At 53.3% G+C, this 243,793-nt stretch overlaps 111 protein-coding genes across 111 annotated transcripts; 50 read left to right on the top strand and 61 right to left on the bottom strand.

The window, feature by feature from the left end:
• Positions 1-3,183: 3,183 nt before the first annotated feature.
• CLAFUR5_03739 (1,3-beta-glucanosyltransferase) lies at positions 3,184-4,770 on the bottom strand (the record flags this gene model as incomplete). The annotated part of the gene is made up of 6 exons (XM_047902887.1): positions 3,184-3,714; positions 3,809-3,868; positions 3,953-4,324; positions 4,382-4,455; positions 4,509-4,635; positions 4,702-4,770. 6 exons carry the CDS (start codon positions 4,768-4,770, stop codon positions 3,184-3,186), a joined length of 1,233 nt encoding a protein of 410 aa, XP_047758679.1.
• A 2,215-nt stretch (positions 4,771-6,985) lies between these two features.
• On the bottom strand, positions 6,986-8,143 carry CLAFUR5_03738 (uncharacterized protein; the record flags this gene model as incomplete). The annotated part of the gene is made up of 1 exon (XM_047902886.1): positions 6,986-8,143. The coding sequence occupies one exon, from the start codon at positions 8,141-8,143 to the stop codon at positions 6,986-6,988; it is 1,158 nt and encodes a 385-aa protein (XP_047758680.1).
• Positions 8,144-9,055: 912 nt separating this feature from the next.
• CLAFUR5_03737 (uncharacterized protein) lies at positions 9,056-11,986 on the bottom strand (the record flags this gene model as incomplete). Its single annotated transcript, XM_047902885.1, has 1 exon — positions 9,056-11,986. One exon carries the CDS (start codon positions 11,984-11,986, stop codon positions 9,056-9,058), a length of 2,931 nt encoding a protein of 976 aa, XP_047758689.1.
• Positions 11,987-13,083: 1,097 nt separating this feature from the next.
• CLAFUR5_03736 (Major facilitator-type transporter) lies at positions 13,084-14,735 on the top strand (the record flags this gene model as incomplete). The annotated part of the gene is made up of 2 exons (XM_047902884.1): positions 13,084-13,356; positions 13,407-14,735. The coding sequence occupies 2 exons, from the start codon at positions 13,084-13,086 to the stop codon at positions 14,733-14,735; spliced, it is 1,602 nt and encodes a 533-aa protein (XP_047758690.1).
• A 367-nt stretch (positions 14,736-15,102) lies between these two features.
• On the bottom strand, positions 15,103-15,537 carry CLAFUR5_03735 (uncharacterized protein; the record flags this gene model as incomplete). The annotated part of the gene is made up of 1 exon (XM_047902883.1): positions 15,103-15,537. The coding sequence occupies one exon, from the start codon at positions 15,535-15,537 to the stop codon at positions 15,103-15,105; it is 435 nt and encodes a 144-aa protein (XP_047758687.1).
• A 941-nt stretch (positions 15,538-16,478) lies between these two features.
• Positions 16,479-16,913, top strand: CLAFUR5_20166 (uncharacterized protein; the record flags this gene model as incomplete). The annotated part of the gene is made up of 1 exon (XM_059463003.1): positions 16,479-16,913. The coding sequence occupies one exon, from the start codon at positions 16,479-16,481 to the stop codon at positions 16,911-16,913; it is 435 nt and encodes a 144-aa protein (XP_059318910.1).
• A 120-nt stretch (positions 16,914-17,033) lies between these two features.
• Positions 17,034-17,370, top strand: CLAFUR5_03734 (uncharacterized protein; the record flags this gene model as incomplete). The annotated part of the gene is made up of 2 exons (XM_047902882.1): positions 17,034-17,146; positions 17,196-17,370. 2 exons carry the CDS (start codon positions 17,034-17,036, stop codon positions 17,368-17,370), a joined length of 288 nt encoding a protein of 95 aa, XP_047758688.1.
• Positions 17,371-18,327: 957 nt separating this feature from the next.
• Positions 18,328-20,000, top strand: CLAFUR5_03733 (uncharacterized protein; the record flags this gene model as incomplete). The annotated part of the gene is made up of 2 exons (XM_047902881.1): positions 18,328-18,671; positions 18,743-20,000. The coding sequence occupies 2 exons, from the start codon at positions 18,328-18,330 to the stop codon at positions 19,998-20,000; spliced, it is 1,602 nt and encodes a 533-aa protein (XP_047758685.1).
• A 422-nt stretch (positions 20,001-20,422) lies between these two features.
• CLAFUR5_03732 (uncharacterized protein) lies at positions 20,423-20,944 on the bottom strand (the record flags this gene model as incomplete). The annotated part of the gene is made up of 3 exons (XM_047902880.1): positions 20,423-20,473; positions 20,533-20,605; positions 20,661-20,944. The coding sequence occupies 3 exons, from the start codon at positions 20,942-20,944 to the stop codon at positions 20,423-20,425; spliced, it is 408 nt and encodes a 135-aa protein (XP_047758686.1).
• A 3-nt stretch (positions 20,945-20,947) lies between these two features.
• Positions 20,948-21,262, bottom strand: CLAFUR5_03731 (uncharacterized protein; the record flags this gene model as incomplete). Its single annotated transcript, XM_047902879.1, has 1 exon — positions 20,948-21,262. The coding sequence occupies one exon, from the start codon at positions 21,260-21,262 to the stop codon at positions 20,948-20,950; it is 315 nt and encodes a 104-aa protein (XP_047758683.1).
• Positions 21,263-21,669: 407 nt separating this feature from the next.
• CLAFUR5_03730 (Mitogen-activated protein kinase adapter protein) lies at positions 21,670-23,779 on the bottom strand (the record flags this gene model as incomplete). The annotated part of the gene is made up of 3 exons (XM_047902878.1): positions 21,670-21,696; positions 21,760-21,987; positions 22,037-23,779. The coding sequence occupies 3 exons, from the start codon at positions 23,777-23,779 to the stop codon at positions 21,670-21,672; spliced, it is 1,998 nt and encodes a 665-aa protein (XP_047758684.1).
• Positions 23,780-25,807: 2,028 nt separating this feature from the next.
• On the bottom strand, positions 25,808-26,716 carry CLAFUR5_03729 (uncharacterized protein; the record flags this gene model as incomplete). Its single annotated transcript, XM_047902877.1, has 1 exon — positions 25,808-26,716. The coding sequence occupies one exon, from the start codon at positions 26,714-26,716 to the stop codon at positions 25,808-25,810; it is 909 nt and encodes a 302-aa protein (XP_047757891.1).
• A 193-nt stretch (positions 26,717-26,909) lies between these two features.
• On the bottom strand, positions 26,910-27,236 carry CLAFUR5_20165 (uncharacterized protein; the record flags this gene model as incomplete). Its single annotated transcript, XM_059463002.1, has 1 exon — positions 26,910-27,236. One exon carries the CDS (start codon positions 27,234-27,236, stop codon positions 26,910-26,912), a length of 327 nt encoding a protein of 108 aa, XP_059318909.1.
• Positions 27,237-27,281: 45 nt separating this feature from the next.
• On the bottom strand, positions 27,282-27,714 carry CLAFUR5_03728 (Small nuclear ribonucleoprotein Sm D3; the record flags this gene model as incomplete). The annotated part of the gene is made up of 2 exons (XM_047902876.1): positions 27,282-27,584; positions 27,667-27,714. The coding sequence occupies 2 exons, from the start codon at positions 27,712-27,714 to the stop codon at positions 27,282-27,284; spliced, it is 351 nt and encodes a 116-aa protein (XP_047757890.1).
• A 236-nt stretch (positions 27,715-27,950) lies between these two features.
• On the top strand, positions 27,951-28,642 carry CLAFUR5_03727 (Phosphatidylglycerophosphatase GEP4, mitochondrial; the record flags this gene model as incomplete). Its single annotated transcript, XM_047902875.1, has 2 exons — positions 27,951-28,499; positions 28,559-28,642. 2 exons carry the CDS (start codon positions 27,951-27,953, stop codon positions 28,640-28,642), a joined length of 633 nt encoding a protein of 210 aa, XP_047757897.1.
• Positions 28,643-28,858: 216 nt separating this feature from the next.
• On the top strand, positions 28,859-29,335 carry CLAFUR5_20164 (uncharacterized protein; the record flags this gene model as incomplete). The annotated part of the gene is made up of 1 exon (XM_059463001.1): positions 28,859-29,335. The coding sequence occupies one exon, from the start codon at positions 28,859-28,861 to the stop codon at positions 29,333-29,335; it is 477 nt and encodes a 158-aa protein (XP_059318908.1).
• A 499-nt stretch (positions 29,336-29,834) lies between these two features.
• Positions 29,835-30,560, bottom strand: CLAFUR5_03726 (uncharacterized protein; the record flags this gene model as incomplete). The annotated part of the gene is made up of 1 exon (XM_047902874.1): positions 29,835-30,560. The coding sequence occupies one exon, from the start codon at positions 30,558-30,560 to the stop codon at positions 29,835-29,837; it is 726 nt and encodes a 241-aa protein (XP_047757896.1).
• Positions 30,561-30,907: 347 nt separating this feature from the next.
• On the top strand, positions 30,908-32,056 carry CLAFUR5_03725 (Chitin synthase export chaperone; the record flags this gene model as incomplete). The annotated part of the gene is made up of 3 exons (XM_047902873.1): positions 30,908-31,145; positions 31,244-31,815; positions 31,868-32,056. 3 exons carry the CDS (start codon positions 30,908-30,910, stop codon positions 32,054-32,056), a joined length of 999 nt encoding a protein of 332 aa, XP_047757899.1.
• A 266-nt stretch (positions 32,057-32,322) lies between these two features.
• On the bottom strand, positions 32,323-33,301 carry CLAFUR5_03724 (N-acetylglucosaminyl-phosphatidylinositol de-N-acetylase; the record flags this gene model as incomplete). Its single annotated transcript, XM_047902872.1, has 2 exons — positions 32,323-33,091; positions 33,228-33,301. 2 exons carry the CDS (start codon positions 33,299-33,301, stop codon positions 32,323-32,325), a joined length of 843 nt encoding a protein of 280 aa, XP_047757898.1.
• A 512-nt stretch (positions 33,302-33,813) lies between these two features.
• CLAFUR5_03723 (uncharacterized protein) lies at positions 33,814-34,287 on the bottom strand (the record flags this gene model as incomplete). The annotated part of the gene is made up of 1 exon (XM_047902871.1): positions 33,814-34,287. One exon carries the CDS (start codon positions 34,285-34,287, stop codon positions 33,814-33,816), a length of 474 nt encoding a protein of 157 aa, XP_047757893.1.
• An 83-nt stretch (positions 34,288-34,370) lies between these two features.
• CLAFUR5_03722 (uncharacterized protein) lies at positions 34,371-34,550 on the bottom strand (the record flags this gene model as incomplete). Its single annotated transcript, XM_047902870.1, has 1 exon — positions 34,371-34,550. One exon carries the CDS (start codon positions 34,548-34,550, stop codon positions 34,371-34,373), a length of 180 nt encoding a protein of 59 aa, XP_047757892.1.
• Positions 34,551-34,721: 171 nt separating this feature from the next.
• On the bottom strand, positions 34,722-35,686 carry CLAFUR5_03721 (putative allantoinase 1; the record flags this gene model as incomplete). Its single annotated transcript, XM_047902869.1, has 2 exons — positions 34,722-34,766; positions 34,820-35,686. The coding sequence occupies 2 exons, from the start codon at positions 35,684-35,686 to the stop codon at positions 34,722-34,724; spliced, it is 912 nt and encodes a 303-aa protein (XP_047757895.1).
• An 899-nt stretch (positions 35,687-36,585) lies between these two features.
• Positions 36,586-40,327, top strand: CLAFUR5_03720 (uncharacterized protein; the record flags this gene model as incomplete). Its single annotated transcript, XM_047902868.1, has 4 exons — positions 36,586-36,659; positions 36,715-36,902; positions 36,962-40,002; positions 40,052-40,327. 4 exons carry the CDS (start codon positions 36,586-36,588, stop codon positions 40,325-40,327), a joined length of 3,579 nt encoding a protein of 1,192 aa, XP_047757894.1.
• A 1,301-nt stretch (positions 40,328-41,628) lies between these two features.
• Positions 41,629-42,017, top strand: CLAFUR5_03719 (uncharacterized protein; the record flags this gene model as incomplete). The annotated part of the gene is made up of 2 exons (XM_047902867.1): positions 41,629-41,786; positions 41,840-42,017. The coding sequence occupies 2 exons, from the start codon at positions 41,629-41,631 to the stop codon at positions 42,015-42,017; spliced, it is 336 nt and encodes a 111-aa protein (XP_047758751.1).
• A 425-nt stretch (positions 42,018-42,442) lies between these two features.
• On the bottom strand, positions 42,443-43,927 carry CLAFUR5_03718 (Ribosome assembly protein RRB1; the record flags this gene model as incomplete). Its single annotated transcript, XM_047902866.1, has 1 exon — positions 42,443-43,927. One exon carries the CDS (start codon positions 43,925-43,927, stop codon positions 42,443-42,445), a length of 1,485 nt encoding a protein of 494 aa, XP_047758752.1.
• A 370-nt stretch (positions 43,928-44,297) lies between these two features.
• Positions 44,298-46,709, top strand: CLAFUR5_03717 (uncharacterized protein; the record flags this gene model as incomplete). The annotated part of the gene is made up of 1 exon (XM_047902865.1): positions 44,298-46,709. The coding sequence occupies one exon, from the start codon at positions 44,298-44,300 to the stop codon at positions 46,707-46,709; it is 2,412 nt and encodes an 803-aa protein (XP_047757521.1).
• Positions 46,710-46,853: 144 nt separating this feature from the next.
• On the bottom strand, positions 46,854-47,321 carry CLAFUR5_03716 (uncharacterized protein; the record flags this gene model as incomplete). Its single annotated transcript, XM_047902864.1, has 1 exon — positions 46,854-47,321. One exon carries the CDS (start codon positions 47,319-47,321, stop codon positions 46,854-46,856), a length of 468 nt encoding a protein of 155 aa, XP_047758742.1.
• A 589-nt stretch (positions 47,322-47,910) lies between these two features.
• CLAFUR5_03715 (uncharacterized protein) lies at positions 47,911-48,973 on the bottom strand (the record flags this gene model as incomplete). The annotated part of the gene is made up of 2 exons (XM_047902863.1): positions 47,911-47,994; positions 48,527-48,973. 2 exons carry the CDS (start codon positions 48,971-48,973, stop codon positions 47,911-47,913), a joined length of 531 nt encoding a protein of 176 aa, XP_047757523.1.
• Positions 48,974-50,918: 1,945 nt separating this feature from the next.
• Positions 50,919-51,617, bottom strand: CLAFUR5_03714 (uncharacterized protein; the record flags this gene model as incomplete). The annotated part of the gene is made up of 1 exon (XM_047902862.1): positions 50,919-51,617. The coding sequence occupies one exon, from the start codon at positions 51,615-51,617 to the stop codon at positions 50,919-50,921; it is 699 nt and encodes a 232-aa protein (XP_047758744.1).
• A 1,277-nt stretch (positions 51,618-52,894) lies between these two features.
• On the top strand, positions 52,895-54,891 carry CLAFUR5_03713 (uncharacterized protein; the record flags this gene model as incomplete). The annotated part of the gene is made up of 2 exons (XM_047902861.1): positions 52,895-53,023; positions 53,083-54,891. The coding sequence occupies 2 exons, from the start codon at positions 52,895-52,897 to the stop codon at positions 54,889-54,891; spliced, it is 1,938 nt and encodes a 645-aa protein (XP_047757794.1).
• Positions 54,892-55,121: 230 nt separating this feature from the next.
• CLAFUR5_03712 (uncharacterized protein) lies at positions 55,122-55,682 on the bottom strand (the record flags this gene model as incomplete). Its single annotated transcript, XM_047902860.1, has 2 exons — positions 55,122-55,423; positions 55,502-55,682. 2 exons carry the CDS (start codon positions 55,680-55,682, stop codon positions 55,122-55,124), a joined length of 483 nt encoding a protein of 160 aa, XP_047757795.1.
• A 663-nt stretch (positions 55,683-56,345) lies between these two features.
• Positions 56,346-57,962, bottom strand: CLAFUR5_03711 (Oxalate decarboxylase OxdC; the record flags this gene model as incomplete). Its single annotated transcript, XM_047902859.1, has 2 exons — positions 56,346-57,285; positions 57,310-57,962. The coding sequence occupies 2 exons, from the start codon at positions 57,960-57,962 to the stop codon at positions 56,346-56,348; spliced, it is 1,593 nt and encodes a 530-aa protein (XP_047758747.1).
• A 601-nt stretch (positions 57,963-58,563) lies between these two features.
• CLAFUR5_03710 (uncharacterized protein) lies at positions 58,564-59,527 on the bottom strand (the record flags this gene model as incomplete). The annotated part of the gene is made up of 3 exons (XM_047902858.1): positions 58,564-59,026; positions 59,074-59,191; positions 59,242-59,527. The coding sequence occupies 3 exons, from the start codon at positions 59,525-59,527 to the stop codon at positions 58,564-58,566; spliced, it is 867 nt and encodes a 288-aa protein (XP_047758748.1).
• Positions 59,528-59,563: 36 nt separating this feature from the next.
• On the bottom strand, positions 59,564-61,336 carry CLAFUR5_03709 (uncharacterized protein; the record flags this gene model as incomplete). Its single annotated transcript, XM_047902857.1, has 3 exons — positions 59,564-60,916; positions 60,966-61,018; positions 61,066-61,336. The coding sequence occupies 3 exons, from the start codon at positions 61,334-61,336 to the stop codon at positions 59,564-59,566; spliced, it is 1,677 nt and encodes a 558-aa protein (XP_047757967.1).
• Positions 61,337-62,048: 712 nt separating this feature from the next.
• Positions 62,049-62,933, bottom strand: CLAFUR5_03708 (Ras-related protein RABB1b; the record flags this gene model as incomplete). The annotated part of the gene is made up of 2 exons (XM_047902856.1): positions 62,049-62,795; positions 62,856-62,933. 2 exons carry the CDS (start codon positions 62,931-62,933, stop codon positions 62,049-62,051), a joined length of 825 nt encoding a protein of 274 aa, XP_047757966.1.
• A 788-nt stretch (positions 62,934-63,721) lies between these two features.
• On the top strand, positions 63,722-64,499 carry CLAFUR5_03707 (Bifunctional cytokinin biosynthesis protein; the record flags this gene model as incomplete). Its single annotated transcript, XM_047902855.1, has 2 exons — positions 63,722-63,825; positions 63,884-64,499. 2 exons carry the CDS (start codon positions 63,722-63,724, stop codon positions 64,497-64,499), a joined length of 720 nt encoding a protein of 239 aa, XP_047757965.1.
• Positions 64,500-64,719: 220 nt separating this feature from the next.
• Positions 64,720-67,887, bottom strand: CLAFUR5_03706 (Factor arrest protein 11; the record flags this gene model as incomplete). The annotated part of the gene is made up of 1 exon (XM_047902854.1): positions 64,720-67,887. The coding sequence occupies one exon, from the start codon at positions 67,885-67,887 to the stop codon at positions 64,720-64,722; it is 3,168 nt and encodes a 1,055-aa protein (XP_047757964.1).
• Positions 67,888-68,991: 1,104 nt separating this feature from the next.
• On the top strand, positions 68,992-69,646 carry CLAFUR5_03705 (Expansin-like protein 1; the record flags this gene model as incomplete). The annotated part of the gene is made up of 3 exons (XM_047902853.1): positions 68,992-69,126; positions 69,181-69,384; positions 69,437-69,646. The coding sequence occupies 3 exons, from the start codon at positions 68,992-68,994 to the stop codon at positions 69,644-69,646; spliced, it is 549 nt and encodes a 182-aa protein (XP_047757695.1).
• Positions 69,647-69,874: 228 nt separating this feature from the next.
• CLAFUR5_03704 (uncharacterized protein) lies at positions 69,875-71,563 on the bottom strand (the record flags this gene model as incomplete). Its single annotated transcript, XM_047902852.1, has 3 exons — positions 69,875-70,024; positions 70,083-71,060; positions 71,114-71,563. 3 exons carry the CDS (start codon positions 71,561-71,563, stop codon positions 69,875-69,877), a joined length of 1,578 nt encoding a protein of 525 aa, XP_047757694.1.
• Positions 71,564-71,925: 362 nt separating this feature from the next.
• Positions 71,926-73,679, bottom strand: CLAFUR5_03703 (Putative transporter; the record flags this gene model as incomplete). The annotated part of the gene is made up of 2 exons (XM_047902851.1): positions 71,926-73,212; positions 73,269-73,679. The coding sequence occupies 2 exons, from the start codon at positions 73,677-73,679 to the stop codon at positions 71,926-71,928; spliced, it is 1,698 nt and encodes a 565-aa protein (XP_047757961.1).
• A 521-nt stretch (positions 73,680-74,200) lies between these two features.
• CLAFUR5_03702 (uncharacterized protein) lies at positions 74,201-76,893 on the top strand (the record flags this gene model as incomplete). Its single annotated transcript, XM_047902850.1, has 2 exons — positions 74,201-74,291; positions 74,345-76,893. The coding sequence occupies 2 exons, from the start codon at positions 74,201-74,203 to the stop codon at positions 76,891-76,893; spliced, it is 2,640 nt and encodes an 879-aa protein (XP_047757690.1).
• A 1,838-nt stretch (positions 76,894-78,731) lies between these two features.
• Positions 78,732-79,142, top strand: CLAFUR5_03701 (uncharacterized protein; the record flags this gene model as incomplete). Its single annotated transcript, XM_047902849.1, has 1 exon — positions 78,732-79,142. One exon carries the CDS (start codon positions 78,732-78,734, stop codon positions 79,140-79,142), a length of 411 nt encoding a protein of 136 aa, XP_047757684.1.
• A 1,222-nt stretch (positions 79,143-80,364) lies between these two features.
• On the top strand, positions 80,365-81,610 carry CLAFUR5_03700 (uncharacterized protein; the record flags this gene model as incomplete). The annotated part of the gene is made up of 2 exons (XM_047902848.1): positions 80,365-81,136; positions 81,189-81,610. 2 exons carry the CDS (start codon positions 80,365-80,367, stop codon positions 81,608-81,610), a joined length of 1,194 nt encoding a protein of 397 aa, XP_047757681.1.
• Positions 81,611-83,113: 1,503 nt separating this feature from the next.
• Positions 83,114-84,565, top strand: CLAFUR5_03699 (Oleate hydroxylase FAH12; the record flags this gene model as incomplete). Its single annotated transcript, XM_047902847.1, has 1 exon — positions 83,114-84,565. One exon carries the CDS (start codon positions 83,114-83,116, stop codon positions 84,563-84,565), a length of 1,452 nt encoding a protein of 483 aa, XP_047758227.1.
• Positions 84,566-85,457: 892 nt separating this feature from the next.
• CLAFUR5_03698 (1,4-alpha-glucan-branching enzyme) lies at positions 85,458-87,696 on the bottom strand (the record flags this gene model as incomplete). The annotated part of the gene is made up of 3 exons (XM_047902846.1): positions 85,458-85,520; positions 85,575-87,568; positions 87,618-87,696. 3 exons carry the CDS (start codon positions 87,694-87,696, stop codon positions 85,458-85,460), a joined length of 2,136 nt encoding a protein of 711 aa, XP_047758226.1.
• A 590-nt stretch (positions 87,697-88,286) lies between these two features.
• CLAFUR5_03697 (ATP-dependent clpX-like chaperone, mitochondrial) lies at positions 88,287-90,209 on the top strand (the record flags this gene model as incomplete). The annotated part of the gene is made up of 2 exons (XM_047902845.1): positions 88,287-88,707; positions 88,774-90,209. 2 exons carry the CDS (start codon positions 88,287-88,289, stop codon positions 90,207-90,209), a joined length of 1,857 nt encoding a protein of 618 aa, XP_047758223.1.
• A 1,310-nt stretch (positions 90,210-91,519) lies between these two features.
• CLAFUR5_03696 (uncharacterized protein) lies at positions 91,520-92,999 on the bottom strand (the record flags this gene model as incomplete). The annotated part of the gene is made up of 2 exons (XM_047902844.1): positions 91,520-92,897; positions 92,950-92,999. 2 exons carry the CDS (start codon positions 92,997-92,999, stop codon positions 91,520-91,522), a joined length of 1,428 nt encoding a protein of 475 aa, XP_047758222.1.
• Positions 93,000-94,127: 1,128 nt separating this feature from the next.
• On the top strand, positions 94,128-94,635 carry CLAFUR5_03695 (uncharacterized protein; the record flags this gene model as incomplete). Its single annotated transcript, XM_047902843.1, has 2 exons — positions 94,128-94,142; positions 94,219-94,635. 2 exons carry the CDS (start codon positions 94,128-94,130, stop codon positions 94,633-94,635), a joined length of 432 nt encoding a protein of 143 aa, XP_047758225.1.
• A 170-nt stretch (positions 94,636-94,805) lies between these two features.
• CLAFUR5_03694 (uncharacterized protein) lies at positions 94,806-96,625 on the top strand (the record flags this gene model as incomplete). The annotated part of the gene is made up of 2 exons (XM_047902842.1): positions 94,806-96,140; positions 96,215-96,625. 2 exons carry the CDS (start codon positions 94,806-94,808, stop codon positions 96,623-96,625), a joined length of 1,746 nt encoding a protein of 581 aa, XP_047758224.1.
• Positions 96,626-97,145: 520 nt separating this feature from the next.
• On the bottom strand, positions 97,146-98,984 carry CLAFUR5_03693 (Beauvericin cluster-specific repressor BEA4; the record flags this gene model as incomplete). The annotated part of the gene is made up of 1 exon (XM_047902841.1): positions 97,146-98,984. The coding sequence occupies one exon, from the start codon at positions 98,982-98,984 to the stop codon at positions 97,146-97,148; it is 1,839 nt and encodes a 612-aa protein (XP_047758219.1).
• An 837-nt stretch (positions 98,985-99,821) lies between these two features.
• CLAFUR5_03692 (uncharacterized protein) lies at positions 99,822-100,168 on the top strand (the record flags this gene model as incomplete). The annotated part of the gene is made up of 2 exons (XM_047902840.1): positions 99,822-99,915; positions 99,984-100,168. 2 exons carry the CDS (start codon positions 99,822-99,824, stop codon positions 100,166-100,168), a joined length of 279 nt encoding a protein of 92 aa, XP_047758218.1.
• Positions 100,169-100,220: 52 nt separating this feature from the next.
• Positions 100,221-101,498, bottom strand: CLAFUR5_03691 (uncharacterized protein; the record flags this gene model as incomplete). The annotated part of the gene is made up of 1 exon (XM_047902839.1): positions 100,221-101,498. One exon carries the CDS (start codon positions 101,496-101,498, stop codon positions 100,221-100,223), a length of 1,278 nt encoding a protein of 425 aa, XP_047758221.1.
• A 161-nt stretch (positions 101,499-101,659) lies between these two features.
• CLAFUR5_03690 (uncharacterized protein) lies at positions 101,660-102,778 on the bottom strand (the record flags this gene model as incomplete). The annotated part of the gene is made up of 3 exons (XM_047902838.1): positions 101,660-101,837; positions 101,887-101,952; positions 102,003-102,778. 3 exons carry the CDS (start codon positions 102,776-102,778, stop codon positions 101,660-101,662), a joined length of 1,020 nt encoding a protein of 339 aa, XP_047758220.1.
• A 905-nt stretch (positions 102,779-103,683) lies between these two features.
• CLAFUR5_03689 (uncharacterized protein) lies at positions 103,684-104,649 on the bottom strand (the record flags this gene model as incomplete). The annotated part of the gene is made up of 1 exon (XM_047902837.1): positions 103,684-104,649. The coding sequence occupies one exon, from the start codon at positions 104,647-104,649 to the stop codon at positions 103,684-103,686; it is 966 nt and encodes a 321-aa protein (XP_047758967.1).
• A 1,731-nt stretch (positions 104,650-106,380) lies between these two features.
• On the top strand, positions 106,381-106,923 carry CLAFUR5_03688 (uncharacterized protein; the record flags this gene model as incomplete). The annotated part of the gene is made up of 1 exon (XM_047902836.1): positions 106,381-106,923. One exon carries the CDS (start codon positions 106,381-106,383, stop codon positions 106,921-106,923), a length of 543 nt encoding a protein of 180 aa, XP_047758968.1.
• A 105-nt stretch (positions 106,924-107,028) lies between these two features.
• On the top strand, positions 107,029-107,441 carry CLAFUR5_03687 (uncharacterized protein; the record flags this gene model as incomplete). The annotated part of the gene is made up of 2 exons (XM_047902835.1): positions 107,029-107,204; positions 107,258-107,441. 2 exons carry the CDS (start codon positions 107,029-107,031, stop codon positions 107,439-107,441), a joined length of 360 nt encoding a protein of 119 aa, XP_047758965.1.
• A 238-nt stretch (positions 107,442-107,679) lies between these two features.
• CLAFUR5_20163 (uncharacterized protein) lies at positions 107,680-108,477 on the top strand (the record flags this gene model as incomplete). The annotated part of the gene is made up of 1 exon (XM_059463000.1): positions 107,680-108,477. One exon carries the CDS (start codon positions 107,680-107,682, stop codon positions 108,475-108,477), a length of 798 nt encoding a protein of 265 aa, XP_059318907.1.
• Positions 108,478-109,512: 1,035 nt separating this feature from the next.
• On the top strand, positions 109,513-110,093 carry CLAFUR5_03686 (uncharacterized protein; the record flags this gene model as incomplete). The annotated part of the gene is made up of 3 exons (XM_047902834.1): positions 109,513-109,791; positions 109,844-109,900; positions 109,953-110,093. 3 exons carry the CDS (start codon positions 109,513-109,515, stop codon positions 110,091-110,093), a joined length of 477 nt encoding a protein of 158 aa, XP_047758966.1.
• Positions 110,094-110,617: 524 nt separating this feature from the next.
• Positions 110,618-111,568, top strand: CLAFUR5_20162 (uncharacterized protein; the record flags this gene model as incomplete). Its single annotated transcript, XM_059462999.1, has 1 exon — positions 110,618-111,568. The coding sequence occupies one exon, from the start codon at positions 110,618-110,620 to the stop codon at positions 111,566-111,568; it is 951 nt and encodes a 316-aa protein (XP_059318906.1).
• A 1,137-nt stretch (positions 111,569-112,705) lies between these two features.
• Positions 112,706-114,561, top strand: CLAFUR5_03685 (uncharacterized protein; the record flags this gene model as incomplete). Its single annotated transcript, XM_047902833.1, has 4 exons — positions 112,706-113,314; positions 113,366-113,422; positions 113,475-113,604; positions 113,951-114,561. 4 exons carry the CDS (start codon positions 112,706-112,708, stop codon positions 114,559-114,561), a joined length of 1,407 nt encoding a protein of 468 aa, XP_047758135.1.
• A 628-nt stretch (positions 114,562-115,189) lies between these two features.
• On the bottom strand, positions 115,190-119,193 carry CLAFUR5_03684 (Oxysterol-binding; the record flags this gene model as incomplete). Its single annotated transcript, XM_047902832.1, has 3 exons — positions 115,190-116,356; positions 116,407-118,969; positions 119,165-119,193. The coding sequence occupies 3 exons, from the start codon at positions 119,191-119,193 to the stop codon at positions 115,190-115,192; spliced, it is 3,759 nt and encodes a 1,252-aa protein (XP_047758898.1).
• Positions 119,194-120,388: 1,195 nt separating this feature from the next.
• Positions 120,389-121,289, top strand: CLAFUR5_03683 (uncharacterized protein; the record flags this gene model as incomplete). Its single annotated transcript, XM_047902831.1, has 2 exons — positions 120,389-120,869; positions 120,922-121,289. 2 exons carry the CDS (start codon positions 120,389-120,391, stop codon positions 121,287-121,289), a joined length of 849 nt encoding a protein of 282 aa, XP_047758896.1.
• Positions 121,290-122,029: 740 nt separating this feature from the next.
• CLAFUR5_03682 (uncharacterized protein) lies at positions 122,030-122,718 on the top strand (the record flags this gene model as incomplete). The annotated part of the gene is made up of 3 exons (XM_047902830.1): positions 122,030-122,147; positions 122,222-122,435; positions 122,523-122,718. 3 exons carry the CDS (start codon positions 122,030-122,032, stop codon positions 122,716-122,718), a joined length of 528 nt encoding a protein of 175 aa, XP_047758897.1.
• Positions 122,719-122,927: 209 nt separating this feature from the next.
• Positions 122,928-124,537, bottom strand: CLAFUR5_03681 (MFS transporter cpaT; the record flags this gene model as incomplete). The annotated part of the gene is made up of 2 exons (XM_047902829.1): positions 122,928-123,834; positions 123,885-124,537. 2 exons carry the CDS (start codon positions 124,535-124,537, stop codon positions 122,928-122,930), a joined length of 1,560 nt encoding a protein of 519 aa, XP_047758894.1.
• Positions 124,538-125,194: 657 nt separating this feature from the next.
• On the top strand, positions 125,195-125,788 carry CLAFUR5_03680 (uncharacterized protein; the record flags this gene model as incomplete). The annotated part of the gene is made up of 1 exon (XM_047902828.1): positions 125,195-125,788. The coding sequence occupies one exon, from the start codon at positions 125,195-125,197 to the stop codon at positions 125,786-125,788; it is 594 nt and encodes a 197-aa protein (XP_047758895.1).
• A 730-nt stretch (positions 125,789-126,518) lies between these two features.
• CLAFUR5_03679 (Short-chain dehydrogenase/reductase eriB) lies at positions 126,519-127,511 on the bottom strand (the record flags this gene model as incomplete). Its single annotated transcript, XM_047902827.1, has 2 exons — positions 126,519-127,396; positions 127,448-127,511. 2 exons carry the CDS (start codon positions 127,509-127,511, stop codon positions 126,519-126,521), a joined length of 942 nt encoding a protein of 313 aa, XP_047758498.1.
• Positions 127,512-128,215: 704 nt separating this feature from the next.
• On the top strand, positions 128,216-131,116 carry CLAFUR5_03678 (DNA repair and recombination protein RAD54B; the record flags this gene model as incomplete). Its single annotated transcript, XM_047902826.1, has 1 exon — positions 128,216-131,116. One exon carries the CDS (start codon positions 128,216-128,218, stop codon positions 131,114-131,116), a length of 2,901 nt encoding a protein of 966 aa, XP_047758492.1.
• A 318-nt stretch (positions 131,117-131,434) lies between these two features.
• Positions 131,435-132,811, bottom strand: CLAFUR5_03677 (uncharacterized protein; the record flags this gene model as incomplete). Its single annotated transcript, XM_047902825.1, has 1 exon — positions 131,435-132,811. The coding sequence occupies one exon, from the start codon at positions 132,809-132,811 to the stop codon at positions 131,435-131,437; it is 1,377 nt and encodes a 458-aa protein (XP_047758380.1).
• Positions 132,812-133,514: 703 nt separating this feature from the next.
• On the bottom strand, positions 133,515-134,386 carry CLAFUR5_03676 (uncharacterized protein; the record flags this gene model as incomplete). Its single annotated transcript, XM_047902824.1, has 2 exons — positions 133,515-134,225; positions 134,279-134,386. The coding sequence occupies 2 exons, from the start codon at positions 134,384-134,386 to the stop codon at positions 133,515-133,517; spliced, it is 819 nt and encodes a 272-aa protein (XP_047758500.1).
• Positions 134,387-134,640: 254 nt separating this feature from the next.
• Positions 134,641-135,509, bottom strand: CLAFUR5_03675 (uncharacterized protein; the record flags this gene model as incomplete). Its single annotated transcript, XM_047902823.1, has 2 exons — positions 134,641-135,366; positions 135,417-135,509. 2 exons carry the CDS (start codon positions 135,507-135,509, stop codon positions 134,641-134,643), a joined length of 819 nt encoding a protein of 272 aa, XP_047758499.1.
• A 519-nt stretch (positions 135,510-136,028) lies between these two features.
• CLAFUR5_03674 (Dihydrolipoyllysine-residue acetyltransferase, mitochondrial) lies at positions 136,029-137,627 on the bottom strand (the record flags this gene model as incomplete). The annotated part of the gene is made up of 4 exons (XM_047902822.1): positions 136,029-137,072; positions 137,126-137,349; positions 137,421-137,473; positions 137,539-137,627. 4 exons carry the CDS (start codon positions 137,625-137,627, stop codon positions 136,029-136,031), a joined length of 1,410 nt encoding a protein of 469 aa, XP_047758379.1.
• A 641-nt stretch (positions 137,628-138,268) lies between these two features.
• Positions 138,269-144,259, top strand: CLAFUR5_03673 (uncharacterized protein; the record flags this gene model as incomplete). The annotated part of the gene is made up of 1 exon (XM_047902821.1): positions 138,269-144,259. One exon carries the CDS (start codon positions 138,269-138,271, stop codon positions 144,257-144,259), a length of 5,991 nt encoding a protein of 1,996 aa, XP_047758502.1.
• A 1,006-nt stretch (positions 144,260-145,265) lies between these two features.
• CLAFUR5_03672 (uncharacterized protein) lies at positions 145,266-147,013 on the top strand (the record flags this gene model as incomplete). Its single annotated transcript, XM_047902820.1, has 2 exons — positions 145,266-146,477; positions 146,534-147,013. 2 exons carry the CDS (start codon positions 145,266-145,268, stop codon positions 147,011-147,013), a joined length of 1,692 nt encoding a protein of 563 aa, XP_047758382.1.
• A 609-nt stretch (positions 147,014-147,622) lies between these two features.
• CLAFUR5_03671 (uncharacterized protein) lies at positions 147,623-149,437 on the top strand (the record flags this gene model as incomplete). The annotated part of the gene is made up of 3 exons (XM_047902819.1): positions 147,623-148,608; positions 148,679-148,919; positions 148,970-149,437. The coding sequence occupies 3 exons, from the start codon at positions 147,623-147,625 to the stop codon at positions 149,435-149,437; spliced, it is 1,695 nt and encodes a 564-aa protein (XP_047758501.1).
• Positions 149,438-150,548: 1,111 nt separating this feature from the next.
• On the bottom strand, positions 150,549-151,353 carry CLAFUR5_20161 (uncharacterized protein; the record flags this gene model as incomplete). Its single annotated transcript, XM_059462998.1, has 2 exons — positions 150,549-150,639; positions 151,139-151,353. The coding sequence occupies 2 exons, from the start codon at positions 151,351-151,353 to the stop codon at positions 150,549-150,551; spliced, it is 306 nt and encodes a 101-aa protein (XP_059318905.1).
• Positions 151,354-152,351: 998 nt separating this feature from the next.
• Positions 152,352-154,398, top strand: CLAFUR5_03670 (Mitochondrial large ribosomal subunit protein mL67; the record flags this gene model as incomplete). The annotated part of the gene is made up of 2 exons (XM_047902818.1): positions 152,352-152,456; positions 152,512-154,398. The coding sequence occupies 2 exons, from the start codon at positions 152,352-152,354 to the stop codon at positions 154,396-154,398; spliced, it is 1,992 nt and encodes a 663-aa protein (XP_047758381.1).
• Positions 154,399-155,181: 783 nt separating this feature from the next.
• On the top strand, positions 155,182-157,808 carry CLAFUR5_03669 (uncharacterized protein; the record flags this gene model as incomplete). Its single annotated transcript, XM_047902817.1, has 2 exons — positions 155,182-155,566; positions 155,704-157,808. 2 exons carry the CDS (start codon positions 155,182-155,184, stop codon positions 157,806-157,808), a joined length of 2,490 nt encoding a protein of 829 aa, XP_047757572.1.
• A 192-nt stretch (positions 157,809-158,000) lies between these two features.
• CLAFUR5_03668 (K(+)/H(+) antiporter 1) lies at positions 158,001-159,485 on the bottom strand (the record flags this gene model as incomplete). Its single annotated transcript, XM_047902816.1, has 4 exons — positions 158,001-158,512; positions 158,565-158,865; positions 158,915-159,355; positions 159,405-159,485. 4 exons carry the CDS (start codon positions 159,483-159,485, stop codon positions 158,001-158,003), a joined length of 1,335 nt encoding a protein of 444 aa, XP_047757573.1.
• Positions 159,486-159,742: 257 nt separating this feature from the next.
• CLAFUR5_03667 (uncharacterized protein) lies at positions 159,743-161,504 on the bottom strand (the record flags this gene model as incomplete). Its single annotated transcript, XM_047902815.1, has 3 exons — positions 159,743-161,024; positions 161,082-161,397; positions 161,486-161,504. The coding sequence occupies 3 exons, from the start codon at positions 161,502-161,504 to the stop codon at positions 159,743-159,745; spliced, it is 1,617 nt and encodes a 538-aa protein (XP_047757568.1).
• Positions 161,505-161,909: 405 nt separating this feature from the next.
• CLAFUR5_03666 (uncharacterized protein) lies at positions 161,910-163,766 on the bottom strand (the record flags this gene model as incomplete). Its single annotated transcript, XM_047902814.1, has 1 exon — positions 161,910-163,766. One exon carries the CDS (start codon positions 163,764-163,766, stop codon positions 161,910-161,912), a length of 1,857 nt encoding a protein of 618 aa, XP_047757569.1.
• A 610-nt stretch (positions 163,767-164,376) lies between these two features.
• On the bottom strand, positions 164,377-165,324 carry CLAFUR5_03665 (uncharacterized protein; the record flags this gene model as incomplete). Its single annotated transcript, XM_047902813.1, has 2 exons — positions 164,377-164,866; positions 164,927-165,324. 2 exons carry the CDS (start codon positions 165,322-165,324, stop codon positions 164,377-164,379), a joined length of 888 nt encoding a protein of 295 aa, XP_047757570.1.
• Positions 165,325-168,506: 3,182 nt separating this feature from the next.
• On the top strand, positions 168,507-169,490 carry CLAFUR5_03664 (Cell polarity protein alp11; the record flags this gene model as incomplete). Its single annotated transcript, XM_047902812.1, has 2 exons — positions 168,507-168,752; positions 169,002-169,490. 2 exons carry the CDS (start codon positions 168,507-168,509, stop codon positions 169,488-169,490), a joined length of 735 nt encoding a protein of 244 aa, XP_047757571.1.
• A 3,267-nt stretch (positions 169,491-172,757) lies between these two features.
• CLAFUR5_03663 (uncharacterized protein) lies at positions 172,758-174,981 on the bottom strand (the record flags this gene model as incomplete). The annotated part of the gene is made up of 2 exons (XM_047902811.1): positions 172,758-173,347; positions 173,412-174,981. 2 exons carry the CDS (start codon positions 174,979-174,981, stop codon positions 172,758-172,760), a joined length of 2,160 nt encoding a protein of 719 aa, XP_047757564.1.
• Positions 174,982-175,439: 458 nt separating this feature from the next.
• Positions 175,440-176,156, bottom strand: CLAFUR5_03662 (uncharacterized protein; the record flags this gene model as incomplete). Its single annotated transcript, XM_047902810.1, has 1 exon — positions 175,440-176,156. One exon carries the CDS (start codon positions 176,154-176,156, stop codon positions 175,440-175,442), a length of 717 nt encoding a protein of 238 aa, XP_047757565.1.
• A 1,328-nt stretch (positions 176,157-177,484) lies between these two features.
• Positions 177,485-178,684, top strand: CLAFUR5_03661 (uncharacterized protein; the record flags this gene model as incomplete). Its single annotated transcript, XM_047902809.1, has 1 exon — positions 177,485-178,684. The coding sequence occupies one exon, from the start codon at positions 177,485-177,487 to the stop codon at positions 178,682-178,684; it is 1,200 nt and encodes a 399-aa protein (XP_047757566.1).
• Positions 178,685-179,012: 328 nt separating this feature from the next.
• Positions 179,013-179,573, top strand: CLAFUR5_03660 (uncharacterized protein; the record flags this gene model as incomplete). The annotated part of the gene is made up of 1 exon (XM_047902808.1): positions 179,013-179,573. One exon carries the CDS (start codon positions 179,013-179,015, stop codon positions 179,571-179,573), a length of 561 nt encoding a protein of 186 aa, XP_047757567.1.
• Positions 179,574-179,987: 414 nt separating this feature from the next.
• CLAFUR5_03659 (uncharacterized protein) lies at positions 179,988-180,619 on the bottom strand (the record flags this gene model as incomplete). The annotated part of the gene is made up of 2 exons (XM_047902807.1): positions 179,988-180,559; positions 180,601-180,619. 2 exons carry the CDS (start codon positions 180,617-180,619, stop codon positions 179,988-179,990), a joined length of 591 nt encoding a protein of 196 aa, XP_047758332.1.
• Positions 180,620-180,701: 82 nt separating this feature from the next.
• On the bottom strand, positions 180,702-181,004 carry CLAFUR5_03658 (uncharacterized protein; the record flags this gene model as incomplete). Its single annotated transcript, XM_047902806.1, has 1 exon — positions 180,702-181,004. The coding sequence occupies one exon, from the start codon at positions 181,002-181,004 to the stop codon at positions 180,702-180,704; it is 303 nt and encodes a 100-aa protein (XP_047758185.1).
• A 371-nt stretch (positions 181,005-181,375) lies between these two features.
• Positions 181,376-182,856, bottom strand: CLAFUR5_03657 (uncharacterized protein; the record flags this gene model as incomplete). The annotated part of the gene is made up of 2 exons (XM_047902805.1): positions 181,376-182,210; positions 182,261-182,856. The coding sequence occupies 2 exons, from the start codon at positions 182,854-182,856 to the stop codon at positions 181,376-181,378; spliced, it is 1,431 nt and encodes a 476-aa protein (XP_047758330.1).
• A 457-nt stretch (positions 182,857-183,313) lies between these two features.
• Positions 183,314-184,102, bottom strand: CLAFUR5_03656 (uncharacterized protein; the record flags this gene model as incomplete). The annotated part of the gene is made up of 2 exons (XM_047902804.1): positions 183,314-183,532; positions 183,620-184,102. The coding sequence occupies 2 exons, from the start codon at positions 184,100-184,102 to the stop codon at positions 183,314-183,316; spliced, it is 702 nt and encodes a 233-aa protein (XP_047758329.1).
• Positions 184,103-184,179: 77 nt separating this feature from the next.
• Positions 184,180-185,066, bottom strand: CLAFUR5_03655 (uncharacterized protein; the record flags this gene model as incomplete). The annotated part of the gene is made up of 2 exons (XM_047902803.1): positions 184,180-184,821; positions 185,052-185,066. 2 exons carry the CDS (start codon positions 185,064-185,066, stop codon positions 184,180-184,182), a joined length of 657 nt encoding a protein of 218 aa, XP_047758331.1.
• Positions 185,067-185,106: 40 nt separating this feature from the next.
• Positions 185,107-188,283, bottom strand: CLAFUR5_03654 (uncharacterized protein; the record flags this gene model as incomplete). Its single annotated transcript, XM_047902802.1, has 1 exon — positions 185,107-188,283. The coding sequence occupies one exon, from the start codon at positions 188,281-188,283 to the stop codon at positions 185,107-185,109; it is 3,177 nt and encodes a 1,058-aa protein (XP_047758178.1).
• Positions 188,284-188,537: 254 nt separating this feature from the next.
• CLAFUR5_03653 (60S ribosomal subunit assembly/export protein LOC1) lies at positions 188,538-189,104 on the top strand (the record flags this gene model as incomplete). Its single annotated transcript, XM_047902801.1, has 1 exon — positions 188,538-189,104. One exon carries the CDS (start codon positions 188,538-188,540, stop codon positions 189,102-189,104), a length of 567 nt encoding a protein of 188 aa, XP_047757938.1.
• Positions 189,105-189,328: 224 nt separating this feature from the next.
• Positions 189,329-190,791, bottom strand: CLAFUR5_03652 (Monoacylglycerol lipase; the record flags this gene model as incomplete). Its single annotated transcript, XM_047902800.1, has 2 exons — positions 189,329-189,982; positions 190,048-190,791. 2 exons carry the CDS (start codon positions 190,789-190,791, stop codon positions 189,329-189,331), a joined length of 1,398 nt encoding a protein of 465 aa, XP_047757937.1.
• A 455-nt stretch (positions 190,792-191,246) lies between these two features.
• On the top strand, positions 191,247-191,924 carry CLAFUR5_03651 (UPF0220 protein; the record flags this gene model as incomplete). The annotated part of the gene is made up of 3 exons (XM_047902799.1): positions 191,247-191,339; positions 191,399-191,757; positions 191,861-191,924. The coding sequence occupies 3 exons, from the start codon at positions 191,247-191,249 to the stop codon at positions 191,922-191,924; spliced, it is 516 nt and encodes a 171-aa protein (XP_047757941.1).
• Positions 191,925-192,305: 381 nt separating this feature from the next.
• Positions 192,306-193,072, top strand: CLAFUR5_03650 (uncharacterized protein; the record flags this gene model as incomplete). Its single annotated transcript, XM_047902798.1, has 3 exons — positions 192,306-192,500; positions 192,554-192,786; positions 192,838-193,072. The coding sequence occupies 3 exons, from the start codon at positions 192,306-192,308 to the stop codon at positions 193,070-193,072; spliced, it is 663 nt and encodes a 220-aa protein (XP_047757627.1).
• A 747-nt stretch (positions 193,073-193,819) lies between these two features.
• Positions 193,820-195,244, bottom strand: CLAFUR5_03649 (putative aspartic-type endopeptidase opsB; the record flags this gene model as incomplete). The annotated part of the gene is made up of 1 exon (XM_047902797.1): positions 193,820-195,244. One exon carries the CDS (start codon positions 195,242-195,244, stop codon positions 193,820-193,822), a length of 1,425 nt encoding a protein of 474 aa, XP_047757507.1.
• A 1,372-nt stretch (positions 195,245-196,616) lies between these two features.
• Positions 196,617-198,401, bottom strand: CLAFUR5_03648 (Endoplasmic reticulum mannosyl-oligosaccharide 1,2-alpha-mannosidase; the record flags this gene model as incomplete). The annotated part of the gene is made up of 1 exon (XM_047902796.1): positions 196,617-198,401. The coding sequence occupies one exon, from the start codon at positions 198,399-198,401 to the stop codon at positions 196,617-196,619; it is 1,785 nt and encodes a 594-aa protein (XP_047758001.1).
• A 387-nt stretch (positions 198,402-198,788) lies between these two features.
• On the top strand, positions 198,789-199,963 carry CLAFUR5_03647 (Replication factor C subunit 4; the record flags this gene model as incomplete). Its single annotated transcript, XM_047902795.1, has 3 exons — positions 198,789-198,877; positions 198,927-199,670; positions 199,738-199,963. 3 exons carry the CDS (start codon positions 198,789-198,791, stop codon positions 199,961-199,963), a joined length of 1,059 nt encoding a protein of 352 aa, XP_047757996.1.
• A 373-nt stretch (positions 199,964-200,336) lies between these two features.
• Positions 200,337-201,856, bottom strand: CLAFUR5_03646 (Serine/threonine-protein phosphatase T; the record flags this gene model as incomplete). The annotated part of the gene is made up of 2 exons (XM_047902794.1): positions 200,337-200,378; positions 200,429-201,856. 2 exons carry the CDS (start codon positions 201,854-201,856, stop codon positions 200,337-200,339), a joined length of 1,470 nt encoding a protein of 489 aa, XP_047757505.1.
• A 368-nt stretch (positions 201,857-202,224) lies between these two features.
• CLAFUR5_03645 (Transcription elongation factor spt4) lies at positions 202,225-202,706 on the top strand (the record flags this gene model as incomplete). The annotated part of the gene is made up of 3 exons (XM_047902793.1): positions 202,225-202,485; positions 202,569-202,621; positions 202,673-202,706. 3 exons carry the CDS (start codon positions 202,225-202,227, stop codon positions 202,704-202,706), a joined length of 348 nt encoding a protein of 115 aa, XP_047757504.1.
• A 319-nt stretch (positions 202,707-203,025) lies between these two features.
• CLAFUR5_03644 (putative CAAX prenyl protease 2) lies at positions 203,026-204,230 on the bottom strand (the record flags this gene model as incomplete). Its single annotated transcript, XM_047902792.1, has 2 exons — positions 203,026-204,074; positions 204,140-204,230. 2 exons carry the CDS (start codon positions 204,228-204,230, stop codon positions 203,026-203,028), a joined length of 1,140 nt encoding a protein of 379 aa, XP_047758781.1.
• A 1,302-nt stretch (positions 204,231-205,532) lies between these two features.
• On the top strand, positions 205,533-208,604 carry CLAFUR5_03643 (uncharacterized protein; the record flags this gene model as incomplete). Its single annotated transcript, XM_047902791.1, has 2 exons — positions 205,533-208,493; positions 208,575-208,604. 2 exons carry the CDS (start codon positions 205,533-205,535, stop codon positions 208,602-208,604), a joined length of 2,991 nt encoding a protein of 996 aa, XP_047758782.1.
• Positions 208,605-209,189: 585 nt separating this feature from the next.
• CLAFUR5_03642 (Calcium influx-promoting protein ehs1) lies at positions 209,190-211,217 on the bottom strand (the record flags this gene model as incomplete). Its single annotated transcript, XM_047902790.1, has 1 exon — positions 209,190-211,217. The coding sequence occupies one exon, from the start codon at positions 211,215-211,217 to the stop codon at positions 209,190-209,192; it is 2,028 nt and encodes a 675-aa protein (XP_047757999.1).
• A 1,460-nt stretch (positions 211,218-212,677) lies between these two features.
• Positions 212,678-212,987, top strand: CLAFUR5_03641 (uncharacterized protein; the record flags this gene model as incomplete). Its single annotated transcript, XM_047902789.1, has 2 exons — positions 212,678-212,766; positions 212,813-212,987. The coding sequence occupies 2 exons, from the start codon at positions 212,678-212,680 to the stop codon at positions 212,985-212,987; spliced, it is 264 nt and encodes an 87-aa protein (XP_047757506.1).
• Positions 212,988-213,538: 551 nt separating this feature from the next.
• Positions 213,539-214,291, top strand: CLAFUR5_03640 (uncharacterized protein; the record flags this gene model as incomplete). Its single annotated transcript, XM_047902788.1, has 3 exons — positions 213,539-213,582; positions 213,869-214,147; positions 214,195-214,291. 3 exons carry the CDS (start codon positions 213,539-213,541, stop codon positions 214,289-214,291), a joined length of 420 nt encoding a protein of 139 aa, XP_047757998.1.
• Positions 214,292-214,959: 668 nt separating this feature from the next.
• On the top strand, positions 214,960-215,883 carry CLAFUR5_03639 (uncharacterized protein; the record flags this gene model as incomplete). The annotated part of the gene is made up of 4 exons (XM_047902787.1): positions 214,960-215,096; positions 215,173-215,283; positions 215,333-215,542; positions 215,598-215,883. 4 exons carry the CDS (start codon positions 214,960-214,962, stop codon positions 215,881-215,883), a joined length of 744 nt encoding a protein of 247 aa, XP_047757588.1.
• A 465-nt stretch (positions 215,884-216,348) lies between these two features.
• CLAFUR5_03638 (uncharacterized protein) lies at positions 216,349-218,030 on the bottom strand (the record flags this gene model as incomplete). Its single annotated transcript, XM_047902786.1, has 2 exons — positions 216,349-217,178; positions 217,283-218,030. 2 exons carry the CDS (start codon positions 218,028-218,030, stop codon positions 216,349-216,351), a joined length of 1,578 nt encoding a protein of 525 aa, XP_047757587.1.
• A 301-nt stretch (positions 218,031-218,331) lies between these two features.
• On the top strand, positions 218,332-219,780 carry CLAFUR5_03637 (Splicing factor ESS-2; the record flags this gene model as incomplete). The annotated part of the gene is made up of 1 exon (XM_047902785.1): positions 218,332-219,780. One exon carries the CDS (start codon positions 218,332-218,334, stop codon positions 219,778-219,780), a length of 1,449 nt encoding a protein of 482 aa, XP_047757585.1.
• Positions 219,781-221,305: 1,525 nt separating this feature from the next.
• CLAFUR5_03636 (DNA damage-responsive transcriptional repressor RPH1) lies at positions 221,306-225,471 on the top strand (the record flags this gene model as incomplete). The annotated part of the gene is made up of 2 exons (XM_047902784.1): positions 221,306-221,664; positions 221,721-225,471. 2 exons carry the CDS (start codon positions 221,306-221,308, stop codon positions 225,469-225,471), a joined length of 4,110 nt encoding a protein of 1,369 aa, XP_047757584.1.
• Positions 225,472-226,054: 583 nt separating this feature from the next.
• Positions 226,055-226,507, bottom strand: CLAFUR5_03635 (uncharacterized protein; the record flags this gene model as incomplete). The annotated part of the gene is made up of 2 exons (XM_047902783.1): positions 226,055-226,342; positions 226,439-226,507. The coding sequence occupies 2 exons, from the start codon at positions 226,505-226,507 to the stop codon at positions 226,055-226,057; spliced, it is 357 nt and encodes a 118-aa protein (XP_047757583.1).
• Positions 226,508-243,793: the final 17,286 nt, after the last annotated feature.

Genomic DNA, 243,793 nt, shown 5'->3' with positions numbered 1-243,793 from the left:
CGTCCTGGTCTACGCCTATCGGCTGTGTACTAAAGGGGAGCCGGGCCTGGTTAGATTCCCTCGCCGCAGCTAGCAGAGCACGTGGCCTCCCGTACGCCCTAGGTTGCGCATCCTTTACATCGTTCTCGGCCCTAGGGCGCTTGTGCCCGACCGCCGCTAGTTGGTTCCGGTGTGGGCTAGCCTCACGGTCGCCGTAGAATCTTGGGGCGACGGTTCTGTTTGTGATTGCCTTGTTTTTCGCTAGTTTCCGCTATGGGCATTCCGCACTATACGATAGGTGGTGCCCCGGACAGTTCGCGCACCGTCTCGTAGTCGATGTACAGTCCCTAGACATATAGTCTCTTGCACAGTTCGAGCAGGCCTGCTTGTTTGTGCACGTGTAGGTTTGGTGTCCATACTGTTGGCATTTGAAGCATTGGAGGACACGAAAGGATGAGGAGTGCTTTTCTACTGTGTTGAGGCTGTATTGCCAGACCAGGCCTTGTTCTATCGCTAGATCCGCCGCTTTCGCGTCTTGTAGCCATACTATTAGCGCCGAGGCCTTCTTGCCTTCTGGCCATTTCCTATGGAGCCAAGTCGCCTTCTGGATTGGAGAGTTAAGAGTGACCGGGTTGTCCTCTTAGAGAGCGCGTAGGTGACCCTGGTTGGTTGGGTCAAACTCCTTAGGCATGTCGTAGACTAGGATCGTGAATTGTTTCGTTGAGACCTTCGCTGATGCCGCAACCTTAGATGCCCACTGTGGCTGTGCCTCTAGGTGCCTCCTAGCAGTAGCAGAGCTAGTATAGATCTGTAGAGTGCCGTTAGACTGTTGGTTCACTGCGACCACCCCTGGTTGGTTGATTCGTTAGGCGAGCTCCTTGTTCGATAGCTTCGCAACTTCGGCCTGGTCTTCCTTTGCTGCAATGCGGATCGTAACTGCATCGTGCGTTGAGCGGGGGCCTGGTATCGATGCCGCGACCGATGCCCAGCTATAGGGGTGTTGATTCCGGGTGGCCTTGCTAATCGCCTGGGACGTCGTCCTCATTTCTTGTTGCCCTCGGTGATACGACAGTACAAGCGCCGTGCGTAGCTGAGTGATCATTACCTGTAGAGACCGGTAAGGGAGCTGATCGTTAGTTTCCATACTTTTTGCGTCCTCTATAAGTTGCTGCCAGTTGTCTTGGGGGGGCTTCGCCTGTAGGGCCGTAGGCGCCGTTAGTGCCGTAGCCTGGGCTGCCATTGCCTAGGAGTTGCCTAATGTAGCTAGGCACCTCCGCGGCGTTTGGAGCTGAAGAAACAGGGTGAAGAGAGCTTCAAGCTGTCCAGATTGAATGAGGTAGAACTCCCTCAGTCCTAGGGGCAGTGGCCTGCTTTGTATATCGTTGGAATGGCCTTGATGAGAGCTTTCGAATGTGTCTTGTTTTGGCGCAGAGATCGATGAGCCGACGCGTCGAGTAGGTAGGGTTATATAATTCGACATATAATATAGTTGTTGGGCCTGAGTACAAGGTGCAGGCGTGTCAGACGTATCCTTGTACGAGCCACCCAACATTGTGACTTGCCCATGTCAGTCGTTGTGAATGTGCTAGTCGACAGGCTTCTTGTATGATTGCCAGCTGCAATCTTTGGTGCAAAAGTGGCCTGGTCGCGAGGCAGGAAACTCCTCGGTCCGTCTTGACCTAGGTAATGCCACTGCGAGACTCTGCTGCCACTGCTGGAACTTGCGTCGACTGTATGACAAAGAATGGAGTGACTCTGCCGTTCACAGAGTCGAGAGGGTCCTCTTGCTATATATCAAATCGCACTCCGACCACAAGATGCCCGTGCTTTTCATGCTGAAGATTCAGACGTTCACAGTCCATCTGTCACATAACCAATGTACCAGACACGTTGCGCATATGTCAATTTAGTCCGAACGCCGGGGTCGTGCAGTGAACCACAAGATCTCTCCGAGAAGCAGGAGTATCATACATGACCAAGGTATGATTAACACTAACACCAGCCTCGCGTTCTGCCAGAACACGGTCAGATCGTCTCGTCTTGCCCAGCCAAGCAACCATGTCCACATAATCCCAAGGCATGCATGTTGGAGTATGAGAGCCAGTAGCCGCCTTTTCGTCACTTTTTGGACGTAGCCCGCGACGCTGAGTTTGGACGGAATATGCAGGGTTGTGATAGCTACCAGCACAACCGTGATCATCGGATATCCCCAGGTCAGAGCAATCCTCACTGACAAGGAGAGATCTTTCGCCGGAGACGACATATGAACGTAGGGAATGGTGTAGTGCATCCATACTGCCGATGATACGGGGTTGATAATGAAGACCAGCAGGTTCCACCAGGACGCTATGAGCCAAAGATTGTGAGTGACCGTATCTGGCTCAAGAGTGATTCATGGCATGTCGTCTTCGTAAGCTCGTCAACTTCAAGGGCGGCGATAGGGGTGTATCTCCGTATGCGGGGTTCGCGAAGTGTCCGGCAAGGTAGTCTCTACTTCTAGCCGTTGACTGATACCGTCAACATACTTGGCTGTAGTGATAGATGCGTTATAGGACGTGGCATCCAGGACAAACAGCAACCAGCGGTCGTGCAGAAGGGCAACAAAGCAGATAGCCCTTTAGACGAGGAGCGAGCCACCAGTCGATTGATGATCGATCATAAGACTTGACTTTAGCATGCACGATGATCTGCCCACAAGCCTGGCCGAACTAAGCGTTACTGCTGGTCACAGATACCTTGGCAGGAAATGCCTGAGCAAACCACATGTCATCGGGAGCTTTCGACTTCATATCGCTGAGGCGAAATCTGTGCCAGCTTTGCCTTTGGATCTTCGCCGTGGGGTGGCTTCTCAAGCTCTGTCCGTGTTCATATCAGCTTGCATCCTTCTCCGATTTTGCCGTCAAGCTCGATAGCACGGGCATTAGCTCTTGCTTCTCCTGACTCCCGACGTCCGGAAAGCGTATCCATCGACTTAGAACCCAGCGCGATTTTATTGTATCGAGCGATGTAACCCAAAGTCAGCAGTAAAAACAAGCTCTGATCCTTAGCGGTAAGTAAAGTTCGAGCGATCTGCACGTGAAGATCTTCAACACGCCGTTGGCGGGGACAATCACATTGCAGACTGTGCCTCCCCCTCCATACTCAACACTGCTCGGATGATGCACAAATGGTTATCGTGCGCTCAGATTCATTGATCTAGATCTTCTAACCATCTGCCAGACCGCCTATGGATTCCTCGACAGCAGCCCAGTCGACGCAGCTTTTCGGCTCGGCGTGCTCAGGCTCCCAAGGCCAGGCTGTATGGGCTGTCGGAGGATCAGACGCTCCGGCAACTGACGTACTGCCCAGCTCACCTACTTCCCCTACAGCGGGAGCATCAGCGACATCCTGCGCGGCTGCCGCTAGCCTCTCCATCAAGTTCACGAAATCTCGGTACACCATGATCTCGCCACCAGTTCTCGAACGAGTCTCGACGACGTCTTTTCGCCGTTCTTCCGTTGCGCGACGGAGGGCCTCGGTGGCAACATGTTCGGATGAGCAGAATTCAACAAGTCCATATTCATTGACTGACTGGAAGAACTCGTACACGCAGCCGCCGGAGAAGCGATAAAGCATGGGCGGAGAGTAGATCGCCGTGGTATCGTCGAACGGTCGGGCCTGTCCCTGATGCCGGCCACCATATTCCGAGAAGAAAACTGGAGTATTTGGGACATCTCTCCGACTGTACTGTTCGATCTGTCGGGATGCATTAGCCAGTACTCTACCCTTACAAGGGTATTGGCAGTGCCTAGTGAATTTGATTTGGGTTATGGGGCCACCGTCCACGTACCATCGCTCCGTACTCTGAAGCCTCGAGAGAGGACGGCGATATCCAGGAGTAATTACAGCACTGTATGATGCGTATTGTCAGCGGTGCTAATGTGCCAACGCGCTACACTGGTGGCACAGGTTGCAAGTATTGAATTAGACATACTGCCCAAAAGTCCAGTCGTTCAGCCACCGAGCCTGAAGCTAGGTATCGCAATACCGTGGTATTCTCCGGCATCATGCTCGCAGCATATCCAAGCGGTAGAACCCTCAAACCAGTCTTGCTATGCTTGAGCGCCATATAGCGTTTCAGATCTCTCGCCACTGCTTTGAGAACAGGTGCAGAGGCGCCGGTAAGAGTTGACTTGCCGTTCTTGTTCTGGTTGCTATTGATGACAGAATTGCCGCTGAAGAGACCTAGCGTGTTGTTGAACACTGCCATGGTGTCGATGACGCTGAACCAGTGCTGCAGATGCTCGGATGTGTATGAGGACAGAGGCGGCAAGCGATTAATGCAGTATTTGGGTGTTTTTATGCCCTACAAGGTTTAGTCCTTACCCTGCAGAGTCAGGCCGCTGGTGCTTGGAATACATACGGCGACAACGTAAATACCTGCGTCTTCTAACAACTTCATAGCGCGGCCGTGTGCTTTGTTCGGATCGATCGTATCTGCCATCGCTGTAAGCTTTCACATCCTCATCGGCAAGGAACAGCCCACGAACAAACATAAATGGTGTTCAGTCCTAGCTCGATGAAGAGCTTGATATCCTCTTGTAGGCCTGAGAGACAATCGTCGGCGATGGGATCGTCTTTATTCGCCACCTGATAGACGACGCCGCGCACGACGAACTAATTCATGGGGTCAGTCTCGCGATTCTTGTGAGAAGAAGCATGCCTTCGAGGTTAGGTTCTTACGCGGGCGTCGCCCTGCTTGAATTGGCGACCGTGGACGGTGATGGGCGTACAGCCCTGCGAAGCTGCCATGCTATCCTCTGTGGCGCTTTCTGGTCTGTAGCGCTTTTGCTCTTGGATGACGGTGCAAAGGTTGCAGTAAAGCGTTGGGCCAATGCTAGAGTGGGCAGCAGTCGATTGGCCTGGAGCCAAGCGCGATCCTAGAAACAAGCTCTGATCCTTGGCGGTAAGTAAAGTTCGAGCGGTCTGCACGTGAAGCGTTGCGACTCGCCGCAGACTGTGCCTCCCCCTCCATCGTCAACACTGCTCATTCAGACAACTTTGAGCAGCTCTATGCAGTTGTGCGGCGTGGACAGTCTGCTCTCATCGCAAAGGTTTGAGTGCAACACACATGGCCTGGCACAGCGCTTTCAAAGAATGGAGCTATCGCTCACCACAGTCGGCCATGAGTAAAGATGGACCATTGCAACGACGCCGGACAGCAGCAAATTCCAGCTGTGTATCAGACTCGGGGCTGCGAACAGTCCAGACCATACCTAAGCGGCTACTCATCATGCCAGCCTCCCACGGAAGAACTGGCACAACGAGAGGACATGACTTCTCCTGCGACAACTCTTACGGCCTTTGTTCTGTTCCATAACTAGGGAATCACAGCTTACGCACCAGTTCTCAAAATACAGCAAACGGTGCACCGTCCAGCCGGTGCTCTGTCTGATAAAAAGCCCTAGTGCTTCGATCATGGGTGTCATGGCATATCCTTTTCGACCCAAGAGAATCATGTTCGACACTGCCGCGAGCAGAACAGTCTGGACAGGATCACATGCTCATTCTGTAATAAGAGCTTTAGCCGCAGGAGTGATCTCAGCACACACCTTGCGGGAAATAAGTGCAAAGCGCTGCATGCTTTGGCTGAAGTAATCGAGGATGGTGATATATAGCTTCGTAATGCTGTTTCGTGTTGTTACTGAGGTATAGGGGAGTGTGAAGGACCACATCGCCTGCTAGCTGGGTAGCTTTACGGCAGCTTGGGTATGATGTATGTGCTGAGGCGGATGTGCGACACTTGCGGACATGTGCACCTCAAAGTAGACGCTGCTTGATCCGGGTACTGACGGGTCCTGTTCGCGAAGATGGGAATCTCGACAGCGGTATTCGACCTAAGAAATAGCCCATCGTAGCGATCCCTCAGATGGATCAGATGCCGCTTACTCAATCTTACAACCCCTCCAAAGGTGTCCAGAGGTCGAACGCCTGGGACCTCTCCAAAAGGTGTTGAGAGTACAAACGCCTAGGACCTCCGTTATATGCACGAGTAGACGGTAATGGCGGGGAGTAGAAGCCGTTTTGTGAGCTCGTGAGCGCCGCTGTTAGAGCGAGTGTGTAGGCATAGCACGCCAAAACAGACTTGTTGTGATATGTCTACTGCGGCTGTTAGCCTTCCAACACAAATCCTTTCCTGCGAGTGAGCTTTGTCACAACGTAGAAGGTCTCGTCCACTAACACCACCTGGCTTCGGTTGACCACAGACTGTGCCTCGTGTTGGACTTTGAAGAAGAAAGCAACAAATTGTTAGCCAAAAGAGACGGCTGATTTGAGGTCAAACCGCGCTTCTTAGTCCCGTGAGCAAATGCATGGTCTTGCCCAACATGTTCTCGATCTAGTTGCCCATGTATCCTGCAAAAGCAGCGTCACAGTACTTGATGCATCGTACATGGTCCACCACGTCATGAAGTATGTAGGTAGAACGGAGGAAGGAGAACAGACGAAGCAACAACTTCGAGCTAGCGCACTTGCGCATCCACCAATCGGAAGAAGCAACCCCGGCCCGAATCTTGTCCCGAGCCGAGACTCACTTCCGCACGCACGGGCTTTTTATAGGCAAAAGTTTTGCCAAAAGAAGATCGCGCACAAGAGCAAAAACATACAACACAAGGGATTCCCACGTGGTCACCCACCGTAGTACTAGTCCTGCGGTCCAATGCTTAGATATGGAAGAGCGGACGGGGTTCCTCGCTTTCATTGGCCTATGGTCGTATGTGCCAATGTGGGCGGAAAAATTGTATATGTAGATTTAACTCCAAGCTTGACAGGCTTGCCAGGCAATTATCCTCACAGGCATGCCTTCTTCCCCAGTCAACATAATGAGCAACTCGAGGCTGGGTTGTATTGACTCCGCGTCCATCTTCTTGGTCACGGTTTGGTCCAGGCCACATTGGCTTGGCATTCAGGCGTCATGTCGTCCTCTGTCTCCCTCTTAGTACCAAAGACCACGATACATTCATAATTGTCAACCTCGCTTCGGATCGCTATGTGGCGCATCCTTCCAATCCTCAAAGCCAGCATCCTCGCCGTCCCTAGTCATCATATACTTGAACCGTCCCTCCTTCTCATGTTGCTCCAAGGCATACGCCGGTACATCCCGATTACCCTCAGCACGATCATAATTCTCGCCCTCCCTCCCAAACAAATCCTTGCCATGCCTCACCCTATCAGTCAAGACGGGCAGCTCTCGACAGTACGGCGTATTCCACGGCTGATGCGAGAAACTGTTCATCTTGAAGCGCATTTCTGCAACTGTGGCGAAGCAGCTCGAACAGTGCCATCCAGCATTCCATATAGTGGCTCGGTCCCACCATCGTCGCAGTGCGGCTATCGGCGTCCAACCAGGGCCGAGCAGACCTTGTCTCAGGGCGTTCGGGTCGAGGGTGTTGCGGCCACGGTAGACTGTAGCGTCTGGATGTGACCATTGAGGGCCGCGATGTCGCCATTGGTACGAGTAGTAGAAGAAATCCGTGCGCAGGATCAGGCGGGAGGGAAAGTCGCAGTACCGTAATAGCAGGACACCTGGTCTGACGATTTCATCCATGTCGCTGACCAGCAGCGCATCGCCATCATTTGCTTCGGCTTCCGTTCCTTCCAGACTCGGGAATACCTCATGGAGACTCGACTCTCGGAACCAATCTTCGTGGTCCCAGATCCGTGAGCTCACAATCGGGTCATGGACGGCACGATGGATGATCTTGTGCTGGAAGTCCTTGAAGAGGTGCGAGTCCTCCTTGAAGTGGAGTGGCTTTGCGATGCCCGTGAACGTCGTGTCGGCTTCGACAACGACGAAGTAGTCCACATACGGCCCAAGTTCGTGGAGCCCGACCTCTAGCCAATCCAGCTCCGTGTTGATGAGGAGAATCTCATACACTTTCCGATTCTGCTTCTTGTAGGTAGGAAAGTCATTGGCACGACACATCGACTTGGCTTCTCCGGGAGACAGCAAGACCTGGCCTGCTGTTGCAGCCAGCGGTGCATGGTGTGCGATGTCAGCTGTCAGATAGTGGTCTCTAGATGTATCGTGTCGGTGGATAATAAAGGCTGTCAGAATCAGGGTGAGGGTGATGGCAACGAAGATGCTTCTTTTGTGTTGCCTCGCCCATCTGATGATCGCAACCATTGTTCATGTTTGTCGAGAAGATGACATGAGGTTAGCTTCCAACTCCTCGAGAAGCAACGATGCGGAGATGTCGAACGAAGGAGCCGGGCCTGCCCTATTCGGTTGTGTATCATATGGTTCAACGGCGTGCGCTTAATGCCCCTTCCGCATGCACGTCATGGAAGTATCGTCTTTGTGAAGGCGAGGACGACTGCCAACTTCGTGGTCATAGTCGTCTGCTCACAACAATGTCGGAGGTTGAGGTTACAGTGGCACTGTAGTCCGACAAGATTGGTGACACAGTGACACCAGCAATCTAGATCTCGGAGTTTTGTGTTATGATCTCGAAAGCATTCATGGAAGACCCTTCGTGTCGTATCAACGTGGGATACTGCTCTGCTCTGGCTCAGACACACTGTACTTGCAGCACCGCCATAGCCCAATGCTGATAGTTCTGTCCTCGGCCGAGGAAGCCTCGAGACATATGGCGCAATACCGGCCTTGAGTCTCACTCCCCAGAGTCCGCACAGCCACAAGTTCAGAGCCCATCTTGGGTCGCTGTGTTCTGCAAGTTGCTCGAGGCAGCGAGTGCGGCTCTTGCATGGCGATGTAGTCCAGATCATGAACCAGGGTCCTGCCAGTACAGACTTGGCGCTGCATGTAGCTAGAGAATCAGGATGAACTTCATCGGCTTTCAAAACGTATCGCCAGCCAAAGTTGATGCCCAAAGACCTCTGCAACCCTAAAAAGGGGTCTGTCCTGAACGCTGTTGCGCTGCTGCTATGGCAAAGCAGCTTCCTCTATCTGTTGCGTAGCCCATCCCTCAAAATCCCTCTACTGAACGCCACGCTAAAGATATCCATACTCCTCCCATTCATCACGATCGTCGATTACTCCCAAAAATCAACAAGCTGTACAGTCCGCCATCAACGCTCAAAGCATACTCCTAACACCCTCCAACCTCCACCTCACGTCCTTCAAAACCTTACTGCTCGGCCTCCAGGCTTCGAATTCGCGAACAAGTTCCTTCACCTCATGCTGCATCTTTGCGTCTCGCTTGACCATGTCTTCCTCTAGCATGCCGCGGACTGCCCAAGGTAGGACAAAGGGGTTCTTCTCGGCAGCACCGACGGCGCCTGGTGCTTCGTAAGGCGCAACGATGGGCGCTATCCCGGGTGGCGCGAGTATCAACGACGAAAGTGATCCTCGTCGCATATGGTTGGCTGCAGTCATGTTCGCCGGATACGATGCAAGAGATCCACGACGTTGCGTTGCTTCTTCCAAAGACTTTCGCTTCTGTTCGTCGGTCGTCACGGGATTCGGTGGTGGCGAAAAGGACGCAGAGGGCACGTCGGTGCTCTCCAGTGCAAACTCGATGGCGTTCGCATATACAGCCGGGTCATCGTAAACACGACTATGACCCTCGCCTCCTACCAAGCTCCCAGCCAGTGGTGCTGAGATCTCACGCAACAGGCCGTGGTCGGTGACGCCAAGGTTCCGCAGTTTGATGGCGAACACGACAAGGTGTGTCAGGAAGTTGGATTTATGTAGTCGACCGTCAATGAAGACTTGCCGGTTCACATAGGGATGGCTGAGCGGGACGTGCAGACTTGACTCCAAACTCACAAGCTGGTCATCAATGCTGCCTGTGAAGGTCAAGCGGACTCCATGGCGGAGGCAGATGTCGAGTGAGTCGGTATATGCGACCGAGACCTTCGACTTACTGTCGCAGAAGTCAAACAGCTCCAAGGCAGTGCCGCCGAAGAGCCTGCTCTTGTACTCAAGAAATGGCCCGAGATTCACACCAGCCATAGCACATATGCCAATCCGGACGTGGGGTGAAAGTGCACCTAGTTGAATGAGCTTGGCGACCAGCATGATGGCCACGGGTACACCCTGGCTATGACAAGCGACCAGAATAAAGTCTGCTTGTCGAAGGTGAGACAGCCAATTCAGCAACAGTTTCCAAAGTGTCGTGACCCGATCAGCAATGTAGCCTTCGCCTTCGAGGGCAACCTTCTCCACCTCGACGTCCTTGACCTCTGGTTGGTGCTCTTGACACCACTGCTTCACGGAAGCTGCAGCATAATTCGCAAAGCGAATGGATGTCCCAGTCGGCTGGCCTATCACGCTCCGGAGCAGCGGAGACGGGAAGTAGCCATGAATGCCGATAGCGATAGCCCTCCTAACCTTGGGTGGACTTGAAGTCACGAAAGGATGTGGCGACGGCCGTTCGTTACTGTAGCCAGGTAGCCTCAAGGTCTCTCCAACGTACTTTGTCAGGCGGTCCAGGACTCCAGCACTTGGTGATGCAGGATAGGTATCCCTGAAAGTCGGTAGGATGAGGTTGGGCCGGGACTGTGCAGGATGCTTGCCTCGCGGAGCCGGCGAAGCTTCTGGCGTGTCAGCAGGCGTGTGGAACTGCGTGACCGCGGGTGTTGGTAGTCGTGAATCTACGGGCGTTGCAGCAGCTGTGGTCTCTCCGGAGAGATCTTTGGACTTCTCCGACCGCCCACGAGTGCGACGAAGGAGCGAGCTTGCGCGTTTGGGCTCGGCTGGTGTCTCAGACTTGATCGCCTTTCGCTGCTCGCCTTCCTGGTTGAACTGCGCAGCTTCTGGGTGACTTTGTGAAGGCGTGTCGGCAACAGCCAGCTCCCCGATCTGCTTCTGGTCGCCATCCGATTCGAGGGTGACATCTTTCGACTTATCACTTGACCAGAATGCCCAGCCAGAGGATTTAGGTCGCTCTTCGTCCTTGATAGGCTTCGCGGGCCCCGCCTCTGTCACGTCTTTCACGTCTTTCACGTCTCTCGCGGTCTGTTTCGGGTCTGCCGCGACCGCAACATCTGGCGCAGGCTCTGATGTTGACTGCGGCTTGCTGGCACTCTTCACCTGTTCGTTCTCGGTCTTCGCTTGCTCGTTCTGTGAGGAGCTCCACAGCCCGAACCACGAGCGACTAGAAGTACTCGCGGTCATCTCAGGTTTCTTCTGCGCAGTGACATCTTCGGTGGTTGTCGGCTCTGCCTGCATAGGCATCCCGTCACTCGGCACAATGTTCGCCGCCTCTGTGTCTTGGGTACTTTCTGTCGTCAGTCTGTCGCTCGCATCTTCTGCGTCTGCGCCATCCAGTCTCGCCTTGGTATCGCTCTTCTTGCCTGTCTCAGCCTCACTACCATAGCCGTCGGGCCTTGACCACCAACCGAACCATGTCCCGCTAGGCGGCCATATGCTCGCTGTTTCCGCTTTCGAGTCGGTATCTTTGGTCACTGATTCTGACGGTTCCGAAGCTTCTTCCACCTGCTCAGCCTCTTTCTTCTTCTTCTTCTTCTTCTTCTTCTTCTTCTTCTCCTCAACCGGCTTAGACATTTCGGCCTTGGGCTTCTCCTCTCCGCTGAAAGCCCTCTTCTGCCATGACGGTGAGCTCACGTCGCTGGTAGCATAGACTTTGGATGTCTCTGCAACCAATGGAATGCTCTTTCTGCTGCCCATGAAGCTCTTGCTCACGCTCTGGCTGGGTCTACGTGCCGTGTCTGCCTTGCTTGACGCCTCGGAGCTGACTCCCTTGTCTACCGAGATGCTCTCTCGTGCAACCTGCGCGACAGGCGATGCTTTACTGCGCCATGAAGTCGACGAGTACCAACTGCCTCGATTGCCCGGAGACTGCTTGCTTGGAGCGCTAGTCTGATCGGATGCCGCTGTGTCCAAGGGTGGAGGCTTGGTCGCAGCATCTCCCTGCGCATGTGTGTCGCTGCCCGATTGGCCGTCAGGCAGCTGCGCTGTCGGTGGTTGTTGCTGCTGATGTGGCGGGCGCGAGTCCGCTTCGTTCTCGTTGGACAAGCGGCTCTTCTTTCTCGCTGGTGCCATGTCAGACAGCCGTCGGAGAGCCTCTTCAGCACTGCGCTGCAATAACAAGTCAGCGACGCGTCCTCGTACTGTGCGCAGTGCTTCGAGTATGCAACATGGCGCCGATTACCTTGAGCATGCGTCCTTTGGCACCTGCCATAATCGCGCTACACGTGACGTCAGTACTTGTAGACTGATCGACAAGATCCTTGTCCACATGCAACTCAAAATCAAGGTCGCGCCGAAGTCGAGACGCGTGGGAGAACCGACCATCCTCCGAGGGGAAATAAACATACCACCTTCATCATTCATCATTCATCATTCACTCATCCTCGGACCACGTGCGGCAGTGGTATGGGCCATGAGCGAGTCCATCGCAGCATGAAGACACAGGTGGTCTTGCCAGCTTGCGCCTTAACGACGACTCGCCGATCTCGGCAAACGAGACCGAGCTGTGCTGTCGGAGTGTTACCTACGATTCATGACTTCTACGAGACCAATCATGCTGCACCACGACAACTGAAATCTTAGAGTCTCTAAACACAGTTTGTCGAGCTCTTCGAATGCAAATGCCAGTATCCAAGCCTTACAGGATCCAGATATCTCCTTCAAGTCGGTGCTCTGGTTCTGATGGCACTTGCCGTCTCGACAGCTGGGTTAGGCCTACACGTCCACCGAGCTTATTGTCTTTAAGACTTGCCATCCGAGACGTACCTTGTGATCATCGCTGGCCAGCTCTTGGCTGCAGCGACCTGGTATGCGGGCTCCTGCGGAACGAAGCTCGACGCGGTGAAGTGTTGAATGTTTCTCTTATGATTTACCAAGAGCATGAATTGATTAGAAGCCTATCTGAAACTGCTTACCTCTTTACAGGCTGAAACTCCAGCATATGTCGAAACATGCTTCTTGGCTGACAGGCAGCACCGAGTACACGTTTCGCAGAGAGGGGATCACCAGGTGTATGGCGGTAACGTCCGCAATATATCGAGCGAACCTGTCTATGCACGACTTGTCCGACTCGGCCACATATACTGGACCATTGTAAAGCTCGACATTTGGGTCGTGGTTAAGACCACGAGGCGAAGCGCGAAATACTCCGATCATACACCAAGACGGGAATGGATTTCGAGCGCATTACCATGCCGAACGGTGCAGATAGGTCTGGAGTCGGGCCAACAAAAATCTACGCAAGTGCCACAGGCACTGAGAACCTCAGCGACAGCGTCGACCACAATGTTGCACAGCAGAGAGCGGTGTGGGATCAGTCCGCCGTGGATCCGGTCCTAGCCAAGAAGATGGACATGGTAAATGCAGCCATTGAGGAAATCGGTATGACGAAGTGGCATTGGAAGCTATTCTTCCTGAACGGCTTCGGATATGCTGTCGACTCGGTATGTGACGCAGACCATACGGCAGAACGTTGCTGACAGTATACATGGAGCTCCTCATCGTAATACAATCCATAACACAGCCAGTAATCACCAGAGAATATGGCAACCCACACCCACCCCTCGCCGGCATATCGTTCGCGTCGCAAATAGGCATGTTGGTCGGAGCAGCAGCATGGGGTCTTACAGCCGACGTGATTGGCAGGAAGCTGGCGTTCAACAGCAGTCTGTTCATCTGTGCAGGATTCGTCCTGGTCGCGGGTGCAATGCCGAGCTATATCTCATTTGCGTCCATGGTGGCTTTCTACAGCGCTGCTGCCGGTGGAGGGTACATCATCGATGCAACCAACCTCCACGAATTCCTGCCGCGATCGCATCAATGGATGGTCACTTTCATGTCCGTCTGGGTACCAATTGGATACGCTGTCACTGGATTACTAGCTTGGGCGTTCTTGAGCAACTTCAGCTGTGCGCCCGATGCCACACCTGCGACTTGCCAACGAGCCGACAACTGGGGATGGCGCTATCTACACTTTACCTGCGGCGGGCTTGTGTTCCTTCTATCTCTGACCCGCATCTTCGTGATCAAGATGGAACAAACGCCTCGCTGGCTCATCAGCCAGAATCGTGACGAGGAAGTGTATGCACAGCTCTCCGCCCTAGCCATAAAGTACGATCGGCCCTTCGTCCTGAAGCATGGTGCCCTACAAGAGCAAGGCCAAGTCTTACACTCGGAGAAATCGGTGTGGTCATCTCTTCGCCTTAAAAAGCACTTTGCCGGACTTTTCGAGACGAAGCTCCTGACCTACTCGACTCTCATGATCTTCGCAAACTGGTTTGTCGTGGGCACAGTCTCTCCATTGTATCAAGTCTTCTTGCCCTACTACCTGGAGTCTCGAGGCGTGGCTACTGGTCAACAGAGTAGCGACTACATCACCTGGCGCAACTACGCCATCAACCAAGTCGCCACCCTCGCCGGACCCTGCATCGCCGCCGTCCTGGTAGAAGTGCCTCACATCGGCCGCAAAGGCACACTCGCCATCGGCGCTACCGCCACCATGGCGCTGCAATTCGGCTACACACAGATCAAGACTCCAGCCCAGAACCTTGGAGTCAGCTGTGCGGTTAGTGCTGCTCAGATGATCTACTATGGCGTGATCTATGCGTACACGCCGGAGATTTTGCCAAGTGCGCATCGAGCGACGGGGTATGGATGTTGTGTGATTCTGAATAGGATAGGAGGCATTGTGGGGGTTGCGGTGGGAAGCTATGCGGACGTGCAAACTACGACGCCGCTGTTTGTGTGTGCTGGGTTGTTTGGGTTGCTGATTGTGCTGAGTTTGGCGTTGCCATTTGAGAGTCGGGGTAGAGGGAGTGTGTGAGCATCGTGGAGGATGGAGAATGTAGAGTCGGTATGAATGTACACAGGCGTGCCGTTGCCTACATATACCGAAATGTCAATGACAACACGGCAATCGAATACCAGGAGACACAGCCCTAAAAAAGCAATCGCCTGGAAAATATGCCAGCAACGAACTCCAGGTCATCGGACATTTTATGGAGCACTACCGCCAATACAACCATCCGGAGCATTATATGTATGCGGTAGGCCTTCGAATGCTGCTAGAAAGTCGTCCACAGATCTTGCATGAGACACGTTATCGGCGTCCCATGAGTTGTTCTCGCACACTACCTCAACCCTAACGGAAGCCAAGAAATCGCATCCCGCAACGCGCGACACGCTCTTGCTCAACATCGCCCAGTCGATTTCACGCAAACCAACGCCGACATAATCTTGTCCTTAGACGTGACTGGTGTTCCATCCTGGATATGCTGATAATGCTCAGTCAACGTCTCGAAGAACTCCAGACCTGACACGAGATCCACCTCCGTCGCCCTCCAGAAACGCGTCCGCTTGAAGATCTTCCAACAGATCCCGATACCGCCAGCAAGAGCGATGATGCCGTAATTGAAGATGAAGGTCGAGGCCTTCCAGCTGCCGTTCGGAACAACAGCATAGCCTTGCACCCACAGAAAGATGAAGCTCCAGAGGAACGCCCAGTAGCTCGCGTACGGCTGCCAGCGAGACACAGTCGGCAGCCGGGTTTTCCTGTCGATACCCTGCGCCTTCATGGCTGTGTGGAAGCGGATGTAGGTGATGCACATGACGCTGAAGTTGAACATTGTTGCAGCTGTGCGGAAGTTCAGGATCCAGCTGAGTACTTGTGAACTGACTGAGCCGAGCGCAAGAAATGGGAGACATCCAAGAAGGAACAATCCATCAAGCGGAAAGAGAGTGACGATTTCGAGTAAACATTGAGCCACACTGAAGACCACGGAAGCCCAGAATTGAACGCCACCAGCATGCAAACAGGTCCCGAGAGGATGCCTTGACCGATCGCCACGAACGGCGCAGCTCCTATCGAGCCGGCGATGGAAGTGAGCTGTATCTGCCTTGGCGTGAGTCGCCGATGATTCACTGCTGCTTGAAGGTCTGCCTCCAATGTCGACGCTTGTTTGGGGGCTGGGTGGGCTTCACTGATCTGATATGGACGACAGAGGTAAGCGTACCGCATTTTTCATGAGCGACGAAGCGCAAGATATACCTCAGCGACTTGGCCAGTAGCGACTGTCGCTACTCGTGTTATAGTGTCATCCTTTTTGTCCAAAATTGTCTTCAGTACTCGCTCGGACGAACGAAGCGCGTTCCATACTGGTATACTGGCAGAGTGAATTACCACGCCAATCTCAAAGGCCAAACACGATCGAAGCAAGGCTATATGGACGACGGGCTACATCCGGTGGTATGACAGCGGTCTTATCTGCCGCACTACCAGCAACGCTCTTGCACTGTGTGAAAGATACCGTACTCCGCAGGCATTCAGCGGCCGCGTGGGCCGTAGGCGGCGGGCCGTGGGCGCGATCAGGTTCTCCACGTCGTGCATGAGGTTGGGATAGGCAGGTCCAGGAGGAGATAGGGCAGCCCTACAACAACACGAACCTTCGCAAGGAAGCACATCCCATGTTGTATGAACTGCCGACTTGCACTTCAGCACTTCCAGCCACAGACTCACGCCATCCAACGCCCACTCAAGAACCAACAGAGACTCAGCCTCGCTACAACGATGGTTCCTCAGCTCGTCACTATCGATGCCTCAGAGCCACTGGAGAGGATCTACGATATCATCGCAAAAGATGGCGGAGTCATCGTCTCCAACCTGCTTTCTCCCGAGCTCTTGCAAGAATGCATGGCCGCCATCGAACCTCACATGAAAGGTCGCAAGCTCTACGACTCGAACTCCACTCATGGCGAGCTAGGTGCCTACTTCTTCCCAGAAGGCTCGCAGCGCGTCTACTCCTTACTGGCCCGAATGCCAGAACAGGTCACCAAAATCATGCGCTTGCCCGTCTGGCAAGGCATCATGGGCAAATTCCTGAACGACGAGTTCGCCTCCTATACTGGCGAACATCTCGTCCCGCAAAAGAGCGGCTTCATGCTCGCCTCCACAGCAGCGCTGCGCCTCGTGCCTGGCGCGAAGCCGCAAGCCAGATCCTGCTAATTCGCTGTTCACGCCTATGGTGGGGTGCCTCATTGCTGGGTCTAGAAGTACGTACACCCTGGCAGTCATCTTTGGGGCGCTGATCGTGCGCCGAAGTTAGAGGAGTGTACGTATGCTGAGATGGAGCCAGGAAGTGCGCTGTTTACGTTGGGGACTACGTATCATGGTGCTGGGGAGAATGAATGTGAGGCTGGAGATCCGGATGCATTGAGGACGTTGTTTGCTGTGTTTGCGTGAGTTAGATGCCTGGCAGGTTGGTTGGAAGTTACTGACGGTAGGTAGGCAAAGAGATTACTTTCGCCAAGATCCAGAGGAGGTGCTGTCCACACCGATTGAGGTCAAAGCTGTGGGTGGTGTGGGATATGTCGAGGACCATCAGAGCCCTGTCGAGTTCTTGTTTAAGGATGATACGGGGATTGGTGCGTATGGCTCGACGAGGGGCAATCTCGCTCTGTAAGGCGTTGTTGTCGTTGAAGACAGGTTTGAGCCGGTATGGTGCGCTAGACGGCATCTTTCTGCATTTACGGTCTCTGCCATCAAGCGCGTAGCTCGAAGACAATGACCTACGCAATGTCAGCGTCCGCCGGCCCGAGCGGCCGGCACACATCACACACGTTGTCGGGGAGGATGTTACGTTACCCATCAATGTCATCTCAAGCCAGTCGAGGCTACACGGTGGGGAACGCTGAGTTGCCGGTGGAGAGGCATACGACCCGCACCTTTGTTTTCCCTTTTCAGGAAGCTCGTAGCACCGCCAGCCGCTGACATCCTCTCCACCAAGCTAACCTTGCGCAGGAAGACAATGAAGTCTAAGATATCGGAGATTTGCTATCGATGGCTGACTGTCCCGTTCACACGTGCCAAACCCACTAGTAGTACCTCGAAGGCGACCGCTCAGGGACATTCGACGAGGCGATCACACAGGCTGCCAGCAGAAGGACCAATAGGTGCTGTCTGGATCTCCCTTTGTTGAAAACGGTAGCAGCCCACCCGCCGTACACTTCCCGGTTCAACACCTGTGATCGCCGCCATAGCCCGCCCGACACTCAGGCCGCCGGCCGCCCACCATGTGAGATGACCCGCCGATGTTACCCTGAGCGAGAGATTGTCGTGAAGGACTGTCGTGGATGGTAAGGGGAGTAAGCGAGGATGATCCAAAAATGAAGCTCAAAGGCGGGCGAGGTCTTGCACATGGCAAGTGCGGGTAGCGCCGAAAAACAAGCAAGGATCAAGATGGGCAAGGATCATCAACGCGCGCGCGACAACTTTAGGAAGGACTTCCACCATCAGACCCCGGCCCCATCCATCGCTTCTTTCGCCAAACTCTGCTCTGGAACCACCATCACCGCCGCCGCCACCACCACCCACTTCCTCGCCTAAAATCCACTGCACGTCCAAACACTCAGACATCGCCATGGCCGTCACCAGTCGGCTCGAGTCACTTCCGCCGGAGCTTGTCACTATTGTCCTGGACTACATTCCACGGCCGACAGATCTCAAGAGCCTCTGCCTCACGAGCAAAGTACTTCGCAACGTCGCGACGCCGCCACTTTACAAGACCGCTGTCTTCGATGACAAGGTCCCCGACTGGCCGAAGAGCAGCTTCGGCCGCGGCTTCCTTTCACTCGACAATCCCGGAATCGCACATGTTCGGGCCCTCGAATTCGCCCCATGCGTCACAATGAGGAACCATGAGCAGGAACAGCAATTCCTAAAGAGAGCTCTGCAAGTCTTACCGCGAAATGCGCTTACTGCTATGTGAGTGATATGGATATGAGTGATGCATAGATTCGTTGCTAAAAGCCCGAACACTGACATTTTGACCTCAGTGTCATACCAAATATTAGATGCACTGAAGACATGCTCTCGCTGCTTTGCACGCAGCAGAACAAGCTTACCAAGATCAGCCTTGGTCCTATCATGTTCGATTTCGCGACCACCCTCAGCTCGAAAGCGTTTGGCCACCAGCTCTGGACCAACCTCCAGGAGCTCAGTATCCCGGTCAGGGTAGGAAGTCTCCAAGACATTCGCGCTTATCACCACTTGGTCCAGGGCACAGCCACACTATCGACATTGAATATCAATGTTATCACGTGCGTATCTAGAGAGGTGCTCCAGCCGCCAAACTCTCAAGCCAGAGACAAGATCAATGAGCTCTTGTTCAGTCGCTCGGAGAATGGAGCTGGGTCGCCGAGACTGAAGCTGAAGACATTGACCCTGGCAGCCATGGGGACATGCTACATCCACGTCATGACCCATGTTGACCTCAGCATTTTGACCTCGTTGTCGATCGACCTTCGTGAATCAGGAAGCAGCGAGTCGCTGGGCTATCTCACGTCGCAATTCACGAAACACGGCGCATCGCTTCGCATTTTCTCGTACCAGAGCTTCGCACACCTAGAGCAACGAGCGGTTCTCGAACAGTTCCTAAGCACATTCGAAGGGCTCAAGAAATGCACACTGATCGGAGACTCCCCCGATCTACAATCGCTGGCCAGGCACAGGGCTAGTCTGAATGTCTTGGCCCTGGACCTCGCTGGTTACGGTGAGCGCGTTGACGACGGCAGCATACACAAGCACATAGCGGAGCACTTCCCTTCGCTGAGGGTATTGGCGATCAACATGCCTGTGATGGAACTCCGTGCAAATGGGAAGACAAAGTCGACGATCTGGCAGAATAGTCTGCTGGCGCTCATCACTATGCCGCACATACAGGCTGTGCAGATCCGGCAGATGCCGGATGCGCCGGACGGATCCTTCTTGAAGGACCGCAACGCTCGCGAGCACAATATTGCTGCGTACATGGAGATGTTCTCTGCTTGGTCTGACAAGTGCTTGGGTGAGATCTATACGCGCGCAGCTCACTTCAGAGACCACTTGCCTGTCCTACTCTTCCGAGCTCATGATGACTGTATCACGGACGACGATGGAAGCGTCTGGCTCGACTTAGAGCCGTTCTCGCTGTTGCCAGCTAAGCGTATCGATGCTTTTGGTAAGATCAGTCGAGTACTGATCAAAGGCACTGTCTCAGAGGCGTGCTACATGGAACCTGAACTAAGAGAAGTCTCAGAGACGTACAGGGACTGAGGCGGTCAAGTCGAGATGGGCTTGAGCACAAGTGCGAACAGCGTGAACGCGCCGTGACTCGCACAACTGCTATACTCTATGCGGCTCAGCAGTGCCCTGTAGATTTTGACGACAGCTTAGACTGCAACGGCATCATCTTGTCCAGATGGAGGCTGCTCTCTTTCCCATGAACTGTTCGCACTCGTTCGCACTGACATGTGCGAGCGAGCTTGCTGCTACCTTCCTGGGAACCTCACTCTGGCTCGATCGGAGCTCGAAACTGTGGCGACCCTCGACTAAGCTCATAGATCCTCACTCAATTCTATGTCATATCATCACACGACTTCTCGTATCGTCCGCAGTAGCCCTGCACGAAGGCCTCTTTCGATCGCCACATCGCACAAATGTAGTGTGATGCCATCGGCTTGATTGCACTGACATGATCACTTCGATGCGGCGATGATCTTGTCAGCCATTTCAGGCAAGCTATCAGACTAGCGCTAGGGGTCAGCGTGATGATCAAGAGGTGAAGAGAGAAGCGAGGCCATCTTACAAGCACATCCATCTCCCCAAAGATATCCGTCAAAGGCTCAGTCTCCCAAACCGAACAATACGCTCCCTTGAACCTACACCCAGTCAGCACCCATCATCACCCACCCGCTCAACACTCAAACAACTCACCCAGTCCTCTTCGCCGCCGAAACATCCCACATATGCGCAGCAGCAAACCAAGGCTTGCCACCCTCTCTCCTCAACTCCTCCAAAAGTGGCCTATAAGCCTCCGGATCGGGCTTCCCAATCCTACTCGAATCACAACTCAGCAGATCCCCCTCCGGCAACTCCACCCCAGCGTTTCTAAAATACCCCCCAACCCTCTCAACATCCCCCATCGTAAACCCAATCACCCTAAACCCCGCGCTTCTCAACTTCTCAATACACTCCTTCGCCCCAGGTCTCAACTCCATCGCTCAATACCCTTCCATAATGAACGCAAGATCATCCTCTGTGGCGAAGCTCCGAGGGTTGGGCACGCCGGCTTTGTAGAGCATACGCCAGAGGATTGCCTCGAAGATTTTGGCAAAGGTGAGGTAGCGGCCGGACATGGAGAGGTAGGTGTATTCGCGCTCGGCGACCTCTATCCAGGTGTAGCCGAAGAGGGTAGGTTTGACGCCTTCGGCGCGGAGTTTGAAGCCGAGGCGGGTGTCGATGGCGTTGAAGAGGGCTTCGTAGCCGACTAGGGTGCCGACGCAGTCGAAGACGACGGTTTTGGGTGGGGAGGGCATTGTTGTTGGGTTCTTGATGTTTTGGGTGAAGACTGTATAGTATAAGGTCAGTAGGATTTAATCTGATCGAGGTGCTGATCTTGTATAGTTGTAGTTTTGATAAAGTCAGGTCAAAAGTCATCTATGGATGTGGTATAGACAGGGCGCGGCCAGCTAAGCGGCGGCTGTGGGCCCCAGATGCTCAAGGTACGGCCAACGTTATCAGCCTCGGCCAGTGGCGTTGGTCGTCCCATCGAATGGTAATACTGCTTGCTCTTTCTACCTATACTGCCACTGCGCAGCACATCAACCCATCATCAGAATCGGTATATAGTCAGTCACATTCATCTCCCATCCCTCTGTACGTCTTGAATCATCTAACAATGAGTCGTATCGCGGCGAATACGGTGGATGTTCTGATCACTTCTTCACAGAACACCGCCCGGCACAGGCTGCTAAGCGCACCATGTCAGATCCGAAGTCTAGAAACGACCAGGACTCGCACGCACGTTACTCACCTTGGCAGCTTCCTGGTTTGGCACCGCCGCTGTTGATGTTCCGCTCCAGCCTTCTTGTGGGGAGGCGTGCCGTCTAAGCATGAACATGGGCTTTCGTCCTTCTTTGTCGAGCTGTTTGAAGAGCAGTAAAGGCTTCTCTTCGAGACCGAGACAGCGTTCTTGATCACCGTGCACGATGTATAAGGCATACTGCCGCCAATCGTCGGTGATGTTGTAGCGTTTTAATGCCTATGTTTGTCAGTATCATGTGCTCAGACAGACTCTTGATAGCACTTACCACCGGTAACACGACACGACAAGGGTCGTCTATACTGACGCGGAAGCTCTTGAAGATCTCGACCTGCGGATTGTCTCTGTCTCGTGAAGTTCCAGGATGCTCATCCTCTCGTGGACTAGGTGTTGGAGCTTGCCGTCTTGCTCTATCCTGTTCCCGAAGGCGTGCACTTGACTGGTCTGCCACGACCGTACTGGCTTGGCTGTAATGACTGTTCGTCGAGTAGCCGGTGCCTGTGTCGTCCGTGTGGCCATAATGACGTTCTTGCCGAGAAGATGTGCCATCTCGAGGGAAGGAGCGACTCGCAGCCGTGCCCGATGGATGCCCCGCAGAGCCAGGCGGCTGTACAGTGTATGCCGGACTGGTAGGGCTTATCTGCTGACCGTGTACGCTATTCGGACTGGCTTGGCTCGTCATGCTGGCTGTCAAGTGACTGCTCGCAGCCATTGCAGCTGCTGATGCCTCCAGATGGGCGCCGCCATCATCTCGAACTTCTCTAGGTTGTGGTGTATGTGACTGTGTTGGCGAAGGTTGTTTCGTATTGTCCGTATTCTTGAGGAAGAGCTTCTTCGTGGAGAACTTCCTGCTCAGCGAACTGCCCTTCGATTGGACTGATTCTGGCTTCAAGTTCATGTTCTCCTCCCGTGGCGAAGGTATTGTCCCACCTGCCGGGTCCGGCAAAGGCGTTCGCTGGTCTTTCACCAATCTCATGATCGGTAATGTTTCCTCTCTTAGCTTCTTGTTCTCGTCTGCTATCCTGTCCAGATCCTGTTTCATAGCTCGCAGCTCTGCCTCTGCGGCGATTATCCTCTGGTCGCGGAGACGGATGGATTCGATGATTCGTGAAATGTCGTCCTGGGTGGCAGTCAAGTCGCCCTTCTCCCCTTCCGCGGAGAGCGGAACATAATCGCCCTCCTCAATCTTGACCCCTGCCCGCATCTTCTGCTCATAGACGGCCTTCAGTATCGTGAGTCTGTGTCCCACGCTTGCAATACCCAATTCCCGCAACTCGTCGTGATGCAGGGCAATCAGTGCCTCGCCATTGACTCCTTCATCCACAAACGTCGCACCATACTGCTTAAAGGCAGGCGAGAGACTGGCAATGTAGTCTGCAGCCTCTTCTTCCGTCCATTGTGTTATCTTCCCCGTGGGACTCCTCCCGTCCCTATCGGCCCAGCCCTGCGTCGTTGGCGTGTCCTCGCCGTCTATAGATTGGGCGTCTTCCGAGTCGGATGGGTGGTCGGATTGGTCGTCGTGAAAGTGGCCGGCTATGATAGGTGAACTGAAGACGGAGCGCTCGAACTCGTCGTCGGCTTCAGCGTCGCTGTCGTAGGTGCTGTCTCCCGCCTGCCGCGCGTACTTGTCCATTGTGCTCTTCACCTCGGCTCGCGTGACCGTGTCGCTGCGAGAGCGCTTCCGGTCGGAGACAGGAGGCAACTCTGGTGCGGCTCGTGCAGGCGCTGGACGCTCGATGCGGTCGCCAAAGGAGGGGTCGATGGGAGTGGCCGCGAACTCGGTTTCGGTGGGCGAGGCGAGATAGGACGAGTGCCTCTTGTCGTGTAACAGCGTCAGATTCAGATGGCTGCTGCTTGTGCCTGTACTGCCGCCCGACTTTCGCTGCGGCAGGCTACCTGTCGACGTCGATGTGCTGGCGCCGCCTGTTACAGTGGATATGTAGGGAATGTGACTTGCGCGGTGAGAGACGCGCTGCAGCCATCGCTTGGATTCATTGTTGAAAGTGGCCATGTCGCTTCCGAGCGCGGCAACACTGCGTATCCGCCGACAGCACCCTGCTCGTCTCAGTGGAGCGAGTGCTGCTGTGGCGCAGGAATGTCGACACCCGGCACTTGCAAGTGGGAGAGTGTCGTCTCAATCATGTGTAGGTACAGACACCACTACAACGACAGCTGCGGTCGCTCTACGCTACAGCCTCCATGTCATCCTGAACTCAACTACATTAATGATCTTCAACGGTTGGACCTTGGCATTCGCCCAAAGTCGACCTCCGCAAAGAAACGCCACCCCCCGGACCACCGCGCTAATGCTAGGTCTAGTGGCACTGCAGCTCATGCTCGAACTCTTTTCTACCGTGCATCTCTTCACTTGCGCATGAAAGATCCTCGATATTGACATGTGCAGACTACGATTGACCGCGCTCACGATGCCTGCCCAAACATCGACCTCAATCGCATATCACTCAGGGAGATAAACGCCTCGACTGCCACATCAAGCCTCAAGGACATCCCTGAACGCGCATCGCGGAGGGAACCATTGCTGCAGGAACGGGACCACTTTGACGCCATGCAATTCGAGCCCTCCTTCAATCATGAGGCGTATAACAGAATTATGGGGACCATAGGAGCAGAACCAGCAGATTAAGTTCTTCGCCATACAACTTCAAGACCGCGCGCACGCATCAGCCCAGTTCGACGCAAACCGAAGTGGAAGCCAATATCAGCCCCCTGGTCGGTACCAGATACCGAGTGCTATCGGTACATAAGCGAAGACGTGCTCGCATATTGTTCTACATGAACTTCGATAGTACTGCCTAGGAGGGCTGTTGCACTGATAGCTGATAACAGGTCATGTGTATCTGCATCGCCACGGCATCGCACGTCCGCGATACCATCAGAAGGAATGAGCTACCACCGGCCAAAAGCGTCCACCACACGGACTCGCCAACGATCTCGTCTACCTGCAGAATGCCTCTCGGCAGATTCTCGATAGGCACAACAACGCACCGAGCATGAAACAAATACTTCAGCTTTCACCTTTGACAGATTACACGAACTATAGTAGGGCGTGCATATAAGCTAAAATGTGATGTTGCGCGGTGGCCGTGCAATGGTATCGCCAAGTGACGAGCTGAGCGTGCGATCTTTAGCCTCTGCGTGTACTCTATACACTATCTGCACTGCTAGATGGCATTCACGTTGTTAATTGTGGTGCCTTAGGCAATACACTGTTTTGAACAACCAATGAGAGACGGCCTTGGCACTTCCTACAGCTGAATATCGCACGCTCACCATTGCCTTTAGCACTACTACTCTCACTACGTCGTAGACCTTCGGTCGCAAGCTCCCTGCGGTACGACTAACGTTCGAACGTAGCTTCAGGAAATGGTTCACTTGGCGAACAAGCTTCTCCGCACCCTACGAACCTTATCCACCGCACTCTGACGTTAGTCGGTTGTAAGGTACCTCGAAGACCCCCTAGTAATTATCTTTCCCGCGCACTCGAGCGGGCAACGAGTGGCGGAAGGGGGTGAAGGGAAGCTGGGGCTGGCAGTAGGGTGCGGAGAAGCTTGTGGCTGCACAAGTACAATGGCATCGGCCATTGTCCCGATTACGTTGCATGTGTAACCATTGTGATGCAAGCAAGATCGATGAAGACAATGGAGAATCGTGCATCCCGCGTTCATCTTCAACAACTATATCGGCGTGAGTTTGTGAGTCTAGGTCGTCCTTCTAGGTATGGGAGAGTCCTGCCAGCGAGCGCGATAGATCCTCGCATGCGCAGCCTGGAAGTGCTGTATGTCGTGCGCCTTCAATGGTCGTGGATAGTCTCAACATTACAGCGCGCCGTGCGAGGGACCCTTGAGCTAGTTAGAGTACGGTGGTAGTGACTGAGGTCCAAGTCAACGCTTGAGGCCATAAAAGCGCCTCCTCTCGCATGGCAGCGTTGGTGCGCAGGGCAAGCCAGACATTCCGCTGCTTAGCCCAAAGCATGACAAGGTGAGGCAGCACAGTCGATAGTACGTATCAACATCACTCTTCAGATATTCGGATTCTCCTTCACGAGCTCCTTCACAGCCTGCGCAGCCAAGCGTTTCCGCTGCTGCTCCGGCAAGTCAGCGCTCTGCTCCTTGATCGCGAGGAGCTTGCCCATCATGCGGTCCAGATCATCGACTTGATCCTTCTGCCTCTGTGGTGGCATGAAATCGTCTGTGTCAATCTTCTCGTCATCGTCCTGGTTCAGCGCAGCCTTCATGCCAAACAGCTCTGCTGTCATTTCGACCTCGTCTCTCGCGAAGCCCCTGAACACATCCTCATCATCTCCGTCGAAGCCCATGTCGTCCAATTCCAGCTCGTCATCTCGGTCATCGGTAGCCCACTCATTGGTCTCCAGCGCTTCCTTCAACCTCTCGAAACCAACCTTTTCGCCAAACTCGTTCGTCCCGGTGGCAGAGTAATCGATATACTCAAATCCAGACTTTATACACTTGTCCTCACTCTCCTCTTGCCCGATGCCAGCACCTGCAACACCATTACCCTTGGCAACCGCCAAAAACACAACCTCGCCCCCAAACCCTTCATGTCTCTCGACAACCTCCTGTATACTCCTCATCCCCTTCTCCACTTCCTCACTAGTCCCAGCCTCGGTCCTCTCAAAGCAGTAAATCCAAGCCCCCACAGCATCAACAACTTCCTTCGCTTCCTCTTTCAGAAACTCCTCTTTCCACGCCTCAAAGTCCGGGACTTCGTCAATCCAGATGGGGACGGTGGCCGAGTAATATGCGGTTTTGACATCCCATTCGTGGGTGAGGCCTGCAGTGGAGCCGTTGATGTCGGGAGAGGGCGCGGTGCCTGTGAGGTCATTGACTATTGAAAGGGCGCCGGATTGGCGGGTGCCGAGGAAGAGGATGCGGCGGGCGTGGGTGATGTTCATTTTGTGGTCGTCCATCTTAGAATGGAGAGGGTGTGGTGGCTACATTGTGGTGTTGTTAGGGGAAAGAGGAAGGTATCAAGAAGCGGAGGTGAGGGCATGGAGGGGTCACGTGAATGGTAAAAAGTGGTATTGGACTACGAGCTGGAGTGTCCTGTCTGTGCTATGGAGTCTAGTACTAAGCTACGCGAGATTCAGCACTAGGAGCTGCTTAGAACAACGCCCAAAAGAGTGCTGCATCTGTCAAGCCGTTCCTGCGTGCCTCCTGTACCCTCGCACGCTCACTATCATCAAGGGTTTGCAACCGCTCAGCCAGATTGCGCTCCCAGTCAGGTAGTGGTCCTGCCGATTCCAGCATCCCATTCCACTGTTTGAAGAGCAGCCACCGCCAGCGGGTATAAGGACCAAGGAGTTGGTACCTTTCGTCTTCCGGGGGAACGACTATGCTCTGCCACGTGCGTGGATGCTCCGCCGAAGGATCCAGAATGACAATGCGCTCGTTCCCATCGATCCAGAAGCCCGCACGAACAGCTCCCATGATTTTGGTGCAAGCCTCGAGATGCAGATGATCAAGAGCTCCCTCCTATCCTCTGCCTCCTCTGCCAGAACCTCTTGCCCTGTTCACCGTCGCTCTTCCTCGCGCAAGACCCACACCACGACCTCGTGTACCTCTGCTCCTGAACATAGGCGCGTTTCTTAACATGTCGGGAACGATGAATAGTCGTACGTGCGAGCCGCGGATGTACACGCGATCAAGATGGGTGACGCGACCGTCTCGCTGGGTGACGTTGATGTTCTCGAGTTGGACGTTCATGTTGTCTTCGGCCTCGATGAGTTTGCCGCGGTAAGTCTGGCCGGAGTCGATCTCGACTGTGACTTGATGTCCCTATGCGATCATGTTAGCTGGGGTTCTGGATGTTGCATGTGAGCGCATGCGCTTTTTGGTGGTCGGTGAAATGACTACTTACAGTGGCCTCGTTGAGTAGCTTGATCGGAATGCCGATCGTGGAAGTCATGTTGACGGATGCTGCGGTGTGATGCTGAGAGTATTGCTATGTGCTTGGAGTGTGTGATGATTCGCAACAGTGATGTTTGTGGTTGTTGTCGCAAATGGCCAGACTTCGAAGTGGCAGCAGCTCAATCGAGAATCTTTCGGCAAGCGGAGAGGAGGCCGCGAGCAGTTCCACCTGCCAAGACGAAACTCAACTTCACATGTCGCGACTTCCTGTACTTCTCCATCGACATAGCTCAGATGAACGTCTCAGCGATAGTCAATGTCCTTAGACTGTCCGCGAATCCATCTTTGTGCCTTCCGCATCACACGATTGCCACATTCGACCAGCTGCCGGTACCCCTCTCGAAAGCCTTCAAGAAGGATGGCGAGAAAGGTCCAGACATCAGGGCAGTAGTCTTGGATAAGGACAACTGCTTTGCAGTGCCAAAACAGAACACTGTCTTCCCAGCATACCAGAGCAAATTCGATGAACTTCGTGCAGCATACCCCGGCTCCAAAATTTTAATTGTCTCCAACTCCTCTGGCACATCCTCAGATCCAGGCTACAAAGAAGCCGACCTGCTGGAGCAAAACACTGGCGTTAAAGTCCTGCGACACAGTACGAAGAAGCCAGGATGTCACTCTGAGATCATGGAGTACTTTCGAAGCAAGCCAGAGACTGGCGTCAAGAAGGAGAACCAAGTGGCAATCGTGGGAGACAGGTTGTTCACGGATGTCTTGATGGCCAATATGATGGGGTCACATAGTGTCTGGATCGAAACCGGGACTGTGCCGAATCATGGACTTGTGAGTGTTCAGCCCATTCACAGAGGCTAGCTTCGGTATGCTTACTGACGAGTACCTAGCTTTCACGAGTCGAGAAGGGCATCGCCGGCTTTCTGCTGAAGCGTGGATATACTGCTCCCGAGGTGAAGAGTGATTTCGAGTGAGCACTATGTTCACAATAACGAGTCACCCTTTCATCCAGCCTTCACCACTAGACGGTGGAGCTATGTTCCCTGGGCAGCAAGATCTTGACATCCATCTACGATGCCGCCACTTCTCCAGATCGCTATCAGCCATGATGCGTCCCTCGTATGCTTAAACAACCACCAGGCCTACCACTTTATCCCCAACTTCCGAGACCCCTTACATTGACCATCAAAATGTGCTGGTTCCTCTACCATCTCTGCGACCGATGCCGTTGGCCAGAAATTGGCGCAGGTCTCCACCTGGTCGGCGAATGCGACGACTTCCGCAACAAATTCCATGCAGACCCAAACGGACAACACGACTATGGTGCGGTAGACCCAGCCACCGTCACACCTGCTAACAACTGGAACGCTCTGGGCACCTTCACGTTTCTGCAATGGGTTGGAACCCGATGGAACATCATACCAAAACGTGACTGCATAAAATGGGGCCCTATTGCGCAGTATCATATCTGTGCCGTCTGCCAGGAAGTGCTGGACCGGCAGATCAAAGAATGGCAAGCCTCTTTCGAAGACATCGACTTTTCGGTACCAGCGCCCACCAGTGGTACGGATGGTGATCAGGGCGAGGGTCCGGTCTTTCGCGCAGAGCTCGAAGGTGATCCAGTTCCGAGCAAGACGACTGATGCAGCGAAGGAGCTGTTAAGTTAGCCCCAGAGGCGTGATAGTGTGGTGTCTGAGTAGATAGCTCAAATCGAGTGTACTGCCCCTCTGCAAACGCTGTCTCCCATATCTGAAACGCGCTTCTCCAACGGTCAACTGGTCAACCTACATAAGCTACTAGCGCCTGTTCACTTCCATCAACAACCAAGCGCAAACCAATCATAAGCTAGTATTGAAGCAGCTTACCTCCGCAATGTCTTAATGGCAGCGCGTGAGTTGCTTCTCTTCAAATATTAATTCCTGGTCTTCCAAGACGTCCGCAATGTAATAACTGCGAGATCAATATTTGAATGCTTGTCGTCTGTGCCCTTGGTTTGAGCTTGGTTGTTGATGATAGGTGAACTTGATATTAATCAAGTTGTGACCTTAGAGGGGTTCTAGCGCGTGGAGCGCTGGAACCCCTTTTTGTCGTGCAATGGTGAAGGGGTTCGAGCCGGAGAGTGGAAATGCGCGCATGTGTATTGTCAATCTTTTGCCGCAGCTGCATTCAAAACAACGAATACCCATTCCACAACAAAAACCCCAGGTCAAAGAGCACACTCGCCACCGCAAACGGCAAATCCATCTCAATCACAGCGTAAACCCACACAGCTCCAAGTGGCGGCGCCTGCTTCATAACCGCAAAATAATCCGCCGTGTTGCCCGCATGAATCAAATAACACCCCGCCCCAGTTCCCACCGCGAAGAACAGAATCTGCCTCACGATTCCCAACTTCATCGCCAACTCCGACCTCCCCATGAACACGACCAAGAACAAAATCGGCAGCACCGTCCCACTCCGCCTGAAAATCGCATCCCACAAAATCTCCTGCGCGTACTGGTTGTACACCAGCACATCCAGCGTGAAATGGAACATTGTGAGACAGATGCTCCAGAAGACGGCATCGCCAAATGGTCCTATGGGCTCATTGTCGCCGAGGCCTACGTCGAGGATGTTGCCAGTGGAGGTCATGGAGTGGGATTGGGATTGTTCCTCGAAGGGTTGACCTTTGGAGAGGAGTTCTTTCTTTTCGTCGTAGATTTGGAGGAGGGTTTTGGTCTGGGGTCCTGAACGATCGGGCTGGGCGAGTTTGATTTTTGGTTGTGTGGTTGGAGCTGAGATGGGGGTGCCGTTCTGTTTTGCGTCTAGGCGGCGTTCTTTGCGGTTCTTTGGCTTGGAGTTCTGCTCCTGGGCCAGTGCTGTTGTGCGTTCTTCGTCTACTTCGCGAGCCATCTTGATGGTGCTGTATGTTGTTGATGAAAGTATTCATCACTAACGTGCCTGCAGAACGTCGAACTAGCCACATTAGCTCAAGCCTCAGCAGCGATATTTATAGCCTAGCGCGTTGCGCGGCGCAGGGATCTCTCGCTTCGTGTTTCGCCCCACGATCTGCCTCCTGCGAACGAGCGGCCCAGCATTGTTTTTGTACCACCGGCACTGGCAGTTCCACCAGCAAGCCTGCCACCCAACGTATCCCAGCGATATCACTACTCCGCATACAAAAGCCCACCCTCACCATCAGACGAATACCGCGACCCTCTTCACGACCTCGCGCCTGAAAGGCGCTCCCAACCGACACGATGGGTTTCGGCGACTTCGAGGAGATATGCGCAAAGACACCGCTACCATTATGCCCTCTGGTAGGGACGGTGTCGCAGATCAGCGGTACCCATTCGACTTATCCCGACTGCTACGCACGATCGATAGAGCTGGCGAACACGATTATCTTCGAGGGAGCGACGGGATTTGCGCATATTCTGGCACTGATCATGCTGGTGATTATGATATTACATGTTAGGAGCAAGTTCACTGCAGTGGGTATGTCAGATTTCTCGTATGGAACAAGAAGAGCAGGGAAAGGATTGAAGACGAGACGACAATGGGACAGGGACAACAATGTGCTAATGCATGAACAGGTCGGAAGGAGATCACCTCATTCTTCTACTCATACACACTCCTCACAATGTGCTCGCTGGTCATCGATTGTGGCGTGGTACCTCCCTCGAGCAGCGCGTACGCTTACTTCGTCGCGGTGCAATGCGGTCTGGTCTCTTCGACTTGCATTGCCTTGATGATCAACGGCTTTGTCGGATTCCAGCTATATGAGGATGGCACAAAACTTTCAGTCTGGTTGCTGCGAGGATGCAGTGTCTTCATGTTCGCGATCTCCTTCGTCGTATCGCTTTTGACCTTCCAAAGCTGGGGAGGTTTGGGACCAGAGAACACCATTGGCTTGTTTGTGGTGGTGTACATCTTCAGCGCGATCTTCCTGTTCGTGTACATTGTCATGCAGGTGATTCTGGTTGTCGGAACACTGCAGGAGAGATGGCCACTTTGGCACATCGGCTTTGGAGTACTGGCATTCATCATCGGGCAAGTGCTACTATACGCATTCAGCAAGACCATCTGCGACAACGTAGAGCACTACCTTGACGGAACGTTCTTCGCGACACTACTGAACCTGCTGGCGGTGATGATGGTGTACAAGGTGAGCAAAACACATCTCGTGGACATGGCTCAAGCACTAACGAAACATGTAGTACTGGGACTCCATCACCAAGGAGGACCTCGAATTCTCCGTCGGCCAAAGACAGAACAACTGGGAAGTCAAGGACCACAACATGTGCGAAGACATCGACAAGAGAGGCACATACTACCAGGAGAGCGACCACGGAAGCACAGCACATTTCGCACAGCCAGGGCATCGAGGCTCAGGGTATGGTTATTAGGAACGGGACATTATTGGGCGTTATGACGGAAATGGACATGAATTGAACTAGAACTCGCGTAGCATGCCGAAGGGTGAGTACCAGGCCACGACACGCGGCTATTCGTAGCATATTCTTAATGTAGATGAATACAAACCTGTGTTCTTTGACAGACATTACTACTGAGATGATGGAGCCGAGGCAACGATCAGGTCTCTCTCCAATGGGAACACTACGCTCAAGAAGTGTAGCATAACGACGCGCAATGCTGCATTACAATTACACTATCAGAACCCTTTCCGCTTCTGCAGGTCATTGATAACCATATACCGACTAACCCCAATCCACCCCCACCTGAACCACCTCATCTGACTCTTATGCGCCGTCGTCATCGCCAACTGCGCCTTCCTCACATCCCCAGGCGTACTCACACTCACCAACGGCGTAGGATAACTCCCCGCCTCCTTCTTCGTCAAAAAGCACCCCAGCACCGTCACCACCGAGTCCAGCACGCTGCTGTACTTCCGTACAATGTTCGTTGACGTCAAGGTGTAGAGTTTCACTGGACACTCCCACCCCGCGCGTCCTTGCATCAACTGCTTCAGGAACGTCGTCGCCCCATTGAAGAGGGAGACGTGATTAGGATGCCCACTAACCCCTCCCTCATCAAACGTCACCAACACATCAATCCCCGTCGCCACCGCCGCATCCCTCCCCGCATTCACCCCCTCCCTAGGCCCAAAAAACTTCATCAACTGCTGGCTCACCAGCCTCGGATCCCACTCCGCGCTCATCGAGTCCGGGAAATTCTTATCCTCGAGAACCACAACGTGCTCAGAAGAGCGGAGACCTAGCAGGAGCGCGGATTTGGCGAGCTCTTCTTTGCGGATGTGGCCGAGGCCGTCGGCGTTGCCGGAGGAGAAGCAGAGGATTACGACTTGGTTTCCGAGATCCGGGGCTGTGAGGGCACGGAGGGAAGGGGCGAAGAACATTGCTTCGTCGTCCGGGTGGGCTATGAGGAGGCAGATGCGTTTGCCGGTTAGGTCTGGGAAGGATCTGGGAGGTGATGAGTTAGGATATTGGGAGGAGTTGTGGGAGGAGATTGTGATGGAGGATGTGTGGCGGTATCTGGGAGTTGGAGTCTTTTCCTTTGTTGCTTGTGGTTGTGTCTTTCGACTGTGAAGATACATACCTAGTCATATACGCTGTGAAAAGCCATAACACCAGTATCAGCACAGGAACCTGTGCGGCTGTGAACCAATTCATCGTTGGCAGTGTCGTCGAGTCGTGGCAATAGCTCTGCTTGACGGTCTCTGTAAAATTGACATTTCTTGTTGTCGTTGTTGCATACTGATGAACCCTTAGTGTAAGGTGGGTGTTCTTTCGGCCAAACGGCCCGACGGTTCACCCTTGCAGCCGAACAACAGGGTCGTGCTTTCCTTAACGGTGTCTACACTTCCTCACAACGGTCATGACATGCATTGATCGGCATTTAATGGCTGGGAAAGAGCTATTGACGGAGAAAGTGATGATCAAGTTGAGAGCACTGATCTGTCCCGCTCTTGCTGGCGGGGTGCCTTCTTTGCTGTCGAACGCTAACGAGCTAGGTTCATGCCTTCAAGTGCAATGCAGGAACGACGAGTCCAGCAGCGCTATCCCAACCTCAAGTTTGCAGTGCGGTAGGGCGGGAGCTCATCGGTCAATCGTACAGTGTGCGTGTGCGTGAGACGGCAGCACATTCTTTGTTTAGTCTCTACAGCAAAAAACCGCACTACCATTCACTTTCCGCTCTTCTTCCCTTTGTCCTGATACTTCCTCGGATGATCAGCGTGGCCATTGTAAGAACTGTGTTCCGGCTTCTCCACCATCTCCCAGTCTGGACTGACATTCCTGTTGCTGTTGTCCTCCCCAAAGTCTTCTGAATACTTGTGTCTGTGATCAGCTTGGCCAACGTGAGACGAATGACCTTCGGACTCTATCTTCTCCCAGTCGTCATCATTCTCCTCATCCTCCTCCTCCCCCTCCTGTTCTTCTTCCTCCACCAGATCATCATCGAGACTAATGTCGTAAAAGCCAGTCACCAGGTCTGCATCCGGTGCAAACCGTGAGCCTGCGTGGAAGCCTTCGCTGCCCCGGCTCGACGTGACAGCCTTGTTAGCGCTTGATCCTGCATTAAACCTGGACGACGATGTAGATTTGGTTGTACTGGACTTCTGCTTCTCGCTCGGTTTCTTATCGTCTTTGTCAACCATGATTTAGTCTTACCGTAATGGTGCCTACAACAGCGGCGAAAATGTGAGATCAAATAGTTGCAAATCTCTTATCGCGTCGTTTGCTACGACCCATTGTTGAAAGTCGTCTTCAGTACCCAACACATCGCACCAAAGGCGTAGGAAGCCTTGCGTGCTTGCTTCTGCACCAGAACGCGTTCGCAGTGCCTCTTCAATGGTCTGGAGATGCTCGCGAAGACACTGCTGGCATGAAAAGCTTTCTGATAGATCTCGGTCATGAGCATGCTGGCGATGACGCCGAGAATATACATAGTCGTACGAAGTCCTCGACCGAGTATGGACGTGCTGGGTGGTACTCATAGCCGCTAAGTGTTGGTTCGTGCGACGAGATGCGAAGGCTGGTATGTGCTGCGGTATAGAGACACACTTTATGTATGCACAGACTATGCTTCGAGTCAGGCCAACTTGGAGGCTCGATCGGCCGCGATTTCGCACATTGCCTTCTCTTATGTCAGCCACATTATATGCTTCTGCACGGCATTCCTTGACTCACTCGAATCGCAGCAGCCCGCTCCGACTTCAAATCGCCATTTGCGATACGATTGCGCATGTCCTCCATAATGACTGGTCGGCTTCTGCCGTTTACGAACACGACATATCGCAGTCCAGGATACTTCATTTCATATTCCTCGTTCAAAGCTCGAAGCTGTTCTGCCTCCTCGGCATTGCCCTGTAACTGCGATTGCTCTGCTTGCGACTGTGTGCTCTCAACCTTCTTTGCTCCAAGCCTGGGATGGGATCCTAGTATACTCTCCAGCCATTCTGTGTCGGAGGATGATGCGGACTCCGATAGGTCGGTCAGCTGCACGCCCACTGCTGCAATGAGATCCCCATACGACTCAAAGGACTTTTCGTGTAGCAGTGGCACCGATAAAGAGTGAAGTTGTTTGCTGGGCTCAAACAATAGGTCGAGTATCGCAGCTCTATCGTCGGTCGGAAGATCTGGTACAGTTTCAATAGCCGGAAGCTTCGTTGTGGCCATTGCGAAGTATCCTGGTTCGACGCCTCGGTGCTTGAACTTTGGTGTAGTGTTTGTGTGCTGCAGCGAATCACGAATACCCCGCGCGAAGTTATACATGGCAAGAGTGCAAGGTGGAGGCAGAAGCGGAGTGGAGCTCAAGACTGCAGTCTGCAGCTGAGCTGACCATTCGTCGGCAGCCGGCAGCCTGAACCAGTCATCATCGTTCCTGCAGCCTTGAATCCAACCTGGCATGGACATGCCACGGTGAGTAGAGCAAGTTGTAACGCCATCGGAGTTTCGTGGTGCCGAGGGTTGGTGCCATAGAAAACTGCTGATCGCTTGACTTCGGCAATGATGATCTCCAAGACTGCGGCCGCTGGTTGATGTCAAGGACATCATTACTTACCTCTACCTAGGAGTTCGCCCGAGCCGGCAGATGATGTTGACGATCGAGAGTCGTGAGCCATAGATATCTACCGAAGTCCGAAGGCGCTTTCGTCTCTTGCAGCCGGCGGACTGCGCCTGCATGGCTCGCACGGGTCGTTGACATGATGCGCTGCGTTCAGCAGTCGACTGGGAGTACTCTGCGAATCAATGTGAAACAATCCCGCCGTGTGTATGCGCCTCCACGTTGAGGTACTGCATGAACAGCACGTTGTCGTCCGCAGCGGCAGGTGGATTCGCCAATCTCGTAACGCGGGAGTCGGGTGCTGTAGAATAAGTCAATGCGTGAGATGATGAACGTTGGAGGCTCTAGTCGTGCAGAGTAATCGAACGCTATGACAGTCAATGCAGGCGGGCAGTGTGATATTATATAGGTATCGACCCTGGCATGTGGATGAGTAGTTCTACTAGATCTGGTGACGGTGCTCGTGCGGGTGCTGGAACAGGCATAACGCCACCATGCTCGACGGCGTGGCATCTGCAGAGCACAACGCGATGCTTCGATTGGCTCTGCATTCGGGAAAGGAGGAGTAAAGACTGGCAAGGGTCGTAGTGCAGACTTGACTTTGCGTGAACTCGCAGCTAGTGTGCGGGACGGCGCAAGTGGAGGATGGCTAACCTGGTCTCCTGCCAGTTTGCTGCGTGCTATCTTTCCCTGCCGTCAACAAAGTCTGTGTCTCATACATGTAGAAGAGTGGAAGGCGTCCCTTGCGAGAGCTGTCGCGTGAATCAGGTGTCATGTCACCGGCGCCGCTCATGGAACCAGTCCACCACAGCACTCTCACCTTTCTTCCGTCACTGGAAACGGAGCGCGCCTAGACTGACCGGAAGGACCACCCGCACACGCGCGAGCCATGTCACTCAATGGCCTTGACACACCAGAGGTTCAGGATGCATATCAGTCCGCGATCGCAGAGGCCGGCGGGTGGTGCGTTTCATATACAGGACCGCCATATTCAATATGGCTTGCTGACGTAGCACAGGTTTCTGCTCAAGTACACCTCGAGGGACTCGATAGAGCTGTTGGGTCGAGGCAAGAGCGGAGTGTCGGAGGCGCGCAATGCGATCCTGGGCTATTCAGAGGCATCGCCGCTGTATGGCCTGATCATATACCGGCGGCGGAGGATACTCATCAAATGCATACCAGACGGGACTTCGCGACTGCTGCAGGGTGGGTTAAAGTGTAAAGCCGGGATAGCAGGACTGTTGGCTGACGTTGCGCAACCACAGCGCGAACCGCCGTTCACCTCCAAGACATCCTCGAACGATATTCGCCCTACGAAACGCTGCTCGAGATTACGAATGGAGAGGGTCTCAACGACACCGCGCTTGCAGCCTCGTTCCAGCTGCGCACAGCTTCTGCATCGCCTTCACCCTCGCCATCGACGAAGCGACTTGACGAGATCAGCGAAGATGCGGAGGATAATGGGGAAGGTGCAGATGGCCAGGCGCGGGCGGAGACGTCGTCGAATAGCTTGTCTGCCCCGCCAAGGCCTAAGATGGATCGCCGGGCAGAACACATGAAGAAGTTTGGGAAACGGACATCTTCACTCGGGGTCGGCAAATCTCCGCAGCTACTCGGACAACAACGCGCTGCTTCACCTGCGTCACCTCTCAAGCAGTCCATGTCGCAGTACCTTGTCCACGAAGAAGCAGGACACACTTCGATCACGCCGCTGGAAACGCCTCTGCCGGAAGTCTCTTTACCTGTGGAGTCTGACGATACGGAAGCTGTCAAGCAGGACTCTGCGCAGCATTCGAAAGAAGTGCAGGACATTTCTGATTCAGCGTCGCAAAGAACCGCTACCGACGCCTCGGACGCCACAGAGGTGCCCGTCTCGCCCAAACCATCCTCCAAACAGCCCTCGTCCGCAGCAGAAATGCGCGATCGCGATTTGCCAGCCCTTCCCGCCGAGGGAAGTGCATCCAGCACACAAAAGAGTTCAAGAACAGGAAGGAGCGCAAGCATGAGCGAGCGAACAGTGTCAACACACTCCTTAGCCGACGATCCCTACGGTTTCAGTAAATTCGACGAGTTGTTCAAACCTAAGGTGAAGCTGGCTCCTAGACCTGTCCACTCCCCGGAGAAGATCCAGAGTCCTGCAGTAGCCAGAACATCTGCACTGCCAGCGAGCTTTCGGCCCGCGAACAGAAAGCAGGAGACGCTCAGGCCGAAGTCTTCTGGAAACGGGCTTGCTGTACCTGCGCGGCCAACGCCACCTGCGCCTACAGCATACATTACACCACCGCCACCTCCGGTTCCTGAGACTCCAGATTACTCCGCACGGCCTACTACGCGAGGGAGTGTCAGATCTGCGCCTTCTCACAAATCGCACGGCATGACGCCCGACAAGATCAGGCTGATGAAAGCCGTGGAGTTGAGACGAAGGCAGCTTCGTAAATCCCAGGAACCACCTTCGAGACCGACATTTGATGACGATGCACCCGCGATTCCGAAGGTCCCGGATGTGTCAGATAGTATCCCAACGAGAACAATCAAGATCATAAGGACCCCTGAGGCAGCTTCTGAACAGGAAGCAGCGACTGACGAGGAGGAGCAACCACAATCGAGTAAAGCAGACTCGGGCATCGAGATGCATTATAGGAAGCAGGATAAGGCCAGTGGCGATCGTGATTTGCAATCCACGCCAAGTGCATCCAAGCCGAGTACACCAGAACCAGGAACCATACCTACGAGTCAGTCGACAGGCACCCCGGTTCCCCCGCCTATTATTCAGGAATCACCCAAGGAGATCGATAACGCGTCAGAGGAAACGAACTCGCAATTGCAGCCCGACGATGCTGCATCCATTGAAAGCAAAACGCCCACTGAGCGATCGGAGTTTTTTGTGCAAGAACCTGCGTCTACAGAAGAGCTTCCTGTTCCAACCATCATCATGGCGGACGGATCGAGGCCAATGACCTCGGATGAACCCATCCTTCAGCCCGCCGTAGAAGCCGACGGTGAGGGTTCCACGGTGGAAGACTCTGGCACTGAGGTTCCGGAAGAATCGCCATCGTCCCCTAGGCGGCAGAACAGTGATCTGGCCAAGCGTCGCCGTGGTTATGTCGAGCCTTTGCAGACAGACTTGAACTCTGGAAATCCTGACGACTTCACATCTGACGACGACGACTTGCTGGATGAGCTGCATAGCGCCATCATTGTAGAAGCAACGCCCGTCACCGTTGCAAGATCTCCCCTGACACCAACACTCCCCGGGCGTCGTCCTAGCGCCGACACGTTAGCGTCTGTCAGGTCAGTGAATATCACCAGGATGGGATCGTCCCCTACAGACAAGGGCTCAGATGAACGATTGGCGCCGGACTTGTCTCGTATGGTCGTCCCAAGGACCCTGACTCCACCTGGCGAGAAGAGGGACTCCACGTCAGGTTTGTCACGAAATGTATCGTCGGAAATCTCCAAGAGGATCCAGGCTCTGTCTCTACAATCACGGCCGTTGACTCCGGAAGTCTCGCCAAATGGATTCGCACCGCGACCCACGAGATCAGGACCTACATCTTACCGCCGGCACAGCAGCAATCGTGCTGCCCATTCTCCAGCGAGAAGTGGTGCTCCAGAGAACGCGCCAGTCTGGAGTGTTCAACGTGATCCTGCGACCAACAGAAACTCCGTCTCGGTGACTGCGCGTATTGTTCGACCGAATGTGATCAGCGAGAGCGTGGCCGAGGATAGTCGCGAAGCACTGCAGCAGTCAGAGTACGTGGTCAACAATGAGCGGGATGCTGGAAGACCTGGAAACCGTCCAGCATCGATTCGTACTGCCAAAACTCAGTCGGAGACATCCACGCCAGCATTATCGCCGGTCTTGTCGCGCAGCTCGACCGAAGCGCGAACGATGCATTCGGCAGGAAACAGTCGATTCGGCCGGCACAAGCATCAGAACTCCTCCATACCCGTCTCCACACCAGGACTGGATGAGTTTCCTCCACCACCAGGTACCCGGACAGGCGGCTCAACGCCTTCTATTCGATCGAACGATGAGAATGCTGCTCCTAAGGAGGGTAGCAAAGCAAGTCGTTTCATGAAGCGCATGAGCATATTACCGTTCGGAGGCTCTAACAAGCGCAAGAGTGGAGCTCAACAGCAGAGCAGCGCGGCGAGCCTTTTTGAGTATGAGACGATCGGTGCGGCCGCACCCACTCCCGGTACCACAGGAACAAACAGTCGGGTGAGCTCGGTCCACGAGAAATCCGACACACCTCCCGCAGTCGTAGTTGGCGATCTCAACGTGCAGTTTCCTGATTCCTTGGTAAGTCAGCTATCGGAGTACAGTGGGGTACATACTCATACATCGCCAGTTATGGAAGCGTCGGATCGTGACGATCGACGACTCTGGATATCTGCAATTCGCCATCGCCCAAGCCATGGAAATTCACAAAGGCGTTGCGCTGAAGAAGTTCGCCCTGAACGACTTTAAGCTCCCCTACGTACCGGACCTCGACATGCAGGAGCTGTCCTACTCCATCATGCTCGAGTTTCACGACGGCACCACACTACAGACGGCCTGCGAAGATGCCATGACGCAGCGCCAAGTCTTACACATCTTGAAGACATACTGGAAGGCCTGGGCATAAGCACCCAGTCCCTCCTGGAGAAACACAGCAGCCTGCAGGAGTACCCGCTTTTTGGATTTCATTATCGCGCCATGACTACTCTAACGATTTGCCATATACCCCAGCAAGGCTCTGACGCAACGCTCTCTCTTGGATGTTTCTCCTTGTACACAGTCACAACAGCGACCTGGATAACCCACCTGTACTTCTAGAAATCTTGACTACCTCCTTTTTGTGCGTACTGATGAGCGTTTTGCGATAGCGGTCGTCCACCTCAGTCCATATTGCGTATTGCAGCCCAATAGTGGAGCGAAGGGCTGAACCTTGGAGGAGCGAAAGAGGGATGCCGGAGGACCCCGTCACTAGAGGCTAAGCCTGACAGTTGTTGCATGTGCTTTAGCTACCGATACCGATCGATCTCATAGTGTGTATATGTTGACAGAAACCACGCCAAACAAGAAGAGACTACTACTTGGCAGCTTCTCATACCCCAATCATACCAAGAAACGCGCACAAGCAAAAACACATCACATCATCGCGATCCGCTAGCACGTGTGTGTCCTTATCTCCTGCTCGCGATAAGGAGTAAGATGGCCTGGCGGCGGAACGCGAGACAATCCTTGGATCCAAGGCGCGGATGCCAAGGTAATTCCAAGATCCATGGTTGTTTTATCGACTTCCGCCCGAGAGCTGGCACATGCGTTCGTCGTTCGTTGGGCGTGAATCACATAGCGGAATGCCGCGATCCCGGCATCGGGGTTCAAGTGTGTGTTCTTTGTGTCAGAATTCGGTGCACATGTGCGGCTGACAGGCAGTATGGACGAGGGTGTAACGAGTGGTACGTCAGCGTGTCTGGGGAAAGTGTGTCTTGGAAAGTTGATGTAGCCTTTGTCTTGGTGCTTGGTGTTGGTAGGGTGGGTAGCCCCCGGACCTTAGGACCTGACGTGCCGCGTGCACAGCCTCATGATCGAGACGGGGGATTGGGACTGGGACTGGAACTGGGATGGTGGGTGTCGTTTTTGGGGGAGTGATAAGAGTGCTGCTGCACCGGTCGGGTCTTGGAGGGTGTCTGTGTGTGCAGTTTCGTGGTGTTTCGGCATATCGATTGGTGTTTGTTGTTACTTACCACACTGATTGACGACTGACCGAACTTGTTTGCGACCTCTCCACTCCACTCCACTCACGCTACTACATTCACGCTTTTTGGAATTCACTTCTGGATTGGACAACACATTCACAGTCGCTACACACACTTTCTTGGACGACACCTTGGACAGATCCACATTGTACCACCGACCACGAGTCCACGCCAACTTATCAACATGTCTTCAGCCATGGGCTCACTCCTCCACCACTTCGTCCGCGACGTGAAGACAGACGTCAACGCTTTTCCAGCAGGCATGGATATGGATCGGATTCAGAATGAGAGGACGTTGGCATATGGCGTGTTGGCCATGTTGGTTGCAATATGGTTTATTCTGTAAGATCCGTCTTCCCAGAACACCAGGGAAATGAAGTACTCACGTTATGTAGTGCAGCTGTTGTGACATTCCTAGGTGGCAGAGACGAAGATACTACGGGGGCGCCGGGCGTGGCGTTGAAGGATATGTCGAGTTCGGAGGCGACGACACAGTCGAGTAGTCAGACGTTGATGATGAGGGCGAATGGGGTGGAGACGAGGGATATGGAGAGAGGGAAGGGGAGGGCGTGAGAGGGTTTCCAGCAGTGGTTTGAACATTCAGCTGTTTGAACATTATGGGCGTTTCAGTGGGCCTACGGCACTGGTGTTGGGATGGTTGATGATAGATTTGGTTCTTTGGTGTATGATTGTCATTCTTGGGGTTGACAGCTGGAGCAAGTCGAAGTACGACTGGGGTGCTAGAGTCGATCAGGCCGTCAGAAGGACGAATAGATTCTTCGCGTCTTCGCTCGCATTGAGTTTCGCGGTCGTTTCGCTCTGTAAGCTGCTGAACAAGCGTGTGAGACCATGCCCAAGGCTAGTGGATGCCAAGCGTGACTGCCTGTTTGGTAGTCTGACTGTTCTGGCCGGCTATGGTTCGGTTGTGCAGAAGTTTGTCCGACATCTATGACACAAGTCCAAACGTGACGATCCTAGGTATTATTGCGTGCACGTTGTTACACACTGATGGTCTTGAACACGCCGAATCCGCTTCCACCAGTCGCCATGACGGTGCCGGGGATTTGTGGATGCCAGTGAGACTCTTTGACCTGCTCCATGTAGTGCACGAACAGCAGCTGCGGTGGAACGTCCTTGACGTCTGCGGTGTACCTTGACTCCTCGTCGTCAAGTTCAACTGCAAGATCCCACAGTGTGAGAGTGTTATCTCCTGAGCAGACAGAGACGATACTGTCGTCGGTCGGGTGCCATTCTAAGCTTGTGATCTGGCCAAGATGAAAGTTGAAATGAGCGACTGGCTTTGAAGCCTTGGCCTCGTCGGGCGTCTTCCACTGCCTGAGATCCCAGACCGACCACGTACCATCATCGTGTCCTGATGCAAGGAGGTGTGGAGTCTGATGCGACCAGGACAGAACGTTCGCATCAGAATCAGAGACCTTGACGGAAATGGCGTGCTTGCGAGACTTGCTTCGTGCGTCCCAGATCTTAACAGTGCCATCACTGCTGGCAGAAGCGAAGACGTTGCGTTCACTAGGAGACCATTGCAGCTCTTCCACACTACCAGTATGGCCAGTATATGCGTTCGTGTCTGTGACGAAGCCGCCGCCTTCTGTACGCGTAGTGGCGAAGATCTGGCCGGCACTATCGCCGGTAAGAAGCTTACCAGCAGGAACTAGAGGAGACCAGTCAAGCGCATAGCCTTCGTTCTTCTTGTGTGCGCGGATGGTGCATAGTGGTTTGTTTGCTGTGGCTGGAAGCTGGAAGCCTGGTTCGTCAAAGGCTCGCAGATGAGGAGTTACATCGTGGATGAGCACTTCGCCAGACTCTTGCATCGCGGCAGTGACTGTTGTAGGTGGGCTAGAGGAGTTAGCTTGCGGCGACTGGTGTGATCTAATGCGGTTCGTGGTCGATGTCAGAGGGATGCTCTTAGTCTCGAGGATCGGGTCTGTGAATTCTTCATCGTCGTCATCTTCATCGTCAGAATCGATGTTGGCGGCTTTGTCGTTCCTTGAGAGGCCTGAGAGCTTCATGACCATGATCTGGTTCTCCTTGGCGCGACCTTGCTCTGCCTGAGTTCCAGCAACAGCATACACAGTAGCTGGGTACGACTTGCGATTGTCGCCAAGGTTGTCGTTGACAATATCGAAAGACAGACATGGCCAAGTTGGTTCCAGAGTATGAAGCATCTCGTAGGTCGAAAGATCAGGTGCTAGTGTTTGTCCAGCTTCGAGCTTGTGCCGTCCTGGAATGAAGGTCTCCTGGTCCACGTCCATGGCGCCGGCTGCCTTCTCCTCAGCCTCGCGCTCTTCGTCAGGTCGGCCATCGACGCCAGCTTCGAGGATCTCGTCTTCGCTCTCGTATTCATCCTCAAACTCATCCTCGAATTCCTCGCCATCTGCGACACCATTGTCCGCCACTGGACGATCGCCAGCTTTCAGCGACACGCCTTGCGGCTCGTCATCTTCAGCAGCGCGCTTTGCCATTTTCAGAGTAATCTGGACTTGGGATGCAGCGAGTGTATTGCCCAAGACGTTCTTTTACAGAACGAAATAGCCGAAGCGTGTGCGGTTGATGTGTGATGATGAACAGAGTGGCTCCCGTCGAGATTTTGTATCGATAAACTTTTCGCGTCGTAGCGTGTTCTCGGCAGGCCTGAGCCGAGCCGATCTCCGAGCACGCTACTGCTGCGGTGATGACAGCTCGCTCTGTTTGTGAGGATACGTTTCGATCAATTGTTTCCATGTGAAGACCATCCTACTACTGTACTGCTGCTGATTGGACTCGAGTAGGAAGAACACCGTCCTGCGATGCGACACCCAACCTGTATCTCTTAGGACTTCCACCACCGCCAACATGGCCCCTCCCGTCGAGCCCCCGACCACCATCACTCTGAGGGTCAAGGTGCCGCCAGGACACATACCAGGCATTGCCGACGAGTTCACCCTGGGAAACGACATCGCAGTGAGCTTGAAGATCGGTCAGATCCGGGCGCGATTGCAGGAAGCGATACCCTCGAGCCCAACGCCCGAGCGACAGCGACTGCTGTACAGTGGACGCGCATTGATCGACAACGATCAGACAGTGGCAGATGCGCTGAACATACGCCGAGACCCTACTCAGAACGAGTATGTGGTGCACCTACTCGTCAAGGGCAATGGGGACGCGACTGCACCTCTTCCTCACCGGACTGGACTGAATACAACCCCAACCCGATCTGGAAGTCCGGCTACCGTGCCCACTCCGCCTGGTGCACCACACCTTCCTCCTCAACAGCTTCACAATCCGAATGCGATCTCCCCCATACAGCTGCAACAACCGCCCGGACACGCCCCACCGGGGTTCTTGCCGCCCGGACATGCACACCCCACTCCTCCGCAGCACCTGCAGCAACATCAGGCTGCAGTGTTGGCCCAGCAGCAGCGTATGCAGATCCAAATGATACAGAACGCCCAACAGCGTGCATTGCATACCGGACTCGTCCCATTTGGATTCCAGCCAATGAACTTCGGTGTACAGGGTCCTGTGGGAATGCAAGGTCAGGTCGCGCCGCCTGGTGCGCCTGCGGTGCCTCATGAAGGTCAGAACGTGGGTGTAGGAGAGCATCATCAAGGTGATGGACAGCAAGATACCGCACAACAAGCAGATGGTGGCAGCCATACCCATCCACAATCGGGCGAAGGACAGCATGCACAACACCATCCTGGTCTTAACGTGCCACCTGCTCCACCTCGACCTTTGAGCGAACAAGGCTTTCACGTGGAGGGTGTCGGTCCTAATGGTCAACGCATCACCATTCATCAGCAGACTCTCCAGTTTCCAAACATCCAAATGGCAGCGCAGCACATGCCCTTAGGCGCGAACATGATGCCTACAAATCTCCCGGCGCTGGGACTGCCACCACTGCCAGGTATGCCACAGCATCAACAAGGCCAACCTCAACGGCCATCTGCGCTGGATCAAGCTCGAGACAATATCGCCGAGATGCGTCGTGTGTTGACCGAGCTCAGAGACATGGTCACAGAAGAGCATCGCGAGCAAATCGACCGCCTCGAAGAGCGCACGCAGGCTGTCAATAACTACATCGATCCTTTGAGTCTGCATGGTTCAGGTCCAGACCGTGGTCGTGGTCCCGTGAGAATGGGACCATCGATTGGCGGACTACCAGGAGGTCTCGCGATACCACGCACACAGACTGGACCTCATCTCGGCCAAGTTCCGAGCTGGCGACAGCGTGCACGTCAAGTGAGGGACGCACAACAAGCTTTGAACCAAGGTCAGATCAGTACGGACGCAAATGTAACTTGCTACTTGCTTTCGTCTCCGAGTGGGCCCCACGCTCTCGTCTATTCACCACAGCACGGCACGTTCACTGGACAGCTGCCACATCATCAGTCCTTCGGCATGAGTGGCCTTCAACCAACACCTACAACCACTGTTGTACCAGCCGGAGCCGCACAAGATCAGGGCAATCAGCCAGGTCAAGCGAATGCAGCTGCACAGGCGCCAGCTCAGGGCCAAGCGGCAGCGGCAGCGGCGCGAGCCAACCTCCTTGGACTGATGGAGCCGATCATGGGCCATGTGTGGCTACTATTACGAATCTTGATCTTTAGTTACTTCCTCCTAGGCACAAACATGGGCTGGCAACGACCTCTTGCACTGCTTGCGATCGCTGGAGGCTTCTGGATGATTCGCCTGGGATTTCTCGGTGATGGTGGCGCGTTGCGGAGATGGTGGGAAGGCATTGTTCAAGAAGGTCAGCAACGTGCACCTGCAGCTCAGCAACCTGGAGCAGATGGACAACCACAGCCTGTCCAGCAACAGAATCAAGATCCAGCTGCACCAGGTCAAGCCGCCAGACCAGCGCAGATGCCGACTCCAGCACAAGTAGCTCAGCGTCTGCTGGACGAGGAACAGCGTCAGCGCAATGCAAATCGCGATCAGCGTTGGCAGTGGGTTCGTGAGCAAGTGCGACCTGCCGAGCGTGCTTTGGCTCTTCTAGTCGCAAGTCTTTGGCCAGGTGTAGGCGAGGCTTACGTCCGAGCTCGTGAGCAGGAGGCAAGACGACTGGCCGAAGAGGAAGTTGCAGCCAGGCGACGCGAGGAGGAAGAGCGACAGCGCAAAGAAGCAGAGGAGAAAGAGAAGTCGGAAGGAGAGGAGAAGACTGAAGCTATTGCTGAGCCCACTACGACTTCCGATTCTGCTAGTGGGCTGCACCAGGAGGGTTCGGGTTCAAACGGTGCAGTGCAGGTGGATACTCATGAGTAAGGTACTGGTATATCTATACCTCGATACATTCTAACACCGGCATACTATTGTCGTACCTTGCCGTCAACATGCATAACAGCTACAAGAAGCATCCTTCACTGCTCACATCCCTCCAGAATCATCAAGCTCCATCTTCATCCCCTACTAAAGTAGTCTCAAAAAGCCTCGGCTAGCTCCGAACGCAACCGCAACCCCCGAATCCCTCCTCCCCTTAGCTGGCGTGGCTGGCAAACCAACCCCCGAATCCCTCCTCTCCCGTCCACCCTCCGTCGAACAGACACTCTCCTCACTCGCCCGCCTCTGCGCCTTCCACGGTGTTGCACAAGCCCGCTCGACGAAATTCGAATAAGCGTCCTTGACGAGGGGAGCGCTGATATGCAGGTCCTGGGTGCTGAGCTGTGCGAGAGCGTCGTCGCGGAGGGTGTAGAGGTGCTTTAGTTGGTCGCTGGTGAAGTCGTCGAGCATGTCGCAGGCTTCGGTGGCGGTTTCGAATTCCAGTTCGTGGATTTGGGAGAGGAGGGTGCAGAGGAGAGTGCAGGGGGTTGTGCAGCATGGTGGGTTTGAAGAGGTGGAGGAGAGGGGGGTTATGGTGGTGGTGGTGGTGGAAGACATGCTGTTGGATGTAATTAAGCGTAGCGACCGAGCGCTAGCCACACCGGAGTACGAGCTTGCGAGTACGTAGGTGAGGCGTCAGCGAGGGAGTGAAGCTCTATACCAGCCCTCAACTAGCCTTGGCGCCCGCTCTGATTGGTCAACTTTCAAGTTTTAGGGTCATGTGACCTACCGCACTGTGCCTGTTGGCGAAGTCGCAAACATATACTCGTCGCTAACGCCTATGTCGTCGTATAATAAGCACTGTACGTCGGGTAGCGGTAGCGTGGATCGGGTAGCGGTAGCGTGGATCGCACGCTACTTTGCGGTCTAGAAGGGTTGGTAGAGAGCTCCACTCCGCTACGCTTACCTTTGGAGGTTCACAACCGCCAACAGCACATTTTTGTCTTTTGGGTTGGGTGTTGACGACTGTGGTCGATGGTTGATGGTTGACGGTCGATGGTTGATGGTTGATGGTCGATGGTTGAGGTTGGTCTTTATGGGTTGTCACTTTTTGGTCTTGATGTTGATGGGACAGCTGAGAAATTCTGCGGCATGTTGCGGCTTTTTATCAAGGATTGTCCTCATATTATGGATGACTAAATTGTCCTCAGTCGATGTTTGTGAAGCTCGTCGTACCGCTTTCGGGAGGTAGCACTGAATTAGGGAGGTTGTCATTGGGAGGCTGTTTCACCTGCCAGGAAAGTCTAATTTTGAACCTTCCGCGAGTGCGTCGCAATAGAAGGTAAGTATTCGCTGTCCTTTAAACCTTTCGAAGAAAAATGTGCTGTTGGCGGTTGTGAACCTCCAAAGGTAAGCGTAGCGGAGTGGAGCTCTCTACCAACCCTTCTAGACCGCAAAGTAGCGTGCGATCCACGCTACCGCTACCCGATCCACGCTACCGCTACCCGACGTACAGTGCTTATTATACGACGACATAGGCGTTAGCGACGAGTATATGTTTGCGACTTCGCCAACAGGCACAGTGCGGTAGGTCACATGACCCTAAAACTTGAAAGTTGACCAATCAGAGCGGGCGCCAAGGCTAGTTGAGGGCTGGTATAGAGCTTCACTCCCTCGCTGACGCCTCACCTACGTACTCGCAAGCTCGTACTCCGGTGTGGCTAGCGCTCGGTCGCTACGCTTAATGATGTGGCATCAGGGGCGAGGCCTAAGCATGACCAATTAGTTATTAGACCTACAACTTTAGCATCTGAATAATTCACTGTCGATCCCGTGAGCGACCAAGAGCCGCGCAAGATAAGCGGAAGACCACAACCAAAGCATGCGATAATACGGTAGTCGTCGGCTTGCTGGAGGTTAACAGTGGTCGGAATTATTGTAAACCATTCGGCACTCAGCGTACTCCGGACCATATATCCGCGCAGGAGCAATCTCTTCGACTGGAAGGTGACTTTTGTCTTGCTGCCATCATCTACCAGAGTGGCCTGCTCCAAGATTTGGTGCTTGGCAGGTCCATCTGTAAGAGTCTTCCAGTCGGGCACCCAGCTAGGGAGATTCAAGAGTGGTCGGGTCCCAAAGCCAGCATTCAGTCCGAGAAGTGCACCAATGAAGCGACGACTGGTGGCGATGTAGATAGCTAGATCCGTGTACACTTCTTCTGTGCTCTTACTATAGTCGATCCTGAGGTCTGACGGCCGTAGCGTGGACATGCCAAGTAGCGCATAGACTCTGTCTCGTTCATCGCTACAGTGACTCCAGGCTGACCCTTTCACTAGGTCCAGTATGTCCCGCTTCGGAGCCTCGCTACCAGTGACGCGATGGCTGTCACCGGTAGTACCTGGGGGGGCGATCCACCGGCGGCCCCCACTCTAGCCCGAGCAGTGCGGAGGTAGCGCCTGCGTCCAGTCCGAGCTGCTTCAGCCTCGTTGACAGGAGATCGTCCTCGCCTACCAAGAACAATGCGGCACCGAAGCTAGCCCAGCCATGTGGATGCCATCTGTGTGCTCCGCACCAGACTGCCACATATCGAGCTGCCCATACCTCCTGCTTGATCCAGATTCTGGTTGACCATTGCCGTGAATAGACATCCACAAGTCCATAGAGTGTGCCGTCATGGTGAAGCGCGTCTACGTCTCCCCGTGACAGAGGCGACGATCCTTTGATGGCTTTTGCTTCGTTCTCGCGGAAGTATTCGACTGCTTTCGGCGTATACCTGCCTGCTTTGCCAAGCCAAACTATGACTTGGTCAGCTGTGCTGTAGAATGTTCTCATGGCAGCAACCTGGCGCGACTTTTCGTCGCTATCATTCTGATTGATACACAAAGCATCGATCCAGATGTAAGCACAGTCACCGCTCGCAACGGTCGTTCGACATTCATATAAGAAGTCCGCAAGGTTCTCCTTGACATCGACCCTATGGCCGTTCAGTGCTACATTGTCGCAGTATCGACCAGTGCCCCAAGTGTACGAGAGTGCAGTGAAGCGGATCACTTCTCCTGTAAGTTGTACTGTGGTCTTGCCGTGGTCAGAGATGCCCACTACCATCAGCTGACCTTCCAATCTGGAGCTTCTTGGTCCTGGTATCAGACGCAAGACACGGGTCTGTCCCTGTTCGAGCGGCAACGAGTTGTATAGTGCATCGTTGTCTATGAGCTTGGGCGCGGCGTCAATCTGTGTGGTCGCCATGGATCGGCTCTAACCGCGTCTTCGTGCGTTGAAGTCACAAGTGCTCTTAGCTCCCGCTTCGTGAACACCGACTGTCTTGCAACTATCCTCGCACTCGCTGAGATGTTCGGGCCCCGCCTCTAGTGAATGCGGTTCCAACAACGAAGACGCTGTACTTTACAGACGCCTCGCTGCCGCCCGGTGCGAAGCTACGAGCTTCACTAGTAGGCCCGTGTTGCCCAATCGAGTGATCCAGGTCCTCCAAGAAGGCGCGCCTGAGAAAAGAGGCAGCGTGCAAGGGCAAGTGACAAAGTTGACTGCCGCCGAGTGCTTCGATGCCGAATTGAAGTATGATACCCGGCTTCGACTCAACGGCGAGTGACTCGATAGCGACGTCCGGAGCGCTCTCGTCGAGGGTATGGCGCGTCGCGATGCGGTCAATCCACGCACATGCATCTATTCGCCAGTTTGCTGAAAGGGAAGTCGACACTCAGCAACACACTTTGTCACCGAGCCTTGGTGTCTCGTAAGCCTGCGGCTGAGTAGAACATGATCTCAGACTGCATCAATCGTGTCTGTACCCCACCCATTGCGAACCGTCCTCCCACGCGATGTGGCGAGATCGCCACCTGAGTGTCGCGAAGGCTGCACAAGGGTGGCTACAACAACAACATGATTGAATGTGTATAGTGCTACGAACAAGTGTGTACGATTGCAAATAACAGATCTCCGCAACGAATGTGCCATGCTGAGCGCTCGCGATCGCTCATGGGTATCTCCTAACATCGTGGCCTCCAACAATCGTAGTCCTCCTAGTGTCTGCCAACAACAGTCATGCCTGGCGGCTTGCAATATAGAAATGCTTCGATAGTCATCCACATGCACCGTACCAATGTCCAGAGCGGCGTACAGTAAGTGCAAGATAGCTCAAGGTGAAGATCCGAATAAGGGTGTCGTCAATCGTAAGCCCTGCCAAACGCGCTTGCAACGTCACTTCTTCGATTCGACCAACTTCCGAGCAATCTGTTGAGCCGTGTTGGAGTCATACGATTGGCATTTGAGCGTATTGTCGAACTGCGATAAATCCGGCCAGAACGTTCCCCTTGCATCGCCACACTGTATCAAGATGAGTGAGCCCGCGCATGAACTCTCCTCAAGACCGTCTCGAGTCGCCTCGGCAAAGTCGACTTGGTTTGCAAGAGCTTCGTGTTTGCCTGCATCGGGCTCGCAAATGACCACAATCACGGCATCAGCCTGGCTTAAGAAGGCATCGTGTGTCTCCGTGAAACCGATATTTGGAACGTATGGCACGTGCCGAACACGTTTATGATGTCGGCTAAGTGCACGGCCCAAGGGTTCGAATGGATCTGCGCTTCCATTGGTCTTATTGGTCGCCTTAGCCGACCCTGCTGGGGCGATGACAGGAGTGAACAGTACGATGGTGCTGGAGTTGCCAAGGCTGGCCAGTCCCTCTGCTGTTGAGCGAACCATTCTGCAATCGTGAGGTGGTATCGATGGTTGTTGTTGAGTGCCCGAGACAGTCCTGAGATTCGTGGTATCGAGGGCAGGACTAGTCAATCCTGATATCCAGTGATGGAGATCCCACGAGCGATGGTTGGTGTGAGGAGTAACGTAACGATCTCTCATGCCCGAGTGCACTTCTTTGAGCTCAGCAACGCAGATGGACATGATGGAGGCTTCCTCTTGTTATATGCAGTCCAGTGAGGAGTGGGAGCTTCGATTGCTGCGTGGGCATTGACGATGATGATGTCCTCAGGTCATGAGCCGGTAGTATGCGTCAAAGCTCGTGTGACATCGGAGAGGTGAAGTGAACTCTTTTTGGCCTGCCGCAGGACTGAGAGACGGGATGTGTACGGCGAGTAGGAAGTACGAGGGTTGTCGCCGCGCCAGAGACCAGTGAGATCTGCACACCGGAGCAAGAGCTGACCAGATCCCATGTGTGGTGGATGCCTCCCCAATAGCCGCAGTAGTCAGCCGGAGTCCGCGTTGCGCCAGATGTTGTAGAGTGGCACAGTGGTGCCCTTGGTGTGGATGGAGCTCGAGGGTCGCTAAACAATAAAATGATGGAATATGGTTGGTTGTACAGCATTTTAGTCGTACAATTATATTATTGGAGCGGAGCGGACCGGAGCGGAGCGGACACGACAGGTGACAGATAGCGGGTTGTGATGCGTAGAACTAGCAAGCATGTGCATGAAGAAGCGAGGACAGGAGATGTGGTTCTTGCCTGTGTGTCGTGCAGTGGCCATGGTAGGATTCCGGAACGGATGCCGAATGCGGCGCATGCAAGCCCATGCAGGCAGCCTCATGGCATGGCGATGGAGCAATCGTCTGGCTCGAGCAAGCGCAAGTCCCGTCCGGCAGTTGTGTGTCTGCGCGTTGGCGAGCGCAAGCCGCAAGGCCACGGCCGGCCGTTCGGCGGGTGGTGGTCAGGCTGCTGTCAGTCGAAATGGCGCGTAGGTCGAAGCGATGCGACCGGCTGCTGTGCGACTGTGATGAACGCGCAGAGGCGCCGCATCACGGACCATTGTAGCTGTTCACAATCGTTGGCCAGTCACAATCGCTGGCGGTGACACAGCGTCATTGTCGAGCTCTGGAGAACGACTCTTTGTTTCGCCGAACTGCGCGAGCGTTGACAGCGGGGAGTGACCGGCCACCCGACATGGTCCGCCGACGCCCCTGGACGACATGGGCTCCCGAATCGGCCGGACGTGTTGCTGCTTAGCCTGCGTGTAGACAGCGTGTCGAATGTGGAAGTGCATGTAGTAGGTAGTGAGGTCCATTGCATTGCTCCAAGCTCTCTCCCACTCTAACACTTAGCAACGCCTATGCCGTCACACCATCTTGTGACAGCTTTGCAAATTCGCAAATGACTACCATAGGCCATTTCCACTGCACGCTGCACGTCAGTCCCAGCGAGTCTCCACCATCGATCCTGCGATGCTATGGGGCCCAGGAGTCTCACTGAAGCCGCCGTAATCGCCACGGGGGTACAGAACAGCAGATTCGGCAGGACAACACGCGGTAACGACTACGAGGACTGGCCGCCCGTAGCCCAATGGCGATGTAACTTGGTCGGTCTCTATGCCACCCATCGTCGCGTGCCTGCAGCTGACACTGAATGCACTGGCAGACGGCCTTGAGTCAGGTGCACAACCTCTACTTCATCGCATATTCCGCGCAGATCTACGCGTATATCCCGCGTTTTCCATCTCAGAGGCTACCGCAGAAGCCTGCTCTCATAGTCACATCGCAGCCATCGAGTCCCGATCTGCTTGGGACCTTGGACCAACGCCACCCACACGCAATCAACAACTTGGTCGTACAGCATCTCGGGAGCGAAGAGGTCGTGGCTGCAGTCCGGGACGATGGCGATGTTGATGCTTTCCTCGTGCGACATGTTGTTCAAGCGATCGAGAGACGAGCTGCAGCGGACAGCAGTATCGGGCTCGATGCTGATGATGTAAGGCCCATCTTTCAAAGTAACGTCGGTAAGAGTGCTTGGGGGTTGGCAATTCACTCGCAGGCACGGATCATTGCCGTCTCCGCGAACACGCATAGTATCACCATATTCAAGTTCGGTCTCGTCAATGAAGATGGCCCGCAAGCGGGTGAGAACACTGCGGACGACACGGATGCTGCCCAAGACCGAGGTATGGATGTCACCCACCAAGTGCTCAATGGCACGTCGAACATCCCATACATCTCGTTCTGTAACACAGGCGACGACCCTAACGGCCAGTGGCTACTGACAACCGACATCAGCGGCTACTGCCGTACCATTGATCTGCATCAGATGCAAACATCCCAAACCTTCCGCTTCGGCAGACCCACTAGCTACCTTGCATCAGCTTCTCATGATCGTCACAACTCGGGTTGGCTGATCATGTTTTTGGACAAAAGATCTTTCGTTGCGGCAGACGATGCCGAGACTGCCCTTGGCCTAGCAGATGGAGAGTCCTTGCCCGGCATCAAAGAGAACCTGAATCTCTGGGACATCGGCGATACAGTGGCAAACGTTTCGAATGTATCCAACAAATTCTCAGTCTTGAGGACACGAAGAGCGCGCGACTCTGCAAGGCCTTCGAGCAGCGCCCCAGATAGTCCAGAAGGCGGCGTGCCCCTCGACGACTCATCACAGATCGAAGATGAGGAAGTTCCCGATGCAGCAGTGGAACAAGACCTCGAAGACAGCCTCATGTCCGAAGACGCCTGGGATGGCGACGAAGATTCCGACTCCGGCGAATCCGCCTACTACGCCGACCTAGACATCGACGACGAAGGCACAGAAGACACAGCCTCATTCAGCACAGTCTACGGCGGCAAGCGAATCTACGGCAACGAGCCTCGAGCCTTCCAACCCCACAACAACCTCTGCGGCGACTGCCCTTGTCCCATCCTCCACACCTCCGTGCGCAACATCTACCTCCTCCAACCATCAAGCCACCGCCAAGCAGAAAGCCCCTTCACATCCCCCACGATAGGCTTCACCAACGCTCTCCACCAACTCGTGCCCAGCGAGTGGGCGTACCTCAACGTCTTCGAGCGTCTGAACATGCACGCCTACATCCCAGCTCTCGGGATCGTCGTCCTAGCCTCGCAGAAGGGCCGCGCGCTGGTACTGGCTTTGACGAAGTTGTCGAGGAAAGCACACTACCCGCCGGAAATGCAGAATCCAGATGATCCTGCGAGGAAGAAGACGAAGTATGCCATGCGACTTGAGCATATACTACCGTTTGCGGACCAGGAGAAAGCGGGAGCTCGTCCCTTTGCGCCGTTGGCGGGTATTGCTGCTGGACCGATGCAGGGCACGGAGCACTTGACGATGGAGATGAAGCGGTGGCGTTTGATGATGATGTATACGGATCATTCGATTCTGAGCTATGAGATCAGTCGACCGAGGGATCCGCAGGCGAACGATGTTGAGAGCGTGGTAGTGTAATGATGTCGTTTGGTATATCGTTTGGAGGTCTTCTTGGAATAGAGCCATCTTCAGGCGCGCTCCTGTATTACAAGATCCATTATATGGCCATAGCTCTGGCCTTTTGCCCTTCCTTCCTCATCATCAACCCATATCTGCACACACACACACTGTACAATCCATATCCATATTCCACTAACCCAAAACGCCATCGCTAATTCCCTTCTTCTCCAAACGTGCTTCCCGCTCTCCTAAACCTCACCAACCACCTCCTTCACCCGCTCCGCAACCTGCGTAACAGCCTCCTGCACCGCCCCCGCCGTCGCCGTAGTCGCAGACCCATTAATCGCAGCATGATACCACCCCGTCGCCGCATCCAACACCCCCGTCGCGCTCCCCATCAACTTATCAGCCGCCTGCCTGCTACTCGTCACCAGCGCCGCGTCGCCGGACATGTAATAGTACGCGCGCAGCGTCAGGAATTTAACGTGGCCCGGGAGGTAGACGATTGTGGCGATTAGGAACATCGAGAGGGTTAGGAAGAGGATGGAGTCTGTGGTGTAGTGTTAGGAGGAGTTTTGTGAGAGGTGGTGGGTGGACGGGGAAGGGAGAGAAGGGGGAGGGGACGTACTGAAGACGAATTTCTCAGTGGGCGTCAACATGTAAAGCGAGAACGTCACTTCGTATTGGTAATTCTTCTTCTGGAGCCATTTTACGAGGGGGGTGGGTTGGACCATGAGGAAGGCGGCGATTAGGGCGAGGAGGGAGACGCCCGCTGCGTATTGGGTCGTGGAGTCGGAGAAGTCGACCATTGTGGCTGATGGTCGTCACTGTAAGAGGTTGTAGAGGTGCTTGTTGGTTGGTGCGCTCAGAGGCTCGGTAGCCTCGCAATGGTGTGAAGAGACGCAGTTGGTGGTGATTGTGTTTGGGAGGAAACAGATTCGCGAGTTCGCGAGTGTTGGGTTGATGTCGGCAGTTGCTGGACCCTTGCGGCTGGGATCAGGGAGGGAGGATAGTGTTGTCGCGAGGCGATTGTCGCGTGCAAATAACGCCGGAAGTGAGTCGGTTCACGAGTAATGCTATTATAGCAGGCTTTGCTGCAGGTCTTACGTAAGGAACAGTTTTCTCACGAGAGGTTCGTCCCTTCCGAGGGCGATATGATCGTTGCTCGGGCGTCGGCCGCGAGACGCGGATGTTGACTAAGCGATAACGAAAGTGTAACGCTTCAAACTCAATTACCGACCATCGTCAATGCTTCACGTTGGAAGGATTGCATATAGCAGTAGGTCGACAGCATGGTCTGCCTGTGCACGCACCGAGTCGGAGACTTAGCTCGTACGCGTACGCGAATATGAGGCTCCGAATCACAAGCAGAACGATGGGAACCTGAGATGGTGTGATGCGTGTATTCTCATGAAGCTACATCTTCCTCGATGCATTACTGCTGTCACAGATCTATCTTTCTACCTCGCCATCTACGAACTGCGCTCAGCGCCAGTGCTCTTAGCCTGTGTACCAGTCGCGTTGAACTTCGCATTAGGATAGTCCGCCACGGTAAAGTTCGTGGTCAGCAGATCTGGATTACCGGGCACGATATACCTCTTCGTCTTCGGCAGAGTATCGATGAAGCTCTGTGGCACATTCAACGTATCTTTGACAACCTGGCCGGGCGTCAAGCCAAGCCACTGGGCGGCGCTGATATCGATGTATCGTGGTGCCTGCAGAACTTCCAGGTATACCAAGGTCTCGTTACCGGTGTTCTCGATGTAATGCGAGTCAGCGACTGGAATGTAACCGACATCGCCAGCGGTAAAGTCGAAAGTGCGTGAGGCTTGTGGTCCTTGGAACACTGTCACTCGACCCTGACCTTGGATGAGGAAGTTCCACTCGTTGGACGTCAAGTGCCAATGGATCTCACGCATAGCGCCGGGCTCGACAGTGAAGAGAGCCGCGGAGAAGTTGTTTGCTATTGGGAAGGTGGTTGGGTCAACGATTTTGACGCTGCCACCTGGCACGGTGTAAGGTGCTTGAGCTGATAAGTGGTAGCTGTAAGACTCGTTGGCCGGAAGTGCACCAGCTGGACCATCAACTTCCTTGCGGGCCTCCTCGGTTGTGCCCTTGTATGGTGTCCCGTTGAAGATATATCGTTGCTCTGTTGGGATATCCTTAAGAACGCTCACGTCGACCTGGAAGTTCTTTGCCAATACCTCCTTGGGATTGCGGGCAAACAACTCCGAAACAAGGTCTGTAGCGTCCTCACTGAAGTCACCTTGATTGAAGATGAGCAGAAACTCCACACCCTCCTCCGAAGCCTGGATGGAATGAGGCACACCCGCTGGGAAGAACCAAAGATCACCGGCCTGGAGATCATCCAGGAACGTCTCGCCATTCTGGTTGACTGTCGAGATCCGCGTGCTACCACTGAAGATGTACGCCTACTCGTTCGCGGAGTGCCAGTGAAGCTCTCGGTACGCGTTTGGACCTAGATGCATGTTGACACCTGCCATTGCGGTGGCGATAGGCAGCTCGTTCGTGTTCTGTTGCCGTGCCCAGCCGGGGTTGCCGCCACCTGTTCCGGATCTTGCGCTCGAAAGACCCATCGGCCACTTTGCGTTTGCAACGCTGCCCATATCTGTACCTGGTCGAGCAAGCATGTCTGGATTCAGTCGCTGATACTCTTCATTCCTTGGTCCAGAGACGATTCCTCCATTCTTGCCTCGGATCGCCTGAGGATTTAAGTTCTCCGAGAGGTCTAGATATAGTCCGAGGTCTGCATCTTCCTCCTGGCCTGGGGATAAGGTGTATTGCCCAGCATCTTGCTGAGTCGAAGCAGTCTTTGCAGGCACGCCGGGTCCAACATCTTGCGGTGCCTTGCCATCACCTGCATTTCCAAGCAGCCCCGGGCCTCCATACACATTGCCTGATGAGCCGACAGGTCCTACAGGCTGGAATGGGATGGCCGAGTTGTCGATCTCTGAGCCACGAGATGCAATTGCTTGACGCTTACCCAGGTATTCCGTCTCTTTCCTGTAGGGTGCGGCCCATGCTGAGGTGACAAGACCTGACACTGCGAGTGCGCCAGAGAGCTTCATTGTGGAAGATACGCCAGATCAACGTTGGGCGGGAGGATGAAGACGCGTGAAGCTTACCTGTGGGAGAATCTACCTTATGTCCAAGAAGCATTCTGTCTCGCGTCCCTCGTGGCTCGGCATGACTTGTTCTGATCGTCATGGGTCCATACTATAGACTTGCCACGGGTTCGACTGTCGCCATCTTTGCTCCTGTTGGCTCTCTTGGCGACATACTCTGGCTAGCAATATTGAGACTGATGATCAGCGTATGTTTCGAGACGAGTGACGATTAACGGAAAGGTCAGGTTGACGAAAGCCGCGTCATCACCACCGTCAACCTCGTCAAATACATATATGAGGACCCGGATAGTGCGGGTGAAGCTGGGACTATCGAGATGGTAACCGCGGACCAGAAAATTTGCTACGGCAGTTGTGCTTGATGAAGTGGAAAGGGTTTGAGATGATCTGAAGTCTGAACGGAATTTGGTCCGGCTGCTTGCCGAACCTGCCGAGGGCTTGGTGCCACTTCATCTTCCAATGCAGTATGCGTGCCCTGTCCTGCGATGCATATGTCATGTCGATGAGACATGGCTTCTCTACTCTATACCATTGCGTATGCCGCCTAGTGCTCGCCAACGACGAGCGAGGTTGGGTCCTCTGGCTTGTAGTCCTTGCAAGCCTCAGCCGCCTCACGCACTGGCCCATTGAGCAGCTGCTTCGCCACGATGAGTTGCTTCTGCAATTGCTTGCGAAGCTCTTCCTCCTTGGACTTCTCCTTCGGGTCCTTGACGATGGTGTCGTTGCACATCAGGTTGAACTTCTTGTGGATGTTCTCGAACATCTCAGTGGCGACCTCTTCGATGCGATGAAGGCTGGCACCGAAGCGAATGCTGAATTCCTTCTCGATGCCGTTGCGGACTGATGTCCAGACGCCGCCCACTCGAGCGACTTTCTTCTCGAATATTGCACTGCGTTTGTCGGGACCGCCTCTACCTTTGATCTGGCAGACCTCCGCGTAGATGGGGCGCATGGCTTCCGCAATGTGCGAGTTGGAAGATGCAACCATTGCGTCTTGCTGGATATTGCTATCACTTGTCAGCTTGATGCGTATAGATCAGGGCCACCGACTTACCCAATGTCACTTCGCATCTCTTTGAAGAAGTCGTTCATGAACTTGACGATGGTCTTCCTCTCGTGCACGAAGCTGTCCAGGAAAGTCTCAACCCCCATCACCTTCAGCTGCTGATCTTCTATTCAATGATTAGTCTCATTTCAAGTAAACCGGAGAGAATCGTCTTACCCCGAATCTTGGCCTTGGTGGCGTCGAGCAGACTCTGGATGCCGCGTACCAGCTCCTGATAGATCGGCTTGATGGTCTTCAGAACGTTCGCAAAGTAGTCTTCCATGTTGTCCCTCGGCTCCGCGATCTGTAACAGATCGCGGTTCCAGTTCGACTCTGGGCGACGCTTGGTGCCCTTCTGGTAACCTTCGCCCTTCATGATGGACAATTGACGTGAAGTCTGAGCTGCCCAGTCACGGCACAGCACCCTAGCCTCTGATACCCAGTGAGACTCATCATCCATCATGGGATCGAGGATGAGGAGCTTGATCGCCTCGTTGAGTCAGTCCAAGGTAACGCTAAGCATGTCACCGAGCTTCTTCTTGGGCTGGAGGATGACGGCCTCAATCTCAGCTTTGCGTGCGAGGTGCGTCTTGGAGCAGTAGAGGTCGAAGAAGCTGACCAGATTTGGGATCTGCGTGTTTGCTAGATGCAAAGCCTCATTCAGTTTGGCCTCGGCGGGGAGAGCATAGAGCCGCCTCCGAATACCAGGAACGCCCGTCTGCTCGACTGTCAGTACGGGACGCTCGTCGGTGGCATAGCCGGCCTGATGAGTCTTGTATGCCTCGTTGCCGATGACGAAGGCCGACAGTGGCTTGGGGTCGCGGGTCAGATCTCGGTACTGCGCCTGTACAGCTTTCAACACCGCGTTGTTGCGCATGATCACACGGCAAGAGTCGAACTCTGCTGTCTTGATCTTCACCATTCTGCCAACTTCGCGAATCTCGTCGTCGAGATCGAAGACTTCGTCTCGAGTAGCCGACCGCTTCTTTTGGCTCAGCTTCTGACGATGCTCACGCAGTCTCTTGATCTCGACCTTGAGAGCCAGCTCGCGCGCTTTCTCTTCTGCACTGCCACAGACGTCGGTCTCTGGATCGATGCTGTCGCCATAGGTCAGAGCCAGAAGAGTACCGCCGGAGCCGCGATGGTAAAATCCTTGCTTCAAGCTCTCCCGAAGAGACTTGTCGTCTTTCGCACGGTTGATGGGTGCCACGGTGATCTTGTGGGTACACTCGCGATGGTGAAGGATCGCGTTGTTCGCTCGAGTGCTGTTGGAGTCCGATAGACCGGGAGCATCGACGAGGACGATCCCCTGGTTGAGGAGCTTGTTCTCGAACCCGAAATCAACGACGCTGACCAGTGGCCATGGCGAGACCTGGCCCTTGCCCTCCTCCCAGATCAGCTGGTAGGTAAATGGCTGCAACTTGAGTAGCAGCTCATCAGAAGTGGCAGCGCCGACCAGGATGAATTCTTTGCCATCCAGCCAGTCTGTTGCCACGTCGATCGCCCAGCTAGCAAGATCACCACAGATGATCGAATCATCCTCGGATTCGGCCTGGCGGAGATACTCACGGGCGGAGCCCTCATCTTCGAACTCGATATGGTCGGCGAAAAGTGCCATAAACGCGTCAAGTACTGTGCGTATGTCGTTGTACTCCTCCTCCCCTTCACCTTCGCCGTTGTCTTGGGAGTCCCTGTGGGTGGCGCGGTAGTACTTGGTGAACATTGCAGTGATCAACGCGCATATCTGATCTGGACCGAAGAAGCTGACTCTGGCTGCGAATGGAAAGGCTTGGTTGGGGAACTGCTTCATGAACCGCTGGACGACCCATGTGCAGCTTCCTCCCCCATCACCCTGCAGGATGTCAGCACCTGTTCACAAAGCTTCAAATTCTCAATCTGACCTTTCGTGCGATGGTGCCGATACTAAGGATGGAGTTGATGACAGAACTTTTGCCTGCGGCTTGTCAGCTGGAGTCACAAATTTTGAAGTACATCACATACCTGCTGCCATGTCTCCGGAGACCGCGAACATGGTCTGGCCTGACACGTTGTCCTTGAGACGCTTCTTTGCCTCCTCTAGCAAGTCCTTCGTAACCTTGTTCTCGTATGATGAGGCGGCCAAGACATCGTGCAGGATGTAGACCACACGCCGAGAATGTGTCTTGAGTGTCTCGAAGACCGGCTTGTAGACAACACTGTCAGGAAAGGGCTCGGATTCGTTGCAGTCGTACGGCTCGTAGTAGTCGACGTCTATGTCGGACTCGGCAGACATGATGTCGGTGGAGGTGGAGGTGAGGCTTGCTGTCGGCGGTGGTAGATCGATACAGTGTCGGTCTTGGTCGAGGTACAGGCGATGTTGTTGGTGGTGGTGGTGGAAAGGTGTGCAAAGATGGATGAGGTGGATGTAATGTCTAGAAGAAAGGCACAGCCGCTGCGTAGCAGAGACTGCTTCTTCTAGTGCATCCGAAGAGCTCAGGTGGCCATGTGAGGATGCACAGCTTCAAGTGAAGGCAAAGCCAGTGCGTGCGCGAGAACAATCCCAGAATGCTGGCCAAACTTGCAGCGAAATAGCCATTGATACGGGATACATGTGATCGTAAAGTGAAGTTTCACTATCACCTCCCCTTCTCGGCGTTCGCAAGTGGGTCTGGATCTGTAGGCAGCAGTTAACATTGTCTGCTATTGGCTCAGTAGAGTCGTGTGAGCTTGTGCTTCGTGATTTTTGATCAGTGAATCGACGCATATGCAACTAGGAAGAGCCTGAGGCTCACCCTCCTGCAGGACAGTACCCACCGAGAAGCCTTAGCGCTTGCTCACTTCAGGGGTCGCACGTGAATGCAAGCGTGGTTGGCGAGTCTCAAATTGATGCCAGTAATGAGGAAAGGCCTTGCCGCCTTTCATCGACATAACCCTCTTCTTTCTGCACTTGGGGCATATGATGCTGCTCACCGGCCTTGATCATACCATTCGATTGCCACCTGCTATCAACAGCACCCACCAGCAATACCCGCCTTCTTCGCAACATTCTTATCACTCTTCACCAGCTGCACACCACTACTCTTCCCACCTCCCGCCCCAGGTCCCTTTACACCACTCCTCCGATCATTCAAATCATACTTCCCCGCCTCGATATTCTGATATATCCTCTCTGCCACCTCCAGAAACGCCCTCTCCACATTCTCCCCCGACTTTGCACTCGTCTCAACATACTGCATCACCTTATTCTGCTTACACCACTCCTCCGCTTCCTCTCGTGTTACCTGCCGTCGATTGGGTTCGTCCGAGAGGGTGGAGGATGAAGCGAGGTCGCATTTGTTCCCGACCAAGACTACGACGATGTCGTCTTCTGCTATTTGGCGTAGGTCGTGAAGCCATGATGTTACGGAGGCGAAGGTCTGGCGGCGGGTGATGTCGAAGACTAGTAGAGCGCCGCTAGCACCTCTGAAGTAGCTCCGTGTTATCGACTTGTATGTCTCTTGTCCCGCAGTGTCCCATAAGCTCAGCTTCATGTGCTTCTGTTCCGGCTCGGGGGGCGGTTGGCCTTTCTTGCCTTTTGCATCGTTCGGGCTTTTCGTTGCTGGCGCTGGTTTCGATGGGGCGGCTGCTGGGTTGTTGATGTTGTACTCGAGACTCGCTGGTGGACCGACTGGGACTATTCGCGAACCGAACTCGACGCCGATGGTTACGTCGTGGTGGGAGACGAAGCGACCTTCACAGAGGCGTATCGTCAGCTAACGGGCACGGCATCAGCTTTTGATGCTGAAGGTATGGTATTGGTAAGGGTATCCTACACTTGATTTGCCGCTACCACTGTCACCCAGAGAGCATATCTTCGCGATGAAGTCGTAGGGTTGCGCTGGTTGCGCCATGGCTGCGGTCGGTGTGATTGGTGTCCCGCGAGTCCAAAGGTGTAGTAGGTATCGTTTTCTAGGTGGAGATCGATGACAGGCGGCTGGTGACTATGCCCTTTGTTCTTTGTCCGATGCTGCTCACGCTTTCAAGATCATGCATACATGTAGCAAGCAGTTACGTACAGCACATGCTCCAGCCTCCAGGTGTGGTCAAGCGTCAGGGACTAGATCGGCTATCGCGTGGCCGAGAAACACGTCATGGAATTACTGGGGGTCTCTTCAACATTTAGCCGCCGCCCGCCTGCCAATTTGATGAGAATACGCGCCGGAACAGCATTCACCTCGCCTTGCCGCTTCTACCAGGCACTAAGCCGCTCGAAGTGTGTCTGCACCACCCTTATTAGGGCAATACATGGTCTTAGCCTCAAGCCACAAGACCAATGTCCAGCTGCTACGTAACACCGACAGGCCCACCGCTCACGTTCACTGATGATATTCGGCTCACATAAGAACCAAGGCCACAAGCCAATCGCAAAGTTTGAGTCGACCATGCATCACACGTACGCATGATTCACATGCCAAAGCTAAGCTCCGTTCATTCCTCGACCCTCTTAAAACGTGCCTGTTCCCGTAGTACGAAATCTTCCTACTTCTTCTCTTCTTGTCACACATATCTCCGACAGAAGCACACGACCACCTACAGTAACACCACCAACAAAGACACCACCTACAGAAACACCACCTACAAAGACACCACCTACAGAAACACCACCTACAAAGACACCTTCACGAGTAACACCACCACCATGGCACTCGACAGCGACCCAGCACAGAGCGAAACAATCGCACGCAACGGCACCAACACACCCGACGCAACAGCAAACAAAAAGCCACCCGTCGTCTGCGTATTGTAAGTCTCCTCAGTACAACACTCTTCCCATCCACAACCACTAACACCTCCCTCCCAGCTGCGGCGCCTCCCCGGGCACATCCCCCTCCCACCTCGAAGCCGCCCGCGCCCTCGCCCGCGCCATGCACGAAGCCGGCATCCACCTCGTCTACGGCGGCGGCACCACGGGCGTCATGGGCGAAATAGCCAAAACCCTCGTCTCCCTCTCCGGCCCCGAATCGGTCCACGGCGTGATTCCCCGCGCGCTCCTCGAATTCGAGCGCGACGCCGAGCACAAGGACGCGAACGTCATCGACGAGAAAATCTACGGCCGCACCACCGTGGTCAAAGACATGCACACGCGCAAACAACTGATGGCCAGGGAAGTCATCGAGAGCGGGGTAGGGGGCGGGTTCGTAGCGTTGTCTGGAGGCTACGGGACGATGGAGGAGCTGATGGAGGTAGTGACGTGGAATCAGCTGGGGATTCATGCGAGGGGGGTTGTGATTTATAATGTGGAGGGGTATTATGATGGGTTGTTGAGTTGGGTGCGGAATGCGGTGCAGAGTGGGTTTGTGAGTGAGGGGAACAGAGGGATTATGGTGGAGGCGAGGACGGGGGAGGAGGTGGTGGCGAAGTTGACGGGATATAAGACGGCGGAGGGGAGGTTTAAGTTGAAGTGGGGGGAGAATTAGGACGATGATAAGAGCAAGGTGAGATTGGAGGGAGGCGTGGTTTGAAAATGATACCAAGGGCGTACAAGGTGGAGTGAAGGGATGAACGGTACGATCAAAATGGTCAGGAGGCTACGATACAGTAGAAAGTGACGATAGACGCGACGATGCAGAGCGACATGAGATGTAACGTGCATAGGCTAGCAGCGGATCACGGGCAAAGCTACTGCCACGCGCGATCTCAATATCCCTCAATAGGGCCTTGCCACGCTTCGTCCCCTAATCCGTGCTCCTCATTAGCCATATTCTCATCCCTCACCACACAATCCATCTTCTCCAACTCTCTGGTGAAGTAGTCCATCTCCTCTTCAATCATGCCCTTCTCGACTCCCATAACATCCGAAAAGTTCCTCACATTCCACCAATGTGTCAGCGCCCTCAGACTCTGCTCTAGTGGAAGCGCATCTTCCACAGTCCCATCGACATCTCCCACGCAAGCACCACCCATACCTCCCCCGCCGCCACTCAGCCAGTCGTCCCGAAGCTCAGCTGGGACGGAAAGCCAGACGGCTGTGATGATCTTCATATTACCCTGTCGCCATTTGCGGCCACAGAAGGGGACTTGAGATTTGAAGAGCTTGAGGGTGTAGTAGCGAAGAGGGTGGATGGGTATCTTGAGTGTCTTCTTAAGATGGTTCGAGCTCTTGTAGCTGACCAGGAGCAGGGCACGGTGGGTCTTGCGGCGAGTGATCTTCTGCAATACGCGAAGGTAGTTGATGGCGCTGAAGATGTTGCGGTAGGAGTAGCTTTTCAAGGGGATCGGAGGAAGTGGTGTTTGTGGATACCCGAGCTCATCGACCTCTGGCGGATGGGTGAAGTCCAGCATGTCCGCAATGGGAGACTCCGGCTTTTCTTGAGGCTCGTCTCGTTTCAGCTTGATAGGAGGTGGTGCAGCATCGTCTTCCGACTCTTCGGCCGCTGCATCGGGTGTATGGACTTCGGGCGACTTGGGCACGCCATGGCGTGAGTTGGTCTGGCAGAAGTAGAAGAAGTTTCGCTCGTCGCGGTCCAGCTTGTAGTGACATGCCCTTCCAATCTCCTGAGTCTGCCAGAGCTTCAGAATGAGCGGTACGTAGTTGGAGTCGAGCAGCAGCTGAGTCATGTACTCGTACTGTAGAATGTGCGATACCTTGAACCATTTCAGCAGTAGAAGCAGTATCGCACTCAAGGCCTTCGCGGTGATCTCCTGAGATCTGAGCTTATCAAGCTCTTCTGCCGTATTCTCGATGCCGTCGCTGTGGCCATTGACGCCGTTCTCAAGCGGCTTTGTCCCGTTAACGCCCGTCGTATCGTTGAACTGAATTCCAGCTTGCAGACCGTTCTGCCCGTTACCCTTAGTAACCAGATCAGTAACATTCTGCAGCACAGCTTTCAGTAGAACGATAACCACACTTTGCAGGTGTGGAAGCGAGTCGCGGTAGTAGTCGTTCACTTTGGTGAGTCTTCTCTGCTCGTCAGTCTGGGCGACTGGCTGACCTTGCTCAACAGTCTCCTCCGGCGCAAGTGTTGGCACCAGCTCAAAGTCGTCGACTTCAGGAAGGTGGCTCTCATCTTCGGGGTTCTCCCATCCTCGCTCTTGCTTCATAAAGTCAACGCGTGCTTCCCAAAGCTGTTTCATCGCCCATGTTGCCCGCATGCGCTTAGCGAATAGTTCAGCTGCTTCGAGGATGCTCGTAGGCACATCAGACCCTTCCCATCTTCTGCCGACTAAAGCATCTTGCAACTCAGTGCTCCCTTTGCCGCCCAGCTCATTGCTACTTGCATCAAGTGGTGGGTACAAGAAGGGGAACATCTGATTCGTCTGATAGTTTTGCTTCTTCCCGGCCTTACCGGGACCGGCGGGCGATGGTGGTGGTGATGGTGCTGGCGTGGCAATGTGCACAGGCTGATGCATGATCGAGCCAGTACCTACCGTTGGCGCCCCTGTAAACATTGCCTCGTTTACAGCAGCGTAGCTTGGTCTTCGGTGCTTGAGTGGAGGTAGTATGCTGTTGTTTTCTGGCTCCAATGCGAACAGAGGAGGTGGAGGTTGATATGCTGGGTACTTTGAGCTGATCTCTTGACGAAAGAGGTGATAGTCCAGGGGTGATGCAGTGATCAGTGGTTGCCCGCGAGTATCCTTCTCGTCGCGATGCTCCGTCAACGACGCTTTCACGCGCTCGACGTCTTTGATGCCACCAAAAGATACAAGAATGGTCTTCCAAGCCAGCAGTAGCATCTTTGTCAATGGCACCGGGGCATACTCGTCCCACCGTAACCGCGCGACTATCTGCGTGAGATAGTTGAGGAGATTCGGCTCGAGCGCGAGGATGTCGTCCCGCAGCGTCGCACTAGTTCCTGTAGTCCTGGCGACTTCGATGAACAGATACAGCAACGTCAGACTGCACCACAGCTCGAGGCTTTCGTCTGTTCTGCGGGTTTGTGGCTCGTTTCGGGGGGACATGTCCGAAGCCGCGGTCTGAAAGTCGTTATCACACACGCGTCTCAGCGTATCGTACACAGCCCGCAGACTACCGCATGAATGCAGAGCATCAACCATGGCAACTATCCATTGCACCTGCAAGCTAGAAGAGCCATACTCGTCAAGTCTGGATCCGCCCAGCTTGCTGTTATCGAACAGATCTTCAAGGGCACAACCCTCCTGGCGACCGGCAGTTTCCTCCCAGACACCGAGTCCGATATAGGTCAACACCATCAGTGCTCTGCTCGCGTCTTGCTCTTTCGGCTTGTCTTGCAGCACCTTGATCCATGTCTGTATGAACGACCTCCTGGCATCCTCAGTCACGTCCAGCCAGTCAAACTTGCCATCTTCCGTCGCCCTCCACTCATCGTTGAACACTGCTTTGCATCTTCGCAGCTTGGTATCCTCCTCCTCGCTGTAGCTAAGCCATTCTTCTATCTCGACTGGAAACGATTGTGCATCTTGGTAATCGAAATCATAGACCTTCTCATGTTCCAGCAGCTGCTGTTTTGGCGCTTGCTGGGCATTTGGGAAAGAGTTCCGGATCCTCTTCAGGTCAGCCAAGGTTAAGCTGTCCGGCGGCTCTTGAGGGAACTCCCCAGTCTCTGCGGGCTGTGCAGGAGGTGCTGGAGGGGGTTGTGAGGGCGGAGGCTGCGAGCTGTCACGCTTCAAAGGCGGTCGTGCTGGTGGAATGGCTCTTGTTGCTGGTAACTGTTCGCCAGCTGATCCATCCACCACAATTCCCTCTGCCTCTACTGTGTCTATACCAGACTTCACTGCCAATGCATCTTCACTTCCATTTGCGGGCTCGACTTCCTCGTCCACGGGTCTTATGGTAGGACTCGACTCTCCCGCTGCGGGCAATGCGGGATTCTCAACCTCATCCATGTTCGCATCTGCTGTGGCTCATGTCCAGTCACGCACTGTTGCTGATTGGTACACGCGCATTACGCATCGATGTAGTGCATGGCGTCCATGTTGATTGCTTCTGACGAAGGCATTGCCGTCTCTGTTGTGAAAGATCGAAGCAGCCGCTCAGTCGTGGGACGTCGCGTGGATGAGCAGGGATCTTGAAACCCTTGTGGCTTCGGTTGTGGCTGCCGTGTCTAGAGCCCTTCCAAATTCCATGTGCTCCTCCTCGCGGTCTACATCATCATGTCATGAGCGTCACGGAGACCGAAATCATCAACTGTGCAACGGTGACGGCTTATTCACTATGCTATAACGCTCGTCTACCACGAAGATTCAGTGCCTCCAAGATTCGAAGAGCAAGCAAGGACATAACATACAGCAACCAAGAACGACCCAGTCACCACACCACTCCCATCACCCATACCCATACCCATCAGGTCCAACACCGCAGAGCACAATCTCCCAGCACACACGCTCACCACCGCCCTCCCACTCACACATCATCCCAATTCAAATCCCAACAACCAAAGTCCATCCACTCTGGCCGTATCAAAACTGGTTCGTGCATCCAGCCCTCCTTAACATGAAACGACGACATCCAAACTGCCCACTCTCAGCACACCACATGGCTTCCACACTTGTCTCTGCTATAGCGAACAACAGCTTGTATCCTGGGCCGTTATTTGATCATTGTGATTTGCTTGGCGGATGGGACTTCACTTCATGCGGTCGGGTCCACTGTTCATACTGCCTTACGTAGTGTGCTGTGCGGTGCATGTGTAGGCGATTGTGGAAAGCGGGCTGGATTTGTTTAAGATGTAGGTTGAGTCTCGTCTCGTCTTGGGTGCTACAGTCCTGTTCAACTTCTTCCTCCCACTCACTGTCGTTCCATCGTGCTAGTCGCTCCTTTTACAAAATCCGACGTCTCTCCTTCAACCCCCCTTCCCTACTAATCCTCCACCCACCATGCACCCACACTCCCCCTTCCCAGCTCTAGCAGCCTTCACCCTCACCTTCGCCTCTACAGCAACAGCCCTCTCCGGCCAAGCGACCTTCTAAGGCGGCAACACACAGGGTGGCATGTGCTCCTTTTCCACCTACACCCTTCCCTCCGGCGTCTACGGCACAGCCCTCTCCGATAGCAACTGGGACGGCAGCGAGGCCTGCGGTCGATGCGTTAAAGTAAACTACGGTGGGAAGAGCTTGACTGCTATGGTGTGTAGTTCCTCAACCCCGTGCTGCATGAACTTGAAGCTGACGTCTTGAAAGGTGACGGACCAATGCCCAGGCTGTGGGACGAACCATCTAGACCTGTATCAAGACGCCTTCGTCAAGCTCGCTGATGCATCCAAGGGGATCATCGATGTTGAATGGGACTATGTTGACTGCCCTATCACATCCCCGCTCGAGATCAAGATGAAAGAGGGCGTGTCGGCCTATTGGTTCTCTGCTCAGGTCGTTAATGCGAACAAGGTCAGTCTCACATCTAATCTCTCATAATTTTCACAGCTAACCGAGTTCCCAGGCGGTGGCAGACCTGCAGTACAGCACAGATGGCGGCAGTACCTGGAAGTCTGGCCTTTCACGTCAACCCTACAACTACTTCGAGCTGTCTTCGGGGACTGGCAGCGACACTGTTGCTGTCAGAGCTGAGAGCATTGATGGTGATCGCGTGGTGGTCAAGGGCTGCAAAGCGACTGGAGGAAAGTCATACAAGGCTGCTGGGAATTTTTAAGCGTTATGCCGCGGGTCGGGTAGGCGCAATGGGCGAAGCAATGGGCAGATATCAGAACCAAGAAAACTTTCATTCATCCAGTTGCTATTTCCTGTGCTAGTCCTAGTACCCGTCCAAAGGGGCACATGCCGCAGCTCTCGCTACAGGAGAGATCGCGAGGAGTGCCGTTGTTGTTCGTTACGAGACATGAAGATGCCACATTGTCTTCGTGCCTCTTTTGCCTTTCTCTTAGTTGTCGTCAGGATTCTGCCCGATGAACTTGGTCTCCATGACACCTTGCACTTGTGGACCCTTCTTGATGACGGCGTCGGTGTGGTAGATCTTTGGCACTGGCATCTCCTTCGCCTTGAGATAGCCACCGGTGATATCGCTGATGAACTGAAAGTTTTGTTAGCCGATTCTCAGTCGTATTACAAGTCTCCACACGAGCACATACCTGTTTGAACTTTCCACTGTCCCTCACGTAGCAGCGACGGCTACTCTCAGCGTGAGCGACGAGCGACGAAGGACTTGGGAATCTCTTGTGACAGGCAACACAGCCCCAGACTTGGCGGATGTGGGCATGAGCCATGTGTACGTGAAGGTCGTATGGCGAGTCGAATCTGTGGTTGTCCTTCTCACAGCTCTCGAATGGGCACAAGTACGCCCCTTCGAACGCATTGTAGAAGATCTCGACTTGGTAGTCGGGTGAGGTTGGGTCCCACCAACGAGACTTCCACAGGCTAGTGTTGTTCTCTGCAGCGGCCTGCGCCTCCCGCTGAGCAAGGATCCCGCTCCAGTCAGCCGCCTTCGATTGCTTCTTGGGCTCCTTGGAGTATGGGAAGAGCTTCTCGGATGTCTTGGAGCCCCACGCTATGGGTTTCGCGGGCAGTGAGGCAGTGACTGTGGTTTTTTCGCGACCGAGGATCGAATCGCGGCGGGTTGGGGTCCTCGGAGTCTTGATTGACATACCTCGCATCGACGTGGACAGATCGGGCAAGTCTTGACCAGGAAGTCGTGGCCAGCGCTCGAGTGCTGCGCTTGGGGGTCCGCCTCGATTGTGGACATCAATGAGGTCGGACTCGGGAACAAGTGGCTTGTATCCTCCCATTTGAGCTTCGTCTGCTTGGTCGAGCAACGAAACACCACCTTCTTCATCTTGGTCGAGTGGGTCTAGATCTTCGTCACGATGAGCTTGACCGATACGGCCTGGGTTCTTGTCGTCCACGGTCTTGTTTGCGGCCAGGCTTTTGAGAAGCTTGTCTGGAGCATGCATGACCTGGCTGACGATGTACTTCTGGCTGATGTGACGGTGAAACTCGAGCGGTCGGATATTTGGACAGCGGTTCTGCTCAAGGTGGCGGATCATGAGGTACGCGCGGACGAAGTGTTGCTTGCAACCTGGACACTCGACATCCTGATCTGCTGGGTGGTCCTTGAAGACGGTCAGTATGATTCAACGCGAAGTCCACATGGCTTGCGACTCACGTGTAGGCGGTGGCGCTTGCGGCCACCGAAGCTCTTGAAGTCTTCACCACAGAATTCGCAGGCGATATGTGCTGGCGGATTGTCGTCTGTCGGCTTCTGGCGGCCCTCGATGAACGGCGCCATCGCATCGACCTTGTGCATTGTGAAGGCATCCCAGTCCTCGAAGTCGAATTGGCCAGGCTTCTTTGGTGGGCATGCATTTGGCGCAGCCTCTCGCTTCTTGGTGTCAATCCTGTCGCACTTCTTGCAGAAGAAGTGATCTGGCTCGTTGTGCTTGTGATGCTTCATGTCCTTCTCGGTCGCAAAGAGCTTCTCGCAGTGCAGGTATGGGTTGTCACATTTCACGGTGTGCCGCTCCTGATAGGTCTTCGGTGCTTCGAAAGTGACACTTGCACCTGTGCCAGAAGGACCGGCAGGCTCTCTCATGTCATAGAGTGGATCGCACCCCATGATGAAGAGGCGGTAGGATGCGGGAGGAGGTATTAGTGGCGTTTGTGTGGCGTGGTTGTTAGTGCGGTGTAGTGATCAGTGTGGTGCGGTAGAGATGGTCTGAACTTGTTGATTGTTGATTGTTGTTGTTGTCAAGCCGCAGAGAGCTTTTGATAAAAAAGCTGATGGTCAGTGCTGCCGCGCGCTGATGCAGGTGCGCCGTTCGCAAAGTGAGGCAAGAGCTATTCAGCCCTACAGCACATGCAAGCAGCACATTCTGCTATTGCCACTTCAGAGTGTATGGCCAAATGTCACGTTAAAGACTGCATCGACTGATGTCGAACACGAGACAAGAGTGCACAGGGAAAGGAGGTCGATACTTGCTACCTAGGGCCGCTGTGCTGCCTTGCTACATCGCCCTTGTTCCAGGTCTCTTCGGCCTTGGTACCAGGTGGCATCGATATGGGCACGCCATTAGCGCTCGGTGACCCGTTGGCATATGGTCTGCCTGGACCACTTCCGTTCGGATCGCCGTTCATGTAGCCACTTCTCCCTGCGAACGACTGCCCGATGTCGGCGCTCATGGGCGACTGCGTGAAGGTAGGACCATCGCTCTTCTTCGCATCCGCAACATTCAGCGGCAGCAGTGGCTCCTTGCTTTCACCTTGCTCTCGAGCTCGCTTGTCTGCCTTCTCGGCGTCTGAAGTCCTATCATACAGGTACAGTCCCACAAAAGTCAGGGCAAACCCAAAGCCTTGAACGCTCGTCATCGGATTGCCGAACCACACGATAGCAAACATGATGACCACCACTCGCTTCATCAAACTTGCCACCGAGTACGTAACAGGGGAGGTCATGCCGAGCAAGACAAAGGCGACCAAACTCTGCAAAAAGTGGAAGGTGCCGTTGAAGATGAACTCTGCAGCCAACGCTCCATGATCCAATGAGCCCGGTCTTTCGCGCAGGTCGATCGAGGCGTCCTGGAGAAAGTCTGCTGCTAGCGCAAATCCCTCCGACCAGAGCCAGATTGGGCATGTGAACAAGAACGCCATTGCCGAGGAGTAGCATAGCAGATTCAGCTTATCAGGCTTCCTTTTACCGATGGGCGCCATGTCTGCTTCTGCTTTCGCAGCCTCGTTGAAGATCTTCTTCGAGACGATATTTTGCGTGACAAAAAGTACAGCGCTGCCAAAGGCATATGTCAGGCCGATGAAGTCGCCTCCGATGTTCGCTGAGCAGGCCAAGATGACTCCAAGCGTGAGGGGTACCAGAGAAAGGTAGGTTGGCACAGAATATCTGATGTCGAGGAACACTCGATATGCCACCACGGTCATCAGGGGCGAAAGTCCCTTGATCGTATGCACCAGTGACACAGGTATCCTTGACATGGCGTCGGAGTTAAGGATATGGCCGCCGATCTGGAAAGCCGTGAGAGGTAGGGTAGCCATAATCAGCTCTCTATCAGGCCGGCGAATGCCATTCTTCAAGACGGGCAGGGCGTCGCGAACGGAACGATTGTGCTTCGCCACCCATGCCAGGAATAGGCACCAGAATGACACCAGCAGGAATTGTATGATCGTGAGGGTGACGGGTTTCGGCAAAGCAGTCAAGATGGCCTTGGACGAAGTGTTGGTCAAGATCGATGTCGCATACCAGAATCCGCAGAGAACCTGCCACATGTCAGCGCCTAAACCTTATGTACATACCATATCCTCTTCCGACGTACCACTAGTCGCAAGGACACCGGTGCTTTGAGCGACTCCGCAATTTCTCGCGCACTGTCGCTCACGCTGGCCTTCCTCGTTCTGACTGTCCTAATCGCCTCACTCAAGCTCTTCTGCCGCGACTTCCTGCCGCCTCCTAGCCTCCCATTCGCCCAAGATGACCAAGTCCTATTGGCCGGATCCCTCTGCTTGCGCGCAGGCCATCGCTCGCTCGAGTGCAGTCCAGGTGGGAGCCCATTGTACAGAGGTTTCGGACTCGGTCCACGTGAGATCGTGTCATCGCCTTCACTCTCAATCGCCTGGTCATCGAAGTCTGGGAACTTGAAACTGGTCGGCGTGGAAGCAGCAAAGTTGTTCGAGTAGGAGCGCCGGCGCTCGGTCGTGGTGGTCGTGGTCGTCAGGTGAGGCACCATCGCTGTGTGTGGGAAGCTACTGGTGTTCCCGCTCCATCACAACCTTCGCAAAGCCTGCGGAAAGGTGTCCTTCTGCGTGTAGATGCGGCTGTGATGTGTCGCACAGATAAAGATAAGTAGTGCCGTATCGGCTGGCGGGCGATCTAATCTCAACCCTGTGCAACGTCTCAACACAACCGTTGCGGGAGTTGGCGAATGTCTACAGCAAAGATCGGTTGCGGTATGCTGGATGGTGTCATTGGCGACGGTGGTGCAATGGCGGCCTTCCACACGCGGCCTCGGTGTGAGAAGGGACGATCCATGCAACACCGCGCCAAGCGAATGCTCGATCATCCACTCTTGCGTCCTTCGACGTGTAACGTTGCTGCACACTCAGATAGTCATGTCTCGAGAAGTCCGGGCATTACAAATATCGAAATGCGCAAGAAGATGTGAAGATACTTATACGTCAGGCTGAAGATACGATGTTATCGACCGGCATCTGGGCATTGACCAGCCTCATCCACCCGCAGGCTTCCATCATGCAGACATCCGCGGAGAGCGTCGCACCGACGACATTCACCTTCTCACAAGACTGGAGTGTTCTTGGACCGTGGCAGATAGGCACACGAGGCATGCACCAGCTTCCGACGTGATGAAATGCTCAACGCTCATGTCATGAACAGAGGCAAGCTGGGGATCTGATCCTCTCGAACGACTCGGCGGCTTTCGTGCTCTCGAATATAGCAGCTCAGCAACATATCGAACCTCTCTTGCGATCAATGGCACAATCGGCTGGACGAACCTGACTGCCGAGCTATCGACTTCGTCTCCAGAGCCAGGTCCTGGTCATGCATCTGCAGCATTCACGGTAGCATTCCCAGACGTCGAATGGCTGAACCTCACCCATGTATACGGCTGGGCTGCGTTGCAGTGGCAAGCATGGGCGAGAGGAGAGATCATCGTTCAGTCTGACAAGACCGAGCTTCTGACTCTGTACACACCTCAAATTCTCGAATACTGGATTGACGATGTGCACTACTTCGGAGCTGACTTCTACAGTTATCAGCGAGCGCCAGTAACGTTGCGGTTGACGCCGGGCTCCCACAAGATAGATGTTCGCATCGTGAGAGACACTCGCGCCATGGGAGGTGTTGGCGATCCTGTCGTTGCGGTGCAGCTTGATCTCAAGGCAAGTAGTGGCGGGCTGAAGCCAGCTTTATCGACCGGGTCGAACGTACTCATCTCTGACTTTGTGGGCGATGAGCATGATGCGGTGCTAGCCAGCCCGTTTACATCGATCACGGTCAGAAATGATGGGGAAGAGGTCATTACGATTGACAAGATTACAGCAAATCTCAACATCTGCACTGCAGAGCTAGATGGAGAGGTAACGCTGCTACCAGGACAGACCAGGCCGGTGTCATTCAAGGTCGGGTGTGTGAGTCCAACAGTCGGCGTGCCATTCTTACACTTCGACCTGGAGTATCACTCTGGAAGCCATGAAAGGCAGGTGCTTAGCGTCTCTGCTGGTGTGCGCATCGTAGGCATCCGAGATCCACACAAGGTGACTTACATGCATCCGGGCGGCATTGTGTCATACGCAATTCTCCGTCCACCTTCAAAAACTGCGGCTGGGCTAGCACAGGAACACGAGTCCTACCCTATCCTTCTGAATCTCCATGGAGCTGGAGTCGAAGCAGATAGCGATGAACTTCGGCACTCACTCGACGCCGCCGCAGATCTCAAAGCTTGGGCCCTTTGGCCGACTGGTGTAACACCCTGGTCTGGCGATGACTGGCACGCCTGGGGCTTTCGTGATGTCGAGGCTGCTGTGGGAGCGATCTCGGACTGGATTTCCCACATCGATTGGACTGGACCCGGTGTGGATCAAAACAAGTGGCTTGCTAGCGGACATTCGAACGGAGGTCAAGGAACTTGGTACACACTGCTTCACAGGCCTGACAAGGTCTTCGCTGCAGCGCCAATCAGCGGCTATTCATCGATTCAAAATTATGTGCCATACACCCTGTGGCAAGTGGCAGACCCCGGACGTACAGCAATTGTCCAAGCATCTCTGGGCAGTTACCGCCATGAAATGCTCTTGTCGAACGCGAAGGACATACCTGTTCTGCAGCAGCACGGCGGAGCTGATGATAACGTACCTCCTTACAATTCCAGGTTGATGGCGCAGAGGATTCAGCAAGCCGGTGCCGATAGTACATATGTTGAGATCCCTGGTCAGCCACACTACTGGGAGGGTGTGCTCACTACTCCACCTTTGAAAGAATTTTATGAGCAGCAGCTTGCGCTCTCAAACGGAAAGACTACCGGAGTGCCACTCAATCTGCGCGACTTCACCCTGACAGTGGCCAATCCTGGAGATACAGGGTCGAAGAATGGCGTGAAAGTGCTGCAGCTGGCAGTGCCTGGTCGCTATGGAAGTATTGATGTCGTGTTCGATCCACTCGCGGCAGCATGCGTCCTTACTACCACCGGTATCAAAATGTTCTTCTTGCCGTCGTACTTTCGAGACTGCAGTTCTGTCATCTTGGACGGTCAGAAGCTAGATTTACCGATTCAATCCATCGAGGACAAGGTCGAAGGCACAACATTGACATTCAGCGCTGGGCAATGGCGCACGGACTCACACACCGACAGCATCCCACCAGCCTGGTATCGTCGTGATCGACAGCTCGGCGCCATGGACGCAGTCCTGCGCACTAACGGTGCCTTCTCCATCGTTCAGCACACGAACAGCTCCGCAGCCTCTCACATCGCACTGCAAATCTCCCGTAACCTGTGTCAATACTTCGCTGCCGACACTACAATCACGACCGACTACAACTCAGCCCTAGAACATACAGGCAACATCATCAGCATCGCCATCGGCAACGACCTGCCTCCCAGCTTCTACAAAGAACATCCCATCGAACTCAGCTCGAAGGACGTCTATATTCGTGGCGGGCCGCGATATCATGTAGTTGCAGGTCGTGGCTTAGCAGCGATCTTCCTGAGACCATTGCCATTGGGACGACTTGAGCTTGTGGTCTGGGGCTCTGATGAGGCGAGCTTGCCGCTGGCTGCGAGACTTGTGCCGCTGATGGCTGGAGTTGGACAGCCGGACTTTGTGATTGCGGATGGGAGGATGTTGTGGAAAGGTCTGGAGGGGACTTTGGCTTTGGGGTTCTTTGGCAGCGATTGGGAGGTTTCGAGGAACTCGTTCTTATCTTAGTGGTCGTGTAAGACATCGGTAGAGCTCTCTGTGTTGTTCCGAGACTGAGCAGTGATCTGGTGTTATGGCTATGTATGAGCTACATCTCCTCTGTGCTTCGCTCCATCATCAAGTGACCGCACCTAACTCGACACCTCTACAACCCACTCTTCCTCACACAACTACATGCCATCTAAACGCCCCACCCGCAATCAACCCAGGCACATGCGACCTCGCAACCGGCCGATCCTCACTCATCTCCACAACCTCCACAGTCTGCAAACTCTCCACCAACACACAAACTTCGCATCCCCATCCCTCCCCATCAACTCCCCAACAACACCAACAACATCCCCCAACCTCACCCCACCCCCACAAAACCTCCTATACCTCTGCCCCGCCTTCGCCACCCCGGGATCATAATCCACATGCGTCACAAACGGCGCCCTCCCAGACCCTAACTCGTAAAAGCACCTAGTAAACCAAACCTCCAAGAACGGCGGCGACGCAGCTATCATTTCCCTCCAAGGCCCTGGAGCTGGGAGACGGGAGAATTGGGATCGGCTGGTTTCGAAGGTGAAGGTCCAGTGTTTTGGCCTCGAAGAAGAAGAAGAAGCTTCGAGGCCTAGGTGGTGGGTGGATGTGTCGAAGGGGTAGGCGCTGCCCCAGCTTCGCTGGTTTAGGAGGAGGTCTGGGATCCAGGGGTGGGGGCAAGAGGGTGGGAGGGCGTGTTTTTGTTGCCAGGCTGTGGAGGATGGGGCGTCTAGGGGGGTGGGGAGGTAGAGGCGCTGGCGCAGTGGGGTAGAGTGGTGGATTAGGGAGTGCCAGGTGCGGGTGGTGGTGCGGGATAGGATTATGGTTCACATGGAGCTCATTTCTTCGTAGTGCTTGTTGAAGGGGAGGGATAGCAGGATTAGTTCTAGGAGTTCTGGGATGCGGAAGACTTCGTCGGCTTTGTTGCTGTTGGAGGTGGCCATTGTTCTTGCGGTGTTTCGATACTGTTTGTATGCTTGTTAGTGTGATGTTCTGGCTACAATCGATATACTTCAAGACAGTTGTTCCATGAGTGAGGTGTAGCTAGTGCCTCCAGAGCTCGAAGCGCCACAGTCTCGGCCTCGGACAAGACCAACAACACTACCATCCGCCATCAAAGCTCCCTTTTATCCAACCGGAGCAGCTTTCCACGTTCGTCACGCAACTGTAAGTGCTGACATGCTCACAGGCGACCTTCCCTGCAAGCACGTGAGATCACCCTGGGGTGTGGCCATGGCAAAAGCGCACAGACTACCAGCCTTACTGATGCCTAACCAGTCAATGTCAACCTTCATCTCGGTAAAGATGTGCGATGTCTGCTTTTGTGCCTGACGCGAAAACTTCGCACGCTTCGTACCCTGGACTGCAAGAGAATTTCGTTTCTTCGCCGGACTCGACCGGGTTGGGTACTTACTGTTTCATTCGTGTGCCATGGGCGATGTTTCAAGATCGCATGGTCAAGGTTGTGGTGAGCTGATCGTGGTCATGACAAGGGAAGTGTGGTCATGATTGTCACCGAGATCTATCTTCGAATTCAAACGTGTTCATGATTAGACATTATCTGGAAGTGCAAACCTTGGCAAAGGTCAATACGCATAGTGGTTGCAGTGCTGAGAGCGGTTGATATTCTGCCCGCATACAGGGAACCCTCCGCAAGCCCAGATAGGGAGGAGCGGCTGGCTTGCTGTGACCAAGGCACGAAGCCTGCAGCCTGAGTTCAAGATTTGCGCTACGCTCGCCTCAACATAAATACCCGCCGTGTCAATACAGCAAGAAAAAGTTCAGCAAGGCATCAAAGGAGCAAGCAATCGCGCAACGACAGCATCATGGAGCAGACAACTATCGCCCTCCTCATCCTCCTCTATGCAACGCAGATCATGGCTTCAGAGTCCGCAACTGTGAACACATTCTCCGCAACTCTAGTCAAGACGGGACCAGCGCCAACAGGACCGAACGACCACATGATCTCGCATTTGAGTCAGGGCGCAAGAGCAGGTATTTCGACATCTGCCATATTCGGCGCGATCCTGCTCTTTGGGATCGCATTCTTCGTGTGGAAGAGGATGAAGAAGGCACGGATGGAGAGGGCGAGCCAGGAAAGATATTTGGAGTTACAGACGGGAGGACCGCATCAGGCCGCATTTTCCCAGGCGTCTTCGTTGAAGCCGGCGGGGAGTGTTCCGGGCTTACATTTGCCGTTGGCGCATATCCAGAGGTCGAAGGAGTTGGATGATTGAGATGAATGGGTGGTAGACGAATATTTGGGGTTCTGCAAGCATTCGCAACAATCTGGAGGCAGGTGTTCAGTGCAGAGCACTGTCCAATCTTCCCAAGGAAATGCTCCGAGGGGGATGTGCATGAGACGTCGTCAAGCTGGCGCTTTCAAGCCTTGGTCCTAGGCAAACGCATGCCGTCGATAGCATGATTGATGAATTATTGGCCTAGCGGCAGTACTCGCAACATCGATCGGATGTGGGAATGCCATCCTCGGAGTGCTTGAACAGACATTACGCCGAATACAAGGTCCAGCGATGCATTGCCCGTAGGAAGAGGCCGCTGCGAGCACCAGCATCAGCCTTGCGACGATGACAGCCGCGTACCATGATTCCAGATGCTGGCTCCGAAAGCTCTGCCTACGTCTTGAAGGGGCAAGATACTGGCGGCTTATTGCTGTAAAGCTGGGCTCACGGCTGCTCTTGCAATGTTACAAACCTTGAAATGGATCTCGCCGTCTGCAGGTATGGCGTCAGTAATGCAGCTCGAGCTTGCACTCCCGTCGTGCCGCGGAGGATGTTCTCAAGGTCATGCTGGTGTGATGTCCCTGTATCATGTATTAATAGCGAGCATACCATGTAGCACTTTCACGCGAGGCCGCAATCGCACAGCGCATCTCGATCCACATCTCGTGATGGTCTGCATGCGGTTGTTGAGGCCTTTCGGCAGTCGTCCTCGTCTTCTTGTTTGCTTCCGCATTCGCCTTGTGCCAGGGACGAGATTGTGCCGTGGAGCCGTCGTGGAGCGAAGCTGTCGTGAGATTGTGAGCAAAGGGCCGGCAGTTGTGAGAAGAGCAGAAGGAAGTCACGGCCACAATGAGCGATCTCCACAATCTGTCTGGATCTGGTAGACGGCCACTTCAATGAGTGTCTTGTGCACGACTTTCGCCGAAAAGCCACATACTGCGATGTGGACCACAAGTCCTCGGCTTTGTGCAAGAAGGTACCTACCGAGACCAGCGAAAGGCAAGGGCTCCGTGCATACTGTCGTCAGGTGGAGTTCCAGATCCGCAACAAACAACTTGCCCTCAGCAGAAATGGCACGAGCAATTGCCGTGGCTACAAGTAATACGATACCCCCCATGTGACAGTACATGTAGTAAAGACAAGTGGACACTCCCTCCTTCCCTCCTTCTCTGTTCTACATCCTTCTGCCGTACTACCCATTGGGCAAGACATATACACGATGCCCGTCACCAAGCTTCCCTTCCACGCAGATCACATTGGATCACTGATCCGCCCAGCAACAGTTTCGGAGGCGCAGGAAAAGGCCGATGCAGGCCAGATCTCGCAAGAGGAGTTGAGAGAGGTGCAGAGGAAAGAGATTGCGGATATTGTGAAGAAGCAGCAGGACCATAATGTTCGTGCCTTGTGCTCGGGAGAGTTCGACAGGAAGTACTATTTCTCTGGCTTCTTTGAGAAGCTCGATGGCTTCAAGGAGGTCAGCCCGGTGCCATGGGACCTGGCCAGACTTTCGGCGGCACCGATCGCTGCGTTGAAGAAGGCCGGCAAGCAGTACCCGATGGCTGCGATTTGTGAGGGCAAGATCAAGTACTCGAAGAGCCCGTACTTGGACAACTGGAAGCTGTTGAGGCATCAGCTTCCTCAGGAGCAATGGGGACAGGCCAAGTTCACTATGCCACCTCCATGCTACTTTCACCTTCGATTAGTACCAGGAAAGTGCTATCCAAAGGAAGTGTATGCCACCGAAGCGGAGTTCTTCGATGACCTGGCTGCAGCGTACAGGCAAGAGTTCAAGACTTTGTACAACGAAGGTCTGAGGAACATTCAGATCGATGACCCGACTCTTGCATACTTCTGCTCGGATGACATGCTGAAGGGTCTTCGTGAGGATGGCGAGGATACTGAAAAGTTGTTCGATCTGTACCTCAAGGCACACAACGACTGCATCGCCGATCGTCCAGATGACCTTCACGTCGGTCTGCACATCTGCAGAGGTAAGTGGTTGGCGTCGGCCTAGTACTAAATCAATCAACTGACACAACACAGGTAACTTCTCCAAGTCTATGCACTTTAGCGAGGGATCATATGAAAAGATCGCCGAGCGCTTCTTCAAGACCCTCAACTACGACACCTTCTACCTCGAGTACGACAACCCACGATCCGGTGGCTTCGAGCCCCTCCGATTCCTCCCGAAGCACAAGAACGTCGTACTTGGTGTCGTGACCACCAAAGACCCACAGCTAGAGGACCAGAACCTGATCAAGAGCCGTGTGCAGGAGGCTGCGCAGATCATCGCCAAAGGTCAAGGACGTAGTGTGGAGGAGGCGATGGAGAACATTGGTATCAGCCCACAGTGTGGCTTCGCGAGTGTCGCTATTGGAGCGGATGGCATGACGGAGGAGAAGATGTTTGCTAAGCTGAAGTTGGTGCAAGACGTGGCTAAAGACCTTTGGCCCGATCGACCTTGATGGGTGTGCGGTGCTGTGCTTATGGCATGTGACTGATCCTTCTTCACTGGCATGTGATACCTAGTCTTGACTTCAACATAGCGGCTTTGTACAATTTGTAGCCTTTGGTGATGATGATGATGACGACGAAAAGCGATGAGAGATGTGAGGGTCGAGAAGAGCTTGAGTGTAGCAATGCATACAGAAAACCGAGACATATTACAAAGACAGCATACAATTCCTCAATTACACCTTCCCTCACACTGCTTGCACAGCATGACTTGCAGCTCGGCTTCACATGTCAAGTGCCAAAGAATATGCCGTACCTGCTCTTGCTGCAAGCACAACATCGATGACCACGTCCAGCAGCTCAGCCACCGTCAGCTCTGCATTTCTGCAATCCTCTTGGTCAAAGTGCACTTGCCTGTTCGGAAGCCACAGCCATGTTTCCGCCACACCATGTGGGGTTTCCGAACCTTGCTTGTGGCGACCGCCAAATGTGCCCGAGGAAGCTAGCACGACGCGATAACGACAGGATACCAGAGTCCAACCACACGCTGAATCGTCAGTGATCCACCGGCCTCTCAACGACATGTTGTGAGTGCGAAGCTCGTACTGTCTTGTCATGCGTTGCTGTGCTTCTTCTGCTCTGTCGTTCTCAGCCATACATTGCAGGGACAAAGCGATTACTGGCGGTCAAGCAGTAGAGACCGCTAGAATTGATGGCGAGACTTCGAAACATCGGATCAACCAGGCTAGTAGCAGCGACCCGTTCGCTCCAACAGATTATCGCCAAGCGGGCATTCCATTCGTTACGAAAGATCCCTAGTCCCAAGCAATGGACCGGGGATCATGACCCTGCGTCGTTGAATGGACTTGGCATTGTTAGTGGACAGATTGCCGATCTCCTTCGTCGGACACTTGTTGCGGTGAACGAGGCCATTGCTCGCGTCTGACAGTCAGCACAATTGCGAAAAAGAGGCTGATGATGGAGGAAACGAGCCGCAATATGATGGACAGCATTGTAGTGGCCAATGGCTCGTGATGTTGTAGTACAAGTGTCTCGGGAATACAGCAGAAATACATGCTTCCAGAACTCAATCACCCTGAGAAGTGAAGGACGCTAGCATTTGCCTCGCCCGCGACCTGGAGTGTGCGCTTTTTTCACGGCAGCTGTGTACATCGAAACCCAAGGCCCTCGCCTGTTCCCTTCGTTTCTGCACACCTCAAGCGCGCCGCCGTGGCTGTTGTCGTTTCGTTCATTCTCCTCCTCCAGCATCACCACCAAGACAACACGACCCCTCGAGCAGCAGTACGCTCATTGTTACTCCGCCCGCGATAAAGCTCTCTCAACAAGCCAAGCTGCCCCAGCAGTACCACTCAACCACATCTCAAGGGGAGCATTTGTGCCTTGCAGCCGAGTCGACAGAGACAATCGCTACATTCCTCGTCCTCTACCTCGAGCCATACACTAGATCTGCACATTCGTAGCAGTTTCACCACCACACGCACCCACCCGCCACGATGAGCACCACAGCTCTGCCACAAAAGGCAGCCATGAGACGCACCGTCACTGTAGACTCGGTGCCCTCAACAGTCTCCAACTCCGAAGCTGGCACGCCAGACGACTCGCCTACCGCCTCCGCCTCCTCAACATCCCTGTCCTCGTTGGGATCAGTGGAAGACTTCCAGCAAGAGCCAAAGCAGAAGCTGATCGATACCTACGGCAATGAGTTCAAGCTTCCAGACTACACGATCAAGGATATCAGAGATGCCATCCCAAAGCATTGCTTTGAAAGATCAGCCATCACTGGCCTGAGCTACGTCTTCCGAGACATTGCCCTCTTGGCCGGCACATTCTACCTGTTCAACAGGTTCTGCACACCGGAATACGTCCCATCGTATCCTCTTCGAACAGCCCTCTGGGCATTCTACACCTTTGCCCAGGGCTGCTTCGGCACTGGTCTTTGGGTCCTTGCCCACGAGTGCGGCCACCAGTCGTTCTCGGAGAGCAAGACTATCAACGACACTGTCGGCTGGATCTGCCACTCTGCTCTGCTTGTCCCATACTTCAGCTGGAAGATCAGCCATGGAAAGCACCACAAGGCCACCGGTAACATGGAGCGCGACATGGTCTTCCTGCCACGCACCCGCGAGGAGCACGCCAGCCGCATGGGAACACTCATGCACGAGATGCACGAGCTGATGGAGGAGACCCCAATCTACACCGCCGGAAACCTGATCGCTCAGCAGCTGTTCGGATGGCCAATGTACCTGTTCCGTAACGTGACCGGCCACAACAACCACGAGAAGCAGCCTGAAGGCAAGGGCGTCGGCAAGAAGAACGGCGACGGCAGCGTCAACCACTTCATCCCAAGCAGCCCGCTGTACGAGAAGAAGGACGAGCACCTCATCCTGCTCTCCGATCTTGGCCTTGCCATCACTGTCACCGCCCTGACTCTTGTCGGCCGCACCTACGGCTTCACGAACCTCCTCGTCTGGTACCTCCTCCCATACCTCTGGGTCAACCACTGGCTCGTCGCCATCACCTTCCTCCAGCACACCGACCCATCGCTCCCTCACTACACCGGCGACGCATGGAACTTCACCCGAGGCGCCGCCGCCACCATCGACCGCGAATTCGGCTTCATCGGCCGCACCCTCATGCACGGCATCGTCGAGACCCACGTCCTCCACCACTACATCTCCACCATCCCATTCTACCACGCCGACGAAGCCACCGACGCAATCAAGCCGATCATGGGCCAGCACTACCGCTCAGATACCCGCGAAGGTGCGATCGGATTCGTCAAGTCAATGTACAAGAGCGCGCGATGGTGCCAGTGGGTCGAGCCAAACGAGGGTGCAAAGGGTGAGAACTCGAAGGTGCTGTTCTTCCGCAACAGGAACGGCCTCGGTGTTCCACCGGCCAAGATTGCGAAGAAGGGTATGGTTGTTGGCGACGACAGCGAATGATCCAACATCTGCTGTCTGGACTGTGTTTGGAGTTTTTTGAGCGGGCGCAACAACTTTCAATTCCTGCCACTCGCTCTTGGGCTGAGTTGACAGGAGATGCGCTTAAGCGCGGCGTTTTGTATGGTGGGATCTGTGTTTGTGGTGGAATCGAATCGGAACGTCTCTTCGCATTCGCAAGCCTTGGAGTAAGAGGCAGCAATATAGCATTAGAGTTGAAGGCTCTATGAAGCGAGCACCCCATAGAAAAGAAGGTGTAATGCATAGTTTGATGAATGAGATATCCGAACCACTCCACTTTCTCTCTCTTTCTCGAAACCAAAGCATCGTCCAAGGCCAGATGACACAATCAAGGATGGAGCTCGCGAGAGCTTGGGATCGCTGTCATAATAACGTCTCCGCCATGCCATGTCGGCCACGCAATACAGAGCTCTCCGGACTGGCACTGCACGGATTGATGCATAGGTACCTATGTAAGACATACCACGCGGAAGCCTAAGATCCCGGCTCCCATCAATGCATCAATGCAGGCAGGAATGAAGCTCGTCACGTGGGAAGCGAAGAGCAACGCAACTTGACAACGTGATGCAATGAGAAGCAAACAAACATTCCTGATCTATACCGATACTGAGATGCATGTCCCCTCACAATCACGCCAAATGCTCGTGCCGTCGTAGTGAGTCTTCTATAATATACACGTTCCATACTCCTAAAACGACCTCGAAACCATTACAAAAACGCCATGCTGTGTACCACTTTTGCAGGTGGTAGGTTGGTAACGTGCCATCGCTAGCTAGCACATGCGAGTCTTTCCACAGAAGGGACAAAGCCAAACCTCCTTACCATCGACCATGATTTTCGCTGATGAGGTCGGGACGTGAGCAGTCGGCTCGTTCTAGTAGCCGAGTGATACGTTGGACTTCCAGTTGGAGTCGAGAGTTTCTTCTAGGGCGAGGACCTGGAGTTGATGTTAGTATGAAGCCGAGGAAGATGAAGTATGGGCATGACTTACAATGGCTGATCTCGTTGGGATGTACACCTGCAAGAAGTTCTTTCTGCCGTTCCATTCAAAGTCTGTGGTGAAGAAGCGGGAATCGTTCTGCACGCGGTTCAGGCCGCCGTACTTTGGCTCGTCGGTGTTGAGCACGATCTTGTATGTGCCTGCTTGCTCGACACCGACGCGGTAGTCTGTGAAGGAGCTTGATGGGTGGAAGTTGAAGATGAAAAGCAGGCCAGCACGCTCAAACACGACCACCTTGTCGCTCTCGTTCTTCAAGCTGACGTATGCTTGTGGTGAGTGCAGCCAGCCATACTTCTCTTCGGTCCATTGCATGGCCTTGTCGAAGTCGTTGAGGAATCGGTACCGCAGTAGTTCATCGTCTGGAAGGTTGAACTGTCTCCGCGCGTAGTGAAAGCTGTTTCCGTTGCCCTCGCGAGGAAAGTCGAGCCACTCAGGATGACCGAACTCGTTGCCTTCGAAGTTGAGATATGCTTCGCCTCCGAGAGCGTGTGTAATCAGGCGAATCATCTTGTGCAAAGCCATGCCGCGCTCGATGACTGGGGTAAACTCCGACAGCACCGACATGTTGGTGTACATCTGTGCATCACACAGCCAGAAGAGGAGAGTCTTGTCGCCAACGAGTGCTTGGTCGTGACTCTCGGCATATGCGATCGTCTTCTCGCCGTGTCTGCGGTTGGTGAGGGTAAAGCATAGTTGGCCCATGTCCCAGTCGATGTCTTGCTTCTCCTTCAGCCACTTGATGTAGAGATCTGGTACTGCCATGGCAAGTCTGTAGTCGAATCCTATTCCACCCAGACTCAACTTGATGCACAGTGCCGGCATGCCACTGACGTCTTCCGCAATGGTGATAGCATTAGGGAAGAGGTTGTGCAGCATCTCGTTGGCAAGCATGAGGTAGACCACTCCATCTTCGTCTACGTTAGGACCGAAGTACTCGTGGTAGCCTCCGCTGAAGCCCGTACCAATGCCGTGGTGGGTGTACAGCATGCTGGTGACACCATCGAATCGGAAGCCGTCGAACTGGTACTCCTCCATCCAGAAGCGCAAGTTCGAAAGCAAGAAGCGCAGGACTTCGTGATGCCCGTAGTTGAAGAGCCGCGAATCCCAAAGCTCATGCCGACCTCGTGCACCTTCGTGGAAATAGAGATGATCGCTGTTATCGAACATATTCAGTCCATCGAGGACATTCTTGCTGGCGTGAGAGTGCACCACATCAAGCAGTACAGTGATGCCGTAGCCATGTGCAGTGTCAATCAACTCTTTCAACTCGTCTGGGAAACCGTAGCGCGAGGATGCGGCGAAGAAGGAGTTGATTTGGTAGCCGAAAGAGGCGTAGTAGGCGTGCTCCATGATAGCCATGAGCTGGATGGTGTTGTAGCCAAGGTCACGAATACGTGGCAGGGTGTTTTGGGTGAACTCCTTGTACGTTGCAACCTTTGGGTCTGGGCTGGAGATACCGACGTGTGCTTCGTAAATTCGTGCACTTTGTGGCTTTGGAGGTCGTTGGTTCTTGAACTGGTATTTGGTAGGTGGATTCCAGAACCGCGCGTCGTAGACTGGCGAGACGGACAGATCTTGTGTTACCCTCTTGATCCATGCAGGTATCCTCTCTTGTCTTGCCTGGTCGTTGGGCACCACAAAGCTGATCTTGATCTTGCTGTCGTGAGGTATCGCGGGTTGTCCGTTGTGAGGTGGCAGGCTGATCTCCCACACGCCAAAGGGATCGCGCTTCATCTCATGGCTATCTCGGTTCCAGCCGTTGAAGTCACCAATGAGGTAGGCTCGTAACGCGAAAGGCGCCCACTCGCGGTAGTTGATTGTGCCGTCTTGTGTGATGTTGAAGCCAAACTTCTCATATCCTCGCGAGAACTGCTCTAGGCCTCCTTCTGTCTTTTCGATCGTCTTGATCCAGTTCTGTGCTTTCGTAAACCGTGATCGGAGGGCGCCTGAGTATGGCTCGAGCCACGGGTCGAGGGCAACGACGCCTTAAGGGGGGTCAGCATAGGCCAAGATTGGAGGTGCTGGTATACTGACCGGTGCCGTCGTTGCGGACTTGGTCACTGGCAGGTTTCGCCATGACACTGTCCGCGGATGCTTCGTTCAGCTTGTCCATGCTGGGCCACTGCTGCCTGCGAGGGTGAGTATGGAGTTGTTTTTGGTAGTGGAAAGGGCAGTTTGCAGCACAGAATCGTGATGATGTGAAAGCCCAAAGCGCAAAGGGTGTCGATGCTGATATACTGTACCAGGAACATTCACTGCATTTTAGGTGGGGCTCCCCACAGAGCTCCAATGCGCAATGACGGTCCGACTCTCCCAACCATTTTCCCTCGCCACTTTCGCCCTACCCTCCACACTCGACCCTCACCATCCTTCCCAATCATCGCCATGCTGGACGGCGGCGGGCGGGACCTGCCATCCCCCGCTGCTCTAATCGTCTTGGGGCGGAGAGATGTGCGAAAAGCATCATAGCATCGGCAGGAAGCTGTTTCTGGGGTTTCCACACCTCACCGAAGTGGAGGCGGAGACAGCAGCACAGTGCGGGGTGACGCCATCATGTGAACGTGAACGCCGATGACTAGCGTGTTTCTACAGCTCTACCTGACTTCCATTCACCTACATCAAGTCGCACGTGGCTAGCCGCTGCGCAGCTTCCGTCTTGGACTGCATTTGGGCGGCGTCTTGGTTGATCTTGTCCTATGTACCATGGCACCTGTATCAGCGTCTACATTCGCGCCTCAAGCCAGGCTTACATACCTCGGAGTGTCAGCTATCATCAGAAGGCAGCTCAGCACGAGCCGTCATCGATTAGATTCTGGCTCATACACACGATCCGACTTCTCGAATCAAGGCTACACAGGCTACTATGAGCCACGGGAACCTACAGAAGGACCGCTCAAGGATGCATCCAATATCGGAACGCCACGCATCACACCCACCATCCTCAAACAGCACCTCGACCAATTCGTAGTTGGTCAGGAACGTGCGAAGAAAACGTTAGCGACGGCGGTATACAATCACTACCAACGGATCCAGGAGCTTCAGCGCCGAGATGAGGAGGAAGAGGAGCATGTAGCACAGGAAGAGCGGAGGCGCATGTCACAACATCCACGACATCCCGTAGAGGGTAGGGAGGGTGAGCATAAGCGAGGCATCGAGGTACCCTCACTGACCAGAGATTGGGGTGTTGAAGATGAGTTCCCTGGCCAGCAGCAGACAACCATCAACCTGGGTCCACCCAACGATAGCCAATACCCTAGACCTTTGCAGCACAACGGGCTTGGGCCACCTCCGCCACTCCACGACCCTAGTCACCTATCGATCGAAAAGAGCAATGTGTTATTACTAGGACCATCCGGAGTAGGCAAGACGTTGATGGCGAAGACATTGGCAAGAGTGCTGGAAGTGCCCTTCAGCATATCCGATTGCACACCTTTTACGCAAGCGGGATACATTGGCGAAGATGCAGATGTTTGTGTTCAGCGGTTACTGGCCGCGGCCAATTACGACGTCACAAGAGCTGAGCGCGGTATTATATGTCTTGATGAAATTGATAAGATAGCCACGGCAAGAGTATCCCATGGTAAAGATGTGAGCGGAGAGGGTGTACAACAGGCGCTTTTGAAGATAATAGAGGGAACAACACTGCAGATTCAGGCTAAGCAGGAACGTGGCAGTGGAGCTGGTACAGATCGCAATCAAGGGCGAGGCGCAGGATATCCGACTAACAGTCCTCTATCTGGTGGTAACATCAACCAGCAGTCGCCCGCTCAGAAAGGCGAAGTGTACAACGTCAGGACTGATAACATTCTCTTCATATGTGCTGGGGCTTTCAATGGACTACACAAAATGGTCCTGGACCGAATCAGCAAAGGCAGCATCGGCTTTGGCGCGACTGTTCGTGCAGCACCAGACTCAGAAGGCAGTGGCAATCATCATGAGACCATCCTTGAAGGCGGAGACGATCTCTTTGAGAAGCATCTGCCGTACTACATGCCGCCTGCTCAGCCTGAAGCCACAGCTACAGCCAGTGGGAAAAAGAAGCCGAAACGCACCTTCAACACCCTGGACCTTGTCGAGCCACAAGATATACAAAAGTACGGCCTGATCCCCGAGCTCGTCGGCCGCATACCTCTATCGTGCGCACTCTCTTCGCTAGACGTCCCAGCACTCGTCAAAGTCTTGACCGAGCCAAGGAACAGCCTCCTGAAGCAATACCAACAACTCTTCTCCCTCTCCAGCATCGAGCTCCGCTTCACAACCCCAGCCCTCTACGCCATCGCCACCACTGCATCGAAAATGGGCACAGGCGCCAGAGGTCTTCGTACAGTAATGGAGCGTCTGCTGGCAGATGCTATGTACGAGACTCCTGGGTCGGGCATTAGGTATGTCCTGATAAACGAGGATGTGGCCGAGAGGAAGGCGGGTGCTGTGTACTTCGCGCGGGGTCAACAATTACAGTTCCGGGATATGATTGCGGCGGAAGAGGATGCGTGGGAGGAGAGGAAACGACGAGAGGAAGGGGAAGAGAATGATTTTGAGGCGAGAGCGAGAGTCAATTCGGAAGGTGGCGCTGCGAGGACGTTTGAGGAGTATAGGGAGAAAGCTACGGCTGCGGGATTTGTGTAAAAACATCATGAGTTGTATGCTCTCAACACACCTGCGCCAACGAGAAGACGCCAGTTGGAAACCAGACATGCGTGAAAAGATCTGGCGAGCAACTCTGCACAGCGTTCTGCGCCTAAGCGAGGAGACACGTTCGTTTCCATTCCGACTGTCGATCCCCAAACAGAACACTCGATCTCAGCATCTCGTATGCCAGAAGCTAGGCTGCGATCAGAGTGAGTGCCTTAGGAGAGAATATCGCCTCCGAATCCTGCTCCCTAAGTCGTTTGATGTTGCGATGACATGGAATACCCTAGAGGTCTCGTGAGAGGCTCTCTCGCAGGTTTTGGGTAGAGGAGAAGAGAGAGACTTTGGTGGATAGACCTGAACTTAGGTCATGTGCAGGCGTTGGTAATGGCGAGGCTATAGGTTTCGATCAGGAGTTGGCCAAGAGATTGGACGATGCGAGATGGCCACCACCCCAGTCGCTCCAAGCGGACCTTGCGCGAACCAGTCTGGCGCGACGACGTCCTTCTACTGCCAACGGAAGTTCCACGGACAATCGATCGCTGTCGTCGTGGTTGTGTTCGCTTGGCAAGTTGATGACAGAGAGCCTTGCGATGGCAAGTACAGATTCCTACAGCTTTGTGCCGGAGTCGTCGAGACTGATTGACGGGTCGATGCCCATCTTACTGAGTAGCTCGCGGCGCCTATCCCTGGATCGGCCGCAAGGATTGCATCATTTCAGTCTGAAGGGTGTGGGGTGAGTGGGCATGCTCGGACGACGGTGTAATTTCCGAGGGGTCTGCTCCAAGTCTTTCGGACTGAGTTGAGCCTGGGGATCATGAGGCAGTTGCTAGACGTGGCCTGGGTTTGCAGGCTGCTCGACTCGACTTTCTGCTCAAATTGAGAGCCTTCCTACCGACTTCGTCAACAGTATCTGATCTTCATGTTGTGCATCCCATTCCTCTACAGCGCCAGCCACTGCATCAGACTCAGTATGACACATATTGAACTCGTCGCCTTGCCGCCAGTCAGTGATCCCGTCGACATTGTGGCCGCGTATTGCACTCAGACGACGAGTTATGGTCCGGGCTGGCGTCTCGTCCATCACAAAAAGAAATTTGATGCAGTAGCGGGTTAGTGAGGCGTCTCTGATCAGATCTCGGAAGTGCTTCAAGTCGATGATCAGGTCGTTGCACTGATCTTGAAAATCTCCGGGCAAGTCGCATTGGTCGAGACGGTCGATTATGATGGTGAAGGTGGTGTTTTCTGGGAAGCTTAGGATGAGTGTTCTCAGCAAGGCGACCATGACTGCCAGTGAAGTTGCAATATCACTGCTCGACCATTCTGGGCTTCTGATGGTATCGATCATGAAGGGCGTGCTTTGCTCTGAGTTGAGTTGAATGCTGTTCGGCTAGCTGGTACACCATATACCGCATCATGGTTGAGAGAGTACAACGCCTGCTCTGTTGAGTCCTGGTGGTGTGCTCCGTTTGGCAAAAGAAGGGTATGCAGACGTTGTTGGTCTGGGATACCGAAGCTTGTGCGAGATAGACTGATGCGTATGAGAGCCAGTTCAGCTCAATCGTGCTGTCCTCTGCCCAGTTTGTTCCCGAAAGCAAGGGTATCGTGGACTGGGATCCGTCGTGCCACCGTCTGAAAGCTCCGTTTGCCAGGAAGTGATGCCAAGTGACTTCAGGGGGACTTGTCGAAGGTCGGTTGCGACGGTAGGGACGCCGCAACCCAGAGAACTGTGCAGTCAGTGTGGTCTTATACGATTCAGGATCGACATGTGCTTCCAGCTCAGATCCAATGACAAGGTGAGTCCTCAGGCTTGAAAGCATCTCCTCATTACTCCTCAACCATGCTTCCTTCAGCAGACTGTTGGTGCTATTGGCAAGACTGTGTGTACTGTTTCCAGTCCTCTGGATATCATGCAACTGCGCTTCGATCCGGGAGATCTTGAGTAACATGACGATCTCCATCTCTTTTCGCAACTCTAGAAGTGCGGTGCGCAGTTCAGAGAGCGTTGTGCTCCACTTACTGAATGTAATCTGTTTGATGCGTTTCGCTCGGGAGATGTAGTATTCGATCGTCTCTTGGCTGAATGATATGAGGCGCACAAATACTCTGATGATCTGTTGCCGCAAGCCTGGTTCTGGTGAAATGCTCCTCAAAGACTCCAGACGCGGTAGTGTGAGTGTAATCTCTGCCAGAGCTTCGACGATCTTGTCTTCCCTCAACTGCTTCTGTACAGCGACACTGAGGACCGCGGACAGGACCCCGTAGGCGACGCCGCCGAACTGTTGATCGGCGCCTTTGATAATCTCTGTCAATCCGGCAAACTTCTTGAAGAACTCTGCAACATTGGAAAGACCTGGCTGAACAGTCGACCCGGCTCTGCGCCACCACTTCGATTTCCGATGGTCATTGACTTGGTCCATAGAGTCGTGAGCTCCGTAGAAGACTCCAAGGACTTCACAGTACAGCATCTCAGCTTCGTCATCATTCAGACTTTCGACCAAACTTTGAATGTCCCCTTCGTTTTTGTTGTGCAGGAGCGAACTGGGATCCTTGGCAAGTCGAGCAAGCGTCCCAAGTCGTTCATCCTTTGGCAGTACGAGTTTGCTGAGCCCATGATGTGCACTCTGCCTTTGCTGAGCCCATGATGTGCACTCTGCCTTTGCCGGCCGCATAGGAGCCCAAAGACTGGAAGTCAGGTCAGAATTCACAAGCTCCGCGAGGAGAAGGGGTCACTCACTCGCCATGCTGGTCTTCAGGAGTAAACCACTGAGCCTGCGTATGGTCCATCTCTCAAAAATCGCTCTCAACAACGACAGATATCCTGAGTGCGTGCGGGCAATTGTGCCTGTGTGTCCTCGCGCGAGCACATAGAAGACATGCGGCGAGTACGAGGCAACATGAAACCGGGGCAAGCGCTCCGCCACCGAATCAATTGTGCAGGGCGCCAGGCAGACCTACCAGCTACATGTGCATTTGCATATTGCGTATCGTCGGGCTACATATTCGGACTGTTTTGGCGCACAGTGTCAAAAGTACAGACAGGCACCGTGCGACGTCGCGTGCATGCGTTCCAGGTAACACGGCGGCAACTGCCCGTCCTGTTCACGACACTAAAGTTATTTCATGAGCTTGACGGCCGCCTGCAGTACAAAGAACGCTGTCCGGAATCTCGTGAACGCCCTCATCCCCAAATGAGGACTGTTCGGTTGCATCGCAGCTCGGCATGCCGATTCAACTGGTGAGAACTTGTCAAGCGAGCCTGCGAGACGCGCCACGGTACATGCATTGTAAGCCGCTGCATCGACAGGGTCCAGACGGGCTGAACTGCTCGAGCGGCGGCTCAAGAAGGTCATGCCAACGTGATTCCAGAGACTTCTGGCAAGCAGCCGGATTGGATTACTTTCATCTCATGCTGCAGTACCAAGTCGCACAAAGACCGCCCAGCTGCTGCAGAATGATAGAACGCAAGCGCCCAGGCTATTGGACCAGGCTGCCCTGAGCCTGAAGGCTAGAACGACAGGCTGGACGGCGCTGTAGTCTCGTGGATCGTCTGAGCCACTGTGTTGCAGAAGCACAGAGTTGATTGGGCATGAGAGCTCATTGGACAAATATCGCACGACATGAACACATGTTGTGCGGGCTCAGCGGTGACTCAACAGACGGCTGAGGCACTCGCATTGCTGCTGTGAAGGCCAGAATGTTGCCTGATGAAACATGCATCGAGCAGCCAGGCTGTGAGCCATCGACGACTTCGGCTCAAGGTTCGCACGACCAGCTATAAGAAGCGAGAAGCACTTTGATCCGTATGTCCTTTGATATCGACTCAACTCTCGACAATAGCGCCTTCGGCATTGCAACTCCTGGAAATCAACGACCAGACTCTTGCGTTCCACATTCAAAGATCTCTCGGATATCATGAACCAAGGCACGGTGAGTCGACATTTCCCTTGATTGTCCTTCGATGAAAGAGACACACTCGAATTCGACTAATTGTGTGCATGCTCAGGAGGGCGGAGCGAACGTATTCGACTACGTGAGCGTTCTGGAGCAACGAGTGGCATCACTTCAGAGAAAACTGGACTATGGACAGCTTTCACAGTCCTTGGGCTATGCTGGTAATCATATCAACTACAACGCGCCAGTGTTGCCGCCCCTTTCGGAATTTCCACCGCCTCCATTTGAAGTGACGGCACATCCGAAGCCCATGGGGTATCCGTTCCAGGGCAGTACTCAACTCGCCACTAACATGGACCCCGCAACGAACGGATTCACCCACGTTGAGGATGCTCATGAGCACGGTGGGAAAGAGGAGGGCTCCGAGGCCGCTGCTGAAAGTCCGACAGTACCAAATGATGGCGACAAAGAGTCTCCGGCCGTCATCGCAAGCGAAGACGAAAGCTCGCGCAGCGAGACCAACAACTAGTCGTGTGCTGGCTGTCACAAGCCGGGTGGGTCTATTGATGTCATATTGAAGCAGTCGCTAAGATGTCCTAGTGGAGCGACGAGACATCCAAATTCGAAGACATCAAAGAGACAGCTAACTCCAAGCAACCAGATGAGGAACCAACTCGGGCAGCGATATTCAGGAAATGCATGGCGACCACCAACGAGAAGAAGATCCACACGGAGGAGATCGAGATCCGTTCCCAAGCCCTGATGCAGTTACTGTCTGACACCAGTATATACTGGAAAGATGATTTAGAAGACGTTGATCGCACCTTCACCATTGACGCGCCTTTCTACAACTTTGTCTGGTCGTGGGAAGCGTGCTGTCAAGCCGGGATACCGAGAGACAGTGATTCCGAGTCTACCAAGGAGGCTCGAAAAGACTTATCGGACCTGCTAGGGCTTGTTCAAACTTCCAACACGCGTGAGTCTTACTTCAAAGCCAGAGACAACATCCTAAAGACGAAGAAGATCAAGTTCGAGTACCTTTGGACCATCTTTGGCCATGGGCAACAAGTTTATGCAAATTCATTCTTAGAGGAGATGCAAATGCTGGAGGTCCATGATTTCTGGGAACAGGGCGAAGCTCTTGAAGTGCTCTGTCGTGGAGTCGATTGGGATGGAGCCAAACTCGCGACATACCATTACTACTTTTCAATCAAGGAGTATCAAGGCGAGAGGCCCATCAACAGCCTTGATGTTGTCCCGGTAGACCTTTTCAACGTAGCGAACACGGCTCCCGATAACTCCGACCTGAGGACTAAGCTCATCGAACGAGGCCGCAGATTCTGTGAGCTATGCAGCCAGGACTCCGGTGCGTTACAATGCGAGTATGTTGGTGATGCTTTGACTGATGCGACGTCTTTACATCGGCTCAACCCTGTACGGATGAAAGAGGCTCGCCACAAAGAGGCATCATCAGGCGCCGATTCCCGCTTTTATGATATGGTGCCATATAACATCCCCAGGAAAGACCGAGGCGTCATCATCGACAACTGGACGTTTCTGAACTCCGCTAGGAACCCGCGGTGGTTCCCGTCTCCTCCACTCGGAGTCAGACCTGGAGGGGTCTTTTTGACTTGCCAGTGCCTAGTATGCAAGTTGTCACCTATACAAAAGGTCGCTAATGCGAGCGCTAAGGCTTTTGCCAATGATGAGGAGATGTTGGTACTCTTACCGCCGAAACTGCTAGGCTTCGTCCTCAAAAGCAAGATCTGGGCACAATTCGCCGTTGATAAGATGCAGCGCACATACTTAAGGGGTAGCTTGGAGCTAACCAAGGCGTTCGACGAGGAGTTGCAGCTCAATGAAGACGACAAGGATTTGCTCTTGGCCCTGGTCAACGGCCATCAAGCGTTGCTACCTCAATTCGAAGGATCTGGACCGGGAATTCCTGGTCATAACAACCAAGGTACCGACGTGATTGAAGGGGAGGGCCAAGGTTTGGCCATTATGCTCCATGGACCCCCCGGCGTTGGCAAGGTGAGTGTCTTCGTGTAGAGATCATGGCTGGGAATACTCCATGCCAACTTGTCCCGAGTGCTGACTAGTGATAGACCTTGACAGCCGAGACGATTGCAAAGAGGACCAATAGACCTCTCCTATCAGTGTCCGTAGCAGAAATCGGCGTGCAGCCTCATGAAGCCGAACACAAGCTGACTGATATCTTTGCTGATGCTGCACGATGGCAGGCCGTGCTGCTGATGGACGAAGCCGACGTATTTGTTGAAGAACGACAGAAGGGAGAGCTCGATCGCAACGCGCTAGTCTCAGAATTGTTGCGATGCTTGGAATATTACGAGGGCATCATCATCCTGACCACCAATCGTATCCGGACGATCGACATTGCTTTGCAGTCCCGGATTCACCTCGCCATCCAGTACAAGGGCCTCAGCGCAGACTCAAGCTTGCAGATCTATAAGGACAATCTGGCGAGAATCCCGCCAAATGAGATTGAGCATGGCTAGTTCGCAGAAGCCGACCTGAAGAGGTTCACTAAGCGCTCAGCCAAGGTGAACGGCAGGCAAATCCGCAATATCGTGACGAGTGCCCGAGCTCTGGCCAAGAGCAAGAAGGAGAAGCTGAGCATGCATCATTTGGAGCGAGTGGAAGGCGCAACAGCATCTTTTGTGAACAATATGACGGTCCTTGCGGCCAGTCAGCGCGCGAGGAACGAGGCTGATTAGAGATGTAATCCAAAACAGGTTTCGATCACATGCTTCGAGATTGGTCCTGCTTGTACGTGGGCCGTAAGTCTGGCACTGCATGACCAAAAGCTGATGCCAAGATTCCAATGGGTAATTGCGGAAGCGGCGAACGGGTTATAGTTCTTCGTGGATCAGCGCGATGCGCTCTTGCTTCTCGCAAATTGCCATATTCGGGGGCACGCAGCAACCCACCCGCAAATGAGAGCAGGAATGTTTGCTTCGAAAATAACGCGAAGCGCTCGGCGGCAGTCATCAGTCCTTGTCCCTTTCTGCAGAGATCTCAAGCGAGAATTGTCTCCCAGCCATTCTCGATCATAACATCCAGCCAGTAGACCTGCGGCTGACCGTTGTCAATTCGTCTCCAGGTTTCCTTTACGATGTCAAGGCATATGCGAATAGGCTTGGGCGGTATAGTCCGGAGCAAAGAAGAGAGACGATCTATCGTGAACTTTCGCATCATCGCAACCTCAGCAAACTCCTTACTAATATTGCTGTCTGTAGTAGGTATCTCCAGCTGAAATTCGGTGCTTTGGACCCCCTCGCAGACTAATTCGCTTGCAAAAGCCACAAGAAGGAAAGGCTGAAAGTCTTTGATGCCAGTCTCGAATGGAATGGTCTCAAGCATGCGCAACGCCTCAAGAGCGAAGGAAGTCCGCCATTGGCTCCGCTGCTGATTCAAGGCGGAGATCGTTTGCGCGTCGTCCAAATCCAAGTGATGCACATCTAATCTTGCCGATAGCAAGTCGGGAAAGACATGGTACAATTGCAACAGCCCGGCATAGCGCTGTAGCTCAGCCAAGGTGGTGACATGCCACAACGGGGTGTTCTCATCCTCGGTACTGGCAATTTCGTCAATAGCAGGATACTGCACCGCCAGGAGACGATGTTCGAGGTCTTGGGCTCGTTGGAGATCGTGAGCCATCTGGTGGATATGTGCCTGGGTAATGAAAGTCTGGTTGAGGTGTCGCGTCCTATTGCTTCGTACCAATCGTCCTATTTCTCCGAGGATCTCCAGCGTCTCACGCGCTACTCCGTTCCAAGGATGTACTGTTTGCTTTCTTCCAGGGAGTCCGATTGCGCGCGGCAGCCTGATACTGGGCGGCAGAGTCGACGCGTCGGCAGCGTATGCCAGGAGCATGTCCCACTGAACGAGGGCTTCCCGGAACCACGTATACTTCTCACCAACAGCGCCCGATGCGGCCAAAGTGTCAAGCCTTTCCCTCATAGTGCGATATGAGGTGATGTCTAGGTCCTGTGGCCTAAACCAGTTTCCAGTGGGACCAGACATCGTGAGCGCCAGCATTGCATTGTACTCCTGGTCCGTTTCATGCTTCACTGCCTCCAAGGCTTGCTCCCGTAGTTGGGTCCCAATAGCAGAGAAGCGGGGATGGACTTCGACTAGGCATGCCGCCGCCATGCCTTGAGCTGCCAAATTGACTGCTAAAGAGTCGTTGAATGCGTTCGACACAGCAGAGCGAAATGGGTTCTTGGAGCTGTCAAACATAGAATAGAGTTGAGGCACGACTTTGAAGTAGTAGGACAGCAGCTCCGAAGGTTCATGGAAGATTGAATTCTGGATCCTTGAAGTCGTCTCCTGCACTCTTGCACCCAAAGATCTCAACAATGGCTGTGATCGTGCCTCAGGACTGTCTTGTCGCACGAGCTGCATATTCAGATCATGATCCGTGAGATCGAAGGGCAGGTGGGCCTGAGACCAATCAAATCCGGGTTCCGGGAATGCCTCAAATGGAGCTGGATCGAGCTCGTTTTGCGCGATTTCAGGCTGGGTCTCTGCTACCTGCTGCGGCAAAGAAGACGGAAATGGAGTTCTCGACCAATCCAATAGATCAATAGCGGGAGAGAGTGGAAAGCTATGCTCTTGTATGTCCTGCGGAGTCTCCACCGGAGTTTGATATGTTGCTGGCGTCGTTGCTTGAGCTACGACTTCGTGCTTTGTAGACCACTTCAACGGCTGCGAATAGCCTGGACAAATCACACCAAGGCGCTCGCATCGTCCACATTTAGGACGTCGTTCATCGCATTTCAAATGCTGCGATTTGCATCTGGAGCAGCCTCCACGACTCTTCTTGACTCCTCGCCTGGTGGCCTTCGCGTTCATGTTTCTAGCCTGGGGCTTCGTGGCGGAATCCATGGCACCAGGGTCGATGCATCTGAAATTGGGAGAGATCCACGCGACGAGCAGAACTCGAAGCAGCCGCTGCCATGCTGACGAACCCTCCGACTAGTTATCTGTCGTCACTCTGCTTGAGGTGACAGAACACGATAGACAAGAGAAAGAGCCAAGGAATGTTCGAATCCCGGCGAAGCACTAGATCATGTTAGGTCACGAAACACGAAGTGTGAAAGATTTTCCAGTGTTTTGATCGCGTCGCTGTCACGTGAAAGCAGAGGCTGAGTCATCTGTGCGCACTAGCGCGGTTCTTGGTTCAATGTTTAAATCGTCAAACTCGACCATGTCCTTCCTCGCAACTTCTTTAGGCTGTCAATAGGACTACCGCGCGCTGAAGAACATGACGCCGATCCACCATTGAAATCTTGCCTTATTCCCTTTAGCCTGTTCAAGAGATCTGTGCATTCAGAGCAGGTGGAGAGATCACGGTTGTCCGGCGATGTCACCAAGGACTACGTAGCTATTGGAGAGCTTGCATTCGTTCTTGCAGCGACATAGGTATGCACTTTGAATCATTTGTTATCCGCGTGTTTGCTGCTTGAAAGTCACTTTTTCGAGTTTCTAAACAAGCATTATGGGTCCGGTACATGGACTGTGAGAGAATGTCTGGTAGGCTACCTTGAGAGAACACTGCAAACTGTTTTGACACTTCGAGCTTCTGAGCAGACTGCCCTGCCAGCCAACGTTACCATCAATGAAAGACCCCCAAGCCCCTGTCACAAGAGAAATCCCGCTCGCGTAAGACCTCAAAAAGAAAAAGCCACGATGCCACATGAGATCGCGATAGACAAGCGTAGTGCCCCCAAGTGGGAATTCTTCCGGAAGGACGACGGATTAGTTCAGCTGACCAAGGCACAAAGTAAGCAGCAAGATCGAAGCGGTGCGTGCAGGTCGCGCCATGTTTAACCAAACGAACGACGTGTCCAGCGATCGCGACACATGCGCCACTTGCAGAGGTGACAGTGCTGTCCCTGGAGTTCCAGTGTGGGACTCATGCTCGGAACGGCGAGCATAGACCATGTATCTCGTCAGTCATGGTAGTGAAGTCAACAGAGCTGGGGGCTAGACGTAGTAGGCCAGAAGACTCGCTCGAGAAGAGCTGGAAGGAGTGATCGCGCGATGTGTGGGAGCTTAGCCACCCCCAGATCATCAAGACCAGCGACGCTAGGCCTGTCCAGCTCTGAAAAGAGCCACGTCCAGCCAGGATGGAGGGTCGCCACCTTGCAAGTGACCATATCTTCGCTCGTTGTAGTATCCCACATCAGGCATCCAATCATCTTCGTCACCCTCAAGCTCATTCTCTGGCAATGGTTCCTCGTCAGAGTCTTCCTCGTCCCCGCTGTCAGAATACACATTCATATCATCTTCGGTGGTGTACACGCGGGCTACACTCTCGTCCTCATGTCGATCGTCGGGCACATCATCCTGAAGGTCGCTCAAGTCATGTTGTGTGTTATCGAAATCATCCAAGCAGTCGTCTTCATTCAAGCTTCTCGCATCGTCGGCCTGGCCTTGGACGGGGCTTTGTTCGCGGCCGTTGTTGTCGATAGTATCTGCGTGCATCTCTCCCTTAGTACCCTTCTGATCTGCTGGCTTCTTATGCCCTTCATTGGTGTGCTCGACATGATCGGGCATCTCGTCGTCCTCCAAATACTCATCGTCGTCATCTTCCATCTCGTCGTCAGTATCATCGACTTGTAGAAGACGGAATAGACGAGATCTGCCGTCAGTTACTTTTTGTCGAGCGATCATCTGCTGCTGGAAGTGTCCACCCAACTTGTAGAACTCGGCACATTTCAAAGTACGCTCCTTCTGTCGAAGGACCATGATAGGATTCTGGATAGTCCAACCTTTACTGAACTGGCCAATCTCGTAGTCTATCTCGTCGGTGTCGCCATCTGACTGGACTCGGTTGAACCACGTCTTCATGCTTCGGACGACACCTTTTTTGACTCGATAATCGTGCATATTCATATCGAAGTCGCATCTGATCATCAACTTGGGCCTCCAACCATGACCGCCTTTGGGAACTGGACTTGGATTCTTCTTGCTACCGAAGATCCTGTTGTAGATAGGTATCGCCTGGTCGAGATAGAAGTTTGGCACCGTACAGACGATGGTGGTGTCTTTCTCCCAAGCATGCGCTTCCATCAAGCTGTAGTATTCTGCGTGTATCTCGTCCGGTACATCAAAGGCCGCTTCCTCGAAGACCAGCTCCCCCCTAGTGTGCGGATGCTGCTTGATGTGCATGCGAGACTTGCCGTCAAGCACCATGTCGTAGATCGTGTTGCGGATTTCCGCTGGAAGATCCGGGAATCGCGTGGACCAGACATCCTGAGGAGGTGGTGGTTGATGACCTCTCCATTTGCGACGTGTTTGCATGATATGCTGATCATCAAGATTCGTGGTGTCTGCGGTATTCATGACAGTGTTCTCACTCATGTGGGTGGTGATTCGAGACGAGGATCACTCGCAAGATGTCGCGTTGTTGATGCTTGGGAGAAGGAGAAATTGAGATTGTGACTTGTTCCGACCGAGAGAAGCTCGGACCCATGTCGAGTGAATGGGTTAGAAAGCGGCAAGCTTGCGAGGCTAATCACATGCTAAACCTTACGCTCGAGTTTCTCGCGGCGTAAGCTGACATCTCCTCGACTCCGCGACTTTTTGCAAGCACGCTCGGCCGTTTCTCTGAGGTTATCGACATCATAAGGACCTTGATACTGCGATGAAGGACCGCCAGGGTCGACTACGTGGACCAGATTCTCGCAGCCCATGCATTGCCTGCGTATCATATTAATGACGAACAGCAGATAAGACTTGATCTACTTACCATACTTCCGCACCACCCGCAACAGCTGATGCGGGCTGTATCGGGGTTTCAACTTCGGATCCGCATCTAGGAGTGCCAGTCAGTTGTGATCGTGTTCGAGGGGCAGGATGGCTTACCGGCAAGCACGATACGCTTGAGTACTTTTGCAGTCCCTACTACTCAGTCTCCTCGGACTAGCAGTACAGAGCTCTTGCGTGTTCTTGTCAATGGCAATAGAGCGGAGCCACCGGTCGTTTCGATCTCTGTTCGCGATTATATTGTTCCACCGTCTCATACGATGCCTTATACACATTCTTGGATCCTCCAGGCCTCCTAGGCCAGGAGCAGGGCCTGTAGTGCCAAGCTTGAAGAGACAAGTACACTTGTTGCGAGGAAAGTCTCCAGGTTCGCGCCAGTCCGCATATGTTGGTGTATTGTTGCGACGCCAGTTTCGATAATATTGACCCGGGGTCTGGTTGACAAACTCCCATAGCTTTTGTTGTTCAAGGCATTCACATTGTTTGCAAAGCCTCGTCAAGAAGCCAGTCCAGGTCCCTTTCGTCCCTGCCGGCCATGGAAAGCCTCCAGCTGCTCCTGGTGCGGGTGGAGTGAAAGGATTGTTCCCTGGGAATCCAATTTGCATGATATCGATGTGGCCTTGCTGTGCCCACGGTTGAGCATCCGTGTTATCAGAGCAAGCGCCACACACTCTGTAGTTCCGATCATGGTATGTGTTGATGTGAGTACAATAGTGTTTTCGCCAGTGAGAGTGGCCAGGACGATCGCTACAAGGTGTAGTTCGATTTGTCTGATAGGCGCGATCGTGGCAATCCGGACCAGTGGTAAAAGGCAGAGCTGCAGGGGTCGGAGGAGCAGCTGCAGCTGGTGCTGGTACTGCTGGAGGTGCGGCCATGTGGAAAGATCTTCGAGGTGTATGTGACTAATCAGCTCAGTAGGTGGCTCTATCGAGCGATGAGGCTCGCTGGCTGCGAGTGATGGCCCAAACAAAGATGCCGGATGTGGACAAATCTTTTGCCATGCTTCTTTGTCCAAGCCGTGCAGTGTCTATTCATTGTCTATGAGTCGATTATCTCTTTTGGAACACATGAATCCGATGCACGGCACCTATCATCAGCACACTCAGTCAGAAGTGACATCTTGACTCGTTTGTCATGTGGCGAGTACTCGATTGGACTTCTTGCGCAGAAATGGGTGTTTGTTCATGGCTTTGACGACCAACGCGCAAACCTGAGGGGCGACGATCACATCTCGAGCCAGAGTCGTTCGTTGCTGCTTGCACAATGCATACCGTCCTGGTAGCATTGATTGTGTAAACGTGAAAGGGACCAGTCTCCTGCCGTTTTTTACTCCGTGATGATCCTTGGTCTCTCGAGACGCACCTAGACATAAGTCTTTGCATCTGCGCACGGCAGTAAGCAGGAGAAAGCGCCTGCGATTGATAACATGAGATGAACCAGGAACAATCGAGGAAGATAGTGATAGGAATTTGAAAGAACGAGGGTGAAAGCGAAGAGGAAGTGCCCAGCTTCGATCACAGTGTTTATTGGATAGCCACGAGTAGACAGCCACAAGTTCCCACGCAGCAGCAGTCATTGCATATCTCGTCACTCTGTACTAACATATGGATCACTAATAGTACGTTCCAAACGATTCGAGTAGAGGATGCCGATCTCAGGCAGTGGGAAGAAAGCGACTAAAGTGGAAGCAGCGAATTGTACGTTTACATTGCTGCTCGAATATGGGCATCGACTATCTGCTTGTGCTTGCACGATGATAGGACCTCTCCATCCATCCCACTCACTCGTCATCATCGCTATCGCTCATCATGTCAGAGTCCACATCGCTCTCACTACTCTCCTCCTCCTCTTCGTCTTCTTCCTCTTCCACGTCACTTTCCTCGCCCTCGCCTTCATCCTCCCCACCATAACCAGCCGCGAATCCTGATATCAATCCGAGCAGACCAGTCGACTTACGTGCTGCATCGGCACTGCCTTGACTCGGATTGACCTTCTTGCTTTCCGTCTTGCGCTCCACATCCTTCGATGTCTTCGCAGCTCCTCTGGAACCACGCAGCACCTCCGACTCCTCCAACTCATCCTCCGAGTCCTCTTCCACATCCCTCGCAGGCGGCTCGTACCAGCGCTTCACCTGTCTACCAACGGCCCTGGGCCCTACCTCCCACTCAACGCAGGCCTTGTAGATCTTATTCATCTCCTCGTTTCCGCCGAAAGCGAGGCTGATGGTATACAGCTGTCGTAGAGAAGCGTTGAAACCTGGATCGGTGCCGACTGAGTACGTCAACGTCACGCTGGCAGTCTTGCGGAAGCGGAACCAGGCGCCTAGCTTCTTGCCGTCGATCGCGTTGCTGTCGGTCACGTTCAAGAGGACGATCAGCTTTGGCTGAGTGGCATTGTTGATCTTGGTAACGTCGGCAGGAGTGAGTGACTCGAGGAACTTGATGAGAGCTCGGAAGTCGAAGTCGAGGACTCGAGCGATGATCTTGATGTGGTTGTACTTGAGTGCTCGGCGTTTGACGTACTCGTAGACCTCGGCGTTGGCTTGTCGATTTGCGCCTGCAATCTGTACTAGTGGAGAGTTGGCGGGTATGACTGGGACCAGCCACTGGTGTGCGAATGGTTTGGAGTGCTGGTTCCTGACGAAGTTGTGCTTGACATGGACGACGGTGACGCCTTTGAGCGCATTCTTGTAGAAGCGGTCGCGTAGCTCACGAGGAGCGCGGAAGAAGTGGTCGACAGTGGCCATCCTGCGTGGTGCTGTGATGGTGCGGATGCAGAAGGTGACGACTTCGCATCGACTTCAGCTGAGGTAGAATCGAGTTCGAGGTCATGCTCGCCAAGGCACGGGCCGCAAAATAATTGCGACCTCTAGCGATCAAGCTTCATTCACCACATCTTCGTCAACAGGCAGCTCCAGCCATTCGCATCGTTCGTGTCGGCGAGCTCACCATCTCAACGAGCTCGTGTGTCATAGAACTGGTTTGTCTCACGACCCAAGGTCATATCACCTATGCCTCTCGAAGTCCCGCCAGGTCCACTTTTGGTAATGTTCCGACGAGGTCTAGTCGGCGTGTTTTGATACCTCGAGGCAGGAGCACTCCTCCTAATCAAGCACCTCAGCCCATTGCATCCCATGCACAGCAGGACTTTGGCCTGATGTGGTAAAGTGTCGACATCTGCACCGCAACGGCATGCTCGATGACTCGAGCTCTTTGGGTGGTCCCTCCGTCTCTTAGTCGCAGCTGATGCTAGACATAATCTGCCATCGGCAGTCCGACTAAGGTTTCTCAGCCACATATCATTATTATTCTTTTCTCGCACTAGGTTGGCAACGAGCGTCTGGTGGTCGTTTTGACATAGTTTCCAGGGCGCAGCGAACGCGACGGGCAAAACAGGAGGCTGGCCAGCAGCTGCCGCCGGGGCTGGCGGAGCAGCGAGATTCGCAGGCCATCCAATCTTTATGAGGCATCCGCAGGTATTGCGAGGATAATCCCACATATCCGCCGGAGGTGTTTGTCCCGGAGCAGGAGCTGGCATAAACCCCGTGAAGGAGGCGATTGACTCTTCAAACTTGTCCTGTTCGATGCGTTCGCAAGCCGAGCAAAGTCTGGTCCAAAAGGCTCCAAATCGTGATGTGCCTGGTGCTGGTAATGGTGGCCAAGCGATGTTAGAAGCCGGAATGTTTGAGGCTGGATGCGCTGCTCCAGTTGGGGTGCCTATTGGTGAGCAGGAGACGATATTGTCATAGTCTCCCACATGCACACCCCAACTGAGATTGTAACAGCTGCCACATACCATGTGGAATGCACCTGGATGAGACGAGGTTCCAAATAGATGGCAGTCTTGCCGTCCCATCCGGTTCGGGGGTTGAGTAGAGCAGGTGTAGCCAGGGATCTGGGGAGCCCACAACGCCCAGTCTTGGCAGGACCCAGGTGGACCTACTGGTGCCGGTAGAGCCATGGAGCCAGCGATAGAGTATGTTGCTCCAAGTCTCGAGGTATCTGTATGTGAGTTTGACCTGATGAGAAACTTGAAGCGAAGCGAGACGACTTACAAAGGATTGTGCCGGATGCGGCAGAGATTCGTCGACCAAGGCGAAAATGGTCGGATTGTTACATTGTGCCTGTCATGAGGCGATAGCAGCGCCTCCAGAGAGATGCTGTTATACATAGGCCGAAGTCTTCAGCCTCGACAACGTACATGATGATCACTGACGGAGGCATGACTACTTCGTTGCCAGAAGGGTACAGAGCGGCCATAGCACGCCTGATGGATCGGGTGCCATTGCTTGGACGGAGAGCATATGTTCGATGGCACAGTGTAGTGTATGACAGACATGCATGGTCGATACGTCGATGTTATGGAGACCGGAGAAGCAGAGATGAGGTAAAGTCGGTGCTCTGCATCCTCGGCTTGCCGTGGACCCCGAGACTTACCATTCTACACGTACATTATTACTACCATTCTGTAAGCAAAGATGCGTGTCACGACCGTCCTATCAGCGCTACGCTCCCAGTGCATTGCATTTCGCAGCGTTCGATCCTTTGCAACGACGCGGCCGGCTCAAGCCAAGAACCGAATCTATCCCTCACGCGTCCGCAACGAAGACGAGCTCCAAACACTGCTGCTAGCCTCCGCTAGTACACGCATCCCGCTTCTCACACTATGGATGACGACCTGGTCCCGCGACTGCGACGAAGTGTCACCGATCATCCGTGGACTGCTGGAGAAGGACGGCATTGGTGAGGACAAAGGCTCCGTTGGCTTCGTGGAGGTCGAAATGGACAGCCCAGACCTCGGCGGTGTTACTGGTATTGCACAACGATACATGATCAATAAGACTCCGACACTGATGGCATTCGATCGCCAAGAGCCGCAGATTGAGACGAAAGTGTCGGACCTGGGTCAGTTGAAGGACAAGCAGTTCCTCACCCAGTGGATTGAGAAAGAGGCGGCTAGACATGGTGAAGGGGGTGCTGGGGGGTCCCTGAGTGGCCTGTTCAGCTTGTTCGGACGATGAGGGGGTCGCAGGCAAGGAGGCATCACATCGTTTGTGCCATTGTACTGTAGGCCTCGATTGACTGTCTTTGTTGGTCTCTTTGTCCCAGTGACCGCATCCGGCACGATGCCGTCAGACAACAGTTGGAAGTGCTCGAACAGAGCTCCCGATGCTGTCAAAGCACAAAGAGTCCGCAAGGGGACTTATCGAGCGTGTCGATGTGGCCGAGAGACAGAAACCAGAACGCTTGGGGGAGCCGTGATGGCGCCACCCCCAAGACCAGACGCATGGCTCTGCATGGGGTATGTCGTAGCCATCCAGTCTGTGCCAAAATATTCATACTAACGTCGATCAGGTGCGAAGGGTATGTCGTGCGAAACACCGTGCCTGCCATGGGTTGGCATCCCAATCCTCGAGCCGCAGGAATCATTGGAAATGGCCTCGCACAACCCACTTCACGACTGTTCTCATTCCAGCAGGTTGCCAAGTTCAGGCATAAGCCGTATGCACTCGGACGGCCATACTCTACTGTGAAATAGGCAGCCCTACGAAACGTGCAAGTGAATGCAGAGTTCGTCCGAAGCCCTGGCTGTGGCATTCACTTCCGATGACGCCAAAACAGCCGACTCGACGGCCCGACGCGTTCCATCACTAGCTCAGTAACCGCGTTCAACGCGCGAAATTCCATCACCGTCTTGCACAACTCTGCGCCCTTACGTTGCTGGTCCTGTCTGCCTTGAACAATTAGCCAAAAGACGTGTCCATACTGCAGACAGAATGGCCAACATCACCGACCTCCCGCCCGAAGTCCTCGGCAAAATCTTCGAGTCCATACCCTACAAGGGAGACCTGCTCATCACCGAGAATTCATCGAAAGACTTCAAGACCGACGCCGACAAGACCGACAACATCGACTTCGGCGCGAGCAGTAGCCTTGTGCTGCACTGTCGACCTGGCAAGGTGGTAACGTGTTGGCTTGTCAACATCAAGAAGTATCTGCGCGACACCGCCACAACTGTCGAGGTCAATGTGGAGGACCTCGATTTTGGCAACCTCATCCGCTTCATCATGGCGATGCGTACTAAGGGCACACTCGCGCGTTTTGCGTACAACTACTACTCAAGGGGTTCATCAACCCAAGGCATCTTCGTCAAGCACACGATCACGTCCAGACTCGAGATCAACTCCACCTGCCTCAACACCTTCCTCGACTTGACGGCGAAGATAAAGGAGGAAGACGGCTACGACCTCGCGATCATCCATGAGGTCGTGGGAGTCGAGAGCTACCAGGCACTCAACAACTTCGTCGCCCATCGCGCTCACAACTCACTTTACGACCACGAGGTTCAGCACGCCCATCTCTTCAGAGCGCTCAAGAAGCATTTAGAGAATGTTCTCGATGGCGATGACGAGGTCGAGCAGGGGGATGTCGAGATGATGGACGTGGAGGAGGATGCTGACGGGGTTGAGATCCCAATTGAAGAGGCAGAGATGACAGGTCTGGAGGATGAGGCTGGCGGCGAGATTGCAGAGGAGATCGAGCTGGATGCTGATGGGTTTCCGGCTCCGGTGTAGGGCTATGGCAATTTCCAGCCTCTTTACGTTGAGGGCTGAGATAGCCAGGGAGATATCCTTGGGTACGATGGTTCTCTCGTGGTGACTTCGCCGGGGACTTTGTTTACATCGTGGACCACTAGAGGGAAAGGCTTGAGGGGCCTACGTTGTGTGGAGGTGTCAATACCTACGGTTGTCGATGGGACCCAGAGTGTAGGCAGTGGGCCATGCAAAGTTCATCTGCAGTAATGAAGCTTTGCGATGCATCCCCTTTCTTTACATGTACTCGTGCTATTCAGCTGTGTCTTAATTGTTATATTCTACTTCATCACGAACAGGGTCAGGCTTCTGACACAGCACTACATCTCTGACCGGATGACAAGACGTCACTTTGTGATCTTGAACATAGCAGCAACGACAAAGGATAGTTCATTGACACGAAATTTGACCGCATCCGGCGAACAGTACAGTGGCATTCGTTGGAGGCGCTTTATATGTGCTGTCGCGGCGCGAGTCACAGCCTGCCCAAGACACCTTGTTTTTTGCAAATCGATGGCATTCGCACCGAATCCTCCTGCCAACTGGCTCCCTGCCAATGGACTTCTCACCATTGCCCCGGCTACCACTGTGGCCCACAGCCCACACTGTCACGAGTTCGATCTGCAAACCATTGGACTCACACCCACTCAATCGCAGGCCAACAATCACACGCCGCATCCCAGGCCAAATCATCCACCCCTGTTGCCGGCCCCTTGTCCCGTGCCTAGGCAAGAGTGCTATCACCGGCACCATGTGAACTACTACCGGGGAGGCGTTGGTGGGTACCGGATCTGCACAGAGTGTGCTGAACATGCCAGGCATTTGTTGTGTATCCATCGATTGCGTGCACTAGACCAGGTTGCGTTGGCTCTGGCTGGGCTTCCGTACAAGATCCAATGGGTGCAGCGGCTGTCACCACCGACACTGGGATTTCCAGAGCTCCGTGGATGGTCTACGAGGCTGTGCGGTAGCTGCGAGCAAGTCCATGAACAAGCACGGAGTTGGAATGCGGCTGGCATGGCTTTCGCCAAAAGCGGCACTGTGGCTGAACGTGCTCTTTGGGAGAGCGTAGAGGTCTCGTGTACCTGCAGAAGGTTCTTAGGCGACCTACCTATGCCTAACAACAAATACATCTGCAAGGAACACCTCGAGAAGAACTGGAACCGATTGCAGGCTGCAAGGGATGCTACGAACGCTTGGCTTACTGGTTTGGAGCGAAGAGGCGGCAAAATGGCTGTGGCGCGCGCTGCGACTGTCACCATGCGTACCAACAATGGGGAACAACGTGCATGTCCTGTAAGCACAATTCCTATCCAGGAGATTCTCATGTTCTAACAAAATCTCAAAGTGTGGTAGAGAAGTGAACCATGCGCCGCCTTATGTTGCAGAGTTTGCAATGTGTATGGTAAGCATCACTGATCCCGCACAAACGCTGCTCCGGTACTGACGTGCCATAGGCTTGTCTTGGCGTTCGGACGCTGAATCCAGGCAATCCTGTTTCGGTGCAGGTTCCTTTTGCTACTCAACTACAGTTTGAGACTGCGTGGAAGAAATTTCTGAAGTGGAAGAAGATCAGAACTCATGGTACACGTTTGTAGATGCGTCGATTTGGTCTGGACTAATGTAAGTTGGAAGACAATAACTAGAGACGGGAAGAGTCAAACGACTGGACTGAAAATATAGGTGCGATGTGTATAAGTCTAAGTAGTCGGGAAGCCTCCCGCGTCATCACCTGGAGCAGTACGCGGCCTCGGAGACTATCAGCCCCTGTTGCTATATTGGACTGCCGGATATATGAGGGCCGCATGAGCTCACAATGGACTCTCAGTTATACCACAGGTGGAACGTCACGGTATTGAAGAGAATAGTGCATGTCCAAAGTGGTGCACAGCCATGTGAATGCCAAGCTCGAGTGCAGACGCAATTCCGCCCACCACCACTGCCGACAAACTCCCGATCCGCAACTCTTCCCGCACACTATGGACTCGACGCTTTCTGTGCACTCGACCTCTCGACCTTCAACACAGCACACCGCACACCGAATACCATCTCCAACTTCTCCTACACCGTCGCACTTTCCGCCAGAACCTTCGTGCCACGACATCGCAACCGAGTCTCGACAATGACTCCCTTTCCGCCCCTCTACGGGATGCCCGTCGAACTTTCGGAGGAGATCAACAAACACATCGACTTTGCCGACGAGAAGTTTACTATCAAAAGCAAAGACACGCTCCCGTCTGATGCTCGCTGGGTCAATTTGCGCATTCCGTTCGCCACGAAGGTCACAGATATCTGCATCATGGACTCAGGAGAGGTCCGAGTCACCGCCTTTACCGTCGCTCGCGAACTCGCCGAAGAGGGACTCCTCAACAAGGCCAAGGTCATCCACGTAAATATCGACGACTTCGACTTCACCATCTTCAAGAACTTCATCGGCATCCTGAAAGACAAGGGAAAACTCGTCGACTTCCGCAATCCCGCCGCTACCATTGGCCGCGAGCCACGAGAGCTCGTCATCCAGCACACCTTCACCCGCAAGTCTCCCAAGACAGCCAAGAAGCTGAAGGACTTCAGCGACTGGTTCGCGACAAACGTCACTTTCACTATCGCCATGACTCACGAGGTCGTCGCCTATGATGACATCGAGGTTCTCAACAAGATCTTCCAGAGTTCGGGATTTTCCCAGTATCCCGGCACACAGTACGCCGCCGTCATCTACAAGCTTCAAGAAGAGGTCGATGATTACATCGCGACTCGTCACGCCGGAGACGTGTACGATCAGCAGCAGATTGCAGACGATAGGGCCAATGGCGAGTATGCGTGGGAGAATCCTGTTGGAGACGATGACAGTGAGATGGACGGGTCTGATGACGATGAGGACGATGGGGACGCTGGGGACGATGACGGTGATGAGGACGGTGATGAAGGCGACGAGGGAGGTCAAGACGAGGAGGACGAAGAGATGGAGGACCCAGATGTCGATGAAAGCGAGGATTTGGAGATGGAACAGAGTGAGGACGAGGATGGCTCTGTGGTGGTGGAGGATCTGGGAGTCGTGGAAGAAGCCTTCTGATGCTCTCATAGAGCGAGTTGACATACGGTGTTGGTAATAGTATAAGGCGCGCGTCCATGGCCGGTGATTTCAAAACGGGCAGTGGGAAAGGGCCGAGACGGGCTACGGGTCTTTCGCGGTTACTGGTTTGGTGTTTGCTTTGGTATTACGCGCGCATGATAGCACACTTATGATGAATTTCACAATCGAGGGAAGCTTCTGTTGACCTTACCATCGCCATCCTACACATATGCTTCGAGATCATCGCTCCATCTACACCATTATTGCACGCTGTGTTCAGTTTTGATCTCGAGAAGAATTACTGAAGTAGTAGACGCGAGGAGGTCTAGGAGATGTTGTCGGGAGTTATTGTCAGTGTGTGAATCCAATGAAGAATCAGCAGCTAGTAGGGCGTTTGACCGTGTGTATTCGTACTCAGGCTTGGTGAAAGGATCGCCCTGAACCCCAGTGCGCGTAACTCAGGCGATGATACTGACCATCATGGAGCTTCCACGCACAGCTGCGCTACGCTCGCTATGGGCGATCAAACGTTTCCCACAGGATTGGCCTTAGCTCGGTCAGGGACTTGCAGAGAGGAGTAAATTCCGACTTGACTCTAGGTTTTTGTCTGGATATCGTCTTCATCAATCCATTAGCGAGGGATCGTCAGCTTTGACGAGCGATCGTATCACCACATCAGTTTTGTTTGACTAGGCCATGTTCCTAGGTCTTCACCTCTCTCGGAATCAGCCAGGAAACGTGACCTTAAGCCTGACGGATTGCCTGGGGTGGTCGTTCCTGATCGTCTCATGCTTTGTTACAACAGAAAGTCTTCTTTGTCAGCAACAGCAGCCGCAAGGCTTTATTGCCAATATGACCGGATCCAGCGACAGACACAATGGCCCGCATACTTAACACCATGCCATACTCAACGCCAACTTACGGACGAGATCGCACTGTACGTGAAACTGGCGCGCCAAGATGCCATGCAACGACAGACCCAACCACAGAGCTCCCTGGCCCGCAGGAACCACGCCCGCTCGAAGACTTACAATAGCGCACACAGGATGCCATAACAATAGCAGCCAGCCTTGCTACAGTCGCCAACATACCGGCCAATTCACGGTATGCCGGAACTGCATCAGACACACTCGGTTCATGCTAGGCATCCAGCTACCTCCTGCCCCAGTCAACCCAGGAGCACCATGGAAGCACCCGCTGTTGGTACAGACGCCTCTTACTGGACCGGGTGCAGGTGTTTTGATACAGAGCGGCCTAAGTCCACCTCAGCCACCCGCCGGATTCCATCCTGCCATATTCGCCAATCCAATTTGGTGGCAGACAGCCCCCGAGCTCCTCAGCGGTGTTCTAGGTGCGGGACGGCCTGAGTTGCCATTCGACGGGTTCTTGACAAGACTCTGTATCAAATGCGAGACCCTTGTGCAGTGCGAGGAGTACTATCGTCGCGTCACAAACTACCGGGGAAACGAAACACAGTCGGATCTGCAGCGGTGGGAGACTTCATACGCATCGTCTTGTACTTGCAGGAAGAAGCTGGGAGTTGGGCCCTTTGCCGGGGAAGATATCCTGTGCAAGCCGCATCGAGAGAGGCAATGGAAGGAACTTGTGGCGGCTCGGGACGAAAGGGACAGGTTCTTGAGAGGCGTGGAGAATCGTGCCCCGCCTGCGAGGAAGAAGCTGATCAGTGCGAGTGCTGCGACGCTACAGAATAGGGTCAATGCCCCGGGCTGGTGGAGGGCTTGTCGTGTAAGTGCTATCGCCGTTGTCGTCCGGGTGATCTGCTAACCGTTACTACAGTGCGGCGACGAGGTTGGACACGCAATTGGACGCATACCCCGAGCTCTTATGTGTATGGTGAGTGTGCCGCTCCCGAATCTTCTCGTATCCTCGCTGACTGATCTCTCAGGGCTGCGAAGGGTATGTCGTTCTTGCCCCTCTGGTAGTCCCTCTAGGTCAAACTGCGATATGGAGACTCGCTCGTTTTAAGAGGGAGTTGTTGCTCGCTGGAGACCTTTCAGTACCAAGACGAGTGACTGGTAGATAAGATGCTCTGCAATATCCGCGGCTGCGGCTAGCCTCTGGTCGTGATGCTCCTAGATGCTAGAACGTCCTGGTCAGCTTGGCATGTGATTCTGTGATGAAGTGAATCCAACAAACTTCCGTAATTCACAAGCTCGCCCCGCGACAACTTCCGCCTCCGCCACGATCTTTCGTACTCCATCTCCAACGCTTCCACCACCACCTCACGAACCCTCACACCATCACCAACAACCACGACCACCACCACCATGCCCCTCGAATCCCTCCCCCAAGAACTCCAACTCAAGATCTTCGGCGAAGCCGCCGCCTCCCTCTCCTTCTGCATCTCCGCCACCCCACCAGAAAACGGCCCATCCCCCGAACTCCCCTTTGCCTTCACGACATCCTGCGCCTCAGCCGCCGGCAACCGCCAAACCTACGAAACGCACCGCTCCGCCATCCTCTCCCACATCATCAACGACGCCGCCATAATCCCCATCACCATAACGGACCTGAACTTCTCCAACGCCATCCTCCTCCTCGGCGTCCTCCACTCTTGCGGTCAACTTCCCTCCTTCACCGTCACATTAGACGCCAACCGCGTGCCGATCCTCCCAGCCCGCCGGTTGGATGTCTTTCACTACACCACCGCCACCGCGTTCCCGACATCTCTAGCGAAAGCGAACGCATTCCAGAAATTCGCGAGGAGCATCACACCGAAGGGAAATCTCCATGCGAGTCATTGGGCCGTTGAGTATCAGAGCCTCAAAGTGCTCGAGAAGTTTAGCTTGAAGGTCGGAATGGTGGAGGAGAAGATGGGATATCATGTGGCGTGTGTGGTTAGGGCGGTGAGGACGGTGCTGGATGAGGATTTGAGGAGGAGGCATGAGCAGATGTTGGCTAAGGGGAGGGAGCTGGAGGAGGATGTTGTGGAGGACGACGATGAGGATGGGGGGGATGGCGATGGAGAGTAGTAGGCGTGGCGCACTTCGAGATCTGTGATGGTGCCGAGGAGTGGCAGCGGCGACCAGAGTGTCCAGTCCTCTCCTGGCCCTCGAGAAGCATACTACCTCAAAATCCACATGCCCTCATGCTTCATCATCTACTCCACCATGCGGTACTGCTTCTCCTCAATCCATTTCCCCTCGACGCCAGCCCTGACCAGTTCCATGGAGGATTGTACGGCAGCACGGTCTCTAACATGGCGTTTTGGTCTTGGAATCATGGGAAGCGAGGATGGTTCGAAGCCACAATTGACGCCCTTTTACTTCGGTAGATATGAGGTGCTGAGGAGCATGCCTTGGCGCTGAAGGACGCATTCATGGCGTTAGGCTCCCATGCCACGGGTAGTAAGGATGCATGAAAGCGACGCCATACGCTGCGTACCTCCGTCGAAGTAAAAATACCACACGAAGTCTCCAACCCCTGGTATGCCATTGCTTGCAAACCTTGGAAGCGCTCAACCGTGGCATCAAGGCCCGCGGGCTGACAAGAACATGCTCAATTTCCATCATCCGCACAAAACCAGTCTGTCTCTGTCTGTCTAAGTCATCACATCATCTCAATTGGGTATCGCTCATCTCCATCACACTACATACTCCTTCAATAGACCTCCTCAAGCCTCTCATCCTCCCACCTCCGCTTCCCTGCCGCAACCTCCTCTCTAATCTTCCAGTACTCATGGTTGAACTGCCAAAACTCCTCGCCAGTAACGGGGTGCTTGGCCTTTGCGAACCATCTTGGCCGGAACTCTTCTCCCTTTGCCTCTCGCACGCGTCTCCTGGCGCGCTGTGCTTCTTCTACGCGCGTCTTCTCGGTGGCGGCCAGGTCGTATTCGGCTTCTTCCATGGCACGCTGGTCTGGTCGGAGGCGGGTGTCTGTTGGCGCTAGTAGTGGTCGAAGACGATCTGGTAAAGCGTTCAAGGTGACCACAAATGGCGTCAGGTTAAAAGGAATCTCGCCTGGCGGTGGTCGATGGTTGCATTCCCACACCTTGATCGCTTGGTTTGATGACTGACTTTTGCCATCTGCAGGGACTTCAATAGTCTCTTCAAAGCCAGGTGTATGTCTCGCGTAGATTTTGTCGTTCCAACGGCCACCAACGCTCCATTTTGTGTTGCCCTTGGCATCGACGACTTTGCCGGCAACTTGGAACGCTGAGCTAGCTTTCCATCCTTTGGGCTTGAAGTCGAGATAACAGACTTCGCCAGTCGTCCAGTTCTTGACTTCCATGGGTCCGTAGTTGTCGACGACAGGATTGCCAGTCAGGATACCGACAACACTAGACGTGACCTTCTTCCAGGTGAAGAGCTCTTCCGGCCCGCCATCGACAGGACGAATGTGCAAGAACCAAGTACCAAGCGGATTGAACTCGAAGGACTTGCCGTAGAACTTTGACCTGACCGCGGACTCTCCGTAGTAGGTCCACTTCGGACTCTCAGCGTACGCTGCGCCAACAGGCGGATGGTGAGATACCTGCTCGATGAGATATCTGTAGCCGAGGTCGGGTCTGACCAATTCATAAGACTCTCCGAGCAGCGGGTTGAACGGTTTGGCCACACGACCGATGGTACTGGCGTAGATTGAGGCCGCAAAGCCTGCCACGTAGATGAGACGCTCCGTTGGATCAGGGCGATCGGCGGCGACGTTCAGTAGCTGCGCATACTCCATGTCCTCCACCGCGCGGTAGAGGAGTGAAGTGGGCTCGTTGAAGGTCACAGGCAACGTCATCTTGGTCATGTCCTTCCCAATCATAGACTTGAGCACAGCCTGCAAATTCGTCAGTAGAAGCCTTCAATAATCATCATTCAGGTACCCACCCAGAGCGAAACCTTCGGCCTGTTGTCGGCGTCAATCTTGAGCTTGTGTCGCAAGCCGTCCTCGTATCCCTTGTAGCTCTCCGAGATCACTTGCTCACGTTCCTTGCGTTCAGCCTCTACACTTCGATCTATGCCACCGTCTGTAGCACCATCTTTTGCGATGTCCATGACGGGTGTCACTTCAACTTCGGGCGACTTGACTCGAGGAGGCATCGTCTCCAACACTTCCACCTCACCGGCGTCTACTGCGTCAAAGAACTCTTCCTCTTCTTCGCTCTCGTCGTCGGAGATCTCATTGTTAGTAAGCTCTGCGATGGTCGCGCGTCTTTTCATTGGTTTGGCGTCTACAGGTATCTCGAGCAGTCCCTTGCTTGATGGTGGCTCGGCAGTCGGCTGTGGTGTTGGTGCAGCGCTCGTCTGGCCATCAAGAGCCTCCTTGAGCGCTCTCTTGGTTCGCCTGCGCTTATCCTCAGACTCGCCGATACGGTTCTCGAGATCCTCCTGCTCCCTCGCGACCTTGGCCATGCTGTCTTCCCATAGCCGGCGGATGTTCTGTTCACGTTCCAATCGGTATTGCCAGTACGATTCGTGGTCTCGTGAGATGCGGAGAAGATCCATTAATAGCCCTTTGAGGTTGCCGACTGCCATCTCGTATGAGGACAAGGCACGGTCAACAGTCTGGTGGCCGATAGCCATGTCCGGGTTCTTCGTTCTTTCACTTTGCAGCGCGGCTGAGACTTGCTCGAGCAGATCAAGCTGGAGCTTGGCAGATTGCGCTGTGATGCTGAAGGCATCCTTATTTGCAGGTCGCATCTCATGGCTGCTGGCATCGTCGCCATACCCATCGTCATCATCAACGTCACCGTCAACGTTCGTTTGCGTGTTCGTCCGGGTTACGAAACGGCCTATCTGGGAAGCGTCATCGTCGGTGTGACTTGGCGCATACATGTAGCCACTCCGCCCGTCAGCAAGGGTGGTGCCTGCATGAGTTGAGCCACCTGGCGTATCAACGCCAAGTGTCGTGGCAGGCTTCAGCGAATCTGAGCTGTGCGCAATGTCGGCCTCGCGTGTTCGTAACTTCTCCAGCTGCTCATGCCGTACACTCGCTTCCTGCTGTTCACGCTTCTGCTCCTCTTTGGCTTCGTCCTTGGCCCATTGAATTGCATTGTTCAGTGCCCAGAACCATCGTTTTGCCTCGACCTGATGGTTCGCCTTCAGATCGTACCTCACAGAGCTCTTGCCGTGCAACTCGAAATGCAGCTTGTCCTTTGGGTCCATCTGCAGCCTCGCAATGCGCATGTTGATCGCACCTCTGCAAGCACTTCCTGCATCGTCCTGGTGCTTGTAGTATGATAGCACACCATCTTCCAGCACGAACCATCGCAGCTTGTAGCCGGAGGTATAGTTTGTCCACTTCTTAAGGTAGCCCTTCATCTCTCTGCTCTCTTTACTGCCAGGCCCTTCGCTGGCTTGCAGTCCTTGCGTGTTCTCGCCTAATATCGTCCTCTCTTGGATCTGTCTCTGTGCTGCCGCTGCAGCTGGCGACTTCTTAAGGATGGCCCGAGTGCGATCGTCCTTGGTGACGTCCTGTGGTAGCTTGCCTTTGCGGTCTCGCCGGAACGGGTCTGCTCCATTCAGCAGCAAGAGTTGCGCCAGCCTCAAATCCTTCTTTCGTGCCGCTTCGTGAAGCAGACTGCCTCCTGTTGCAGCCGTCTCGGACTCCGTCGCAAGTTCTGGGCCGTTGATGTCGATGACAGACTTGAAGCGACTGTCGCTCAGTGTCTGCTCCAGCACATCATAGTTGCCAGCAGATACCAGCTGGTGGATGTGTCGCACGCTGTTGTCGATCAGCATAGACCTCGCCAATTGTAGCAGTTGGAAGATCTCTGGATTCCTGGCTAGATCCAGCGCGGTCTTGCCCTGGTAGTTGACTGCGGCATCGTTGATGGCCTTCTGATCGAGCAGAAGCTTGACGACTGGCGCGCGGCCTAGCGATGAGGCGACCATGAGTGGTGTATTGCCGTCCTTGTCCTTTGCGTTGACATCTGCATCGTGCTGCGAGAGGACATACTCAATGACAGGGATCTCTGCGCATTGTATCGCCAGGTGTAGTATCGTTGTCCCTTCCAGTCTGCCTCCGTCGCCATCTGTCCTGGTAGCTTTGGCTATTGCCGCTGTATCTCCATTTCGCAGCGCTTCGAACACCTTGAACAGTCGCACGCTCTGTTCGATGGATGCGCCTTGTGTCGCTGCGCTACTGGGTGAGATGGGGCTGTCCTTCGTCGGGGAGCTCGCGTTGGCAGCAGGTATGCCGTGGGTGTTGCTCATTGTGGTCGAGAGATGGGGCCGATGCGAGTGTACCGACGTTCGCGTGGGCGAGAGGTACAGCGAATCGGCATTGGAGTTCTGTCCGCTCGCTGGACTCGGCATATTCTCATCCTCTTCGCTCTGTGTATTCAACGTCTTCAGGGTCGGCACGTCGCCCGCGCCTTTGCTCGAACGTCGTTGTAACGCGGACTTTGCTCTAGACAGGGCTGACTTGTTGCGCCTGTGCGAGGAGCTGCTGTTGCCGAGAGATTGTTAGCGATTCATGTCCCGTTGAGGCGACGCGTGATGCGATCAAGTGGTGCTGCAACTTGCAGGCGTGCAATGAGTGGCACACCGCAGACCCGCTTGCTCTCGGTCGTTACACAGCATTCGTTTAGATAGATGGCATCGTCCCTCCAACATGACCAAGCCGGAGTCATTCTGAACTCACCCCTTATCACCCTCACCCGGCGATGACATGCTTGCTGTTCCTTCGCGGGCTATCTTTCTCGTTGCTCAGTCCTTGATCAATATATATCTTTGTATTATGGCATGAGGTATCAAGACGACATCAACAGTTCTACCGCATGGAACAGAAGGATACGAGCAGGGCACCAGGCAGAGGTCCAAGACGCAACGTTGGCCAACCGTCCACCCTTCGTGGACCTTTGCCACCTTCTTCATTGGACACGCACGCCGCATGTCAGTGCTGCCCTCTGATTCGACAATGTATCGTGGACTGGAGAGCTCCACAGCCACGTCTGCTACCCCGGCATCTTCAGACAACATCACTTGGTCGCTCACATGAGCTGTACATGGCACGGGACTTGTGCCTGCGATGATGCCTGCTGTATCGCGGTGACCGCGTGATGCATCCATCGCTGTGGCATGACAAAGACTCCATGTTTGGTCTGCTGTCGAACTTCATGGACGATGTCGCTGTGGATATCCCGTGTCATATCCGCTGAGACATGCCGGCAAACATCAAGTGAACGGAAGCAAGATGCATTACAGCAGTCAGCTTACTGAGGCATGCATTCGAGGCACCCGTGCTGCCGTCCTGGATGCCGATTCTCGGTCCGTCTGGTAGCGAAAAGCATCACGATCCCGACTTCGAGGATCCGAGGAAGCAGCCGGAAGACGCCCACATCCGACACGATTGATCCCTTCCGTAAGCAAGCGACGCCGTGGTATCGGGTAGAGCAAGCGCACTCCCGACCGAGCTTGTCGTTCTTGATGGCACATCGAGCACGATCAACGATCGGACAGAAGCACCGCCAATGGAGTACAGCACGACAAGAAGCCACCACACTCTCGCGGCGATGTACAGGATGACACCGCCGGTCCTGATCTGTGATCCACCTCCCTCCAGTATCGCAGCACACGCCTTGCGACGGCTACCTCCTGGCGTGTTCGCAGGAAGATTCGACTTCAACCGTAAGGCCCACGTATGATGCTTACAACAGACATGAGAGGTTTGCATTGCCTGTCTTCAAAGACAGGTGGCAGCTTCATGGGCATCTCCACCGCCGGGGGTGGTACTAGTTATGCATACCCCAAAGCCACCAGCATTTGCAGAAATGGTCAATGCTCATCGACCTGTGTCCAGTAGGTAAGGCTCCGCAGGCTCAAGTGAACCCCAATGTGAAAGCCGCATGCATTCACTCTCAAGGTGATGTTTCCACTCACTCCATCTTCACCTTCCCCATCCATGACCTTCCTCGCACCCGCCCTCCCCTTTCTAAAGTGGAAGGGCACTTTCCAACAATACAAGTACCTCGCAACAATACCACAAGAGTGCTCCCCGCCCATCATGACCACCAGCTACCTCGCCACCAGTCTCAACTTCGGCAACCCGCCCTTCTCGCGTCTTAATGAGCTCAAGAATTGGCTTAAGGGCTACATCACCACTCCGGACTTCTTCACAAAAGAGCCCCGCCACGCTCTTGATGATCTCCACGCCGCTCTGTTGGCCGTCGCCAAAGAGATTGGCATGAAGCTGGACCCGGAGCTTGAGGCAACTATTCACACTGCAGGCGATGAATCGCACAGCATCCAGTGTGACGAGGACTCGTTCTGGACCACTCGGGTGCTGGATGTGCATAAGCTGTGCACCACAGGACTGATCGGCATCAAGACTTTGAGTCGCGAGAGAGGTACGAGCTACCACATTGCTACGACTCTAGACGGTCAGCTAACTAACTCTAGTCATCGCCCTCCTCCTCATCGCCCGCGACGAAGTCCAATGGGTCGCCAACGAAATCCGACGCCTCGACGTCCATTGCAAGAACGCAGCCGACCTGAAAGGCTGCAAGAACCGAGAGAGCTTCAGCTACTACCCTTCGCCACGAAAGGAGCTGGCAGCAGACCTGAAGAACCTCAAGGGCTCAGGCGTCATGGTACGACTTGATGGCAAGGCAGTCGATGTCGATGATATGGACGAGCTCCTGGATGGTAGCGAGATTAAGGATGAGGATATGATCGATGCTGAGAAGGAGATTGAGGAGGAGAGGAGAGATAGCAAGGATATTGTGGGGAATGTGAAGAGGGAGAACTTGGATTATTTGGAGCTTTGAGGGCGAGGTTCAACGGGGAGGTCGGTATGCTTTGGTGTGGCCGGGCTCGCGGTAGTGGAGGTGGAACTGACGATGGGTGAAGGTAGAGATAGCGGCTCCTTCGATGGACATAATTAGCATAATAAGACAAAGATTCGCAGCGCAGTTTGATCATTATCATCGCGATATCACGTGTCGCGAGCGAAGATCTCTGCCGATGTAATCTCCGACCATCGTTTCCCGGATCTCAACCTTCTTCATCTGTCGCACACCTCGAGGAAACATCTCTTACGAGCCCAGCCGTCTCGGTAGATACTAGAAAGTATCTCACCGCCGCTACGAGACGTGTTCTCGATGAGTCCTCGTCCGCTGCAGTTCTTGAATCCTCCACTCTTCGTGCAACAACCACATCGGTACCGAGACTCGGCACCACTCCAAGACCGCGTCGCAACATCCCAGCATTTTATCAGCAGCACGTCTATCAAAGAAGAGCCAGACAAGCAATAACACTTGATGAAGGCAATGCTGCATGAAAAACCGCGAAACGAAAAAGCTATCATGCAGCAAGGCCCCACTATAGGTAGTCTCTACTGTCGCACGTCGGCACGAGCTAGCTATGTGTAACGATCTTTTGCTTCAACTTCATCTGTCCTCATCTCATAGCAAACCACTACTTCCATCACCGTCACCAGGAAAAGTGACCCATCCACCTCTCCAATCTCATCACCCAGTCTTACCTCCTCCCCACCTCCTCCACCCCAATGGCAGGCCTCGTCTCCGTCCCTTCCGTAGACATTGAATACATCCCCATCACCGCCGGCGAAACCTTCAAACTCGGCCCTCTAACCTGTCGAATCCTCGAAGATGGCTCTCATACCGGTACCCTCACCAACCCTCCCAAAAAGACCCCTTACACCCAATCCCACCCCATCCCTCTAACACTTTTTATACAGACAACCGCCTCGGCGTCGCCGAACTAACCATGCCTCCCAAAACCCCCGGCCCCCCACCCCACTGGCACGAAATGCACGACGAAACCTTCTACATCACGGCGGGCACCGTCCGTTTCCACGTCCCAGACACCAGCGACCCCGCTGTCGAGGGGCGAGACAAGAAAGTGGTGGATGCAGGCGTGGGGGAGTATATGGTTGTGCCAATTCGGGCGCCGTAAGTCTCAGCATCCCAACCAAATCCAAGACCTACTAGGTTGTATGTAGGTTGGAACGTGCTGATCCTGATTGCTTTGGTGTATAGGCATACGTTTAGCAACCCCTTCGATGAAGAGGCGAAGATTCTGTTCACGAGTACGCCGAGTTTTTATATTAATTACTTCAAGCTTTTGAGTCAGTTGGCGAAGCCGGATCAGCCGGTGCCTGCGGAGGTGAATATGCAGGCGATGGCCATGTTTGCGACTGTGCTGGCTGATAAGAAGCCGAGGAAGCCGGAGTGAAGGGAAGTCAACAAGACGATGGAGAGAGTGGAATTGGGGACTGCAGTATGGGATGAGATGGCATTGAAAGTACCAGATGCAGTAGATTTCATTCCACATCAGATCATAGCTGATAGTATCTATACAAATGCTTCGCTAAGAACGCTATTCATCAATCGCTCGCAATCGTGACCGCATAAACTTTTCGTGATATAGCAACATCGCCATCATCATGCAGATGTAGATGGCTCGGCTTCTTCTTTCAGCGCACCACCGCTCTGCATGAATGGACTATTCTCCCTCAGCTTGGGTCCGTACAGCACAAACACCACCGGCGCCAAAGTGACTAGCAACCCCAAGCATGCCAACAACGTACTGGCCCATTGGAAGCCCAGGTTGGTGTACGTAGACGCTTCGGCCAGCGGCAGGAACCCGGCGACAATGTTCTCGCCCATGGCGACAGCACTGATGGCAGAGCCGGCATATCCAGATTTCGCATAGGCATCGGTGATGTAGTCGGCGACAGCTGATACGACGATCTGTATTCCCAGGCCAACCATACAGAGGCCAATGGCCGGTGCGATCCATGGGTAGTTAGGGTATGAAGTCCAGGCATAGACGAACATTCCCCCAGCTATGCCGAAGAGTGACCCGGGAATGGCGACGTAGAGGCGTGCTTCAGGGATGGGAGTGCCAGGACATTCCTTGTTGCGTTTCGCAGATTGGAGGTAGAGCTTGGTACCGTACTGTGAGATCATCCAACCGACGACCTCGCCAATGACTACAGCTGCCTGTACGTAGCCACACTGGTAGGCAGTCCAGCCGTATAAGCTTTTGAAGACTTGTTCGACAGATTGTGTGAAGAAGAAGACGGTGCCAAATGCAAAGGCGGACCAGAGTGTGCTAGCGGCCAGGACTGGCTCGGTGAGGAGGAGGTAGAGTGGGCGGGTGATTGATGTCCAGACGGTTGTAAGTAGAGGTTGAGCATCGATTTCCTCTCGGGTCCAAATCTGTTTGCCGGCCTTGCGCAGCTTCTTTGCTCGTCGTCGGAGGATGACATGACCACGAGTCTCCTTGATGAAGTATAAGAAGAAGGGAAAGAAGGCGCAGTAGATGATCAGCTGTGCGTAGAATACCCTTCCCAATGTTAGTGGTGTCATGATCGCGAGACACAAGTCAAGACTTACCATCGCCAATTGTTTGTGGCTTCCACAATACCAGCGAAGATGACAGGTCCAGCTGTGCTACCTGCGACATACAGTATGATATACAGGCTGACGGGTAGACTGCGCTCCTCTTCGTTGTCCCAGAGGTCCGGAATAATGCTCGCGATCGTATTGGCCAGCAACGCTACGCAGCCTCCAGAGAAGAATCGAGTGATTACCAGAGTGGCGAAGTTCGGTGCCACGGCCTGTGGGATCATCATCATAAGAAAGAAGAAGTAGAAGGCATGATAGCCTATCCGCACGCCAATGTCTTCAAGCAGTGACAGGAAGAAGATGACGAAGACTGCTCCGCCGATGCTCCAACTCGTAACGATCCAGTAGCTGTTCGTGAAATGTGCTGTGTCCAGGACGTTGAATTCGGCGGTGATTTGAGCAACTGCTATCGTGATGCTGGTACCATTGAGAGGAAGTATGAAGGTGCCAAGTAGGGAGATGCCAGCGATCAGCCATTTCTTCTGGTTGCTCCAGTTCCGAGGGTCGGCTTTGTCGTTTGGTGCGAAGGTGAGGACATTGGTCGGCTTCTCTTCCAGAGATGAAGTCGACATGGCATTGGTGTTGGCCGGGGATTGCGGAGACGAGGGTGAAGGAGAATGGTCTTCGCTTTTGCAACCCATCTTGGCTGTTGTGTCTGAGGGTCGTCAAGTCATGGGCCTGGGTGATGTGAAGGGAGTAGCGAACTCAAATACAAGCAGCAAAAGGAGCCTTGTCAAGCACGACCAAGCACAAAGAGCGAAGAATGCAAGCAACGATGCCGGGGGAATGTAGTGTAGTGTAGTCGGAGTGCAATACGACGTATTGTTTTACCTTTCTGATCAGTCCATTATGTAAAGTGCCTGACTGCCTCTTACCCACAGTACAGGCGACACTACCTTTTCTTCCCGTCATTTCTACGTGCCGTGGTCGCTTGGGGACGTGGTGCCAGACGGATCGCTGCAGCTGTCACACTGCCAATTGTTTCGAATGCGGTCGTCCGTCGACTGCTCGAGCAGTGAACCAGAGCTGCGGTGCCGTTGTATTATTTCGCAAGCGCGACAAGCGACTGAGGAGAGGCTTGTGGAACGGAGGTTGAAGACTTTCGACGTCAGTGCCGTGCCAGTACTGCGGTCACGCGAAACTCTGTCGGCCTCGGTTGATCGATCCGTGGCCAATGACAAGTTATCTCGGTCAGTCGTACCTGCTTATGCTTATCGGCCACCAGGTTGTTATGGCATTGCCATTGTAGTGTTGCCATTGTGAAGATAGCATTCAACTGTGTTCAGTATAGCATCATCATGTCAAGCACGCCCAACTTCCAAGAGGCGCGAAAGCGTATCTACGCCGCCCACGACGAAGACCCGAACAAGGTCACGATCGATGGCACCGAGCTCCCATACGAAACGCATTACTCTCACAAGATGGAGTCGTACTTGTCCAAACGCAAGGCCGATGCGTCTGACGTGCTCAAGCTCGCCATCTGCGGCCAACACTTCCGTCGCTGGGAAGTGCCACGAGACTCCTACCCCATGACCAAGATCGGCTACCACACATGGAGAACTCATCTGAAGAAGCGTCAGGCAGAGGGAGTCGGCCAGATCTTGGATGAATGCGGATATGCTCTCCCAGACACGGAAAGATGCATGGCCATGATCAAGAAAGAGGGTCTCAAGCAAGGCGAGGAAGAGGTGCAAGTGCTTGAAGACGTGGCATGTCTAGTCTTCCTGGACGACCAGTTCGAAGAGTTCAAGGACAAGCACGACGAAGAGAAGATCGTCAACATCCTCAAGAAGACGTGGGTGAAGATGTCGAAAGAAGGCCAAGATCTCGCTTTGCAGATACCCATGACCGACGACGCCAAAGCACTCGTTGGCAAGGCCCTTGGTGGCTGAACAATCTTCGCATGCCTGCACAGATCGCCATATAACAACATCAAGACCGTAACACAACACACACATGTGACCGCATATCCTCACGGCGACATCGGACTGCGTGCCGTCTCAGCAGCATGGTTGGAATGCATCTCAACAATCATTGGAGGGATCTACCCCTCCATCACCAGACATGCATACGGCACAGCTCTTGCCGCTGCAATGCAGCTAGACGAGCGCTCCTTCGCGCCGCCTTCCGCCCATACACCGGTGTGCAGCGTGCATGATGCACGAGATGTACGAACCGGCGTCAAGTCAAGAGAGTCATGCCACGCACGTTTAGTAGTGCGGTTATAGGGACTGCCAATGCTGAGCTTTACCATTTATCGCTACACCATCAGTATGCTCTTCACGGCTGAGATGGTAGCCAATGACCATAATTTTTGAAAGAAGGCTGTCTGACAGGCTGGTTCATTGCGTGCAAATGCGACTGTTGATAAACGCCTGTGTCCTGTAGGCACACCGCTGCCTCTGCGAATCAGCCAAACATTTCGACTGGCACAGGAGTTTCCACTATCCACTCATTCATTCATCATTACGAACTCACACATGACAACCCGATTAGCCTCCACTCCCCGCTGACTGAAAACTGGCCAGCTTGAGTGCACAAATAACGATTTCAAGCGTCAACATAGCCGTCAACATCCACAAAAATTGCATGACACTCCGTCATGCCTCAATCCCTAGCCCTTCACTCCTCTGGCCAATCAGGCCCACCATGCTTCGCCAACTCTTCATTCGTCCACTCCCACAACTCATCAGTCTGCTTCTGATCAACAGCCCACTTACTCCCCTCCTTCGGCTTCCCGAACGGCTTCGGCGCATAATACCTGCCATTCTCAATTTGACCCTTCTCCGCCGTCGCCAGCCAAAGCGCCGTCTGCACCCCAGTATCAGAATCCACACCGGTAGCCCACACGATCGGTGCTACAAGAAACGCCAGGAGTCTCACTCCTTCCGCTTTCCCCCAGATGTCGGTCTTGACGGTACCAGGATGGTAGGAGGTTGTAGTGATAGATGGATAGAGTTGGGCCAGTTTCCGAGCGAAGAGCATGTTTGCCAACTTGGAATGGCCGTAGCGCACCATGGGAGCGATCGATGCACCGTCCGTCTTCATCTGGTCGAGGACAAGGCCCTGCCTGGGCGCAATGCGATGGCCGCCGATCGAGGAGGTGACGATTATGCGAACATCTGAGTCGGCTTGTCGCTGTGTCTCCAGCAGCTTCGGCATAAGGAGTTGCGCGAAGAGTGCGTGGCCCATGTGGTTTACGCCAAATTGCTGCTCGTAGCCTTCCTTGCTGAGAGCGGGAGATGTGGCGGAGATTCCAGCATTGAGGAAGAGGAGGTCTAAGCGATCACTCTTTGCGTTGAAGTCTGCGGCACATTTCTTCACGCTGTCGAAGGAGCTGAGGTCGAGTTGCAGGATTTGGATGTTGGCTTTGGGGATGGTCTGGTGAATCGAGTCTACGACTGCTTGGCCGGATTCGATTTTTCGACAGCAAAGGTATATGCAGGTTGGATTGTGGGCTGCCAGGGCTTTTACTTTGCTGGCGCCGAGGCCTGTGTTGCCTGCTTGCTGTCAGTATGTCCCCAACTCGTTGCGGATGGGAGATCAATTACCTCCTGTGATCAGAATCACTTTGCCACTGAGGTCCTTGATGTCGTGCGCGGGGTTGAAGGCCATCGTGCAATTCTATCGTCCGGTCTGAGTTTAGTTGGTTGATTTGCGGTCGCGACCTGACTTGAAGCGCTTTCTCGAAGATGTTCACCGCTCGTAATGTCACTATGTCTTTCAAGTATTTGCAAGGATGGTAGCTGCTAGATACTGAGAAAGATCAACATCTGGTCGGACGAACATCTTCCCTAGTGGCGGCCGGACTCCGAGCTTGACACATAATCACACATTGAATGTCGGGTCGTGGCTGCAGTCTGGACCGCAGAAGGACATCATATTTGAATGTCTCACTTTCAAGGAGCCTGTCTGAACAGTGATGAGCTGTACTTGCTTCGGATACATCACTTTGTAGTACACCAGAGCCATCTTCCAGCTTGACTGGGGACAAGCTATGTCAGTGGCGTGTGCATGCGTCGGGGCTCGCATGGCTTGACTGTTCGACTGATCGTGATCATTTGAAGTACCAATGGTGGTTCAGCACCAGGGTCGTGATGTTGGATGCATGTGTGTGTGAACGAAGCGATGGCATGAAGTTCGACCGCGTCGGTGAGAGGCAAGAGCAATTTAGGCTCGGGAAGCCAAAATAGGCAACCCTTGCACGTGAGAGCGCGCGCCTCAATTCACGACGCGTTCTTCGTCGCGTCCCGTCTTTGAACTTCATCTCATGGTGGCAACCACATCAATCCACATCAAACCCCCCAAAGGCCGGCATCATGATGAAGCCTTTCAGGATGCCGAGCCGCGTTCCATCGACAGGTGCACCAGCTACAGTATCTGCAGGACCACCACCGGCAAAGAAACGTCGGATCAGTCACGACGACGAGGACGCGGCAGAAGTGAATGCAGAGGTCACAGCTGCAGCTGCGAATGTGCTTAAGAAGCCTCCTCCACCACTATCAGCAAGGAAATTTGTACCGCTACAGCCACGGAAGCCACTACATCCTTTGAGCTCCAGTGGATCGACCGGCTCTTCTCAAGGCGAGAAGAGAGCAGAGGACGACAAGCAATGCATCTACTACAATTGCGTTTGGCGGAAACCTACGGGCAAGAAGCACAAGACCTGGGACAGCGATGGCATTGTCACTGTTCGAGGAAGCCACGTGAAGTTGCAGAACATTGATGGCAAGTCGATGGGCGAAGGCGTGTGCAAGGGCCCGCTTATGGTTGGGTCTGAAGCGTTTGTGGGTGGGAAGGAGGTTGAGCTGGGAGACATGATCTCGAAAGAAGACTACATGGCAGGCCGACCCTTCCTTGGTAAGACCAAGAGTGCCCCGCCGCCATCTCTGCAGGAGATCAACGGCACAAAGAAAGTTACCAAAAAGGAGCAAGAGAAACACACCAAGATCGCCGCTACGCAGAAGGACCAGGTCGCGCCCAAGGTCCAGAGCAGCGCTGCCGCCAACGGCGCTTTCAAGGCTCACAAGAGCCAAGACTACCAGTCCGCCAACATTAACCTTGAAGTGCCTGTGCCACGCTTCAATGCTGACGCCGAGAACGCTCTGGTCATGAGGAGACCGGACAGCGTGCCTAAGGGCAAACAAAGTGTGGATGTTGTGGTTGATCCGATCTTGTCCTCGAAGCTACGCAAGCACCAACGAGAGGGCGTGGCATTCTTATATGAATGTGTCATGGGCATGAAAGACTACGGTGGAGAAGGTGCAATCCTGGCCGATGAGATGGGACTTGGGAAGACTTTGCAGACTATCGCACTGGTGTGGACACTACTCAAGCAAACCCCCATATGGAAAGGCCTACCTGTCGTTTCGAAGACTTTGATAGTCTGCCCTGTGACCCTGATGAGGAATTGGCAGAAGGAGTTCCGCAAATGGTTGGGAGACTATCGATGCGGAGTCTTTGTCGCTGGCGACGGCGAAACGAGCCTGGCACCCTTCACTCAGAAAGGGAGTTCATACCCTGTCATGATCATCGGCTACGAGAAGCTCACCAAGGTCAAGGACCAGCTGAAGAAAGCCAACATCGATTTGATCATCTGCGACGAGGGTCATCGACTGAAGACGGCGAAGAACAAAGCTGCTGCAGCGATCAAGGAGCTGGGAACTCAGCGACGTATCATTTTGAGCGGCACCCCTATCCAGAATGACCTCGAGGAGTTCTTTCAGATGGTCGACTTTGTGAATCCTAGTATCATGAGCAAGTACTCAACCTTCAAGCGGGAATTTGAGACGCCCATATTGAAGATGCGGCAGCCTGAAGCCTCCACCCACGACATTGAGAAGGGACAGGCACGAAGCGAGGAACTTGCTAGTCGAACTGGCATGTTCATCCTGCGACGCACAAGCGAAATCTTGTCGCAGTATCTACCGCCCAAGACCGAGTATGTTGTGCTTTGCCGACCGACGAAAGTGCAAGCAGGTATATACCGTACGATGGTTGGTACTCAGGCATTCATCGCCGCGATGAACACCCCGACTGCTGTTCTGGAGCTCATCAATGTGTTGAAGAAGGTCTGCAATTGCCCCAAGTTGCTGTTGACGAAAGATCAAAAGGAAGAGGTCACGAAGCCAGAGCTTCTGGAGGGCATACCACCTCGGCTGTTGAAGTCGCCTGCTGCGAGTGGAAAGTTGCAGGTATTAGACGAATTGTTACACCAGATCCACTCGACGACGGAGGAGAAGGTCGTGCTCGTCAGCAACTACACGTCCACCCTCGACATCCTTGGTAATCTCCTAGACTCCATGAGCTACAAGTACATCCGTCTCGATGGCACCACAGCACAGAACAAGCGACAAGATCTTGTCGACCGGTTCAACCGATCTCCGAGGAGCAATTCCTTTGTCTTCTTGCTATCAGCCAAAGCAGGCGGTGTCGGTCTCAACCTGATTGGTGCATCTCGACTCGTCATGTTCGATCTGGACTGGAATCCCTCTACGGACGTTCAAGCAATGGCACGAATACATCGAGATGGCCAGACACGCCCGTGTCACATATATCGACTTCTCACCCAAGGCGCGCTCGACGAGAAGATCTTCCAGCGACAGGTCAGCAAGACCGGGCTTGCGGACGCTATCGTCGATGGCAAGTCAGCTGCCAGTGGTTTCACACAAGCCGAACTCCGAGACCTCTTCACACTAGACGAAGGACAAGATTGTCAGACACATAGACTGCTCGGTTGCGAATGTGGTGGCAACGGCTTACCTAATCGTGGGCCCGATGTCGATGAAGAGAATGCTGAAGACACGAGCCGCAACGATCTGTCTGCACTAGCCGACGATGACAGCCCTAAAGTCCTACGCTTGGACGATAGCGATGATGATGATGTCGTTGTTTTCAAATCTCAAAAGATCACGTCAACCGCGGCCGACATGCTCAAAGATCCTGCATCGGCCGGCTATGGACCTGATGGCAGCAGTCCTGCAGCAACGAAGGGGAAGATGTTGAGCTTGATGCAGTACAAGCACTTTGACACAGCAATTGTTGAGCAGAAGACGGGACTCGGAGCTGGACCGATGGGCTCTGGCGAGGATGACGACGAGGTAGATCTGTCTGCCTTGGGCATCGCTGAAGCTGCAGTAGAAGATGATGCTCTGCGCAAGGTGATCTGTGATGGTAGTCGACGAGTCGGCTTTGTCTTTACGAAGCTCAGTAGCTCGTGAACGATTGAACGACAGCACTGACGATGGACGCACCAGATAGCTAATGACCGGAGCTGTACATAGCTCACGAGACGTCGACATAGTTAGATCAGATCACGATAGATATGCACATACAGATGTGGATGCTCGCCCGACTTCAAACGTAACGATGTGGCTGTTCTCACAGCAAGCAGGTCGCACGTCACAACTGTCATTATGGCAGAAGCTACATGTAGATTCCTCTGCGTCTTCCGAATTCTTCCAAAGTTATTGGATTGCCCCTCAGACTGTCATCGGCAAAGTCATCATCTTCGTCTCCCATCCCAGGACTCACTCTCCTCATGCCGGGCCCCTGGACCCCACGGTGGATTTTTGACCTCCTTTGATGAGCCATTCAACGAAGGGCTCCAGTCTGTCCACAGGGAAATCGGGAGATGGCGAATCATCGAACCAATAGTCTGCGCCACCATGCTCCACCGAGCTGAGACTGCGCTCCAGTACAACCTTGCGAAGAAGTGGAAGCTTACCAGCGATCATGCCCAAGCAGACGCCCCAGTCACCTTCCGTAAGATGGAAGTCGCACAGGTAAATACTTTGCAGGGTCGGAGCGTGTCTAAGCAGAAACGACGCGAACTCCTGTGCTGTAGAGCGGATATTGGAAAGTGATACATCCTGCAGATTGTCCCAATACTGCTCTCCCACAATGTGACGAAGCTGGGGGAAGTTCTCATCTTCTTGCCCACTGTCGGCATCCGGGCCACAAAAGTCCAACTTCCGTAGCTTAGGGCAATGCATGAGCACTTCACGCATCCGGCCAGCAGCGAAAGCTTCATGGAAGTCGTCCATAATCATATACGGCTCGGTGTCCATCAGCTGGCACTGCGCGAAACTCCAATGAAGGTCTTCAACATGCTGTAGAACTTGATGTATCTCCTTCACCCGCATCCATTCGGGGTCCTCAGTAATGCAATGCTCAAGCTGGTTGATTGTGAGCCTTTTGACGATGATTTTCGCGTCGTATGCGGCCAGTAACGTTTCTCGGAAGTGGAACGTACCACCGTCTACGTCACCTTTCGGGATGACCAGACCGCTTTGAAAGGTCCTGTCGAGCAGTCGGCCTTGCGGGGATGACTTGATGCTGAAGTGAAGATGTTGGAGGTTCGGACAAGCAGCGAAGAAAGTGGAAAGTCGTGTTCTGAGGTTTGAATTGCACTCCAGCATGGCTTGATACTCGACAAGCTCGCGATAACGTGAGTAGCGATCCATGGCGAGTGTCTTCATCTTTTTGGGCCATGTCTCAATCAGCGTATTTTCTTCGTGCCAGCGTTCCAACGTCTTGCAGAGTTCCGAGTCCGTCGGGGCTGGCTGGTTCGCTTTGATGCGCCGTAAGATGTGATATGTCTGATCAGCGCCATGTTGGAAGGAGCGTTTCCTGGCGCTGTTCCAGCCCCCGAAAGTATTGCAGGGCTCCAGTCTATCAATGAGGAAAGTGAATCTCTTGACGCCTTTCCTGATGTCTGCTCTGCCTTCAGCAATTTCTGCCAACTGCTCAATATGGGTCTTGTGATCGTAGATGGGGTGCTGTCGTAACAAAAGCTCGTTGGCGGCAATGCAAGTATCGCGACAGGTGAGTCGAAGAGCATGAATTGCCTTATTATTGCAGTGCTCTCGAATGATCTTTTGCAGCAGCTCGACTGGCAAATCTACAAGAGACATCTTGATGCTGCCGATCCAATTGTGATGTGGTCAATCTCGCTGGGACAGTCGAGAACTGGTCATCTCGAACATTTATTGACTTGCCACGACCGTTGAGACCGTTACCCAGGGGTAGCGAAGTCGCGTGTACAGCGTCTGTCCGCATAAGAGTCACAAGCGTTGCCGAACATCCCAGCCAAATCCAGGATCGCAGCGAATTGGTTTGTGCTCCGAGCGCGGCAACTAAAGGCACTTGTGACTCTTATGCGGACAGACGCTGTACGGCTAAGCAATTCGACGCGTTCTCGGGTGCATGTACTGACACGAAAACTCGTGGCCTGATTTCGAGATACACCTCTCGCTCAGGCGAGCAACTGCTCGAGGAACGACGCATCGATGTGGATGATGAGGGACCCTTGGATTCTCGTAAGCCTACAGACGTCGGATAAAGATTAGCCTTGAGCCAGCTTTGAGCAGGGGCATTCTCCAAGTGATAGAGAGGGCTGCACAGTGGGTCCGACAGAAGACGAACAATGCGTTTTGGGACGGTCTTCAGCGTTTCAAGGTCTAACGGAGTGTCGCAACCTCGCGGACCCGAAGAGCAACGTCTTGCTAGTACTATAGGCTTCTATCGATCCCTACAGGTTGCTTCGTCGTCGAAGAGAGCAGTTATTATTGTTGATCAGGCGTCTTGAGAATCTCAGCTTCAGTTGGACCCAGTGTGTCACTCGTTGCCGAGATAGAGTGCTGCAGCTGTACGGAACGCAATCATGCACTGCGTCACATACTCTATCTTACTCCCATCTGTTTCTGGCAGAAAGTCGACCACATCGACCGCTTTCACAACACACTCTCGAGCTCCAAGACTTGCCTGGATCTGCAACAACCAGCCCTTCAGATCTTCTGCGATCTGAGCCCCCATCTCTTCAGACCTGCGTGACTTGTGCCGCTGCCAGATATGCAGGCCTCCGATGAGCACTTTCTCCAGCTTTGGCAATCGTGCGGTGGCGTTGCATGCCTCGATGAGCTCCGCGTAGGGACCAGCAAGGTGCAATGTTCTGATGTACTGGAGTCCCGGATCAATGTCTGCCATAAACTTGTGCGCTACGAAACTTGGACGACTGATCCCCAGTCTAAAGACATTGCTGCCGTATAGGATTGGTAACGTCTCTGCGTAGATTCGTTTGCTCGCCAGGAGCAGTCGCGCATTTGTGTTCAAAATTTCCGGAAGGCCACCCCTGAGTTCAGATGTCTCGCGTTCGGCAGGATTCCAGGACGTCTCTAGGAAGATAACGATCGGGTGACCGACAACTAGAGCGTACTCATAGATCCTGTCACGAAGTTCGGTCGGCAAGTCCAGAAATGGAAACGGCGCTGGATTTCGTGATATGCGAATCACGACTTCGCCTTTCATGAGACCATCCGGGACCCAAACCTGCTCAACGCGTTAGTAACACGTGGATACAGTGATGGAGAAGCAATATGCACCGATTCAAGTTGTAAGTCCGGTCTGATATGCTTTACTGCTTCTATAAGGCCACTTGCTGAGTCCATGAGTGTCTCGCCGGATCCGAAAGGGCCTTTTGACAGCGACATTGTGGTCAGTGATTCGTGTTGAGAAGTATGGAGGACCTAAAGGAAGTGCTGCTTGTAAAGAGCTAATCGCGTGTCCATCAAGCAAGGTCTCAACATCATCGCAAAGGATGCGAGGCTACAGCAAGTCAAGCCTCGCAAGTCAGAGCCACTGCAAAGTGCAGCATTCGTGCCATCCCAACCACCTGCTACCGCCCCGGAGCCTTCTTGAACCATCGCTGCCGTGACCTGCCAGCCAGTAACCTCCATGAGGTACTCTATTCCGGGTCGAGGTAGGTCCTAGCAACCTTCCGAAACATATCCATGCACTTTTGGGCTTGTTCGGCGATCTCGTTACTGGTGAAGTTGCCTCGATGGCGCTCCAAAACCATAACATCGAGAACCTTCTCGGGGTCGACTGGATGCTCTGAAATGGATTTGACGTGCAATAAGAACTTCTTAAGCTTCTGCGCCATCTCAGCGCCGCAATCCCAGTGATCCTCGTCACATTCATCGGTCCAGAACCTGTACACATCATATGGATGGATCGCGACGTGCTTGATGTTGGGAAGTATCAGAGCGTCGCATGCCTTGAAAGCCATTGGTAATTCAAATGTCCAGGTGAAGTCGAATGCTGTAAGATAGCGTCTTGAAGCGCCAATTTCTTCCAGAAAGACTGCCGCGGTTTCTGGATCTACTGGCTCGAATGTGTTCATGCCGTATAGGATCGGCGTAGCTTCGCCGCGAATCTGCCTGTTTGCCCGAAGTAGAGCGGTAGTCTCCGGTGGGTCATCCTGGAACTTCACATCAAGACGCTCATGCTTGCTTGGATAGACCTTTCTAGGCTGCCCACTTGACCATAGAACGATCGGTTGTGCTTTCACCAACAAGAGCTCATAGACTCTGTTACGCAGCTCGGCCGGCAAATCAAGAAAGCGAAAGGGTGTCTTGCGCTTGACTTGCACGACGACTTGGCCCTTGAGTGAGCCCTCCGTGATTGCGATCTGCATAATTGCTTAGCAAGGTGTCCCTTTATCGGTATCGTGCGACTGACCGGCACGAGGTTGAAGTCAGAGAATGCGTCTCTCGACTGCGATGCAATGTACTCTGCCACATCCATGTCTTCGACTTTGCGCGGTAGTGTCATTCTGGATGGTAGGCGGGAGATATGATGGGTGGTGTTGGTCTGCGTGATGCTCGTCTGCGTGATGTTGGTCTGCGTGGTGTTGGTCTGCGTGGTGTGGGATTGCGTGGTGATGGTCTAGGTGGTGTTGGCCTGCGTGGGTGTTCTGTGCTGGTTTTACCGTGGCAGAAGTCGTGCTGAAGTGATGCCGTGTGTCATTAAGTTGAAGCTGGAAGATCTGGAAGGACTCTGTGTGTTCTGCAGCAAAACCCGTGCATGTGCAAGGATCATCGCGTCCCAAAAGTGAAGGCAAGCACGACCACGAAAGCCGGCCAACAACAACACCAGCAGCAATCGCGCTCTTTTGATACACCTATATGGGCCACTACTGAAACCTCGATCGAGATGCAATCCACCCACCAGTATCATATCCTACGCCGTCCCCACCCCGCTCATGAAGAAGCAGGCAAAAGACACATCGCTCACTGTACAAATCGCTGGAGAAATGCAGGCCAACTCTATTTCAACGTCTTTTGCCGTCGCTTAAAGTAGCATCTCAAGTGGGTTCTCAATAACCTTCTTGAGCTCCTTCATGAACTCGCCGCCAACTGCACCGTCAACGACCTTGTGGTCGAACGATGCTGTGAGCACGATTTGGTCGTCCCATTCGAAGCTCTTGGCGCCCTCCTCGAGGTCTTTTGGTACTGCGACCTTCTTTACGGCGCCGACTGCGAGGATTGTGGCTTGTGGTGGATTGATGATGGCGGTGAATCGGTCAATGGCGTCGTTCATGCCCATGTTGGAGATGGTGATTGTGCCGCCCTGGTACTCCTCTGGCTTCAGCTTGCCGTCTCGTGCGCGCTTTCCGAGGTCCTTAATCTGTGCCGATACCGTCTCGAGGCCGGTTCCAGTGACGTTCTTGACGATTGGTGTCATGAGGCCGACTGGGGTTGCGACTGCGACCGACACATCGACAACATTGTTTTGCCTGATGACAACCTTGCCGTCGATCTCCCTCCACGAGCTGTTGGCCGCTGGAACCTTACGTGCGGCGTATGCGAGTGCCTTGACGAGGAAGTCGTTCACGGAGAGCTTGTACTTGCCATCTGCAGAGGCGTTCAATGCTTGGCGGAGCTTCAGAAGCTTAGTGACGGAAACGGTCGAGGCGACAAAGTAGTGTGGGTTTTGCTGGAAGGACTGCGTGAGGCGGGATGCAATAGTCTTGCGCATGCTCGATGGTTCGATGTCCTCGTATGTAGCTGGCGAAGTGACGCCTGCAACGGCTGGGACTGCGCCAGATCCGGACGACTTCGCTGCTTCCTGTGCCTTTGGTCCCTTCCAGCGGGTAATGGTAGGCTCAAGTCTCTCGCCTGACGACTCGGATTCTTGTGCCTGTGGAGCAGACTCCTGCTTGCCCTTTGGTGGGGCAGTGCCGGATCCGGAGTCTGGTGATTCGGTGGCCTCAGCGGCTTCTTGGCCGCCCTTCTTGTCCTCCTTCGGAGCTGCCTTCTCGCCGCCAGCATCCTCAATGCTGAAGTCCTCGAATGCGGAGACATCGCCGGCGTCCTCGACCAGTACGGCGATCGGCTGTATGTAGCTGTCAGTCCTGCTTTCCGCGATCATGTCCTGCCTGTACTCACGTTGCCGACTGGGACATCCTTCTCGCCAGAGTCTTTCAGGATCTTCGCAAGCACACCCTCCTCTTGAAACTCAAAGTCCATCTGTGCCTTGTCTGTCTCAATCTCCACCAGAACGTCGCCCGGCGCAAGTGAGTCTCCGGGCTGTTTTTGCCATGAACCAATGTTTCCGGAGGTCATCGTTGGGGAAAGTGCGGGCATGGAGATAACGGTGTGTGATGGGTATGCTAAACATGATGTGTTAGGATGGGTTCCCTATCTCAATGGCTCGTTTTGGTAGATCGGAGGTGATTCTCACATTTTCCGGAGGCATAGTACCTGGCTAGCGCGGAGAGGGCTGGTATCCTGCTGCTGTTGTCGCATAGGTCAGCTAGAGCTCATATCAACCTCCATCAGGCTCTCAATGTGCTGCGTACCCAAAAGCAGTCTGTGTCCTAGCTCCGCTCCATGCTCCTCTCTGTGCGAGTCCTCGTGAGGCCCTCGCGAACACCGAAGCGGCTGACATTGTCTTTTGCTGTTGTCGGCCTTGAAGTGAAGCTCAAAAACGGCAAGACCCAACTCCACGCTCAATACAGCAGGAGCAATGCCAGATGGCGAGGAAAGAGCGACGGAGTGGGTGCGAGAGGGTGTTGAAGGGTGTCGTGGTTGTGGTGAGTTCGTTGCGATAACTTCCGCATGGTTGAGATCGGAGAGAGCTTTCTAACACGTCCGTGCACCCCTTAGCCCGCACGCGGTCGGGCCGTTGACATGTCGGCTCTCCCTGCCGTCTGAGCTCCGATCTGCTCAACTTCCAAGACTCTAGGCATGCCGGCGGAACAATACATAGACACAGTTTGTTGAAGTTCCTAGACAACATATGATCGAACGTGCCTCTTGCGACGTTGTGGTGTATCAATCAAGTCCCATAAGTGCTCATTGGAAGTGAACGTGAAAGTGCCAGTCTGCTGGCTCGAGGGTCACGCTAGCCCGACAGAAGCCACCTACAGAACTTCAATAGCCTTTGTATGTACAGTAAGCTTGGATTCACACATCGCGATTCTTGCAGCCTGGTCGTCAAGCATCGTCGGAAAGACATAGAATGTTGCCATCAGCTCGTTCTTATATACTGAACATAGTCACATAGTAGGCCTCATACCAAGTGCTGGAATGTCCGAGGAGCCTGAGACCCTGGACTCGCAGGCACATGCACATGTTGATGATGGAAGAACATCTGCAGAACAGGACGCGCACGATATGGATGGGCACGAAAGCGTCCCTACGAATGAGGTCGTAAAGCACAATGCGGATGAAGATGTGGTCGCCACTGCACATAGTCAAGAGCAGCCGCAAGCAATAGGGGAGGAGGAACTGGAACACGCTGAGCCTGCCGACAACGAGCACCTGCCACGACAGCATGCCGCAACTCCCCCGAATGAGCCGAGTGTTGCGACACCGACCGACGCAGCAGATACACCTGCCCCGAGAGAATCCGCGCCGAGTACACCCTCCTCGCAACGAATACCGGACATCCGTCACCGAACAGACTCGCAATCAACAACAGCGACCAATGCCACCCGGACATCCGCGCGATCGACCAGAAGCAGCATGGTCTTCGTCGTTGCGGCGCTGGAGAGCATCGCAGCTTCGAAAGATGCGAAGAAACGAAAGGCGTTGGCCGAGTCCACGCAGCGAGCACTGCAGGCCATACGCAGTGCCCAGGGCGATGCTGCGCAGATCAGTCCTGAGATCATGTTTGAGCCACTGAACTTGGCGACAGAGGCGGCGACAGGATCGGTGGTGGTCACAGCACTCGATTGCATTGGCAAGCTGATCAGCTACTCCTACTTCTCTGCGCCCGCCGCAACTGGAGGCGAAGTGCCTGAGCAGCAGAAGACACCATTGATCGAACGCGCCATCGATGCCATATGCGACTGTTTTCAGGGCGAGGCCACTCCTTCCGAAGTACAGATGCAGATTATTAAGAGCTTGCTGGCAGCGATATTGAACGACAAGATTGTGGTACACGGCGCTGGACTGCTGAAGAGTGTACGACAGACCTACAACATCTTCCTCCTGAGCAAAAGTAGCGCGAATCAGCAGATCGCACAAGGCACATTGATGCAGATGGTTGGCACCGTCTTCGAAAGAGTGAAGACGAGATTGTTATACAAAGCATCGCGGGTGGGTGCATCGAACGATCGTCTGGCCAATGGTGCTACAGGGCTACATTCGGATACCTCGTCGATGGCGCACGGCGATGATACGGCGTCTGCGACGGAAGTTGGGACACCTCTTGAGGAGAAAGATCAACCACAGTTGACGTTGCAAACGTTTGAGACGCGGAAGTCCTTCGATGACGCTCGGATAGGTGATAATGCGCCCACCACGGTATCCCGGGCGAAGAAACATAGCAAGCGGCCATCTCGATCTGGTTCAGGGAACGAGATACCTTCAATCACCGTTCAAAGCGAAGGCGATGATGCTGTCTCCGAAGATGACGAGGAAGACGAGATCTACATCAAAGACGCATACTTGATCTTCCGTGCGATGTGCAAGCTTTCCACGAAGGCACTGCGCGTGGAGGATGCCGTGGACATCAAGTCGCAAGGGATGCGCTCAAAGCTGCTGAGCTTGCACATTATCCACACTGTGCTGTTCAATCACTCCATCGTTTTCACATCGCCACATGCAACTATACGAGCATCGTCGAACAGTGATCCAAGCGGCTTCACGCAGGCCAGCAAGCAGTACCTATGCTTGAGCCTAAGTCGTAACGGTGCCAGCAACATTACCAAAGTCTTCGAAGTCGCAGCAGAGATATTCTGGCTGATGATCAAGCATCTCAGATCGCAGCTGAAGCCAGAGTTGCAGGTGTTCCTCAAGGAAGTGTATCTATCCATTCTGGAGAAGCGTGCGGCACCTTGGTGGCAGAAGAGCTACATCATCCAACACATCTTCGGCCGTGTTGGCTCCGATGCAAAGGCGCTGGTGGAGATCTACTTGAACTACGATTGCGACCGCCAAGCGCTAGACAACATCTATCAGCGCATAATCGAGCACGTCAGTCGGATAGCGAGCCAACCGATTAACGTCAATGGCTTACAACAGCAAGCATACCAAGACAGCATGGCAAAACAGAACAGTGCTTTGACCGACTGGCGAGATCGGGGAACCATGCCACCGAGCTTGGCGACTGCTTCCATGACTGCGCCGAACGACACAGAGCAAGTCTACCCGCCGGAGTATGCTTTGAAGATGCAAGGTCTGGAATGCTTGGTGGAAACATTGAGAAGCATGGTGAATTGGGGACAACAGACCTCAGCAGAGACACCGACAAACGCCTCCGAGGTCGAAGGACGCAATTCCACTGACGATCTCCGGGGCAGCCTCGATACACGGGCTGAAGCTGGTGCAAGTGGTGCCTCTATTGATGGAATGCCGCCTGGTACGCCAGGTCTATCTGATACACCTGTGGCGGAAGATGACCCGGCGGAGTTGGAGAAAGTGAAGCAAAGGAAAACGGCCCTTAACAATGCCATTCGAGCCTTCAACTTCAAGCCGAAGCGTGGTATCAAGATGCTGATATCTGACGGCTTCATCCCCTCCTCCGATCCCACAGACATTGCACACTTCTTCCTCGGCAACGAGCGAGTGAACAAGAAGTCGCTTGGTGAGTTCCTGGGAGAGGGCAATGAGGAGAACATCAAGATCATGCATGCATTCGTCGATCAGATGGACTTTGCTCGCACGCGTTTCGTGGATGCTCTTCGTCGATTCTTGCAATCGTTCCGACTGCCCGGAGAGGCACAGAAGATCGATCGTCTGATGCTCAAGTTCGCCGAGCGTTACACGACGGGCAATCCGAATGCCTTTGCGAATGCCGACACAGCCTACGTGCTTGCATACAGTGTCATCATGCTGAACACAGACCAGCATTCCGCGCAGGTCAAGAAGCGCATGACGCCCGAAGACTTCATCAAGAACAACCGTGGCATCAACGATAATGCCAACTTGCCTGACGAATACCTGCAGGGCATATTCGAAGAGATTGCGCAGAACGAGATTGTGCTCGACACAGAGCGGGAGAACGCCGCAAATCTTGGCATACTTCCTCAGCAAGGGACCGGGTTGGTGAACGCTTTGGCGAATGTCGGACGTGATTTCCAGCGAGAAGCCTCGATCCAGGCCAGCCAGGAGATGAGCAACCGCACTGAGCAAATGTTCAAGACGCTTCTCCGAGGACAGAAACGAGCTGGCGCGGCGGGCAAGGGCAGATTCCTCATTGCGAGCTCTTCTAAGCACGTAGGACCTATGTTCGACGTTGCATGGATGAGCTACCTCACAGCATTATCGGGCTCAGCACAGGAGTCCCAGAATCAGGAGACTATCAGGCTTTGTATGGAAGGACAAAAGCTGGCAATACGGCTGTCGTGCATGTTCGACCTGGGAGATCCCCGACAGGCATTTGTGTCCAGTCTGTCCAGAAGCACGAACCTGTACAACCTGTCTGAGATGCAAGCCAAGAATGTCGAAGGACTTCGAGCCCTGATCGAGATCGCTTACACAGAGGGCAACCATCTCAAAGAGAGCTGGCGAGATATTCTCACCTGCATTTCTCAGCTTGACCGATTCCAGCTCATCTCAAGCGGTGTCGAAGAAGGGGTTGTACCAGATATGCTTCGAGCACAAAGCACGCCGCAAAGTCCTTCCACTAATGGTGGTAATCGAAAGGGTATGGCGCTTAACAGACGGCCGACCGCGCGACAAGCAACCAGCGGCACATATCACAGTGAGATTGCGGTGGAGTCACGCAGCGCCGACATGATCAGAGGTGTCGACCGCATCTTCACAAACACCGCGAATCTTTCAGGTGAAGCTATCGTTGATTTCGTCAAAGCGCTCACGCAAGTCAGCTGGCAAGAGATCCAGTCCTCTGGACTATCTGAATCGCCCCGGACTTACAGCTTGCAGAAGCTCGTCGAAATCTCTGGATACAACATGCTTCGTGTCAGGTTCGAGTGGACGAACATATGGCAGATTCTTGGTCAACACTTTATCGACGTTGGCTGTCATAACAATACCCATGTCGTGTACTTTGCGCTTAACAGCTTACGACAGTTGAGTATGCGTTTCATGGAGATCGAGGAGCTGCCCGGGTTTAAGTTTCAGAAGGACTTCATGAAGCCCTTCGAGCTGATCTTGAGCAACGCTTCGCAAGTTGCTGTCAAGGACATGGTTTTGCGATGTCTCATTCAAATGATACAGGCACGCGGCGACATGATCCGATCCGGTTGGCGTACTATGTTCGGTGTGTTCACTGTCGCGGCCCGGGAACCCTACGAAGCCATTGTTAACCTTGCATTTGATAATGTGACGCAAGTCTACAACGACCGTTTCGGCGTCGTTCTGACACAAGGTGCTTTTGCCGATCTTGTGGTCTGCTTGACAGAATTCAGCAAGAACATGAAGTTCCAGAAGAAGAGCCTGCAGGCGATCGAGACCCTCAAAGCATGCGTGCCCAAACTGTTACGTACACCGGAGTGCCCGCTGTCGCAGAACGTGTCTGGTGTGAAGGATGCGCCCCAGGCAGAAGGCATACCCAAGCAGCCCATTCGTCAGACGCAGGAAGAGCAGTATTGGTTCCCAGTTCTGTTCGCCTTTCACGATGTCCTCATGACTGGCGAGGACCTCGAGGTTCGTTCGCGAGCACTAAATTACCTTTTCGACACGCTTACGAAGTATGGTGGCACCTTCCCACGCGATTTCTGGGACACCCTCTGGCGACAATTGTTATACCCCATCTTCATGGTGTTGAAGGACAGGAAGGCCATCAACCACGAAGCGTTAAACCAAGAAGAGCTCTCTGTTTGGCTCTCGACTACCTTGATCCAGGCTCTGAGAAACATGATCAGCCTGTTCACCCACTTCTTTGAAAGTCTTGAATACATGCTTGATCGTTTCTTGAACCTCCTGGCTCTGTGCATTTGTCAGGAGAATGACACACTGGCCCGCATCGGCAGCAATTGCCTACAGCAGCTGATTCTACAGAATGTCAAGAAATTCACACCCGGGCACTGGGAGAAGATTGTCGGCTCTTTCGAGGAACTGTTCAACAGCACCGAGGCCAAGGAGCTCTTCTCGGCTGCAACGTCAGCATCATACAGCAAGGAAGGTTCCTACTCGAACGGTGGTTCGAAGGATCCATCCAATCCAGACAAACATGCTGTCGCCGAGAACCCTTTGAAGATCAATGGATTGGACGGCGAGGACTCCTCGTTGAACGGCGATAACAGACACGAAAGCCTACGAGCAGATTCCAACAGTCTTGCTCTCTCCGACGGTGATGAGCGTAGTCCGTCGCCAGCGCCTTCTCGGAAACAGTCTGAGCTGGAAGACTTTGCTGCGATCACACCCAAACAGCAAGCGCCAATTGTCGTCACGGCCGCTCGACGTCGCTACTTCAACCAGATCATCACGAAGTGCGTCCTCCAGCTGCTCATGATTGAGACTGTCTCGGAACTCTTCAACAACGACGCAGTATATGCCTCGATTCCGTCTCATCTGCTCCTACGACTCATGAAGCTACTGAAGACATCCTACCACTTCGCTAAACGCTTCAATGAAGACCGCGGCCTTCGCACCAGGCTCTTCCGGGAAGGCTTCATGAAGCAACCGCCCAACCTTCTCAAGCAAGAGAGTGGCAGTGCTAGTGTCTACGTGCTCATCTTGCTTCGGATGTATGCCGACTCCAGCGATTCGCGAGCAGCCTCGAAACCGGAGACTGAAGCAGCCCTCATTCCACTCTGCAGCGACATAATCGCCTCGTACATCTCTCTCGACGAGGAAACACAGCAACGCAACATCCAGACATGGCGACCTGTCGTCATCGACGTTCTCGAGGGGTACACCGGCTTCGCAGACCCGGAGTTCAACAAGCACGTGCAGACTTTCGCACCACTGGCTGTCGGACTCATGAACCGCGACATGGGGCCAGAACTCCAGCGAGCCGTCCAAGGCGTGTGGCAGAGAGTCTGCGAGGTCAAGCTCGGCATTGAGAAGAACGATCACACGTCCTTCGTCTCGCCCACTAGTCCAAACGTTAGACCTGGCGTGTTTGGGACACGAAGGGGCAGTAAGCAGAGCTTGCAGCAGGCTTAGGATGTCCGTTTGCATGAGCTTGAAGCGGATATGCATGTGACTGAGGAGGATTGGAGGAAAGCCGCGGAAGAGGGTGAGGAGGCTTTGAAGAGGGATAGTGGTGTACAGCAATAGGCCCTGGGATTGGTGTAGGATAGATTCTGGACAGGTGGTGGACCTACGGCATTACTCTGGAGCATTCGTGTATGAGCGCTGGCGTCTGGATGGGGCGTGCCAGTAAGCGTCCTGCGAGATATCCTTGTAGCATGTAGAAGCACTGAAGAAGGTTGTCGATTGTAGCCGGAGGGCGCCTCTGTTGTAGCGGACGATGTACATTACGCTCGACCTGAGTCGCTAATGGCGATGAGGCCAGGCCGCGTAATGGGATGAACGACTGCTCAAGCATCCCGGCGCGCCAGTGCAATTAACGTCGATCTAGCCTGAACGACTCGGACATTCGAAGCTTCGATTATCACGAGCTATCACATTCACTCAACGCGCATGCGTCTCGGGTCGCGGGCCGTAGTGGAGCGAAGGCGGAAATGTGACTCGGGCGGCTTCTTAAAGTCCATCTCTTCGCCGTACGATTTCCTCTGACACACCAGAGATCACCACACGCGGAGATAGCTACCGCCAACCGCCAACCGCCAACTACCTACTTCCACTTGAGAAGACTTGAGTCGGCACTACTCTTCGAGCAAGGACTGCACGAATCAACGAGTTCGACGTCTTCACCCGCATAATACCACATACCGCTGACCGCCTACCACAAGACCTGAAGAGTCGTAGCGGCACTACTCTTCGAGCAAGGCCTGCGCGAATCAACGAGTCCGACGTCTTCACTCGCACAATACCACCAACCGCTGACCGCCTACCACAAGAAGTCAAGAGTCGCATCGGCACTACTCTTTAAGCAGACTAACCCGAATCACCGACGTTCACGGCTTTTCCAACCACATAACCCGAAAATCAGCACACTCGCAGCTCCACAACAAGGAACGACAGAAAGTGCTCAGTCACGCGCAAGATGCCGTCTTCTCGGCTGTTGCCACTACCTGTAGAGCTACAGACTGCCATTGTCGAATACATTCCTCGGCCGAGCGACCTGAAGAGCCGCTGTCTCACGTGCAAACAGCTGCGCGATGTCGCCACCCCGAAGCTGTATCATACGGTCATACTAGACTGCCATGCTTGGAGAGACAAGTGCTCGTTCCTGACACATAGCAACCTGGGGCACCAGCACGTCAAGAAGTTAACCATCTACGACTACCCAGAGGAGCTATCGGTTACTGTTCAGGCAGCAGCTAATGTCACGATACGATCCGCACTGTCGCTGATACCTCAAGACGCCCTGCGAGTCATTCAATCGCCTCGTAAACTTGAGATCGAGGAGCAGACTTGGTCCGTCCTTGGCGCTCGTCAAAGAAAGCTGGAAGAGGTCGGCATGGTTTTGAATGGCCTGCAGAAATACACCTTACGCTCTGTGGTAGAGACTTGCTTCAAGCACTTGAGAAGTCTAGTGGTCCTTCCATACATCCGCACCAAGAATGATCTGGATATTTACAACCGTGTTCTGAGCAACTGCCGTGATCTAAAATCACTGAACATTTTCAGGAGCATTGGAATAGGAGGTGCCCATGTCAACGCCGCGTCTTTTAAAAGCTGTTCAGAAGCATCAGTCTTCACGCTATCGAGGCTCTTCCCGAACCCTCCGAAGGACAGAATGCAGCTCGAAATCCTTGCTCTGGCACTCCTGGACCTTGCTATCGCGACCGACGTCTTGCACGCTCGATTTGATCTCTCATGCATACACAGTCTCACAGCTCTCTCATGCGAGAACTTGCCATCGTTGCTAGCATCTTTTACGGGATCCATTCTCGAGAGACACAACAGCCTTGTTGCAGTTCAACTATGCAGCAAGGAATACGACAAAGATGTTGCGGCTATCGAAAACTTTCTGGCTTCCTTTGCAGGGCTCGAATACCTCCAAATCACGTTCCACCATAACAAAGACCTCCTGGACCCCCAGCATCTCAACACTCACAGAATAACACTGCGGCACCTCCAAGTCTCCACTTGCGCTGACTTTCGAAGCCCACTTCGAGCGACCTACGAAATCAGCCAACTTGCAAGCATCACCCAGAACTTCTTGGAACTTCAGCAACTGGCTCTTGTCATGCCTACGATAACGCTTGGTGAATTCGCGCGCGGCGACTTGGGTGATTTCGGGCGTGTTCTAGTAAGCATTATATCTCTTGTGGCAGCCGAAGCTCTATTCCACTGACCTTAATGCAGGACCTCATCGCCGCTCTCTCCAAGCTAGAGATACTGCACATTCTCAACTGGCCCCTTGCCACTATCGAGAGCAACGAGGACACAGAAAATCACTACTTCAAGAAGTCCTACCTAAGAGACGTGGATGACTTCGCCAGCAGCGTCGTTCAGCGCTTGTTCCCGCCGACAGCTTCTCATACGGGCCCTCTCAAAGTACTACGCATTGGCGAGAGCTCATGGGGTACTAGTACAGTGCGTGTTGACCGAGCCGGTAGCCGTGGTACTGGCGATGGAGACTTCTTTACACACAAGCAGGGCAGGTCATACTATCTGATCGGCCACTTCGTCGACTGCTTTGGGGTCCGCAAGCCATCCGCTGTGAGAAGTCCTGCTCAACTGGTCAAGTTTGCGCAACCTGAGTTCAACGCAGTGCCTGGCTTAGGTGGACCGGATCACGGGATGGCACAGGGACACTATTTAAGACCAAGGTCACTTCGTTGAAGCAGGAGGATGGGCAATGAACAAAGAAGAGATGTTCCCGACTTCGTTGAGGTCGAGTGGGGTATGAGAGGGACATCAGGGCGACTGCTTCCAGCATTTTGGCATCCTGGGCGATTTGCATGATTCCAGCGTTTTCGAGTTCCTACTGTCAGGCTTCAAGGCCGAGGGTTCAGAAGTCAGACGACGGTCTCCACCGGTAAGATCGCTTGTCACACAGTAGGAATTCGCCATTGGGCTATAGATACAGCATGTAATGTACTGGACCAAGAAAGGAAGCTGCATCACGAACATGCGACCGATGGGGTTACTCTCTCAGCCGCGATTCACAAAAAGCGGTATGAACGGCGCTGGCATTCACTGAAATCACATGCTGTTTGCGCCGTCGGCATCGGGCCGCGGCGACCCAACCACTTCCGATTCTGCCCAACACTTCGACCTCGCAATCTCTTCTCATCACGCACCACTTTTCGCTGGTCATACTTTCTTGCACAAAGAACGACCAACACGAACTTGCACCAGTCCAAACTTCGCCTGGTCCAAAGGATCTCTAGCTGCACAGCACACATCTTCCTCAGCTACTCGACAATCGCATACTCGACTTGTATCACGATGAATCCTCCAATTTTTGCGCTTCCACCAGAAGTTCAGACCACCATCATCGGATACATACCTCGTCTGACTGACCTCAAAAGTCTGTGTCTCACGTGCAAACAGCTGCGTGATGTGGCGATGCCAGCACTCTACGAGACTGTTCTTCTTCCACACGATGCATGGGAGAAGAAGTCGATGTTCTTTCGCTACGATCATCCAGGACACCAGCTTGTCAGGCAAGTCGCTGTTTGCGACGTACCTTCCGACAATGAAGCTGCGGCCGCCGAGGCAAACGCAACACTTCGCGCTATACTACAGCTGATACCACACAATCGTCCAAAACGTGTTGTGACGTCGGCCACCCTGGTACTCGAGCCGGAGACTCTGCTTGCCTTGTGCACGCGGCAACAGCGACTAGAGAGCATACTTGCAGGGTCGTTCCGACCATCTAGTCTACCGATGGGACTAGATGTGGGTCAGTACTTCCGGTTCTTGAACAGATTGCAGGTACCGCAGCAGATTCGCCAAGCAAGCGACTTGGACACTTCTGCCCGCGTGCTCCAGTCACGTCCTGGCCTCAAGGTCCTCGGAATACCCAGATGCGAGGTAGCTGAAGCAGATGATCCTGCTTTGGAGCGGCTGAAGAATGACGAGCTTGGGCGGACACAGTTTACGATGGACAAGTTCTTTGGTGAAGAAAGTCACATATCGACTCCTCTTCTACCTCAACTCCAGGTCCTCAGCATGTTGGACATCGACATGGCCGTTGCAGAGAGTCGTTTGCTGCGACATGTGGATATGACTCGACTTCGGGCTCTCGACATGGTTGACTGTGCCAACAATGGACAGTTTCTGGACACCTTGCGAAGTCTATACGCACGATCGCCCTCGGTGTCACTGTTGGACTTCTCTTTTGGTGTGTGCTGGGAAGAGTGCGACACGAAACGCCTTCAAGCTTTCCTGGGGTGCTTCGCCGGGCTCGAGTCGCTCGACCTCAAATTAGGGTATGTGACTGGACAATATCATACGTTGTCGCGTAGCCCTTGAGTATGGCTGACCAAACTCTGTTCACAGGTGCGACGATGACACGTTCCGTCCCAAGTGTCTCTATGGACACGCGCAGACACTGAAGCACCTGCGTGTTTCCATTGGATTCGATGACGAAGATATCACACAAGCGTGCTTTCCGAAAACAGAACTGGCACCACTACTCGAGCAGTGCACGGCTCTGACAGAGCTAGCGATAGCTTTGCCTGAGACATCGGTCACCTCCTTCGCGCCGGGAATCTCAAATTGCTTGTTTGCGCAGACACTGGTAAGTGTGCATTGTATGCCGTGTATAACGTCTTGCTGATTGGAATACAGGGCTTGATAGCTACTATACCTGAGCTCGAAGTCCTTCACATCCTGGACTGGCCTGAGGTCTCTGTCGAAGACAACGAAGTCAGAGACGAGCGTTTCAAGCGGGACTACATGCATGCTTTGGACAACTTTGCCAGCCTAGTACTTCAGCATCTAGCCATATTGAGCCCCTCTCGGAGTCAACGGCCAAAGCTCCTGTGCATTGGAGACAAAACATTGATCACAAACAGGGTCTACTTCAACAAGAGTAGCGACGACACTAGAGATGAGACCAGCTTTGAGCATGACCACGGCCGAGCATTCTACTCCAAGGGCTACCAGACTGATTGCTGGGGAAGATCGGCGCCATGTGCTATTCGAATTCCTGCGCAGTCCGCGAGATTCGTGGCACCGGGGTTCGAGGCTGTCGCGAGGCATGCGCGAGACACAGATGGTGGCTTGGGAACTCGCGACTACTTTGTGCCAAAGTAGTGAGGCTTGAGCGATATATTTCGAGTGAGTCGTGAAGGTTGCTTGTGTTAGCCGGTCAGCAGCTTCGTCTACAACTAGAGCAGGATAGCGCAGCAAACTTGATCGTACAGCAATTGAGTGCAAGAAGCCGTAGCCGTCATCAGCAACATCGTCATCAGGGTATGTATCTCATGTATCCCGGTCATAACGGTACTAAGCCTCAAAGGCTTGCGCTCAACATGCACATCAGCAGCCGCTAACCTTGTGATTCGAGTCTTGGCACTGCAGCGCGCAGGCCGTGCCCGCCATCAGCCTGCCCACTCTCGTCTCCAGACAAGCATCCTCCTGAACGCAACATCGGATGCAGACTAGACGAGCGCAGAGAACTCCGTTCACATCCTCGGCTTAACAGTCACTTTCCTTGAACTACATGAACTACATGAACTACGACTCGTCCACGCCCAACTCGGTGGCACGGCACGCACACTGGTGAGGAAAATCGACTGCATAAAGTTCCGCTCGCTCAGCTTAACGCACGGCAACGAGTCCAGCAGCTCTTTGCGGCATCTCATGAAGATGTCCAGGGCACACAAGTCTGCCCTTGAAGCCTTCTATTTCGAAGACAGCAAAGATGACGAGTAGACAGCATCTGAGCGAGACATTTCGTACTTCCTCCAGAGTTTCAGTGCCTCACGATACCTCTATCTCAAGACTAGAGGGTGCGAGAAGGTGCTCAATCTCAAGTGCCTCAAGAAGCATGCAGCTATATTGCGACGTATGGGTCTGTTGGCGCAGACTGTTCGGGAACTTCGATAGAGAGGAGTACTGGGCGCTGTGTGAGGACGATGTTTGTACTATCGCGTCCACTTACCTCAACTTGCGAAAGCTACAGCTATCTCTCCCAGAAATCTCCATCAATGACTTAAACCCAGGCATCACAAACGACCATCCCAAAATCCTCTTCCACCTCCAACCTATTCCCAGCCTGTCGACCCTCCACATCAATACCTGGCCCATCAGTCACCCCACGGACAACAACCCAGGACCGCGGAGTGTCCAGCTCTACCACCACAAACTCAACACGTTCGCTACACATTTCTTCCATCCTCTCGCATCCCCTAGTCTACAAGACCTACGCATCGGCGATCCAAAAGACGGGAACGTGGACGTTGTATTCACTCAGGATGGACGCATTCTCCCCTAGAGCTGTTCCGTCGTGTCTTCTATGTCACACGGCAGCACAGACGAATCGCTATGGGGGTAGCAGGGTAGTTGCTGTGCGGACCGAAGGGGAGGTGATGAGGTTTGAAGAGCCTGGGGTTGATGGCGTGTCGAGATCGGATAGGGCTGATGGTGGGACGAGGGGAGGAGGATATTTGCAGTGGGTGCGAATAGGCACGGGTGGAGCGTAGTGTCTAAAGGGCTGTGGTGCGCTCAAGGCTGTGATGAATGAGCGATAGCAGCAGGCACTGGAACAGTGTGTAACGAGATGAAGGTGAACAAAATGAAGGCGACGTGAAGGAGAAGGGGTAGTCAGAAAAGCTTGTTCACATCATGCCCAGACTGTACAATCGATGAAAGAAGTAAGGTATATTCGCTTTTCAGAACGCCTCTATCAAACGTCCCAAGATCGGTTCCAAAGTCCCATATGAGCACCCCGAGATCCCTCGTCACATCTCTCCTCAAACAATCCCCAACACAATATCCTGAAACTTCCTATACCCAGCTTTCGTCGGCTTGAACTTCTTGGCCGTCTCCTTGAACGAAGTGGAAGATCGCCTCCGCTCTGGCAGGTCCGGCCACGCAGACTGCTCGCTATTGTCGTCGTCGTGGGAGTAGCCAGAAGCCGTTCCGCCAAGAGCACTGTGTTGCTCCTTTAGACGGTCGAATTCGCGTTGGCTGGCGGAGTCCTTGCGGGCTGAGTTGGGGGAGGACATGGTGTTTGAGTGAGGTGAGGCTGGGTTGTTGGTTGAAATGCCGAGATAGTGGCGTGTTGAGGCTGAGCCAGTGGCTATGGGTGCAGTGTGGCCTTCCGAGTAGGTGTTGTTGGCAGTGGGTTGAGGTTGTGATGGTTGTATGGGAAGATGTTGTGTCTTATGTAGTGTAAGTCCTGGACAGTCGATGAGTTTGAAGCCCAGTCTAGGAGTATTTCTCAATATTTGATCAGAAAGAACCTTTTCTGTGTGCGGATGCAGTCTTTGAAGTCTTTGTTCCCCGGAATTGCAGGTGACATGAACGCAGTACAAAAGCCCGCCTGATGCTGCTATACACGAGCTCGCAAGCCTGCACCTACCGTACACGACCAATGGCGTCTCAGCGCGGCCTCTTCTTACCATGCACTGTCAGCAGTCGCTATGCCTTACCGTACACTGCACCGCTACATGTACACTCTAACCTTTCCCAGCGCAAATCACGAGAATGAGTCAATTGAAAGGGCGTGGCTGATCAACTCCTGCTGGCATTGGTGTCAGCAAGCAGCCACAGGTGTCATCGTTGGATGAGATGGCAGGTAGCCTGACCGACTCTGCGGTTGCATGTTGACGTGAGAAGATGCGTGGTGTGAGACCCAGGCCATAGTCACAGGTGAGGAAAGCTTGCCGTCCGTGTTGGTGTCGTTGTTGTGCTTGCGCATTGTGAGAACCTTGGCGAGTGTGAATCTGAGATACAGAAAAGCTACCTGAGAAAACTCTAAATACAAAGCTGAGCGCCAAGCCGGCGGTGTGTTCGGATAAGAACGTCACAGCATGTTGATCACCTTCATGTATGATGTCGCGTGTTTCCGATCGTCGGCTAGGATCTCGGCCACGTGACTCGCACCTCCGCGGCGATGTGACCTCTTAGATGCATTGACACTGACACGAGCTCCGTGTAGCCATTGCCATCGACCATGACCCAACGATAACTTGTGCCGGACTGAACGACATACACAGGTAAGATGAGCGCCATCCAGAAGGAGATCGTCCCTCACGGGCGCTTCGTCTACGCCTTCTGCAACGTCCGGACGAACCAGGTCTTGTATTCACTATCACGCACGCTTGATGTATGCACACCATCTGTCTTTCGATACTGAAGGCTCAACAGCTAACACCCATCAGAACACGGCATTAAAGCAACTTCCAGACCTGGGCGCGAACCACACGCCTCCACAGCTACGAAAGGACTTATGGCGACCGCTATACAGCGTCGAGCTTCCCGCAACGCCACACGGTGCAAAGCAAGGCATCCATGCCCTCAGGAAGCTGCGAGAATATCGCAAACTCCACGAGCTATCATGGGAGCAAACAGCCATGATGACGCGGAACATGACCGACAAGGAGATTGAAAGGGAGAAGAAGAAGCTCGAGGACCGAGGAGGCAGCAAGAAGGAGACTGTCTACGACATCATGAAGCGCCAAAAGCACAAGATGAAGCTCAAGATGGTCATGGACCAGAAGGCGAACAGCATTGCAGACCTGGCGGCCGTCTTGACTGAGCAAGAAGAGCTGGGCGCAACGACTGCCGAGGCCAAGCAGAAGCACGCAGACGAGTGGCGGACACGATCGCTTGAAGAGATGGAGCGCCTCGCTCAAGAAGCGGACAACGGAAGCATTGAGAAGATTGAGACCCAGATTGAAGAACTCTGCAAGACGCTGCAAGAACTGCGACAGCATGGTACTGAAGGCCGAAGAGGAAAGCTTAAGAAACAAATTGTCGTTACCAGACAGCAACTCCAAAAGATGCGACGTGCAGCACAAGTGGCCAAAGAAGTACCTCCGGCTAGCTTAGAGATTGAGCGTCTGGCTCAAGAGGTGAAGAACGGTGGGCTTGAGACACTCTCAAACCAGATTGCAGAGCGTCGAGGGAGACCGAAAGAGAGGAAGAACTCAGCCGAGGTGGAAGAGCCCACAGCCGAGGCGGAAGAGAGCTTCGAGGAAGCCGAGCAGCGACATGAAAGGATGCAGTGGGCGGCAAAGGCAGTGGAAGAGGCAAAAGCAAACCCAGCGTACATTGAAGGAGCAGCAACCGAAGCAGCAGACGCGGCAGACACGGCAGAAGCAGCGTTGGCAGCGTCGGCAGTCGAAGCCGCATCGGCAAGAGAAACAGCATCGGCAGCAGAAGCAAAAGCAGAGTCCGCAAGTGAAGCAGCATCGGCAGAGAAAGCAGCATTGGCAAAAGAGGCAGCGAGAGAAGTAGCGGTCGCGAGAGATGCAGCGGTGGCAAGAGAAGCAGCGTTGGCGCGAGACGCAGCGTTGGCAAGAGAAACAGCGTCGGCAAGAGAAGCAGCGTCGTCAGAGCAATTGCTACCAGCTTACAAAAGGGCAAAGATGCTGTGGTACGCAGAGAAGTTCGACCCTATCAAGCGCGACCCTGAATACCTGCCAAAACGTGGATGGGTGCGCAGAGAAGCTGAGCGCTGGAACAGGCCCGTCTACACATCAAAGGGCATCACAGTCAAGTGGGCGAACATCACGGACGCCGAGTACGCCGCCTCATGGCCGGATGCGGTGCAGCATGAGCGGATGGGCTACACTACGCGAAGTCCTCCACTTGTCGACACCGAGACAGTAGCTGAATTCAGGGCGTTGTCATGGAAGGGCAGGCGCGAGAACTTCCAGCTGGACGAGACTACCGCGGAGAAGGTGGAAAGACTCAGAGCAGAGATGGGCTTGCAAGCACGAGTTGACAAGCCGTGGAAGTTCGTGGAGGCTCAAGAGATTGAATCCGGCTTCTTACCTGGTAGGGACCCATCTGATGTGGAAGCGGCAGAAGTGGAAGGTGAAGAGCTGGAGGCAGCGCCAGAGGTGGCGGAAGAATTCGTCGAGGAAGAAGACCCCGAAAGGCTGCAGAAGATTCAAGAGGAGATCTTGGGCCGGGTTCGACAGATGGCTAGCAAGGAATCTTGGGACAAGCGTGCCAACCAGGACCTGAAGAAGGCGAAGAACAAGTTCAAGCTCGCGCCTTTGCCTGTTGATGCTACTGTGGACCAGCAGCCTACGGTCTAAACATGTACATATGTATCATATCATACTGCAAGAGACCCATCTCGATTCCAAACCAGTCCGCGTGGATGGGCCACGTCCCTCTCGAATTGCCGGGTCCCTCGTTCTCTGGAGAGCCTACCTCTTACCTCTGTCGGAAGCGATGGCGCGCCATGTCCTCTCGATCCCACTTCTACATTGTCACAAGAGACACCGTTCCTCGCCATTGTCCTGGTATGGAAAGCCTTCCTCTGCCGGAAACGATGACGCGCCATGTCCTCTCGATCCTACGTCTACATTCTCACAAAAGACACCGTCCTCCCCGTCGTCCTGGCACAGTGAATACACAAGTACCGCCCCCAGCTGAAGCGACGTCGCGCGAGCTTCGATCTGCGCCAGACGATTGTAGGCAACAGAGACACGGTCCTCTCGAGTCGTCTGGTGCAGCGCGGATACAAGAAGGTATCTACAGCGCGAAGCGATATGTGTGTGTTCGTTATTCTTCAGCAAATGTGCCTTCGCGCGGGTGGAGTCCGAGATCGTTGCGTTGCGTGTGAAGGCGAGGCGGTTGGTTGGGGTGGTGTGGTGTAGCATGAGCGGGAGGGGATGCGTGACGACGTGTTGACATCTTCAGCAGACGACCCATCACGCGAGTCTATATTAGAGGCATTGTCGAATGTGCATAAAGACACGATCATCGAGGACTGCTTGGTGCAGCATGACCAGTGAATGGTGATTGTCGCGAGTGGCTAAACTCGGGCAGGCAAGGCTTTCAGAAGGGTCAGGCGCGTTTGCTTCCTCTTTCACATGCTCGGGGAAGACCTTTTGCCCGCCGCATTGACCACGACACTCAAAACACACAACCCACCAGATTCCCTTTCTAAACTTTCTCCTCCCGACAACTTGCACAATATTGGCGACATTCACATCGCCAATATGGCTCCCAAGAAGCGTCGCGAGTCCTCTCCCTCCGCCCCCTCCACCAACAAGAAGGCCCGGACCACCACGTCCACCACCAACAATGCCGCCGACGAAGGCGCTCCCACCACAGGCACCGCGCCACCACCTCCCGCGCCTGCTGTCGCTCCCGCCGCAACAGCAGCAACAAGCACCATGCCGGACAACGTTGCCCTAGGGGCTGAGGACGATCCCGTCGTCCGCACGTTCGGGAACCTGCTGGAGGGCAGCCAGCGTAAGTCATTACCTTTAATGCAAACCTCACCTGTTGCAGCACAAACCTCACCTGTTGCAGCACAAACCTCACATACTGCATTCCAATTCCACCTGTGACACTGCAGCTTTCACGTGCCATGCTGACAAACGATATAGATCCCTTCGAAGAGGGCAACACGGAGCAGAGGGACACCCTCGTGCAGCGATACCGTGCCCGTCGAGACCTGGCCGACATGTCAGCCCGCCCAGAGGGCTACGAGTTTACGCTCCGCCTATACGGCCACGATCCACAGGCCGTGGCACTGCTCAGCCCGCCGCATCTGGCGGCCATCCGCGATGCCAACGGGCGATGGCGTCGCATCACGCGCGTGCCGGCACTCCACGGCCAGCAACCATACACCACGCAATGGTACAACCAGTACCTGCGTGACAGCAACCTGCCGTCGTGGTTCTTCTCTGGCAGCCACATGGAGATGATGGATTTGCCGCAAGAGGCGGAGGATTTGGGCATTGCCCATGATGCCACAGAACCAAGAACCTCGGAGCATTATCTTGAGGTGAGGTATCCTCACACACCGCAAGTCCCAGATGCCGGTGATCATGGCAGACAGGGGGCGTTTCTCTACCAGCTCAGCGAGGAAGAGCAATTGCGTTTGGCGAGAATGTTCCCAGCCACCAACTTTCTGGGCAACGACCGACGTGTGATCGTATGGCCATCAGGCCGCATCACGGTGCACCATGATCCGTCGAGTCTGGGACTACCGCAGATCGTCTCTGAGCTTGTGGGATGGATTGACTCGGCAGTACATGCCTCGTACGTCCTCGAGCCTCGAGCAAACAACGGCTCAGCATCAACATCGATACCGCCACGAAACGATCTACGACGCTTGGAGACCATTGAGAATGCTAGAGCCAACAGAGCTGTCCTCAACCCGAGAGGCCCTTGCCATGGTGATGGCACATTTGAGTATCTCACGGAGATCGATGAGATAAATGCACAGATCTTGGAGTTCAACGATGCTCACCATGCAGCACAATGCATAGCAAACGGTGCCCTTCGTCGAGGTCTGCAGCCTGGCACATCGCCAGTACTGGTCAGATGGTCGCCCAATACCGTCAATGGGTACCTCAACCCGCCTGTGCAGCCCCCTGGCGATGGCGAGTGGTACTATCTATCCCCTGAATCGCAGAATCTTGCCACAATCAACTTCGGCGATCAAGCTTGGGCTGCACCGCATCTAGCTGGCAATCACAACCCAACAGCCGAAGACATCTGGAGAGTGCGCTTGCATCACAACCGCTTGGTCGCTCTTGGCGGCGATCCACTCGCCGACCCGACCGGTTCTGTCGACATCGTCTGGGTGCCCGACGCGCCCACTACCACCAACAATGGAGGAGTGACCGTGCTCTCGGACGACGAGTTCGACGATTTGGACCCCGTCGATGGCGTCGAAGTAGATCGCGGCTTCGGCATTGATCCCGTCACAGGCCTGGCACATTGGCCACCAAACGATGGCACACCAGCACATGATCAGACCGCACATGACGATCGTGGCCAATACCAGACGCGCATGGTCGGCAAGAAGAACTTCATCAAGAAGATCACCCTCGACGTCGCCCGCGCTAGACCAACCGTCGACACTCACGGCGAAGCCAATGGCAACGTCCCACAACCACACCGCACATGGATCTACCTCAAAGGTGGCCGCTGGGAACGCTGGAAAGGCTCCCACGAACTCGACGCACCGGGAGGCTGGGAGGACATCAAGCTCGTCGAAAAGCTCAACCGCTGGGCCGAGCAGACTAGGATTCGCCAAGATTGGAGACAGAAGAGACCAGACTCGCGAGAACGCTATACCTCCGAGCAGAAGAAGTGGGTGTGGGAGCTGGTCCGCGATAAGAAAGAGTCGTACAGGACGATCGCTAAAGCTTTCAACAAGGCCTTTGGCCTCAAGGGCACGCTGCAGAGAGATGAGTCTGGGATCAACAGTCTCGTTAGCAGACTGAAGGCCGATGAGGCGAAGTGGGCTGCGGGTGTGAAGGTGCGCTGGAAGGATGAGACGAAGGAGAAGACGAAGGATGCCGAAGGTGGCAAGGAGGATGATGAGGGTGGAAAGGCGGAGCAGGAGACCAGTGGCGACGGTACAGCAGACACTGAGCAAGCAGAGCAGGGTGGAGAGAATGAGGACGGTGGCGACGGCAGCGGGCAGCAGCAGGGGCACGAGCCGGGCGAGAGCCCTGATGTGGAGCTTGACGAGTAAGCTTGAGCGACTGACATACTGACATTACAGGGACATGACCGACACGCGAGAGGCTCTGACGGCAGCATGGAAGCCTCCTCGCTTGCGGGAGCGAGGGGCGCGCGAAGCGCTGTCTTGCCTACTTTGAGCATGATTTTCACATGCAGAGGCTTTTTCAGTACTGTCGGACTTGGCGAATAGCATGTTCAATGATCATGTTGTACTACTACTACTAACACCACCCCCCTTCGCCTCCACCCCCACCCTCCCTCCCCTCTTCCCCTCAGGATAAACCCAAAGCACCGCCGGCTGCGTCACCCCCGTCAACACAACCGCCATAACAATCATAGCACTATACCCCCTCCCCTCCACAATCCCCTTCTCCAACGCAACATTCAACGCAATAATCTCCACAATCCCCTTACAACTCATCAAAATCCCCACCGTCCAGCTCTCCCTAGCCTTCATCCCACACATCCTCGCAGCGCAGAAGCCACCGAGGACTTTGGCGATGAAGGCGACGAGGATGATGCCGAGGACGTAGGCCCAGTCGATGGCGGAGGTGAGGCTGCTGATGTCGGTGGCGAGGCCGCAGGTGGCGAAGAAGGGGGGGAGGAGGATGTGATTGATTAGGGGGCGGAGGTGGGAGGTCAGGGTTCTGGTGAGGGTGGGGCGGCTGGGGACGACGAGGCCGGCGAGGAAGGCGCCGAAGATGGGGTGGATGCCTGAACACATCAGCTTTGGGGAGAGGTTGGCATGTGCTAGGAGATTACTGACCTATCATCGCTGTGAAGAAGCTGGAGCAGAGGACGGTGATGAGGATCAGGAGGGTGAAGAGGTCGTTCGGAGAATCGGTCATGGTGAGGTTGGTATGGGCGCATGCGAGGCAAGGTTTGATGACAAAGAGCATTAGGAGCACTAGCCCGGCACATGCTAGGATGATGTACAGTGCGATGAGCCCGGAACCGGCACTCGCAAGCGCCACTGCAACTGCCAAAAGACTCCATCCGATGACATCGTTCGCTACGCCAGCCGCCAGGCTAATGACACCCACTGGTGTATCGAGCAAGTTACAGTCCTGCACCCCACATCAACACATGATCACAAATAGAACAGTCGATACGAACCATCAGTATCCTAGCAAGTATAGGAAAAGCAGTAATACTCAGCGCCAACCCAATAAACAACACAAACACCCCAAACTTTCCCTCCCCTTCTCCAGCGCCAAAATGCTCAAACATGCCCACAGCCAACGCACAACCCAGTCCGAACGGCAGTAACATCCCGAAGACTGCGACCATAATAGCTGGTTTAGCGTTGGTACGCACAGCGGAGAGATCGACTTCGAGCCCGACGAGGAACATGAGGAAGATGAGGCCGAGGGTGGAAGTGCTGGTTAGGACTGGGATCGAGGGGGCCGGGAAGATGGTTTCCGTGAAGTGAGGGATATGACCCATCACGGAGGGACCTAGGAGAAGGCCGCCAATGACTTCTGAGATGACGCGGGGTTGCCATAAGTGTCGAAGCAGGAGGTGGACGAGGTTGCTGACGGCGAGGATGAGGATTACCTGGTTGAGTTAGTGTATCCCGATGTTGTGAAGATGCTTCCATGCGTACCTGGAAGAGAAGAAGCGTGATGGGGTCTTTGGCGTTGTATTGGAGTGGGCTGGTTCCGGCGAAGACTGAGCCTGAAGTCATCTTTGATCCTCCTCTTGATCATGGTTGTGTTACTATCAGGCTGGCAATTCGAGATTGACGTTGCCCAGAGCAGATGTGTCGACCTTGATGGAGATCCGGGTAGACTTCGGATAGCCAAATAGTCGTGAGAGCATGCGATGTGTGTTGAAGTCAGGTAGACGTTGAACGTCGACATCGACCCTGGCGAAGTTCTGTTGTGCAATCTGAGCTTCTGCTGATCATTCTCCCCAGGAAGTGGAGACCACTCGAAAGCCAGGTCATGAAAAAGCCCAGAACATATCGTCGCACTCTAGAAAATACCGGGCCTCCACCACCGTGATTTGGAGCGCATTGACTCGCGTATTTCCGTACATGTCAGCTTCCTTGCCCGGGGTGAAATAGAGGCTATCTACCGGTGTCTTTACAGCTCCATCCGATCCTCGATCGTCACAGATGCTATCCATACAGACGACACAGCTTCCTGGTCGTCTCTTGGCTGACTCAAATGCCTGTTGTAGACTGGAAAGCATGAAGTCTTTCACTGCATACTGGTACAATGCGCGATTTGACCGACGACGAGACGTCTCATTGTCCACCTCTTCAGGGTCCGCGAATGAATCAGCCGGCATGCTTGGCCAGTTCACGATGCGTAGCAGCTCGAGCTTGGGTACCGCAACTAGTGAGCGCAAGCAGGACATGTGTCTGCTTGACTCCTCAGCAGCAGCATCCAAGATGCAAATGGGCGGCAGCGCAACGCCAAGTCGCTCGAGGCATGGCATCTTTGTGGCTATCGCCTCGTGTAGCTGCTGGATACCGGGAGCGTAGTCGCCTGTGCCACACCAGTCGTATACCACGAAAACGTCGACTAGCGAAGCCAGATACCCATCCAATGCGTTCAACGCGATTGGATTGTCATGCTCGGCTGACAAAAGGTGCAATGTTCGCAGGTTCTTGACCGATCGTAGCAGCTGTTCTACGGGCTCGTGACAGGAGCGCCAAGAGGTCAGACAGAAGCTGTGCAGAGACGATCCATGCTTTGCGAATGCCCCAGCGAGGTCAGTCAGCAGGTGCGGCCAGTCAAGACAATCGTCAATTTCCAGAGACTGTAGCGAGTGGATGTCGAATACATCGGAGAACCTGCTTGTGATTGCGGTAAGGTCGATATCCCTCAACATCAGCTTCTGCAATTTGAGCGGAGGTTGGGGCAAGCAACCGCCCACAGTTGGAGGGAAAAGGTAGCCGAACACAGGACTTTCTGGGGATGAATTCGTGGTGTTGGTATCAGTTGTCCCAAGATCGTGGCACGACACCTGCAACGTCCGTAACCGGGGCGCCTTTCGTATGACATGACGGTATGCGACCAGATCTTGCACACTGTCGAGTCTCTTAGGTATGCTCAGAGTCTCAAGCTTGGCCCAAATGTGTTCAGTGAAAGCTTTAGCTTGCAGGAGTGGGTTAATGTCGAAGCAGAGAGGCCCAAGAATGAGGTGTTTCAGCCGAGTCTGCTGTGTGAGCAGCGCCACTAAAGTGGCCTTGTCTATTGGTATGTCGGAGCCGTGACTATCTCTCATCAGTCCACTTGCCCCCTATGTCTGCACCCGACAATTCTGGACTTACAAAGTAGCGAGACTATCCCAAGGCAGGTACTGTAGAAGCAGTCGCACAGATGCTGCCGCACGGGTCTCGCTCTCGGGGTCAACGTTCCAGCAGCAGAGCTCGCGTACATGTGCAAGGCCAGGCTTGTCAGCACTCAGGAGACCGTGACCGACTTCTAGGTCTGGCCAGCCCTTCGAATGTTCGTCGAGCTCAACGTATCTGTACCGGGCTGGCGTGGCAGTGTTCTGCAAAGTCTTGCTCACCAAGCATAGCGACTTCAGATGAGCGGGTCGAGGGACATAGTGCACCACTCGAGCCAGCAGCTCGGCGGGCAAGCCTGTGCGTGATGTCAGTCTTCAAACTACAAGTCGTAATGCTGAGCGACAGCTGTGGCCAGGAATCCAACCCTCAAAGTCGGTACGTACCTTCGAGTGATGCGACCATAGTTGCGGTGGTGTCGGCAAGGATCAAACACAAGGCGTGTGTTGTAGTCGCAAGTCGCGTCGGCGGCGGTGTTGTTCTGCGGTAGAGGAAGATGAAACTGCGGAAGAAAGTCTTGGGTCTACCAAAAAGAAGTCAGCTCGTGGAGTGAATAGCAGCTAGCGCGGACCACGTTGCCCCACACGATCGCAACTTCCTCGTGGAAGTGACGATCTCGATATGTTCACATGTCAGCATTGCCATTCATTTACTCGAAGACTGCAACAAGGGAAAGGGGCCCAAGTACACAAAGAGCTCCAATCTCAGGGGGTATATCGCTGTACATCATAGCACTTCACACTCTCACACCTTCACTCATCAACAGCAGCAGCAGCAGCACCACCACCACCACCACCACCACCGCTTTCATCATCGATGTACAACCCCACTCCCCGGCCCAACAAGCTGCCTCTGCTTCCCAATCCAACTCTTCGCCTCCTGCCTCCTCCTCCCCAAACTAACCCCATTATTCCGAATCCTGCCCGAAAGATCGTACCACGCCGTCGTCATCAACCGATTCTCCCTCTGCAGCACCGCAATATCCTGCGGCGGCGCTTCCTTCGGCTCCTTCGCCATCGTCTCGAGCTGTTTGCGCAGCTCCATAATAGTCGCGTCCCGTTCTTCGAGTTGGCGCTCGGCTTTCTCCCGTTCTTCGGTTGATGCTGAGTGGCCGCGCTGGCCTTCTTCGAGTTTCGCGTTGCGGTCGGCGGCTTGTTTGAGGCGGATGTCGGCTGCTTCGAGTTGTTGGTTGAGCAGGGTGACTTTTTCCAGCCATTGTTTGTTGTCGTCGGGTTTGGGAGGTGTAGTCTTCTTTTCAGGTTCTTCTGATGAATCTTTCTTGGGTGGCGCCTCCACATCAACTTCATCGTCTGGATGTGTTTCATTGAGCTTTGCTCGCATCTCCTCGATCATCTCGTGGTCACGATCTTGCCGCTCACGAGCAGCTTCGAGCTTCTGGGCCAATACTCGCGCGTCGTATTCGGCATGCTTGCGAGTCGTGGTCAACTCGTTGATCTGATACTCTTGGTTCCTGATCAAACCCTTCTTTTCGATGATCTCCTTCTCAAGGCTTGCTTGCATCTGCTTCATACGTTCAAGCTCATCAAGCTTTTCATGCGCCTGCTTGAGTTCTTCGCGCATTGTTACAGTGGCCTTCTCTTGCTCTTGCAGTGCCTGAATCTTCTTCTTCAGATTCTCGTTAGCTTTGACTTTCTGGCTAAGATCTTCATTCTCTACCCGCATCATCTGCAGATCATCCTTGAACTTCTGGTTCGCCTCATTCTCTGCCTTCAGACGTTGGATCTGGCGTTCGTAGTTGTCCACCGCGTCCTTGGATGACTGGAGCTGGGTCTCGAGGTCTTCAATGTACGATCTGTCGCTGTCCGCTTGGCGTTGTAACTTCTTGAAGTCATCGTCTGCTGTAGCTTTTCGTCCTTTCGTCGTAAGGTCTGATCGATATGCATCGAAAGCTTCTTGAAGCTGTTCCTTGTCACTCCGCAGTTCTTGCAACTGTCTCTGTGCTTCCCTATGACTAGCCTGCAGCTTCTCAATCGTAGCCTGCGCTTGTAGTAACTCCTCTTCGCGTTCCAACAGTGGATCCGAGAAAAGATCCCCGTTTGGAGCTGACTTTGGCCCACTCGCATCCGTCAGACCTGTCTGCCTCGGCTGTATAGGTGTCTCCGGCGCCTCTTGCTCAGACTGATATGCCGACTCATCCCGACTCGGTGTCTCTGATTCCGTCACTTCATCTTCCTGCATCCTCCTGATCTCATACGCTATCACCATAGCATGCTCGTTCCCAAGACCCATCAGCCTCTTTCCCATCATCTGGTTCGACTCGGGCGACGCCATGGCTGCTCTTATAATCTCCATGATCAACTTCTCCAAATCACGGACAGATCCATCTGCCGCAATGGCTTTGAGGTCGGGACCCGTCGACGCCCCCACGGCCTGGTTCTGCTCGTTGCAGACATCGCGGTAGTATATGGACAGCTGTTTCTCCAGGTGCTTGAGGTTCTGCCATTTCCGCGTCCAATCGCTGCTTGGGTCGAGGTCAGGTTCGGGGAGACTGCCGGAGAAGAAGTTCGGGTCTACGTCTTGTAGTATAGCCCATAGTGTCTTTCCATCACTCAACCCACCCAACGTCTCAATCTGCTTTCCATCCTCAAATGATTGGACCCATGCCAACAGACTGTCGCCGAGCGAGTCCGGCTCGGGAGAGCTCATGTCTTCGTGTGCTGTATGTGCGTGAGGTACTGTCGCTTCATCGATCCGCGAAGCCTGAAAATCCGGTTCAGTGTCTCAGGCATCCTCAGTACAATGCACAATTATGGGTCATGTCTCATGAGATGCTGTCACAACTGTTCTCAGACACGATCCCTGTCACGCGCCTGTCTTGCTAAAGTCGAGGGATGCTGCCATATGTAGACTAGCCTTGCACCTATCTGATCTATATGAGATAGCCTTCAAGACAATTTCCCAGCCCGTTGGCACAGAAAACACAAATCACCTGCAACACAACCGCATGGCGACGGCGTGCTACAAGGAGAGATTGGTCACGATAGACTATATGTCTCGGGTGCAGACCGGAAGGCTATGTCGACGACACTTGTTCTTTTGACGTCTCGATTACTGTGCTTTCCTGTTTCCTACTATACAATTCGTTCTTTCATCAAGTCGTGTACTGCTTCTTCTATCGTTACATGCTCAGTCGCGCATCGCTGCTCTATCGCTTCAAGGCGTTAAGATGACTCGTGAGCTCGTTCCATGCTTGCTGATGCGACTTCCAAAGCAATGACCGAACCGAAAAACGCCAACGCTATGCTGTTATGCTATGTCACCGCCTCTCGGACGACGTCATGACAGGAGGCAGGTTGTACCGTGGCTGCGCACTCGGCGGACCCGTCACATCCAGAAGCGGCGGCAGCGGTGTCCTGCTTGCAGGGTTCGGCATGCTCCTCGCACTATCCGCTCTCCGTCTCGGCGGAGCGGTATTCGGTGACGAGCTATTTCGTCTCAATCGCTGCTGTTCCGGGGAAATCGGATGTGCCAGGCCGTGCGGAATCTGAGGGAGACTGTGGTTGTGAGTGTGGGTGTGCGTGTAGGACATGCCCATGGGTGGTGCTCCGCTGCCCGAGGGTGAGGTGCTCTGTCTTTCGTCGGATCCGGGACGATCTGAAGCGCCTTGCTGACCTGCGAGGTGGAAAACAGGAACATTGGCGCGTTGGGCCATTTCGATTTCGCCGATCTGCCAGTGCATGGCTTCGGCGGCGCGCCAGGGGAGTTGCATCTCCTTGGAGATCTTTTCCCACATGTCTTTCTTGAAACTGTTATTGAGGTCAGTAAGAAGAGTCTAGATGGTGGCACGAGATCACGCGACTACTCACCGCTCATACAGCCTTGCGAGCTTGTTCTTCTTCTCTTCGTCCCACTCTGATCGGCGTTCGAGGTAGTTCTGGAAACGTAGGCGACAGCTGATGGCACTGCGACCAGGCAGGTGCTTTGAGATGTCTTCCCATTTCATGCCATTCCCTCTCAGCTCGATAATCGACCGGTCCTCGTCGGTTGTCCATTTGGACTGCTTCTTCTTAGCTGGCGTCTCCGCTGGATGTGGATGAGGTGGTGCGAGTCGCTTGTTGTTTGGTCCTGCAACATGGCTCATGGACATTGGATGAGGAAGTCTGGGATCCTGCATCGATGCGGGAGGATATGGTGAGTAGCCAGTCATAGGGTGAAAGTGAGCTGGTCCCACCGGATAGTGCTGCGCGTACTGTGTCGTTTGCATTGGCGGGTATGCTGGATGAACCTGATGCTGAGAATGACTGACGGGTGGGGCAGGAAGAGGCGCGGGAGTCGTTGATGTCGTGTACGTCGAAGTCTGAGCGGAGCCTACAGTATCGTCTCTGGCTCCTCTGCTGCTGGTCGTTGTCCTGGAACTGGTGCTGGCATTACCTGGAGACGACACTGCTGCTCTTGGCCGCTCCAACAAAGAAGAGATATCCACGGCTGCGGCCGCTGCTGGCGTTTTGGCCAGCTCATGCACTATCGATCGTGTTCGATATCCTGCAGCTCCTCGAGGGTATACAAATGATGACCGATGGCCAGGACCTGTACCAGCTGAGAATGGTCAGGTGTCGTTCTTGCCAGTATCAATGAGGCTTGACGAATAGGGCACTTGAGCGATGCAACGCTTGGAGCGGGATCGTAGCGGCTCTTGTTCGGAACGGATGAGATGGTTCAGCTGTCAGTATGTTGGACGGATGGTAGGACAGTTCTTCGGATGTAGTTCGTTCCTCGAACAGGGCCTGGCGGTGAATCGATGGGTCTGCTGGTTGACCTAGTGACGTATCAAGAAGCGTTCATCGCCTTTCCAAGATGGCATAAAGCCTGGTAGCGTGCGATCGTAGTACACAATACACTTCGAGGCACCTGGTTCGCTTCGAAGAGACTGTCCGCGTAATGTTGGCCGACGCTGGTCAACAGGTATATGTACGAACGCCTGATAGCCCACCTATAACTCCAGCGTATGCAGTGCACGAGGATAACCTTGCAAGGCGAAACTTCGTATATCGACGTGGGTCGTCTGGAGGTTGAACGTTTCCAAGATCGTTTCAATTTGCAGTCGGCGAAACGCCGAAACGGTATGGTTCGATCAACACCGAGACCCGAGGCACGAGCTGTGGATGGAGTAGGTAAGGTGGCAGTAATGAGGCTAAGAAGTGGTCCGGGTAAGTAGGATTATGAGGAACTGCAGCGCAACCTTTGGCGCCAGACGCGGATGGTCCCCAGCAGGACATGCACAAAGGACGACATGCATGAAAGAAGGCAAGCACCTTCCGAGCCTCTGGATATACGGCCAATGACAGACGGCGCAAGGGGTGAAACCATCGTGGACCTATCTTGACAACAAAAGAGCCAAGTAAGGAAAGTACATCTCGCAGCAGGACCCGGCGCAAGCCTCCCCAGACCTGGCTCCTCCAATGCACGCTGGCGAGCGGCATAAGGCAAGCTTACAGGGCAATGCAGCGAATAGCTGAAGGATTCGAGCTTGCTTCACAACCAGCAGAAGAGGAAGCGCGCCATGTCATGCAGTAAGGCGGCTGTAGGTTTCGCCGGGCAGACAGCTAGGATCTTTCTCGACACCAGCCGTGAAGCACAGCCAGGGATATGTATACTTAGCCGTCGATCTCCTGCACAAGCAACTACGGTACATCTCTCTGTGACGTCGGTATGCGGCTAGGGACTAGATTACCAGATACAAAGCCGTTCTTCTGTAGCAACCTGCCACAGCCGGGAGAAGGCTCCATGTGAGCACCATGGACCTCACACATTCTTCGCTTCATCGACTCGAGCAAGCCATCCCACTTCTTGGTGCAGGTGTGCTTGAGCGGTGAAAGGTTGGAACGATGGGCCAAGAGCCATGGATAGGGCTAGTCCTGCAACAAGCGTCTATGATCTGACGAACGATGATCGGCATGAGGTATAATAAAGTGCATCTCGTTTATTGAAGCATCTGCCGCGCAAGAAAGCTCCGAATAGAGTGGGAGGACAGGCGCCTTCTCCACCCATCTGAATCATTCGAAACGTGAAGCGTGCACGCTCGTGGCCCCTAATGTGACACTAGGAATGGGTCGCGAGGTAGCAGCCTCGTGACACCTAACATGTCTGATGTGGATACTCGAGACTGGGAGCGCAGGTCAGGCCGGGTGGCCGATCGAGTCCTTGCATCCAGCACATTGTTGCGCCACTCGAGATGGTCGGAATGAACACGCCTCGCTCATGTGAGGGCCACGCTTTCGCTGGTGCACAACTCGCCTGCCTGCCACATCCAGCACACTTTCCGGCGGACAGCGGTGTAGACACGGCCGACATGACAATGCATTGAGATCATGGATGCGTGCATACGCAAGTCATTTGTCCGGGCGCTAGCGGGAAGCAAAAGCAAAGACCAAACGTTCGAGGCGGGCAGCAGCCAGCAGCAGCGGTGGAGTGGGTGGTGGAGGTGAAGCTCTGGCAGTAGCGTTTCCGATATGTGATAGAATGTTCCGCAGGGCGGGAGCTTGCTAGTGCTGCCTGCTAGGAGATTGGATTCAGCTGCGGGCAGGATAGTGGCAGCGCATACGCCTCGCCCAGCTGCAGGAGGCCAGGATGGGAGGCCGCGATCCGTCGTCGACGTCGAGGCCGAGGGAGGCGCGCGTTGGTGAAGGGACGCCGGTCGTGTAGCATGATAGCATCTACATATGTAGTGTGCCTGATGGCTGTCATCAATCAGCACTGGCACGACTGGGTGTGCAGGTTGGCACGGATGGGTTGGGTTGTCGGAGGGGGGGCGCCGCCGGTGTGAAGACGTGGCTCCTCTTGTATCGATGGCCGAGATGTGCGCGGGCGGGTAGAACTAAACAGACGCTCGCGTCATTCGTGCTGCCAGCTGGAGCATCCAGGCACGCCAGGGTGGTGGGTGCCAGGCGTGCCAGGCTAGCAGAGCGCCGAACATGCTCCTCGCAGCTCCTTCCCTGCATCGCGCTAACTGGAGCATGCCTTTAGCGTGAGCGATGCTCTAGCGGTGAAGCCCGGACGTCTCGCGTCTACGGCCAACAGACGATCCTGTTGAAGCTTGCGCGTGGGCACGGAGAAGGACATCAAGGAATGACGCAGCTGTCCGTAGACGAGCACCACCCGCAACAGCCATCTCGGCGCCGTCGTGTCGGCCTCTGCAGCACAGCGGCTGTCATCGCCCTCATCACCAGCTGTGCCTCCATCGCATAAGATTTCAGCCACGTGTCACGAGTCAGCTTGCTGTGTCCCGGCTACGCGACCAGAAACAGAACCTACCACACCTCGCGCCACGGGATATTCGTCAATAATCATCCGACAAGCCCAACCCGCTCCCTACGAGTCACCCAAGAGTCAAGACAAGGGGCACCAACTACCGAAACAGAACTCTCCATCAGAATCAGAACCATCACCATGGCGGCGGCAGCTGATATTCCCCTCTTGGTACGCTCCGAGAATTCTTCCTCAGAGCGCCGTGTCTCGCCAGCCTGGACAATCACCCACTTGAAAGATCGACTCGAGCCCATCACCGGCGTGCCTGCCTCGTGTCAGAAACTGAGTCTCAAGCTTGCCTCCCACCCGCCACAATCGATCGAGGCGCAGGACGAAGACGGCACACAAATAGGTGCTTGGCCACTGCAGGCATATGCAGAACTCCAGGTGGGTGGCTGCCACTCAGCATGTCTCATCCTGTCCTATATTGCTTCCTTCAATTCCATGCTGGTGAGCAGTCCTGCCTTTCTCTTGCAGATGTGGGGAAATGGCTGTCTGCAGTACTTGACATCGAACCAATGGCCGACCAAACTCGCCACAGACCGCAAGGAGCGGCAAGTCTGGCTAGCCGGCTCATGACATGTCCTTCTGACCTCCCGCCATGCTGGTACGAACAGTGCTGATGATGAACAACAGGTTCTTGACACTAGGCCGCCAGGAGTGCGGACTAACTATACCGATGTCTCCTCTGTCCAAAAATATGAGATGACCAGCGCGGATTATGAAAGCCGCACAGACAGTGTATTGGCTTGGAAGAAAGCGCAGAAACTGGGACGCTTCGATCCGGACGCACCGAGCATTGAACAGCAGAAAGTCAAAGCCACGTACCAGGAAGTCGAGCAGCGCGGCATCAAGCCAGGGAAGCGGTGTCGCCTACTCCCAGACACTGATCATCGACGTGGCACAGTACAATACGTCGGTGACCTTCCAGAGATCGTAGGAAGCGTGGGTGCCTGGGTCGGTGTAGCACTTGACGAACCTACCGGGAAGAACGATGGCAGCATCAAAGAGAAGCGCTACTTCGAGTGCCAGCCCAACTTTGGTGTCTTTGTTCGAGCAGAACGCGTCGAGGCTGGCGAATTCCCGGTGCTCGACGAATTTGCCGATGAGGACGACGAGTTCTAGTCGTGCCATCAACAGAACGCCACTGCCTGCAACCCATTTGGGTCATGAACGCCTGGCCATGAAGTTGACTTCGCGAAGCATGAAAGATCACGCTCGGGGAACAGCGATGAGGCTCATGCACATGTATGCGCATCAACTCTATACCTCTCGCTTGGCTAGAGGAAGGACCCTCCGGATATGCATCAAGCAGCGTCCACCGCTTAGCTCGCGCTGCTCATCTGCAAGCGAGGGACAACAAACCACTTACAACCAAAATGATCTGCGGTTTGCCAGCACATCACGCATTGTCCCGCGTCACTACTGCCAAGGCGTCACGTCGATGGATCGTATCAGTAGCAAAGGTGAGCTACCCATACTGCGTTCAAACAAGCAGCATTGCGTGTTTAAGCTCACGAACATTGTCAGCTCGCATATAATTCAAAACTGCAGCCCACTTGCTCTCACAAGGTCATGCCTGTCATTCCACCAGTTCACCGCCAATCTGGCGACCACGCGCACTCAATCACTTTCCAGGGTCTCCGGAGCTCCTACGAGTGGCCCGCGGCATCCCCAATGCAGGCACCTTACTCGCCATTACCGACACGAGTCGCGGACATAGGTGAACGAGGTAAGTGCTCGAGTAATGCGTCGTCGGTGAAGCGAATACATGGCATCCTTGTCGACAGCAACGACCACTAAGAGGATTCTGCATTTCAAACGCATGCGCTACAGACGTTATCGAAGTATATGCGCGTGGCCTCCTGCACTTTATCTCTATATCAAGCATCAGCGCCTGCGACCTGGGTGGCGAGGATTCACGTACAGCAAGGACGCGGTCAGAACGGCGGCGTTCACGCATGGTCGTTCCTGGTCGATAATGTCGTTGCATGCGATATAAGCGAGCGCGTGCTTCTACTTACTTACAGGTTCTGACGATCGAAGCTCTGACCGCGTCCAACTTTCAATCACCCTGACCGTGGGATACAACCAGCCATCCCAGCCTTTGGTCCAGGTGTGCGCTGACAAAAGGGCCGCGGGTGCGCGATCAACCTTCAAGTAGGCGACTCTGCAGCTGATCTGCTTGGACGGCCCCGCTCAACTTGGTGTCTTGATCATAATGATGGCTGACTGCCTACCTGCCACTCTTGGCAGTTGCAGGTCAGGCAAATGCCACAAGACCGTGTTAACACAGCTTCGGTTCTCACACCCATCCGCTTCGATCGTACCATCACGTGGAATCCCACGAGCTCAATACTCCGAGTATCATTTCAATGATTGGTCTCAAAAGCCAGGAATAGCATCCTCTTTGCAGCCATTCAGCATAGCCTCCTTTTAGAGCGGCAACATCGACACCACCGGCAGCGGCAGCCCCTTTTCCCACTCAATATGCAGCTGTGGTAACAGAAATACGCAGAACAATGATGCAAGCGTGTCAATCCCCTGCAACGCGATGTGACATTGTACCTTATGCACTGATTTCGATGCACTACTGCTGAAGTACGACGCTACGCATGAACTGAGGTCAACTTGAGGCGTGCCTCCAACTAATAACTCAATGCACAGAAGCTCGACAGGGCCGCGCTATTTTGATACTGCACTAGGAGGTAGATCGTCGCGACTGGGGAGACTCTATGCGAGACGTCGACTTTTGTTTGTCAAAGATCAAAGGGAAGTTGAGTACTTGCCACATCGAGATCTCGTGCTGCAATGTTGTCGGTCTGGGGTCGGTTTGGGGTCAGCATGGGACTTATTGGATGGTAAAGAGGTCAGTGGTGCACTGCCACTTCAATAACTACACGTTGCAAACACATGGCACATCAAGACCTCACGGGTCCAAAGGCAACACAAATGCCAAGTGATATGGCACTGCTCAACCCAGATGCCCAACTCGAGAGAACAGCTACCTACAACCTCAAGCTTCCCGAGCACGAAAACCTACAACCAAACGTGTAGTCACTAGTCACCCTCCAAGGTTCGATCGATCAACAACAAGACCAAAGCACCTCAGCCATTCTTGAAATAAGATGCGGTCCAAATAGGAGACCTACATGCAAAGCCAATGCACTCAACATGAAGCATACCATCCACCCACGCCACCATACCGCCGCGATCAACGTCCCGGTCTCCGCGCCTCGCCTCTCGCAACCACATGATTGTTTCTCCAGATAGTTCACGTGAGACATGGGATCGTGCGCAGCCACAACCAGCAACCAGCGTGCCAGTCAGTCGGTCATGCACTGTACCGATCTGGCCCACGTCGGTCCCAGATTTGCACTGACATCGCACACGTCTCGAAGACCAACGGCACGATTCTAGCTTCGTTCTTGTCTCAACCTCTTGTTCGACATAACTTGGGATCGCACCGCCGGAGAAAGATGGGAAAAAGTATGGATGACAAGTCATAAGCTCTGCTATTCTTGCTGCAAGTGCTCATGCAACTCCCGACTCGGCATCCATGGCGCAGTCCGCGAACTCAATCGCTCGCACGCTCCATTACTTCGTTAACAAGAAAAGTCGCCATCGTTGTTGCTTGGTCCTTCATGACACCTGTGGCGCAGCACCGCCATGATAGCGATATAGCGAACAATCATTCTCATTCAGCTTTGATTAGTAGTCAAACCCATCATTCCACACCATCAACCACACATCCCTGCGCAAAGAAAACTTTGGCGGACTTGGTCCGACTCTCGTTGGTGATTGCGTAATTGTTGCCTGTGATCAAACCCATAGCAGTCAGCATTCTATCCACATTCATCACAAAAAGATCCTCAAGCATGACAGCTCATGCGAACGCCCACTCGCAGAAAGAACATCCAGGATTTGCAGGCGTTGCGTGATAGTGCTGACCGGACCAGACCAGGGAGAAGACTCGATCGGTAGCCGCGGCGGCTCGGCTGATGCGCTGTAACGTTGTACACGCAACAGCATTGCTTCCCGAACAGATCCATCGCACAGCAGGGACAAGCAGCGGGAAGCAGGGATCCGGGGTAAAGAGTCGAGCATCGAACAGAACAGCGGCGTGCCGAACACTGGACCCAGCCGAACGGACACCGCCCACGGGAGCGCTGCATGTCGTCAGGCGAGCGACAGTTCTGTTGCACAGCATCTGACCACGTCGTTGTTGCCACCACAACTCCACGCAGTGCCACGTCGTTCAGCGCAAGCTCGTGCGGTGCGACCCAGGTGGAACCGAGCGTTAAAGTGACAGCGCAAGTCGCACATACACCGCCATCGCAACTGTGAACGCGTGCAGCCATTGTCCTGGACTCGGTTGACTCGCGCGCGCACTCAGGTGCTGGATACCTGCAGTCGTAGCCAAGGAAACCAGAATGGCATTGTTCTTGCGGCGAGTTCACCGCTTCGCAGAGCGCAGCCGTCGCCAAGAGAGTCGTCGCAAAGGCGAGAGCGCGGGAGCGTCAAGAGCCGTGGTATTGTGACGTGAAGCTGATCCGGTACGTCTCCTCCATGCGACGCCCTCGCGCCGAAGCACCGCCGATTTGATGCCAGACGTCTCCCGTTCCGGGGAAAAGTGGGTGGTAGATCCGGGGGTGGCAGGTAGAATGGATAGAGTTGAGTGGGCAGCAAAGGGAAGAAGGGAACAGCAGCAGGCTTACCTCTGGGCACGATCCAAGCGCCACCCTTGCTCAGCGCGAACTGATTGACTTCCATGCCAGTGGCACCAACCTCCACCAACACTTTTCCCTCGTGCACAAAGAACACCATCTGCATTTTGCGACTGTTCTTCGCGCGCTTGAAGCCTTCCGGCGGTACCTCGACGATGCCAGCGCCGAAGAAGGGCAGTGTCATGATCTTGGCGTACTTGAACTCCGACCCTGCCACGTCGCGCGTGATGATGGACGATGACGCGAAGGCGATATCTAGATGGTATGTCAGCCCAATATGTCTCACAATGGCTGTTGACTAGATCAGTATCAATCGTACCTTCCTGCACAGGATCATTTGGATCGCCTGCCTTTGTTGATGCGTTCCAGTTGGCCACATTGCCCGTGATCACGCCCATGGTCTCTTCCCACTCGTCAGGCATCACAGATTCCGTCTCGCTTTCTTCCTCGATCGCGTTAAGACGACTGCCAGTGCGCTTACGACCCTTCTTCTTCCTTCTGCGGTTGTCTTGGGGCTTGTCGACGTGTTCGGCACGGATGATGCCTTCGATCTCGCCGTTCTTCCATATTCGAGATTCATTCTCCCAGAACTTCAGTGGTTCGATACAATTCCGGCCTGCTCTCGAGATCTTTCGAGCGTCCTCGTGAGGTGTCATCGCTCGTAAGTTGACGTTGCTGACAGGACCTACGCTCCCACGACGATTCAGCTTCGAGGGTGAATCGTTGAGTTTGACGGGACTCCCAGTCGCTGTAACAGGCACTCCCATCGCCCTGTTGGGATCCCGTTCCTTTGGCGCCGCATTCTTCTTGCCCTTAGCTGGCCGTCCTCTTCCCTTCTTCGGTGGCTGCGCCTCGCCCTGTGCTTGGAGCTGTGAGTCGAGGTCTGCTTGCGAGTCCTGTTGGACTATGTTGGAGTTGTCATCGAACACAGTCTGATCGTTACGGGCGAGCTCAGACGGGTCTGCAAGCTCAGTGCCTTCGTCTCGGTGAACAGTGACATTTGAAGAGCGCTTCTTCTTTGCAGGCGGTCTCATCGCTCCTTGTGCACTGCTCTCGGCCACAACTTCGCTGTCTTCCAAGCTTCGTCTGCCACGTTTCCTTGTAGTCGTGTTCGAAGATGGCTGTATTTGACTGTTGTCCACAGATTGGTCCGACTTTCGAGGTCTTCCCCTTCCGCGTTTCGCAGGGACTTTTGTCTCTTCGACATCCGCCGCAGTCTGCTCAGGTTCAAGAGTATTATCATCCATCATAATTGGCCCATCGTCGCCTTCAATCGACTGCTCCACATTGTCATCGTCCTCCATGAATTCGTTGGTGTACTCGATCGAGGTTTTCGCAGTCTCATCGTCCTCGAGTGAGAATGGATCCGGCCTGGCATTCATTGACCTCCGTAGCACCTTCCTTGGCTTGAATGGGCTCTGGTTGTCTGCAACGTTGACACTCTTGCGGTTCTTGTTGAAGTCAAGTCTTCGATTCGCGGCTGGCTGCTCGGGAGTGTCCTCGTCTTCGTCGTCTTGTGCGTTGAGAGCTCGTTTCACCGATGACCGCCTCGGAGATCCTCCAATACTGGTGTGCTTCAGGGGCGATTGTCGCGTCGGCGGTAGTCGTGGTGTCTTTCGTGAAGTGAGGGCGTCTCTTACTTCCGGCGCAGAGGTATCGTCCAAGTCCATACCTTCATCTGTGAGCGTCTTATTTCCCAGGATGTCGGTGTCATTTGGTGAAGAGAAAATGCCGGAAACAGGTTCGAGGCCATGTTCGTCGCGTATTCCTGTGTCCTTCAGTGTGATACCAGTCTTCCGTCCAACCTTGCCAATGTCGAAGTATTGGTTATCGGACTTCTTGCGTCGACCTGGCGTGCCGGCGTTGTTCTTCTCCGAGGAAGGCGCCATTACGCAAGTCGCCGCCGTCCACCTTCAGTCAGCTAGCCAGACACCAAAAGTAAACGCGTGAGATGGTAGAGCAATGAGCGATGCGACAAGATGTTCGTGACTTTTCGCGAAGTCGTGGTGAGTGGTAAACAAGCACACGTGCTTAAGCGAGGCGCGGGCCGCGGTTCGAGGTCACGCTAACAGCGGCTATCTCCGCTCACTTGATCGCTGGATTGATATTGTGCTCAGTGCCTCGAAGAGGCGACGTTGCCTCGAGAAGAATACATATTCGAACGTTGGTGAGCATCAGAACGACCAAGACGTGTTCAATGTCTATGCAGTATGTAGTGCCGCCCTCGTTGGCAACCACTAATTGTAACGAAGCAAGGACTAGCCTGATGAGGATGCTCCTGCCTCTGACGCCTTTCGCGCTGAAGTGACCAAGCATCAAAGTAAGCGAGCATCTCGATATCCTCACCTCAATCATATAGCCCTTGTTCACCGTTGAGAGGCTTTCCCGGACAGCCCACAAAATCAACATGGAATCTCGTAGTGATATCAGAACCGTTATGCATCCCATTCTTCACCACATCCACCAGCATATCAGTGCAATGACTCGCATGCTCCGAAGTACCAATTTTGTTATCGATCCTCCGTCCAGTACTCCAAGTCCTCATGAACCGTCTCGGCATGAAAGCACAGTGCGTCAAATGTTCCTCCCACGTTGTCCAAATCAACCCTTCAAACTTCGACATAACTTCCTCATTCTGCAACCATACCTGCCCTGCCTGATCGGCGAAGTATGGGAAAGGCGTAGGCTTACGAGCTGGATCCCACAGCCATTTTTTGTACTCGGCGGTAGTTTTGGGGTCATCTCGGCATGCTTCGGGAACCCAGGCGGTTGTTTGAACATCGTAGTGGCAGCCTTTTGCTATTGCCTGGGAGACGTTATTGCCGCAGTCGGCCTCGAAGTAGGGCTGGATGTCGCGGAGGGCTGCGCAGGCGAGAGCGCCGAGGAAGCCAAAGACGACGGCTGATGTTACTGTAGAGACGACGAGCCATGGCCAGAGTTTGCGCTCGTTGCTGGATCTGAGGCCTCGTACATCTGGCGCGCCATCGGAGAGGTCGTCGGAGTCTTCTGACGTTCGTAGCTTGTCTTCTTGCTGTGTAAGCAGTGGATGGTCTTGTGCCTCCATCTTGGCTTGATGCTGCCAGTGGGCCTATCGTCTTCGAATCCGATATATAGAAGGATCAGTGGCCATCGTGGCGATGTCTATTGATTGCTGTATTGGGTTAGAGGTCAGTAAGTGGCTTCAAAGACTGCAGCGACAATGAGCGACAATGAAAACTTATGCCAGCCACGTGCGACGACAATGGACCACGAGCTCAAGCATCTCGGACCCGCTCGACTGGTCTGGACAGATGGTTCTACGTAGAATCTTGAGCGGGATGTCTCGAGGCGCTCAATTGTCGATCGCAACATGTCTTCTCTTTGTAACTGTAGGGCATCTGTCGAGTCGGTGCGAGCGGACGATTGGGTTCAAGAGATCATGGGGCCTTGCTTGGGTCGAAGGTACGCCTATGCGGTGGTTGCTGCCATAGTGGAAGGAGTAGATGCCACCACAGCTTCCAATTCGTGTGTAAGATGTTCGTGTCGTCAAGAGAAGAGTGACGCTCATTGCGCAGGCCTGACGTGAAAGCTGCGCCAACGCCGATCTCCCGACTTCACGTTGTCTCACCTTCCTCTCTTCTACTCCATCACGACCCACGATGTACTATGCTAGCTTGACCAGCATCGTATGCATACCTCCCATCGTTCCCCGTGCGATGATAAGTGGAAGCCAGGCTCCAGATCGTAGCAGTAAGGCCATGGCATGAACCGGAATCGACCTGGCCAAATGATTCACGATATCTTCGCGATCAAGGCATTGTTTGCCGCCACGGACCAGATCCCAACTACGACTATATTACACCTACCACGAACACCAGACTCTATGTCCATCAACCCCAGTTGTCGTGGGTGCAACGTCCAGGGTCAGGATGTCTTGCTGAACACCACGTACAAGATGTGCGTTGTCTGAGACCGCTGGCCTAAGACATGTACAACGCTACAAATGCGAATGCGCCATCTCGTGGCTATCCGACTCGTAATCAATGCTCGAGAGGATACCGATGTGGACTGCATGTTGGTGAAGGGAAAGGTGAAGCTCAAACGGGCTCGACTCTTGAGCATGCCACGTGCTTGCTAGTGAATGAGTTCCATCAAGCGGATTTGGGAAGCGCGGTGAGTGAATACTACCACGCGTGATCCAAAGTTTATTTCTTCCCTCTTAAATCCGCACCCTTCTTCCTTTATACTACAACTGCACTTTTCTCTTCGACTTCGAGAGAACACCTCACTTTCACACAGGCACCGGAAACTCATCAGTCTTTCCCAACCTCAACACACACTTCACCGCACATTCATCCCATACCAACCCACACCAACACACATCAACACACGTGGACGGCATCCTTGGACGAGATGTCATCTCCAACCTCGCCGAGTCGCAAACGCGCTCACTCTGACATCTCGAACCCCGACCCCAGCGACAAGCAAACAAGCAACAAGAAGGCGAGAAATGAAGACTCGCCACCCCGTGAGAAGACTGAGAGCCCAATCAAGTCTGCCGGTAGTGTGCATCGCGTGGATTCTGCAGAGGTACTCGAGTCGTCAGCTCAGGCGCCTCCGCCCAAGAACGCTGCTGCTGCCCCTGCACCTAAAGGTCTCGCCGTAGTCGTGAAGAAGGCGGCAGTCAAGAAGACTACTGCCACTCGCAATGGAACCGATGACAAGCTCAAGCGACTCGAAGCTGAGCTCGAGAAGGCGCGCCCCGAAAACACCAAACTCAAGGAGAAGGTCGAGGGCTACGAGCAGAAAAGTAACACGCCGCAGCCATGGACCCAGATCGACGAGGACAGGCTCATGGCCGCGAAGCAAGGTAGAACCGTACCGCCACAGATCCATCCAGCTCAGTCCCAGCAAAAGATCCAAGAACTCGAGAAGAAGATTACTGCACAGGACGACATGATCAAGAATCAGGCAGCGAAGATCAGAGAGATGGTCGTCGCCCAGAAGGACTTCACGGAGCGCTTCAATGTTGCTAATGGCGCAGAGCTGAGGGTGATCCTGAAGGCCAAGGATGCACAGATGGCCAGCGACGCAGCTGCACTCGCAGAGATCGAGAAGCGCGTCAAGCAGCAGGACGAGCAGTTGGAGACTTTGCTCCTCGACAAGAGTCTGCAGGACCAGAGAATAAAGACACGCGATGCAGACATCAACGATGGAGTCCGACTGAGGAAGTTGATGAGCCGTCAGCTCGACGAGAAGAACGACGAAGCCAAGAAGGCAAACGAAGAGCGCGCGAAGACGATGGCTGTCAACGTCGACCTCGAGAAGTCAGTCAAGGCGGTGTTCGAGGCGAAGGCTGGCTACAAGAAGACCATCGCCAACCTTGAGGAGCACAACAAAGACATGAAGAAGGCGCTCCAGAAGAAGGACGGGCAGCTGAAGAGCATCGGTGAGCGCTGTGCGAAGCGAGTCAGCTTCATCGCCCAGACTAAGCAAGTCCTACGATGCAACAACATCGACTTGCCTAAGCCTCTTCCTGGCATGGAGTTCTCGGACTGGAAGGATGACAAGGGCCCCGAGGAGGCTGTCAAGGTCTTCATGGGTGGAAAGTAGGGGATGGTGAGGCGATTGACGGCGTACACTGAACGGAAATGCATCAGGGAATGAACATCTTCTTCCTTTGCAACGACTTGAGATTGAAGATAACATGGAGGAGACACACTATCAGGGAACGAACACTTTCTTCCTTTGCGGCGACTGAGACTGTCCATATCATGGAGGGGACACGCTATCAGGGAATGGAACGATTCTTCCTTCGCGAAAAGTTGATGGGCATTACTCGGTTGAACAGGACTTTTGGCGTTTGGCACAATGCAGATGGGTTATTCATGGGAGTTCTGTTTGTAGGTCCCAGCAATACGCAAACTTCACAATCTGAACCATGCTTTCCCTGAACATCATCGTTCTGAATCTTGTTACCGTGATGCGTACCCCTGATGTGCTCTACCTCCTTCTCAGTGGCCAATCGTGGACGTGGAGAAAGCTTGGCGCCAACAACACGACTTCACCTTCGAATGATCCTTTCACCCTTTCACCCACACCTACGATATCGCCACTTCCATCACCCACTGTCACTTCTCGTCTGTCAGAAGCCTCTATGCTCCAAAAGGTCAGTCGTGAGCTTGCTCTCAACGTTGCCGCCAACAAAGAAGCTGAGGCCACAGCTAAGCAGCTCTTCGGCCAAAAAGTGGAGCAGAAAGAAGCCACTATCGTGCGTATGGAGGTGAAGGTCGAGGGCCTCCAAACGGAGCTCGCTCAGAAGAAGAGCGACATCTCCAACCTATTGACACTACTTGCGAAGAGAGCCAGCTACGTGGCCCAGAGAAAGCAGGTGATTCGCAGCAGTGGCGTGGAGCTGCCGAAGCCACTCAAGGGTAGGGAGTTTCCAGGATGGGATGACTTCAAGGACCCAGCGGAGACTGTTGCTGCATTGCATCAGTAAAGGCGTAGTCGCTTACACTCGTGGCATTGTTACCCTTTCTGGCCTCACACTCGATTCGCTTTGGGTTGGGAGTAATGTGCGCGCTCGAATGAAATGGAACTCTGGAAATGAAAGCGCTCCACACGATGAATATAACTCTGTAAATAACATATGAAACGACGAGCGATCTGCCCCTGCGCGAATGGTGCCCATGGTAGCTTTGCGTATCTTGTGACGGGCGTTTCAGATGTACTCGTCTGCACATCTGATCTCCCCCGTCGTCACGATCTCACCACCTGCAACCGATTCCTTGCGATCAAAATTAACATTACTCTGTACAAGACATGTACAGCAGTACTGCGCTCTGTTCAAGATAGCGATCCAACTCGTCCCAGCCCACCGACAACTCCGCATGTCTCACATGCGACATTGTTCTTAGTTGACCCACCTGGCTTCCACGATTGCGCCAGCTGCAACATGCTCAACGCGATCTTCCTTGTGCAGAGCCAGCAAGAAGATACCCTCGTTAGTCCATTTGAAGCAAGGCATCCTTCCACGAGCACAGTCCTGGCAAGCGACGGAATCATTATTACCATCACGCCAAAAGGTGTTTTGCTTTCGCAGCTTCTCGCGCAGGCAAGCAGAAGGTGCTTGGAATGACCAGCTCGAACCATTGATGCTGCTGTGGCTGAGACTGTTGTACTTTGCTCCTAGTCTGTCTGCGGCCTCAAGGATCGACTTCGGGAGTTTGGACTTGTCGCATGTCTTGGTGCTGTAGGACTTGTGGGGCTCCATGCAGACTTGATAGTCGAATGCTGGGGCGCTTGGTGCCGCCCTGGGAATCGAGAGGCTCTCGTGATTAGTGACGATGTTCCGGTCCTCATCTTCCAGATTGATGGCTTCTATGGACGCTCGCTTCGGCTTTGGTGTGAGCATCACGAGGACACCGCCATCGTCGAGATCGTCCTCTTCGTCAAGACTTCCCCTCCCGCGTTTGAGGCTAGTTTCTGTCAGTTTCCGGGGGGCTTTTTGGTGCTAGTGGTCTTACTTAGTCGGAGTGCCGTCATTCTGGTAGTCCGCTTGAGCAGCAGCAGCAGGACTTGTTGCTGAACTGGGTGAAGTCGCGGTCATCGGCTTCCGAGCCCTGGCTCAGGTAGCTCTCTCCTTCCAAAGCGCTTTCTTAAGCTCACTTATGTGCTTGTCTTTGTCCGCGATCTGCTGTTTCTGCTCCAACAGCTCTTCGTCTTTTGCCTCCATCTGAGCGGCCGTTTGTGCGGTAAGGTTCATGAGTTGGGCTCGCAGATCATCGTCGCCTTCTTCCGCGGCTGTTACCGGTCGATTTGCTGCGATCTGGTCATGACCCTCCGCCACCATAACCTCTAGCTCGAAGATTCGCGCGTTTGCATTCATCAGACGCTTGTAGTACAGCTGCGTAAGATTGTTGGGTGCCATAATGGCGTTCTTGCACCTTTGAGGAAAAATGATGAGGGATACCGTGAAGTAGTTTGCTTGTGAATCATTGTTCAGGCGGTTCAAAGACGAAGTCGATGAGGTATTGTAACGTACGCGTGCCTGCAACTGAAAGTTACCGGTAGCTTCCCTCTTCTAGCCAAAATGGTTCCGCCAGGGGAAACAGCGTTGCTGGCTACGGGAGTGGCGTTGCCAAGCCTTGACATATGTCTTGAAACGCTCCTGCCTCAAATGGCCAAGGATGCCAGCCTGGAAGGAGATATTCGACGTTCGCGGAACTACAGACAGATGACCATGCACCGCACATGATGATATCCTCTTTCTCACCTCCTCGACCTCCTTCTCTTCCTTACTCACTCTCTATTGATCCAATACCTCACCTCATACCCCTTCTTAAGCGGATACCTCTCATCGCGATCCTCCTCATGCAAAGGCAACATCTTGAACCCCTCACTCTCCCCATCCCACGTGAAGCACGGCTTATTCTCCTCCACACAGTCCTTGCACGCATACTTCCCCTCACATCCCGATCTCCAGTTCGTTCGCCCCTTTGGCCTGCCCTCGACCCGCAACTTGCTCGAAACACAACACTTGATGTGCTTGCATTGCTTGCCTCTCATCTTATCCTCGAACTCGTAGGCCCAGCACTCTCCCTTGGCTTCCTCCCAGGAGTCGACAACGAGCTTGATGTCGTCCCAGATTTCGCACTCGTCCACGATGTCTTCCTTGTCGGTGGAGACGTAGTAGCGGCATCCGCCGTCGGAGTCGTAATCGAGGATGGCTTTGAAGTGGAACTTCTGTCGGATGTCGGAAGTATCAACGTCGATATTTGAGCCGATGCTGCGGCGAGAGCGCTTTCGTGGGATGGGATCGAAGATCTCCAGATCATCGAGTTCGGACTCGAGCTCCTCTTCGATGCTGCGGCGGCGCTTCTTGGATTTTGGCTGGGTCGTGGAGGCTAGTGAGGTCTTCCTTGATGACTTGCTGATGGTCGAGCGCGGGGTGACTGCTATGTTACTCATGGTCGAGCTCCTCCTGCTGGATTGGCTGTATAGGCTTGAACGTGGAACTGTCTGCTGTCGTGGCGCGCTGGATGATGGCGTTATCTTCTTGGAGCTGACAGCTGATGGCTTTGGGGCTACCTTTGCTGCTGAGGTATTGCTCGTCTCCTCTTTGATCCATGGTTGACTACTGCCTGTTAGTGATCATCCAGCCCTACAAACCGCACAGATACTCACTTCGGCTCCTCATCATCCATGTCCTCATCATCCTCGTGAGTCTGCGCGATCTTCCCAGGCGCCGTGGCGGGAAAGCCCTGCTGCTGCTCATTTTGCTTCTTCTCGGCTTCGAACTGTTTCTGGAGACTCGAGTATGCGGTTCGCAGTCTCTTCAGCTCGACATTGGCTTTAGCAAGGTCCTTCTCCAGCAATACGACCTTGGCCGGGTCCTCGAATGGCACTACGGCTTTTGTGTCGATTCCTGTTAGATTGAGCTTCTGCTGCAGAGCAAGTATCTGCGTTTGTTGCTCCTTGTATACAGCGTTGAAGTCTGTCGTCCGCTCGTTCAGCTTTCGCTGGGCATCAGTGGTGGCCTGCTTTGCATGCTGTAGCTGGCCCTGGAAGTCATGGTTTCTCTTCTGTAGATTCTGTACCAGTGATGGCTGTGATGGTTGTGCGTTCATATGAGGTGCTGCCAAAGCTCGTTGCAGCTGCGCGTTGGCTCCAGCTAGCTGGTCGTCTTTGTGTGCCAGTAGTGACTGCAACTCAAGATTACGTCGGTTGGATTCGTTGAGTTGGCGTAGCAAATGGTCTGAAAAGTTCTGCGAGTATGCCATGCTGGCGCGTTGCGGTATAGTATGGCTACAGATGTGTTAGAAGGTGATATGGATATCAAGACTTGATATGGCTGGTGTCAAAGAGGACAAAGCTGTTGATGTTATCAAAGAGAACAAGTCTGGCCATGACTGGAAGATGTGAGAAGTGCTTCGCTAGTGAGACATAGGATTAGTGGAGGGGTCGCGGAGGGAAGCTCATTAGTATGTATTCACTCGCTCTAAGACACTTCCCAGCCGTTGTTGCCTTTTCTGGTGGCAGGAGCATATATTTGGAAGTCATCCTCGGGACAGAAGCCCAGAACCGCCGCATAAAGTGAGCTCAATGTGACTTGTCGAAGTGAAGCCGCAGCACGTGCGTGCAATTGGGCCACAGTGGGTAGTGGAGACCATAGTCAGTATCAGCTTGCTTGATGCATGAAGTTGAGGCCAATGTGTGCAGCTTGATAGCCTCGCGTGCTTATGTGCCCGTGTCGCGATCGTTCGGGTCTGACAAGTAGATCATGCACTTGTCGGCGCCGTAGCGTCCCTCCTTGCCATTCTCGTCCATATCGTTGCAGACGTCTAGGGCGGGAAGGAAGCCTTTCTTGCAATTTTCAACAGACAACTGGTATCCTTGTTCACCTGCCTTGTCGTTGCAGTATTCCTCCTCCCCTAATGCTTTGCCAGCCCAGATCACCTTGGCGGTAATGTCGTACCATTCGTCCCAGTGAGTAGTGGAGCAAGTGCAATATTAAGATGGCAAGCCACCTGTACCGAGGCGAACGGTGTTGTTGATTTCGTTGCAAGCTAGATCGATGGCGCTGACCATTGGAGCGCGCATGGAAGCGTAGCCATCGTTCCAGCAGTGACAGAGCTGACCATCACCGATCTCCTGATCCTTGAAACGGCCGCAGTACTGAAGCGAGTAAGGGAATGTCTCTTCTTCGAAAGTCTTGGCGATGGTGCTGCGTGGAAGGGTGTCGCCGGAGACGCTGGTAGTATTCGGAGCAAGTGCTACTGCTGAAATGGCGGCAGTGAGCAGGAGCAAGGCGCTCATCAAGCTGAGTAGCGCATTCATGGGAGGTGTATGGCGAGGATATTGTTTGGAGTGCGTGTGCGTTGCAGATTCGGGATTGGTGAAGTAGGCCGAACGAAGTGGTGTTGATTTGGTGACGCTTCGTTGGGTTTGGCATGCGGTTGTAGTGAAGTTTTGAGGCAGCTCAGGAAGGAGGGCAGGGGCTGAAGGGAAGTCGCGTGGGAAGTGCATGAGGCCGCAGGCGCAAAGTGATGGCAGGTGCAAACTGAGGGTAGGTGCAGCGCGTGCTGATCATCACGCAGACAGGCTCAACCACCTCCACTAGCAGGATTCGGATCCAGCCACCAGATGAAGCACTTATCAGCAGCATACCCTCCACGCTTTTCGTCCTCCTTGCCATCACACTGATTAACAATCGCCTCGAAGTTCTCCTTGCAGTTCTGTTCCGGTATCCAGTACCCACCACGTGTCGAATTGTCAGGATCCTCATTGTCAACACCCAGCGTTGACAGATTGTCGCAGTACTCCTCACGTCCCAGCGCTTTGCCAGCCCAGATGACTTTGGCTCTGATGTAGTACTCACTGCCCCAATGATCGGTGTGGAAGATGTGCTCGTGTGAGGCGTAGCCATATACACCGAACGGGACGTCTTTGATCTCGGCGCAGGCACGTTCGATGGCCGATAGCATTGGTGCGCGTCTGGAGGTCAGCCCGAAGTCCCAGCAGTTGCAGATGCCAGGGTTCTTGGCGATGTCCATCTCTCTTGGCTTGCCGCAGATGTTGAGTAGTTCGAGGAACCGCTCCTCGTTGTTGGTCTTGATCTTGATGTCGGAGAAGAGAGAGTTCTTGAGGTCAGTGGCAGTGCTGTTCTGTGGAAGTGCTATCGCTGCCACAATGGCGGTGAAGAGGGCGGGTAGGACCAGCTGCAGCTTCATAGTGATGTTTTGTGTCTTCGTGCTTTGTGTAGGTTGTGTGATTGTAGGTTACTGATGGGGAGAGGATGACCAGGACGTAAGATGTCTTCTTGTACCTTACGGACGTGGGCTTGTCACTTGCAAAGGCGCGAGATGTGCGCGAAGTGCAGCCCGAAAGCATGTGTTCAGCCTCCTGTCCACGATGAAACTGAGGGCCGACTGTCATGAGCAAGCCCAATTCGGGCATATGATTAGTACGTACATACCTCAGAAGCCATCATCTTGCACAGTAATTCATCCACCCATCATCCACAAAGCTCATCACGATCCGCCCATCTCCTCAGCCAGCAACGCAGTCTTGAGCGACTCTGGCATACGCTCCATCGCCTCCTGCGCTTCTCGTCTCACAGCAGCCGCCTCCGCACCCTTGCCACACTTCTCCAAAGTATTGCCATACATACGATCCGCTACCGCAGTCCAGAGCTTATCTTGGGACTTCTTCGCAAGAGTACGTCCGGCCCTAGCAGACTTCTCAGCTTGGTCGCCCACAATATTGTGAAAGAAAAGATCAGTCATGATGTTCATGACAATGCACAACAACTGGTTGTTAAGTGCGATCTTGGCTGCGTTGACGGCAACTTGCAAATGTTGCTTCGTCTTAAGGATCTGGTTGTCGGCCGCTCTGTCGCGAGGCTCCGTAGCCTTCAAGATCATGAAAGCAGACTCGATCGCCTTGCTGCCATACTCGCTGCCATAGCTTGTTGACTTGACGAGACAAGCTGGCTCGACGATCGTCAGAAGTCGATCGGCCTCTTCGCGTCTGCCAAAATGCCGCATGATCATGATACTGTTGAGCGCTGCGAGTACGCGTATCGGACTGATGCTTCCGGCAGCAGACTTAGCATCCATTTGAGTGGGCACCTTGAGATGAGGTGAGTGATATAGATCAAGAGCGCCCTGGAGGTCTGCTAAGCCGTGCTTGCAGACAGCTTCGAGGTATGCAATCAGACTCGTAATGTCTGCTCCAGGATCTTCTTCGAGCTCGTCGATGTCTTTGCGGATGTTCTCGATGCCCTTCAAGGCCTTATCCCAATCACTGCGACCACAGAATGCGAAGATCACATATAGGCGCAGGTTGACGCGAAGGAGTCTTTGCGTGTTGTACTGGGCCGAGGCAGCGGACATGGATTGTTGTGCATCCTCAATCGGTAATTTGCTCAGCTTAAGAGCTTCGTTGAGGAGTGCTTCGGCTTTCTGTTCAGGGTTGGCATTCTTGTGCATGCTAGACAAGCTGCTAAACATGTACGTAAGGATGTATACCTGGATCTTGGTAAACCACTTGAAGACTAACGATGGCTGTCCATCGAATATTCGCACTACGCCACCAGTATCAGCGTCAATGTTGGCGGATGACGTTCTGATGGCACCCAATTGCACGTGCCAGCTGCCGTCATTGCACCAGCTCGATTGACGGTTCATCGAGTTCAGGTCAGCTTGCATGAGTTCCACCTTGGCACTCGCTTGTTCAGGCTTGAAGTGCATGATGCTACAGCCAAGGTCGACGTAGTTTAGCAAAGCCGTAGCCTGCGGCATAGACGCCATCTCGTGCGACATTTGATGCATGCGTGCTGCAGCCAGAGCCCTTTGTGCAAGGTCGACACTGTCGGGAGTACGAGATCGGAGATGAATAAGTGCTTCCATGCCAGAAGCCACAATCTGTACCGCCACGTCTTGCTGTCGATCAGCGACGGCATTGATCGCAGTGAGCTGTCGGACAAGCGCTGAGGACTCAACATAGCTGTTGTCTGCCTGCAGGCCGAGTGAGACGCGCAAGAATCGAAAAGCGTAGATCCAGTGCACAAGGTTGAGCTTCTCCACTTCCGTAATGTGCTTCTCGACTGCTTTCATGGCAGCTTTCGACTTGCCTCCTTTGTACCACAATCGCGCCAGCAGGTGAAGCATGGCATATTTGAGTTCTGGGAGTCTAGCACGCTCGCAGGCAGAAAGACCTTTGCTCAGGATCTCCTCTGCTTCGGTGTCGTTGTCTGTCTCCTCAAAGAGGAGAGACGCAAGTCGCAGACGTATGCGAGCTTCCATCCGAGCGTCCATAGCGCGGAAGTTCTTCAAGGCAGACTCCAGGCACCCCATCCCTGTTGACAGCAGACTATGATAATCGTCAAGCTGTTCCTCTGACACTTCGGGTGTGGCCAGGGTCGAACTCATGTTGTAAGCGGCGCTGATGTATTCGTTCGACAGGTTCAACAAGACGGCTTGATAGTCAATGTTGGCCGGTGTCGGAGTTGGTGGAAACTGTGAGGATGCCAACTCTGTCAAAGGCGAGGAAGTTGGTGCGGTCTGCTTGACGCGCTGGGTCCATGAATACTGCAGAGTTTCCTTCGAAGGCTCACATACAGGAATGGCTTGTCCTTCATTCGATCTTCGACGCTTCGGTGAGTGACCACTCGAAGCATACTCGGCCTGCTGAGCTTTAGGTGGAGCCTTCTGGACAGGTATTACGGGAGTCAAGATCCTTCGCTGAAGCATCGTTGGATCAACTGTGCCAGGAGGGTACATCGATGGTGGTTGATGCTGAGCTTGATGCTGGGGCATGGCCTTTGGTGTTACTGGGACTTGATTGACCACGGGTGGCTTTGGGAGAGCATTAGGTAGTCGAGGTGACTGCTGGATCTGCTGAGGTCGAGGCGCCGGCGGCATCTGTCTCTGAGGCTGGTTCGCAGACGGCGAGCGTGCCAGAATGGGAGAATGACGAGCTTGCAAAGATCGCGGCGCGGGTTGCGGGGACGGCTGCGGAATGCCGATGGATGATCTCTGTGAAGTAGCTGACGATGGCCTAGCTTGCGATGGGTGCCGTTGCGTCTGGTGCTGATTCTGCTGGAAAGACTGCTGCACGTTCTGCTGTCTCTGCGCTTGATGGGCAAAAGATTGCTGATCAGGAGGCGGCGGAAACTTTGGCCAATGCTGAGGTGGTGGGTTCTGCCAGGCGACGGGTGAAGGTTGAGGTCGAGATTGCTGGGGCGCAGGGCGTTGCGGAGGCGCCTGTTGCTGCTGGTACTGCTGACGACCTGGTGGTTGAGTGGCCTGTCGTGGATTCGATTGCGCTTGATAGTACTGCAACGGATCTGGTGAGTACTGCGTGTTCTGCTGTATCTGACTCGGGCGATTCGGTGGCGATATATATGGTTGCTGGACACTCTGTGAATGCGGCACAGATTGTGGTGTTCGGTAAAAAGATGAATGGCCTTGGTATTGTGACGTGGAGTATTGCATCCGGGAGTAATCTACGGGTTGTTGGTATTGCGTTGGCTGCTGTGGGACCGGCTGCGAGTAGATGCTATTCGAGCCTTGCGGTGGATACTGCGCTTGCCCTGCAGCCTGTCTCTGTGCCTGAGACATCTTCGCCTGCCCGAATTGTTGCGCAGGAGTGCCATAGTGGAAGCCGCCGGGCCCGCTGTAGTGGGCGTTCGGATCGTAAGGCATCGTGGGCCATGTATGACATTCAGTACGAGTACATAAGATGCCGTGCCTCTCCAGGCCCTTATATACACCTCATCGCCGACATTCAATGAGGCAAAGTGAAAAGTGAGGAGTCGCGCCTTCCCTCGCGTCGCGTGATGGACCCTTGTCCCTTGTCATGCAGGGAACGGAGTCCTCTCCGTTCGCAAGTGTAATTTGCTCGTAAACTTTCCCACAATCTTCCTCTTCGGTTCACCTCTAGACTACGATCCCCAAAGATGCCTCCCAAATCGAATCCCGGCGCCTCAAAGGGCGCAAGCAAGCGCTCCAATAAGTCCTCTTCAGGCTCCGGCGGCGCCCCCAAACCCAAGTCGAAGTCCGGCCCCAAACCACCTCCAACACAGCACAAGCCCAAGACCGGCATCGAAAAGAAAAAGAAGCCTCCTCACCTCCGCTACTCTGAAAAGGAACTCAAAGTACCCAAACTCAACGGCATCATTCCCACCGGCGTGGAGAAGCCTCCCAATGTCAAGAAAGGCAAGAATTTCGTGGACGACAAGGAATCGATGAATGCAATCATGGCGCTGGTGATGGCAGAGAAAGAGGGCAATATCGAGAGTAAGATGATGAGGGCGCGGCAGATGGAGGAAGTGAGAGAGGCGAAGAAGGCAGAGGCAGAGAAGAGGGCGCAGAGTAAGAAGGAGAGTTTAGAGGGCAGGAAGGAGGACATCAAGAAGGGGAACAGTAAGAAGAGGAGGAGATCGGATGGGGATGCTAAAGAGGAGAGGAAGGAGGCTGCTCCGGGGACGACGAAGCTGAAGAAGAAGAGGGTCAGCTTCGGCTGAGCAACATATCTCTGGCCATCAACGAATGTGGTCTGGCCATGTCGATGGGCCACAGCAGATGCACCTCTGAAATCGCGCGTCAGGGACTATGCTGGACGCACTGTGCCTCTACTAGGCATTCGCCTACAAGAAGATCCGGACTTTGTGATGCACTACTTGTGGCTCTCCATCTGCCCTTGAGGGTCTATCTATGTCTATGGTCTACACCATCTTTCTGGTCATCACTATGAGTATGGACTATCGGCGATATGCAGCGATCTCCGCACAGGGTTGAACGCGAACGGAGTCTGAATCCCACCATGCGGACCTTGTGCAGCAAGCTCTGGCTTCTCAACCTGGTCGAAATCGACTTCCCGCGCCATAGCGTTGAAAAAGCCAACAATGGGCTTCGAATGCCATCTCGCACCACCAAGCTGGAACCAGCTCAGATGTCCTCCGCCACTAGTCGCCAGCATGACGACGTATGGGTTCTGCTTGATTTCCTCATAGGGCACACCCTCGTCGACGGCGATAGGATCGTCCTTTGCGTGCACGCAGAGCGTTGGGATCCTGATCGCCATTACACTGTCTGCACTGCTGGCATCGCGGTAGTATGCGCCTTCTGTTGGGTAGCCCCAAGTCGCGCACTGCACCGCTCGATCAAATTCGTGCAGGTACTTCAACTTATGCATGCCTTCGTAGCTGATGTTCTTGTTTTTCAAGATCTGCTCTTTATGAGTGTCGAAGAGTGCTAGCATCGACTTGCCCATAGTTTTGCTGTACACTTCAAGACCAATGTACGAGCGTTGAAGTGATAAAGATCCCGCTTCAAGCTTCCAAGGGTTGGAGACGATCACAGCGGCGGAGAGGAGGCATTTATCTCCTTCCTCGCCAAGATACTACAAAAAGAAAATACTCAGCAATATGAAAGCGAAAGATTAGAAAAGAGTTCCTTCCCACTTACATTCGTCAAAATGTTCGCCCCCAGCGAATATCCAATCCCATACACCTTCCTGTTCGGCCACGTCTTCCTCACCCACTTCACTACTTGCCTCACATCCCACGTCGCGCGCGCATTATACAGCATCGAAGTGGTAATCTTCGAGCCCGCGCAGCCTCGACTGTTCACTACCAACGCCTCCCACTCCCCGCTCGAAATACCCCCAGCTTCCTCGCCTTCGGGCGTAGACTTCACCAAAGGTTCCAGAACCTGACGCAGGTAGTTCTCATACGATCCACCAGAAAGACCATGCAGGGAGATGAGCATAGGCTTCGTATCGTCAGAACCGAGATTCTCAAATTCCTTGTCGGTGAAGTACGTCGTCCGTGGCGGGAGGCGGTGGTGGCCCACCCCCATGGGGTCCTCACGAAGGCCTTGGTCATCTAGCCCACCATCTTGCGCCTCGGCGTTGGATTTGGGAGGTGGCGCTGTGACGATGTCGATGGTGAAGTGGCCTGGGAAATCCTTATCTTCTTGCTCGACGACACGACGCTTGTAGTGGATTGCGGGACCGGCCATTTTCACTGCGGTGTAGGCTGTTTGGAGGTGGCCGTTGAAGAGGAAGGGGTTGAGGTAGCATTCTGGTGTGATGTCTTTGACGATCTCGGGAAAGGCACGTTTGGGTCCTGTTTTGGTGGGCAGGACGAGGGGTTGGGGGGAGTGGGTGTAGGTTATGTCTTGTTTGCCGGGGTACCAGGAGAAGGCCATTATGATTATTGTTGATGAGGGAAGAGATGTGTTGGAAGTATGCACAGTAGAGAAGAGAATGTGAAGAGTGATGAAGTCAGGATTGGGAGAAGATCGGCCGTAAGATGTAGCGCTATAGTCAAGACAGCAAGCCTCGGCCCAAAAAGACAGAATACTTGCAACCTGTTACGAAGACTAGTATTGCATGTGATAGCGATCCAATGCCAATTAGAGGTTCATTCGCCGTGATCTGGCAGGGAAGTGAAGTGAAAGTTGTGAAATAACATCCTGGTCGTCGGCAGGAACGACTCTCTGCCGGGGCCGACGTCTTGGCTGGCAGCTGCGCGGCGTCACTTGCTTGTGAGCTCCAGCCAGGCGTCAAGCTGCGCAGGACGACGACCTCACGCGACCACGACAAGCACGATCCAACGACATTCTCTTCCCGATTGACATCAATCTTGACATACGGCGACAACATGGACGACCACCGGCTCTTCAAATTCCCCAAGCCGGTCTGGCTGAACAGCGCCAACAGCAGAACAGCAGGCGTCTACCTCTCAGGCTCTTTGGTACACACACCCTCTCCTCCCACCCCCACCCCCATCTTCCCACTAACCATACCTCCCAGTTCTGCCTCGCCCTCTTCATCCTAATCGACGCCCAAGTCTACTCCAAATCGCACCTCAACGGCTCCGACCTGCACCTAAACTTCGTCGACTGGATCCCCGCCATCTTCTCCTTCCTGGGCATGCTGGTCATCAACAGCATCGACAAGACGCGGTTATCAGGTGATACATTTGCGTACAGCGGGGATGGCGTCGCGTGGAAGGCAAGAGTTGTGCTGTTCATGGGATTCGCGGCGATGGCGGGGGGACTGGCGGGTGGTGTGACGGTTATGGTGTTGAAGTATGTAACGGAGGGAGCGACGGGGATGAGTCTGTGGTTTGGAGCGGCGAATCTTGCTGCGAATGCATTGGTTATGCTGAGGTATGTTGTGGATATGGTTGTGGTTGTGGCAGTGGTCATGGCTACGGTCGATGCTACGGCTATGGACAGCAGGATAAGTGCACAAACGCTAACGTGTGGACAGCTCGGTGGTGCTCTGGGTCAGCCAGAACATGGAGGACGACTACACCTACAACTTGGCTCTGTGAGTGAGCAGATTGGAGATGCTATGCGACTATTCATACCCCCACCCACCCACTTCGGCGGGCACACAGCTCGATCTCAGCTCGATCTCACCACAATTCAGCTAAGTGAAGCCCATACTCCCAGCTTTCAGCGCTGTTCCATTGCCAATCGCTGGGATGCCCTCCAATTTACGACCTCACCTTTCCCTCTCGTCTTCATGCACTTACGATGTGGCCTTCTATTGGCTGCGCTGCGAAGCTCACGGCGACAGTGAGCATATATAGCTCGATCTCGCAAATCCAACATTACAGCGACACGATTACAACAACCATTGTCATCGCCAATTGCAACTTGACAACGATAACTTCAACGACTATACACGAAGCATACCACAGCTAGTCACCATGGCCGACATGGACGCCATCTTCTGGAAGAATAGGTTCTACGCTGTCAACTCACGCATCTCCGAGCTTGAGTTTGAGAACCACAAACTCACAGCTAGCAACGACTCAGCCATCAAGCAAGACCCGGAGGACATCGCTCAGCTTGAGGATATCATCGGCGCGCAGAAGCGCATGCTCATGGAAGCTCAAATCACGGTAAGTTGCGCCGCGGAGACGAGGTATGCGCGGGAGCTGATACGGTGGCGCAGAACACGAAGCTGGAGCAGGAGCTCGGCACTGAGCAGCAGTATGTGCGCAACCTCAAAGCCAGAGTCTCCGCCATGGAGGGCGCCGAGAAGGCCATGAAGACGTCAAGTTTGGGTACCAAGTCCACACTTGCGCAAGAGAAGAAGAGAGTCTCCGCACTCGAGAAGGAGATCTACGACTTGAAGATGGAGCGGCGAGATCTCAAGTGCGCCAACAGCAGACTGAAGTTCGACATGTAAGTGCTGCAACTACGCTGGCATCAAATTCAATACTGACAGATTCTTAGCGAGCAACTTCAGGAGCAGAACCCAGGCTTGACTCTCAACGTCTCCTTCGCCTCTCCAAAGCCATCTCCATTCACAGCTCAGAGCACCACTTCTCCAGCCTTCCCAACCGAGAAGCGCAAGTGGGATCACGTCAACAGTAACGCGGGCAAGGACCCGCTGCCTTACTCGAAGACTAAGTCGAGCAAAGTCCACTCGGACCGCCGAGCCGGACTCCCCAGAGAGCATGCCGCCTGATCAGCGCAAAATTCTGGCCATGAAGAAGGAGCACCATGAGCACGATATGCCATCAGCGCAGCGCAAGATCATCGTGCCGACCAGCCAGATGGCCAAAGTCAAGCTTGTGCCAGGTGCTGAGGTCAAGGCAATGGCCGGCGAGGGTCAAGCCAGCAACGAGAAGTACAAGCCGTCATCGCTGAGCCTGAAGCGCAAAGCACCGGCTCATGACTCTCAGCCGTCGAGCTTCCGGATCAAGCTGGGTGGCGTGCGCAAGGCATAGAGATGCCATCGGAGGAAGAGTGGCGTGGTGAGAGGGCCACGAGGTCCAGATGTTGGGATGAGATGAGGTTAGGTCGTGGCTTCGCTTGGGTGCAGCGGAGCGGGATGGACTTCATGAGCTTTACGAGAAGGAGGTGGGATCACCTAACTGCAATTGCGAGGGCATCTCTCTTTGGCCACATGCGTTTTACCAAGCCCACGAGATTGATCTACAACGCTGCTTGCAATTGGGGGAATGAAGCGACGAATCATGATCAGACTGTATCAATACTGCTGCTGTACTCTGTTTCTACATTCTCTACACTGTATCTCTCCCATCTGTCTCAAATGCTCTTCTGTCTCAAAATCCCCAGGTCATAATCATCATCCGCCGCCTTCCTACAAGGCCCCATCCAGAGCTCCCAAGCCCCTTCGCTATGCACAACAATGATATATCTCCAAGAACTCCACGCTATGCAACCCAAAGAAAATCATTCCTGTCGCAGATCATATTGCAAGCAACGCAGCAGCACCCGCAGCACCCGCAGCGCCCAACACCGCCGCATTCCAGCCCACCGCAGCAGTCGGCTCAGCCGCTGCATGCAGTGTACTCGTGTATCCATTGATTCTGGCCCCTCCATCCTGCACCGCGACGCTTGTCACGGCGTTCTCGACAACTGTGGCGTCTGGTACGCCTGTCGAGTTCGTAATCTCCATAATGTTATCACTTGTCGAATTGAAATTCGTCTGCGCGAGACTGATCTCGTTCGCAGTCAGGTCGTAGACTACGTATGCTGATCGCAGAAACGTATCCCCAAGCACAGGCGTGCTGCCTCCAGCGGGTCCGATGCCGAGGATACAGATGGGACGGCCGCGGTCGATGCCTGCTACGATGACGAGTTCGTTCATTGCGACTTTGATTGTTGGGGAGGAGAAGGTGAAGTCGATGGTGTCGTCCGAGTTGGCTTTGTCGCAGTCGATGAAGGCTGCTCCTTGGCTTGAGTCGTAGCGGGCTCCGACGGCGTCGTAGATCGATTGCGTGATGTTGTTGGGCAGGTACATCAAACTACTGCCGGAGTCCAGTAAGGTCGGAGTCGCGAGGTCGCTCGCGATGGATCCGGTGTTGCCGTTCTGGCCAACTGCTGTGAGGGCGATGACGAATTCGGCGTAGATACCCGACTCCTGGATGATTGGGAGCGTTCGGAGGGAGCCGGTATATTTCGCTGAGTTGACACCGCCGAAGAGGATAGAGCCTGTCGAGGCGTCGAGGTCGTTGAGCCAGAGACTGTAGGCGTTTGTGGCGATGTGGCCGGCGTTCAATAGATTTTGAGGAAGATTCGCGTAAGGTCGTCCTCCATTGTAGGCTACTGCTACTTCGTTGATGGGGTAGCCAATTCCGAGAATGCCTTCTTCGGAGCTTGACTCGTAGCCTACGCCGAACTGCTGGTTCTCTATGCTGACGTCGCCAACTGTTACTGTGTCTGTCACATAGTCGCCTGAGGAACCTGATCCGTCGACGTAGGAGATGTTGAAGTCGCTGTTTAGGTAATTGTAGGTCGAGGAAGAGTTTGGGGCGTAGGTTCCAGATATTGAGCAGGTGCTGTCTGCATCTGAACAGAGGTCACTGGTTGCGACATTGACCCAAAGATCACTGCTTCCAGTATCTAGATGTAACCTGAAGCTCTGTGCTGGGGTCCCGATCGTCGCGTTCATAAAGTATAGCGTCTCTTCGTTGTCCAGCGCAACATTGATCGTATCGTGTCGTTTGCGTAGCCATCGCTTGCGATCGTGCTCGAGAGGATTCGATATATGTTTTCGTTGTATCGTGTGTTCGACAACGCGCGGAGTTCCGTCCGCTCTCTTGACAAGGCTGATGGCTTGTGCGCCACTGGATATGGCCGCAGCCACTGCAAGGGATGTCGAAGATCGCATCGTTGTCTATCCAAGAAAGGGTATACCCAACAACAACTGCAACGAAACACAAAACAGAAGCTCTAATCCCGGTAGATATCTTGCAGAAAGCTCTCGTTCTCTGCCATACGCAATGCAAAGACTATGACGCGGCCCAGCGAATAATGCAACACCAAGGTGAATCCACAGTAGTGCAGCAAGTCCAGTCCAGTGGCGGTGCGGCTCCCGATCTAGCCGAGATCTTTTGACGATCCGCGGAAGGAGAAAAAGAGGGTGGTTCACTGATCAAATAGGCCCGAATATGTCCAATAGCGAAGCCGCGGATGCTGGTGGAAGATGCATCACGCAATTGTACAAAGCGGCAAAGGGAAGAGGCTGACGAGTGCTGGTGGGAGGCGGTTGTCGACGTCAACAGTTCGTTGCTGCTGTCCTTTGATGATGATGATGATGCGGCCCTGCCCACGCGTGCCACGGCTCCTGCAGTCCGGGCTGGCAGCTTGTAGCCGAGAAGCGCCACAGCCAGACGCCGAACAGAGTGAGCAGAAAGCCAAAGAAAAGTCTTGTCTGGATCTGACCACTTTGTTCAGTGTAGGCGCGTCGATGGTATGCAAGAGGGGAAGAGTCCGTCCGTACTCCCCTCGCAAACACGTCTTCTCGTGCATTGCACCTGCTTGTTTGTGAACCCACCAACTATCGTTTGATGAGCCGCACAGCAGCATGCGCGTTGACTGCAGCTCACAAGTCTGGTTACACAGCACATCCTCGTTCGCGCAATCGGGTCCCCAGCTGGGTAGCAGCGCAATTTGTTCCTACGTGTTGGTAGCGATGGTCAGCGTACAGGCGGAAGTGGGCTGTCGCAATCTAGACGTTTTGCAACGGCGCTGTGGCAGGCTGCCATCGCTCACAGCCAATCTATCTTGATGAAGAGGCCAGATCTGGCACTGGGCACGAGCTGTCGTCTGGTATGTTGTTTCACAGCATGCCACTAACATCGTTCAGCGCACCAAACACTTCGAAGGTAGCGCCCGTTCCAGCTGCTGTGCCGTCATTGCTGCCGAAACTGGAGGTCTGAGAAACAGTGCCTTGCTTTGTTTCACATGTTTTGTATCATTTCGAGGGATCGCCTGGGGGGTCAGCAAAGACGCCGGAAGGATCGTGATGGTGGAGGGTGTCAAGCGAATGCCACGCAGCCATTCGAGCAGCCAAATGAGCTTGGCGTTCAGCATCCATGTTCCTGGGCGAGAATCCTCCATGCAGACGCCGCCGTATCTCACTTACAGACGCCCGATGGTGGGGAGAGCACTATACAGTGCAGCAGTGCTGAGTGCATGCTCGAAGGGCTATTGTTCCGTGCAAACGATCTGGATTCATTGTTCATCTACTGTCGCGTCAATCAAGGCAGCGCCCGCTTAAATGGATGTGCCTCCGTGTTGAAGACATATTCATCCAGACTGATGAGACTCGTCTCGCTAAAGATCAAGTAAAAGTACTTCAGTGTCTCGGCCATCCAAAAGCTTTCCATATCGTCCATCTTCACCTGCGCATTTTGCGCTTCGAGAAATGCCGGCTCGTACGTCACGTCAGCCAACGCTGCATTGGCCAAGGGAGTTTTTGTGGCATTGATGATCGATTGAAACATGTCCCACGCAGCATCAAGAAGGTATTCCTGTCCTGTGGCGCGGTAAAGGATGAAGACACTTTCGATCGCTTCCGGTCGAAGGATGTATCGCCTATCCCGGATTTGCGTGAAGCCTTTTGGTAGTCGAAGTTCCGTGATAGCTTCCTCGACATCTGCTGTCCCGTCGTTGACCTTGCCGATTTCGGTCTTCCACTTCTGTTCGTCCCATTTGCATTCGCCACACCGTGACGGACATGGCACCATGTTGAAGACTTCTGGCATGATGCCCATTGGCAGTGCTTTGTAAGTCCAGACACAGCCATCAGTTAACTTCTGACCGATCTTGACTTGCTCCTCTTGCTCGAAAAGTCGACCACCTAGCGCAAACATGCCTCCCGCGAAGCACACCAAATGCTGACCCTGCGGCTCCAAGGTCGGCGGCTGAGACATCTCAGTTTTGACATTGCCGGACATTAGAATGTCTGCTTCATCGGGCACCATCGGTCTCCATAGGTTATGTTTGATGGCAGTCTGCATACTGCGCGTGTACAGCTTCGTGTACATTGGCTCAGTACCTCCTAGCAGAGCGTGCATCTTTGGAAAGTACTCGTAGAAGGAATCAGACATGGCGCTTAGAGTGAAGAAGGTGTCCTGTGTGAAGTCCAGCTCCTTTGCATTGACCACGACCGGGAACATGCCAGGGAGATGTGTTTCGTCCAGCTGTTTGTGGAAGATCCGCATGATACGGTCGACTGCATCATACCATCGCATGTCACCGGTGACTTGTGAAAGGTGTGCAAATTCCATAGTCAAGGATCCGATCTCAGCAACGAGTACAACGCCGTCAGCCTCTTGCTTGCCGTACAGCGCCTCTTGTGGCTTCCACCTCGTGATGGGCATGCGATTCGGCGTGTCGAAAGCTTTCAGAAGCATCTCCCCAAACTCCTGTGCCTTTTCCAGCAGACGCCTGTCGCCACTCAGGTCGTAGGCAGAAAGGAAGCCTCCAAGATGTCGAATCGTCGTCTCGAATACGTTGATAGTGTCTGTCGTGGAGATACCGAGATCAATGTCCATGCAAGCATTGACTGCTTCTTCGTATTCGTCCCTCATGTCCATGATCCACAATGTGTCCAAGGAGTCCACTAACGTCGCTGCCCACCCTCCGAAAGTGTTCTTGAAATTGCCATTGATCGGAGTAACCTCATCCTTCATCCATGCGTGCTGTTTGTAGGCTTTCCAAGCCCTTACGAACGTCGCCTTGACAGCAGCTTGTCGCGGCTTCTGCTTGAGCGCTTGTGACTGGTCTTTGAAGTCATATTGTACTCGTGGTAGCTTCTTAGGTTTGCCACTTGGTAAAGACGTCAAGCTTTCCACGGGATGTTGCACGGGAACGTCCGCCCAGTGAAATCGACCATCAGCGTGGTGCTTCGACGCTGATGGAAAGAAGGTATCGTAGCGTACTCGTGCTTGTGAGGCGATGCTGTCGTGGAAGTGCGCTACGAGAAACAGTACGAAGATTGCGAATGCCGCGAATGCGAGGTATCTCTTTGATGCTATCATACTGAGGGGGACCTGCTGAGTACATGTATCATGGCAGAAGGATGGCCCTAGTAATGGAGAGAAGATGCAGGTGGTATTGTTGGTCAAGGGAGTGGTGTACGGGCGGCGCCTACCCAAGACCGCATCAGAAAGTGTGACCAAGAGACGAAGAGGTAAGAAACAGTGGAAGTCGCATACCTTTGTCACTTTGATGCCAGCATGCAAGGTGAATAGATGCAGCGGAGAGCATGTGCTGGCAAAGAATGTTGATGCTGGAGAAGGTCACTCGGTGCATCCAATCAACCATGGCAAGGGTCGTGTCACTTTGGCGTTGCACTTCACGCGTCTTCCCGACAGCTTGAAGCTCCATCTTCCGCCAACACATCACCACCCACCTCCCACATCACCATGGCCAAAGCAGAATCCTCCAAAGATGCCGAAACCAACGGCGTCAAGGCCAATGCCACCACCTCATCCACCAATTACGAACTACCATGGTAACCAAACACTCCCCCACTCCCTCATCAACACCTAACGTATCCCCAGGGTCGAAAAATACCGCCCCATCTTCCTCGACGACATAGTCGGCAACACCGAAACCATCGAACGCCTCAAAATCATCGCCAAAGACGGCAACATGCCCCACATCATCATCTCCGGCATGCCAGGCATCGGCAAAACCACCTCAGTCCTCTGCCTCGCGCGCCAGCTCCTCGGCCCCGCCTACAAAGAAGCCGTCCTCGAACTCAACGCCTCCGACGAGCGCGGGATCGACGTCGTCCGAAATCGCATCAAGGGCTTCGCGCAGAAGAAGGTCACACTCCCCGCTGGAAGGCAGAAAATCGTGATATTGGATGAGGCAGATTCCATGACGTCTGGAGCGCAGCAGGCGTTGCGAAGGACGATGGAGATTTACAGTAGCACGACGCGATTTGCGTTTGCGTGCAACATGTCCAACAAGATCATCGAGCCCTTACAATCCCGCTGCGCGATCCTGCGCTACGCGCGCCTGACAGACAGACAAGTCGTCAAGCGCCTGTACCAAATCGCCAAAGCGGAAGGGGTCGAATACTCCGACGACGGAATTGCCGCGCTAGTCTTCTCAGCGGAGGGAGATATGAGGCAGGCTATCAACAATCTACAATCAACGCATGCCGGGTTCGGGTTTGTGAATGGGGATAATGTGTTCAAAGTTGTGGACTCGCCGCACCCGATTAAGGTGCAGGGGATGATTAAGAGTTGTCAGGATCAGAAGGTGGATGAGGCGTTGGATTCGTTGAAGGAGTTGTGGTTAGTAGTGCAGCTTTCTTGAGAGGGAAGTGTGGAGATTGGAGGATCATGCTAACGATGGGAGTAGGGATCTGGGATACTCCTCGCACGATATCATCAGCACCATGTTCAAAGTCACTAAGACGATTCCTTCCTTATCGGAGCATACGAAGCTGGAGTTCATACGGGAGATAGGCTTCACGCATATGCGGATTCTGGAGGGGATGCAGACGTACCTGCAGCTTGCGGGATGCGTGGCGAAGCTTTGCAAGCTGAATATGAAGCCGCAATTGTTCGAGCTGCCGAAGAAGTAGTATTGCCTCGCAGGCGGAGTCAGCGGGATGGGAATGATGTTCAGCGCGGCGCTGGGATGGAAACGACTCATGGCTTATCAGTATATACACACAACACAGAAAGTGTATAACGAAGACGGCTGTCTCGTCTTCACGTAATCTTCACGCCCTTCCTTTCTCCTTCAAACTTCATCGCATCATGCCAAACGTGTATATGCAAGACTCCGGCCAAATGCCTTTCTCCAAGTCTAAAGACGCCTCCGAACGCCGCGCTTGTGATGAAGCCGATCGACAACGCTATGCAAGAAGCATGTTTCTGCGAGAAAGCCAGAATACCGATCGCCTAAACGTAAGTCCCGTGTAGATACCGCCACCCGATGGCGAGATCTGAGCTTTACATGCCCATCATGGACATCATGCCCTGGTTGGCGTATGCCTGTGAAAAGTCAGCTTCGGTTTCAAGGAATCTGGTGGATCGAGACTTACCATAGGCTTAATATCAGGATGCGGCACAGCATCGAACTGCACATACTTGAGCTCATAATCCGGCCCAATGTTGATGTACGCGCCCTTGTTCTCGGTCGAATCGCAATACTTCGGCGCGGAGAAGACTGTGATACAATGACCATCATGCTCCTCTTCATAGCCCTCCATCCGCACTTCGTGACTTCGAATGATAGCCTTGAGACCGTTCTTCTCACAGAAGCGCTTCGTGACATCGGGCCCGAACTGAAGACCCACTCCACGTTTCGAAGGCCCACGGCCTGGAGCAGTCTGTGGGTCTGTCCACAGCATTTCCATCATGAGGCCTGATTGGCCTGGTTGTCTTTGGCTGTGGCGGTCGAGTTTGCGGATGTCGTCGAGGGAGGTCTCGTCGTCGGAGAAGAGGCCGCCGTGGAGGACGAAGTATTTGTCGCCGATGAGGGTGGCTAGAGGTAGTGCGGAGAATGATTCGGAGAAGAGTTTGAAGACACGCTCGCTGTATTTGTGCTTGCACTCGCCTTCGAAGCCGTACATGCGGTTCATGTCGTCTGTCTCGTGGTTGCCGCGGTTGAGGAAGAAGGATTTGGGGTACTTCCACTTGTAGGCGTAGAGCAGGAGGGCGATCTCGCACGACCAGGAACCCCGATCGACGAAGTCTCCGTTGAAGAGGTAGTGGTGTTCTTCTGAAGGGAAGCCGTTCGTTCGGAAGATGTTGAGAAGATCGAAGTATTGACCGTGTGTGTCGCCGCAGACTGTGATGCTCTTGCCCTCGGGCACATGGGTCTCCACCATGGTCGGCTCGTTGTAGACCAGGTCCTTGACCGCGAGTATTATCTGATAGACGTATTTCTTGTGTATCTTCTTGCCATTCTCAAATCTTGTAATCATGTCATCGATAAACTCTGGTGTCATTTCATCCTTCAGACGCAGTCCATCATACGAATCTTCAACAGTCATGTTCTCCAAGTCCAGTCCCTCTGCCGCCGATGGCGCATCTGCAACCTCGATGGCCTTCAGAAAGGCATCTCTCTTGACTAGCTTCTGGCAAGCCTCATATTGTGCTTTCGCGACCTTGTCTGCAGGATTCTTCCGCACCACCATCTTCCAATCGTGTATCGCGTCGGCATGCTTGAGGATGGCAGTGTTGGCCACTGCTCGCCTATAGTACGCTTTCACAAAGTTTGGGTTGATCTCAATCGCCTTGGTCGCATCTGCAACAGCATAGCCGTATGCTTCAAGCTTGATGTTGGCCTGCGCGCGATTTGTGTAGAAGGACGGTTCTTGGTCGTTCGCTTCGATGGCTTTGGTGTAGCACTCGATAGCAGTAGGCCAGTCCTTGTTCTTGAACGCTTCGTTGCCCTTGTTCTTCAGCTCGACTGCCTCCTGCACTTTTGCGTCGCTCATAGGCGCCACTGCATCTTCGGCGGCCATGCTTGCCTTTGGTGGCAGCGACTAAGAGAGGATTTTGGAGAGCTCTCCGGTATAGCGCAACAGAATTTGGCGGGAGAGACAGACGACGGATCTCTACTATAGCGCTATAGTATCCACGCGAGCGAAAAGTCGATGTGATGTCTATCGGCGAAGCTCTTGGAAGAAAGTCGAGATTCGGCGGCTGGGTAGATCCAATTCTTCGGCACGCGGCTCGATCTTCCAACAAACACATGCCTGCCGACACATCACACCTTACTCAACCGTGAACAACCACTTCTGGACAAAGAACACGTGCAACCAACAAAACACATCATCCACCTCTCAACAACCTCCTTACACCACCTTCACCATCCCCTATCATTATCAACATGGCCGCCGTCCCTCGCGCCCTCCGCGCCTGCCTGGTCTGCAGCTTCGTCCAAACCCAATCCAAATTCGTCAAAGGCGGCTGCCCCAACTGCGAGCAATTCCTCGAAATGCGCGGCTCCTCCGACGCCGTGGCCGATTGCACGTCCGAGACGTTTGAGGGTCTTGTTACCGTCAATGACACGACGTCGAGCTGGGTGGCGAGGTGGCAGAGGATTGTGGGGTATGTTCCGGGGATTTATGCGGTGCAGGTTACTGGAGATGTAAGTTGAATGTGACAGGGAGGGGTGCCTCTGATTCTGGGGCATGGAGGAAGGGATGAGGATGGGAGCTAATGTGTTTGTAGTTGGCAGAGGAGTATATCACTGCGGCGGAGAATGCTGGGGTGAAATATCAGCCGTAAGTTCTCGAGGCGAAGTTGTCTGCGGGACGGGTTCTAACAGATGGCAGTCGCGATGGCAGCGCCAACGACGAGCAGCAATAGAGAGGGGACATGGAAGACTTAAATGATTCGCGTTCAGCCAGGCGTTGGGGACAGAGGCGCAACGAAAGCCAGAGGTACCACGACATGAGACCAAGGAAACTCGAAGGGCGAATTCTCGGACTGTCACGCTGTAGGGGCTTGTGGATTATGCTGGGAGCATAAGAACATGCGGTCATGGGACCGGGCTGCGCTGGGATGTTCTGGCAGACAAATCATGCCATCGAACTCCAGAGACCTGGGAGCGTCATCCTTTGGGCATGAGGAAGCACGCGCAGAGAGAACAGCCGTGCGCTCAGTGTCATTCATGTCATTTGGGGGCTCAAAAATGCACTAAAGCATTCCGGCTCTCCGTCAACGTCCAGAGCAGTCTATAGAAGCCATAGGCACCTCCAAAGAACAACAAGTAGTACACCACCGTCCATCCCACACCAAGGTTTCTCTTCCTCGTCTTCATCGCATCGGCCGCGTGCTTCTCATCCTCACTCTGCTCCTGCATCAAGCTATTCCCAACCCTCACCTGATCCAGACTATCATCCCTCTTGCCCTGCGCCACATCAGGCGTGACATTGTGTCCCTCCCACTCCTCAAATTGTCCAACCCTGCCCCACATCCTCGGAAGTCCCATGCAGTTGCAAAACGTATGCGCCGTGACTGACGCAAAGACATTCCCCGTACGCAGCATCACGAATGCCGCGAAGAAGCCGAAGAGGGTGGTGTACGTGAACTGGAAAAGGCTCTGCACCACGCCCATGAGGATTACATTCGCCGGTGGGATGATCCGTCCTGGTGGTGTCCGGGATTGGCAGAATTCAACGAGGTGGTGTACATGCGCCACGCCGAAGATGAGTGGCGTAACGAAGACAATCCGTGTTGGCGAGACTTTCGCTAGTTGGTAGAGTCCTATCACCAAACTCCGGAAGACAAGTTCCTCACACCAAGGGGCAACGACATAATTCCTGAACCCGGGAAGATGATCCCAGAAGTTCTCCTTGATAGCTTTGAAGCTGAGGTCTCGCCAGGCGGAGTCGGCGATGAGGGTTTCGTAGAGGGGACCGACGAAGAGAACGCAGACTAGACCCAGAACTTTGAGGCAATCTGTCGGATCGACAGGCCACATGGCAAAGAGGCGGAGGACATCTCGAGGCGTTGCATGGCCGTATGTAGCGAGGACGTAGACCGCTATAACGGTGGAGGCTAGGCAGCTGAGGCCTACAGCGCGGACGCGGGCTCTGATGACGGCTGGGGAGTCTCGGGAGACTAGCGGTGATGTTCTGAGAGTCTTGGAGAGGTAGAAAGGTGCCACGTAAAGGACCGTGAAGCCGATTGCGCAGAGGAGGGCCGTCCGTTCTGATATGAGGGGCGGTGTTTCTGGTGGTGGCATCGTTAGCCGTTGATGCTCGTGCTCGGGCTTGTCGCAGGTGTGTCGGGACTACCTTTCTTGCCGGTGTAGAATTCCTTCAAACGCTCGACGAGGGCTGAGCCTTTCGACCACATGTTTGTCGGCGCTTTCATGGGTGGAGCCATTGTTGTCCGTTCTTCTTTGTCTGATCTTCTTCATGCGAGCTTTCGCGCCGAGGGCAGGGATGTGCCGGCGGGAACGAGTCAGGATTCGAGATCTTTCATCTCCCACCTGCACGCTTCGACCGCACTCTTGACAACATCAACGCTCAGCTTTGAGGAGGTACTATCATATCAAGCAGAATGTAAGTCTGTGGCCGCAAAGGGCAGATCGCAAGGCGCACGTGGAAGCTTCACACCAACGAAGCCACAGCCCACTATACTCGTCTGGGGTCAAATTGCTTGCATGTCTAGCGCGTGTCGCACGCGGGATTCTGGAGATCGACCCGAACAATACCATGGGTGATGGGATGCAGAGATATGGTGGCTTTGTGCTCGTGAGGATGCCATCAGCATGCCAGGAGGTCCGTTGCACAGAGTCTGGTTGTCCGGTTCAAGTACCGACTTCACGTCTTGTTTCAATGTTTCTCTTCATACCTTGAGATGACAGCCGTTTTCTGTTGATGGCGAACGACAACGATTCACAATTCGGCTTGCGATATGCTCTCCTCCGCCAGCACTGTGGAAGTTTGTTCTTCGCGACAAGTTTTCCTTCAGTCCCGTCAATCAACCTACGCGTCCACTGCGAGGACTCGGAGATGACTTGGAGCTCTTCGTCGCATCTTCAATCCACGGCAGCAGTATAGCAGTGTGAAACGCCATCATGTGCGCGAGCTTATCGATATCGTCGAATTCCGTCGTCATTCATTGGTTCTCAACAGTCGCGCGGGACATGTTACAGTATGCTTCTGCAGACACGGAAATGACACGCCTCGACCACTAGCGCTATGTTCTCAAGCGCACGATGGTTCGTAACATCCCTGCCCTATCGATTGCGAATCCATACGATTGAAATGATGGCGGCGAGCCCACGGAGGTGATGGTCTCGTTGTGAGTGTCCTCTTGGTCTCCTTGTCGCCGCTCTTCAGCCTCTTTCCGTTCAGCTCGCTATTCATTCTCTGTACCCACCTCTCGAGTCCACTATAACGCCAGCGCATACGCCAGGAATCGCAGACGCCGTTTGGAGAGCCATCTCCGCCTGCACGACCCTGCAGCCTGCATACAGGCGCTCTGTATGCGAACACCGACGAACCAAGCGACTCCTTGACACACTCAAGTACATCACCTACCGCCCGGGACATCTACTACGCCTTCGAGAGAGCGCTCTGTGTGCGCAGAGCCTTGCTCTCGTACCTGTCACTCGTTTGATATGCTGCACGATCTTTACCGGACTTCTTTTCTTATTGCGCCTTTAATACACTCTTTACTATGTTTCTGGATCCCGAGCCACTTTCCAAACGGAAAAAGGACATGTCCTCTGGTTTCTTCTCATCACAGCGACCGGTAACATCAGCACGAAACCACCCGGCGCGAACGAGTTGGCGAAAAGCATCGCTTCACGAGAGATCCAAGTCGGAGAACAACCAACAGGAACCTAATCTCACACTTCCAGAACAACTTGCTACAGTACGCTTAGTCAACGCTTCTCCTGCGCCAGAATCACCACCACACCACGGAGTCGACGGCGATGATGCCAACGAAGAAAACTGGGAGGAAAATCCAACTGCACTGCCACGCTTACCCCAGTCAGATCAGCTCGCTCAGTTCAAGGAAACTAGCGTGAGATACCCAGCAACTTCGGCTGCAGACCGGGAGCACGATGTTTCAGAAACCAACACGCCGGCAAATGAGGTGCAGACTGCGGACAATGCGCCCGGTATAACCCTGTTACCGGACGAGTGGCAGCACGAACTACCTCCGCCAGTATGGCACCGTCGCAACACGTCCTCGGGCTACTATTCCCAAGCATCCACTTTGCAAGATAGCGAAATTGCGTACTCCAAAAAGAGCCGGAAGAGTGAAAGATACAGCACCCTCAGTCAGCTTTCAACTCTGCGTGGAACACCAACGCCACACGAGCAGGAAACTCGGGAGCGTGCAGAAGTGGAAGCGTCTGCTAGGTCAGGCCTTGCACAGGCGTTGCAGACACTGCAGGAAGCCTCCCCAGAACGGCCAGAGAGATTGTCGACAATTAGACCAGTTCCCTCATCTGACACATCCTCGCCGACAGACCCGGAGCCAGGAGCCCGATCTCTGGAAACTTCACCTGTCAGGCCGCGTACAGCACCATCGGACTTGGAGCAACCTTCAAGCAGCGAAGGCACACCTCAGCAAAGCTCCAAGAGGACGTTGTCTGCTGGCTCCATTCAGCCCTTCTCGAGTACTCCCAACTGGCGGGACGTTCCAGGAACTCCAGCATCTCACCATCAACGAGACGGAAGTCCAGAGTCGCAGGCGATCTCTGAAGCAACTTTTCCTAACACTTCGTCCCCTAACTTTATCGCATACACACCTGACTCGGTTCGGCCAATTTCCAAAAGCGACCATCCTATACACGGTGCTACTTCCATTGATTCAATCAATTCGCGCCTGAAATACGGACCTGCTGGACGGCCTCATACGGGTCGTAGCCTTACCAATAGTGGCTCTCGGGCATCACTCACATCTTCTAATGATACTCTGCCACCACTCTACATCCCGAAGAAACGACTCCGTCACAAAGCTGCATCCGAGTCTCTGAGCTTACAGGCAGAGGCTCAAGCATTGGAGGAAGCTCATGACAGCGAAGCCATGGACGACATCGATACCCTGCCATTCCCAAAGCGACCTTTCAGCAGCCATCTCAGCACGATCGCCAGCGAAAGCAGCCGGACCGCAAGCCAACATTTGAGCCACTTCTCATTGGGGAGTGGAGTACTGACTGGAGATGATGCCAGTAGTTCACCACTTTCTCCTGGTCATCGACGGCAATGGAGCGCGCCCGCAGAGTCGGTCGGATCGGGCCCGCGGTCAACTGGTACTCGAGGGACGAGCAGCAGCGAGTTTCAGGAAGATGCAGGTGACATGACATTGGGCATATTCCGCGAGCATTCGGCAATGCCAGAGCCACTGTTCAAGACGAACGCTGCTTCAGGGTCGAATTCGATGGACGCACCGAGAAGATACGATGGACCTCTCCCTCCAATGCCGCCGATTCCGAAGAGCCGAGACAGCGATGAGAACTTCGATACACTATCAGAGTTGCAAGCTCCAGCGTTGCAGCAGAAGAGATCAGGATATTCGCTCCGAGCACGGAGTAACAGCACATCCACGCATTCCAGGCAGCTGAGCCAGGTTAGCAATGTTGAGAGCGAGAGGACAAGCCAAGGCAGCACTCTGTTTCCAACATGGGCGAAGCGGTTCTACTCGGGTACACACGCGCTGCAAAGCAAGACATCCTTCGGCAGCCTATCCGCTGGAATCAGACAACCCGCCAGACATCAACGAGGCGACAGCGCCTATACGGACCGCAGCATCACCAGCAGGCTGGGTACAGGCTACAGTAACGTCGACTCCTCCAGCCCAGTCCGCAGCCACTTTCTCCCAGCGATCTTCCGCCCACGAACCCGCAAACGCAGCCTCGAGCATCAACGCAACAGCCGCGACAGCCGTTCCTCCAAGATCCGCAAATCTGGCACCTCCCGCCGCTCACGAGACAGACCCTTCCAAGACACCCGCGACTCCATGGCCATCCACCGCGACCCCCTCCCGCAAGACCCCTACGAAGAAGGCCCCAAAGACAGTGCCGCCGAGATCCTCCCCTCCGGCCAACCAAAATGGGGCCCCCTCAAGGACCCCGCTCCCAGTCCACCCAGAGACGAAAACGACCACCGCAGACCTCGCCTCCCTCGGAGATACAGCAAACAACGCCAATGGGACCAAATGGAATTCCCCCGCCCCATGACCAAAGACCGCCTCTCAGACTTCGGTGCCCACTCCGACGACCACGACCACACCCTGCGACTCCCCCGCCTCGCCCCCTCCAAACGAACCTCCCAAAACCGCCTCTCCGCCTGGCGCCCCCCCTCCTTCGTCTCCTCCCTTGACACGCTCATAACCTCCCGCCACAACCGGCAAATTCTGCTCTTCATGCTCGGCTTCCTATGTCCGCTTACCTGGATGCTCGGGGCAGTCCTGCCATTACCGAAGAAGCCCGTGTCTGCGGGGGATTTGGAGGCGAATTTGGGGAATGGGCCGAGTGAGGAGGATGTGCAGATGGCGATGATGAAGCATGAGGCGGGGGATGCGGAGAGGCGGTGGAGGGAGGAGAAGGTTTATTATAAGGCGCGGTGGTGGAGGGTTTTGAATCGGGTTATGAGTGTGGTCGGGTTGGGGGTTATTGGGGCTGTGGTGAGTGAGGATTGTCATCGTCATGTTGGCGTTCTGAATGGGATAGGCAGAGAGGTTTGCTGACTTTTGTGATCTGTGTAGATTGCCCTTGCTGTCGTCGCTACCACTTGATGAGATTCCTGGATCTGGACCGAGCTGGATTGCTCCACTACTCACATGCATCTTCTGCATTTCCCCCGACTGTTCGAACGCCAACGCCTATCAGGCGAAACTTCCCTATGTCTCTGTGTCTGTGTTATTCAACGAATCTGCTGCAACTAGCGAGCGAAGGGGGATCATTCATGGGAGTCTCTTGGAATTTAAGACTTGCTTGAACAGCGAGCGAGCGAGCCACTCTTGGAAAGGCAACACGGCCTATACATCATACACATTCTGCTGACGATACCCATGTGATGAACATGTTAATGGACAAAACAAACATCTAATGTCTTGTGTCGATAATATTGCAACCTTGTAGCTTAGAGACATGGAATGTCTGGAATGAAAGAGAATCTCAGAAGAAAAAAAGTACCTCGCAGACGTCATTCGTGTGGTGAGTGAGTGAGGATACACACAGATTTCCAGGTTGATGCTTCAGGACATTAGGTATCGCTTCATGTTATTGGGGGTATACTACACTCTTCATCCATCAATACAGCAGCTCATCGCTCCAAACGCCAGGAGAAAAGACAGGCTCAACCTGCTTGCCCGTCCGCTTCACATTAGGGTCAATGCAAACCCAGCCATGACCGCCATCCCCATCGCCCTCCACGTCCCAGGCGCACTGCTTTCCGCACCGTTCAAATAATACACCGCGCCCAGATAACTACACGTCACCTCCCCACCGGGTGTCCTCTGCCCATAACTCGCCTCCAACCCGCGTCCAGGATACGGACACGCAAAGTTCATACTCGCCGGACAACTCTGCATCAAACTGTAACATAAGTCCTCGCAAGGTAGGACTTCCTTATACGGGCCCGGCTGGATGTATTCATCGATATCCGCATTCCTGCTCCGGTTCGTTGCAAAGCTGAATTCGAAAGTCTGGTCGAATGCGTTCGAGCCTTCGATCGTCGGGGCATCCGGCATGGGAGTGTAAGCTGATTGCAGGAACGTGTCTGGGAGGGAGGAGGCGTTGTAGAAGGGCTGAGCGACGTTACGGGGTTGGAGGTAGGAGGCGTTGTTGGAGAAGTCTTCGCAGCGGGGGATGGAGACGGCGCAGAGCCATTCTTTGTAGGCAGCGGCGCAGTGGTTGCAGTTCTTGGCGAGAGAGTATTGCGCATCGGAGGTTGTGTGGCAGGGAATTTGCGCGAGGGTGTAGTTGAAGGGTGCGTACCAGAATGTGGTGTAGTTGTCGTAGAATTCTTGGAAGGCGGTGTAGTTGGTGTTGTACTTGTCATTCTCGGGGTTGGAGGGCGCGGCGTAGGCGACTTCGTTGCAGAATGTGAGGTTAAAGAGGAGCTGGCAGTTCCTATCGGTTTTGGTGGTGAAGTCGATGCCTGGACCCCAGACTTTGCCGCCACCGCCCACAACGCCGTCTCCGGAGGCTGTGGAGTTTCCGTTGATGGCTAGGAAAGCGCGGTATTGACTTGAGCTGTTGAGACCGGTAGCGTAGAATTGCTGCTTGGGTTTGTTGCCGAGCCCGCGAGTGATCATGCCCATCTGAACATGGTCTGAGATGCCCTCCATATCATCATGATTCGACATGATCTGGCTGTTGTTCGTTACAAAGGTTTCAAGACCGCAGAAGGAGTTCTCAAGACCCATCATACCGGTGAAGTTTTGATTGAGTGCGAACAAAGTGTAGGGCGCGCTAAGATCCATCCATTGTTGGAACACTTCAGTCGACGAATTGGCATCTGTCAAGTTGTCGGTAACCATCAAAGCTGCATTAGAGTCTGTGTCGACAAGATAAAGAAATGGGTCGGTCGTGTTCGCGGCGTAGAAGTAGTCGTCTATCGACACTGCCAAGCTGTATGACCAAGAACCAGTGAAGTTGCTGGTAAGTTCGGGCGCCGAGACCGCCATATGCCATGTCCCTGATGCAGTGTCTACTGTCGCGTTTACGAAGCCTCCATCAAAAGGGTATTCAGTCTGGCGTCTTCCACCAGGTCCAAGGTTCTTGTTCCCTGGTTCATCGGAGACGTAGAGTGTCAGCTGAGGCGCAGGAATGTCTTGTGTCCCGCTACCGTTCCATATAGGCTGACTACATGTGTTGGCCGAGATGTATATGGCTGTGCCGTCCTGTCTAGTCTCCAGATGCTGCTCGCCATCTTCGTCCCGTCTCTTCAGCTCAATGTGCTCTGGAACGACCACCTGCTTTCCTGAAAGCGCGCCTGGAAGTCCTATGCCCTTGTCGGCGTGATTGGCAATCAGGAGGCTGTTTGGGTACTCCCAGATGGTAGTGTTCCCGGGCGCGATCTCTCCTGCTGTACCCATGTTATTGCCTGCGATCTGTGCTGTGCCCTCCTCTGCCTGCCTCACCACCACAACATCGTCTGCATGTCGTATTTCCAGCTCTTCCGGTCCATCCTCATACTCCAAGGTCCCATCATCACGTATCCGGTGCCAATTGTGATCTTCTCCTGCTCTCAGTTGCCCACTTCCGTCCACAGGAAGTTCAGCTGCATATGCGAAATGTGGATTCGACAACGACCAGTATACCAGAGCCAAGAGTGCCAGAGTCGTCACAGATGCCAGGAGTCGTGTTTGGAGGGGAGTGAGCTTGGGGCATTGGCACAGCATCGTAGGAAAGCGCCTCGCGCAAGCAGCGCAATGCGCCGCTGCTATCGTTGGTTTGCCAGATCGAGTGGACGACCGTATCGCCTCCGGTATGTGATTTCAGAGCCCGCGCGAGGATGGAGGATGTAGGAGGTCGTGAAGGTGGAGAGGTGTTGTGGAGATCGTGGTTACCAAGTTGTTGATAGACTGCCTGACACTTTCATGTGCCGGCGAATCCCTGCAGGTGCTTGCCCATGATCCATCATCCTGAGCTTCGGACTCCACTTTCACCAACAACGCCCTTCATTGAACATGATCGCACTCGTTGAGATGCGAAAGACCCAACACAATCTAGACTGGACGATTACATAGTATGCAAGTGTACATGCGTCATGTCGCGCAGCCGTCGCAACGAAGCACCAGATGGTGGCATTGCCTGGCGTATGAGTCCCAGTTGACTACCCACCGTATGTCTGCTTGAAGGGGCCACTCTCACCAGCCCACGACGAGTCAGCAGCATCGAAGAGGGCGCCGAAACCTGCCCATCTGGGGACTGTAAGAACGGTAGTATCGGCCATTGCCTTCTCTCGGCTGCAATCACGAGAAAAGAAACTGAGATGTTCCGATCACATGCGTCTTCGGCGCCGTTGGGAGTTTTCGTCTCTCTCAGATCTATCGTAAGCTGCGTCATGGACGACAGTGTCACATGTACGGTCTTGAGCCATCGACGATCAGTACAGGGCCCTCAAGCTCCACTACCGGTACAATTGTTCAAGCTCTCACTGCTCGAGATCCCAGATATTTGACATCGGGTGCCGCAATTCGTGCTGCACAGAGCGCCTGCGGCAGCGCAAAGAGCATCTCGAGCAGACACTCTTGCATCTGAATCGCTCAGCTCTGCAAGAAGTCCGAGACCTGGCGAACAAGATAGAAGAGCGGTGGAAAGAGACTTTCGCGTCAGTGACCCACACACCTGAGAACCGCACGTTCGCTGACACACCCCAGCTTGCATGCTGAGACTGAGATTCAGGCTCCCGCCTAGGAGCCTATCGATTGCTCGTGTCTCCGCTACACGGTAGAGTGCCTCAACAGGAAGCTCAAACACGAAAGCCAGAAGTTGGCGCTCTCCAAAGCAAAGGTGCACGAGCTCAAGGAATACATCAGCGTCCGCGAGAGTGATGAGAGTGATGAGCAGTGAGGTCTGACGCCGGTCCAACGACCCAAGCGCATAGCCGACAACTCGCAGGGAGCGCCTCGAACCCGAGATCAAGCGATGGTCGACTCTGTGGGATCAGCTCTGCAAGGTCGATCAGAGGATTTCAAGCATTCCAGGTTATAAAACCTCTAATGCTGGCCGAGCAAGGCTCTGTCCATCATCCCTAGTTTTCGCAACACGTTGGGACAACCTGGACAACAGCAGTCTGCGCCTGGCCACGCAGCGCTGCCATCGCCCACCATGCCGGAAAAAGGTCCAGAATGGGAAGATGATCAAAGAGCTTGCACAGAAGCGGCAGTACCTCAAGGACAACGGGTACCTCAGCCTCCAAGATGAGCGTGAGGAGCTCCAGAAACAGTGCGTTTACACTATCTGCTTATGTGCATGTACTGATATTCAACAGAGTCAATGCTCAGTCTCGGCTAGGCCGCACTGGCTCCTACCGACATCATGGTGCGGGAGCTCTGAAGCCAGTCACTAGACATCTCAACTCGAATAAGCCAGGATTGGCAGGTAACAATACCGACTCACCCGGCAAGATTGCGAAGAAGCCTAAGAAGCCGGCACCTGGACGTTAAGCATCGGAGGATCTCGAACAGTGTGGAGACCTGAGGACGGTGTCAACTTGTTCGTGCTTGGCACAGGGCCATGTCAATACCTGAGGATTAGCAAACGACACAGTCCGGGATGATGGATCAGGACATTGTAGACCCGGTGACAAGCAAACCGGTAGCTGTCACATGCACTGGGAAATCCCGCCGCTAATGTAGTCTTGGTGGGGCTCTTCGGCCAGTGTGCATCAATTTCCTGAAGTTCCGCTGCTCTCATTTAATCTCCCGAAGAACAACTTCGGGAGTTCACAGCACAGGTCGGAATGGCAAGCATAGGAAGTGGTCTAGGACTGACGGGTGGTGGCGACCTCTTCTCGTTGACGAGACTGCCATTCCCGCGCTCTGCCTCGGAGCATGATCTCGCCACGCACTACCCGTGCGACTGCAAACAACCTCACTGCACTGACCTTGCGGAAGCCTGCGAGGAGCCTCATTGCCTGCAAAGCCTAGCCGAGCGCAAAAAGCAGCTCAGCGTAGAGCTTTCACGCCTGGATCTGACAGTGCACGTGCGTTTGAAGATGCTCGCCGATCAAATCGTCAATAGATGGGTTCTGAAGGTCCCGTAAGAATATCTCTGCCCTGAAGAGAATTTCGAGACCAATGTGCGCCAGACTGGAGTGCGAGGGCGAGCGAACAATTACTCGATGGGAGTTTCTGCGATGTTCATGCCTGAGCTGTGAAGTCGAGGGCACGCGCCGCCTCCAGGTGTTGCTCAGGCGCAAAGTAGCTCTTTGGAGGGAGAAGGTTCACGAGCTGCAAGAATATGTGCAGCTTCGTGAGCAGGGCGAAGCACGTCACCGGTAATCACTGCGCTCGACAGCTCAATATACATCTCTGATCTGTTCCAGGGCTAGATCGGCTGCACCAGAGACGGCCCAGGAAGCACAGAGGCAGACCGTCAAGTTTCTTGAGCTTGACCGCCAGGCAGGTGCCCCCAAAGCTCCTACGAAGCAGCCGAAAGCTACGCTCACTCACTACATCGGCAATACTGGATGGAGATACCAGCCAGATTCTCGAGGCGCAGAACGCACAAGGGACGAGGAGGTTGAACGGATTGAACAAGTCCGAAGAATCTTCGCAGAAGAGGAGGCCAGCCGCGAAGCTGAGGCTGAGCTGAGTCGGAGGCTGTAAGCATGCACCATACTCTCGATTTCAGGATGCTGATACTAGACAGTGCAATCCAGAACAATGGATTCAGCCGCACCGATGGCTACCGTGGTCATGGTGCTGGAGCACTCAAGCCAGCTGGTCGTCGCCTGAACTCCGCATGACCAAAGGTGACTGGGGACGAAGCAGGCTGGACTATGAAGACGGGCAAGAAGGCGAAGAAGATGGCGCTCCGTCGTTGAGAGGTGAAGAAAGGAGGATACGAAGGCATGTCATCGAGGTGAGCTCTGAAATCCAGTTTGTCTACCATGCTGTCGGACTATGCTGCAGTCCAGACGCCAACAGCGACCGTTAGCGGCCCGCAGGGATGCGTGGCGTCGAGACAGCCCTCACTGTTTGAGCGTAGCGACCGAGCGCTAGCCACACCGGAGTACGAGCTTGCGAGTACGTAGGTGAGGCGTCAGCGAGGGAGTGAAGCTCTACTGTATACCAGCCCTCAACTAGCCTTGGCGCCCGCTCTAATTGGTCAACTTTCAAGTTTTAGGGTCACGTGACCTACCGTACTGTGCCTGTTGGCGAACTCGCAAACATATACTCGTCGCTAACGCCTATGTCGTCGTATAATAAGCACTGTACGTCGGGTAGCGGTAGCGTGGATCGCACGCTACTTTGCAGTCTAGAAGGGTTGGTAGAGAGCTCCACTCCGCTACGCGTACCTTTGGAGGTTCACAACCGCCAACAGCACATTTTTACATTGACAAAAGTAACACTCATTTTCCAGTCACATGGTAACCCCACCCTCGCCGTCAAGCACCAGCATCTCGAAGACACCATGGCGAGACTCTCAGATGGAGGTCTAGCATACCACGAACGCAGCAAGTGCCCCATGCAAATCGAGGTCAAGCGCGAGAATGTCAACGACAGGCCAAAACAACATTACCCATACCACTGTCCGCGGACTCACTGCTCGTTCGCGGACTCACTGCTCGAATAGAGAAGGAGCATGCAAGCGCGAATCATGCCGGTAACTGCTCAAAACCCGAAGTGAAGAGCAGGAACAATCACTGCAAGAAATCACCCTCGACCTACAAGCAGTTCGCAAGGAGAACAACACCCTAGCGAGGAAGATCCACGAGACGTGGCCTGAAGTTGACGAGTGAGTGTTGTATCATAACCTTCTTATTGAACTAGCTAATATTCAATAGCAGCGCTTTCACAGATGAGACCATCGTTGTGCGCCCCCTGAACTCTCAAGAACAACACAGTGAGATATTGTCATGCTGCAAGAGCTGCGAAGTAGAGACAATGCGTCTGCTTATCAAGACCCTCACGATCAGCATCGCGCTCGCAGAGGAGAAAGTTGCGTCTCTGAAGGAATACATCAAGCTCCGCGAACAAGGCGAGAAAATCGACGAGTAAGTCACGCAATTACCTAATGCCTTGTACGTGATCACACTGACACCAGGGCAGCACATACTCCAGCTCAGATTTCGACGACGAAGAGGAGAACGAGGAGGACCGAGCTCGACTGGTAGATCTCGCTCTCAGGGGTACCTACATCAGTGACGGACAACCCAGTGACTCGGCTTTCGAAGACCAGACGGACACTGGCTTCGCCCGTACACAGACTTACCGTGGCCATGGTGCGGGTGCGATGAAGCCAGCGGGACGTCGTCTCAACTCGAACCAGCCAACCGCGGGTGGTAATGGGGTCAAGACTGGAAAGAAAGCTAAGAGGCCGGCGCTTGGTCGTTGAGTCGTTCTCGAAGAGTAACGACGATCAGCTGTTGGATGAGACGCATGGCAGGATACGCTCGGTGCGGACGATGCTTTTGGCGACGACGGGCGTGAGGAGTTTGTGAGTATGACAGCGTACGAATCATGCGGCAAAATGATGGCAGGAAGGTGCGAGGCACCTTTAGGTGCGTTTGTCTATAGAACCATACGTCGAGCATCAGCTCACGTCCATGTAATGTACAAAGACCTCACCAGCCTTGAGCGCCAGTCCAGTGCCCTAGTTCGTCAGACGAGGCAAGTGCTCCCATCGACATTCCGGTGTTCCCGTTCGTTGTACAGTCCCCATCATCCCACCATAGCCATGCTGCAATGCTTGAACGCTGTAAGAAAGGTCATTTGCTCATCGTCCTCAAATCCATCCCCCTCTTCAGTGCGAAGCTACGGCAGCATGAAGTGACGAGGGTACCTAAGACCACGACTCTTCCTACGAGCGCGCAGCATTGCCACCCTCAGCACCTCCACCACGAGGACCGCCACGGCCACGTCCGCCACGTCCACCGCGTCCCTCGCCTTCGCCGCCACGATTTCCGCGGAAGGCCCCACGTCCTCTGCCTCGGAATTCTCCATCGCCGCCACGGTTGCCACGGAATCCGCCTCCACGACCACCGCGACCACGGAACTCACCACCATCTCCACCTCGGCCACGGTGACCTCCTCGACCGCCGCGAGTATGGCCTGGGACCTCGGAGAAGCCGTCATCAGCTGCAGCAGCGGCCTCAGATTGCTCAGCCCAGCCATTAGCCGCGGCTGGCTCTGCTCCCCGGCTGTTGTTTGTCTGCTCGCCGGGTGCCTTCACGTTCCAGCTCTCGCCTGCCTGATTGCCGACTCCGGCTGCTGCCTCGTGTACTGGCTCATCAGCCCAGCTCGTGCTCTGTGGTTGTGTTGCCGCTGGAGCGGGGACATCCACCTCTTCAGAAGGACGAGGAACGATCTCGTAGCTCTCATCAAGACCACCCTGCTGGGCGCCAGCTGAAGTCGTGTCCCAGCGCTCGCCAGCCTGGTTACCAGCATCGCCGGATGAGATCGCTGCAGCGGATGAAGGTTCGGTGAGAGTCTCGGCAGGAACACCATTCTGTCGAGGAGCCTCGAGCTCGGTGAGGCCGGCGTTTGCAATGGTAGGATCGGATGTCGCTGTTGGCACATCGCTCAGCTCGGCTGGTGCTTGTCCGCTCGTAGCTTGTGCGACATCTTGAGCCCAGGCCTCTTCGTTCTGGAAAGGTGCGTGGCCGACCGAGGCCTGCTTGACTTGTGCGACTGTGGACGTATTAGCGAGTGTGGCTAGGATAGGCAATGCAGCACGTGATGCAAACATCGAGCACGTGCGTAAGCAAAGCATCAGCAGATGTGAAGAGACTTACAGGTAATTGGCAGCTCGATGCCCTCAACGCTGGGGACACGCTCGCCAGCACCCTCGATGATGTTGACTGCCGTCTCCACAGCCTTCTGGTCACCGCCGTACACGAGCAGCAGTGCGCCCTCAAAGGCTCTGCTCTCGTCTGTGTCTGTCTCGTCTTCGATGGCGCGCTTAGCAGCTGCAGCACGCAGAAACTGGGAGAAGGTGAGCAGCTTCTTGCGGAGCTCGCTCGCACTGGAAGATAGTGCCTCCACACGTGCCTCCTCCTTGATCTTCTCCAGCGCCTTCTCGTGCTGAGAGGAAAGCTCCTCTCGCTGCTTAGTGAATTTGGTCTGGTATTCGGAGTCGAACGAACGGTAGTGCTGGTAACGCTCGGTGAGGTCCTGCACCTGAGCCTGGAGCTGAGGCTTCTTGAGCAGCTGTGCTTTCTGGTCGTTGTTGATCTTGCGCTGTGCGACGAGGTCTTCAACCGACACACCTGGGTTCTCAGCCACGATAGAGTCCACCTTCTGCATCAGCGTGAGCTTCTTGTTGACGTTGCGGATCTGCTTCTGCAACTCTCTGAGATATGGGTGGTCGCCAGCATCGTCTCCTTGTGGTGCGACGGAGGCATCCTTGGACTCTGCCTCTGGTACTGCAGCTGTAGATTGATGCGTGCCGTTTGCTGCAGCCTCTGCCTTGGCCTTCTTCCTGCGGGCAGACTTGGACTCTGCCTGCACGTTCACTGGGTTCTCGACTGCGGCGGCGGCCATTGCGTTGTATCGATGGGTTGGTGTTGGGAGGGATGGAATGTAGAGCAAGATCGGATGATACGGGCTTGCAAGTTTGTGCTGTGAGGAGTGGAGGGGAATGGGTGATGTGATGTGAGGACTGAATTGGAAAGGTGCTTGTGGAAGTGTCAAACGCTGCAGGTGGACCACCCAAAAGAGCTCACCCGGCCTTCCAGGGTTGCGGCATGTGGGTACTCCAGCTATCTTTCTATACTACAACACACACCCCACCTCTTCTCTCCTCGACGTGTGCGAGCGACCACAGCATTCGCCGGCGGGCAGCATGGCCTCATCAGATTCACAGGCGCTGGCGAAGCGCAGTGCAGAAACCGCCTTGATGCCACCGCCTCCAGCGCCGAAGCGACAGCGACGACCAGCGAAAGTACTAGACGAAGACGTGTATTCGGACGCCATATCGCACATCATCGCGCGAGACTTCTTCCCAGGAGTATTGGAGACTGAAGCACAGCAAGATTACATGGACGCGTTGGACAGCAAGCACAATGACTGGATTCGTGAAGCAGGCAGGAAGTTGACTCAGGTCATGACACCCGTGCCAGAAGGGCAGCGTAGAATGGGCAGAGGCACAGGCTTCACGCCACGGAGAAGTACTGCACTCGGCGACACACCTCGAACATATGTCGGCGACACTCCAAGCCGAACACCGATCGACAACGACCACTTCGCGGAAGAGACAAAGCCAGAAGTGGACGTCAATATGTCGCTGGGAGCATTCCAGGCAAAGTACACTTCGGAAGACAACGAAAGCTTCAACGCTCTACTGGACAAGCAGAACGAGAAACGTGCTGCCAAGTATGGCTTCTTTCACCAGGGCAATAAGATACCTTCTGCCAGGCAGATAGCATTTCGTGAGCACCAGCAGAAGCTGTTAGATGGTGGTACTGGCAGCACATCTACAGCTGTGATCACTACAAACGCTGCTGGAGAAGAGAGACGGTCATTAGCAGCTGCAGGCCCCTCGGAGGACTTGGATGCACGGCCGGCGTCTGTTGAGAGCTTTCGCAATCGTCAAGGGCCTCGTAATCACTTCATGTTCGGTCCGGACGGTGTCGAGGATGGGACTATCACCAGAGCCCAGCAGGCAGAGCTTTTATCCAATGCTCCGCCCAAAGCTGTGCAGTATGCTGCGACACGCTTCCGTGCGGATGCTCCTAACCCTGAAGACATCATCCCTGCGAGTCCGTCAATGAGTGCGATTGATGCTGCGATAGCAGGTCGTCCGAAAGCAACACAGTCAGAGTCCGGCTACAGTGGAGCAGAGACACCAAGAGTCAACGGCTACGCTTTCGTGGACGCTGAGCCTACGCCAAGTGAGCTCGGTATACCCGTGTCAGATGAAGAAGCAGATGCTGTGGAGCAAGAAGCTGTCAAGCAGCTACTTCCAAAGGCCGACGAAGATGGACCTAATCCATTCAACATCTCACAGCGCAGCAAACGCGAAGACCTCCACTTGAGATTGGTCGAGAAGGCGGTTTCCAGCCGAAGAAAAGGTGGCCGCCTTGATCAGTTACGGGATCTGGGCATCACACCTGGATGTACTCCCACGCCAAAGTTCGCCAGCGGTGCGAACATCCGCAAAAGTGGTGACATGACTCCTGCAGCACAGAGACTGGCTCAGAAAATCGGGACCCCGAGGAGGGAAGGAGGTATATTCGGGTCTGGACGTGCTGACAAGGCTAGCTGGACGCCTACACCAAGAGTCAAGCGATGAACATGGATGAAGAAAAGTTATAACGCTACGAAACACTCTTAAATCGAGTCTGGTGGCGCTGTATCTCACGACACCGTGCAAGGTTGCGCTGCACTGCCTATGCTGTGCTCGACCCGACCCCCCAGGCCGCTAGAAAGCTCTTTCAGCAGGAAGGAGCAAGATATGTAAGTACAGCACTCACAGCTGCATAGCACGGGATGTTAAGAAACAAGCAAATCATTCTCCGGGAGATTTTGTGCGAACCTGGGTTGCCGAAACCCCCCGCGGCGGAGACCAGCTGCTGACGAAGCGAGGCGAGGAACGAGTGAGGTTCCTTGAGCTCCACACAGCGCCGTCCATCAAGGCAAGTCTATCTTCTATCGCTTGTTCGCAGAAGCTCCCAGAGCATGCTCGTCCAACTGTCTGCATGCTCACATCTGCTCTGACCGCACTCCGTCGCCTTCCTGAGACGAACGCTCTGCTGTACTCACTTGATGCAGATGCAGAAACCTCCTCCAAACGCAATGATAGGAGCAACAAGTCTGATGGAGCTCCAAGCTGCGAGACAGAGAGATGCGTTATCTGATCAAGCATGGGCCGAGCGGTACAGGTACCTGGACGGCGTTTCTGAATCTGGCGCACGAGCACACAAGCTTGATTGCCACGAGGATCAAGTGTCAGCCACGGCAGCCCGGGATCCACCCCACAAGGGTTTTGCTCGGATGTTGTGCATTAGCTTGCGCAGGTACCCTCTCGTCTGGACGACATCATGTCGAGCACTGCGCTTCTGGCTCTGGCTGGAGAGGGTTGAAACTGGCTGAGGAGCTTGAGAGGGTGTAGGTGATGGTGCGCGCGAGGTTTTTAGGTGCTGGCGACGATTGAGGTGTGCTGGAGGTGAGAGCGGAGGAAAGAGGGAGATTCACTTCAAAGCTTAGGTGATCCTTGTCTATCTTATATGTGAGATGTACAGCCTGATTACACTGCATTCTCCCCATCTCATGTCTGGCTGTGACCTTATCTTACAACCTCGATTGAAAACATATTGTGGTGGATGAGCGCGCAGATCAATTCATTCGTGTCACGTGATCTAGAACCATCGTAAGCATCGCATGCGCGAGCGCCATACACATGAGTTGAATTATAGATGTGTTGAATAGTATTGACGCGTAAATTGCCATCGAGTGAAAATGCGTGGCACGATGAATGGCCTGACTGCCTGATACATGTAGAGTGCCCTGTTCGACCACCGTCATCGGAAGACGGCCCGCAGCAGCACAACTCGCACCTCCAATCCGGCGCACTTGGCTCCAGGTTGAAGACGTAACTCCTTACACGACACCCGCAACACGACAACAGAACGCACGTCGTGCGAAAAACACCACCATTGACGTCCATGATCGTTCTGTTCATTGTCTGAGGCCGACGTGCTTCTGCATCTGACACACTTCCCTGTCGGTCGCAGTCGCAACGGGCCGAGCTGCTATCGCCTCGTTCGCCTCGCTCGAGGATCAAAGGGACCGCACAGCAAACCCACCGCGCCTTCGACATGGCCGCCGCCAGTGTCACTGCCGGCGGAATGCCTCCGTCGCCGGAGGGCCACGACACCACGAAACCACTCGAGACCACCGAAACCACCGCGAAGGCAGCACTGACGCCACCCACGAGCGAAGATATGAATGACGCGAAGAAGGACGACGACGAGTCCGACCTCAGCGATCTCGATCTGGACGATGAAGAGGAGGAGGAAATTACTCCAGACCATTACTGGGACGAAGAAAATGGAGGGAGGATACCAGTCTTCAAGCCAACCATGGATCAGTTTCGCGATTTCAAGAAGTTCATGGAGAAGATTGACAAGTACGGCATGAAATCGGGCATAGTAAAGGTGGTTCCTCCACCGTACTGGTAAGTGTTGCATGCGGATACATTGCAGGGATTACGGCTGCTAACCATCGAGGCAGGCGCAACTCACTACCCGCATTGGACGAACATGTCAAGCGCATTCGAATCAAGAACCCGATCACACAGGAATTCAACGGCACATTCGGTCAATACACTCAACAGAACGTGGAGAAGCAGCGCTCATATAACCTCCCGGAATGGAAAGCACTGACCGAAGAGACCCAATATCAGCATCCCGCCAAGCGCGGAGAGCGACGACGCAACCAAGAGAAGGTAGTTCGAGGCGGTGGAAACCTGCGCGGTCGCGGTTCTACAGTTGCAGCAACGGTAGATGAAGAGGATGAGGGCAGTTCAAGACCAAGGCGCAAACCTGGCCGACCTCGTCGCAACGCAGCGCCCGAACCAGAGTCAGAGGACGAGGCGAAGAAGGACGCGAAACCTGCGAGGAAGAAGCCTGGTCGTCGTGCAAAGGGTGGTCAAGCCAAGTCTGTGTCGTCACGTCGCCTCAACAACACGACTGAGACTGTAGACTATGTGGACGAGAGGGCTTTCAAGAAGTTCAACTACCGCATGGAAGGCCTCGACGAGTACACCAAGGAACGATGCCAGGAGCTTGAAACGCATTACTGGAAGAGTCTGGCCTTCAATCAGCCCATGTATGCTGCCGACATGCCTGGTTCTCTCTTCGATGATACAACGACCAGCTGGAACGTGGCAAAGTTGCCCAATTTGCTGGACATTCTAGGCACGAAAGTTCCCGGTGTCAATACTGCGTATTTGTACATGGGCATGTGGAAAGCGACGTTCGCCTGGCATCTGGAGGACGTCGATCTCTACAGTATCAACTACATCCATTTTGGTGCTCCCAAGCAGTGGTACAGTATCTCTCAAGAAGACGCCCGCAAGTTCGAGCGCGCCATGAAGCAGATCTGGCCAACGGACGCAAAGAGCTGCGACCAGTTTCTGCGTCACAAGACATATCTGATATCACCAGATGTGCTGCAAAAGCAGTATGGCGTCAAGGTCAACAAGTTGGTGCACTACGAAGGAGAGTTTGTCATCACATTCCCATATGGCTATCACTCTGGCTACAACATTGGCTACAACTGCGCCGAGTCAGTCAATTTCGCTACGGAATCTTGGCTGGAGTTCGGCCGTATTGCCAGAAAATGCAACTGCGAGTCGGACAACGTCTGGGTTGACGTGGGTGAGATCGAACGCAAGCTGCGTGGCGAGCCGACGCCAGAATACTACGAGGAAACAGATGACGAAGATGATCTATCTGGGGCCGAAGAAACTCATCTACCAACACCTCCAGCCAGTGTCAAAGGCAAGCCGGCCACGAAGAAGCGCAAGCGAGACCCCAAGAAGGAAGAACCCAAGAAAAAGAAGAAGATCCGAATCAAGATCAGGGTTGGTGGCCGCGAGCCTTGCTGCATGTGCCCCAACGACAACCCTTGGGAGGAACTCCTACCTACCGATACTGGTAAGCAAGCGCATCGCTCTTGCGCCTCATACACACCAGAAACATTCATCGTCAGCGAAGACGGTAAAGAGAAGGTCTGTGGCGTGGCAAACATCGACAAGGCTCGTCTCGAGCTCAAATGCAACTTCTGTCGCTCCAAACGAGGTGCATGCTTCCAATGCTGCTCGAAGAAGTGTACCCGAGCGTTCCACGCTACCTGCGCGGTCGCTGCTGGTGTGCTTGTCGATGGCGGCTTGGTGCCCACGTTTGCCGAGGATGGGACAGAGTACTACGAGGAAGGGTTCGATTTCCGATGCAAGTACCACAGACCGAAGCAGGCGAAGAATGTCACCGTGGACGACCTGGAGTCGAACGGCATGGTCACCAAAATGGCAAAGGACCTCAAATCGAACGAGACTGTGCAAGCGCAGATGATCGGCGGCGAGGCTTTCGGTGGTTTGGTGATTGAGAACAGACCAGCCGAGATGACTGTTCTTGTCGACATTCTGCCAGATGGCAATCGCGTTGAGCTCGAGTACAAGTACCTGCTGGTTCTGCACCCAGACGATTCGGTGCGCCCGAAACCATCGGCGGCTGCGAAACCGATGCCCGAAAACATGAGCAAGAGCAACTTCTCCATCGCCAATCGTCAGGATGGTGTGCCAAGCCAAGAAGAACCTTTCCACGACAACCCGGAATTCAAGTGGTGGGACTTTTACAACTACCACACCCCACCTCCGGGCTATCAGACTGTGCCATTCAGAGCGCCACTCAAGTTCAAGATCGATGTCAATGCGCCGGAGATCTATTACTATTTGCCCGGTGTTTCGACTGAAGCAAAGGTGTTCTTCACGGACAAGGCAGGCAGCAAGGAAATCATCGCCAAAGCCAACTTCATGGACCGAGTGAGCGTGAAACAACCGACACTCCAGTACAACGCGACAGCCCCCAGGCAGACTATTGCACCGGCCAACGTCAATTCTTTCAGTCGAATCCAGCCTAACAATAACCTCAACACATCTGCTGGCGCACGTAACGAGAAGCCATACGTCTACAAACCAAAAGAGTCGGTACGGCCGAACGTGCTGTGCGCTGTGGACTACCAAGCCTTGGCCAATCAGCGAAGTTTCGTGGCCGATGGCAATCGAAGACCATCGCTATACAGTCAGGCAAGTCAGCCATCGTTGCAGCAGCAGATTTCGCACTCGCCGGCTCCGACTCAGCATGGCTACCACAGCAGCGATGGCTCTCGCAACTCCACGCCGTTACGGTCCTTCCCGTCTGACCAGTATTACTCGTCCAAAGTGCTGCCGGCAGCATATCAAGGCGAGTATTCAAGGTTCCGCCGCGAATCGCAAGGTGCCCAGACGATGCAGCGTCCTGTGTTTGAGCCGGCCGGATACACTCCGAATTATCAGTCGGTCTCGCAGCAGAGGAACGCACTTAAGCAGCAGTCGGCAACACCAGCACCCATGCTACCGAATCCGTATGCGCCACTCGCAGCAATGCGCCCTTCGTCATCTGCTTTCAGCCATTCACCTCCAGCAGGTGGACCGTTGACGCCTGCCACGACTGCTTCGTCACTGTCCAAGGTCGACGACAACAAGTCCGATTACGTGAAGGATCTGGAAAAGTACCCGTATCTGCTGAACAGCTTCTGCCGAAGTCAGAAGACGTACGAGTCTCCATACTCGATGGGTGGTGGCTTTGCCACTAAGTGGCAACCATTGGAGTTGCAGAAACAAGATGAGCAGCCGCGTCCCATGTCACATCATACACCTCGCAACTCCATCTCGTCGCTCAACGAGGTTCGGCCGACCAGCCAGCAGTGGACGCCGCCATCGCAAATATGGGATCGTGCTGGGATCAAGCAACGCAGTCCCCCAGCGCAACCTGTGCCACAATGTCAGCCACAGCTGTACCAGGAAGTCGGCCCCCGGAACTTCCCTCCAGCTATTCATCAAACGCCCCAGGACTTCCAGCGCCAGATTCTCGGCATGCCCAGTACTGCTAGTCGCGACGGTGCTCATGCTAGAATGCTGCGAGATCAAGGCTACCTCTCGTATGCTGCACAGCACAACCAGCACAACCAGCATCAGAGGAACAGTTTCGGACAGACTTACGACACGGCAAAGATGTGGAACAGTCCGCAAGCACCTACTCCCAGCCCACTGTCGGACCCTAACATTACACCAGGTCAGGGACGGGGTCATACGCCAACCAATTCGGGCCATTGGGGTATGCTGCCACGGACGGAAGGCATGAACCAGCGTGGCGGGCCAGGTGCTGGATACGGGCCTATGCTACCACAGATGGGAGGCAATGAGACATGGCGATACAATTAATGACATGACAAGATGAGGAACTGGGCTGGGATGGACGGGGTTGGTTGTCGGGGACACTTTTTGCTTTAGATGCTCAATACCACGGCGTGGACGCTTTGATGGGGTACGGGATGAGCACAATGAGCCGCACTGAGCCGAGCTGAGCTGAAGTGGGCTTCGTTTTGTATTGATACATTCTTGTTTGAGAGACAGAAGGCATGGCATGAACAGACAGACTCTCCACCATGGTGTGATTGCAAGAGCGATAGATGTGAGCAGAGTGTCAATGGTCTTATCTCCCTCATGATGTGGATTATGAGTAGCATCACGTCTAATCAGTGTAATTCCTCTCAAGTCCTTCAATCGTATTCCATATGCCTCATCACAGCTCGCATAACTCATATCGTGCGTCCCAGCCTCCAAACCTCCAAATGCTCCCATGAACGACTTGTCTCCCTCTGCCTCCATCCATCCTAATGCCCCATCCACCCTGCTTCCCCTTGTCTATCCGTATCCCACCTCAAAACCGTCCCATTTGACATTTCGGGTCAGACATGCACTAGCAATCCCAACCTCCATTAGCTCGTGCTCTCTGGCCCTTGATCTAGGAGGTACGTGGTTGCGACCTTACCCGGAGATACTCCTCGATTTGCTTCCGCCAATAATCCTCAATTGCGTGCTTGTACCAGTCGGGGTCGTGGGAGTCGATGGGGTCGTGAGGGTCGGTGGGGTCGGTGGGGTCGGTGGGGTCGGTGGGGTCGGTGGAGTCGGTGGGGTCGTGGGGGTGGTCGGGGCGGGGGGAGTGGTTAGGGGTGGAGCCTCGTTTCATGAGGTTGATGGCTTCGTTGAGTCGTTCGACTTCGGCGGCTGGGAGGGGCGCGCGGGCGTTGATCTAGGGGGGCGTGGTGGTTAGTGAGGTGGGGTAGGGGAGGGTGGGAGGGGAGTTCGGGGGTGTGGGCAGGCAGGGTTGGGGTGAGAGGGGTCTTACGGGGTTGTCTAGGACTGGGAGGGCTGTGGCGAAGGAGGCGAGGGTTGCTGCGAGGAGGTGGAATTTCATGGTTGCAGTCGAAGGGTCTGTTCGGTGGCGTGGTTTGAGGGATTCGTGGGTCGGGATGGGAAATTACTGTATGATGTGCTCAATGGATCGTTGGTGTGGCATTCCACCTATCCTTATATACGTTTTACCTCGACATCTCCAGCCATCGACATTGTTCTTACTTCGTGCTTATACATGGCATACCCGTCGCTGATGGTCTTAGTCCGTAATATCAAGCACCATTGTCGTTGCCGCCACAACTCTACCGCACACTGTACAGTGTGTAAAGTTCTCAAGGGCATAACGCTCCCTCCGAGAATAGTAATCATTTCCCAGTACAGTATAGGCAAGATATGCGGGAATATACCACATTTTCCGTCCGGCCAGGTGATCGCGTCAGCATGTGCTACTCGTCGTTCTGGAATCAGTGGTTCTTTGTCAGGGGAGCCTTGCTTATTCTATCACACGGCCGTAGGTGAATCTTCCCCACGAAGTCAGCACAACGCCGAAGTAGCCAGCTTCGCGCCACAAGCTTCGCCGCACCCCAGTGACTTTTTATCATCAACACCACCAATATTGCTCATATCAACTTGATTCTTTTCCCAATGTGTTTGCAGCTATCTGTTTCCATATTCTGCATACTCATATCGCGTAAAAACACGTTGTGCTGCCGAGAGGTTGGTGTTGACGCTTCGGCATGGGATTTTGGTGAGAGCCCCACCAAAGCTTTATGCGCCCGTGTCGAGATTCACGCGTTTCTTGCTTTCTCACCACCTCACCACATACAACAACACACCATGGAGCCCACTATAGTGCCCACAGGCTCTCAAATTCAATATGAGGGTGATCTCCTATATGATATTGATGCTGCTCGTCCGATTCAGCGCGTTACAACACCTACAACACCCTCTATATTCCCTATACGACACCCGTCTCGACACCCATCTCGAAGGCTCTCAAACTCGGCTATTAAGGGCTTCACACCTGTCCGAATACACCGCTCAGCATCATGTCCTCCTACGCTTGCCTATGTGGATGAAGAGAAGGAGCCTGAAGAGATGCCACCACTAGACAATAGAACTTTCGACTTATTCGAGGACCTTATGCTATAGCTGTTAGGATGGGCTCTTGCATAGGGCTTCGACCTTAAGAAGCAGAAGTGGAAGAAGACAGGCAACGATAGTCCTTGAGGCGATCGATATAGGCTCGAGATACGCTATCATCGTAAGGGTTCACTTAACAAGCGATCATAAGCCAAACAGGCTGCTAAGCCAAGCAAGCACCGGTCTAATAAGTGTGGATGTCTATAGAAGATTACTGCTGTTACTACACAGCTCAATTCACCTGTTGTTAATGGAAGAGTCACTAGGCCCTATAAGTTACGCCTACCTTCTCAATCTCAACATCTAGAGCATAACCACCCTCCTTCTGAGCCTATTGTATTGCCTAGAGCCCGTACCAACTCTCGTAACAACACAATCGGTGTTCTTAGTCAGATATAGGGTCTGTCTCGAATAGGCGTACGCCCTGCTCAGATTGAGGCCTTCATCGACGATAACTACCCTAATGTTCTTATCTATAAGGGAGACTGTCACAAGCAGGTACAAGCACGTGGTCGGGTAAGGTACAAGTCGAATAGATGTTCTATCTAAGGGAGGCGCGGAGGGCGCGAGAGTTATATACGGGCGCCAAGCCGCTAGTCGGATTAGTCAGCGGGCGCGAGGTCTAGGCACGTGCCCGCGGGTTCAAGTAAATGTGCGCGAGCACGGTGACACTACCCCCCCCTCTTAGAGTGCGCTCCGGAGCACTCTCCTCTCCTCTTATATCTCCTATTGTCTTCGTAAACACCTTATTATCTATTAGACTATACGTATCGCTCTCTTTCTTATAAGCCCGAAGGCCTCGTTCTACTAGTATTAGAGTCATCGCTACTTTTGCTAGTTAGCGCGCTATACGTATACCTATAGCATTCTTATTCGGTATCTAGTCTATAGGTAGTTAAAAACTAGGTAGCTTAGTCGCTCTTAGGTAGTTATAGTAAAAGTCGGCTACGGAGGCGGCGGCGGTCTCGATAACCTAGTTCGTAGCTTTATAGGATAGCTTATTATATCTAATGTATTTCACTAAGTATTTTCTAATATAGCTATTTGCCTCCTACCGGTATTAGTCCTTGCGGCTATCTCTTCTTATAGTCTAGAATTTGCTTAACTATTACGAATATAGGATAGTATATAAGGGCGCGCGTACTATAGGGTCCGAATGAGATAGTTGTTGTTCTACAAAGCTACGAAAGAGGAGCGCGAGGCGCGGCGAAGTTATAAAGCAAAGCCAAGCCGCGCTAACCCGATATAGAAGGTCCGCGGTTCAGCCGGGCCGACGTAGCTATAGTAAGGGGTCGCGGGCTGCCCGTGACAGTACCCCCCCTCCCAAAACACGCCTCAGTCCTCTGAGCGTTATTCACCTTATAAGGCCACTTGCCTATCGAGCTCCATAATCGCGCGAACGCCGAATCATCCTCTAGTGCCCTGTCGTCATCCGATAACATCGCATTCGCTCTATTAAGACTATCCTCGACCGGCTTCCTTCGAGAAACATGTTGCCTAGTTAGCTAGCTTGCCCTAGATCTAAGTCTGTCTTCGGCTCGTACTCGCGTATAATCCTTATGACTAAAGTTAGGTATCATTGTAGGCTCTATAGGCTCCACTCGAGTATCGAATATGTACGGAGCAGATTCTATTAGAGGTAAGGCTCGAGGCGACTCATTCGTAACGGTGTCTTTCGGAATGACCCTGATCGAGTTGAGCCCGAGTATCTTAGTAGCTAGTAGGGACCAGTTAGATAGAGCTACGAAGCCTATAGGCGTAGACAACTCCGGCCGGTTATAGTGAAAGTCTGTAACAGCGGCGGCTACGTGTTTAAGTATATCCTCTATAGGTTACTAGGTCTTACCATCCTCCTCGTTCTGATATCCAGCCCATTTCACCTTATACTATGTATCTACTTTGCGCTTGTACCCCTTCTTCACCTTGCCTGCCCGCTTACGGGTGTATATGTCAAGGATCTTTTCCACCTCGTATATATACGTAGGTGCTACTACTATATCGGCTGCTACATTAGCCTCGGTAGTGTTAGGTTCGATAGTTATCGGTGGTGGCGGCGCCAGATACTACCCTTCAAGTGGTAGGAAATCGGGGTGGTCGGCTCGTTGTAGTAGTGAGGTGTAGAAGCAGTTATTAAGTCCTACTAGAGCGTCTAATAGTTTCAGTCGATAAGAGAGTCTGGCCGGCATAACTTCCGTGATCTAGTAAGGGCCGGTATATCTCCTGTCTAGCTTCTTAGATGGTCGAGTCGTGCGGATGTTCTTGGTGCTAAGATACACCTAATCACCTACCTTATAGTCTAGAGGAATGCTTCGGTAGCGGTTTGCTACCTCTACTTAGAGAGCTTGTAACATTCGTATATTCTCTTAAAGGTGTTTATGAAGCTCGTAAATTCGACGCACAAAGGTTTCTACTAATCGCGCGTCTAGTCGCTAGAGAGTAGTCAGTCCTCCCTCCTTTCTAGCGTTCAGGTCAACTCGCTTTATAAACTTAGGGTTGTATCCTAAGGTAGCGTAGAACGGCGACACACTAGTAGTCTTAGACAGGTGATTATTGATTACGAACTAAGCAAGGCATAGCTATTCTGCCTAGTCATCCTGTGCCTCGTTAGTGAACATACGGAGATACTGTTCTATCGCCTAGTTAGTGCGTTCTGACTGTCTATCAGTTTCTAGGTGATACGAAGAACTTAGCTTATAATTTGTACGGAGCATCTTATAGAGTTTCTTCTAGAAGGTAGCAACCCACTGCTTACTACGGTCTAATGTAATGGTGTCAGGAAACCCGCGCCGACAGAACACATGTTTAAGGAAAAGCCTTACCGCATTCTGTGCTATCATTGCGCTAATAGGGATCAGCTCGACTTCCTTAGTGAGCCTATTAGTGACGGTTATAATGTTGTTATAGACTATACCGTCAAGAGTGCTATCTAGGAGTCCGACAACGAAGTCGACTACAATGTGTTTCTAAGGCCGATCTAGAATAGGAAGTGACTATAGTAATCCTAGTGGCTAGGAGTACAGAGATTTTGTTGTACGGCAGGTGCGGCAATTCGCGGTATATCTACGTACGGATCTCGCTAATCCAGGCTAGTAGAATTCACGTACTACGAGTTCATAAGTGCGAGCTCGTCCTAGATAGCCTACTACTAGAGCGTTATAGTTTATCTTGATTATCCTAGTCTGTAAAGCTTAGTCATTTGGTACCTATAAGCTCTAGCCGTCGTATTAGTTTCGAACATATAGTAGGTCGCTATCTACTTTATAGTGTGCTAGGTGAATCTTCGCTCTCTATAGTAGTGTAGGAGTACGGTCTTTCTATAGGTCCTTAATCGCGGTCTTAAGCTCGTTATCGGTTACGTACGCCGTCGACATTCGATACTCGAGTTCGGCTTCCCGCTAACTTTTACGCGTCGCCGGTTGTTCAGTAGGCGCATCTCGTTCTATAGGCATAAACTCTTTAGCTTTAGGGTTTAGCGGTACTGGTTCCTCTTCTTCCGGCGTATCTTCTACTATTGCCTATAGTAAGGCGATCTTAAGGAATCGCTTAGGAGGTAGCAATGTCTGATGCTAATGCTAGTTCCGAGGGTCGTCTACCCCCTACGGAAGGTCCTAGCTACGTCTCGTTAGGCTGTCTAGCTTTATACCTTAAAGTCCTAGACGGTATATTATCTTGAAGTTAAACTATAATAAGAACTCAGCCTAACGCGCTTGTCGCCGATTTAGCTACTTTGTCGTTATGAAGTATTCCAGGTTCTTGTGGTCGGTGTAAATCTTGACTAGCTATAAGTCCTTATTATCTACCTCGTAGGCGAGCTCGGGTCTCTATTCCTTAAAAGCCTTAATAATGGCTAACAGTTCCTTATTATAGATTTCATAATTGCACTCCTATAGACTCAACTTCTTCGAGTAGAAGGCTATAGGATGTAGTACACCATTCTCGTCATACTACGAAAGCACGCCGGCGTTCACAAAATCTGAAGAATCTGTCTCTATTACTGTTTCCCTACCTAGCACGTAATATACGAGTATGCCGGCTTTGCTGAACGCAGCTTTCAAATTGTCAAAGGCTCGTTAGCAATCTAGTGACCATTGAATCCTTCTGTTCTTATGATTGCTTGGTCCGTCCGACTTAGTCAGGTTTGTAAGAGGAGCAGCTATACGCGAAAATGCTTCGATGAATCGCCTATAGAAGTTGGCAAATCCAAGGAAGGCCTAGACATCCTTCAGGTTCTTAGGAGCTTCCTATGTCTAAATACATTCGAGTTTCTCGGGGTCTATCTCGATGCCGTTAGGGGTTATGATTAGCCTAAGATACTTCACCTTCTGTTAGTGGAATTCGCTTTTGTCGATGTCTACTATAAGTCCTGCATCGCGTAGCTTAGTAAGAACCTTCCGCACGTGTTCAATGTGCTCCTCTAAGGTGTCACTAAAGATAAGTACGTTATCTAGGTAGGCCGACACAAAGTCGTCTAGGTGTTCTTATAAGACCTTATTAATGTATAATTAGAACGATGCTAGTCCGTTGCACAAGCCGAATAGCAACACTAGACACTCGTAGATGCCGTATCGTGTCGCAAACGCTGTTAACCACTCGTGCCCTTTAGCTATCCGTAACTTGTTAAAGGCTGCTACAATGTCTAGCTTTGTGAAGTACTTCTTGCCGTACATACGGTTAAGCGTCTCTTATATCAAGGGAATCGGATACCGGTTCTTGATAGTGATCGCATTCAATCCTCTGTAGTCGATATAAACACGTAGCCCACCTCTAGGCTTACGTACCACTAGCACTAGTGCAGGAGACTGGTTCGTCTTTTGCCCTACTTTCCGTACCTTCCCTTCAGATGTTTGCTCGTCTAGCCATTTCTTAACTACCTCGTTCTCCTTCTCAGCTAGGCCGTAGGGCTTGCGGTATAGTGGCTCTTATAGACCATTAGGCTTAATGTAAATCTCATGATCTACGCCTAGTCGGTGAGGTAGGAGTCCTTTATGATCCTTAGCTAAGAAAGCGTCCGTAATATCGTAGTATATTAGCGGCAACTTCTCCTTCGGGTTGTGATTGAACTGCTTGTTCAAGAATTGGTCCAGATCATTAGCAGCTATTATACTTAGCTTAAGCTCTCCGCCGTCGCTCTTACGCCTAGTAGGCATAATGTAGAAGTACTTAGCCCTAGGCCGGTGCGCGTACATCCCCTACGCGCGTTAAGAAACGCCCTAGCAGTCCACTTCTTCATCGTCTATGTCTTCTAGGTTATATAATAAGACATTTAGCTCTGCCCCTCCTACTGTGAAGCTCGCTGCATCTCTAGTAAAGGGCTCTGGTCCGTACCGTACTAGTGCCTGCTTCTTCTTCTCGCGGTAGTTTAGGGATTGCACTGTTATTGGTGTCTTATTCTGTAGACAGTGACTAAAGCAGTAATCCGACCTAAATGCCACCTCGCCTATCTCCTAGAAGATGTTTAGGTTATGCGCTGTAAGCCACGGTAGGCCAAAGACGATGTCGTATTCGAGGTCGGTGACGTAGTATAACATTTGCTCGTAATGATCGCCTATAACTACGTCTATAGGGGCCGCGTGTATAATCTGCCGCGTAGTGGCCGTTCCATCTCCTAGTGTTAGTCGTCGGCTTTACGTTAAAGGGATTAGGGGTATTGTGTATTTGCGTGTGAATTTCTAGTCAAGAAAAAGAGAGGTAGAAGTAGAATCTATAAGGCCTCGAGCCTTTCTCTATTATATCATTACGGGTAACACTATGTAAGGGTATATAGCTAGCTATTGCTTATCCAGTGCGTATACCAATATCTTAAGCTCCTCACTATAGTCTGTTACCGTCTCTTGCGTTCCGTGTCTCTTAATCTTATGCTCTTTCTGTCCTAGGAAGTTCGGGTGACCGCTGTCTACTACGCTTAGGTAGCGGTCGTGCCATTTCCCTGCCGCGGATCGGCGGCTAGGGAACTGAGGTTCGCGTTCGGATTCGGCGTAGTATTACGTAGACGCGGTAGGCGATAGTCGCTATCGTACCTATACATTAGGCATTTAGGGTTAGTCGACACGTAAGAACCTATACGATAGCGGTAGCACTTACCCTACTTCTTAAGGTCTTCGCGCTACTTACGGTTGAGCGTAGGCAGGTTCTATAGATGTGTCGGCAGATCCTCCTTCTTCTTAGTACTAGCGTACTATAGTGGGCGCTATACTAAGGCACCTACTACACCGGTAGCGGCACTAGTAACTACGTTACCGTTATTCTAGTTATTCTAGCCGCCATTACTGTTCGAGTTACTATTGCCCCGGGGGCGCTCCTTCTACGGGTATAGTCGATCTGTCTCGTAGAAACTCTCGTCCGGTGCGGTACACTCCTCGATAACGTCTTATATACTGTCTAGGCGGCGGTCGACTTCGCGGTCGCCGAAGGTCTTAATAAAGTACTTACGGTTCAGTCGGTTACGGAACAGCATAAGCTCGGTCTTATCGGTCTATAACATCTAGGCGCGCAACTTCGAGTAGCGGGTATAGAAGGCTATAAAGGTTTCGCCTTGTTCTTGCTTATAGGTAGTAATGTCAACTATAGCCTTAGTTCCCTTATTACGTATGCTATATTGGCGTGTTATCTAGTCTAACAACTCTTCTCTAGTCTTGAACTCGTTAAAGGACTACTGTCTAGGCACAGGGATCCTCGGCTTAATGCTTCGCTAAGGATCACCTTGTGTCCACCTATATACGAAGCGCAGACCATCTGCCTTAGTGCGGAAGGTTGCTACAGTCAGCTTTAGGAGAACACTACTATACTAGCTGTCGAAATTGGGGTCGTTATCGTTCTTAAAGTGCTTAGGGTCGGGCACACCCTTACCGATCTCTATACCGCGAGTAAGGGTGCGGTCAATAGTGAAGAGACGTTCTAGAAGGTCAACCAGTGGTGTCTAGGTGCGGGTGTTGCGCATTCTCGAGTCACGACTGTTGTTAGGTCCTGGTCGCGGACGGTCGTTGTCACGTCCTCGGCCATTGTCGCTACGGTCATCGTCGTCTCTATCGTTATCGTTATCACTACCACCGCCACCGCCCCCTCTACCAGCAGCTTCGCGATACCTACGCAACAGCTACTCGAGTGAGGTCTCGCGTAGGCGGGAACGAGAGGGTCGGCGGCCTGAGCGGCCCCTGCCTCCGTTCTGTGTAGTGTCTCCTGCCTCAAGCCGAGCCTTCAGGTCATCGACTTCTTGTTACAGGGCCTAGTTCTTCGCCTCAGCATCTTGTGCCTTCTTCTTCTCCTTCTCGCAGATCTCGCTAAACTGCTTACATAGGTTGTTAGCTTCCTTGTATTTCTTCCCTAGCTCTTGCAACTTAGCTAGGTCGCAATCCTTCTTGCTCTTAAGATCTACTACCATTTTCTATGTAACAAGCTCTTCACTTCGTAGCATCTTGTAGATGCGGTCGTATTCGGTGTATAGCGTGGTGTACTAGGTGTTCTAGAGGTCGTTGGCTCGCTCTATTACATCGAGTTGTCTGCCCTTAGTAATTGCCGTGTTGACTGCTTATAGCACGAAGTCGTAGGTGGTCTTCGGGTGTTAGGATGTAAGGGTCGTGAGGTTGTCTAGGGTGACATTCTGGTATTCGGATGCGAGAATGTGTTCTGCCTCGTCGAGTGATAGATACACCTCGTCTAGGTCGCCGCCTAGGTTCTCTTCGAGCTTGAACTCGAACAGTTCTATAAAGTCAATCTCACTACCTTCTTCTCGCTCGAAGGCCTTCTAGTAAGCTTTATCAATCTCTTGTTATAGCGCGACACCGGTATCTACTGTGACCCGCCGGTTGTCGTCCTGTGTCTAACTCTAAGGAAAAGAGGAGAGGTCGGGGAAAAGAGATATGCGCTGCTTACTTTTGCCCTTAGGCTTAGGTGGCGGTAGTATACCGCCGTTCGCTATTTGTGAAGTCATGTTATCTAGGTTCGGGGGAGGCGTAACGGTGCCTATATCCTAACTGTCTACGAGCGCGCGACCACCTACTAATAGTGTCGCCGCGTTACGTTCTCTAGGCATCTACGCGCTGTGCGCCTTACCGTGTTCTGTGTTCTGATACGGCTCTGCGCGTTCTCGAGTTCTGCGGTTCTGTCTGTTCCTGTTATTACGCGTCCCTTACCTAGATCCGCGATCTAGGTAGTAAGGTAGAACAAACTGTAAGGGCGCGCGTACTATAGGGTCCGAATGAGATAGTTGTTGTTCTACGAAGCTACGAAAGAGGAGCGCGAGGCGCGGCGAAGTTATAAAGCAAAGCCAAGCCGCGCTAACCCGATGTAGAAGGTCCGCGGTTTAGCCGGGCCGACGTAGCTATAGTGAGGGGTCGCGGGCTGCCCGTGATATAGTAGGTATATTATACGGTACTAAGACTAACTTAGTATATACTAAGCTAGTCGAGACAATAGTACGGCAATACTACCGAGACACTATACGAATAGTAGGAGCGACTTAGAGGACCTCAAGTCGCTTAGCTAGTTAGTACGAGACTGTCGGAGGAACTACCGTCGTAGGATAAGACATAGGTAAAACCGATAAGGCGTAGTGAAACAGAACTAGGACTAGAGTAATATCCCTCTATATAGGTATAAGAGACGTAGTCTCTATACCGATAGTAGAGACACCTTTAGTACTAAACACTATTCTACTATATACCTTTATATACTATATTAGTCCTTCCTCCTTCCCTATTACGTGTCCTAACTTCTGTATATATATATATACTATACCTATTTAACAGGTTATAAGCCCGGGTTTACTTAATAGGACATCAATATACTAAGGAAGTACGACATAGGGTATTATACCCTATACCTAGAATCTATACGGTAACGTACTATTAGACTCGGGGAGTCTACTATACGGAACGCTACTAATAGACTCGGGGAGTCTAAGCTTATTCTAACTACCGTAGTTGAGTAGAGCTTGCTATATATCTAAGGCTACCTTCGCTATAGAAGACTTAACGAGTTACGAGGGCCCCCGGAAGGTCGGCCCTACCCTTACTCGTAAGAACTAGAAGCGCTAGTTCGTTATACTACGAGACTATCTCGAAAGCCGGGAGGTATTCTAGGTTATCGACGACTCGTCGGCTAATCTCCTAGAATCCGTTACGCCTAAGATTACTTCGAAGGCGAACGGTATAGCGAGATATACTATCTTAGTATATTTGTCTAAGGAGGATAACTAAGAAATCTTAGATATACGAGATACGAAAGAGATCTAGAAACTTCTATAGAAGAAGTATAGTAAGGTCTATAAGGCATACGTAGTAGCGCTTATAAAACAGCTAGTATCGTTTAAGCTACCGGACGATTAGACAATTAGAAAAGGGTAGACATATCTAGGTAACCTATCTATATAGATTGCCGAAATAGATAGTAAAGAGACCTACTATAAGGACCCTATCCGGAGGTTTAAGTAACTACTAAGCAGCCTCCCGGACGTCTACGCTAGTACTAGAGACACTATCCTAGCCTAGCTAAACCTAGGCTAGGAATCCGCTATAACCTTACTTAAATCCTACGAATTACGGATCTAAGAGAGTAAGGGCGAGACCGCTCTATACTCCTAGAGGTAAGGGGGTAAGAGCGGCTACTTTATCTACGATAGTAACTACCTAGTTATATTATGCCCGGGACTAGATTCCGTAAAGGAGTTTATTAAAAAGAAGAATACCTAGAAGTAACCGGAAGAGAAGTCCTACGAAGAGCTAGTCCGGGATCTAGAGAAGGCCTAAAACGCTCTTAAGAAGTCTAAGAAACAGTAGAAGGATAGGAGAAGCCAATCCGATAACAAGACAAAGGCAAAGGCGATACGAGCCTATACCTTACGAGAAAGCGATACCGAGGAAATATACGACGACGAAGTCGCCTATTCTACTACCGAAGTAAAAGGTAAGTTTCCCGCCTCTAAATAGTTACTAGACTCCTATACCTCCTTATATATAACTGATAATAAGTCTCTATTTAGATCGCTTAGGAAACTAGCGAGAAGGAAAGTAATTAAAGTCGGTAGGGGGTACCTAGATATATTCTATAAAGGAATAGTAACTATAGGAGGCCTAACGGGGAAATATATTACGCTAGAGAAAGTCTTGTTTATTCCTAATCTCGGAGTTAATCTAGTTTTATAGAGGCAGTTTAGTAAGCAATTCGATATCGAACCTCTAAACTTTATACTTAAGTATAAGAGCAGAAAGCCTATCGTACGAATAGTACTACGAGGGGGGGTGCCGGTAGTATCTTCGATATCCGACTCCCTAAACTAGGTAGATAATAGACTACCGGAGGTACTATACGAGGAAGCTCTAGCCGCGGTAACTACCGAGGATTAGTAGGAGCTTTAGTATAGAAGATTTATATACCTAGGTAAAGAATTGCTCCGGAACGTCTATAGGGTAAGTAATAAGAAGGACCCGATTCCTATCCCGGACGAGTATAACTATAAGGTATACTCTATCGCGAATATACGGAAGTTTAAAGGCGCTATCGTAGAACGAAAGAACGAAAGACTTACGCTTATATCTATCGACATCTACGGACCCTTCGAAAATACGACATCTAGGCTAGGTTTTAAATACTAGCTAGAGATCGTAGATAACTTCTTAAGAAAGAAGTAGGTAATCCCGCTTAAGAACAAATCTGACGTACCGTAAGCACTACGATAATAGCGGCTAACTATAGAGAAAGTATCAAAATGCTACGTAAGAGTAGTACGGAGTAACAATATACCTAAGCTACTAATAGTTCTAAAAGAATAGGAGAAAGAATCGGGTGTTTAGTACGATACGACGGATACTTATAACTCTATACAAAACGGAGTAGTAGAAAGGTCAATCTAGGTATCGGAGAACGCGATCCGCGTAATGCTCGAGGAATCGGGGATGCCGGTAGAATTCTAGCCTAAAGCGGTAGAGGTATAGGCGGTTATACGTAACTTACTACCGAACGGACCGTTACTTAACGGTATCTAACTCTCGCCGGAAGAAGCATTTACTAGTAAAGTACCGACGGTAGATCACCTAAGAGTATAGGGTTATAGGGTAGTAGTTTACGTAGAACCGAAATTATATCTAAAAGGGCTACGATAGGATAAGTTAATAAACCGGGGTAAGGAAGCTATTTTCGTTAGATACGGTTAATCGACTAAGTAATAGTTGTTCTAGGAGCTAGATATACGAGCTATTAGGTAGTATAGCTAAGTAGATTAGTTCGAAAACGAGAAGGGGGGAGATCTAGATTTAGGTGTCTCCTTTACGAACTAACCTAGTAAGGTACCCGAACGAAGGCTAGTTAGTCGACTACCGGCGGTCTCGCGACTACTACTAGTCTAGCGACTAGCGGATACCCCGATAGCAATCTTACGATCCTCGGGTAGTATAATACCTAGGCCTAACGAGAGTGACGTAAGCGAGATAGGGTATAAAATACCCTAACTTTCTACTACTAAAGTAGCCGAGTCCTCTATAGAAGAACCGACCTAGCTAATCCCCGCTCCCTACGTAGAGACCGAACCCGCTACGGCTAAGGACAAAGGACTAACTGTCTTAAGACCGCTCTATATCTAACTTCCCGGTAGACTAGATAATATCGCGGACTATAAGAAGATCGAGGAAACCCCGGAGCTACCGGAACTAATCGTTCGGAGGAAAAGGACTAGGGATCCTAACAATAACTACGGCTAGGACTAGGACTATAAGGCTAAGCACTACAAAGCTATAATAGCTTTGTTCTACTAACTACTATAGGTAAATAATAGACTTACCGATACCGACGAACGTATATTTATAGCTACGGTAGAGGAACTGTTCGACGAAGTCTAAGAATACGCCTTTACTATATTCGGACCCGGTATCGCCTACTAATAGGAAGTACCTATCCCGAAGATATATAAGGCTACGGTAGGGGATCCTAAATAGGGCCACTTATAGAAGGACGCTATCGATACCGAGCTACTCTCGTTATTAAGTAATAATACCTAGGAAACGGCTGTTGCTCTAAGGAGGGCGAATATAGTCACCTCTAAGTAGGTCTTTAACGTAAAGAGACTTATTAGCGGAGCAATCGAAAAGTTTAAGGCAAGACTTGTCGTAAGAGGGTTTTTATAGAAATTCGGCGTTAACTTCGAAGAGACATTCGTACCTATAGTACGCTATAACACTCTAAGGTTCTTTATAGTAGTAGTTTACGAGCGGGATCTCGAGATATACTAGGTCGACGTTAATAATACGCTTACCTAAAGCTACCTAGCCGAAGACATCTATATAAAACCCCTACTAGGAGTCAAAACCCTACCGAATACGGTCCTTAAGATACTCCGGAGTCTCTACGGCCTAAAGTAGGTAGCTAGAGACTAGAACAAGCTCTATATCGCTACGTTAGTTAAAATAGGATTCTACTAGTCCGAGGTAGACCTATATCTCCTAACTTATACTAAGAGAGACATTATACTACTTATCTATATAGACGATATACCTATTATAGTACTAAGGTTGACTAATATCTAATAGTTTAAGAAGCAGTTCGCGTAATACTTTAAGATTAAGGATCTCGGGAAACTAGAGAAACTACTAGGACTAAAGATTACTCGCGATAGGCGTAATAGTACCCTAAAACTCGACTAGGGCTATTATATCCGTAAGGCCCTTACTAAAATAGACATAGCAAAAGAAAAGGTAAGCCTAATACTCTCGCTAATAGATAGTTACGATAATCTCCGTCCTATAGCCCCGAACGACGAGAGATATAGTAAGAATAACTACTAGAGCAACAATAGGATCTAGATATAGCTAATAACTATAATAAGACCGGACCTAGCCTTCCTACTCGGGAGAACTAGTATATATGTCGCGGATCTAATAAAGCCGTATATAAAAGTACTAAAGAAGGTCTCGAGATACCTAAGGTCGTTCCCCGACCTAGGGTTAATATTTAGACGTAGTAGGGGTACCCTAACCGGATACTTAGACTCCGACTACGCGATAGATCGAGTAGATAGGGTCTTAATTCTAGGACATGTCTAGCTAGTATACGGTACGCCTATATCCTAGATAAGTAAGAAGTAAAAGTCTTTAGTAACCTCTACTATAGAGGTAGAGTTTATAGCAATAAACGCCGCCGCGAAACAATCCTAGTTCCTAGCGGCTATCCTCCGAGAGATAAACTACCCGGGGCTAGTAGGAGACTACTCTTTCTAACTAATAGTCCTAGCCGACAAGAGTACCGTCGACAAACTAAGACTAGTACGCCTTATAGGGGATAACTAGGCGGCTCTGACCTTAGTTAAGGACGCCTATATCTACGAAAGATCTAAGTATATTAATGTTACCTATAACTATATTAGGCACCTCTAGTAGTAGAGGAAGATCAAAGTAGAGTACTACTATACTAAGGAGATAGTAGTAGATAGTTTAACTAAACCGCTAGCCGGTCCCTAGTTCTAGACCTTCGTACAATAGCTATAGCTAGTATTATAGGAACAATCGTTCCTTGCCTTACGACCTAAGTAGGAGTGTTACGAATATAGGACAGTAGGAATATTGTACGGTACTAAGACTAACTTATTATATACTAAGCTAGAGAGACGAAGTACCTTAGTATTATTATAGGAGTCGGAAAAATGGCAACGACGACGGTAGTAGACGACCGAGAGTAAGGGAGAGACGAGTAGAGGACGCTCTATAAGGAGGCGGAAGAGATAGTAGCGGTAGAAGAAGGGAGGTTTCCGGAGACAGTACTAAAAGGAGTAATAAGCGAACTACTCGGGGGACTAAAGGCGCTCAAACGACAAATAAGCACTACGATTAACATAGTAATCGAGGCAGTAATACGAAACGTAAGAAACAACCCTTAAAGAGACCCGAGACAGACCTAGGGCCTAACGACCTAGGCAACAATCGCGAGCCTATCTACCCCCCCTTAGAGTATAGTACTACGAGTCTATATTACGGACTAGAAAGAGAAGGAAGAGATAGGAAAGATGACCGGGATGGAGATAGTCGAGAAGATTGGAGTAAAGGTAATAGTAGGGGTAAGAGTAGATAACAAAGGGGTCAAGCTATTTATAGTATACCTATAGGACAAGAAGGCCCTCGAAATAAACAAGGAGTAGACACTAAAGATCGGGAGCATAGCGAAAGTCTCCTATTAATAGTATATAGTAATTACGTATAGGGTCCTACAAACCTTTAATATATAAAGGGATATACTAAACCTCTAGAGGTAAAACTAGGTAACAGTACTAGGACTATAGATTATAAAGATAGTGTAGGTCAAGAAGAAGATAGAGGAGGGCAAGAGGGCCTCCTCGCTAATCTTATAGGTTATAACACTAGAGCAAGCGAACAAGGTCTTAGACTAAGGGTTGTACTAGGACTTTAAGAGGCTAGATATAGAAATCTATTAGAGTAACTATAGAATCCTTTAATGTTTCAACTATTAATAGTACGGACATATTACCCTAAAGTGTAGCAAAGCTACACTAGTCTACCCCTACTATACTAGTAATCACGCGACCTAAGAGTACTAAAAACGGAAGGAGGACATAAGATACGTAGTATATAGGAGGTAACACCCGGTATAGTCAAACTAATGCCTAGTTAGACTATTAGCCTAGTAGAGAGCGTAGGAAGCAAGGGTAACAACACTAACTAGATTCCTAGTAGGTAAATAGAAACAACTAGAAAGAACTACCTACCTAAATAAGAGACCCCGGCTATAAGAGGAGCTATAAATAGTGCTAGTAATAGGGAGACTAATGTTCTTATACAAGGCAGCGCAGAGTAATAGACAAATGAGAATCAACTAAATAATAGGGAGCTAACCCTAAAGGGAAGAATAGGAGGAGGGACGGGAAAACTAATAGTAAGACTAATAGTAAGACTAAACGGACCTAGACACAAACATGTCCTAATGCCTTACACTAATAGACTATTAATCATTCAGTATAATGTAAACAGAAGCAAAGACAAGGTCTAAAGGAGCTTTCTATAAGCCTTAGACCCGGAGGAACACTACATTATAGCAATATAGGAACTATAGATTAACCTATACTCTAGGATTCTATTAACTATATAAGACCCGAGATACTACGTAGTAATAAACAGAACCGAGGGAGTTCTACGAATATATATCTATATTAGTAAGAAGGTACTAGTAGAGGACTAGTAGGCCTAGCCGAGAACCGATAGGGATATTACTATAGTATAGCTCAAAACAACTCAAGGCTAGGTCCTAATCTATAGCGTATATAACCTACCTCTAGAGTCTAGAAGCAGCACATAACTATATACGCTAGGAAGGCTCCCGGAAGTAATAGACCAACAAAACTATAATATCGTAATAGGAGATTTCAACCTCTACTACCTAAAGTAGGGATCGGACTTCACCCTAGTACACTACTTCTTAGTAGGGAGGCTTATTAGTCAGATAGAAACAGCCTAAATAGACTTGATCACGCTAAAGGGAACAGAAACTTAGGCTAGAAACAACAGTTCTAGCACGCTAGACCTATACTTTATATCCTACGCCTTAACACGACGGGTAGAAAGCTATATAGTCAATAACTAACTAGAGTCCTTATTAGACTACTATCTAATCCAAACCGACATCTAACTTATAGTTAAGGAGGAGAGGGAACCTAAGAGGAGGCTCTACTAGAAGTGGGCGGAGTGGACACTAGTATAGTAGCGGCTAGAAGGCGAACTAGAATAGGTGAACATTAACGATATATATATATAACGGAGGGGATCCACTAAGTAGTAGAGTAGCTAATAGAAGCTATATAAAGGGCAGCCTAGGCCTATATACCTAAGAAGAGATGGTCGCTATACTAGAAGCTATACTAGACACTAGAGTATATAGCTAAAGTCAAGGAGGCAAGGAGAGTAAGAAGGAGATAGGAGTAACGACGTACCTAAGTAAACTAGGAAGCCTATAATAACGCGTATAAAGTAAAGAAGGCGTAGATTAGAAGAGACAAGACGTAGGAGTAGAGGTTAACTATAGAGATAATTATAGAACACCCGGAACAAATCTAGAGACTAGTAGAATAGGCTAGGAAACTAGACGAGGAACGAAACTCCCCGCCCTAGTTTCCCTTAATATAGGACTAAGACGGGGAAACGTAACCTACTCCGATAGGGAAAGCGAAAGCATTTGTAGACCACTTCTTTAGGACTTAGGTAGAGGTAGACCTAAG

The sequence above is a fragment of the Fulvia fulva genome, chromosome 2 (assembly GCF_020509005.1).
Source record: "Fulvia fulva chromosome 2, complete sequence".
Classification (NCBI taxonomy): Eukaryota; Fungi; Ascomycota; class Dothideomycetes; order Mycosphaerellales; family Mycosphaerellaceae; genus Fulvia; species Fulvia fulva.
This window is presented reverse-complemented; position numbering and strand designations above follow the sequence as displayed.